The sequence below is a fragment of the Leptinotarsa decemlineata genome, unplaced genomic scaffold, assembly GCF_025532065.1.
Source record: "Leptinotarsa decemlineata unplaced genomic scaffold, Ldec_3_MD MMD2_tig00000505_RagTag_RagTag, whole genome shotgun sequence".
NCBI lineage: Eukaryota > Metazoa > Arthropoda > Insecta > Coleoptera > Chrysomelidae > Leptinotarsa > Leptinotarsa decemlineata.
The window spans coordinates 17380572-17668929 of record NW_027412549.1 but is presented as its reverse complement, the minus strand read 5'-3'; the positions used below and the strand labels follow the sequence as shown (position 1 = coordinate 17668929).

The following is a 288358-nucleotide window of genomic DNA, read 5'->3' as shown; positions in this document are numbered from 1 at the left end:
TCAACTAATTAGTTTCGACGTGGAAAGCCTTCACACCAACGTTCCGGTCGAAGAAGCACTCCAAATCATACAGAGAAAGCTATCCGAAGACGGGAACCAGAAAGAGAGAACGAATCTACCTATAGAAGTAATTATGGAATTACTAGGATGATGTGTACAAAACTATTATTTCCAACTGAAGGACGAATTCTTTACACAAGATGAGGGATTGCCAATAGGATCGCCACTTTCACCAGTCATAGCCAACATATATATGGAGTGGTTTGAAACTCTGGCCATTGGAGAAGTCCACAAGAAACCTCGAGTCTGGTTGAGATATGTTGACGACACCTTCATAATATGGAACCATGGGAATACTGAACTAGACGCCTTCCTGAAACACATCAACAGCGTGAGACCTTCCATCACTTTCACAATGGAGAAGGAAATCCACAATGAATTGCCATTCTTAGACGTTTTGGTGAAGAGAACCGACACTGAGTGGGAAACATCTGTAAACCAAAAACCCACTCATACGGGACAGTATCTGAACCACGAATCCAACCACCATCAATCGACTAAAAGAGGAATCATCAAGACCCTATTAGACCGTGCTTTTGGGCTCTGTAATATGAAGGAAGGTCTCGAGAAGGAACTAGACATCATCAAAAATGATCTTCAACGGAATGGCTACTCCAAAGCGATGGTAGAAAAGACTTCGGCTAAAAGACAGCAGGAGCCTCGCAAGGTCGACTTTTTTTCTTAAAAACTAAGCAAGATACGAAAAAAATTCAAGAGGCAAAAAAGTTGTATTTCTAATTGCTTGATCCAAAGAAATAATAAAAATTTCACAAAAGTCTGTGGCGTACATTTTTTCGCAAATCCCGCTCGAGATGCCACTGGACTCAATAAATTGAATCACGTTCGAGCTAAATTAGCTCCTCAATGTTATAAATACTATTGTCAATTTGCAACAAAATTAGGTGAAGGATATTTAAGATATTTACGAATATTTTTTTTTAATTTTTATTTTAACACCCTGTATCTTGAGAACGAAGGATTTGCGGACCCATATGAACATTTCGTCTTAAAATTACCTGAAGAATCTTCTGTTGAATTTATGGTACATACTTAATTAACACCCTGTATATGTATGAATATCGTCACGTTCTGCTTACTGTTTCCCTTAATCTTAACTTTAATTTTAGATATACGACTACTCCTATACAATACTTGTATTGTCCTCCTGGAGAATGAAAATTATTATTATTTATATTATTTTGATAGTCGCGTACACCGTATCATATGTAGGTTTTGAGACAACTTTCAAGATGTTAAAATACAAATTAATATGAGTTCAAAGCTGAGTATCTCAAATTCCCAGGTGATCCTACTAAGCTGACTGGACTATTGTCGCAGTGAAATGAGATGCCAGTTGAGATATAGTCTACATACCACATATATCAGTGCAAAATCCTATTGGTCTCACAGGATGCAAACAATTGATACTTTGAACTTGCGGTATCTCTTGACATCTACCTACGTATTCGTTTCCACAGATACATCCTCCAGGATCCTCACAGCTTTTATTGGTTATATCGAAGGTGTCCATCAAACCAAAGGTGACGAAGACCTCTGAAAGGAAAAGCTTGTTAGCAAACAGTTCTTTCTTTCCGAAAAAATCATGCATAGAACATCTTTCCAGATACAAATCTTTTGAAGAGAAATTTTAATGATCATAATATCCTCCATATCATTAATTTATTATCGGATGAAAATTGGAATTTTCTATACTTCACTGAATTTGACTTCGATACTAAATTTTGTTGGGTCAATATAAGCAACTCTTAAAAAATCATAGACAAAAAATTGTGCTCTAAAAAGTCAATACTTTAATAATCAATTCCTTGAGGTTCAACATAAATCTAAAGCTGCTTGGTCTATCATCAGGAAAAATACTATTATCAACGATTCATCTAAATGTTTACCCAGCTATTTTGACATTGGCGATGGTGTACTTGTTCACGATGGTCCCGGTATATCTCAAGCATTTAGTAGTTATTTTGTCGATTCAGTGGAGTCATTAGTAAAAAATACTGCACCTGGTGGCATTGAAAATCGTTGCGTAAAAACTGAGAATCTTTTCCTCTATCCAATAGATGAAACTGAACTCGTGGAAATAATTAAATTCGCATGTTCGAAAAATTCCAGTGGGGTTGATGAATTGCCAGGCAAAGTTTTATTAAAGGCTGCTTCGAAAATAATGGAACCTCTGATTTATCTAATCAATTTATCTTTCTCTGAAGGTATTTTTCCTTCCCGGCTTAACCAAGCAATGGTCGTCCCAGTCCATAAAAAAAGCGATTAGCATGCAATGTCGAACTACAGAGGTATTGCTTTACTATCTCCATTTTCGAAAATATTTGAAAAATCATATTAAAACAGACTTGTGTCCTTTTTAAATAAATACAATATCGTATCTAACAACCAATGTGGGTTTCAAGTGGGCTTGTCAACCCAGGATGCCATCCTTTCTCTACATAATCATGTATTATCAAACTTCGACAACGGTGAAAAATCACTTAGTGTTTTTTTTTTGGGGAAAGAAAGTTTTTGGCTTTCTACTACACTACACTTAGTGTTCTTTTCGACTTGACACGAGCGTTTGATACCTTACATCATGGTCTTCTTCTCGATAAACTGTTTGACATGGGCGTCCGTGGTCCAAGTCTGAAATGGATTGAAACCTATTTAACTGGTCGTACACAGGTTGTTAAAGTTAGGCTTTAGACTGGGTAATTTTTCTCTGAATCTAGAAACGTTGTTACAGGTATGCCCCAAGGTAGTGTTTTGGGGCCTACACTATTTATTTTATTTGTTAGTGACCTTTCAAAAATTAATCATCCACAGTGCTCTATACAATTTGCTGATGACACATCTTTTACTGTCAGTGGTTCGGAATGTGAAACATTGTCGGTAAGAGCAAATGATGCTGTATCCAACATGCAAAATTATTTGTTCTAAGAATGGCTTGATTCTAAATAATCTTAAAACCAACACCATTCTCTTTACAATTCAGGAAACTGATTGTAGTGTATTGGTTAGGTCTGAGATTAAAAGTATTGAACAGGTAAACTATAAAAAATGTTTAGGAGTTTTTATTGATTCCCAACTCAATTGGAATCATCATGTTGATTTCATACTGAAGAAATTAGCGATACACTGTTTCGTTATATGGAATCTGCGTAATTTTGTAAAGTTACTATTATACATATGTTTACTCTGCCCTCAATTACTGTATTATTTGTTTTGGCAACTGCAATAGAATCAGTGACTTATTAATTTTCCAGAAAAAGATTATTAGAACAATTTGTTTAAAAAAACCACTCCATTCCTCTAAACCACTATTTGCAAAGTTGAATATATTAACTGTTACTTGCATGTATATTCTTAATTGCGTAATCTATGTTAAATCAAATTGCTCCAAGTTTCAGAACAGAAGATGATACATGTCTTCTTTCGGGCTTCACCCTGAGAAAAAACTATAACATTTTAATTCCTAGTCATAAGTTAGCCAAGGTGACTAATGGAACTCATATCATGTCAATAAAACTGTACAACAAGCTCCCAATATCCATTAAAAAAATAACTAGTGTAAAGCTCTTTAAACAAAAAGTTCGGAAACTATGTGAAAAGGTATTTTATTCGCTTGATGAATTTTTTCAGTCTAATGTGGAATTTCAAATTTTAATTTTTGGATCCCTTTTATGGTCTAAATGTTATATAATATGTCTTATAATTATGTTGTTTTATGATTGTGACATCATTGTAATTGTACTGAGTTATGTGACTTTTTCCATGCCTTCCCTAGGTCTACGGAAATAAAGATTTTTTGATTTTTGATTTTGATTTTGAAAAAACCTATTCGGAACCATCAACAGAAAAAATTAGTTGTCTGTCGACGCGCGTTTCGCTAACCAAGTTAGCATCATCGGGAAATGACTGAGAGTAATCCTTACAACTGCGTTAATATCTTTATATGCAACTAGACTACACTACACACAGACGGAAATTCGGTTCTGGTGGAGTAATGTGTTTTTGAAACATTAATTTCACAACAGAGGTTCCAAATTTCACTGATCAAATTGAATTACACGGAAGGAAAACGTTCTTTCGAAACAAATACTTCCATATGAACATTGTATTATAAGGAAATCACTTTTTCTCATTCAGTTTGTACTCCAAACATTCGTTGAGGAATATTACTGGGGTTTTTTCCCAACACCAAACCGTTATTTTAACATTTCGACACGTGTTTCGATCACCAAGTAATCATATTCAAGAGAAAGAATAAACTTTGTTAATGAATTGAAACAGGTAACAGAATAATGATTTACCACGTAATACAGGGTGTTTCAAATTCGATCCTCACCATTGGGATCTCGGAAACTATGAGAGATACGAAGATGGTTCAATTGGGGCAAAGTTGTGCATTTACCTGACTAACAATATGCCGTTGAGAAAGTTCTGAAATTCCGACTATATCCGGAGATATAAAAAAAACAGAAATTTACAAAAATGGTTTTAATTTTTTCTGGCTTCATTTTTCAAAGGAGTCGAAAATTAATTGCACTTCCAAATTGCCACTTTTTCCCTGCTATATAATGGTGGTTTTATATTTTCTATCCGACGTTTCGTCTTCCGGCCACCATCATCAACTTTATTTTTTATATGGGCGCTAGTTGGATTCTTTCTGTTTTGAATAGAACCACATTTTAATTTTTCAATGATGTATCATAAGTTATAATTTTTATTCGAAAAATTGTAACTATCGAAAAAAATAGCTTTCACGAATAAAGAAAAGAGAGATATGATACAAATATATTACAAATACGATAGAAACAGTGTTAGGGCATCGGAAATGTATTCAAACTTGTAGCCTGAAAGATGACATCGAACTATGTTCAACTTATTGGATCAACATCTCACCGAGTTTAGTTCATTTGAAAAGGTGAGGAAAAAATACGGAGACAGAATGGACCAGGAAACTAAAGAAAATGTAATAAATGAGGTATGTGTGAGGTAAGTCAGACATTGTCTTCTTTTCAATGAAAATTAATGATTTGCAGATAAACATGAACTCTGGAAAATCTATACGTCAAATTTCGTCCGAAATGAATGTTTGTGATACAAGTGCTTGAAGACATCTCCAAAAAGCTCTTCAAAATGTTACAAAATAGACATATCTTAAAATTTGCATCCAGGTGATCCCGAAAGGCAATTAGAGTTTTGTAATTGGCTAATAAGAAGAATTGATTTTCCTGTTTTCCTGGGAAATGTTATTTGGACAGATGAAACCACTTTTATGAATTGTGGGATATTCAACGGAAATAACGAACACATTTGGAGTATAAACAATCCCGGGCAGTTCCGAGAAATTCGACCTCAAGTGCGATTTAGTATTAACGTGTGAGCAGGAATTTACAAAGATAGAATTTTGGATCCTCATTTATTTGACGGAATTCTGAATGGAGCAACCTGTCACCAGTTTTTTATGTCGATTTTCGAAGACTATTGGATGATCTACCTATATAACTATAACTACATCTGGTTTCAACATGATGGTGTTCCACCGCACACGACCAGATGAATATCTAATTACCTGACTGAAAGTTTTGGTGATGAATGGATAGGGAATAATGAGCCGGTGAGGTGGGCAGCAAGGTCTCCAGATTTAAGTGTTATGGATATTTTCTTATAGGGTACACTGAAAAATAGAGAAATAGAGTTTATGGTCATAGGGAATATCAAAATATTGTGGATTCAACACAGCATTGTTAGAGAGTTTGGAAGATTGAAGAGGAAGGAAATTAATCGTGCAGTGAATACAAGTTTGAATACATTTTCGATGTCCTAACACTGTTTCTTTGGTATTTGTAATAAATTTGTATCATATCTCTTTTTTCTTCATTCGTGAAAGCCATTTTTCGCCAAAAATTAAATGACTTGCACAATAACAAAATGTCATTGGGTGTAACAAATTGAAAGTCAAATTTAAAAACATCAAAGTCGAAGCCTATTAGGTATGATGAGAATTTATTTTTTCAAGATCTACAATTTTTCGACAAAGAATGATAACTTATGATACATCATTGAAAAAGTACAATCTGGTTCTATTCAAAACAGAAAGAATCCACTGTAGCGCCCATAAGAAAAAATTAAGTTGATGATGGTGGCAGGAAGACGAAACGTCAACTAGCAAATATGAAAACACCATTATGTAGCAGGGAAAAGTAGCAATGTGAAAGTGCAATTTATTTTCGAATCCTTCGAAAAATAAAGCTAGAAAAAAATAAAAACCATTTTCCGAAATTTTTGTTTTTTCGGATATCTCCGGATATACTGGGAATTTCAGAACTTTCTCAACGGCTTATTGTTGGTCAGGTAAATGCGCAACTTTGCCCCAATTTACCCATCTTCGTATCTCTAATAGTTTCCGAGATTCCAATGGTGAGGCTCGAATTTAAAACACCCTGTATATGAAAGGGTATTTATATAAAATATAACTTACATAGATTACTACCACCCTTTTTATGTACTCCAAAGTTTTGAAAAACACTTTTCTTATCACCTCATCAGTACCGTTTTAGATAATATCACGAATTTTTGTCGCCGGAAAAGACAAATCCGCTCTTTTCACGATGACAGTAAGTTATCCAGTGCTGATAAGCTGATGAAATAAGTTTCTTGGCCCGAAACTTCGAAGTACACTAATAGGTTTGTATCTAGAAAATTGAAATAAGCACCATTTGAATCAGTGCACTTTTACAACTCAACAAAAGTCAATCAATTCCATCCGCATAAAAAATGTGTGCTCGAGATTCGATGGAGTCGACGAAGGCCATTTTTGCATGGCCCTGATTGGCGAAGGTTTCACCGATGAGAAAGTTATCGAAGTGCTTCAATAGATGGAATTTGGTTGGGTAAAACAGAACTTCGACGCTCAACTCGTTTAATTTTTGGATGGTGATTTGTGAAACGTGAGAAGTGAGGTAAATCATTACTTCAATTGAGATAAATGTTCAACTATACTGTTTGCTGATGCCGAAGGATCTTTTAGCATTATTTCATTGAAATCAAGAACAGTTCAAGAATACTGAGGAAATGGTATTTCGAAATTAAGTTTTAATAAAGTTAGGATGAATTTTTTTTTTTAATATTTCTCATCCTAACTCTAGACTGTATTTAATTTTGACTTGGTAGAATAATGTTTACCGCTCATGACTGGTGAATCCGAATAAAAAAGCAAGTCCTCATTGGTCCACTGTTCGTTACCAAATCGAAGGCTTCTCATTTTCACTTGGGATCCACTAAAATGTACTATAGTCCCTGTTTTAATTCCATGTGGAAAAATTACATCATCATACTCGCAAGGCAATCTTTCCGCGTGTGGTATCGCTACATTATTCTTTTCATTGGAAATTTCCCAGACAGAGGGTTCTGACCACTCATGGGCTCCAATATCTTTCAACTCGACACCTGAAACATGATAAAATCAGCAGCCAGGTACATTAAATATAATGAATGCATTCGAAAATATCAATTTTTGAATAGTAAAACAGGCATAATTTTTGTTCTATTGTTGATATTGTCACATACTAACGGAAGGCATCAAGTTGTGGATGTTAACGATTAGAAGCTTTTATGGTTACATCAGGTGTACCACAAGGGCGTCACTTGAGACCATTATTCTTTATAATTCATATCAACAATATTGTTGTTGAAGGATTTGAACATTCCAACGTTTTATCATATGCGGACAATCTCAAGATTTATCGGACAATCAAAGAAATCCAGGACTGTGAGAGATTATAAAATGACCTTGATGTGGCAAGAGAAGCCTATGCCCAAATCACGATAGACTCTAATTAGGAATCACACGTGTTAGGAATCACAAGTTGAAATGTAAGACCTCGTTAGTCCTTAGCTCGCACAAGTTTAGAATTCTGAGGGTTGTCGTTCGTAGAGGTGCCACAGCCGGTTAACGAAAAGACATATTTTCAAGCATATAAATAACTTTTATTCGAAATAGAAATCCCATTGATTTTCAATTTAAAAGTCATAATGGATTCCAAAATAATTTTAAAATCTCACATAAAGGAAACCATTAATATGTATAATCCTTCATTGGGATTCATTGTGAGAAATACAAGGCATTTCAGAAACGGAAAAACTCTGCTGAATCTTTAGTACTCTTAGCTCATAAAACAGACATGTCTAGAAGCAATGGAAATCTTCGTCTAGTTTTCAAATAATTTCCTGTTATCTCTTACAGATAGGAGAAAAATATCAGATATAATAATGTTGTCCAAATACTCAATAATTGTATCGATTGGTCAAAGTAGATAACAAACATTTCATTGAATGTACCTTGCAGAGACTTGCAAAACCATAATGTCTTTGTCTGATTCTCAAATAATTATTGCAATGATATTGAAAAACTGAGGTTACTTTTCCTTAGATTTGAAAAACTATGTGAAATCTATTTTTATGTTCATTTCATTCTTCTCATATTCGTTATTAGTGCAAAGTAACGTTTACTCACTGTCTTTCATATGTAAAATGGAGATATTTTTGGTTTTATTCTGTTTGTACCCGTAGTCGTTCAGTAAATGAATAAATAAATAATACAATAATAAATAACACAGATTAGTAATAAATAAGTGAACATTTTTTCTCAATTACATTTTTCAATTGTTCATAATCGTTTTTATCACATTTCAAATGTTTAAATAATTTGTTGAGAAATGTTTTCTATTTTGAAAATCATATTTGATATTTCTTTATGGATCAACAAAGAAAAAAAATATTTTTTAATAATTTCATTGTTCATTAACTAAACAATACGTTATAAAAAATTTTCACGCGCTAGATATCTTTCTTCAACTGCTAAAAATTATAAAAACACTCATACATTCCAAACTCTCGAAAAAAAATTATTTTACTTCTAAAATTAGATGCTACAAAAGTTGCATGAACCACTCGATTTGAAAACTAAAAAATTATTATAACTCTGAAACTAATAAAGATATGGATATGAAATTTTGAAAACATTTTTATAGAGACTTGATAGATCTTTCGAATGAGCTTTTTAACAAATCGGTTTGCATTTGTTAATAAAGCTAACAGGTATTCCTAACGCAAAGCAATATATTCCCAACGGTACTAAATTTTTTATAGTATCAAAATACACCCCAATTCTTATAAATTCTCTAATTTTCATTTATTAGTTGGAATTTTTTTTGTGGCGTACTAGCTTTAGATCAGCGTCCGCATTCCCAAATTCACCAGCGGAGGCCTATTTTTACCGTTGAATCGAAATTATAAATAATAGAGATAGAGTTTCCAAAAATGGGAATTTTTTGTAAATTTCCTTCTCTTTAAGGATTTTCATTTGAAAAAGTCTTAAATCTTTATAGTTTGTATTTTTGTATCTTGTATACTAAACGAAAGTTTGGAATTAAGTAGAGTGTTTTTTGTATAATTCAGTGTTCATATAATAATAATAATAATAATTTTTATTTGCATTCAGTTCAATAACAAGGTTCAGTATAAACTATAAGAAAAAGCCCTCCTGAAACAGCTACTTTCATATTAACATTGAATTACATGGAAGAAAAATTCTTTCGAAACAAATACTATCATATTTTTTATGTATATATGTGTGTATATGTATGTGTATATGTGTATGTATATATCCATATATACCCACACATATACACATATACACATACATATACACACATATATACATAAAAAATATGATAGTATTTGTTTCGAAAGAATTTTTCTTCCATGTAATTCAATGTTAATATGAAAGTAGCTGTTTCAGGAGGGCTTTTTCTTATAGTTTGTGTCTGAAAATTACTTCTTGGCATGATATACACATCTATGTATAGAGTTAATTCTTTCAAAATTGATTGCTTCCTTCCTTTCCTTGGAAGATTCCCACATTTTTTTTTATCAAGATGGAGTAGTACTTAGAAAGCCAAACACTTTCCCAAAAGTTCAGAGATATCAATCAATATTACACATTGTTGTAAACGGTCCCAATGTCAGGTGTAGCGGAGGAGGTAACTCCACATTAACTTTCCATAATTAAAATGTAAGTTAATAAGGAAATTAGAAAACTGTTGCACATTACTATTGGACTATGAGTAGAGTAATTCTAGTAATGCATTCTTAGTTCAGATTTGCACTACTAATGAGACTTGGTGGATCTATCGAATGCTTTCTGGTGTTAGATCACGAATACTTCGTTGTTGGACTCTGGTTTCGGTTAGAGTGAACGAGTGCTGAGAAAATTATTCAAATTTATTTTCTTGGCAGATGTTGAAACAATTTGAAGATTATTCCAATATGGTCAATATTTCGTACATCATTTTCAACTAAATAACCAATGACGAGGAGAAAAATTTGATCAAATAAGAAACTTTCAATGAAAATTGAAATTATATAATATAATCAAGTAAAAATCATCAAACAAGTGATCAATATTCGTGAATCAGGTATATTCATGACTTACAGTTCATTGGCGATTTTGTGTTTTCATCGAAAACGATCTCAAAATCATCTTCTAGATATAATCCTCCACTGGTTGAGGGCAACACAATTTCTTTCACTTCCAATTTGCGAATCGGAACGATAATGGGGATGAGTTCAGGAAATATCAGTCCTTCGCATACTTTTTGAGGATTTCCACCAACCCAGTGATTAGAACTGTAGATGTCGACATCATATTTGAATGATTTGATGGCACACTCCAAATTGATGATCAGATCTACAACAAAAAGGGTGAAAAACATCTGAAAGTAACCTAAGAACTCAATGTAATATATTTTTGACTGGTGTTGACGAAAAAAATATGTTTTCGACATAGTCTAGTATACTATAAGAATGCAAGAACTTGAGGAAACATGTCAAATACAGTGCATTTTTTTTGATTTCCCCCCTCCTTTTATTTTGTGAACGAGTCAATTCAAAAAATTGAAATATGGGATAATGAAATCAATGCATGAATACATTATTTTGAAGTGAAATTAACAGATCTTCCGATCATGAGTCGGGCGCACTACCAACGCGGCCAATTCCAAAAGCAGAAAAAACATCGTACCCACCATAGCAATAAAAAACGAATTCTCTGTATGTACAAACGTCAGTAGCTAATATTGATGTTGGTTTAAAGTAAGGTGTTGGTGTTAAAAACTGTCACAGCGCGTTTTGATTGATTTTGAAGTGTTATCGAAGTTATTTTGGTAGTCTGCTGTTTTTCTGAATATCAGTAAATATGGTAAATTATACGAATGCGGAAATGGCGCAAATGCATTAAGTATATGGCCTTGCCGATGGTAATGCAACAGAAGCCAGGCGCATTTATCAGGAAAGATATCCTAATCGTGCCTTACCAGATAGCCGAACTGGTAGTTTCAAGAAAGGGACTCCGGAAGGTAGACCTCGTGTAGTAAGAAATTGAGGAAGCGGTGCTGCAAGAAATTGAGGAAAATCCTGAGACGAGTACGAGGAAGATTGCTAGAACTCTGGATATTTGTCATCAAATTGTTTGGCGTATTTTGGTTGATTTTTTTGTTATACCCATACCATATTTCAAGAATGCAGGCATTACTCCCAGAGATTTTCCACATCGTGTGAACTTCAATCAGTGGTATCTACAAAGTATTGCACTAAATCCGCAGTTTGAGACACAAATGTTGTTCACAGACGAAGCAAATTTTTCTCGGAATGCCATTCAAAATTTCCATAACAATCATGTGTGGGCTGAAGAAAATCCCCATGCAATAACCGAAACCCATTTCCAACACCAATTTTCGGTTAATGTATGGACCAATTTTCGGTTAATGTATGGGCAGGAATTATAGGTGATCATCTAATAGGCCCATTTTTTCTACCAGGACGCCTTGATGGTCGTTCTTATTTACACTTTCTCGAAGAACACTTACCTGGGTTATTGGAAGATGTGCCACTTGCGTTAAGGAATTGAATATGGTACATGCACGATGGCGCCCCTGCTCATTTCAGTGTAATTGTCCGAAACCATTTAAATACAGTTTATCCTAATCGTTGGATAGGTCGCGGAGGACCTCAGCAATGGCCAGCAAGATCCCTCGATCTCAACAGTTTAGATTTTTTTTATGGGGTCACCTTAAAACTCTTGTATATAAAACTCCCGTTAATACTTTAGAAGATTTAAGAGAGCGAATAGTTGCCGCGTGTGAAACTATACGAAATACGCCGGGAATATTTGAAATGCGTAGAAGGGCGGAAGCATGCATACTAAGTGCAGGTGGCCACTTCCAACAATTTTTATAATCAGTTTTTGTATTGTTACTAATTAACAAATTTGTGCTATTCGTTTAGACTTACTGTCACAAAATAAAATAAAACTCGTTTTTTTGAAAAATTTGTTTTTTTGCAGATTATGTTTTCAAATATTATTAGGGAATTGGTAATGCGTTATGAAGCAATTTTCAGATTCTCATTCATTTTAGAATTGATCTATTATAATTTCTTAATTTGCTTTCTGTCGATTTTTATTTTTTTTGAGTGAAAATCATGCGTCGGACAAAGAAATACCAGGAGATCAAATTTTCTCAAAAATAAATGAGGAATTCAAAAATGATTTTATTTTGAAAAGAAAGCATTGGCGTAGTACTTTTTCCCCAAAAATATTCAATGCGAAACCCGTAGGGATGCCACTGTTCGAAAAAATACAAATTTGTGTACATCAGAAAATGAGCCTTGAGGCATGGAACATACGTACCAAATATGCCAAAGATGTCTACAAAATTATCTCAGTTATTATTAAAAAACTGATTATTTTTGAAAACTTTGCCACCCTGTATCTCAAAAGTTAAGGCGGTTAGGACATACGTCCATATTAAGTTTTTTTCTTAAAATGGGTCTAAGAATTACCTCCTCAAATATTAGCATGTGTTTAAGGAACACCCTGTATACCAGATCTCTTCCCTTTGTCTAATTTAGGTTTGGCATTGAATAATCTGTTTCCTAAATTTCCGTTGGATGTGTAGGATGTTTGTGGATTGAATTTTGAGAGATAATTTTTAATATACTCGGAGATTCTACCGGCATAATTGATACTAACATATTTGTGTTCTGGTCTTGTGGAAATTGAATATAGTTCTTTCATTATTGATTTTTGTTGATATTTCATTATAATGTTGTTAACCAGAGTGGTAGGTATTTTGTTGTTAACTGCTATTTGTTTATTGATTGCGATTTTATTTCGGAGGGTTTGATCAGAAAGGGGTATCGTGAAAGCCCTATGTATCATTGACCTGAATGCAGACAATTTCTGTGAAATCGGGTTAAAAGAGTCAAAACGTATTATGTAATCTGTGAATGTGTTTTTTCGGAAAATGTTAAAGTCGAGTTTATCATTGTTTTTGGATATTGTCAGATCTAAAAAATTTATCTCATTGTTCTTTTCCGTTTCTACGGTGAATTTGATCTTATCGTGTAGATTATTGAGGAATTTCAAGTAATGAGATATTTGTCTAGTTGAACCATCGAAGCCTACTAATATATCATCTACAGATCTAAATCAGAACACAATATGTTTATGGGAAAGGGAGTTATTCAAAATTAGATTATTCTCTGAATTGTTTAGGAAGATATCAGCTAGTAACGGACTTATGTCCGTTACTAGCTGATATCTATTATTAAATTTAAAATAGTTTTGTTTTAAACACGTGTTGAACAGTTCACAGAGTTCACTGTTGACATATGGGTTAGTATATGTCTATCTAATATATTTTTAATCAGGGGAAGGCATTCATCTCTTGGAATATTTGGAAACATGTTCTTGATGTCAAACGATACTAATTTAATGTTATTGTTAGTTTTTATGTTGTTGAGTTTGTTTGTCAAGTGTATAGAATTTAGTATGGTGTGAGAAGGTTTGAAATTAGTGATCTCCATGAATTTGCAATTTAAGAATTTCAGTATATGACGGTTGATTTTGAAAGCCTGTAATATTACGAATTACACAACTATGGTGTTAACCACGGTCAATTGTTTTGAAAAGTAGATTAATTTTCAAAGGTTTTGGTGCAAAGTTATTTTTATTTTTTGTTAACACCGAAAATCACTTAAAATTATACAGTATTGTAACAATAACTCAATAGTCAATAATATCAGATCACAAAACATCAAAATAAAATAGACATTTCGAAACAAACTCATTGATTTTCCGAAGATTCAACTTATTTTGGACAAGAAAATCTCTAGGAAATCAATGAGTTTCTTCAGAAATACCTATTTTATTTTCATGTTTTGTGATTTGATATTATTGAATATTAAGTTATTGTTACAATACTGTATAATTTTGAGTAATTTTCGGTGTTGATAAAAAATTAAAATAAATTTACACCAAAAACTTCGAAAATTAATTTACTGTTCAAAACAGTTGACCGTGGCTAACACCATAGTTGTATAATTTGTAATATTACAGGCTTTTAAAATGAACCGTCGTATACAGGATGTTGCCTATTTATTGTTTTAGCAATAATTTGTTTTTCGTAGTTCTCATTTTTAAAAAATGCGTAAAAAATAAAACTTCACTTAGATGGCCATGACTTCAAATCTAGATTCATTTTTCAATGCTCAACAACTTTTCTAAATAACATTTCCCAAGATTTTTCAAAATAAGAGTACTTTACCTACTATTGTCACAAAATAAAATATTTGAAGGCTTCTCGTATATTATGTGTGTTTTACTATATTTTCTTGGTGCATGTTTAGTTTTAGGCGATGCACAAACTTTTATCAGAAATAACTTTTTGTCGAAAAACCCTTAATAAATAAGTTTTCCATATGGTGCATACTTTGGGGATGACACTGTATACCTAAGATGAATTGTTGAAATTCAAGGTTAGTTTATGTGACTGAAGCCACATTGATAACATAGTTGGATAACTTTAAACATATTCAACATATTTATGTCCTACCACTTCAATTTGATATGGAGTTGACATGAATTTGAAAAAGTATTGGGCCTAATATAGATCCCTGGGGTACACCACAAGTAATACATTGTGTGAAACTTTTACTGCCGACTATTTTCACACATTTTTGTCTGGTTCTAGGTAATTTTCAACCATTCCAAAACTCTTTTCTGCCACTAACGTTAAATGTTTTTTTACTTATATTTTATGATTGACTATATCAAATACTCAGCACAGGTACAAAGATACTAAACATCATTTTCGGTAATCACCTATTTTCTGTTAAATATATGTAATGATTTTTATATTTTCTATATCCATATTGTCCACTGAAAACAGTATTCCAAATAAGGTCCAGATAACGAATGTTTGGGGTACAAACTGAATAGAAAAAAAAAGTTTTTGTATAGTTCAATGTTAATGTAAAAGTATTTGTTTTGGGAGGAATTGTTCTTCCAGTTTGTGTCTTTAACTTACTTCTTTGCATGATCTACACATCTTCATAAGGAGTTTAATCTGTAAACCATTTCTTTCTTGCTTTGGAAGATTCCTACATTTTTTGCATGATGTTCACATCTTTGTAAAGAGATAATTTTGAAATAATTTGCTTTTTTCCTTTCTTTTGACGATTTCCACAATTATTATGTATAAATATGGAGAAGTAGAAAGCGAAAACATTTTTGTCCCAAAATGGTCTACATTCTTTGAACTCTTCAAAGCGATAAAATTCACTGACAAAATGTGAACAATTTTTCAGTTCAAAATAGTTTCAACTAGAGTAGCTTCCTCTTGAAGATGATCACTTGGTGATCGAAACACATGTTGTGGTATTGAAAATAACAGTTTAGTGTTTGTAACCTTTGATGTGGTGATATTCATTACTTCCATTACTATTTCAGTTACTTTGTTGTGACAAGACAAAAATTAATTAGTCTTATTCAATGTAGTTTATAATTCTTTAGATTCCTTGAAGTACAAAGCAAACTATTATTTTACAGGTGAAGTTCAAAACCAGAGTGACCCGATTGATATCTTGGATTTTCCTAGGTCATTGTACGTCAGCCACCTGTCACTACCGAAATATAATAATTAACTGTGAACTCACCAGAACTCAGTATGCAAATAAGTAAAAACCACATAATTTCATATACGTTTCACTGAACAATAACAACAATGAAGAAACAGTTGTTCCCCAAACTATTTACTGGCTAATAATGAATATCTGAAATTTCATCGTTGAAATCTAAAACCAATTTTTGAAGGCGTATAATGCGCTCCTTTCGACTGTTACTAGCAGCTAAAATATTACTAAAGTATCGAAAAAGCTGATAGTTTTCAATCGCATACAATTTCATTTATTTATTTAATGCTGCAGATATCTACCTTCAAATCAATGTGGGATATGTATACAATCAGATTTATTAAAACTATAAAGGAAAAGCTTTTTGGGAAAAACATTTTTTGAAAAAACTTCCAGAGGGAGAAAACAAGTGAATTTATAATAAACTATTTACAAAGATGTTCAAATCATGCACAGAAGTTACTTTCAGACACAAACTGAAAGAAAAAACCTTTCCGAAACAACTAATTTCACATGAACACTGCATTACATGAAAAAAATACTTTCGAAACAACTACTTCCAAATTAATATTGAATTATACAAAAAATTGCTTTTTCCCATTCAGTTCGTACTAGAGACATCAGATATCAATCAAAGGGGACTGCACCATGTAATACGTGGACTGTTAAATGCAATAAGCAAAAAATTATTTGAAACGGTTTTATTGAAAAAAAAATAATGAAGTAGATAATGTATTAAAAGATAACAATTTATTCAGGAGGTCCTAGGTAGCAGTCACCACACCACTCTCCTCAACAATCTTTAATATTGTTGAAGAGACTGCTACCTAGCACCTTTCGGTTTATTTTTCAGCTTCAAATACATCATTTCATTTGTTCGGACTTCCAGGAATAAGTCCAGTTATCACCCGAAGATGATTGTGGATACTGACAATCGAAACGTCGTGAAGTTACTTGGTTTGGAATCTTTTAACTTTTAATTTTTCATTTGTTTTTAAAAATTTACTGATTTTCATCGCGTGTTGATAGTTTATTTTTAGTTGTTGCTGTATTTTTATTTCATTGTAATTTCAGTTATTTTCTTGATAAAATTATTATTTCTCAGCTAATCTCTTTTTCAATTTCTTAGTCTTTCAAGTATTTCAAATCAATTTATATCATATTAGACAATGAAAGTTCGAACTAATGTTGTCAACTACCTTCAAACAAACGTTAAATACACAACATTATCTTATTTTTTCAATAAAACATTTTTTTCATTCCATTCTTAAGTTTTCAATTTCAATGTTCCTCAATTTCGGTTATTACAGCAAATGCAAGTTTGAACAATATGAAGTTGAGTTTAATTCATAAGATTTTCAGATTCACTTCGAAAAGTATTCAAATTGATTTTTCAAATGTTGGGTTTTAATTTTCAAAGGGATTTGTTTCTAATTCACATATTGGCAACAGCGCCTATATCAAGTTGGAATAATTTATACGTACCTAGATATTCTACTTTAAAAAAGGAAAATTATCTTTATAAATCAACAATTAAGGCAAAATATAAATTTTAGTTCGATATCACCTCCACAAGCCACATAAGCAGCAGTTGTTTTGTTATTTATTTATATAGAGGAAGATAGGTTGGGTGCACAAAATGTCATATGTCACTGAATGTCTCGGAACTCGGAACATAAGTAAACAGAATAGCACGCCACTGAAATATGTCATCTTCATTTGTCTCATACAGGTAACAGATTCATTGTCATTTATTAGCTATAACCGATGTTGCCAAATGGTGAAATAGAAACTAATCCCTTTAAATGTTGAATGCATTATTTCATTCTTCTTTTTTAAGTATTCAATGAATTTTTTAAAGAAAAAGGTTGAAATGATAAGTTTAAAATGCGTTGTTTTAGAGCTGTTTTATGAAAACTACTTGATTTTCGTCAGGAGGAACATTCCCCGTTCTCTGCACGACTTAACCTTTTACCTCAACCTGGGTGGTGTATTGCTAATGACGTATCATTTTTAGCCCCCCTTGACTTATATTTCGATACTGAATTTACAAGGTTTTTCGTATGAATTATATTGATTTGCATCTTTTTCATAGTGACTAGTCGAACCCTGTCATTTGATACCCACATTGAGGTAGTTGTGGAAAAATATGTAAGTAATCCGCGTTTCAGTTCGGACTTTCATTGTCTAATATAATATGAATTGATTTGAAATCCCTGAAAGATTCTGTGAAAAATTAAAAAGATCAACCGAAACTTAGGCGTAACCTGGTTTGGAATCTTTTAATTTTTATTTTTAATTTTTTGTCAATAATATTTTTAATTGTTAATTTTCAGCTTGTATTATTATTTCTATATTTTATTTTTTTTTGGTTGTTGCTTGTATGTTATTTCTTTGTTATTTCAGTTTTTTGTTTAATAAAATTGTTATTTTTTCGGTGAATCTTTTTAATTTTTCAATTTTTTTCACAGATTCTTTCAGGGATTTCAAATCAATTTTTATTATATCAGACAATGGAAGCTCGAACTGATGAAATACACCACGAAACATTGTCAACTACCTTCAAACAAATGTAATCCGCCATTTTGTAACTGCAGCCATCTTGGATTTACAATGATACAGAATTTAGTCAATTGTATTGTCATCGAAACTGAATATGTGTACCAAATATCAGATCAATATGTCAGCAGGAAGGGGGTCAAACTTCAATTACCAAACAAATAAGGCAAGCTAATAAAACGGTTTGTGAATGTTCAAATTTCGCGAGTTATTTTCTAAACAAAGCAATTTTTTGAACAAAGAGAGCTGAAAATTATGAAAAATAATTTTTATGTAACTTCAAATGATAATAATTCGAATAAGTTTGATTATAGAAAAAAATTGGTTTTCGTTGCTTTAATTGAGTTTTTCTCTTTTTAACGTCTTTGATTATTAATAACAAAGTGGAAAATCGAAATTTTTCAGTTTTTCCAACGAATAACTTTTTTTTAAGGCATTCAAGAACAGCTCTAAGCAGTGAACAAAATTTGTGGTTTTTAGTTAAAAAATTATCAGGGTTTTTATGTAAATTAAAAACAGTTAATTAAATGAAGTAGGTATATCTAATAAATAATCAGGGGAATCTTTTTTTCCATGGATTTTCGTTCATTCAAGTGTCTGAAAGGTATGTAAATTTTTTTTTCTCCTAATAATGATATTTAATGGGTTCAAAGGTCCGTATCGGTCAGCGCGTGCCGATATTTTTAATATTTTTGGAGATATTTGAAAAAAACCAAAACCCGTTTTTTCACTAAATTGTTTATAACTTTTGCAATTCTTTTGAGCGCCTTTTGAAATTTTTCAAAAAGTTGCTGGTGGTCATTCCGAATCGAATGAGCCCTGGATCATAATTTTCGGTGCCTTTGGACAGAAGTTCCAAAAAAAAGGATATTATGACCCAGACTAATAAATCAGTGTTCACATGAAAGAACTTATTTCGAAAGTATTTTTCTACCGTGTAATCCAATGTTTACATGAGAGTAGTTGTTTCGAAAGGGCTCTTTTTCCAGTTTGTGTCTAAGAGTAACTTCTATGCATGACCTACACATCTTTGTGAATAATTTAGTTAGGTAGGTAGGTCTAAAGTGAGTGGCTCTATTCGACCCTCCGCCGCAACCCATAAGGGTTGCAATGGGCCAAATAAACCCAGCTTCTTAACGAAGCCGATTAGTTTGTATGGTGAGTGGTCTTTCAGGTCAGATGGTGAGAGTACGGATCTGCCGAACTCAAAGAACCTGATTCGGTCCCCAGCGGGGCAGGCACAAAGTATATGCTCTGCGGTTTCATCATTTTCAAAACAGAGGCGACACACATTGTCAAATGACAATCACCTGTGAGAAGGCCTGTTAGATATTATGGTTCATACCTACTATATTCCAACAACTGTTTGGAATCAAGCTTCGAAGGGTGGATAAACGCCTTGGAGTGAGCCCCAATGAAGCCGCTTGCAGCATCCTCCTTTGCAAGAGAGTCAGCAGCTTCTTTGCCTTCCAGGATAGTATGGCCAGGAATCCAGACCAGAGACAATCTGTTTAGTCTTCCTATCGAGGAGAGTCTTTTTTGGCAGTTTGCTACCAATTCAGACGTTGCTCGGTAGGAGCCAAGAGCTTCCAACGGCGCTTGACTGTCCGAGAATATTTTTATTGACTTGTGAGTGAGGTTGTATTCATCCAATCTCTCCGCACACAATTCAATAGCGTAAATTTCCGCTTGAAATACAGTCGCATAAGTTCCTAGGTAGGTAGATAACTCTGTCCTGGGTCTGCGACTCAAAACACCTGCACCTGAACCGGAAGGTATTTTTGATCCATCTGTGAAGCATCCTTTCTCTACATAATCATGTATTATCAAACTTCGACAACGGTGAAAAATCACTTAATGTTCTTTTCGACTTGACACGAGCGTTTGATACCATATATCATGGTCTTCTTCTTGATAAACTGTTTGACATGGGTGTTCGTGGTCCAAGTCTGAAATGGATTGAAACCTATTCAACTGGTCGTACACAGGTTGTTAAAGTTAGGCTTCAGACTGGGTCATTTTTCTCTGAATTTCGAAACGTTGTTACAGGTGTGCCCCAAGGTAGTGTTTTGGGGCATACACTATTTATTTTATTTGTTAATGACCTTTCAAAAATCAATCATCCACAGTGCTCTATACAATTTGCTGATGACACATCTTTTACTGTCAGTGGTTCGGAATGTGATGCATTGTCAGTAAGAGCAAATGATGCTGTATCCAACATGCAAAATTATTGTTCTAAGAATGGCCTAATTCTAAATAATCTTAAAACCAACACCATTCTCTTTACAAATCAGGAAACTGATTGTAGTCTGAGATTAAAAGTATAGAACAGGTAAACTATAAAACATTTTTAGGAGTTTTTATTGATTCATAACTCAATTGGAATCATCATGTTGATTTCATACTGAAGAAATTAGCGACACATTATTTCGTTATATGGAATCTGCGTAATTTTGTGTCTATTGAAATTCTTAAAAGTTACTATTATGCATATGTTTACTCTGCCCTCAATTACTGTATTATTTGTTTTGGCAACTGCAATAGAATCAGTGACTTATTAATTTTCCAGAAAAAGATTATTAGAACAATTTGTTTTAAAAAACCACTCGATTTCTGTAAACCACTATTTGCAAAGTTCAATATATTAACTGTTACTTGCATGTATATTCCTAATTGCGTAATCTATGTTAAATCAAATTGCTCCAAGTTTCAGAACAGAGATGATACATGTCTTCTTTCGGGCTTCACCCTGAGAAAAAATTATAACATTTTAATTCCTAGTCATAAGTTAGCCAAGGTGACTAATGGACCTCATATCATGTCAATAAAACTGTACAACAAGCTCCCAATATCCATTAAAAAAATAACTAGTGTAAAGCTCTTCGAACAAAAAGTTCGGAAACTATTATGTGAAAAGGTATTTTATTCGCTTGATGAATTTTTTCAGTCTGATTTGGAATTTTAAATTTTAATGTTTGTATTCCTTTTATGATCTAAATGTTATATAATATGTCATACAATTATGTTGTTTTATGATTGTGACCTCATTGTAATTGTACTGAGTTATGTGACTTTTTCCATGCCTTCCCTAGGTCTACGGAAATAAAGATTTTTTTGATTTGATTTTGATTTTGAACAACTATCTGCTCTTAATATTTTCTTCTTTCGCAGGATCCAGTTCTCTCTACTCGGGAATAGTACTTTATAAGGCAGTTCGTAGTTGACAGTTGGAGGCATGAAGTCAGAGGTCATTTCTAGAAAACTGTGACTTCCAATGTCAACCAACAGTCTGTTGCACTCTGCATTGAATTGATTTGTGCAATTGGCAATGTGCACAAGTCTGTATGCAGTTCATCTAGCCTCTCTTTCCGGAAAAATGTGGAAAGGAGGTAGATCTAGGAAGATCTCCATAGGTGCTGACAGTGTGGTAGTGATGGCACCACTGATAGCCAGACAAGCCTGTCTCTGTAAGCCAGAGAGCTTCGCTTGGGCCGTTTTCTGTAAAGCCTTCGGCCACCATGCAATTGCGCCATAAGTGATCATTGGTCTGACAATCATCACATAAATCCAATGGATTTGTTTGGGACCTCAACCCCAAGTTTTACCACAAATCTTTCGACATGTCCAATGAGACAGTCTGGCTTTGTGCAAAACTTTTTCCAAGTGAGCGTTCCAGGTGAGTCTTTTATCAAGGACAATGCCACGATATTTCACCTCCGTTCCAAATGGAATGACCACACCATTGAAGGAAAGTGGCGTTAGATCGTCCAATTTCCTTCTCTTGGTGAAGGGGATTAACACAGTTTTGCAGGGGTTGACAGACATTGTGAATAACATACTTCAAACTGAATTGCTTTCTTCCTTCTTTTGGAAATTTCCCACAATTTTTCGTTCGAATATGGAAAAGTGAAAGCAAAAAAAGTTTTTTTGATACAGGTTCATTCGTTTCATAGATTTCGGGTGCTGATGGTGAGAAAGAGCTCAGTACTTATGTGGAATTCTGAATTGAAATAATTTTATTCGTCCTTGCTATAAAAAGCGAAAGTGAATAAACTTGCTGTATAAACGATATTTCTGAATTGAAAACATACAACGAAGTGGATGCTCAGTGCATAATATATCAGGAGGCATCCAGATGCGTATTAACATTTGAGAATGTTGGACACCTTGATAATTTGGAACAACTTTTACGAACCGAAGAGAGTCTAATCAACCAATATTATATTAGTACAGTTGGAAATCTTCCTTGAGGATACCTTTCACTATCTCTTTCACTTTTATAAAAATGTCGTCGTGGAATACAATATGTTTAACTGAAAGAAAAATGTAAAATAATTACTATTTTCATAATCAAAAATATCCATACATATTTCAAACTGTTATCAGTAACGTGTCCTATTAACACGCTTTAATCAGCTTCACCTGTATGTATGTATGTATGTTTGTTTAAATTGATGGATGTAGCCGTTACTACGTGGTAGGAGATCATAATGAAAAGAGAAATGAAAATTTCTATGTTTTTTACCACTTCTAATTGTAACTAACATTACTGCAGTTTCGTTCTATATGGACATTCTCAAACTAATACAATAAACTCTTCGTATTGTATTACTTTGAGAATGTCCATATAGGACGAAACTGTAATAAACTCTTTGTATTGTATTAGTTTGAGAATGTCCAAATAGGACGAAACTGCAGTAACGTTAGTTACAATTAAAAGTGGTAAAAAACAGAAATTTTCATTTCTCTTTTCAGTATGTTTATTTGTTTGTAACTCTCAAGCTTGGGATCTCTATTTGACAAAATTATCGACATTATTGCTTGATCCATTCACTGTCAGATGGCGCTGTACGTATAACCTCCTTGATATAATTCGAACTCACTTTACATGTATTTCTTTATCTGAAATAAGTATATTTTTTTATTAACAAGCGCACCTGCTGCCTTGGGCTTGGTAGCTGATTTTCAGGCTCCCTCTCCGGAATCGGAAAATATCAATGGTCATTTTTCTAAACAATGTACGGCTGATTGATCCCAAAATTTAGATGAAATAAATATAGTTCAAAGAGACTAAAAAACACGCTTTTATAGCATTCGAAACTAAAAAATGAGAAATAGATATGGTTTAAGTAACTAAAAATCACGCTTTTAAAGAACATCGAACTGAAAAGTTATATATATTTTTTTAAATAAGCCTAAAATATAAACGAACGGAAAATACCAGTATTTTTTCAAAATATTGTTGTTGTTTGTTTCAAAATATTATTATTTTAAGCTTATTTAAAAAAATATTTTCAACTTTTCAGTTCGATGTTGAAAACGTGTTTTTTTCGTTTTTTGAACCATATTAATTTATAAATATTGCTTATGAGTCGAAGTCTTGAAAATTAGCATTTCTCTTCAGATGGTTACATTTCGAAAAGCTATTTTTACTGTTTTTTGAAAAATAAAGAAAGCTGAATGATTAGCGAATTTGCTGGACTGTACTAAGAGGCAAACCAAAAAGTTCACCCCCAAAAGTTACTACACAATATAAACCAGTATATATTCATAAATCTTGACTACAAATTGGAAAAATACGGAAGCGTAGAAGGGCCAAAGATTATTTGCTTATTTGATCCACCATAATTTCGACTTTTATTTCGTAATTTCGACTTTCATCTCGTCATTTCGACTTTCATCTCGTAATTTCGACTTTCATCTCATAATTTCAACTTTTATCTGGAAATTTCGACTTTTATCTCGTAATTGCGACTTTTATCTCGTCATTTCGACTTTCATCTCGTAATTTCGACTTTTATCTGGAAATTTCGACTTTTATCTCCCATATTGATTTCAATATAAGAGCCACCGTTTACGTAGCTATTTTTATCAAGTACTTTCTTGGTTTTTTCTCATTTTGTCTTCGATCGAGGACCGCCTGCCCGGTAGTGACGATGCCCAATAGGCTGAAACAGCTGTCTACCGGTGGCTCTTAAATTGAAATCAATATGGGAATAATCAAATCAAAACTCTGCTTTACTTTGCCAAGATTTCGCTTCTAGTGAGAAGCTTCTTCGGGGCCTATAATTTATTGAGTTGTGGTTTTTTTTTGCCAACGAATGAAATTACAAATCATACTTACAGTAAAAATGAGTGAAAAATACTGTAAGTGTGATTTGTAATTTCATTCATTGGCAAAAAACCACAACTCAATAAACTATAGGCCCTGAAGAAGCTTCCCACTAGAAGCGAAAGTTTGGCAAAGTAAAGTAGAGTTTGAACTATACTGGTCTCAAACAAATTTACATCTGATGCAACAAGGAAATTTTCATGAACGATTTGGTTAGAACTGCTTCGGGGGGGGGGGGGGATCTACTTTGAAATGAACAAAATATTTTTTTGAAAAAAATTAAAATTTACTTCATACGAGACCTCGTATACATATATACTTGTATCTATTGGTGGAACACAGACTAGACGGGCCAGTAAAGGCTTGCCAGCAATGGCCCAAAAAGTCAGGCTGGCAAACGTTTCTTCGCCAATTAAGTGCCGTTGAGGTAAGGTTTTCTATGAGCTATATAAAGCAATCTTCATTTGGAAATGTAACGAAATTGCAGATGTTCACATTATTTATCATATTCTCTTCAAAAAGAAAATCATTGGAGATTCAAAAGTGATGGTCCTTTAACTCGATATTCAAAAAACAATGGATATGCAAAATGCGCATTGTTTATTTTAGAAATGTAGTAAATTACTTTCCATTAGAATTTGATTGACAAATGTTTTCATAGTCATTGATCTTAGGACATATCTCATCGTCAGTAAATATTGCTTCCTCCTTCATTCATTTTTAATGAACTCATGCCTTAAAAATAATTTTATAGCGTGTTCAAAACAACATTCCGAGTAACCAGATAACCCTTGTTAGGATCTTAGCGAGATTACTATACACAAATAAAAAAGAAGATGACTGAATAAGGAAGGTCGTTCCAAACATGCGAATAATCAAGGAATCAATTTATTCATTGCTAATTACAAAACACAAAATGTTAACTAATAATTTCCGGTTGGTACTCATTACACTTTGTTATGTTAACTTGAAAGTGAATTATAATGATAAAATATGTTGATTCGGGTGTTTTCATAAAAAAAAAAAGTAGTTATTGTATTGATAACATTCATAATGTTGGACTTTTTATTTTTATTAAATTCAAAAATATATGTTGATTGATTATGTAACACATTTAGTGACGTTTGTTTGAGGGTGGTTGACAATGTTCCGTGGTGTATTTCATCAGTTCGGACCTCCATTGTCTAATTTAAAATAAATTGATTTGAAATCCCTGAAGGAATTTGTAAAAAATTGAAAAGATCAACCTAAAAATAACAATTTTATTGAAAAAAAAACTGAAATTAAAAAGAAATAACATACAAGCAACAACCAAAAAAAAATTTAAATAATAATACAAGCTGAAAATTGAAAATCTGAACCAGAAATCCAACCACCATCAATGGACTAAGAGAGGAATCATCAAGACTCTACTAGACCGTGCCTTCGGGTTGTGTAATGCAAAGGAATGTCTCGAAAAGGAACTAGGCATCATCAAAAATGACCTTCAACAGAATGGTTACTTCAGAGTGATGGTAGAACAGGATTTAGCTAGAAGACAGCAAAAGCTCCACAAGGAAGAGAAGCCGCCACAACCAGTACTTATACTTCCCTACATCAGAGGATTATCGGAAAGGATGAGAAGGATTGAGTCCAAGTATAACATCGGGACCTGGTTTAGATCTGGGAACACTATCCGTAGCAGCCTCACGAAAACCAGGTCACCAAACGCGGACTGCGATTCTAAGAATTGCATTTACCGTTTACCCTGCGAGTGCAGAGAATCATACATCAGTGAAACTAAGAGGCCAATGAAAGTTCGCATTGCTGAGCACAAGAAACACACACAGCGAGAAGAAACCAGCAAATCCGGAGTAGCAGAGCATGTTTGGACTCATCAGCATAACATCAAGTGGTCTCAAGCTAAAATCATCCACAAGGAGGAACACTGGTTTAGGAGGAAATTCACAGAAGCCACGTATATGTTATCCAACAACGCATTTAGTCAAGCTAGCGTAGAGATACGTAACATATGGAAACCTCTAATCAAGCGGAAAACGACCAATTCTTGCCAAACGGTCATCTCCCGCTAAAACCGATGAAGCGGAGAGAGGAAAGAGGAAATAGGTGAAAGCAGTCTATAAATAGTCAGATCTCGGAGGAATAAGTCCAGTTATCACCCGAAGACGATTGTGGATACCAATAACCGAAACTTCATGACACAACTTGGTTTGGAATTTTTTAATTTTCATTCCGTGTTGATAATATTTTTAATTTTTTTAATTTTCAGCTTGTATTAATATTTCAATTTTTTATTTTTTTTGTGGTTGCTTGTATGTTATTTCTTTGTAATTTCAGAAAATTATTATTTTTCGATTAATCTATTTAATTTTTTACAGATTCTTTCAAGGATTTCAAATCAATTCATATCAAATTAGACAATGGAAGTCCGAATTGATTTAATACACATTTAGTGACCTCACAATCACCATAAATAAAAAATAGTTTTTATTCACGCCCTAAAAAAATAAAAATGAGATTTGAATTACAGTAAAGCTATTCATTCTTCAATTACTTTTCGAAATTTGATTGTGAATAATAAGATTCAAATTCAATTAAATGATAAGATTTAGCCTCAGTGCAGTGCAGTAAATTTGAGAAATATTTTCCTTCAAAAATTTTGTTGCTGTCATTACACAATTTATATGATATAAAAGCTTTTCGCCAGATTTACGCACTCGTATTACTTGGTTTGAACTTGTTTTTTTCCTAATTAGAATCAATCAGATCAAGTTACTCAAGTTGTTAGTTGATCTACACAGGTATATCCTTCAGCTCTGTCAGCTATTAGGTTTTTATCTCCTCAATCATCGCAAAACACCGTCCTTTCATGGGCCTCTTCAATTCCAGTAATAAAAAAGTCACAAGGTGCCAATCCTGGAGAATACAGTGGCTGAGGCAAAGTCATGGTAAAAGCCATGTTACATTTCTCATTTTCCACGTATTATAATTTCTACTCTATCTGAATGCAATTTCTTCCAATACTTCAATAACTCCAAAGATCGTGTATGAATGTTATTTTCCGGGTTTTCTGGCCGTGGTCTGCCAGAAAACCCGGAAAATAGACTTCATACAGTTATCTCCGGCCGTGAAAGTTTACATTCTTCGACTCCATAGATCATTCGGAATTATTATTGTTTATATTCATGTGAAGTCGATCTTTATTTCTAAATTATTAAACGTTAATGTCATATTTACTGAGAATACCTTGGTCAAATTCATGGAAGAAGTTTTTGGAGCTTTTCTGATTGTTTCTCCAGTTGGAGTGAAAAATGAGGACGACACACCATCTTCCACTTCTTCCATTTGAGTTGTATTCAAACTTACACCAGTTGCTTTTGCACTATGCTCTTGACCTTATAATGTGTGAACACTTCCATGAAGTATAAGTTTTCTCAAGAATCGAACTTGAATTTTCAGCTTTTCTTTTGTCTAGTCATAATTTGTGCTTTAAAAAATAAATTCAGAGATCAATAGCAGATAATTTTTTCCTGAATTACTACATATATTTTATTACTGATTGGCTCCTGATCAAAGACCGATCGAGATGAAATTGGAGCTTGACAAGTTACATTTTTGGAAGTTGTGAGTCGTGGGAGAATTTCACTGGAAATATGGAAAGTTTTCGTTTCAACACATTTCAAATATTTGGTGAAGTAATAGTACCTACATAAAGAGAGTAACAATTACATCCATTTGAGAGTTTAATAGAGCCAAAATGAAAAAAAATAATCATTTGATTATTATTTACTCTTCAAAAGCTTTCCATTTCATTTTTTCTCGCATAAGAGAATTAGTTTCTTTTTCAAAAGGAAGTAGGTAGAAGTTGAAATAATACCTAATGTGATTTTAATGGAACCTTATAAGTGAGTAAACATTTTAATTGTAACTATATTTCTCTGCAAATACGAATCTACTCAAAAACAGCATGTAATTAATTGAAATGTAACCTTGACAGAAAACAATGAAAATAATCCTTATTTCAAACAAACATAGCCTCAAAGGAACATTCTATGGCAATGAAGAGTATTTGAAAAAGGTTAATTTCATTCGCTTTTAGCCGTGTCCTTCATTGTTCAACGCATACTAAATCGTCTTCGAATAGCTAATGACACTGTTTAATTATTTCAAATGAATCAAGTGACGACATTCATGATTGATTGAAGGTTTGCATTTTTCATACATGGTATGAATACCATTAGTACATATAGGATGATGAAGATCTCACAAAAGACGTTGTTTCAATTACTTGAAGTACATGGTTTTATTTGATAAACGCATTCTGGAGTTCAAAGGCGAGTTGAAGAGATTACAGATTAATATGGTTCAAAGTTAAACTTTGCGTATTGATGGAAACAAGTAGGGGAAGGGTGGGCATAGTGGCCACTGCGGGCAAAGTTGCCACTTGAAGTTTTCTTCCCTGTATAGTGCTGCAGCCTCGCAGCAATAGTCACAACTACTTGCCCGGCAGCCGTTGTTATTGTGTTGTAGTTTGGTGCCACTCAGATGCATTTTCACCGAGATATCGCAAATTTTCCACTTTTTCGACCCTCTGATGATAGGTAAGTGCATCACATGTTTCGCTTTATTTTATTATAGGCCTAGGTGAAGTAAATTGTACATCAATCGTGCAAAACAACATGTTTCCAGCTTTGAATTCATATGTCTCAACAGTAGATACTACAACGGGTTGTACGTGAAAAATTGTATTTAGAAAATGGCGTGCTAGAGGGCAAAGTGGCCACAGCTGTGGCTACTTTGCCCGCGAATGTGTCCACTTTGCCCGCAATGTATGTTGCATAAAACTTGATTTTTGAAACTGCATTCATCACAAACAATACTAAATAGGCCTATAATATCAAGAGCCAGATTACGGCAAACTTCAGTTATTCTAATTCCGTGTTTTTTCTCAGAAGAAGAACAGTATGGTGTCCAAGTATAAAAAAAAACCGCCCAGCAGTCCTGGAACTCTCAAGCTATGTAAAAGGCCATTGATGCAGTGAAGAAGGACGGGTTGCCTTGGCAAACCGCAGCTGAAAGGTTGCAGGTACCTCAAAATACTTTAAAACGGCGTGCACTTGACAAACATGTTCAAGCAGTAAACACAAAAAAGGTTCTTGGTCACTTTCAGCCCATATTTACTGAGGAGCAGGAAAAAGAAATAGTTAACCATCTTTTGGACATGAAAGTCCGTTTTTTTGGTGTAACAGTCGCTGATCTACAGGCTCTTGTCCACAAACTCGCTGTTAATAATTGCATACCTCATAACTTTAGTCATGAAAAAAAAGCTGCTGGGAAATATTGCCTATGTTTGCATTACGGAAGCCTGAGGCGACTTCAGCTGCACGGGCTCAAGCGTTTAACAAAACTGATGTATCAAAGTTTTTTGACATTTTGGAAGGCAGGCATTCAGAACGATCACGTATTCTCACCCCATAAGGTGTAAAATGTTGATGAGACTGGACTCTTGACAGTCCAGTCCAAGTCGTCCAAGGTCTTTGCTCTAAAAGGTCCTCGACAAGTCGGCTCTTTAACATCTGCTGAACGAGGCGTTCTTTCAACTTTTGTAGTCTGTGTTTCGGCTGGAGGGACATTCATACCACCATTTGTGATTTTACCAAGGCGTAGAATGAAAGTTGAACTGCAAGATGGTGCACCTCCTGGATCAGCTTTTGCATGTCATTCTACTGGTTGGATACAAATGGAAATATTCACCTCATGGTTTGACCACTTCTTAAAATTTTCAAAGCCAACAAAAGATGACTAGACTGTCATGCAACTCACACGAACAACTTAGACTTCATCGAAAAAGCCAGAGACAATCATGTCACTGTTTTTTGCATTCCGTTGCGTTTATGGCACCTTTCAATAAGTCCCTGGACAGACAGCGACTCAATTTCAGGTTTCTCGGCTACTTGGTGAAGCGTTTTTGAAGGCAGCTACACCAGTTATCGCCATAAAAGGCTTTAGAAAATGTGGAATCGTGCCAATCGACAGAAATGTGTTTACAGAACCGGATTATGCAGCTGCTGAAACAACAGAAATAACTCTATAAGAAGACCCTACGCCAGGAGAAGAGAACACCATCATACAAGTTTGTGCATCTTCGTCTCAGACTGTCAACAAAAGTAGCTCAACAGATCTCCTTGGTGGTTCTGAAAACCCCAATACCGCCTTCATAATGGTATCCCTACCTTCTGTTGATCATCCAATCAGGTCTAGCAGTGGAATTCCTTCTGCCACATTTGATCCGTCTATTCCCAGCACTTCATCAGTTGGTTCACTAGAAACAACTTCAAATTGGAACAGTCCACCAAACAAGAAGTTTACTTCATTTGCTGTGAGTCCACGAGAAATTGTTCCTGTCCCCAAGTTCAATAGGATTATCAAAAGAGAAACTAAGCGAAAGAAAGGAACAGCAACAGTTCTTACATTCAGTCCATATCAGGCCACTCTCATGGCAATTAGGAAAGAAAAAGAAGATAAAGAGAATGCGGAACAACGTAGACTAGAAGCAAAAAGAGGAAGGAATATCGAAAAGAAACAGCAGGCTCCTAAGAAAAGGGTGGCTAAAATTGAAAATAAAGGAAAACGCGCATTGTTTAAGGAAAAGAATGACGATCTCTATAATGATGATGATGATGAAGGTAACGTCAGCGACGTCTATTGTTTATTCTGTGGTGATTGTTACTCGAAATCCAAGGACAACGAAGGCTAGATTAGATGTTCTGGGTGCCTCAAATGGGCTCACGAAGCCTGCACAGGAGCCGAAGAGGAGGACGATGAGTTTATTTGTGATTTATGTAAATACCAGTGATTTCATAGTTTCCCAAACTTTCGGTAATGCCTATTTTTGTTTAAAACCCTAATACAATCGTTTTGAGTTCTGGAACTGAATGTGTTTTATTTTTTCCATACTACCTAAATCCATTTAGGCAGTGGCCACTTTGCCCTACCTAGTGGCCTAAAGTGGCCACTTTCACTTTACCTAAAGTGGCCTAAAGTGGCCACTTTTGGTGAAGTCAAAATTTTGTACAAATAAGTTCAAAAATCAATTCGTTTCTATTTTTGGATCAGGCCTGAGTAACCATACTAAATGTTGAAGGGATTTAAGAAATGTTTCTAAAAAGTTTAGGGGTGGAAAAAAATAGATGTTCCTTAGGGTGGCCACTATGCCCACCCCTCCCCTATCATTTTCATTTTTGAATAAAATTTTTCAAAAATTAGGTTGAATTTCATTAAGCAAAAATCTGAAGTTACAATGAAATAACATACAAGCAATAACCGAGATAAAATTGACCTATCAACACGAGCTGAAAAATTAAAAAATCATCAACAAGAAATTCATAGTTCAATTTTTTTTGTTGTTGCTTGTATGTTATTCCATTGTAATTTCAGTTTTTTGCACAATAGAATTGCTTTTTCAGTTAATTTGTTCACAGATTCTTTCAGGGATTTCAATTCAATTTATATCATGAATTTCACTGGTTCGGACTTCCATTGTCTACTATATAAAATGATTTGAAATCCCTGAAACAACTAAAAAAGAATAATTAAAAATGAATAGCTGAAAATAACAATTATATTAAGCAAAATAAACCTGAAATGAAATAATGGTGAAATAAACTACAAGTAAAAATATAACAATTGAATGAATAAAAATAAAGGAATGAAAAAAGAAAATGATAAAAAGCGTAGAGATTCCAAGTCACGTTAGTTCACGACGTTTCGATTGTTAGTATCTACAATCGTCTTCGGGTAATGACTGGACTGATTCCTCCGAGAGATGACTATTTATAGGTCGTTGAAATACTTTCACTTACCCCTGCTTTCCATTTTCCGCTTCACTGGTTCCGTGGGAGATGACCGTTTTGGCGGGAATTGGCCATTTTTCGCTTGATGATGGGTTTCCATATGTTGCGTATTTCTACGCTGGCCTGGCTGAATACGTTGTTGGACAACATGTATGCGGCTTCCTTGAAACTAAGAGGCCATTGAATGTTCGCATTGCCGAGCACAAGAAGCACACACAGCGAGGGGAAACCAGCAAATCAGGAATAGCAGACCATGTTTGGACACATCAACACAACATCGAGTGGTCTCAAGCTGAGATCTTGCACAAAGAGGAACATTGGTTTAGGAGAAAATTCAAGGAAGCCGCATACATGTTGTTCAACAACGTATTCAGCCAGGCCAGCGTAGAAATGCGCAACATATGGAAACCCATCATCAAGCGAAAAATGGCCAACTCCCGCCAAAACGGTCATCTCCCACGGAACCAGTAAGCGGAAAATGGAAAGCAGGGATAAGTGAAAGTATTTCAATGACCTATAAATAGTCATCTCTCGGAGGAATCAGTCCAGTCATCACCCGAAGACGATTGTAGATACTAACAATCGAAACGTCGTGAACTAACGTGACTTGGAATCTCTACGCTTTTTATTATTTTGTTTTCATTTATTCAATTGTTATATTTTTACGTGTAGTTTATTTCACCATCATTTCATTTCAGGTTTATTTTGCTTAATATAATTGTTATTTTCAGCAATTCATTTTTAATTATTCTTTTTTAGTTGTTTCAGGGATTTCAAATCATTTTATAAGTAGACAATGGAAGTCCGAACCAGTGAAATTCATCATGAAACATTGTCAATCACCTTCAAACAAAAGTTATATTATATTAGACAATGGAAGTCCGAACTCAAGAGTTGATCATACCAAATTACGACCTCGGATTCGAACAATTACAAAGAAAATAAGCGAATATCAACATCAAGTAATTCCTTTATAAGTCATCGCAAAATGACTGCAGAAGATAAAGTGGAAATTCCTTATGCATACTATCAGGTGTTTAATTTCATTGAGCTAATAAAAATCAAATACCTATAAAATTCTTAACTCCTAAAGGTTATGTTTCTGTATCATCACCCACTCTATCAGTTAACAATTGAAAATTAATATATTTACATTGGTAAATATTTCAATGGTAAAAGAATAACCCGAGTTGAGTAATTCATGATAATGTAAAAATCTTCATTGAATTTATCGTTTAATGAATCTGCATGTGAGTTTATTTTTACTCCAATCGGGGTCACCACAATTTATTTCTGTAGAAATAAATGTCAGTTGGATATCCATAACGAAATAACGCTCTAGATTCTTTTGACTGGTATTATTTATTGAGGAATGAATCATTCTTCTCTCACTTTATGTGCTCATCAAAATAATCGGTGATCTCAGTATGTTGATTTTTCAATGTAAAATCAATCATTCAAGGACCGCCATGAATTCATTCGATGCTTCTAGAAATGAAACTTTATGCTACTCTGCTCAATAAATAAGGTGAATTTTCATTTTTCTCAAAAAATATATATTTATCCATCAATTTCTATTTTTTCCCCTCCAAAGTAGTCCCCCTCAGATACAAAACACTTGCGCTAGCATCTTTTTCAATTCTCGAAGCATTTCTGATGAGCACTTTTTGGGGCTTTCTTGGGGCTCTCTGACTAGCGAAATTTACGTTCAGTCGGAACTGGATTCCGATCATAATCCAGTAATCCTGGTATTGGGTGATGATCTTCCTTCCTCTGATTATTGCATGAGATATAAGACGGATTGGGATATCTTCACAGGTCAGCTCGGAGAGATGCGCGCCCCTCCTGAGGGTCTCCGCTCTCCCAACGAACTCGACGCGGCAGTTCACCGCTTCGAGACCTCTGTGAATGATGCTTTTCGGACGGCCACCTCCAGTGAGGAGTGTCCGCTGAAGAGCTATAATGAGTTTCCCTCTCGTATCAAAGCCTTGATACGAGAGAGAAATCGCCTGAGAAGGATCTATCAGCGAACACTCTTCCCAGGAGACAAAACAGCGACAAACAGGATGGTCAATCAAGTAAAACAGGCCATCATTGATCACCGAAATGAGAGGTGGGAGGAGCTGTTGGAAACCATTGAGCCTGGGAGTAACGAGCTTTGGCGAATCACTCGTAGAAACAAAAGAAAGAAGGCAGCTCCCTCACCCATTCACGGAGAGCGCGGAGTGTGCTACTCCCCCGCTGACAAAGCGTTGGCTTTTGCTGACACGATGGAATGTCAGTTTCAACTTAACGTTGACGACAACGACGACATCGATCGCGATATTCTGATTGAAGTTCGGGTTCACCGCATCCTCAGGGAGGATGACGATGATGTCATTCGTCTGGCTTCTGTGGAAGAATTAAAGGGCTATATCAAGGCCGCAAAGGCCAAGAAAGCCCCAGGGGTTGACTCAATAACAAACAAGTTATTGAAGAAGCTCCCGGAAAACTGCGTTGAGAGCCTACTGTCCATCATTAACAGCTCTCTGGCTCTAAGATACTTCCCCAGAAGGTGGAAACATGCGGTCGTCGTCATGCTCCCAAAACAGGGGCAGAACAGGCTTTTCTTGCAGAATTATCGCCCGATTAGTCTCCTCTCGTCAGCGGCTAAGCTGGCTGAGAGAGTCATACTTCAAAGGCTCAACGAAGAAGTTGAGGACCGAAATGTTCTGCCTGACGAGCAATTCGGCTTCAGGAGAGAACATTCCACTGAGTTGCAGGCTCTGACACTGGTCGAAAATACCATCGCGGAGCTAAACAGGAACAAAAAAGTTCACTTAGTCTTATTAGACATTTCGAAAGCCTTCGACAGTGTTTGGCATGAAGGCCTTCTACACAAATTAATCGCGTTCGACCTGCCTCGGGGCCTGATCCGGTGGATTGGGTCTTTCCTGAAAGGCAGAACATTTCAGGTTAGAGTAGAGGGCTCTCTGTCTGACAATAGAGAGATCCTTGCTGGAGTACCACAGGGGGCCGTGCTCTCTCCCACGCTTTACTCCCTTTACACCAGCGACCTTCCGAGGTCCGAGCATGTGAAGGTATCTCTTTACGTCGACGACACGGCTCTCCTCTCATCTTCCATGGGTCGGGAGCTCGGGATCGTCTATATGCAACATGCATTGGGCGACCGCGAGCGCTGGTACCTCAAGTGGAAGATCCAAGTGAACCCGGAAAAAACTCAGGCAATAATTATGGGAAAAACGGCAGCTTCTCCGGCTATGAAAGTAAGAATCTCTGGAAGGGAGATTAACTGGCAAACGTGGGTCAAGTACCTAGGTCTTCTTATAGACCGTAGGCTCACCTGGAACCCGCATCTGTTAAGCGTGAAGGCAAAGATCCAGGGTCGGGTGGCAAACCTGTACCCTTTGATCAATAGAAAATCCAAGCTAAGCCTAAAGAATAAAATCACGATCTATAACACGATGTTCAAGTCTGTCATCATGTACGCTTCAGGCGTTTGGGGACAAGCGGCTCCGACTAACATCTCCATCTTGGAGACCTTACAAAATAAAATTGTACGGATGATTGTGAATGCTTCGTGGTTCGTGCGGAATGAAGCCATCCGCAGAGATTTGAAGCTGCCTTCCATTCAGCAGTCCATCCAGTCGAGGAACCGGCGAGTTTTAGATTACGCTGAGACTCACGAAAATCCGTTAGTCAGAGAAGCTATAGATTACGCTGTAGACGAACCCTCTCGATATAGAAGGCCCCGACACTGTCGAATGAGGCCTCTATGTCCTTCGTTAACAGATGAATAATATCTTCATCCATCTCACCCCAGCCAGGTAGGGGTACACCGCGAAGGGCGGTATGGATGTCTGAGGACTTTCATGCCACCATCAAAAATCAGTCATGACCCGTTTGTCCCTCTGACGAAAACCAGCCCAAAGGGTAAGGGAGCAAGGCTCCAACCTGATTAAAACGACGATGAATATCGCTCTTTGAACTTGGTAACAGGAAAAGTCACAGGGGGGCAAATCTGGTGAATACGGTGGCCGAAGCATGATTACGGTGTTGTTTTTGACCAGAAAATTACGAACAAACAATAACGAGTGAGCAAGTGCATTATCGTGATGATTCGTATTGCTTCTCGCAAGTTTATCGCTCCAATGTAAAGCCGGAATTATATTATTGTGTCGTGGTGTGTTGTGATGCTCTCTGACGTGACGGCGAGTGTGCATACTATTCTGTCGTGTCGGGGCGCGTTCTGACGTTATTTCGAGTCAATACAGTGGTGGAGCATCTACAATGTTTTCCTCCGATTCGGATAGTGATACTGAAGAAAACCTTGCGTGTCTGCTAATGTTAGGTTTACTTGAAAAGAAAAGAAAGAAGAGAAAATATTGGGTTCATCCAATAAATGATCGGAGAGGTAGTCGAAGCGAATAACATTTATAGTAAAAGAACTGGAGTGTGATGAAGAAAGATTCATCAATATTTCAGGATGTCGAAAAATCAATTTGAGATATTACATTCTATGGTAGAAAATGATATCAAAAAATGCAAACCCAATTTTGTCGACCTATTGGAACAAAAGAAAAGCTTGCTGTATGTTTAAGGTAAGTTTTATTTTTATTTATTATTCAAATAATCAAGAACATTATTCATCAATATTCATTACTCAACCATTTTCAAAAATAGTCCTGATATATTAAGTTACCAATGTTCTTCCATGTTCGTTCTCGAATCACGAGACTCTGGACTGCCGATTTCTGGACTGTTGAATGGCTGTATGGTTGTGAGAGATTGAATAAGCTCCTGATAAGAGTTTATCCCCAGTGTGCTGCCTGAAAAATCATATGATTGGACACTTTTGCATGACTGGATGGATATAGATGATTGGATAGGTTGGTAAGAACTCGATGGAATATTTGTTCGAGATACTATACTAAGCGGTGTCTTTAATACGTAATCTGTTTGAGTGAGTTTTCGAATTTCAGCTTGAGAAGCAGTTGTATGTAAATCCAACTTTATTTTGCATTGATCGAGTTTTGGGAGCGCCTCGACTGCCTTACTCATACTCAAAAAAAATTAGTCAGTATCATCCATATCTGGCTTAGCGTGTTGCCTTTGCTTTTTTAACTCGTTTGACGACTTCATCAAGTCATTAATATCTTGTAAGCTAGCTTTGGTATTCTCTGATAATGTTCGTTTTGACGCTGATCTCCTTTGAGATCCATTACTCCAGCTAGCATCCAAACTTTGAGTTTGTGGAGGTTGCGATGCTGAGCTGTTTTGCGAGCCATTAACGAAAACGTCAGGGGGGCTATATGGAGTCATCTCTATAGATGATTCTGGTGTTGGCTCTGTCAAATTAGTTCTGGAGTTCCTCGATTAATGATAATAATAATTTCAGCCACTGAGGTACAATATGTACATATGGTATGTCAACAGGTACTATTTATACTGTTTAAAATCTGTTTTTCCGTTAACCAGCTGTCGCACCCCTACGAACGACAACCCTCAGAAGTCGAAACTTGTGCGAGCTAAGGATTAACGAGGTCTTACCTTTTAGCGTGTGATTCTTAACACGGGTTGGATGATAGCAAGTGAAGATCGATCGTTCAGACTAGGGCTTGAACCACCGACCAACACGGCAGTCAATTCGAGTGAGTGAACAAATCACCCACGCCGAACCACTTGGCTACCAACCGACTAAACATATACATTTATATAGCAAGTAAGTAAGATATAAAGTTTAAAATCTCAATGAGAGTTTGTTAGTATACTAAACAAAATAAAACTCAGCTGAAGTTGCCATCCAGATACTCTTGTACATTATAAAAACATTTTTCAATAAAAAATTCCTTAGTACTTTTAGAAAAAATATTGTCTGATTTGGAGTTTTTTAAAAAGTTGGGTAGTTTATTATTAAACGTAATAGCACATTACTGGGGAGAGTTTTTAAATTTAGATGTGGTATGGGCTGGTATTCTCAATAAGCTACCATGCCGCGTGTTATGATTGTGGGAAGATGCATTGGTTGCAAAAGTGGACAGATTTTTTCTCGCAAAATTAACGCATTTGAACAGATAAATTGATGGTGCCGATAATAGTTGCATTCTGACAAATATCGGTTTACAGCTATCTCTATATTCCATATTGAAAATCAATCTTACAATACGTGTTTGTGCTACAAATATCCTATTAAAATCTCTACCAGAACCCCAAGACATTATATTGAGTGAAATATGGGAATAAACCATAGCGAAATAGATTGCCAATAGACCTTGTTGGTCAACACAGTTTTTCATTTGCTTGATCGCAAAATATGCTTTATTTAGTTTTTTACAGACACTATCGATGTGTTGATCCCAACTTAATGTTTCATCCAGAATTGTTCCTAAAAATTTAACTTCGTTTGCTGCATTGATATTGATATTATCGCACTGAGCTAATTCACTTATGGTACCCCTACTTCTATTATAAAATCTCATCGATACCGACTTTGAGGTATTCAGAACTAGACGATTACGATCACACCAGCTTGTGAACTGGTCTATAATCAGTCTAACTTTTGTTAGCAAATCATCTGTAGTAGGTCCAGCGACTGTAATGGTGGTGTCGTCCGCGAACATAGTTGAATAGCAATCACTCATATATTCCGACAGATCATTGACAAAAATTAAAAACAATAGGGGACCAAGAACAGAGCCTTGGGGAACCCCCAATCTAACCTCGCGTTCATTAGACATTGAATTTATTTGCTTTACAATTATGCTACGACCACTCAAGTAAGACTTAAACCATAGTACTATGTTATTAGGCAAACCAAGCACACTTAATTTGGTCAACACAAAATTAGTTGATACCGTGTCAAATGCTTTTGATAGGTCAAAAAACACACTGATAATAAAATCATTTTTATCAAGTTTTTCATAAATATGACTGAGAAAACAATAGCTAGCTGTTTCAATAGAATGATTTTTCCTAAAACCGTCTTGGCAGTTTGTTAGCAGGGTATTACTTTCCAGATAGCTGATAATTCTGTTAGCCACTAATTTCTCATATAGTTTGGAAAGTTCACAAAGCAGAGAAATTTGTCTGTAGTTATCTATTTCGTCTCTACTACCTTTTTTAAACAACGGTAAAATTAGAGCTTTTTTGAATTCATCTGGAAAATATCCTTGAATGAATGATTGATTGAAAAGATAAGTGAGTGGGTCGATTATAGCATCTATTATGCTCTTAATAGTACTCATAGATAGATCATCAACGCCTGATGACTTTTTATTTTTCATTAATTTTAGGGTATCATGTATCTCACGTTTAGTTATCGGACTGTCTTCGTATGGATAGAGAATATTAAGCTTAGTACTTGTAGTGCAAGGCAGTGATATGTTTAGTCCATGTGAGGGCGTAAAAAATTCATTTGCTCTTCGTATTTACATGCTATCACTTGTGGTGCGGCTTGTCCACTTTTTTCATTTTTACGCCGTTTTATTGCGCTGGCATATGCATCTTTTAATTTTGTCCAGTTGTCTTTGCACTTTTCAACTGTAACAAAAATAACAACATTAAACATTTGTTCACAGATTTTTGGCTACTGGACACTCTTTTCGTTCTCTGGCATTCAGTTATCGTATGGGATTTACTAGCGTGAGAAATATAGTACAAGAAGAATGCGAAGCGATCTGGAAAAATATTACTTCCATTGTAATGCCTCAACCTTCAGAAGAGAAATGGATTGAAATTGCAAGGACAATGTCCATTGAGGAAAAGTGGCGTTAGATCGTCCAACTTTCTCCTCCTGGTGAAGGGTATTATCACAGTTTTGCTGGGGTTGACAGACATCTGTTCCCTCAGGCACCAACTGTGAACAACGTCCAACATGCTTTGAAGGATATTACAATCTACCCTTTCCGACGTGGACCTTGCCAAGATGACCACGGTCAGGGGCTGCCTTGAGGGCAGCCCCTGATGACCCTGAACCTGATGGCTTCGCCTTGAAGAGTCGCAGTTGCAGTTCTGTTTACCAGAATGGCATAGATACAGCTAGTTATGGTCGATTCTATACCTTTCCCAGCCAAACACGATCCTATAAATCCAGGTAGTGAATTGTAAGCTCCTTCAATATCAAGAAATACAGCAACCGCAACCCAGGGGTGAGTACACGTTTTTCCGGCATCCAAATGGTGTAGGATGGCTTCCATCTACGAGCTGCACATTCTCACCATAGGCCCCGCATCGTCCTCTTTTGAGATGGACCACTGCACATTTGTCTATCCTGAATTTCATATTATTATCATTGATAATATTCTATATTACTGGAGTTTTTTCCCAACACCAAATCGTTATTTTCAACACCTCGACACATGTTTTGATCACCAAGTGATCATCTTCAAAGAGGAAGATTAAAACTAGAAACTAACTCAAAGCTAACCCTATTTATGCTATATAGATATCCCAACCATTCAGGTGTACCACCCATACAGGTATACCAACCTAAATTAATTTTACAATTTTTCCTTATCTCTTATTTTACAATATGTTTAACTGTTATAGCTGTATATAAAACAATTTTCAGCTATATAAAATTAATTTCACAATATTGCATATCTAAATTTATTTTTGCAATGTGTCCTTATGTAGTAATCAGTAAACCCAACAATATTATTTTAAGAAGCTATATAGTATGCTCTTTGGTATAAGTCCATCATCGTTATTCATAATGTTATTGTGTTTACTTATTTTTACACTCTCATAGGCATCTAGGTGCCTGTTGTTGTTAACTTGTCCAACTAATCTTAATAAACTGAAGTCTATGGAATGGTTTTGTTGCAAAACACTTTTTGATGCAATTTCTTTGATCCATTTTTTTCGGAAGCAGAAAATAGCCGAACACGCAAACTAAACATGCTAAACAGTAGACGGGTTGGTGAAATCGGAATGGAAATTTCCAGATTAATTTTCAAATAGAGATCGTGAAAAATAATGACACTACAAAATGAGAAACACATACACAACGAAAATAGACAATTGAAATGTGATTATTAATATTGAATAAACATCAACTGTACTTCATTTTGTACACTCGTTGTTTGTCTGTAACCAAAGAGCGTAAAAACAAGTGACGTGAATTGGGAAATAATCTACCCATATGACGATAGATAGTTTCACAGTTAAATTATATTGAAACAGCTGTTCTATATGGTCTCTTAATAGGAGGCTATTGATATGAAACTCTTCTGTTGTATAGTAATTCGTTTTATATGGATGTTCGGTAGCATCTGTCTCATGTACTGATAGACTCCATTCAATTTTCGAATGTAATTTAATTGAACTTCAATTACATATGTTCAATTGCTTCATCCAACTGGTTTGTCGCTTTGAGAGATATTCAATAATAATATTCCACAACAGAAATTTTTGAAACTTAGCAGTTTGAACCAGTAGTAATGAGTGTTTTAAATAAAAACATTTTTTTGAGTTATCAAAGAGTCAAGATATATTTTGGTTGAAAAAATGGTTCCTGAGTATTGATTACAAATGGTAGAAAAAAATTGCTGATTAACAAATCCGTTTTCAAGCAATACATTTTTTCTGAGGAACGATTTTTTCAAATCATAATTTGCATCAAAGATGTTTCTTAAAAAAAAATTGATTATCTTATAAAAAACGCATTTGTATATAATTTTTAAGCAATAGCAGATGATAAATTTAAAAATCATTTACATGTAGCTACCGATCAGAAAAACGGATCAATAATTTATTGACAACAAATTGAGAAACATCAGTTTTTTATTTTCTCAGCGGGAATGAGACCTATCAAAAATAGGCCAAAAAAATCTCAGATTTGTTAGTTAACTAATGCTTAATCGACTGGAAAATCACGATTCATTCATCCAGTAGGTGCCTGAAATTTTGATATTTAACAAGTTGAAATAATATATTTTTATTAAAGTCCTAGTTAGCGTGTCTTGCGCAAGCCATAGTACCCGTTTTACGACTTATTTTCATATTGGTCTTACATGTCCGGGAGCAAAATTTCCCCGTCAACATTTTTTTGAGTTATCAAAGAGCCAAGATATATTTTGATTGAAAAAATGGTTCCTGAGTATTGATTACAAATGGTAGAAAAAAATTGCTGATTAACAAATCCGTTTTCAAGCAATACATTTTTTTGAGGAACGATTTTTTTAAATCATAATTTGCATCAAAGATGTTTCTTAAAAAAATTTGATTATCTTATAAAAAACGCATTTGTATATAATTTTTAAGCAATAGCAGATGATAAATTTAAAAATCATTTACATGTAGCTACCGATCAGAAAAACGGATCAATAATTTGTTGACAACAAATTGAGAAACATCAGTTTTTTATTTTCTCAGCGGGAATGAGACCTTTCAAAAATAGCCCAAAAAAATCTCAGATTTGTTAGTTAACTAATGCTTAATCGACTGGAAAATCACGATTCATTCATCCAGTAGGTGCCTGAAATTTTGATATTTAACAAGTTGAAATAATATATTTTTATTAAAGTCCTAGTTAGCGTGTCTTGCGCAAGCCATAGTACCCGTTTTACGACTTATTTTCATATTGGTCTTACATGTCCGGGAGCAAAATTTCCCCGTCAACATTTTTTTGAGTTATCAAAGAGCCAAGATATATTTTGATTGAAAAAATGGTTCCTGAGTATTGATTACAAATGGTAGAAAAAAATTGCTGATTAACAAATCCGTTTTCAAGCAATACATTTTTTTGAGGAACGATTTTTTTAAATCATAATTTGCATCAAAGATGTTTCTTAAAAAAATTTGATTATCTTATAAAAAACGCATTTGTATATAATTTTTAAGCAATAGCAGATGATAAATTTAAAAATCATTTACATGTAGCTACCGATCAGAAAAACGGATCAATAATTTGTTGACAACAAATTGAGAAACATCAGTTTTTTATTTTCTCAGCGGGAATGAGACCTTTCAAAAATAGCCCAAAAAAATCTCAGATTTGTTAGTTAACTAATGCTTAATCGACTGGAAAATCACGATTCATTCATCCAGTAGGTGCCTGAAATTTTGATATTTAACAAGTTGAAATAATATATTTTTATTAAAGTCCTAGTTAGCGTGTCTTGCGCAAGCCATAGTACCCGTTTTACGACTTATTTTCATATTGGTCTTACATGTCCGGGAGCAAACGTCAACGTCAACATTTTTTTGAGTTATCAAAGAGCCAAGATATATTTTGATTGAAAAAATGGTTCCTGAGTATTGATTACAAATGGTAGAAAAAAATTGCTGATTAACAAATCCGTTTTCAAGCAATACATTTTTTTGAGGAACGATTTTTTTAAATCATAATTTGCATCAAAGATGTTTCTTAAAAAAATTTGATTATCTTATAAAAAACGCATTTGTATATAATTTTTAAGCAATAGCAGATGATAAATTTAAAAATCATTTACATGTAGCTACCGATCAGAAAAACGGATCAATAATTTGTTGACAACAAATTGAGAAACATCAGTTTTTTATTTTCTCAGCGGGAATGAGACCTTTCAAAAATAGCCCAAAAAAATCTCAGATTTGTTAGTTAACTAATGCTTAATCGACTGGAAAATCACTATTCATTCATCCAGTAGGTGCCTGAAATTTTGATATTTAACAAGTTGAAATAATATGTTTTCATTAAAGTCCTAGTTGGCGTGTCTTGCGCAAGCCATAGTACCCGTTTTACGACTTACATGTCCGGGAGCAAAATTTCCCCGTCTTAATTTTTTTTTCAAATCTGAAAAGTGTCAAATAATTTTTGAAATATTTGCAAAAAACCAAACCACCTATTTTCAGTAAAATCTTTATAATTTTCAAAATTTCACAAACGACACTTGAATTGCGAATCGAAGGGTACGACGAGCACAAAAAAGCATACATAAATCCACTGACATATAAATCAAACCTCACAACACACGCCATACAAAACAAACGTAGCTTTCCCCTACAGAAAACATCAAACTCATAAAACAAGTCAATAAAGTAACCGTATGGACATCTGGGAAAACCTAAACATCCATAAATTCAAAAGGTATAATTCATTTATTGAGGAACAAATACAAATCAAAACACAACAAGACACAACAAAACACAATAACATTCAATGTAGTCCACAAAACAATACACATTCCTAGAAACAATGAACCTAGATAAACACCAACACAAAGGATACAACCTGTACAGGCAAATTTAAGGAGACATCCATATGAAAGGAGAAGACAAATACCTGCACTAAGGCGTTCTAGCCGTATGAAAGAACAAACAAGAAGATAAAACGTTTAGTTTGGGTAGAGCCATAAAGATGATAGCACAGCTTGCTACCGAAAGCGCTCTCATAAAATAATTAGAAGTTATTAAAACTTCAAATCCTTTTTGTGGACAAAAGTTATTGAAATATATATATATATATATATATATATATATATATATATATATATATATATATATATATATATATATATATATATAATCTAGAAAGGTTAATGCAGTCAAGCAGCTGCTGGAAAATAATTCCATGAAAATCAAAAAATAAATAGATAAGTACTCTTTGATCATTCCCATATTGATTTCAATTTAAGAGCCACCGGTATACAGCTGTTTCAGCCTATTGGGCATCGTCAGTACCGGGCAGGCGGTCCTCGATTGAAGAAGACAAAATGAGAAAAAACCAAGAAAGTACTTGATAAAAATAGCTGCGTAAACGCAAGCGAAACATAAGTGGAACCACCTATTGGTGTGACACCCAAGTCAACTTGCCAAGTTTTTATGTCAGTGTTGGTGTTTTGACCAATCAACCGACAACTGCGGTAGCAGAAATTTGGGAAGCTAACCTGAAATGCCATCGGAAAACGAATCCACATGTTTCTAGAAATGATATGAAATCTAGAAAGGTTAATGCAGTCAAGCTGCTGGAAAATAATTCCATGAAAATCAAAAAATAAATAGATAAGTACTCTTTGATCATTCCCATATTGATTTCAATTTAAGAGCCACCGGTATACAGCTGTTTCAGCCTATTGGGCATCGTCAGTACCGGGCAGGCGGTCCTCGATTGAAGACAAAATGAGAAAAAACCAAGAAAGTACTTGATAAAAATAGCTGCGTAAACGCAAGCGAAACATAAGTGGAAACACCTATTGGTGTGACACCCAAGTCAACTTGCCAAGTTTTTATGTCAGTGTTGGTGTTTTAACCAATGAACCGATGGCATTTCAGGTTAACTTCCCAAATTTCTGCTACCGCAGTTGTCGGTTGATTGGTCAAAACACCAACACTGACATAAAAACTTGGCAAGTTGACTTGGGTGTCACACCAATAGGTGGTTCCACTTATGTTTCGCTTGCGTTTACGCAGCTATTTTTATCAAGTACTTTCTTGGTTTTTTCTCATTTTGTCTTCAATCGAGGACCGCTTGCCCGGTACTGACGATGCCCAATAGACTGAAACAGCTGTATACCGGTGGCTCTTAAATTGAAATCAATATGGGAATGATCAAAGAGTACTTATCTATTTATTTTTTGATTTTCATGGAATTATTTTCCAGCAGCTTGACTGCATTAACCTTTCTAGATTTCATATCATTTCTAGAAACATGTGGATTCGTTTTCCGATGGCATTTCAGGTTAGCTTCCCAAATTTCTGCTACCGCAGTTGTCGGTTGATTGGTCAAAACACCAACACTGACATAAAAACTTGGCAAGTTGACTTGGGTGTCACACCAATAGGTGGTTCCACTTATGTTTCGCTTGCGTTTACGCAGCTATTTTTATCAGGTACTTTCTTGGTTTTTTCTCATTTTGTCTTCAATCGAGGACCGCCTGCCCGGTACTGACGATGCCCAATAGGCTGAAACGGCTGTATACCGGTGGCTCTTAAATTGAAATCAATATGGGAATGATCAAAGAGTACTTATCTATTTATTTATATATATATATATATATATATATATATATATATATATATATATGTGTGTGTGTGTGTGTGTGTGTACGTTTACATATATTAGTGGAACACTGTGTATATAAAAAACAGTATTTGTGGCAGACTTCGCAATTGTGGTATACTTGCACGCTCATACCACAATTTTTTCGTTGATTTTCGCATAGTTCAGCTGATGACGAGTCTGTCTATACCTACTTCGTAGTTTCAATGTGTAAGATGCCACTAAGACCCTTCATGCATGTTGCTACACACACCAATATTTGTGGAATACCGAAAGTCACTGCTTTGAGCGCCCTCTATATGGGTTATTTCCAGTAAGTTTTTAGAATCTCTGGCTGTAGCTGTGTAAATAATATTCTACCTATTCGTGTATATTAGTGGAATACCAACTGGATTATTAAGTTTTGTTACTTATAAATTCGGAGAGAAAAACAATCGATACTTTCTCATTATTATAACAATCATTGTACAAAAAAACGATACATGAATACTTTATTTAATTGAGGTAAAACAAAAGAATTCAAAAACTATTTTTCAAAAAGTATGAAAAATCGTGAAAATGATCTTATGTATCAGTAAGAGTTGAGATAGAGATTTAAATACATCAAATCCACTCTTAATTAAATCTGAATGCATATACAGGCTGATTCACGGTGGATGGCACATTAGACGTTTCTGGTGAACCAGACAACGGATCACTTTGGAAATTTATTGGAGAGCATATTCGGACATTCTCTAGCCAACTAAAATATTTTCGACAATGCGGTGTTGCCGCTTCTATTAGAAAGCAGTAGCAACTTTGATTTTTCAAATGGAACACTCTGTATATAATATTATTTCTGAAATTTCCAACAATTGCCCGACAACTTTTCTTGATATTTCCCTATACCTGTCTGTTACCGTTTTCGAAATAAAAATTAATTTCAATTTTTTTCTTCGAAAGTCATGACTTCTAAAAATGCCGATATCTTTTAGTTAAGAAGTACTATGATATCGAAATTTGGTTTGGAGTTAGGTGATACTTGGACACTTCCCACACGTCAGCCTAATCTCCGTTACTTCAATACAGGGTGGTAAAAAAATACAGTTTTTTCGTTTGCTTGAAAAAGTTGCTGAAATTTGATTATTTTAAATGAAACACCCTATATATTATTGAAAATTCGGTATAGGTATGTATATCATACCTATACCTAACTAGTCAAGTTTCGGACTTATGAACATTTATTTGTGAAAATGTCCCTTCAGAATGGTATTTCCATTCGGTATTTGGTAAGCAGGCCATGATTACTATTTGACAGTAGCGTTGTGACATTCTCCTAATAACATCGACATTTTCGTCACTTCAGAAGTTGCAAATACCTTCAAAACGATGGAACAAAACTATTCAAACGAAGTTCTTATGAATTTGTTAATTATTTTTGGACAGTGTGACAAAATTATCAGCAGAACATGTAGAAAGTTTAATGAAATGTATCCGAATCTACTGCCAATGAACCTCAAGAAATTCATACGAACTCAGAACAATTTCAATGCATTTGGATCAACTTTAAAAGCACCAAGAAACTTGCCTCGACCCGTAACTTTCGAAGACAACCAGATTAATGTCTCAGCATATTTTCACGCATTTCCCGAGTCATCGATAAGAAGGGCTGAAGAAGATTTGGGTATAAAATATTCATCGGTTCAAAGAATCTTGCGAAGACATAAATTGCATGATTATAAATTCACCAAAATTCAAGCAATGAAGCCTCAAGATCCTCAACAGAGAGTAGAATTTTGTGAAATGTTGTTGACACGCATTCAAGAAGATCCACTTTTTTTAAATAAAATTATTTGGACTGATGAATCGAAATTTTCGAGAGAAGGGATTTTCAATAGAAAAAATCGCCATTATTGGTCCAGTGAAAATCCTCACGTCACAAAAGAAGCCGGATTTCAAGAAAAATTTAGTTTTAATGTCTTCTGCATGTTGATGGACGACAAATTGAGGTACGTGATATACGAGGAGTCATTAACATCCAGAAGCTACCTGAATATTTTGGAGAATACTGTAGACAGTTTCGTGGATAATCTGCCACTCGAAGATTATCGAAACTGTTGGTACCAACTAGACGGAGCTCCTGCACATTGCACAAGAGAAGTGAGCGCAGAACTGGATAGACTATTTGACGATCGGTGGATGAGGCGCTTGGGACCATGGAATTGGCCAGCGAGATCACCCGATCTTAATCCATTAGATTTTTATTTGTGGGGAATGTTTAAAGAAAAAGTTTACAAAATATCCGTGCGTTCGAGAGATGAATTGTTAGAAAGGATTGCCCAAACATTTGAAGATTTGGATCCCAATGAAATCAGATCTGCCACCACGAAAGCAGTCAACACCCGCATTTTAAAGTGCTTGGAAGTGAACGGCCAGCGATTCGAACATATTTTGAAATATTCCACATGATTGTTTTACTTTTTTATAATTATTCATATCAATATTTCCAATTTCAAGTTTCTTGGTGCTTTTTTAAAGTTTATCCAAACATATTGAAATTGTTCTGAATTCGTATAAATTTCTTGAGGTTCATTGGCGGTAGATTCAGATACATTTCATTGAACTTTCTACATGTTCTGCTGATAATTTTGTCACACTGTCCAAAAATAATAAACAAATTCATAAGAACTTCATTTGAATAGTTTTGTTCCATCGTTTTGAAGGTATTTGCAACTTCTGAAGTGACGAAAATGTCGATATTATTAGGAGAATGTCACAACGCTACTGTCAAATAGTAATCATTGCCTGCTTACCAAATACCGAATGGAAATACCATTCTGAAGGGACATTTTCACAAATAAATGTTCATAAGTCCGAAACTTGACTAGTTAGGTATAGGTATGATATACATAGAAAGAAAGCAAATTTCAGCAGCTTTCCGAATTTTTAAAAATATACAGGGTGTTCCATTCAAAATAATCAAATTTCAGCAACTTTTTCAAGCAAACGAAAAAACTGTATTTTTTTACCACCCTGTATTGAAGTAACGGAGATTAGGCTGACGTGTGGGAAGTGTCCAAATATCACCTAACTCCAAACCAAATTTCGATATCATAGTACTTCTTAACTAAAAGATATCGGCATTTTTAGAAGTCATGATTTTCGAAGAAAAAAATTGAAATTAATTTTTATTACGAAAACTGTAACAGATAGATATAGGGAAATATCAGAAAAAGTTGTCGGGCAATTGTTGGAGATTCCAAAAATAATATTATATTCAGAGTGTTCCATTTGAAAAATCAAAGTTGCTACTGCTTTCTAATAGAAGCGGCAACACCGCATTGTCGAAAATATTTTAGTTGGCTAGAGAATGTTCGAATATGCCCTCCATTAAATTTTCAAAGTGATCCGTTGTCTGGTTCACCAGAAACGTCTAATGTGCTATCCACCGTGAATCAGCCTATATATATATATATATATATATATATATATATATATATATATATATAATATATATATATATATATATATATATATATATATATATATATATATATATATATATATATATATATATATATATATATATATATATATATATATATATATATATATATATATATATATATATATATATATTTATATATATATAATATATATATATATATATATATATATATAATATATTTATATATATATATATATATATTTATATATATATATATATATATATATATATATATATATATATAATATATTTATATATATATATATATATAATATATATATATTTATATATATATATATATATATATATATATATATAATATATTTATATATATATATAATATATATATATTTATATATATATATATATATATATATCGTTGTTACACGACGCATGGTCTGTCAGTCATCAGGAGATATATTTTTTTCATTTATTCCCAGACTGAGTAATTGATATACTATATATGATATATATATACTATATATATATATATATATATATATATATATATATATATGTATCGTTGTTACACGACGCATGGTCTGTCAGTCATCAGGAGATATATTTTTTTATTTATTCCCAGACTGAGTAATTGATATGAGCAGGTAATTTTGTAGATAATCAATAGCTTATAGATCCTGATGATCTCAACTTGGCGAGTAGAACGCATGTAGAGTAACAGTGACATAGTTTTCGTGTTTTTATAAAAAAATAATAATTTTGTATGGGATTTGTGGACTTGGAATTATCTACACTGTGACTTCCTCAGATCTATTGAAAATAATGATCTTATGTTACAGTTCTTCATCCAATATCATCCATTATTACCAAGGAAACTTCAAAGGAAAGTTTGATATGATACAAATTTTGCTAAAAATATAATTCCAAATCCAAGATTTCAGGCATTTTCAATCGAAGGAACCAATATATGTCCAAGAGAACTCCGTCAAATTCAGAAAAAAAATATCAAACTAGTTTTCTATTCACGGACGACAATTTGCCGAGCCAAAATATGTGGGAATCTTGCAGAATACAGATGAACTTGAATTTCACTAGTTCGGACTTCCATTGTCTATTATATAAAATGATTTGAAATCCCTGAAACGAGTAAAAAAGAATAAATTAAAAAAAGAATAACTGAAAATAACAATAATATTAAGCAACAATAAACCTTAAATGAAATGATAGTGAAATAACCTACAAGTAAAAATATAATAATTGAATAAATAAAAATTAAAGGAATGAAAAAAGAAAATAATAAAAATAAAAAAGGTGTAGAGATTCCAAGTCACGTTAGTTCACGACGTTTCGATTGTTGGTATCTACAATCGTCTTCGGGTGATGACTGGACTGATTCTTCCGAGAGATGACTATTTTATAGGTCGTTGAAATACTTTCACTTTCTCTGCTTTCTATTTTCCGCTTCACTGATTGGCCATTTTTCGTTTGATGATAGGTTTCGCATTTCTACGCTGGCCTGGCTGAATACGTTGTTGGACAACATGTATGCGGCTTCCTTAAATTTTCTCCTAAACCAATGTTCCTCTCTGCGCAAGATCTCAGCTTGGGACCACTCGATGTTGTGTTGATGGGTCCAAACATGGTCTGCTATTCCTGATTTGCTGGTTTCTCCTCGCTGTGTGTGCTTCTTGTGCTCGGCAATGCGAATATTCAATGGTCTCTTAGTTTCACCAATATAGGATTTTCCGCACTCACAGAGTATCCGGTAAATGCAATTCTTGGAATCGCAGTCTGCGTTTGGGGGCCTGGTTTTCGTGAGGCTGCTACGGATAGTGTTACCGGATCTGAAACAAGTTCTGATGTTGTACTTGGAACCAATTCTTCTTATCCTCTCCGATAATCCTCTGATGTAGGGAAGTGCATGCACTGGTTGTGACGGCTTCTCTTCCTTGCGAGGCTCCTGCTGTCTTTTAGCCAAAGTCTTTTCTGCCATCGCTTTGGAGTATCCATTCCGCTGAAGATCATTTTTGATGATGTCTAGTTCCTTCTCGAGACCTTCCTTTGTATTACAGAGCCCAAAAGCACGGTCTAATAGAGTCTTGATGATTCCCCTTTTTGTCGATTGATGGTGGTTGGATTCGTGGTTCAGATACTGTCCCGTATGAGTGGGTTTTCGGTATACAGATGTTTCCCACTTAGTGTCGGTCCTCTTCACCAAAACGTCTAAGAATGGCAATTCGTTGTGGATTTCCTCCTCCATTGTGAAAGTGATGGAAGGTCTCACGCTGTTGATGTGTTTCAGGAAGGTGTCTAGTTCAGTCTTTCCATGGTTCCATATTATGAAGGTGTCGTCAACATATCTCAACCAGACTCTAGGTTTCTTGTGGGCTTCTTCAATGGCCAGAGTTTCAAACCACTCCATATATATGTTGGCTATGACTGGTGAAAGTGGCGATCCCGTTGGCAGTCCCTCATCTTGTGTAAAGAATTCGTCCTTCAGTTGGAAATAACAGTTTCGTACACAACATCCTAGTAATTCCATAATTACTTCTATAGGTAGATTCGTTCTCTCTTTCAGGTTCCCGTCTTCGGATAGCTTTCTCTGTATGATTTGGAGTGCTTCTTCGACCGGAACGTTGGTGTAAAGGCTTTCCACGTCGAAACTAATTAGTTGATCTTTCTGTGTAACCTCAATTGACCCTAGTAGTTCGACAAAATGCATTGAATTCTTCACAAAGGACGATGTTTTTCCTTGTAATGGTTGTATTAAGGGAAGTAAAAATCTAGACAAGTTTTGAGTAGCCGAATCTCTGGAGCTGATGATCGGTCTAAGCGGAATGTCCTTCTTGTGTATTTTGGGTAGACCATACAAGTGAGAGGGCTTACTGTGGTGCGGTGTTAGCCATGATTTTTCCTTGTCCGAAAAATAGACTTGGTGTTTTTTCAAAATCTGGTACAACTTCCTTTCGATTGATGCAGTAGGGTCCCGTACGATCTTTGTGTATCGTCCCTCCTGCAGAACCTCTTCAATCTTCTGTTCGTAGAGAACGGTATCCATTACCACAGTAGCGTTTCCTTTATCTGCAGGTAGGATCTTGATGTCGTTGTCTCTACGTAGGCCGTTCAGAGCTCTACGTTCTTCCTTGCTGATGTTAGATGTTGGAACTGGTTCTCGATCCAACTGCTCTCTAATTTTCCATCTGAACTCTTCTGCCTCGGTCTGGTCAATAGGGGAACTGGTGGATTCCACTGCAGTAATTATCTCCAAAGTGGGCACAGATGTTGGCGTAATGGCAAAATTCAGGCCTTTCCTCAACAGGGTTTCCTCTATTCCCGTGAGCGGGCGGGAACTCATGTTGATGACGTTGGTGGCTTCATAGTTGTCCTGTTTTCGGTCTGTATTTGGGCATTGTTTCCTCACTAACTTCCCCCACTTTCTGTTGTGGGTATTCTCCATGTCTTGGCGGATCTTCAAGCACGTGCTTTCAATCTTGGCAAAGATTAGTCCATGATCCTCTTCCAATGTCTCTCTTCTTATTTCCTCGAATCGTTCTGTGGCATCCTGCAGCAAAGTTGACCTCTTCCAACGGTGATAATTAACAGGACAATTAACAGTACAACTATGAAGCCACCAACGTCATCAACATGAGTTCCCGCCCGCTCACGGGAATAGAGGAAACCCTGTTGAGGAAAGGCCTGAATTTTGCCATTACGCCAACTTTGGAGATAATTACTGCAGTGGAATCCACCAGTTCCCTTATTGACCAGACCGAGGCAGAAGAGTTCAGATGGAAAATTAGAGAGCAGTAGAGACGTAGAGACAACAACATCAAGATCCTACCTGCAGATAAAGGAAACGCTACTGTGGTAATGGATACCGTTCTCTACGAACAGAAGATCGAAGAGGTTCTGCAGAAGGGACAATACACAAAGATCGTACGGGACCCTACTGCATCAATGGAAAGGAAGTTGTACCAGATTTTGAAAAAACACCAAGTCTATTTTTCGGACAAGAAAAGATCATGGCTAACACCGCACCACAGTAAGCCCCCTCACTTGTATGGTCTACCCAAAATCCATAAGAAGGACGTTCCGCTTAGACCGATCATCAGCTCCAGAGATTCGGCTACTCAAAACTTGTCTAGGTTTTTACTTCCCTTAATACAACCATTACAAGGAAAAACATCGTCCTTTGTGAAGAATTCAATGCATTTTGTCGAATTACTTGGGTCAATTGAGGTTACACAGAAAGATCAACTAATTAGTTTCGACGTGGAAAGCCTTTACACCAACGTTCCGGTCGAAGAAGCACTCCAATTCATACAGAGAAAGCTATCCGAAGACGGGAACCTGAAAGAGAGAACAAATCTACCTATAGAAGTAATTATGGAATTACTAGGATGCTGTGTACGAAACTGTTATTTCCAACTGAAGGACGAATTCTTTACACAAGATGAGGGACTGCCAATGGGATCGCCACTTTCACCAGTCATAGCCAACATATATATTGAGTGGTTTGAAACTCTGGCCATTGAAGAAGCCCACAAGAAACCTAGAGTCTGGTTGAGATATGTTGACGACACCTTCATAATATGGAACCATGGGAAGACTGAACTAGACACCTTCCTTAAACACATCAACAGCGTGAGACATTCCATCACTTTCACAATGGAGGAGGAAATCCACAACGAATTGCCATTCTTAGACGTTTTGGTGAAGAGGACCGACACTAAGTGGGAAACATCTGTATACCGAAAACCCACTCATACGGGACAGTATCTGAACCACGAATCCAACCACCATCAATCCAACCACCATCGACAAAAAGGGGAATCATCAAAACTCTATTAGACCGTGCTTTTGGGCTCTGTAATACAAAGGAAGGTCTCGAGAAGGAACTAGACATCATCAAAATGATCTTCAGCGGAATGGATACTCCAAAGCGATGGTAGAAAATACTTTGGCTAAAAGACAGCAGGAGCCTCGCAAGGAAGAGAAGCCGTCACAACCAGTGCTTGCACTTCCCTACATCAGAGGATTATCGGAGAGGATAAGAAGAATTGGTTCCAAGTACAACATCAGAACCTGTTTCAGATCCGGTAACACTATCCGTAGCAGCCTCACGAAAACCAGGCCCCCAAACGCAGACTGCGATTCCAAGAATTGCATTTACCGGATACCCTGTGAGTGCGGAAAATCCTATATTGGTGAAACTAAGAGACCATTGAATGTTCGCATTGCCGAGCACAAGAAGCACACACAGCGAGGAGAAACCAGGAATAGCAGACCATGTTTGGACCCATCAACACAACATCGAGTGGTCCCAAGCTGAGATCTTGCACAGAGAGGAACATTGGTTTAGGAGAAAATTTAAGGAAGCCGCATACATGTTGTCCAACAACGTATTCAGCCAGGCCAGCGTAGAAATACGAAACCCATCATCAAACGAAAAATGGCCAATCAGTGAAGCGGAAAATAGAAAGCAGAGAAAGTGAAAGTATTTCAACGACCTATAAAATAGTCATCTCTCGGAAGAATCAGTCCAGTCATCACCCGAAGACGATTGTAGATACCAACAATCGAAACGTCGTGAACTAACGTGACTTGAAATCTCTACACCTTTTTTATTTTTATTATTTTCTTTTTTCATTCCTTTAATTTTTATTTATTCAATTATTATATTTTTACTTGTAGGTTATTTCACTATCATTTCATTTAAGGTTTATTGTTGCTTAATATTATTGTTATTTTCAGCTATTCTTTTTTCAATTTATTCTTTTTTACTTGTTTCAGGGATTTCAAATCATTTTATATAATAGACAATGGAAGTCCGAACTAGTGAAATTCATCACGAAACATTGTCAATCACCTTCAATCAAACAGATGAACTTCCTATTAGTTATCAATGGGATAGTCCTTGGTTGCAATAAGATGAATGTGGTTTACTCAACTTCAGAATATATTGTTGTTGATTATTTCAGTAAAACATTTTCAAATTAATAAAGTCCAGTGGCTTGTCCACTTAGATCACCGGATTCAAATCCATTATATATTGATTCAACAAAATGTAACTGTGAATGGAATTGAAATTTATAGTCTTCTACCTGAAATATGGAACAACTCTGGCTGTTGCATTAGATATTTCCGGGACGTTTGATGGCGTATGGCACCAGGGTTTCGTCGCCAAGCTTCCATCTTACGACTTGCCTCACAGTTGTATCCCTTGCTATCTAGCTTCCTTTCTGACAAATCACTCCACGTAGAAGTTGATGGAGTTTCATCCGACATTCTATCTATAAATGCAGGCGTCCCGCAGGGATCAATTCCAGTACCAACACTGTTTAATTTTCACAACGACTTGTTGAAAGCTACATCTTGTCCAGTGCACAGCTTTATGAACCATAGTATCCTTCACACTCCTTTTCCACCAAAAAAAGAACATGGAAGGAACGTGAACAATTTAATTGTGGACTTGGCAGAAGTTCTAGTGAACAAAATAGAAACAAATGTTCATAATAAAACTTTATAATCGATTTTCACAGATTGATAGTTTACAAAACCGCGACATATGTTTCACCATACAATGGCTTCTTCAAGGCAAAAATATACTAAATTATATCATGAACACAATTCTTGAATTTTAATTTTCTATCCATAAATTACTAGCTTTCAATAAATCTAATTACAAATTAGGTGTCCCTGAAATCAGCAAATAATATTTTTAGTTTTCCAATTATTATTTTAACTACCATCTATTCACCAGATAAATAAATTTGTGTGTTGAATAAATTTTTTCTTATACTTATTGGTGAATTATCGGATACACTCAACCCATAGAATGATATTTGTGGAATATTCCTCACACAAAATACATGTTGTGCTATGATAGTGGAATATCTGATACACACTCACCTCGAAGATTAATATTTGTGGAATATTTCATACACACCCTGGTCTGATGATATTAGTGGATCCAGGGTGCCACAAATAGTTTTTCAACATATATGTCTTATCCCGGGGAGTTAACCAAAACAAATTAGTTTTCCATGGTTCTGATTTTTTTTAGCATCACTTCAGCTATATTTAAGAGCTGGCTCCACAAATACCTTTCATGCACGGGATCCACTAATATTATCAAACCTGTATGTGTGTGTGTGTGTGTGTGTGCGTCATGATTTTGTCTTTGAGAAGTCTACTAGTTTGACATATGTCAATCTGGTTGCAGTCGTCACGAGGAATTTTTTGTTATTTTTTTAAGACAAAACACAAGCACTACGTGAAAATCTACAAGGCGCTCTTAAAGCGGTGCCTGTGGGAAAATAGCGATTCACATTGGATTTGATTCGCTGGGTACTAAATTCATTTCAAAAAATGTTCTCAGAAAGTTTATTCCACATAAACGCAGTTTAGACATCCCCAAAAGATGGCAAATGAGACTTTCCCGAAAAATAATTGTTATGAGGATAAAAAAACAGAACACAGAACGAAACCCGAGAAAACAGCTCGTCATACTTTGTCCGTGAGAATCTTCGAGTGAACATTTCGAAATGGAGAATAAGTCGTCGGATTGGGCGAGAATTCACTTTCATAACTTACTGCATAATCAACTAAAACACTAGTAACAAAAAAGTTCAAGGCTGAATTGAAGGAATCACTTTTACAAAACTGTTTTTATGATTTGAGAGAGTTTATCAATTATTGTTAACTTATAATTTCAGGATTTCCAATATTTCAATATGTTTTTCACGTTTCCATGTTGAATTATCTTTGATATGTTGTTCAAGCGTTCACCCTGTATAGTCACTCCCCTCCCGGATGTCAGACACAACCCTGAGGTCGACAAGAAGAACAGGCAGAAGTTTACAAGGATTCAAACTGAACAGACACTGAATTACTATTTCACATTTCCATCTGTATGTTATTGAGTAAATAAGTTTTATGTTGTCGTTTTTACAAAACTAATTGCAGTGTAACTTCATTACAATACCCAACATATATTTTCAATTGCTTTACCTATTCTTATTTTTGATTTGGTCTGTAAGTAACGATCCTGAACGTTGCAATTGATGGCATAAAACATATAATATACAGGGTGTCCCATATAAAACTCCGCGGACAAATATCTAAAAAATTAAAAAGAATATCCATATTTCGTGAAAGCAGATAATTTTGGTGTCAAAGGGTCCTCTTATTTACGTAGAGATCCAGCACTAGGCATCATCCGTTAGGGCGTCGCGATACCGACGCCAATTTTTTTAAATGGTAACCCAGTATTTTCAATTGGTTTTTGAATCCCACATTGAATTCAGCCATATAGCACACTTGTAGTTTTCCTTGAGTACTGATGAAAAAAGGCAATTTTATTGCGTATTATAAAGAGAACCATGAATAAGTCAAAATGAATGCAATAATATGAGTTAAATAAAATGAATCCATCAGTTATGATTTCATTGTTTGTTAAATTTTACCTAGTTGCATATTTCTGTACAAATTAAAATAAATGTTTCAAATTACCAAAAAATATGTGACTTTGACCATAACTCGACTAACACGATGATAACGAAATGAATTACTGATAACAAGAATCATTTTAGTAAGTGTTCGAACTGCCTCCCTTCACGTAGAATACACATATTGCATCTTTTTGGTAATTCCCGATTCGTGACAGCTAAAAGCGTCTCTCGCGTTATGGAAGCTTAAACATTTGTGATACTATTTTTCTAATCCTCTACATTTTGTGGACGTCGCATATAAAGTCAGTCTTTGATATATCCTCACAAAAGAAATCTAGTGGAGTATTATCTGGACTTCATACTAGCTATGGCATTGGACCCTTATTTCCAATCTATTTCTCATTAAAAGTATCATCCAAATATTGGGTAACTATTCTATTATTAAGTGGAGGTGCCCCATCTTGTTGAAACTACATATTCAGTAAAGTTTGTATTGGTAAATTCTCCAAGAGATTTGGCAACACATGTTGTAGAAAAACCAAGTACCTCTCCCCATTGAGAATTCCTTCGAAAAAATGAGGTCCTGTCAAATAACCATCAATGATTCCTCACCAAACATTAACCCCCCACACAGATTGAAATCTCGTTTCTAGCACCCAATGAGGGTTCACGTCAGACCAATAGTGACAGTTATGTTTGTTCATTATACCGTTGTTATGGAAACGGCTTACATCACTCCATAATATTTTTTTCAGAAACTGATCATCATCATGAATACGGGTGGACAACCATGCAATGACATTGGATATTGGATATTCTTTTTCATTTTTTAGATATTTGCCCGCGGAGTTTAATATGGGACACCCTGTATATTGATTGAAATAAATCGAACCCCGTCATCAAAATACAAAACACATAAAGATCACCACATATACCACCGATACTATTAGAGATACTACAAAGAAAATGATCATCGGATCTTCAGAGAAACACCTTCCAAATATGAGAAAACCGGAAATTGAACCTACACACACTGTGGTTAAACCAAATGAGTGTTTCTTTTTTATGTTTTATTTGGAAAGAAACTGTAGGAGAACCTCAATTTCCGTTGATTGCTTTTGCAGCAATGAATCTTTATCTAATTGGCCGCTAATAGCCATCAAAGTGATGTAATTATAAATAACGAGAAAATCTTCAAGACCAAAGAATGTGCAATCACAATGTATCTCAATACAATTAAATTATCTGTCGATTTGGTATTTAGATTGTCGAAGAAACGGTACTGCAAGCGGTGTACCATATTCTCACTATTCTTGCAGATAAGCAAAAATTGCATACCTAATAACCTACCTCTTCGTAAGGAAACACCGTTTCAAGTGATTATTTCAGAATAACGTTTTTGCATTAATACTCTATTGGGTGTCCAGTGATTACTGTATATTCTGCTGGTGCATAATCCATAATTATAAGTATGAGAGGAAATTATTTCAGAAAATGATGCAACGCTGGGCTCGATTATAAAAGAGTAACTCGCTTCGCCTCTTCTGATTGCTGTTGTTGAGTTCCCATAGATTAATGATCCATTTCGTCTGCAGATATTCTAATTGAAACGATCATTATCGAATAGTAAAGCAGGACATAGTTGTTTTGTCCATTAGTCGTGTTTTCTCACTCATCACAATCAATGACTCGCGTGTATCTCCAGGTTGAAAGCCAACTTTGAAATTTTCAATTACGTTTTAACAACCGTGTGACTCCATTTCCTTGAATTATGTCCAGGGTGACTTCCTTGGAGGTTAAATTAAGGATGAATCTCCTACGGAATAGAGAGAAAATTCAGAATTCACACTATTTTCAAGGATAAGCGAAGTAGCAAAGCCAAACTTTAGAAATAGATTTCTGTCTCTTTCTCTCTCCCTCCCTCGTTCTGCAGCTTGCACATCGAGAAGGCTCAGATTTTTTTTTAATATATATGCAAAATATGTTTTATCCGTCAATCAGCTGTTGTACCCCTACGAACGACAACCCTCAGAAGTAGAAACTAACGAGGTGTTACCTTTTAACGTGTGATTCCTAACACGGATTGGACGATAGCAAGTGAAAATCGAGCGTCCAACCTCGGGCTTGAACCATCGACTCTCACATCGGCCGATTGACTCAGTGAACTAAGGACAAATATAAATTATTATCCAAATTGAACCATGGTTCGGAATTCTCAACACCTTGGACTATGTGTTGGATGCTGTTTACAAAGTATAGGGTTTTTAAGGTTTTCCACATCAGGTGAGAATTATTCTTGAATCTGTCTATTTTGTTATGATAATACTGAACTTTCTTCATTTTCAATGAGTTAACCACATCGTTTCTCAATTTTTTGAAATTTTCCCATCTAATTATTTTTGAATTTTCATCTCCCACCGTAGTTACAAATATTTTATAGGCTTCATCCCGTTTCTTAATTTTGATAAAAACTTCATTGTCAAACCAAGAAATATTGTTTTTGAACTTACTTATTTGTATGGGAGAAATCCTATTGACAATATTTGAACATTTTTCGAGAAATTTTTCATAAAGTAAATTAACATCTATAGAGTTCAAAGACCAATTACAAGAAATGAGCTTATTCCTAATTATACTCAAATTATTATCACAAAGATTTCTGTATTTTCTCATTGAGCTTCCTTTGTTAGATTCACTAAAGAGAAAATTGACAGAAATAATTGAGTGGTCAGTAATTTTAAGCGTTAAATTAACATTTCGTTATTAGTCAAAACCATATCTATTAATGATTGTGTATCTAATGTCTTTCTAGTAGGCTCAGTTAATGTTTGATTTATACCATAGGTTGTGCCATAGGTTGGTTTAAATCGTGTGTCTTATCAGTGAATGGTGATAAGAAATAATTGAATGTTCAGAAGCTACTACTGTGGACATGTAGGTCCGGCAGACCTAATCATGTAGCAACCAACATGGGTGCTAAAACTCTGTTTGAGAGCCAGTTTTCCTGAGGTTTCTTGTACCTAGATGCACGATAGGAAATATACCCCAGCTTTTTTTAAATGACAAAACACAAGCACTACAGGAAGACAGACGAATCTACAACCTTTCTTCGATGTTCCAGCAGTTTCAGGGTATACTTAAGGACCGAGCTCCATACATGTTAACAATACTCCAAAAATGGTCTGATCTGAGCTTTATGAAGCATCAAAAGTTGCTGAGGTGTGTACAGTTTTCTAGTTTGGAACCGTGTTCCAAGCTTTTGAGAAGCAGCCTTTGCAATTTCAGCAACATGATTGTGACAAGACATATTCGTGTCCATTTTAACCCCCAATAAACTTATCGGAGCAGAAAGCGAGATTGTCTGAACACCTGACATTATTATATCCGGTTCAGAGGCATTTATCTTTTCAGAGAAAACCGATGCCTGAGTTTTTGTGGCATAAAATTGAACCTGCGTACTTTCACCCTAATTCGAAATCACTTCTAGATCCTCATTAAGATATGCAACCTACTGCTGCCGGTGAAAATGTGCCTCCGCAGCCGAGGTCCTAGAATCCAAATGGAATGACGAAACAAGTCTGCTGTCGTCAGCAGAGCAATATTCTGGATTCTTATTTTTTATAATGAGTCTTTGTGATATACAATAAAAAGAGGGTTGGGACAATATGGATCCCTGGGGAACACCAGCATGAATGGTAAAAGTATTCGAGAGATATCCATCTACTGCCACTTGCAGGGAACGTTCTTTCCAATACTTCAATAGAAAATCATCTTTTATTTTCTGTTCTGCCTGGAAAATTTTTCAGGCTGTTTCGGCAGCGCTTTGGTTCAATTTGAAGCAAAAGTTCGGTGTGTGAATCTGCCACAATTGTAAGAATTATTTAACTCAGTTTACGGTTTCAAATATTTGACTATATTCATAGCAAATCCTATTAAAATAACGATGTGATATACAACCGTAATTGAAAATAATATACGACACACGATGTTCACGAAAATGTGTATCAGATGACATGCTGATATTTCACGTAACTTACCGCATGACATGTAGCTACGCGATAATGATTAATTTATGTATTTGTCAGCAGAATTACAAAATGAATTATACAACCCAATTACACTTTAACCCTAAGTCATGTTAGTGAAACTTCTCTAATGAATGTCTGATAGGCTTAGAAAGCTTCGTATACAAAATTAAATTTATTTTCAACGCCATCTCACAATTATCCCAGTTTCATTTATTTGCTATGATTTACTGTGAACATTAACTGCTTAATCACCATCCATGTGAGAAGAAGGGTTAATGAATCTTACAAAGGTTAACGTATTTCATGTGTTTATGTGGGATCTAATAATAAACACTGCGTGTTTTGTTTTTGATGTACAGTCGAAGATGTCTGGGAGAAACAGATGTTGGCTATAACCTCTTAATTTTTTGCTCTGTCTGTGCATCCGAATTGGAGCACACATTAGGCGGCATGAAAAACGTCACACAGACTTAAGAGAATTCCTGCAATGTTGGAACTTCACGAAAAATAGTTTTTATGTAAAGAAAGCGTCTGATTATCCTTCTTTAATTGCGACACTAACAACTGTGAAGGAATGAGACGATTTTTTGAGGTATTTTATCCACTTCAATCGTTTGTCCAGATTCAATTTTTTCTTTATATTGTTTCGATTTCAGGTGTACCAAAAGTGATATACTTTTCGGATAACTCAGGTTGTTTTATTGAAAACACATCCTAACATCGACAATCTGATAGTGATAACGTAAAATTCCAAATACAGACGAAATACTTCAGAAAACCTTAAAGCAACCGTACAACCAGATTTGAGGTGAGGTGAGTTAGGCCTTCGGCCTAATAGTAGGCCGAAGGCTCTACAGAAAACGGCCCAGGCGAAGCCTTCTGGCTTACAGAGACAGGCTTGTCTAGCCATCAGTGGTGATATTAGTACCACACCGTCAGCGGTCATGAGATCCTTCATTGCCAATTGCACAAATCAATCTGGTGCAGAGTGCAACAGACTGTTGGTTGACACTAGAAGTTACAGTATTCTGGAACTACGAACTGCCTTATAAAGTAATGTTCCCGAGCAGAGAGGACTGGATCTTTTGGAAGGAAGGAATATTGACAGCAGATAGTTGTTGGTTCACAGAAAATCCACACCTACCGGTTCTGGTGAAGGTGTTTTCAATCCCAGGCCCAGAACAGAGGTATCCATCTGCCTAGGAACTAATGCGACTGTATTTCAAGCGGAAATTTATGCTACTGAATTGTGTGCGAAGGAATCCAACCTCATACACAAGTCGATAAAAGTATTTGCTGACAGACAAGCGGCGTTGGAAGATCTTGGCTCCTACCGAGCAACGTCTAAATTGGTAGCAAATTGCTTAAAACGACTCTCCTCGATATGAAGACGTAACAAATCGTATCTGGTCTGGATTCCTGGCCATACTGTCCTGGAAGGCAATGAAGCTGCTGACTCTCTTGCAGGAGGGTGCTGCAAGCAGCTTCATCGTACCAGAACCTGTCATTGGCATCGTTTTAGTCTTTGCCGAACAAAGATTGAACACCTGGATGGCAAGAAGATTTATGGACTTCTGGCAGAATCTTCCAGGACTGACTCACTCCAAAGCGTTCGAAGCTTGATACCAAACAGTTGTTGGACTGCAGTAGGGATCAACTACGATGTCTAACAGGCCTTCTTACAGGTCACTATCATTTGAATCAACATATGCAGAAACTTGGACTGTCGGAAGACAGTGTGTGTGTCGCCTCTGTTTGGAAAATGATGAAACAGCAGAGCACATAACTTGTGCCTGCCCCGCTGGCGAGCGAATCAGGTTTTTAGAGTTCGGCAAAGCCATCAGACCTGAAAGACCTGTCACCATACAAACTAATCAGCTTCGTTAAGAAACTGAGTTTATTTGATCGAGTGTAAATAGGTGTGAGCCACAATGAACCCTTGCGGGTGCCGGTGGAACATTGAGTAGTCCCACTCACTTTGGACCTAACCTAATAGATACTCGATCAGTAAGTAACAAGTATCGATTTGGAAGTAATTATTATCAATTATAAATGTAACTTTTCGATGCAAATGTTTATGCCAAAAAATTAACAATTATCAGATAACAAGTAGTAGTTGGCAAACTTGTACCAAATCCGCATTTATTGCGATTGACCCACATTTCAGAACATAGAAAAAATGAAGGATAACCTAACATTGATATTCAAAATTCAACACATTTCATAATGGACATTTCCTACCAATGTTTGTTTGAAGGTAGTTGACAATGGTTCTTGGTGCATTTCATTAGCTCTGACTTCCATTGTCCAATATGATACAAATTTATTTGATTAATTTGATAAATTGATTGATTCCTTCAGGTATTCCAAATCAATTTGTATCATATTAGACAATGGAAGTCTGAACTAATGAAATTTTCTATCAGTTTTCAGCATTATGAACATTTCAACAAATGCTTGAGGAACCATAGCTTAGGTTAGGTTAGGTTAGGTTAGATTAGGTTAGGTCCAAAATGAGTGGGTCTATTCGAGCCTCCACCGTAACCCGCAAGGGTTTATTGTGACTAGCATCTATTCACACTCGGCCAAATAAACCCAGCTTCTTAAATTCCTTCAGGTATTCCAAATCAATTTGTATCATATTAGACAATGGAAGTCTGAACTAATGAAATTTTCTATCAGTTTTCAGCATTATGAGCATTTCAACAAATGCTTGAGGAACCATAGCTTAGGTTAGGTTAGGTTAGGTTAGGTTAGGTCCAAAATGAGTGGGTCTATTCGAGCCTCCACCGTAACCCGCAAGGGTTTATTGTGACTAGCATCTATTCACACTCGGCCAAATAAACCCAGCTTCTTAACCCTGCGTCCGACACGTGGGTTCTGACATACCCCAGCCGTAGAAAATTCCATATAACTTTTCGAAATTGGCGCTCTAGCGTCGGATAAATTCAGTAGCTTCCGCTTATAGCCTCCACTCTCATATTCACATCTCAAATCACTCGTTGTTTGACGTATGTCTGGACCATGCAGAAATCAACTGCAAATCTTGCGTAGAAATGGCAAATATTGATGACCTGTACCTTTTTTTTATGATTTTTGATAATATTTTTTTTATTTCTATTTTAAGATGTTTTATTATGTGTTCGAACCAGCCATTTGATATTTATTTAGTCGTTTTATGTGCAAAAGACTTCTTCGAGTAAATCTGTATTTTTCCCACTAAAAAACCCATTGTTTTGGTAAAGATGGAATATAACGATTTTTTGCTCGTGTTGATATTGATGACCTGTAACCTTTTTTTCATAATTTTCGATAATATTTTTTTCATTTCTATTTAATGATGTTTTATTATCTGTGTGAACCAGCAATTTGATATTTATTTAGTCGTTTTATGTGCAAAGGACTTCCTCGAGTAAATCTGTATTCTTTCAACTGAAAAAATCCAATGTTTTGGTAAAGACGGAATATAACGATTTTTTGCTAGTTTTGGTGAATCGAAAATTATTTCATTGCAAAAAGAGATATTACAGTATAGAATTATCATAACAACAATGTTAAAATTCAAATAATGTTAATTTTTAACAAAAAAATCATATTGGGGTTTCACACACCCCACGTGTCTACAAATGATACAAAAGTCCACATGTCGGACGCAGGGTTAACGAAGCCGATCAGTTTGTATGGTGAGTGAGAAACCCAGCTTCTCAATGAAGCCGATCCCAACCTTCCCATATGAGGGTTTTTGCACGTCAGCTATACTTGACGATGCTTTAGATTCAGTCGTGCAGGGCTTTTTCGCCTCTGGTTTTGGTGAATCATAACTTGAGCGCAAACGTTTGGTAACCTGCTCATGGGAGGATTTATTTCCCCATCTGAGACAGATTCTGCGTACGCTGCTCAAGAATTTGGTGCAAGACGGTTCTATAAGGTACCCCGCTCTTGAGGAGATGACTTAGTCGTTTCCTGGCTGCACCACCGAACCTTTTTTTTTAGGTTGTATTGGGAGTTGGAGAGTTGAGAAACTCTCGCCCCTGCTCCCACTTTTCGAGCATCTAAAAGGTTTTAAACCATCGAAAACCGCATGGGAACTGACGCCCTGTTCTTCCGCCACCCCACGTGATATATTTAACATATATTGTCGAGCACAAGAGAATCGGGAGTAGCCGAGCATTTCTGGACTCGTCAACATAACATCAAGTGGTGCCAAGCTGAGATCATCCACAAGGACGAAAACTGGTTGAAGAGAAAGTTGAAGGAAGCTGCATTTATGTTGGCCAACGACGCATTCAGCCAAGCTAGTGTAGAGATATGAAGCATATGAAAATCTTTAATCAATCGAAAAACGGCCCACTCTCGCTAAATCGCTGGAGCGGAGAAAGAGAAGAGAGAATAGGTGAAATCGTTCAAATAACCTATAAATAGTCATCTCTCGGAGGAATAGTCCAGTCATCACCCGAAGACAATTGTGGATACTAACAATCGAAACGTAGTGAAGTAACTTGATTTGACATCTTCACCACTTTTGTTTCATTTTTGATTATTTGGTTATTTCATTTCATTGTAGTTTCACTTCACGTTTTATTTCCCAATATTATTGTTATTTTTAGCTATCCAATATTTTTTTTCCATTTTTTTATTAAAACAACGATAAAAATAAAATAAAAACAACAATAAAAATTAATTGGCGCTTCGGGGCGACTTCATTGATTCCAGTGTGGCGCATTTGCTTTTTCAGCTGCAGGAAAACCCGGAAAAACCTGCAGCACCACATCATCTGAAGATCTTGATCTAACAATGTCTTCTCTCTTATAAAATAAAATGTAGGGTGTCTCCAGAGGCTCCAATAAATTCAATGCATCGCCAGAACACTTCGTGACACGACTATCGTCAAACTTAAACCAGTCCGTTTCTTCTTTGACCAAGGCGTAATAATGACCAAATTCAACGACAGAACCACAGTGAACAATGACTGCATGAATATCATAATAGTGGTCTGCTAGGTTGAAATGTTCATCTATTTCGAACCTTCCAAAGAGTTTCTTGCTTCCGTTAGAGGTTGAGTCTTGTTTGAAAATCATCAGTGTTATTATTAGATTGACTGGTGCCTCAGCTATACTTGTTTCCTTATAACATCAGTTAGTTTGCCGCATGTTTGACAATACAGTCGATCATCACCTGTTGAAAATTTCATTTTCAGATGATTTAACAATAAGCTTTGCACGGACTGGTTACTAGTCATATTAGGGAAAGCTAGATGAAGTTCCAGAAATTCACATAAGTTTTCGGTACTTCTTGAACATTTACCACAAAGTAAACAAGTGAGGATTTTTCCAGCAAAAGATTTACAAACACAAGACGAGATGGACTGTACGGAATCATTCAGTCCAGAGCGGTCAGGAGTATTGATTTCGCTATTGTTTTGCATTTATTTTTTTTTTCAATAAATAAAATGCATGTCACATTTTTTTATTTTTTTTTTGTTCTTTGAGATTTGGAATCATTTTATATCATACTAGTACTATGTTGCTGTATCGCTGCTGTTCCAATGTTTTGACAGAATCAGAATCAACGAACTTAGTCGTGCGCAGCCTTATAGAACAGTGCTTTCAAGAAATTTTTCTTCGGCGCTATCTAGTGGCGATTTACAGAAAAATTGATAGCTTAAAAACCTTCTCTATGAAAAATTACATATACGTGTCAAGTTTCATCACGTTCGGTTGAGCGATGTAGAAGTTCATCACGTACTAACCAACCAACCAACCAACAAACAAACATCCATTTTTATATATTAGATGACACAATGGAAGTACAAAGTAGTAAAATTCAAACTTGAATGTGCTTTAAAAGCTTGTATTTTCACTTTGTCTTCATATCTCGCGATACATATCGCGCCTCCCATGGTGGTTGCGACCCGCCGTTTGAGAATCCCTGCCCAGATGTCCCAAATTAGATTTGTTTTCAATTTCTTGATTCCGCAAATTTTATACCCTACATACCTAAATAATTTATCTTGCAGAACAACGTTTGCCATGTCAGCCAGTATTCAGATAATACGCCGAATGTGTTGAATTGAAATACCATACTGCTTATCTAAATAATAGCGCCCATATAATTTCTACAGTGTGGTGTCACTTTGCGTGTTGAAGTGCTATCTGGTAAATTCTTATGTCACAATCAAAATTAGAAATTCGTTCCGTTTAATAATTTTTTATTCATGTCACGTAACTTGCAATTGACTGTAATTGTTGTTTACCTAATAATTATCAGGATAATTTATTAAATGTTTCAATAAAAATATAAGATTCGAATAAAATTGAGCGAGGTTCTGGTGGAACAATCGGTGGTGATTTGATAGGTAGAGGTGCTGAAATGGGTAATTATCGTTGCACAAATTGGTTGAGTTCATTGTTTAAAGATAAATGACTTTTTGTACTAATTGTTGTTTATGTTGTTTATGAGCACATTCGAAAAAATAATAATTTCATAATTTCTAGAACAACCGGAGATGAGTAAAAATGGTAATCCCTACATAGGTTAGGTTAGATTAGGTCCAAAGTGAATGGATCTATTCGACAGCAAGAGTTTATTGTGACCCTCCACCGGAACCCGCAAGGGTTTATTGTGACTCACACCTATTCACACTCGACCAAATAAACCCAGCTTCTTAACGAAGCCGATTAGTTTGTATGGTGAGTGGTCTTTCAGGTCATATGGCAAGAGTACAGCTCTGACGGACTCTAAAAACCTGATTCGTTCCCCAGCGGGGCAGGCACAAGGTATGTGCTCTGCTGTTTCTTAATTTTTCCAAACAGAGGCGACACACAATGGCTTCCAACAATCCAAGGCTCTGCATATGATGATTCAAATGACAGTGACCTGTAAGAAGGCTTGTTAAACATCGTGGTTCATCCCTACTGTAGTCCAACAACTGTTTGCTATCAAGTTTCGGAAGGTGACTAAACGCCTTGGAGTGAGCTAATCCTGGAAAATTCTACCAGGAGTCCATAAATCTTCTTGCCATCCAGGTGTTCATTGTTTATTCGGCAAACCCTGAAGCGATGCTAATGACAGGTTCTGATCCGATGAAGCTGCTTGCAGCACCCTCCTTTGCAAGGAAGTCAGCAGCCTGGCCAGGAATCCAGACCAGGGACAATCCGTTAAGTCTTCCTATCGAGGAGTATCATTTTTGGAAATTTGCTACCATTTCAGACGTTGCTCGGTAGGAGCCTAGAGCTACCAACGCCGCTTGACTGTCCTAGAATATTTTTATTGAATTGTGAGTGAGGTTGGATTAATCCAATCTCTCCGCACACAATTCAATACCGTAAATTTCTGCTTGAAATACAGTCGCATAGGTTCCTAGGCAGGTTGATATCTCTGTCCTGAGTCTGTGACTGAAAACACCTGCACGAGAACCGGAAGTTGTTTTTGATCCATCTGTGAACCAACAACTATCAGCTCTTGAAATTTCCTTCTCCCGGAGGATCCAGTCCTCTCTGCTCGGGAACAATACTTTATAAAGCAGTTCGTAGTTGACAGCTGAGGCATATAGTCAGAGGTCATTTCCAGAATGCTGTACCTTTCAGTGTCAACCAATAGTCTGTTGCACTATGCATTACATTGATTTGTGCAATTGGCAATGTGCACAAGTCTATATGTAGTCCATTTAGCCACTCTCTCCAGAAAAATGTGGAGTGAAGGTAGATCTAGAAGGATCTCCATGGCCGCTGGTACTGATGGCCGGACAAGCCTGTCTCTGTAAGCCAGAGAGCTTCGCCTGGGCCGTTTTCTGTTGAGCCTTCGACCACCAGGCAATTGCACCATAAGTGATCATTAGTCTGACAATCATCATTTAAATCCAATGGATTTGTTTGCGACCTGAACCCCAAGTTTTACCACAATTTTTTCGATATGTCCATAGAGACAGTCTGGCTTTGTGTAAAACTTCTTCCAAGTGAACTTTCCAGGTGAGTCTTTTATCATGGACAATGCTAAGATATTTCACCTCCGTTCCAAATGGAATGCCCTCACCATTGAGGGAAGTGGCGTTGGATCATTTAATTTGCTCCTTCTGGTGAAGGGAATTATCACAGTTTTGCTGGGGTTGATAGACATCTGCTCCCTCAAGCACCAACACTGAACAACCTCCAACGTGCTTTGGAGGACGTGGACCTTGCCAAGATGACAAGGTCATTTACATAAGCTTGCAGATCTACTTTTCTTTTGTCGAGGGCATCAATCAGGAGCGACCACAGAAGGGAAGATAGTACCCCACCTTGAGGGCAGCCCCTGGTGACCCTGAACCTAACGGCCTCGTCTTAAAGCGTCGTAGTAGCAGTCCTGTTTGAACATAACAGAATGGTATAGATCCAGCCAGTTATGGTCGATTCTATACCTTTCCTAGCCAGAGACGATCCTATAGATTTAGGATAATGCAAATGTTCCTTCAATATCGAGAAATATATCAACCGCAATCCCCTTGTTGTCAGGGGATTGGGAAATTTTCTCTACAAAGTTGCTTAATGCTAATTCTGTCATTTGCCGGTTTGATGAGCATACTGGTGGTTATTCAGTGGGGATGCATATAATGCTACCCTTTCTGATATGTCTGTCCAGTATCCTCTCAAGTCCTTTCAGCAGGAAGGATGTAAGGCTGATTGGTCGTACCGATTTGGGGTGTGGGTCTTCAGGTTAGGTTAGGTTGGGTTAGGTTAGGTTAGGTTAGGTTAGGTTGGTCCGGGAGACTGTGGATATTTTCACCGCCCCAAAAAAAAAGGTGGATGTATCGAGGTAGGTGGCAACACTTACCTTTCTCAGGCCGGTGTGATGCGGAGACGAATAGCCTCTCCATTGGCAAGACCGTTGGGTGCCTACTCGTGGCCGGACTGTCTCTTACAGAACTCATCGGATCTAGAGGGGGAATCCTCGATAAAAAACCTCCTGGAGACACACAGCTGGTGTGCAGGGATGGCGAACCCTAGGAGTTCTCCTGCCTTTCTTACCCCCTTTCCAACTCATCTGGGTAAGTTACTCTCTCTTCTTTCCTATCGGCCTCCCTTGGCCAACTCTTGTTTTCTCCTTACCCCGACGCTATTAGGGTACCCGAGGGCTAGGGGTCACTCTTCCATCTTCCCACTACAGGATGCAGGGGAGGCGGCTGCATCCTCTTCTCTTCTAGCCTACCTCTTGCTCCCCACCCCAATCCGGGGATGGAGGGTGAGGGAGATCACCGCGTCCCTCAATCCCAAGGTGTAGCACCATCGTGCCGAAGGGATGCGTGGCACAGAGGTGACCAAGTGTGTCTCTAGCGATGCCTCCTGGAAGTGGCGACCCAGGGGGGACTTAGCCTTACCCCTGCAAGCGGGGCTCTGTAGGGGTGGACCTGAAATTTCCCTAGCTACTCGTGGGACGGAATATGGATAAAATTAATAAAACTAAAACAAAGGACAAAAACAAGGAAGAAACAGAAGAGGAGAGGACACTGAGAGAGAATTTCGAGAGGGAACTCTTAGAAAGTGTTGGAAAAAACAGGCTATCGAGATCACCAAGGACATCTACTTCTACCACCGAACAGGTTGACTTGGAACCCAGAAAGGATGGTGATGGTGTTTTTAGCACACCTCACCAGAGTGCTGTGACATCGCCAGACGGCTTCATTGATGAGGAACTGGGGAATAGCCCCATCTACGGCCTTACGGTCATGGAGGATGAACAGGAATTGGATGGACAGGAATTGGATGGACATGGGAACCCAAGGAAGCGGAGACGCAAGGGAACTCCCGAGAAGTCCTCGAACAAAATGATAAACGAACAATCCCAGGAATTCGGCAAACTAAGGGAGACAACCGACAACATGTCGAAGCTTGCTGCGCAGTTGTTAGAACTGGTGAAGGCGAATACCAACACGAAGGTTGAGATTAAGACCATATCCAAACGTATTAGCGCCGAAACGAACACCCTCAAGAAGAGAACAAATTTTCTTTCACAGGTTCAGGGAAATCTGAAGGCAGCGAATGCGACAATTGAGAGAAGTCAGGAGAATAATATACGCCAACAGATTGTAATTAAAGGTAAACTTGAGGCACAGGAGAAAGCGGCGAAAGCTGCAAGCAGGGTGGAGGAACTGGAGACGGAAGTAAGGGAGCTTAGAGCGCAAATATCCAAATTGGAGGCTAAGAGTACCACGGATGAAGCGGTCGCTATAGGGCAGAGTACCTGCACGTGCATCTGTACATGCCCGGCCTCTAGACTCACGCGACCAGAGGAACTGGATGGAATAGCGGACTTTCTGGAGTACGAGACTCTTGAGAGTCGCATTTGGGAAGATACGGTCTACGTTAAAACGGATATAATTTACGGCAATCCATTGACCACAGTAAACAGCGTGGTGAAGGTAGTCCTAGTAGAGCCGGATGACCCCGAAATGAACATGAGCATACAGAAAATGTTCAAGGAAAAGTTCCCTGAACTCCCCTTGCTTCAGGGAGGAGTTGAACAGATCGAACAGATTACTAGGGTCAAAGGAACGGGTGCCACGACCAGTAGGAGGGTCATTAAGGTTCTGTTCGATGGAACGCAATCTGATTTGTGGAGGAAGCTAAATGTAGTTAAAGCGGATACGGAGAGTGATGCGAAGATCTGCATTCATCACTTGAGAAACATCCCTATGGAGCGGCTGAGGAAGATGGTCGAGACCATCTTCCACGCGTCAACCACCTCGGTAGATATCTATACGACAGCACAAAAAAAAGTGGCACTAAAGAGCCAAATAACTATGGTATCGTGGTGAGTGAAGGCGGGAAGACATACAGAGATATCCTGGGCAAAGTCAAGAATGTTGTTGGAGGTAAGGAGGCAGCGAAAGCCATAAAGGGCATAAGGAAAACTAGGGATGGTAGCCTTTTGCTCACTATAGACAAGAACCCGGAGGCTCTTACGGAAATAAAAAGGGCTATAGAAAGTGAAGGACACATCAAAGCAAGACAGCTGGGCAGGGGGAACACAGAGACGTACCAGCTCAGGGGAATGGAAGGAGATGTTAGCGAGGATGAAGTAAGAGAAGCAATCACTAGAATAATAGGGCGATGGACGGAGGACTGCAGGTTGAGTGAGATCAGGCTGCTCCGGGACGACACGGCAGCGGTGACGGTCACTGTACCAAAGACCTTGGCCGGAAACCTTCGCCAAAGGGAGGAACTGAGAGTAGGTATGGTGAGATGTCGCCTGGAAAGAAGAGTCCCGGTATCCAAATGCACGAGGTGCTGGAGCCTGGAACACAAAAAAGAAAACTGCACCGGCCCAGACAGGACTATGCACTGCTTCAGGTGCGGTGAGGCAGGTCATAAGGCACAGGAGTGCAGCAATACAGAATATTGCCCTGTTTGTGAAGAACGGGACCATAAATCTGGCAGCATGCGATGTCCCAAGTTCAAAGCAGCAGTGAGGGGTGCCAGCAGAAACAATAGGCACAAAAGGAGACTGAACGCACTCCCTGAAGACGTGGAATTCATAACCAAGCTACCGGATAACACAGAAACTACCCATGAGGAGGGACACTTGACGCAAGGAAACTCACAGGAGGACATGGGAGAAGTTCCCTCTGACGTTGGGAGTGGCCTCGGAGGAGCCACAGACACCATATAAATGCCCCTACAAATCCTGCAGATTAACACCGACAGGAGACGAAATGCGCATTACCTGATGCAACGTATGGCGGAGGAGTTAAATGTGGATGTGGTTGTTATACAGGAACCAAATAGAGCCATTGTTCGAAAGGACTATAAATTCATTACGGATCCAGGCGAAGACACCGCAATTTGGTGTAGAAACCGAAGATGCGGTGTCGTGGGTCATAAGTCTGAGCATGGGTTTACATGCATAGCTTTCGACACGTGGAACCTGTATAACTGCTATGTCTCTCCCAACATTGTATTAGGTAATTTAAAAGAATACGTTGACAGATTGGCGCAGCATATACGGAATGGGGGAAAAGATGTGGTTGTTTCGGGGGACCTCAACGCTAAATCGGCTATGTGGAATTCAGACAGCACTGACCGCAGAGGAGAATATGTGGAGGAATGGATCAGCGAAGCGAACATGACGGTACATAACACCGGGAGGGTACCAACGTTTAGCAGAGCTGAGCAATCCTCCATCATTGACATCACCTTGTCCACTGGGGAGCTATCAACCAGAATATCAGATTGGCATGTATCGCAGGTTGAAAGTGGCAGCCTTCATAATTATGTGCTGTATAGAGTGGAGACGGAGCGTAAGGCTACAAAAATCGAACGGCACCAAGAAATATACGTGGACGCTAGGGCTTTTAGGGACGCGTTCGAACTGCTCAGCCACAACATTGTAGGGGTGACAGAGCTGATAGCCTCAACGAAATGTGCACAGAAAATGAGCCAACGACTTGGGGAAGATGGGACGTATAGGCAGCAACCAGATTGGTGGAGTGAAGCCATTCTAGACCTGAGGACAGCATGTAATCGGTGTAGGAGAGAACTCACTAGGGCGAGACGAGCGCGTTTAGAACCTGTAGATATTGCAGTTAAGGAGGCGGTATACAAGGAAGCAAGACGAAGCCTAAGGAAGCAAATAAGCAAGGCCCAGAAAGAGGGATGGAGGGAGCTATGCGATCGGCTCGAGGATGATCCCTGGGGTCAGGGTTATAGGATAGTTATGAAGGAGCTTAAGGGCTACCAAACCCCGTATGATCTCGATCAATCGAGGAAATTAACACTGCTGAGGGATCTCTTTCCTGAAATGGATATGGAGCACCAAGAGGCACACGAGGTGGTGCACGGAGCAGCATCCCCCCCTTTTACCGCGGAAGAGCTGGAAGTGGCAAAAAGTAGGTTGAAGAGTAGGAGAGCCCCAGGACCAGATGGCATTACACCCGAAATAGTCAAGATGGTAATGGAGCTTGCACCAGCCGCTCTACTTAAGGTATTCAACGATTTGTTTATACTTGGAGTCTTTCCTGAACAGTGGAAGCAGGGTAAGGCCATTCTCATACCCAAAGGAGATCCCAGGGTGGACCTGAAATATAGGTCAATCTGTCTACTCGACGGCTTCGGGAAAATATACGAATATCTGTTCAAGGCTCGGCTGGTGAAGGAGGTTGAGGAAAGGGGTGGATTCGCAAACTCCCAATTTGGATTCCGGACTAGTAGATCGACTGTGGGAGCCATAGAGGCTGTCATGGACGCGGTGAAGGGCGCGAGGACGACGTGGGCAATAGTTATATTGATCGACGTCAAAAACGCGTTCAACACTGCTAAATGGCACCTGATTGAGGGGCAGCTAAGGGATCTTGAGGTGAGCGCACACCTAAGGGGACTACCTCACCAAACGGACTATACAAATAGATCGGATGGAGATAAACCTCACCCAAGGGGTCCCACAGGGCTCGGTTCTCGGACCGACGCTGTGGAATGTCCTGTATAATGGGGTGTTGTTGCTGGATCTGCCCAGGGGGTGCACCACTGTGGCCTATGCTGACGATCTGGCTCTCATAGTCGGTGCTAATAGTAAGGAGGAGATGGTTGTCACTGCCAATCGGAGTATTGAAAGAATTATTAAGTGGCTCACAGAGCACGGACTGGAAATCGCGCCACACAAAACGGAAGCCATCATCGTGAAGGGGCCCAGGAAAAGGGAGAACATCCGCATTAGGGTAGCGGATGCGGCTATCTCGCCGAGTAAATATGTAAAATATCTCGGAGTATGGCTCGACGATAAGTTGATATACAATGAACATGTGAGAAAGACATGCGAGAAGGCCAATAAGCAGGTGGCTGCCTTGACAAGAATTCTACCGAATATCAGGGGGCCTGGGTCATGTAGAAGAAGGGTGTTGTACGGCGTAGTACAATCAGTACTCCTTTATGCTTCGCCGGTATGGGGGCATGTTATGAGGGTGAAGAGGTACAGAGATACTATGCTGGCAACACAGCGTAAGATGTTACTACGTGTTGCGATGGCTTACCGTACGGTGTCGGCAGAGGCACTCGCGGTAATAACGGCGAATCCCCCGATTGACCTCATGATAGAGGAAAGGACCCGCATCTACAACAGAAGGGTAGCTGACCGGGCGTGTAAGGAGGAAGAGAGGGGTAGGACTATGCAGCAGTGGCAGGACAGGTGGGAAGCCAATAATGTAAACGCGCAATGGACCAAGCGGCTAATCCTAGACATAAGGGAGTGGGTGGACTGCAAACACCGGACAACGGACTATTATCTTACTCAGGCACTGAGTGGACATGGCTGTTTCAGATCCTTCACCAAAAGGATAGGGAAAACAACAGACGATAATTGTGTTTATTGTGGAGCGATCGACGACCCGTTGCACACAATATTTGTGTGCGAGAGATGGTACAGAGAGAGAGAGAGATCATGGAAGGAGTCTTTGGAGGGAGTCTTGCTCCCGGGAGCCTGGTGAGAGCGATGATCGGTAGTCCGGTTTTGTGGAAAGCCGGGCATAAATTTCTTCGAAACCTGATGGAGGAGAAGGAAAGGGAGGAGAGAGAACTGCAGAGGGTTGCAGAAGTATGAGGTCATAGCCGTATACATAAATGCCGCCTCTACCTGATGCTTGATGTCGAATAGATGGTTCCAGGTTGAGGAGGGGCAAATAGGGTGGTTTTTAGTGCGGTATACGGAGCTCGCTCCGGAGTCCCACACTATCAGGGAAGGGAAGAACTTTTACCTGATGTTCATAAAGAATTTTCCACCTCCAAAAAAAAAAAAAAAAGGTTAGGTTAGGTTAGGTTAGGTTAGGTTAGGTTAGGATAGGTTAGGTTAGGTTAGGTTAGGTTAGGTTAGGTTAGGTTAGGTTAGGTTGTCATCCCAAAGGAAGATGCTGATAAGAACAGCATCAGCATACCGAACAGTGTCTGCGGAAGCATTGACGGTCATCACAGGAATTCCACCCATAGACCTACTCGTGAGAGAGAGGAAATCGCTGGACGACATTGATGAAGTAACTAGGGAGGAGAAAATGCAAGCAAGGAATCAGACCATCAGAACCTGGCAAAATAGATGGGAGGCAAACTACGAAAAAGCTCAATGGACAAAGAAGCTCATACCAGACATCGGCACATGGCTGAACTGCGACTTCAGGAGGCCAGACTATTTTCTGACACAGGCGCTAAGCGGCCACGGGTCTTTTAGAACCTATACACAGAGAATAGGTAAAACTCCGGACGACCGATGCATATACTGTGGGCAAAGGGATGACCCCGAACATACCCTGATAAACTGCGACAGATGGACAAGAGAAAGGGCAAAATATGAAACTGGCACAGGAATGGTAACGACAGCCCAAAACTTAATTGGCAACATGATGCGCACGAGGAAGGCATGGAAGGAAGGAGCGGACTACATTAAAAATATCATGAGACAGAAGGAACAAGAAGAAAGATTACACCAGACAAATCTTTGAACAGGAAGCCCCAGGAAAGTGAGGAAAAAGCAGATTAGACATGCCTGATCCATCCGATGTATATCCTAAAAGGAAGGTGCCGGACGGAACAAACGTGGCGAACAAGGGGGAGTTTTACTGGCTAACGAAGCACCAGTTGACCATAGGAGCCGGTCCTTGGTCATTCGAAGGTCTTTCTCCCCCTCCCAAAAAAAAAAAAAAAAAAAAAAAAGGTTAGGTTAGGTTAGGTTAGGGCTTAAAATGATGGCGTTCATACAACACTTTCGTTCATTAAGGAAATACGAACTTCCTTATTTCAAATGTGACATCCTGTAAGTTTTCATATTTTTGAATATCTGATATAATTCTAATGTTAACTTATGTAATGCATCCTATACCAAAAATCAACCGTTTTGGAATAATTCAATGGTTTACTCAAAAAAAAAGTATTCGTCTTTCGCGTGATTCGCCCCTAAAATTCAAAACTTTGATTGCATACATAAATAAGTTATTATTGATTCATCAAAATAATCCATTTCATTTGTGGGAGTAACATTTCCAAAATAAGGTTTTCGGAGTCGATGACTAATTCTGAAGATATAAAAATGAGCTAAAACTCAATTTTACTCATCTGATACGCGATCCAGGATTCCGGCAATCTTTATCAGCAGTTATCCGGGATCTAGGTGCTACAATATAGTGGCCAGCTGTTTAAGGACTGTCTTCACTTTTGTTTTTTTTTAATTTGCTCGAAGGTTTTTTATTCACTTCAATTTGTTTCAATATATCTGAATTTGTCTTAATTTGCTTTGATTTGTCTTAATTTACTTGAATTTGTCTCAATTCGCCTGACGACTCAATTGATAGTAAAAATCAACATATATATGAATACGTGCCAGAAGAAGTTATTGTGCAGCGAAACACTTGTTGCGTTTTTGTAACACTTTGTAGTGAAAATATCACAATAAAGTATTTCTTGAATACGTTATGTATTTTCATTAAGTATCAGCCGATTCTATCAACATTTCTATTGTACTTTCGAAGTTGAAATATTTTCATCTTGGTGATCATCAGAATTTCTAATTAGATCACCACTACGTCCTCTTCATGTGAAGCCAAGCACAGAAATATCCTTTCAAAATTCCATCCGGATAGAATCGGTTTTAGTTCAGAACACAGACAATGTTACTACCTGTTTCAATTCATAATTTTCTCATGGATATATTGTGAAGTCACTCATTTCATTGTTAGACTGTGAGTATACAATTTGTTATTTGTATCGGATCCTTATATGAATTAAAAATACTGTAACAATGGGGAATGTTCCTCAATTTGGGTTTTTATAGCAAAAGCAAGTTTGAACAAAATGAAGTTGAATTTAAATCATGAGTTTTTCAAATTCATTTCGAAAAGTATTCAAATTGATGTTTCAAATGTTGGGTTTTAATTTTTAAAGGGATTTGTTTCTAATTCACATATTGGCAACAGCGCTTATATCAAGTTGAAATAATTTATACGTACCTAGATATTCTACTTTTAAAAAGGATAAGCATCTTTATAAATCAACAATTAAGGCAAAAATAAATTATAGTTCAATACCACCTCCACAAGCCACATAAACAACAGTTGTTTTGTTATTTATTTATATAGAGGAAGATAGGTTAGGTGCACAAAATGTAATATGTCACAGAATGTCTCGGAAGTCGGAACATAAGTAAACAGAACAGCACGCCTCTGAAATATGTCATCTTTGTTTGTCTCATACAGATAACAGATTAATTGTGCTTCATTAGCTATAACCGATGTTGCCAAATGGTGAAATAGAAACGAATACCTTTAAATGTTGAATGCAATATTTCATTCCTCTTTTTTAAGTATTTAAATAATTTTTTAAAGGAAAAGGTTAAAATTATAAGTTTAAAATGCGTTGTTTTAGAGCTTTTTTATGAAAACAACTTGATTTTCGTCAGGAGGAACATTCCTCATTATTTTTCTTATTGCTAGCTTCTTTACCCAATTGCATGGGCTAAATTATCTTCTTTACAAGAGAATTCAAAATATCCAAAAATTGTATTCAAGATGAAACCGATTGATGGATATCGATTCTTCCTCAGAATCTATAAGCAATAAATAATTTTTGTAATTGATTTTTCTTCAATTAGTTCCTATGTAGACAGTTATTCCTCAGTGAGGCCGCATTGCAATATTTACTTATCAGATAGGGATCAATGATTTAATATTCGCTAGTTATTTGTGCTTGAGAAAATGTTACGAAATATTTCAAAAAACCCGAAATTGAACAAGATGGCGGAACAGATGAGATCGAAGAGATAGCCTTGAAAAACTGACCCAAATAGCTTTTCCTAATTCTAAAACACGACATATCTCCATAGTTGACTGAGTTAACAAGTTTATATTCACATTAATATGAAAATTGTTTCAAAAATATCACCTTAATGGAACGTCGAATGCATAAACAGGGAATAATTATGCCATAAAAAATATTTTTGACTATTATCCACCCAGAACAACTCAACTGATGGTGACTACTTGAAGCAACAGGCAATTATACTAGCGTGTTAATCTGTTCAAAGGAGTCTTGAACTAACTATTATATAAAACGCCTATTTCTGAAAAACGAAATTTGACAGAGATTTTGAAGTGATAACTTCTTATGTGAGGGTAAACGGCTTCGTTACCAAACACCTTACAGCGCCAGTATGTCTGGCTTTTATTTCTCTCACGCATATGTCAGCGAAAGGCAGCCTCCTTCTCTCTCAACCGATAGACGATCAGTGTTTAGTGTGCGTTAGACATGTACTGTTAACAGTAATATACAAATCTAACCAGCAAGCACGATATATTCTTGTATCATGTTGAACAATTTCATTATTGAATAGGTCAACTTAGATCAGTTTTTAAGTCATCACTTCTGTTGGGAGTCCTGAGACGCTCACGTGTTTTTTTTGCTTCACTATATATACTGTTCGCACTGCTATACATACTGTTTCTCTTATTTTTCTGTTCTTCTTACGGTTGGATGGAAGAGCAATCTCTGCAAAGATTTATTATATGCGTAAACACTGAAACCTGCCATTCAATTGGGGTTTTAATTGTATGGAACCAACAATGAAAGCCATTATTATTATATTATTTCATATATAATATATAATAAATACAGTCCACTCATATTGATACTCAATAGTCAAGAATAGCAGGAATTACAAAAAAATATCCCATTTCATTCCTGTATTACCATCAATCCATTAGGCAATTGTTTGTTTACCCTCTAGTGTGGAGAAGGAATGTTTGCATAATTTCTACATCAAATGAATTCTACAACTTCTATTTGATTAGAGATCATGTCTTGTTGTCTCATAAGTTTTGAGATTTCATTCAGTGACGTATTTAAGAACTTTTTTGGAAAAGATAAAATTGCCCGAAATTTTTTAACTGGTTTTCATTTCAGAGGTATGTGAAATAGTCCAAAGAACATTCATCTCACTAGTTACCACCTATTTGAATAATGAATATTCATTTGATTAAAAAACGTAACTAATATTAGTAATAAATTTGCAAATTCACTTATAGGTCTTGGCTATAAGGAATTATAATAACAGGCAGCAATGACCTGCTGACATGTCTGCAGTTCTGCGGAAAATCGCGATTTTTTTTCAAACAACCTATAAATTTACACTAATTTTTTCCTCAATTGTGAAAAAATCTTGTCGGCGACAAAAAAAAAACTTGTATTGACATAAAAAGTTTCAGCAGCAATCCGCGGCTTTCCTGTCAAAAAAACCGCTGAATTAGTTTTCCTGTAAAAAGCATTAAAATTGACTTCCTAAACAAATATTTTGTGTGTATGTTTTTGTAGGTCAGCCTGAGTAATGTTTTTGTTTACTGTACATACCATTTATATTAGCATCCCGTGTTTGGAATCACATGTTGAAAGGTAAGACCTTGTTAGTCCTTATTTTGCACAAGTTTCGACTTCTGAGGGTTGTCGTTCCTAGGGGTGCAACAGCTGGTTAACGGAAAAACAGATTGATTGGCAGCTGGTGAATAGCATCCCAAAACTCTGTGTTTGAAAATTCTAGAAACCTCTGCGCATTAATGTTTTCCTCAAAAAAGAAAGGACCAATAATTCGTTCGTTCAATATTCCACACCAGACGTTGATATTTTGGGAATACTGGTTTTTACAGTTTATTACCCAGTTGGGATTATCCGCTGCCCAATAGCGACAATTCTGTGATGACACTACTCCATTTGTAGTGAAAGTGGCGTCGTCGGTATAAAAAATATTTTTTAGGAAATTTCCATTGTTTAAATATTCCCCTTGGGCCCATAAACAATATTCCAGGCGTCTTGCTTCGTCGCCTTCTTGAAGTGTGTGAAAAAATTTTGGCTTGAAAGGTTTAATATTCTTCGCTTTGAGACATTTCCGAATAGTTTCTAGTGGAATATTCAAATCTTAAGTGGCATTCCTTATACTGGCATTAGGATTATTTCCGAAATAATCTAAAATGATTTGATCATTCCTGTCATTCCTGTTTCACCTTTGTACAGGATTACTTTTTAACATCATTTTTGATACTGCACCAGTTTCATTGAATATTTTATTTATTTTATTTACCGTACCGCAGCTAATACGAGGACGATCTGGATGCCTCTCATTAAATACTCTACAAACCTCTCTAGCACTTCTAACATCATCTCCCGAAAGGCGGACAATTTCAATTTTCTCTCTTACGCTCAATCTTTCAGCCATGACACAAAATGATTCGAAGAACTGTAAGGTGAATATTGTTGACAATAGTACACTCAAATCTTTCACAAGTGTCAAACTGTAATATCATTTCCATGGCAACTAAGATTTAAATTGAAATATTAGGTCTTAGTTTTAATAAAATTATTACAATGTGTTAAAACAACGATAAAAATAAAATAAATACAACAATAAAAATTAATTGGCGCTCCGGGGCGACTTCATTGATTCCAGTGGCGCATTTGCTTTTTCAGCTGCAGGAAAACCCGGATTTGCGTGAACACTTGAATGTAATTCCGTTATTTTCATTAAAAATATTTATGCTATTTTTTTTCATCTGGTGGCACTTTATTGTTGAAATCATAAAAAAATATTCTCATGGCTATATCTGATCTATATTGATATAGGGTGTTTTTGTGACAGCTGTGTTAGTTTTCGAATTTTTGAGTTGTCATAACTTTGTTAATAATGAATATTTTTTCATGAAATTTTGGTCACACCTGTTTAGAGACACTCTGAATCCAGTAGCGTAGTGATTTTTTTCAATAAAAAAATCGCTAATAAAAAAATCCCGATTTTCGACTAATTCAAATGTTGTCCCAAGGTAGACCTTTTAGTACTTGACATTTAAAAAAAACTTATAAAAATCGGATTACAACTTCAAATTTTAGGGGGGTGTTTCCATCAAAAATGGGTAACACTGTATAAAAATATGTGATCCGAAAGTTTTTTTATTTCGTGTAATTCCATGTTTATATGAAAGAAGCTGTTTCAAGACGGTTTTTTCATCTACTTTGTGTAAAAAAGTTACTTCTTCGCATGATCTACACATTTTTGTATAGAGCTACTTTTTTGAAATTAATTGTCCCTTTCGATGGTCCACTCTGTATATCATCAAACATAAACGTTTTATTCGATTTGGTACACAGAAGTCCATTTTATCATTTGTCTCCGTCAAAGTTTCTTTGTAATCCCATTCCGAGGTAGTCAAAGACAGATCACTGTATGGATTGGAGAAAGGACATTCCTTCTACAACCCTATTATGTTTTCTACCTTCACAATTGCCAAGAAAGGCGGTTTTATTTGACTACTACTACCTGAGTTCATTCATTAGGTATCATCAGATCGTTTTTTCATCTTATGGTAATCTATTGTGAAAGAAGAGTATTATAATATTGAACTGAAGGTTTTCAATTCCATGATTTGAAAATTATTCTATATTTACAAGGTCGGATGTCTTCATACAAGAAGGTTTCACCCGCTTCTTACCACAGCTTTTATTATGTATCTCCTCAATACATATGCGGGTGATTTCATTTATAGCAAGGTCGTTGAGTTGGGCAAGGTTGAAGAAGATTTTACCAAAAATAGTTCATCCAGTAGTAATACCGAATTACCAAAATGAATTATCTATAGAAGTTATATAAACAAGAGGAGTATCTAGAGATCTCTCTTTTTTGAAACATATGCCTATTTTCTATTTCTACTTTAGCTTCATAATAATTCAAACTTCATTTACGTCATTGAAGAATGTATGTCTCATTATTCCCCTGTATATTCCTCATATTTTGAAATTGACAAAATGATAGAAAAAAAACTGTAATATTCCTCGAGAAACGTCAAATACAATACGAGATTGTGTAATTATCGATGATTCAGTCTTAGCGAAGAAACATAATTCCTGATCAGAAGGAAATACAGGGTGTAACATAAGTACGTTAAAATATTCAAGTAACGTATTCCTGAGACAGTTTTAAGAAAAAAAGTTTATATGAACTTGTGTCCAAAAATGCTTCGTTTCGGAGATACGGAGTGTTGAAACTGAATTTTTTTGTTCGCTTTTTGAAAATAACTCTTGCAAAAAATAAGTTATTTGCACGAAATTCGGTACCCTGTGTTTTTAGACGTGAGAAATCATAATTTCGTATTGATTTTCATGTAACATCTAGAGGGCGCTGCGTACGCTGTCATTATTTATTACAAATTGCCCTAACTTTTTTGACAGTAAACTTTTGGTACTTCTCATGAAAAAAACCTAATTCCTACACCTGTTTCAAGTAAAAAAGATACCTCCTCAACAACGCTGGTGGTGATCGTTTTCGAGATATTTACAATTTTCTATATCGAAGCATATTACTTCATAGCCAAATTTGATTTCAATCATTTTTGTCACTCTACGCTTGCAAATTAGGTTAATCAAATCGAGGAGGCTATGAAAGTTTGTTTATAAAAATAGAAGTTCGCTGTTACATTTTTAACTATTAATTGACAAATTCACAGTTTGGAGATTATAAAGTGATTTTTTGGTACCATGCCCGAATTAACGAATGCTGAAATGGCTGATATGGTTTTTGCATACGGCTTGGCTGACGGAAATTCAAGCGAGGCCAGACGCATCTATCAGGAAAGGTATCCCCAACGCGTGACTCCTTCTGCAGCGACGTTTGCGAATCCTTTCCGGCAACTTTCCGAATCTGAAAACTTTGAAACAAATTCTGCAGGACGGTCACGGACTACAAGAACTATAGAATTGGAGGAAGCGGTTCTCGAAGAAATTAGTGAACAACCAGAGACAAGTACAAGAAAAAATAAGTCAAACTTCAAATGTGAGTCATATGATAGTTTATAGAAGTTTAAAGGAACAGCAATTATATCCTTATCATATTCAGCGTGTCCAGGCACTTACGCTACGTGATTTCCAACCATGTATCGAATTTGCTCATTGGCTTCAAAGAAAAGTCGAACAACATCCGCTAACTTTATCGAAAATCGTCTTCACAGATGAGGCTAATTTTTCAAGAAATGGTATCATGAACTTCCATAACAACCACATCTGGGCGGAAGATAACCAACATGCGATAACGCAAACTCATTTCCAAGACAGATTCGCTTTTAAAACATATGGGTAATCCATAGGAGTGTTAACAATGAGTACCTACTCGAAACATCCCAAATCGTTTCGTTCTGAATATTCATCTATTTTTCGGCAATGAACTCTCGTTTCGAGAAAAGAGAGCATTTCAATGATAGATAGATATTCATTTCAATACGGTATATAAAGGTACATTAGTAGCAAGTCGGTGGTACAGCATGTAGATGAACATCATAACTGAACATAAAACAGTAACAGTAAATTATAAAGAAAAAACATCATCAAATAAAATATACAAAAAAGTAATTGAATAAAATGTACATACAATTTCACAAAGAAAGTAAACATAAAATAATAAACATAGTATATTATAAACATTCTTCAAGCACTGATGTTGTGGCAATATATTCCTCCGTACTATAAAAACGTTGTTTAATTAGATAGTCCTTGACGCGCTTTTTGAAACTTGGCAAAGGTGAACTTATGATACTAGATGGCAGAATATTATATAGATTGACATCGAGTGAGTTCTTAGAGGATTTTTGTAAATTGAACCGGTAATGTCTCAAAAGATCAGCTCCACGAGTGTTATACCTATGAAATTGGGAGTTGGTCGAGAATTTATCTATGTTCTTATGTATTTCCAAAAGTGTCTGATATATAAAGATTGATGGTACCGTCATAATGCCTAGTCTTCTAAAAAATGGCCTGCATGAATCACGGAAACCTACCTTCAAAATAATTCTAATTGCGCGCTTTTGAAGCGTAAAAACTTTTCTGAGATAGGAGGAGTTACCCCAGAGTAGAGTTCCATAGCTGACGTGAGAATAAAAAAATGCATAATAAGCTGAAATAAGAGTCTCTAAGTTAACAAAGTTTCTCAATTGTCGAAGTAAAAATAAATATTTCGGGAGCTTCTGGTTTAATACCTCTATATGAGGTGACCAGTTCATAGCATCGTCAAGAGTGATTTCCAGTAAATTGACAGTTTTGCCCACAAAAATATTATTATTAGTCGAAAAAATTATTTTTTGTGTCTTTTCCTTATTTTATTAAGTTTCAGTAGATTTGAATTGAACCACGATTCAGCTTGTCTTTCTGCAAGTTCCATGGCTGCGAGCAGATTCTAACAGTTGTTGTCAGAGCAGAGGATCGATGAGTCATCTGCATAAATGACAGATGTGTAAGGTAATAATTCATAGAAGAGATCGTTGATATAAATTATGAACAGAAGAGGCCCCAGCACAGACCCTTGAAGAACTCCGAGCTCAATCGGCTGTAGATAAGATGTTCTGTGCGATGATAAAATACGAAAATAAGTAATAATGAAAATGAAAGAATTAACATAAAAACTCAAAAGAGTTATGAAAAGTTAATTTTGTAATAAAAATTTGTGATACAAAATACAATATTTCTAAACAAAATAGTTGTAGGATAACCTTACACAGTGACTACAAAACTCGATGAGGAAAACAAGATTTGACACCCCGTTACTCGGAAACGAAGCAAGTTAGGACGCACGTTCAAAATAACTTTTTTTCATAAAATATGACAAGTAATCACCACCTGAATTTATTGACATCATTCAAGATACACCCTGTATAACGGCAATTATTGAATCGGTCATTTCCTATATTAATTACATGATTCGTGGATTCACCCGCAAATCATTTTTATGACGATCAGATCCGATAAAATATTTCTGAAGAAATCCTGTGAATAAAAAACCCATCTGTTCTAATCGAGGATGATATTCCTCGCATAATCAGTTTTCATTTCATTCTTCACTTCAGCGGTCAAGAACTACGTTTAATATAAGGTTAATATAGTACAGTTGAATTAGTCCGAATATTTATAGGAACCGTAACAATATTAATATAGTTCCACCAAAAGTTGAATACGTATAAAATAAATACATCTACACTGAAAGAAATGTTTTAGGTCGCGGAATAGTTTTGCTGCGATTTGTAAGAAAAAAATCTCAAAATGGCTTCGAAATTATTTTCATTACGCCATCTTGATACACTAAATTCATGTTCAGAGTAAGTATTGATTTGTTATCGTTGTGAAAGATATTGTTACAATCCTGAAATTTCCACAGTTCAAATTCAAAATTCCCAATAAAACCTGTGGTAGAAGTTCATTATATCTCTAAGTGGAATACAGTAGATTTGCGAAGAATAAAAACTCAAAGTCGTGATAATAAATTGTGGAGACGACTTTGAGTTTTTATTCTTCGCAAACCAATAAAAATTGTACAGAATCTCACAATCAAAATTTCTCAGAACTACATCGATCTTCCAAGAACTTTGAAAAACAAACCATCAGTTATGATTGTGATAAAATGAATTGGATTATTTTTGACAGTCATTAGGCATTTATTATCATTTACGAGTTGGTATGTTTCGAGTAGTTATAGTTCAAGTAAACGGTATAGTGCAACCTACCTTCCAACAGCTCTTCTTCAATAATATAGTTAGGGAGCTGACTAATTTCGTTATTCAATTATCATTTCTGATTATATACGAATCACAATAACTATATACTATGTTCAGTAAATTCACTAACTTTCTTCGAAAGCTTCTGATAATTCCTCTTCCATATTCTCTGTTTCACTATCATTGTCGTCATTTAAATCAATAATGAATTCATTTCCACCATTAATATGTCCAATCTCCATATAGCCTTTTTCAATTTTTCAATTGAAATTAATTTTTTAATTCTGTTCTTTGTCTCTCCCCTGAAGCTGCCAATTAAGTTCGTTTAATTTCTCTGTAATGTCCACGAGAAAACCAAAATCTCTGAGCCAGATTGAATTTTCTAGTTCCGGAGTCGGTTCATCGCGTTGTTTGAAAAATTGAACTATGCCAGATAGGACATCATTAAAACGTTTCAGCACCCGTCCTCTACTTAACCATCGGACTTCAGAGTGAAGGAGAAGGTCCCCGTATTGACAGTCAACTTCATCGGCCAAGGTTCTGAATAATCTTCTTTGTAACACTTGAGCTCTAATCTTGTTCACAATTTTTACCAGCAGTTTCATAACGTTGAAAGGAAATAATATTTTTTAAATGAGAAAACAACTCATGTTCAGTAGTGTGTCCTTTCAGTGGAATGATCTTCAAAAGAGCTTCTTTAATCGTAAAATCACTAAAAACCATCCTGACGAACACGTCCATCTGGGCAGTGTCAACGATATCCGTTGATTCATCCAGTTGAAGTGAAAAATAAACACAGTTACCTAAGTCAGTTCTTAACTGTGAAAAAATATAATTGCTCATTACTTCTATACGTCTCATCACTGTATTAGCAGAAAGTTGCATATATTTTATAGCTGAAACTATCTCGTCTTTATTTCAAAAGTTGGCAAATAACGAATCAGCAGCTTTTAAAAACGGCCTGTTTTATCATTTCCCCGTCTTCATAAGGTTTCTTTTTTTGTGCAATTATCTGGGACACACGGTACGATGCTTCAGTTGTAGCCTTATTTTTGTCGACTGTTCTTAAAAATATTGATTGTTGTCCAATTAACTGCTTTTTTAACTGTTTCAGTTTCTCCTTTCTGGCGGCAGAATGCAGTAGGAATGATTTTTCAAAATTAGAATCTACAGTTCTATGATGTCTTTCAATATTTCCTTGTTTAGCAACGGAGACCAAAGTATTACATAACCAACACACATTTTTATCTTTAACTTCTGTAAAAAAGTATTGTTCTTCCCATTCCGAATGAAAGTGGTATGTCTTTACCTTCTTAGAACTGCTTGCCATAATATTATTTTTGTTGTTCTCTACTAACCCAACCGCTGGACCTTGGTTACGCGTTCAGTTTTAAACTAAGCGCAATGTCGCCGCGCCGTGCGTATTTATCCCGTTCAAAGCAATCCAGATCGTTCTCGAACACTAACGCGCTGGTCCGGCTGGTCGGTTCTAGCCGATTCTAGCTTGATGGCGTCAGCGGCAGATCGCTCACCGCAACGTTGCCGCTGTTTATGTTTAATATTATGACAATTAGATTTTTTGTGGAATTTTCGGAAGCTTCTCTGATTTTTGCAGTTTGTATTTTTTTAATTTAAATCGTTGTGAGAGCTTCCAGAATTGCCTCCGCGAGCTACCGGTAGCTCGCGATCGACAGGTTGGCGACCACTGATCTAAAGGTTTTGGTAATCCCATATCACATCGCGTCTTGCAATCATAAGCTTTGTTTTTGACTATTTTACGTACAGTTGAGAAAGGAATTTCGGTCAAATCTGATGTTGCTTGTAATAGTTTGTTTCTGTCGAAACCAAAATTGAGATGTAGAATCTTATATACATTGAAACATACTCTCTGTGTTTCAATATTAAAATGCATCCGAATCTTATTCACTGGTATCTCTTTTTCGCATAGTTCACCATCACTATTGGAATCACTAAACAGGAAAAAGTCTGCGTTGTTATCACACTTGTTATTACTATTAGTAGTTGTCCAAGGACGCCACATTTTAAACAGATAATAAAAATTTCAAGTAATTATAACTGCACCAATATCGAATTTCAACACTCAAATCACGATTAGTTCCTGAACTGAACATTGAAAACACCACTTTTATAACCATCTTTGCATTCTATTCGTCATCGTAACATGACTTCAAATTCAATTTTATAACTCTTCAGCCAATCATAAAACTCGGTTAGTAAAAATCATCCAATACGAACTGCCAAGTCTACAGTCCACGTGGACTAGTTGGCAGCGGCTTTATTTCTCTGTATTATTTTTTTTGGCCTTCGAGATGGCCGACAACTATAATTATGCACAATACCGGTTACTTCGACTATCCCAATAGAGTTCCACTACTTTACAGCAACTTTGCAACTACGTTACAGATTTTCCAGTACAATATTTAAATAAATGAGTGATAGAGGTCGATAAGTACGAATATTCAGTGACACCAATAAAGGAAAAGATAGAAACGTTCTAAAAGAGAAAAACTTATACATTTAACAAGATCACAACGCATCGATAGAAAAAAAGTAATGTCATGTTATAAGGAAACATCATCTGTATGCTTCAGACAAAGAAAGAACATTATCTTATTGTTAACACACTATAGAAAACTTATCCAACTGTACAAACATTTTTGTTAACCAAGGGTTAATCCATTGAAGAAAGATTCCCAAAATGAATTGTGATTCTTTGACGTGAATGTGGAGAAAACAAACAACCCTGATTTGAAAAGAAGGCAAGAAAGCCGATATAAATTGAATAAAACAACGCAACGTAGAAATTCATAGGTATTTCTATTACGCAAGAAACCGGGCTGCTAGGAAGTCTATCCATAAGATCGCAAAACCGGGCGAACCTAAAAGACAAAAGAGGTTATAAAAACCACCCAATGATGATTCGGAAAATGAAATGACAAATGGTAAAAGATGATCACCGACTCAAAGATTGAAAATAATTAATCAGTGTCGTGGAAGAAAAAGAAAGGAATCGTGGATGACTTTCAATATTTATCCAGAATCAACGTTGAGTAACGAAATAATGGAATGGCGTAATGAAGATGCTTGCAGACTGGAATGAATAAAGAAATTTAACTAGAAGGGGTGTAACTTCATTAGATAAGCTGACTGTCGTATAATATTGGATTGTATGATTTGAGGAAGTTCCCAATAGAGTTTTATTCGGGACACAAAAAAGAGCGAGAGAGATTACGTGGCTGTGGTTCTCGCCTGAGTGTATGTCGGCTCTAGTAGCGGCTTGTAGAGAGACTTCTGGTTCCAGGAGGATGATCGTAAGAACCCGTTGGATCTCACAACACTAGCTGACCAGCAACTTTCGTAATTCATTTAGTAGGTTGTGGAATCACCAGAGAAGCTTTCTGTAGCATGTCTATTATATCGAATCCCCGTTGTTCTGCTGCTGTGTCAGCGACCGGCTAAATATATTGATACGAGGAGCGCTCCATATATTCAATCAGAATAGGAAACACAGCCGAATTTCGCGTTGAATACAAATTTAGCAAATTAAGTGAAAATCGTCAATAGACAAATACACAAAGAGAAAAATTAAAATAAAAAATAAAATAAAAAAAAAGAAAACTGGTGAAGACGGGAAAATAAAGAAAGATTATATGACATCCTACCATCGATAAAAAAAAAAATGTTCTGAAACTTGAAAGATTAACAAGTAAGCTTCAGTTTTTTTATATCTTTATGAATATAGATTTGTTTTTTTTTTTTGTTTTTGACTAATCAATACAAAAATTTCTCTCTTATTTTTTCAGATATTTGTCGCTCTTAGCTGTTTTTCCATGACATATGTATGCTTAATTTATTTTTACTGAAGTTGAATAAGTACCTAACTCTGTTTCAAATTCCGGTAAAGTTTTTAAATAAAATAAGTACTTAAATTTGCTGAAAAATTAACAAAAATTTTGCCATTCTAAGGACGTGAAATGAGCCCCGAAGTGGTCGACCTACAGTAATCCAGGACGAGGAGTAGAGGACCCTGGTGGAGACTGACCCATCATAAACGATGCATGGGATAGCGGAAGAACTGAATGTCAGCTCCCATGCGATTTTTTGTGTTTTAAAACGTATTGAAAAGGTCAAAAAGTTTGGAAAGTCGGTGCCACACGATTTGAACGTTCGACAGAAATTGACACGTTTCGTCTCTTCTACTTTGCTTTTGCGCAACCAAAACTATTCTTTTTTGGATCGGATCGTCCTGTGTGATGATGAGAGGATCATCTCCGACAGTCTACGACAACAGGAGACTTGACTGTGGCTGTGACTTGACTGTGACTTGAAATCCACCACCAAAAATGTACCATAGTTACTCTGTGGTGGTCAGCGGCTGGTGTAATTCACTATAACTTTCTAAAACTGGGACAAACCATCACAGCAGAGTCCTATTGTGAGAAAATTGACGAAATGTACCAAAAATTGCGTCAGCAGCAGCATCCGGCATTGGTCAACAAAAGAGGTCCTGCTCCACGACAACGCCCGTCCGTACGTTTCACAAATCGTCTCACCCACCATACTCCCCAGACCTCTCGCCAAGCGACTACCTTCTTTCCAAGCACTTGAATAACTTTCTCACTGGTAGAACCCTCGCACAGTTTGGACCAAGCAAAAACGACCTTCGTCGACTTCATCAAATCCCGAGCACATAATTTTTATACTGACGGAATTGATCGTTTCGAATTAATTGAATAAGCATGTATTCATTGAGATAATACCGTTTAAAGTAGAGTCATAAAAATGGACGAAACGTTTTAAACAACCTGATATATGATATAATTCAATAGATTCATGCATAATTTGTTGAAGTAAGCTCAAGTTATTTTCTTCAGTTTCTTTTGCATCTAATGTGACTTTCATATCACAAACCCACTCTGAAATACAGACAACCCTACTTTTTTATTGTTAAGTGACTCATGTCTACATTATTTGTCTACCTGAACTATCATCAGAAGCACTTAGAAAAATAGTCTTGAAAAGCGATAAAATACAAAAATGCATTTAAACGAAAGGAAGGGAACGGAAGAAGTCACAAGTGAATGGTGCATGCATTTCTCTTATCTAATATTATTTGGATAAGTCATTAGATATGATCAGTTCACTCTAACTTTGACATCAAATTGATGAGAAAAACAAGAAATCATAAATATTTACCAAGATTTTGATATCCTATGGATGACTAATTTTTTAACGAAAATTCAGTGATGTTTATTTGTTTGGTTTCAATCCAAAAAATGTACAGTTAAGAATTTATATCATTCAATACCGTGTTAGGAATCACACGTTAAAAGGTAAGACCTCGTTAGTCCTTAGCTCGCACATGTTTCTCAACTTCTGAGAGTTGTCGTTCGTATGGGGGCGACAGCTGATTAACGGAAAAACAGATTTTTGAAAAACAGATTTTTTTTTCAATTTGCGAAATATACATGTCTCCTTTACCAGATATCTGAAAACGCTAACGATGTAGGTCACATGATTAACTGCCCTGTTCTACCTGACAGAACCGAAAATGTCACACACTTTATTTGCACGAAGAATACAGTCTATTTTTACTATTGTACAGCTACACCTACATATTCAAAATACAATTCATCCAATTTATTTATTATCCATCCATCCATCCATATAAATTTTCCATTGATAATTCTGTATGATGAGAAGATAATTAAAACCAACCATCCATAAAGGCTTGTCTTCCACTTTTGATGTTCTGATCTTGTCAAACCTTCGAGACGGTACGACCCTCATTGACCCATGTTTCATCCAAATGAAAAATAGATTCACCTAGTGCTCTGGCTTTCTTTATTTCTCTTGAATAGTTCCTTCTCCATTCTGCAATCCTGATTTTTCTATTAACATGCTCTTTCTATCTTGCTTTCCAAAAGGGAAATTCAGCTCATGTAATATATTTTATAATCGAGTTCTTATATCAGGAAAAAACTGTCTTCACGAATAACTGACAAAACTTCATTTAATGTAGGTATTTCGTTTTTTATGTTAAAAGAATGTAATGTCCTCCTAATAGAATTCTTGACTTCTTCATCGATAACTTTCTACCAGTGGATACTTTCGGCTCGAAAAAGTTGTTGTTTTCCTTGAGTTCCTTGAGAATTTTAAAAATTGTCGATCTATTGACTCCGGTCATTCTCGCGCATTTTTGCACTACTTTCTACTTACTTTTTATTTATGATGATATGAATGATATTTTTCAAGAATAAATATTGTATTTTCGTCGTATAAATTCATTTATTCAATTCGTTGAGAGTAAATAATTTGAATAAATTACCCTAAAATATATATATATATATATATATATATATATATATATATATATATATATATATATATATATATATATATATTCCCCAGCTATTGACTGCAACCTCACGAATTAAATCGATTTATAGTTAATCCAGTCACTAATTATTCTGTTATATATATATATATATATATATATATATATATATATATATATATATATGTATGTATATATATGTATATATAAATATATATACCGGGTGTCCCACATTTTATGTGACAGGCAATATCTGGTTTGTTGAAGAAGATACACAAAAATGTTTCATACAAAAGTTTTAGGAGTTCATGAGAGCTATATTTTGATATAATTTTTAAATATACAGGGTGTTTGGTGTAGGTGCTACAGACCAAAATTCCATTTTTTAAAATAGAACGCCCTGTATATCATTACATATTCAGATGCTACGTTAAATTCTGATATCATTTCATGTTTGGTTTTCGACATTCGGTTACGGCGTTGTTGAGTCATTGCACTTTTCCTTAAATATAAAGTTTCAAAAAAACTTATTTATTCGTACACGAATCCAGTCTATATCTTTCATTAAATTGAATTAGACTACTACTGAATACAAAACATTATTCTCACCTCTACGATACGATATCGATATCAGTTGAATATAATATTGAAATTCTTGAGAATGTGACTAACTTGAGGGTGAATTGCTTTATATTGCACAAATTCATCAAGTAGCTTATGCTTGTTGATGCCATAGTAACAAATGTTGTTGAATTGTATCTACTTGTCAGTTCGATTTAGTGATTCTTTGCAAAACAGTAACTGTGTTCTTTGTGCGAAAACTCCAGTATGCCTTTCGCGTTTAGTCCAAGTGATTGCATTGATATGTTATTAATTTTTGGGGAATGTCAGAAAAACTGCCGTCAAGCACAACGTCTATACCAAGAACGTTTTCCAGACAGACCCATTCCGTCACGAATGACTTTTTCGAGAGTTGTAAAAAATTGCGAACTGGGTCATTTCCTTCTACTATAAAGCATCGTCATCATACGAGATCTGTTAGAACTGAAGATTTAGAGATCAATGTGTTGGCTTATATTATTATTCATCCACATGTTTCTATCCATACTCTTGCAGAAGAAGTCGGTGTGAGTAAATCTAATGTACAGAGATTTCTGAAAGAAAATAAATACCACCCATTTAAAATTCAGTTGGTACAAGGTTTGAAACCCACGGACTTTGAACGACGACTTGAATTCATTGCTTGTATTCGGGTAATATTACATGAAAGTCCTAACATATTCAGTCAAATTTTGTGGAGCGATGAATCGCGATTCCACAATAATGGAGTTGTGAATCGACATAACAGTCACTATTGGTCTCAAGAAAATCCCCACTGGGTCCGCGAAAGTAATTTTCAAACTACTTGGGGTATTAATGTATGGTGTGGATTGTTCAATGGCCGCATCATATGACCTTACTTTTTCAATGAAAATCTCAATGGATTGCGATATTTACATTTTCTAGAAAATGATTTGATCCAGTTGATGGAAGATATTCCCATAGCAGAATGACAAGGAATTTGGTGGCAACAAGATGGTGCTCCTCCTCACAATTCACAGGTTGTTACTGAATATCTGAATAGAACGTACCCAAATAGATGGATTGGTAATAAGGGTCCAATTCGGTGGCCGGCTCGTTCCCCAGATTTATCACCGCTTGATTTTTTCCTATGGGGTTATTTAAAAGATATTGTTTTCACTACTCCCCCTTTGAATGTGGATGATCTGAAAATGAAAATTCGACTAGCGTGCAGTGATATTACGCCTGATATTATAAGAGCGACTTGTACGAGAGAAGTGATTCGACGTTTCGAAGCCTGTATAATATCTAATGGGCATCACTTTGAACAATTTTTATGACTTATTTTTAGGTACCAACCATTCTTATAAAATGATTTATCAAGTTATATTATTTACATTGTTATTAATTAAAGATTTGGTTTCGAATACACCTCTTTCAATTTCGCAATTGTTTCATATTCAAAATGATTCCTGACTGAATTCCACAACTCAAAATTGAAACCATTACTTCGAACACCCAAAATTTTGGCTAATTTTCATGTGATCTGATGCAGAGAGAATAATTGTATGAGATATTTTTCAAAATAATAGTCGTTCTCAAGACTTTACATTTTAAGCAATAACTGAACAACGCCGTAACCGAATTTCAAAAACCAAACATGAAATGATATCAGAATTTAACGTAGCATCCGAATATGTAATGATATACAGGGCGTTCTATTTTAAAAAATGGAATTTTGGTCTGTAGCACCTACACCAAACACCCTGTATATTTAAAAATTATATCAAAATATAGCTCTCATGAACTCCTAAAACTTTTGTATGAAACATTTTTGTGTATCTCCTTCAACAAACCAGATATTGCCTGTCACATAAAATGTGGGACACCCGGTATATATATATATATATATATATATATATATATATATATATATATATATATATATATATCTACTGGATACCCTAATTAATCACCTTAACAAAAATGGATTCTACACAATTGCATACGCAGATGACATAGTTATCTTGCAGACCGGCAAATTTGTAAACACACTGTAAACACAAATTGATAGAAACGTGGTGTAAGGAACATTCATTGTCGATCAATCCCAAGAAGACTGAGATGGTCCTTTTCACCAGGAAAAGAAGTTTAACGGGCTTAAAACCGCCCGAAATATTCAAAAGCAAACTAAACTTCTCTGAAGAGGTGAAATATCTTGGTACTATCCTCGACGAGAGGCTAACATGGAACTCTCATCTACAAAGTAGAGCAAAAAGAGCATACGTGGCTTATGAGCAGTGTCGGAGGACAGTGGGACGCGCATGGGGTCTTTCACCCCGTGTGGTCGCCTGGATCTACCCTGCAATAATAAGACCTATGTTAACGTATGGAGCCATTGCATGGAGACCGAAAGTTCTACAAGCAACGGCCATCCAAAATTTACATCAAATACAGCGACTGGCTTGTTCAAACATCAAAGGAGCCATGCGAACAACACCAACCGCGGCAATGGAATTAATCACGGGTCTGACCCCTCTGGATCTGTACGTTAAGGAGGTTGCGTTAATGGCCATGGTACGATTGCGCACGGCTTGTGTAAACCTCGAAGTAGGAATGGGTCAATTGAGGTTGGGCCTATGGCGGGAAGCGCTTACTGCGTAACCTCTGCTGCAGGCAAAAAGTGATGCAATTAAACCCAGGTGTGTGTTTAATAAACCCAACAAAATACAAATTAAGCAGAACATAGAGTCAGATGCTACAAATGCAATACGGATTTATACAGACGGCTCAAAAACCAAAGAAGGCTCAGGATGTGGAATGTACTCCAGATCAATAAGCCTGAGGATTAAGTGGGGAATGGGAAGAAATACCAGCGTGGTCCAAACAGAACTGGCTGGTATCTCAATCGCCACAAAAGAAATAACCAAGAAAGTAATTTCTGGCAAAAACATAACAATCTGCACTAATAGCAGACAAGCACTATTAGCCTTGAACAGACAGCGTGTTACCTCAGGGATAGTACTAGAGTGACACTAAGATTTAGCCAAAGCCTCGGTAGATAATGACATTATCCTGAGGTGGGTTAAAGGGCACGACAGGAGTAAAGGTAATTGCATTGCCGACTCTTTAACCAAGAAAGCGGCAAAGCGGCTGGACTAAGAATTTTAGAACCCAGTGGCACCCACGACCTGATGACTTCGACAATTGCGGAACTAGTCAAATGTTACACCCATGCTCAATCCTTAAAGAGATGGGATGGAATCAAAGGATGTAATCTTGCCAGGATCACCTTGGGCGACCCCGGGAAGCTGGCGCCGAAGAAATATCTGGCGATGACCAGGAAATCTACGCCTTAAATTAGGATTTCTGACTGGCCACTGTCAGCTAAGGAAACACCTACATAATATGGGGCTAGTGGACACACCTCTATGCAGGATGTGTGAACAGGAAGATGAGACTGTCAGGCATGTCCTGTGCGAGAGCCCGGAGTTATCGTCAATAAGAGAGTGTGTGTTCGGCGAGTTTTGGCCTACACCTGCCGCTATAAAGGAGATGTCTCCCAGCGACCTGTCCACCTTCCTGGAAAGGACAGGATGGACGATGACCTAGGAGGACAACTCCTCGGGATGATGTACAATGGGTCACATGTGGCCTAAGTGCGTGGGCTTACACTCACCCTCCCTACTCTACAGATACAGATACAGATACTGCTGTAGTCTCTCTCATTTCTGAACTTTTCTGACGTTGTCGAAATGTAATTTTCAGCATTGTGGATTCTAGTGGGTAGTGCCTTTTCCAAAGTATCGACTGTGGAGTGGGTTGCAAATTGTTCAGCTAGTAGATTCGCTTTTTCTATGGCTGTCATTGCAATTGAACTATACGCTTGAGTTAGTGGTGGAATTGTGGATTTTAAAGTTTCGAATGCAAGAAGATGATACGTTCCACAATCAAAACACTGGATTCAAGAGAAGAGACATAAAAAACAAATGTCGGGAAGAATACAATGATGTGAAATTGGTTCAAAGCTGGCACATCAATATCGATTTGATTGATAGAACCTCCAAGCATGTTGCATTTGTCCAGGCTTACTGAATTCAGAGACATTCTCTATGCAGTGAGTGTTCCGTAAGTGAAAAAGCCCAGAATAAGAAACTGCTAGAGCATCAAATAATAGAAACTTTGGCATCAAGAAGACCGAGGTATATTCGAGAGGAATATTACTAAATCATATGTCTTCGTGCTGAAAGAAAATTGTACATTATTTCACGGGATTTCTCTTCGTCACAGTAGGCATTCCTAAACCTATGATTAATCAACTATTTCTTCAACTAGCCATCTACTAACCCTATCCTGAGCTTCACTCAGTGTAGGTGAAGATCCTTTTGAATGTATATCAAGATACATAACCCATATCTGTGAATCTAAAAACACTGTAAAATGGGGTCAATAGAAACAGTTCTCGACTTTTCAGACTATATAGCTGAGTTAGTACTCACTTTATCTAAAAGGAAAAAATTGTCATTGCTGATATAAGAGAAGGCCTTATAACGAAATATCAAAAAATGTTTTTTTTTTAATTCGAAATGTCGCGTTTTTCTATTCACCCTCCAAGCGGGGTGAATGGAAACAGCACTTGTTTCAGTATTCAGTTTATTAGTAAACCATGTAAAAGGCGAATAGAAACAATAAAATTTTATCTTCAAGTATGAGAAAATTTTTGAAAAATAAAGAAAATATTACACCAAAACGTTCATTACGAAAATAACAATATAATATAAGCTTTCATTACGAATATAGCAACATTTATTTTCCCATAACTGGTTGGAAAAGCAACCAGCAGCCAATCTAATATTTGAATGGACTCCTTTGAAACAGAAAAAAATTTGTTTGAAAACTCTTCCTAGAATATCCTAGGAATTGATTATTCATATCTATATTTTGATTGAGCACCAGCAATTTGTGTTAACGACATGTTCATCTCTTCATCTGTGTCTGATTCGATTCCTCATCTTCATGCATTTCAAGAACTTCATTATCTTCATCGTCTTCATCATCGTCTTCTTGTATCATTTGGCAAGCATGAATCATGCATCATCTTCAATTTCAGTTCCTCCTTCATATGGAAAATCTGCCCCAGATACGCTTTTGCCAGCTGCCACTCGAACTTTTTTTCGTCTTTTTCGTTGTTTAGTTGTATCAAAATACAAAATGATTTCAAAAGATTCACAACTACGAGTCATATGCGTTTAGTTTGATGGCAGAAATATAAAGGAAATATTGTGTTGCAAGCATTCATCAACAGTTTTTGAAGAAAAAGTTTATTTCATGTACTGTGCTGGCCTTCCTATATGACATTCCTTGTCTTATGTCATTCATTGCCCGTTCAATTGTCTCCCTGTTTGGTTTCTTATAAAATTTTGATGTTGGGTCGGGTGGCATCGTTAGTCTGCAAGTGAAATCCAAAGAAAAAATTGTACCTATTCAACTTTCATGTTCATTATGACACGAATTGATTGAAACATAAGGTTAATAAAAGAGGAAGGAACAGAAACAGCAGGTGAAAAGATACAGCGGGTGAACAGAAACAGCGGGTCAACAGAAACAACAGGTGAATAGAAACAAAACAAGTGACGTTAGTCATCTACAAACAAATTATATCCCAAACTACTCGATATATCAGAATTTTGCATACAACTACGCTAATAGACATATTCAAGTATGTCTGGGCCAATTTGTCAGTTTGTAATTTAGTTTTTTCTTAACTTAGCACATAAAGTTTATTCAACGACGCATACGTTATACAATCATAAGTTCAACTGAAAGAACGGATATACAGTTTTGCCAATAGCATATCAGTAATATATACTGATTTCGTGTTGTCAGACATGCGTTGTGTCCAACACATATCATTTGGAGCTTTCTCCATTGAATTTGAACAATTTAGAGCATTCATCTGCATTCTGTTCAACTGACATGATAGAAAACTCTAAGAGGTCTTTAGCATTACTTGATTTACTCGTGGTTACTCCTGTTTTTAATTCAAATTCCATCAAAGGTCGTAACTTATAAGAACTGTATCCAAATATATGGTAAGTATTACGGATACCATAAACTATATCAGTAACATTTGCTAGTGGGGAGAGTAGTTTTTCTAAGCTTAATCTGATATAAATATAGTTTTGAAAAAATAAAAAACACGCTTTGAAAGAACATCGAACTGAAAAGTTGAAAATTATTTTTTTTAATAAGCTTAAAACAATAACGAACGAAAAATACTAATATTATTGTGAAAAAACCGTAGGGCGCTTTATATACAAAAAATATGGCACAAAGCGCCCACTATTTTTTCACAATAATGCTGGTATTTTTCGTTCGTTATTGTTTTAAGATTATTAAAAAAAATATATTTAACTTTTTAGTTCGATGTTCTTTAAAAGCGTTTATTTTTTAGTTTTTTTAAAACTATATTTATTTTTTCCTCTTTAGTTTCATATGCTATAAAAGTGTGTTTTTTAGTTCTTTTTAACTATATTTATTTTTCACTTTTTAGTCCGATTTATTGTCAATTTTTTTTTTAGTTCTAGTCACTAGTATTATAAATCTTTAACAGACGGCGCACGAATGTAAAATTCCTCTCAAACAACATAATAAAGTTGAGGTCTTAAATTCTATTGTAATAACGAGATCTAGGTAGTATAGTAAGTCTACAACGGAGAGCGGACAGTTGTGAAATTTGTTTCGAACTAAAGAGAAAATTTGCAGTAATGATTTCAAAAAACAATTTAGTATTGATGTTTTGATTTGAAGTTTTATAAAAAATATAAATGGACTTTTTTTTTCAAATCAATCGCTTACACTTATAATTCTCAAAATCCATTTTTATTTTCTTTTGAACAACCTATAAAGAATGTTACGTACAGCGCCATCTGCCCGCGAATAGATCAAGCAATAATGTCGATAGTTACGTACAGCGCCATCTGCCCGCGAATAGATCAAACAATATTGTCGATAATTCTGTCGATACAGATCCCGAGCTTGAGAGTTATAAGCAAACAAACATAGATACAAACATACAAACATACATACATACAAACAGGTGAAGCTGATCTAAAGCGTGTAAAAAATATATTTGCAATCAACAATATCTCAAATATTTTCAAAAATGAAATTACTGAACGCATCGACTTTCAGTAAGGAGGCGGCATAGAAATCCCGCCCAGGGCGCCGGTAGTGCTAAAACCGGCAAACTTTGTAAGATATTTTTCAATTCTTGAAGATAATAAGATGTTTCAGAGACCCCTGTGGATCACCATTGAAGTCATGAATCCCAATAATTTTGGCCAATCATCAAGAAGTGACAGGACTTGTCAATCTGGCATCTTCTACATGACTCGAATTTGACTAGACTAAAAACAAACCACTGGCAACCGATAGAATGAATGGCCTCTAGCCACTACACCGAACCAAAAGACTTGTGTAAACAGTCAGCTGGTTTGATCCTAGTCCCAGTTGGCCGTTCGACGCTGAGACGGTTGTGTCGATTCTCGATTGTTAGCTGGTCTTGTTGAAGGTTACGTTTCGTAGTCGTCTGTCGAGAACCGGTCGCACAGGCATATGTGCATGCGAGAAAACGTTGCGTTTACGGTGAAATGTTTATGCTAATACGTCCGTAATGAAATTTCCTATGTTTTCCTTCAACTAATCCGGATGTGATATGATATTTGTGAGGATGCACTTTGTTTTGTTGATGTATTCAATTGGAAGTGTCTTCAGTTAGGATCTGTATCTCCGACAAGGTAAGGCTGCTTTTTAATGTTCTTTGGAAAGTGCATGTGATACATTTTGCATGTGTTAATCGAGATTGGTCATAAAATGTTTCGCATGACATAAGTCATAAGGCATTTTTCGTTTTCAACGTATATGTCGAGACTTTTAACAAAATTTATGACTGAGATTTTTGAGTGATTTCAACAAGAAAATGTAAAGTGAGGTACTTTAATTGAAACATGATTCAATAATAACTTTTGCTACAATATTCGATGGAATACAGTTGAAGAATATTTAATGAAAGTCAACAATTTTACTTACCATTACTTACACAGAATCGTTTGAAAAATGCATGTGTTGTATTCAATATTTATATGAAAATGTGTCTTGTAATAATACCTTGTAGGTATACTTTTTGAAAAAAAAAATGTGGGAATTTTAGAATGAAAGGAAGAAAGCAATCAATTAAAAAAAAATAACTTGATACAAAAATGTGCGGATCATGGAAAGAAGTAACTTTCAGACACAAACTGGAAGAAAAAGCCTCTCAAAATAACTACTTTCATATAAACATTGAATTACATGAAAGAAATCATACTTTCGAAACAACTAGTTTTATATGAACATATACCTATATAAAAGTTTCAAGAGGGCTTTTTCTTCAGGTTGTGTCTCAAAGTTACTTCTTTGCATGTTCTACACATCTTTTTAAAGACTTTAGGTATATTGAAATAAGTTGCTTTCTTCCTTTCTTTGGAAGATTCCCAAGTTTTTTTTGTATAAAGATGAAAAAGTAGAAAGCCGAAACCCTTCCGAAAAATTAATCTCTTTCCCTTTATATACTCCTTTCTAGTTGAACCTTGTATACTTTCCCTTTATATACTCCTTTCTAGTTGAACCTTGTATACTGTATACTGTATACTTACTGTATACTGTAGTATACAGTAAGTATACATCAACTATAGACGATATTGAAAGAACTCTATTTAGAAATATCACTCGTTATTATTTCTAGTCAGCATTCCATTCATTCGAATAGTCACTTTTAAATTGTTATAGAGATTTATAACTTGTCGTTTATGACTCTTTGAGTCATAAACTGAAAGATTCAATAGTGGGTATAGGTATATTTCCATTAAAATACTACTGCTAATTATTCCAGTCAATAGTTGATAGTAATTTTTTACATTTTATTTTATGACAGAACATTTGACAGTTGACTCGGACAAGTCCTTTCACAATGGTGTATTTAAAAAAATTTAAAACAAATCTAATTTAATTTGAGTCATCCACCGTTTTCACTACGCACTGTTGTCTATCAAGTGTGTCTATCAAGTATTCGTATATTCCTCAGATTGTATAGTTTATTGAGGAAAACATTTTTCGCGCTTCTTATGTGTCACCTCAACGTTCGTAAGTACTTTTTCCACTAGTTTGGCAATTGTTTACCATTTCTCATTATATGATAGAGTTCCTGAAGTGGAGTCATTAAAGTCTCGAAAGCTTGAGCAGGAAATAGGGTTCTCATTTTCCTCCTGTATACAGTCGGAGACTGCATTATATAAGTGGATTATCTTAGCGACTGGAGAAATGTACAGGAAAATGGATTAACGGGGGTCTCTCAGTTAAAAATCAAAACCCTGATTTACTTTGCCAAGCTTTCGCTTCCAGTAGAAAGCTTTTTCAGGGCAGTGAAAATGAGTATAAAACAATGTTATGTTACAAACACCCTCCAGATCAAATTTTCCGACTCATTGAAATAACTATTACCGATTTTGTCAGTCTCATTAGTCTCATTTCGAAAAATTCATCACAATTAAAGTTTTTATGTTCATTTGTGAAACAATGTTATTCAATTCTCGCGTTAGTGTGTACCTACCTAGTCCTTTTTAAACAGTGATATTTTCGTATAACATATTCTATAACATACACTAAAAAAGTCCAAATTTACTTCCCAATTTCCAAAAGAGGAGATAAAAGTAACATGAAAAATTTCAGACCAATTTTTATCATATGCAACTTTTGTGAAGTGTTTGACATGCTTTTTGAGAAGACAATCTATTGTCATGCCAGCAACATTATTAGTCCCAATCAACACGGTTTCATGAAAGGTCGTTCAACCACCACCAATTTTGTAACAATCACTCAATGTATTGCAGTACATCCAATTTAATGGCCTTCTTTCGAATATATAGCCACTTCTGATGTTCCACAAGGATCAGATCAAGGACCCCCTATTGTTCAATATGTTCATTAATGATATCGGAGCTGAGATTGATGTCAATTTCCTTTTATACGCAGATAACTTGAAACTCTGTCACAATATAACATGTTCTAATGATTGCAAATGTCTCGCCCTGAATTTAAATCGCGTTGCTACATGGAGTCGGAAGAATAATCTATCTTTCAACATATCTAAATGTAATGTAATGTCTTACTCACTGAAAACGAACTTGAATTTATACAACTACGTCATAACCAATCAAGTTCTGGAGCGTCCTGACACACTCACTGATCTAGGTGTTACTTTTGATTCATCCCTCTCTTACAATAAACATATTGACACTACTCTAACAGCATCTTATCGCATATATGGCCTCATAGTTAGAAATATAAAAGACTTCAAAAAAGCTTCGACGTTGAAATTACTTTATTTCACTTTTGTTCGATCTAGACTGGAATATGCATCTGTCGTGTGGAGTCCCTACTATCAGGTTCATATAAATCAACTAGAAGCCCTACAGAGGCGCTCCCTAAAATATATATCTTCTAAACTTGAAGGCACCTATCCTACTGTAGAAATACCCTATTATGAATGGAGTGTAACTCACAATTTCTGTATTCATTCAAGGTCATAAACAATATCATCACCTGCTCTCAACTATTACATATGTTGAATTTTTGGGTTCCTAGACGGTCATCTAGGAATAGTGTCACATTTTATCTCAACACTTCGCGTACAAGTATAATGAAAACATCTCCAATTTTTTCAATGTGCGATACCTCTAGTCATATCCTAGATATATTAAACTGCCAGATTATATGAATCAAAAGACATTTCTTAACTAACTGACAATTCTGTTTTCAATTTTTTTTATATAGATTCACAAATTATATTATGTAACTACATATTTGTAAATGCCACTGTAACTCCCTATTCTGTAATTGGGTTCATCCTGTAGAATAGTGTATGAAATAAATAAATAAATAAAAAATATATTACCGATGTCCTGAAGAAGACAGTAAACACTGTCAAAAGTTCGAACAAGTAACAGTTTTTCTTATTTGCATTGAACCAATACCTAACTTACTGCAACCTCACGAAAAGAATATCATATAAGAGCCACATTCGGTAGATGCGAAGCAAAATCATGCTTTTATTTTACCTACTACCTATAAAAAGTACACCCATGGTCCAGTACTCAGCCAATTTCAAATTCTCTTCAAATTAATGATAAGTAGCCTAGTCTGCAATTCAATATTCGACTATATTATTTGTAAGCATTGCACTATAATATTTACATTACTTCACAGATTCCCATTTCCTTAATTCATATAATTTTCGAATTGAGGAATTGTGCCAATAATTAGTTGATCGTATATAGTACAACACAGACCCAAAATTATCATCATATGCAACGCTTCAAATCCCGGATGCTTTCTAACAGATCGAACTAACGAAAACTACTTATTGTCAATCTCGTTTTGGAGGAGTTCCATCTTACGCAATAATTTTGTTAATTATCTCCTCCAACGCACACAAAAATTGAAAAATCCTCATAGAGGACTGAAGAAAGACAATTCGAAGGATCCATTACCGCAAGGTGGCGCTGGCTTCAACGCAAAATTAAAAGAGAACAGAAAAATAGGTTACATATTTGCGAATTTGCTAATGAAAATATTTCAAGTGCTTAATGAGTGAAATCACCTCAGTGCATTGTTCACTATGAAACACATAATTGGTTTACTTATTCTGATTCCGAGACATAAATAAACGTATATAAAACAAATATTACAGTCAATCCCAGGATGAATGTAATGAACAATTAATATTCAATTGTTTGTGAACACACAATATTTTCCCTGAGTTTGGCATAGGACTAGAAAAATCTGAATATCGCCAATTCCATGCCCATCCCGAATTTTTATGCAAAATTCCATTGAACGAAAAATAAATTTTACCCTTTCTCATTTATTTGTTTAACATTTTGTTTTCAATCACGAGTAGGGGTACCTCAGAAGTCCATATTAACACTGAAACTTGTTCTTTACCCATTCAATTAGCATAGGTTTGCTTTTCACTTACCGCTTATTATACGAGGTCTACTGAAAAAATAAGGGTGAATTTTCATTTTTCTCAAAACATTTTCATTCATTTATCAATTTCTATTTTGTCCCCTTCAAAGTAGTCCCCCTCAGATATATTACACTTATGCCAGCATTTTTTTTCCTCGAAAAAAACAGTTCTGGTCTACACTTTTTGATATGTGTTTAAGCTCTTAGCGATTCCGTTTTCATTTCCTCAATCGTCGCAAGATGCCATCCCTTCAAGGGTCTCCTCAATTTTGGAAACAAAAAAATCACTGGGGGTCAAATCTGGTTAATACGGTGGCTGAGGCATGAGTACGGAGTTGTTTTTGTAGAAAAAAAAATACGAATAAGCAATAACGAGTTATGAGTTTTTTGACGTTTTCTTCGTATTGCTTCTCGCAAGCGGCGCATAATCTCAAGAGAATACTTCTTGTTGATCGTACGACCACGTGGCGAAACCCCAGATGCACTACGCCACGCTAATCGAAGAAAACAATGAGCAAAACCTTGAAATCTGATCGAATTTGACGTGCTTTTTGTGGTCTTGGCTCTCCTAGGGTCTTCCATTGGCACGATTTGACTTTGGTTTCAATGTAATAACCATATACCCATGATTCTCCACCAGTTATGACCATTTTAAGCAAATCTGGATCGCCGTTGACGTCATTCCGTCTGACGAAGTTTTTTTTGTCAAAATTCAGCAATTTTGAGATGAGCCAACCGATATGCTGACATCCTCAGCAACTTCTTTGAGTCTACATAACCATATTCTTTACTTTTTCAACATTGTCATCGGTTGTTGATGTGCTGAGGCGTCCAGGGCCAGCGTCGCCATTCATATCTTCTGAACCTATTGTTTACACAAAATTTTATGCAAATTCTCTGATGCATTTTTTCATTAGTAGAAAATTGCCGAGCCTGCAAAACACTTATAACTTTAGCCCGCGAAATGTGAACATTCGACTTACTTTTTTTAACACACCTCGTATATGACACTGTTCTGCAAAACAAATATCAATAACTGGAGGAAGTGAAAAATGAAGTGGTAATGAACCACATAACCGAGGAAAACATAATTTATATTTCAAACATTGTAACATCTGCACTTTGTTGCAAAAGAGTTTCATTTTGAACCAGCGACCCTCCGTGGCTTCACACGGATAGCACTCCAACATTTCAACCAATTTACACAAAATATTAATAAATCATACACATAAACCTTTCCTTTCAATCACTCAGACTATCAGTAAGAACAGTACGAAACGTTATTGCCTATTTCTCCATAGTCAATGTAAGGTCCAATTTACAGAGTATATATACAGTATTTACATCTTTTCCACAAACGGGAGTGGGTGAGGGGCAGGAAAAGGCTTGGTGAAGGAAAGGAGGGGATCAGCAGGATGAGACTTCAATATCGAGCTCGAGGACGACCACGGGGTGAAGTTTCACAAACGGGACTGGGTGGGGGGGCAGAAAAAAGCTTGGTAAAGGAAAGGGGGGATCAGCAGGTAGAGACTTCAATATCGAGCCCCAGGACGTCCACGGGGTGAAGTGCCACAAACGTGACTGGGTGGGGGACAGAAGAAGGCTTGGCAAAGAAAAGGGGGGATCAACAGGATGAGACTTCAATATTGAGCTCCAGGACGTCCACGAGGTGAAGTGCCACCTCATAGACCCACGACAGGCCGATGGGAGGCGCCCCGCTGGTGTTAACGGGTAGCTCTCTGCCCAACGGTGCCTCAATTCAGCATTCAGTCTAAGACTTCCTTCCGTATTTCTGCCAGGCTTACGCGAGATTTATCGAGATGTTACGATTCCGATACCTCATATCTAAGTGTACTAAGTGGGTGTTAGTACACTTAGTGGATGTTAGTACACTTATGGGTGTTAAGATAGTTGTTGGTTTAAAGATGGATCAAAAACACCTCCGGCTCTCCTCGATAGGAAGACTTAACAGATTATCGCTGGTCTGGATTCCTGGCCATACTGGCCTGGAAAGCAATGAGGCAGCTGATTCCCTTGCAAAGGAGGGTGCTGCAAGCAGCTTTTATTGGACCAGAACCTGTCGTTGGTATCGCTTTAGGCTTTGCCAAACAAAAATTGAACACCTGGATGGCAAGAAGATTTATGGATTTCTGGCAGAATTTTCCAAGATTAGCTCACTCAAAGGCGTTTATTCACCCTAACAGTTGTTGGACTACAGTAGGGATGAACTAAGATGTCTAACGGGCCTTCTTACAGGTCACTGTCATTTGAATCATCATATGCAGAGACTTGGACTGTCGGAAGACAGTGTGTGTCCCCTCTGTCTGGAAAATGATGAAACAGCAGAGCACATACTGGGGACCGCTGGGGACTGTATCAGGTTTTTAGAGTTCGGCAAACCCGTACTCTTACTATCTGGCCTAAAAGACCACTCACCATACAAACTAATCGGTTTCCTTAAGGAGCTGAGTTTATTTAGTCGAGTGTGAATAGGTGTGAGCCACTTCCAATCATCCCGCTGAATGTCCTTTTCGAATGTATTAGTTGAGTTTGACAAACATATTTCATGTCTTGCTGCATCCTATATACAGTTTTTATCCTACTCCCAACTTCCATGCGGGTGTCACTACTTTCACACTCATGAATGTGTCTGAATTGATTATTATTATTATTCAAGGATCTATCTACTCCTACTATTCAATCGTTGCATCTATAATATGTTGCTTATATTTATTTATAACTCATAAATTTCGTAACCAAATAAAACGTCTTTGAATTCGACCTTGCAGTCCATTAGATCTTCCAACCAATCAGTTTCAAAATATATCATTGATGATTGGCAACTCATTTAATTGCTCATTCATTATTCAAAAAGTTTCTGTTAGATGACGAACCCAAAATTTCCTATATTAAATCTGTATCAATCAATCATTAGGAACAATAATATAATTCCAAATTTCAAAAGTTTGAGCCAGAAATGTTCAATTACTGTCAGATTACTTTAATGAAATGAATAAAAACACTTTTGTCTAATTACCACTAGTTAATATTATTTAAACGACCGGTTTCGGGTTTAACCCCATTATCAAGTATAGTAGCATCAACTACTCAGGTAAACTTTCAGAATATATTCAGAACTATTTCTCTAAATACAAAATATCAACAGTAATGATAATTCAGGAAGAACTCTCTTCAATGCAAAACCCAAACGAGCTATAGGTGTATATAGAATAGAGTATAGCAAATGCTCTGCAGTATATACAGGCCAAACCGGTAGAAATTATGACATAAGGCTGCGTGAACACGTCTGTTTGGACCAAAAATCTACAATGTACGAACATCTTCATGGATCAAAACACAAGATAAGTAAAGATAACCTCAAAATCCTGCACATATGTAATAAAGAAAAAAAAATTAATTTGTTGGAAGCCATGGAAATTAACAAATCAATTAAAAACCAGAAATATACACCCCTAAACGAGCAACTCGATTTATGTAGGCCTCCACTCTTGAATTCATGAGTTTAACAACCCCTATAATATTCGGTGTTGAATTTTGAAGTTGGCACCCTGGTTCTTACATCTTATCTGAAAACTCCCGATATAACCGAGTTTTCAAACTTCACATTTCAGTTTTATTATTGATACTGGGGTTAAACCCGAAACCGGTGTTTTTATTCATTTCATTAAAATGATCATGGGTTACCACAAAATGAATAAGTCATCAATCACACATGTAAGTACTGTCAGTTTATTGATTTGAATTCAATACAATTGTGACGCCTGAAGATGTCGCTTCCAAGACCCTTCAAATAAAGTATCACTCAACCCCTCTCCCCTATTCAAGTTTGAGGGATTGAAAACCCCCCCCCCTATTAGGGGGTTGCTCGTTCAAACCTAAAATATACGTCAAAAGATGTCCCCCAAACAAAATCATTCGACGTGTTTCGGGAAATTTTTTACGCACTATGGAATAAGAAATATACGGGGTGACTCGTCTGAGATGGAACACCCTGTATTCGATTCAGCAAAACCAAACTTTTCTCTATTGAGAATTTATAATGAAAATGAATTCAATCAAGAATAACGTCGACTTGAAAATCAAGCAATTAATTGACACCAAGGTTCAAATGAATCAGTTTCGTTGAAAGCAAGGTAACGATAACAAATTTTGTGGTTTACCATACCACCAACTTTTAACCGTAAACATGCAATAATAAAGTCGAAACTGACAGGAAAACATAGATTGGCGATAAATTTGAGATATTGATGTTTATGAATTGCATATTTGAGGACAATATTCACACTGGAAAATAAACTTATTTTAAACGAACTAACTAAATAAGTGGTCATTTCAGTTTTCACTCAGCCTATACATTAGATACCCCAAACCCAAAGTTAGTTAGAAAATTTTCTGATTGTAAATCAGTTCATCACTTCAATGTGAGGAACGTATTTTGGGAAGGAACTACTACTTTGAATAACTATAAATAAATACAAATTTTCGAAAGTTTTGTCGGTTTTTATGAGCCAACTTTGAACTGTAATATCTCAGTCACTAATTATTCAATTCAATCGAAATTAATTGTGCACTTTTGCCAACGTAGCACAAGTCGATTAATTTCGTCAGCATAAAATTTGGGAACTCTGGATTCGATGAAGTCGACAATCATACGACCATGTATCAAGAACTTCTGATGCACTACACCACGGTAATCGAAGAGCAACAAATTTAGAATACTCTGTGTTCAAGGAAAAAGCGATTTCAAGTTAGCAAAAACGAGATAAATGAAAAAAAAACTTGAAAATCGGCCGATCAGTTTCAACTATTTTGTTGCTGATACCCAAGGTGTATTTGAGTATACTCCTGGTAAGCAACAAATTCAAAAAACACTGTATTCCAGAAGGTAGCAAGAACAGGGAGAATTTAAAAAAATATAAAAAATCAGCCGATCAAGACCAAGTAGTTTGTTGCTGATTCTCGGAGTGTATTTGAGTAGCCTCCTGATTGAGCAACAAATTTAAAACACTTTTCCTTCCTAGGAAAACCAGTTTCAAGATAGCAAGAACGAGGAAAATGAAAAAACCGATCGGTTTCAACTATTTTGTTGTTTTTCACTAGTTCGGACTTCCATTGTCAAGAAAATAAAGAAAACATTTCTTTATAAAAAAAACATTTCTTTGTTTTTATTTAATTTTTGTTATATTTTTATTTGTATTTTATTTCAATGTTATTTCATTTCAGGTTTTTGCTTGATATAATTTTTATTTTCAGCTATTCATTTTTTAATTCTTCTTTTTCAGTTGTTTCAGGGATTTCAAATCATTTTATATATTAGACAATGGAAGTCCGAACTAGTGAAATTCATCATGAAACATTGTCAATCAACTTCAAACAAACGTATTTTGTTGTTGATACTCAAGGTGTATTACTTCCTCTCGTTCATTAGTGTTAATTCAGGATATATTTAGTTAAATTTTGTACAAGTTCTAGCAATGATTTGATCACACTATCCGTGTATAATAAATAATTTCATAAGAACTTCGTTTGAATAATCGCTATTTGCATTCATTTTGGAAGATGATTGGAAACACCGTCGATAACTCTTTGTAATTTACTTATAAAAGTAACCGAACTGCTATAAGCTTGATAATTCCATTGCTACCTAAATCCAAATTCTAAAAAAAAATAATGTTTCTAGAAGAAGCGACTTTTTTGAGAAAACTTGACGATTTAGGTATAGGGACATGATATATCATTTCGAAGCATTTTTCACCATCTTTCAATTTACCGAGTAATATACAGGGGGTTTCATTTGAGAAAATGAACTTTTGACTACTTTTATGCACACTAGAAATAATAGTAATTTTAGCAAATAATGTTTCTAGAAGAAGAAACTTTTTTGAGAAAACTTGACGATTTAGGTATAGGGACATGATATATCATTTCGAAGCATTTTTTACCATCTTTCAATTTACCGAGTAATATACAGGGGTTTCATTTGAAAAAATGAACTTTTGACTACTTTTATGCACACTAGAAATAATAGTAATTTTAGCAAATAATGTTTCTAGAAGAAGCGACTTTTTTGAGAAAACTTGACGATTTAGGTATAGGGACATGATATATCATTTCGAAGCATTTTTCACCATCTTTCAATATACCGAGTAATATACAGGGGTTTCATTTGAAAAAATGAACTTTTGACTACTTTTATGCACACTAGAAATAATAGTAATTTTAGCAAATAATGTTTCTAGAAGAAGCGACTTTTTTGAGAAAACTTGACGATTTAGGTATAGGGGCATGATATATCATTTCGAAGCATTTTTCACCATCTTTCAATTTACCGAGTAATATACAGGGGTTTCATTTGAAAAAATGAACTTTTGACTACTTTTATGCACACTAGAAATAATAGTAATTTTAGCAAATAATGTTTCTAGAAGAAGCGACTTTTTTGAGAAACCTTGACGATTTAGGTATAGGGGCATGATATATCATTTCGAAGCATTTTTCACCATTTTTCAATTTACCGAGTAATATACAGAGGTTTCATTTGAAAAAATGAACTTTTGACTACTTTTATGCACACTAGAAATAATAGTAATTTTAGCAAATAATGTTTCTAGAAGAAGCGACTTTTTTGAGAAAACTTGACGATTTAGGTATAGGGACATGATATATCATTTCGAAGCATTTTTCACCATCTTTCAATATACCGAGTAATATACAGGGGTTTCATTTGAAAAAATGAACTTTTGACTACTTTTATGCACACTAGAAATAATAGTAATTTTAGCAAATAATGTTTCTAGAAGAAGCGACTTTTTTGAGAAAACTTGACGATTTAGGTATAGGGGCATGATATATCATTTCGAAGCATTTTTCACCATCTTTCAATTTACCGAGTAATATACAGGGGTTTCATTTGAAAAAATGAACTTTTGACTACTTTTATGCACACTAGAAATAATAGTAATTTTAGCAAATAATGTTTCTAGAAGAAGCGACTTTTTTTAGAAACCTTGACGATTTAGGTATAGGGGCATGATATATCATTTCGAAGCATTTTTCACCATTTTTCAATTTACCGAGTAATATACAGAGGTTTCATTTGAAAAAATTAACTTTTGACTACTTTTATGCACACTAGAAATAATAGTAATTTTAGCAAATAATGTTTCTAGAAGAAGAGACTTTTTTGAGAAAACTTGACGATTTAGGTATAGGGACATGATATATCATTTCGAAGCATTTTTCACCATTTTTCAATTTACCGAGTAATATACAGAGGTTTCATTTGAAAAAATGAACTTTTGACTACTTTTATGCACACTAGAAATAATAGTAATTTTAGTAAATAATGTTTCTAGAAGAAGCGACTTTTTTGAGAAACCTTGACGATTTAGGTATAGGGGCATGATATATCATTTCGAAGCATTTTTCACCATCTTTCAATTTACCGAGTAATATACAGGAGTTTCATTTGAAAAAAATGAACTTTTGACTACTTTTATGCACACTAGAAATAATAGTAATTTTAGCAAATAATGTTTCTAGAAGAAGAGACTTTTTTGAGAAAACTTAACGATTTAGGTATAGGGACATGATATATCATTTCGAAGCATTTTTCACCATCTTTCAATTTACCGAGTAATATACAGAGGTTTCATTTGAAAAAATGAACTTTTGACTACTTTTATGCACACTAGAAATAATAGTAATTTTAGCAAATAATGTTTCTAGAAGAAGCGACTTTTTTGAGAAAACTTGACGATTTAGGTATAGGGACATGATATATCATTTCGAAGCATTTTTCACCATCTTTCAATTTACCGAGTAATATACTGGGGGTTTCATTTGAGAAAATGAACTTTTGACTACTTTTATGCACACTAGAAATAATAGTAATTTTAGCACGCTCTGTATGATATGGAGTCGATTTCTTGGTGTTATTTGAATATTTAGAGTTTGTCCAAACTATCATAAAAAAAAAGTTGCTAGGACCTTTTGATGGAAGTGGCAACGCCGCAATCCTGAAAATATTTTAGATCGATAGAACAGGTTAGGAAATATGAGAGGGGAAATTTTCAGAAAAAGCATGCTTTGCATTTTCCAGAAACGTCTAACCTACCATCGACCGTGAGTCACGCTGTATAATTAATAGTAATCGAAAAACTAATTATTCACTAGAGTGTTCTTAAAATACAGCATGATCTAACCGTAAAAGGTTTTATTTATTTCAAATGTTTGGAATCAGCATACCCAAAACGAAGTACCATTGTTGAATAATTCTAGACACAACTAAGGTGCTTCAGTATTCTTTCAACGTCCGATTCCTAGATCGCTCCGATACACGTGAATAACCTTCGTTGAAAACGTACTAAATTTAATTGTTCCGTTATATTGTCTGGTTTGGAGGGTAAAAAACCGATCAGCTTTTTGTTAATATATTGCATCTTTGATACCGTCCAATACTTCGTAGAAAATAGTTACGAACGTTGATGTCGCGGTTGTGGTTTGCGGATTCGAGGTGTAAAAACGATTTGAAGCTGTTTTAAAAGGCTAGGTAATAAGCAGAAAGATATTTTGAAGAATGATCAACTATATATTTTCTGTATTTTATATATTCCATATATACAGTGTGTAACAACGAAAACTTAACAGAGCGGTTTTTGAATATAAAAAGTGAGATTTTTAAAAAAAGCTCGGACACGTCGATTTCTAATTAAAGGGGGACACCTTTCAGACTAATCAGATTTTTTGTAGTACGCACCCCCTCGAAGGGATCCGTCGACGACCCTTATTTACATAGGGAAAGTAGGTCAAGTGGCACCTTGTTATAAATGTCTTTCGAATACCTTTACAACTCTGTTAAAAGAAAATTTTTGTAACGATTAGTTTTCGAGATAATTTGAAGTTAAAATTGCCATGTTAATAATACATTAGACAGACCACTCGGTAACTTGTATGCCTAAATAAAAAATTTTTCGAGCAGTTCTTCTTATAAATTTTTTGTTAAATAAAATCCCTTTTTTAAAATCAATACCCACTCCTCTTCTTCCAGTTTTCATTAGTACATCTTTCGATTGTTTTGTTTAAACAGATCGTGTATTGTTATTTGTTTAAAAATGCCTTACACTACTGCTGAAAGGTTTTCAGTTATTGCTTTATATTTTGGCAACGTCCAAAATGCTAATAGAACGTCAATTTTATTTAACGAGCAAAACCCTGGTAAACACCTAAGCAGAAATCAGGTTCTGGATTTGGTCACAAAATTCAGGGAGTCAGGTTCGGTTTTAAATAAGAAAAGAAATGTTCAGAGAAGGGTAGTGAATGACGATAATGCGATTGAAGTGATTGGTCAAGTCATCGCCATATGAGCGCATGGAGAATCCTTAAAAACCACAAATTCCATCCTTACAAAATTAAACTTGTTCATGAACTCAATGAGGGTGATTTTGACCGAAGACAGGAGTTTTGTGAGGGCATGGGATAGAGATTAATGCAAAATCCCGAGCTGCTTTATAACATCTGTTTTTCGGACGAAAGCTCATTTTATTTAAATGGTTGCGTGAACCGTCACAATTGCCGTTATTGGTCGGATGAAAACCCAACACAATACGCAGAAATACATACCCAACATCCCCAAAAGTTGAAAGTCTGGGCCGGAATATTAGGCAATCATATTATAGGTCCATTTTTCATTAATGGAAATGTAACCGGTGATTGTTATTTACAACTTCTTGAAGAGGCAATACAACCTCGTATAGTGGAAATAATTGAACAGAATCCAAGATGTCAAGATGAATTTATCCATTTTCAACAAGACGGTGCACCACCCCATTATGCCCAGCAGGTTCGAAATTTTTTAATAATCATTTTTAAGGACAATAGATTGGCAGAAGAGGTCCAATTGAATGGCCAGCACGATCACCAGATTTAACACCACTGGACTACTTTTTGTGAGGATATTTAAAGTCTAAACTTTTCTGTGTCATCAGCATTCAAGGAAATCAGCAGGTTGTATTCGTTGTGTAGGTAAGTTTTTAGTATGATTCACTTTTTTATCAGAAGCATAATATATCCACGTCAAAAGGCAACCTTCATAAGTCGTTGCCACTCAATGTACCTAAAATGTAAGGGTACATTCCTTCCCCCGAAAAAATCTTCTCGTGATAAACAAATAATTCTTACTTTTTTACGAAATCAAATGAACACGTATTAGCAGGTTGCCACAAAAAGCAAAAACTTATTTTTTTCATGAAAGTTCTGAACGTAAATTGTACCTTAAAACAATTTGATTTATTTCAAAAAGAGTTGAACTCAATAAAAATACCTTTAAATCTTCAAATTATCTCGAAAACTAATCGTTACAAAAATTTTCTTTCAACAGAGATGTAAAGGTGTTCGAAATACCTTTAAAACAAGGTGCTACTCGACCTACTTTCCCTATCTTAATAAGGGTCGTCGGACGCACCCCTTCGAGGGGGTGCGTACTACAAAAAATCTGATTATTCTGAAAGGTGTCCCCCTTTAATTGGAAATCGACGTGTCCGAGCTTTTTTTAAAAATTTAATTTTTTATATTATACCGTATATACCGTTCCATAGTGAATAACTCTGTGAATATTTTCATTCCAAATGAGCCACTAGATATTGTTAGTGAAGGAAAACATCTTGGTGTTTTGATGGATGTAGATCTGAGATTTGAAAAATTTATAAATAACTTCTTACAACGTGCCTATTCTGCACTAAAAATCATTTATGGTAAACGACATATTCTGTCTTATTATGTGAATAAGTCCTTATGTGAATCTTTGGTGCTTTCAGTTTTTTTTATGCGGATGTTCTTTATGGCCCATGTTTAACAAATCAATACAAAAATAAAATTCAAAAAGTTCAAAACTCGTGCCTTAGATTAATTTTTTGTATGTATTGGTTGGCGACATAGGATCTCATACACTGTGACCCATTTTTAATGGAAACACCCCCCTAAAATTTGAAGTTGTAAATCGATTTTAATAATTTTCTTTTAATGTCAAGTACTAAAAGGTCTACCTTGGGACAAAATTTGAAATGTTTATTAAAGTTTCAGGGCATACTACGATATTTTTACTTAGTCGAAAATCGGGATTTTTTATTAGAGATTTTTTTATTGAAAAAAATCACTACGCCACTGGATTGAGAGTTCCTCTAAATAGGTGTGACCAAAATTTCATGAAAAAATATTCATTATTAACAAAGTTATGACAACTCAAAAATTTGAAAACCCACACAGCGAAACAGTTACAAAAAACACCCTATATCAACAGATATAGTCATGAGAATATTTTTTTTATGATTTTAACAATAAAGTGCCGCCAGATGAAAAAAAAAACAAACAGCGTAAATATTTTTAATGAAAATAACGGAATTACATTCAAGTTTTCACGTAAATTAACTAAAACTAAGACCTAATATTTCAATTTAAATCTTAGTTGCCATGGAAATGATATTACAGTTTGACACTTGTGAAAGATTTGAGTATACTATTGTCAGATTTGGGATAATGGAATTAATGCATGAATACTTCATTTTGAAGTGAAATTGACAGATGAAACTTTCGAGATGGCGACTGGGCGCCATCTGGGGAAAAAAATTAAATGAAAAGGGGGGTCTTGTGACACATTATTGTGAAGCTTCAGGCGAATACTTCACAACCCTAGAATATGAAGTCATTATCTTCACCTACTACAAAATGGCGGAATATTTAATAATTTCTTGAAGACAAACATGTTAATATCGATATTTCTAGAAACATTCCTTTTTATCCGTCATATGACAATTCCAACAACCCGATAAGATTTGTTAAGTTATTTTTTGTTTATTAAAATGATAAAAATGTCAGTACGACAATGAACATCATTGTTCAGTTAGAATATTCTCATTTAGTTTTCGGTTTTACCAGTAGAAAGGTACCACGTCAACAATCTCTAAAATGGTCAATTATCGTCCATTGGAAGAAAAAATTGAATCGATTTTTTAATTTACGGTGCGACGCGTAACTTTCACGAGACCGAAAGGATTTCCAATGAACGTTTTCCGAATCGTCCTATCTGTAGAAAATATTTGACGAAACTTGTATCCAAATTTACAACTACCGGTAGTGTACCTAACAAAAAGCCACCAGGTCATCCGTCCATTCCGGAAAAACAGCAAGTGCAAATAATTGGTGAGATGGTAGAATATCCTGAACAGTCTACTTATTCCTTCGCGAATCTTTGTGAGGTGTCTCCTTCTACTGTGTGGAGACTTTTGAAAGGAATAGGTATCATCCATACAAAATTGAAATGTACACCAATTAACTAAAGATGACCCTGATCGTAGAACAGAATTCTGCGAAATCATGACGGAAACCATTGCAAGGCATCCTACCTATCTCCACAATATTTGTTTCAGTGACGAATGTACATATTTTCAAACGGCAATGTTCACAGATAAAATTGCCGTTACTATAGTGACACCAACCCTCACGTTTTCCAGGAAACACATGTCCAGTATCCAGAAAAAATTAACGTTTTGGCAGGAATATTGGAAAACCATATTGTGAAACCTCTGTTCTGTTCTGAAAACTGCTGTTGACCCTCTCATCACTGAAATCGCCGAAGCGAATCCTAATGAATTCAATCTCGGTCGTTGGATTGGCCGTCGAAGTCCTACAGAATGGCCAGCCCGCTCGCCAGATTTGACACCTTTAGACTTTTTTATGGGGTTATTCGAAGCAAAAGGTGTACGAAACTGAACCTGCTTCAATATTGGATACACGGCAGAGAATAATACATATTTGTAGAGATATTGACGTTACTGTGTTCGAAAATGTTCGGCGTGAAATATCGGATAGGCTGTTCATATGTCAAGAAGTTCAAGGCAACCATTTCGAGCATCTTCTGAACTGACCTCAAGCTTATTACCTCATATTATGTAGTTAAATGTCAATGTATTCAAGTAATTATTGAAAGTTACACCATTTTGTAGTAGCTGAAGATATTGACATTATATTCTAGGGTTGTGAAGCATTTGTCAGGATTCAAAAAGATATGTCACAAGACCTCCCTTTCCATTTAATTTTTTCCCATGTGGCGCCCAGTCGCCATCTTGAAAGTTTCATCTGTCAATTTCACTGCAAAATAAAGTATTCATGCATTAATTTTATTATCCCAAATTTCAATTTTTTAGTTGACTCGTTCAAAAAATAAAAGGGGGGGAATCAATCATTAGATAAATAAAATGTACTATTCCACAGAAAATATCTACCAGGTTTCTGTGGAACTATATGGACCAAAAGAATGAATGGAACAGTTTGTGAAAATCATTAAAAATGTTATGACTTTCCTGACGTTAATATTCCGATGATTTCGAAGTTCGGCAATAATCAGCTCATAATGAACTTTGTGATCACCGAAAACAAAAGTAATTAATCCTCTTGTTCAGGTTAAGATGACTTCTTATACCATCAACTTCAAAACATCATTTATTGCAAAAAGAAGTCTGGTTTCTTTTTGAAGTGATGACTGATTTCCTAGATTATGTGACTCTCCAAAATGCTTGCTTCACGAGTTTGTCATTACATGAAATGAATCTACTGAAAACAATTTTTCCTCATCATAACAAAAGTGCTGTATCACTATGACAACTTTCTTAAAGTGTACCAAAGACGTGTACCAAATGTACCTTCACGTTTGGAAAAGGTATAATGGTTAATTCACATTTTCTGCACAGAATTACTGTATTTCCAAATATGTGAAAAATTGTAAATTTCAAAATTCTCATATGAATATGTTTTCATGAAATTCTAGGGCTGAACGGAAACAAAATGATGATATGGAAGCATTAAGACATTCATCATAAGTACGACATGAACTTGATAAGTTGCTTTATCACATCCTCGAGTAGTGGAACAAATATAACGATGACCATCGGTCGAGTACGTGAAATAATATGGGCATATTCCACTGTTTGGTATATAATGGCCTCAAAACAAATGACAATAAACATTATCATAAACCTCAAACAATAAACTATAAAGTGAGTGAGTGCCTGTCAATGGGGGCGAGTATTGAATTCAGTTTCCTCTAACATGGCCTTACAAATACAGTATATAACATAAAATAAATATAATCGACGGAATCTGCTTTGTCATTAGGCATCTACAAGGAAAAGATTTAATTCGCTTCTCGATACCGTTTTCAATTTGAACTTCTTGATATCATCAGAAGGCGTGTTTTTACATCAGAATCAGATATACCAAAGTGATATTTTGGCTAGAGATTGTCACATTTTATCTCAACACTCCGCGTACAAATATAATGAAAAAATCTCCAATTTACACAATGTGCGATCCCTTTAATTCTGTCAGTAGTGTCCTGGATATATTCAACTGCCAGATTATACAAATCGAAAGACATTTCTTAGCTAACTGACAGTTCTGTTTTAATTTTTTTTTTAATATAGATTCACAAATTATATTATCTAAGTACATATTTGTAAATGCCACTGTTTCTCCCTATTCTGTAATTTGGTTCATCCTGTAGTTGTGTATGAAATAAATGAATAAATGATTAAACTCAGCAGTAAGCCTCTTGACTATTGACGGCAAGTCAATATACAGTGCATTCCAGTTGACTATGCCATCCTAATTAGGTTATTTCTTTTTCAGATAAAAAAGCGCAAAACACGTCAACCTCAGTTTTCAGAGTGATACATTTCTATATAAAAATAAGTCTCTGGTCTGCCACCCCTCCCCATATTGACCATTATCTCAAAAATTTGAAATTAGGATAACTGTCAAAATTAGCAAATGGAAACAATAATAATCGAATAACACCTTATTTGAGAGTTTTTTCAAAGCAATATCAGGATAAAATAAACTACTTTTCTCCGGTTAATACCACACTGGATATTGAATTATATCCGACGGACATTCATGCAAGATACCTGACAGAGGTTAATCTCCTAGTTTTTTCTCGTTCGTACAGCAGCAGGACCATGCTGAAATAATTCAAGTAGATCACCTGGAGGTATTGTGTAAAAAAATGGAATTAAGTGCTCAAGAACACTTGAAATATTAACAGTGGCATACGGTGATTGTTAGGTTAGGTTAGGTCCAAAGTGAGTGGGTCTATTCGACCCTCCACAGCAACCCGCAAGGGTTTATTGTGGCTCACACCTGTTCACACTCGACAAAATAAACCCACCTTCTTAACAAAGCAGATTAGTTTGTATGGTGAGTGGTCTTTCAGGTCAGATGGTAAGAGTACGGCTCTGCCAAACTATGAAAACCTGATTCGGTCCCCAGCGGGGCAGGCACAAAGTATTTGCTCTGCTTTCTCATCATTTTCCAAACAGAGGCGACACACACTGTCTTCCGACAGTCCGAGTCTCTGCATATGATGATTAAAATGACAGTGAACTGTGAGAAGGCCTATTAGACATCGTAGTTCATTCCTACTGTAGTCCAACAACAGTTTGCTATCAAGCTTCGAAGGGTGAATAAACGCCCTAGAGTGAGCCAATCCTGGAAGATTCTGCCAGAAGTCCATAAATCTTATTGCCATCCAGGTGTTCAGTCTTTGTTTGGCAAAGCCTAAAGCGATGCCAATGACAATTTCTGGTAGGATGAAGCTGCTTGCAGCACCCTCCTTTGCAAGGGAATCAGCAGCCGCAATGCCTTCCTGGCCATACTGGCCTGGAAGTCCATAAATTTTATTGCCATCCAGGTGTTCAGTCTTTGTTTGGCAAAGCCTAAAGCAATGCCAATGGCAGGTTCTGGTCGGATGAAGCAGCACCCTCCTTTGCAAGGAAATCAGCAGCCTCATTGCCTTCCTGGCCATACGGGCCTGGAAGTCCATAAATCTTATTGCCATCCAGGTCTTCAGTATTTGTTTGGCAAAGCCTAAAGCGATGCCAATGACAGGTTCTGGTCCGGTGAAGCTGCTTACAACACCCTCCTTTGCAAGGAAATCAGCAGCATCATTGCCTTCCTGGCCATACTGGCCTGGAAGTCCATAAATCTTATTGCCATCCAGGTGTTCAGTATTTGTTTGGCAAAGCCTAAAGCGATTCCAATGACAGGTTCTGGTCCGGTGAAGCTGCTTACAACACCCTCTTTTGCAAGGAAATCAGCAGCCTCATTGCCTTCCTGGCCATACTGGCCTGGAAGTCCATAAATCTTATTGCCATCCAGGTGTTCAGTATTCGTTTGGCAAAGCCTAAAGCGATGCCAATGACAGGTTCTGGTCCGGTGAAGCTGCTTATAACACCCTCCTTTGCAAGGGAATCAGCAGCCTCATTGCTTTCCGGGCCAGTATGGCCAGGAATCCAGACCAGAGATAATCTGTTAAAAGTGTGTGTTCGGCCAGTCTTGGCCTACACCTGCCGATATAAAGGAGATGTCTCCCAGCGACCTGTCCACCTTCCTGGAAAGGACAGGATGGACGACGACCTAGGAGGACAACTCCTCTGGAGGAGTACAATGGGTCACATGTGGCCTAAGTGCGTCGGCTTACACTCACCCTCCCTACTCTACAGATACAGATACAGATACAGATCTCTTAAATATTCCTATCGAGGAGAGTCGTTTTTGGCAATTTGCTACCAATTAAGACGTTGATCCGTAGGAGCTAAGAGCTTCCAACGCCCCTTGACTGTTCGAGAATATTTTTATCGACTTCTGCATGAGGTTGGATTCTTTCAATATCTCCGCAGACAATTCAATAGCGTAAATTTCCATTTGAAATACAGTCGATACGTTCCTAGGCAGGTAGATATATCTGTGTTGGGTCTGCGACTGGAAACAATACGGTGATTGTATTCTCAAGTCAGGAAATTATTTATAAATGGTAGCTTTTCACAGAAGATCGAGAAGATGTGAATGACGACGCTTGCTCTGGATGCCTCAGCACATCAACAACCGATTGAAATGTTCAGAAAGTGAAGTAAATCGTTAAGAAGAGTCGTCGATTCACTATTAGAGAAGTTGCTGATAATGTAGGCATATCGGTTAGCTCATGTTAATTTTGACCAAGAAAACCGGCGCATAAGAATCGCTCAGGAATTTTTAAATAACGCGTCAAAGGCGATCCAGATTTACTTGAAATAATCATAAGTGGTGAAGAATCATTGGTATATGGTTATGACACCGAAACCAAAGTCCAATCGTCCCAATGCAAGAGCCAAGGGGAGCCAAGTTCAAAAAAACCCGCCAAGTTTGATCAAATGTCAAGATTTTGCTCACCGATGTCTCCGATTAATGTGTCGTAGTACGGAGTTCTTGCCACATAGTGGTATGGTCAATAAGTTATGCGTCGCTTGCGAGGAGCATTACGCAAGAAACGTAATGGTATTGTGGAAAAACAATTAATTAACGGCGTTTGTATCATGATAATGCACCAACTCACTCGTCATTGCTTCTTTATAATTTTTTTGCCGAAAACAACAATGTAATCATGCATCAGCCGCCGTATTCACCAGATTTGGCCCTCTGCGACTTTTTCCCGTTCCCAAGATGATGAGACCTATGAAAGGACGGCGTTTTGCCACGGTTGTAGGGATAAAAACCGAATCGCTGAGAGAGCTCAAGGACATACCAAAAAGTGCATATCAGAACTTCTTCGATACCGAATACGTATCTGTGCTTTTGTTTGCAAATGGTCTAACAATAATTCACAAAAATTTCTGTCGAGTATACATTTCCAATACCAATTGGAACAGCAAAAAATAATATGCCGACATAGGCGTCGGCATATTATTTTTCAGTGTTAGTTTTTCAGTTACTTATTTTTACAATCATAGCAATTGATCACCCCATGAAAAAGTTATCTCAACTGAATTTTTCCACCATGGGTAATTATGAAAAACTTCGAAATTTAAGGTAGTTGATTTCCGAGTCGAAAACTCTAAAATACAATGAAAACACAAATAATCACACCGAATTCTCGTCAAACAGATATTTACAAAATAATAGAGGCCAACAAAATTGATAAAAAAATCAAAATTTTTCTTCACTATATTCGAATGAGGTGGAATCATCATCGGGTTGAATAACGATCAGAACTTTGGAACTTTGCACATCATATTTGTTCTCTTCTTTTATAACGTGGGCCACACAGTTCTTCCACACATCACTATTACCTACTTCATTCACCACTCGCCTTATATTGTCAAGCACTACAGCATTCAAAGTCGGTGACTGATTACATTTCCGCAAGCTTTCTTTCATTTGACCCAAACCATTTCAATTGGATTGAACACACAATAGTATGGAGGCAAACGTAAGAGAATTGATGTGTTTCACACATCGAATCAATAATATACTCTTTTTTGAAATTACGTTGTTTTATGGTCGCCAGTAATACCTTTTTCGTTGGAATCTTTTCGGGGATTTCCATGTCATGATTTCGGATGAAATCAACAATATCTGCTTTTTTGTGTTATTGTTTGGTATTGTAGTCAATAACCGAGAATGATACGAAGCGTTATCCATAACAATAACCGAGTTTAGAGGAATATTTGAGAGAAGCTGCTCACTGAACCAGCTTTCGAATAAAGCCGCAGTTATATCTTCGTGATAATCAGCAGACGAATCTTTTATATTTTTGGCCGACAGAAGCAAAGCGTTTTCCCCTTGAAGAAGGTGTATTCAAAACACAATACTTGGTTTCGTGTACCCAGCCATATTTGACAACATCATGGGTGTCAAACCAAGTTTCGTCGAGGTAGATTATATGTCTGCTGGATTCTCGGTAGCTTTTCATTCGCCTCAAATATTCTTGTCGGAGTTGAACAATGCGTGTCGATTCCATTATGACCATCCGATTGTTCAATTTTTTATTTTTGAAACCACAGGACAATAAGACACCTCGTAGAGTTTCTAAAGATTCGTAATTGTAATCGGGATAGTCGAGTAATTTATACCCTATCATTTCCAAGGTTTGTACTTCATTATTTTGGTATATACCGTAAATTGTTCGCCGAATCACATCTTTTGTAGCACCATCAACGTTTGCGAATTTTTCATTCCTTTGTTTTCGTTTTATTGCATTGTCAATGACATCTCCTATTTTAATGACTCGAAGAACTGTCGAACGAGATAGTTTCGTTAACTCGCATATTCTATTCACAGTGTGACAGTTTTCCTTCTTCAAGCATTCATGAGTATTTAAAATTACTCGCTGAACTTGAACATGTAAGTCCTTATTTTCGAATTCCGGATCCCTGTCGATTGACACAGATTCCTCACACATAATTTTATCATTTGTTTCAAAAGGTCTCCAGAAAGCCATATTTATTGTTGACAAATTAATTTGTATATTTAGGTATACAAACAGCTAACCCTTGTCTTCAGATTCAGTATCAATTTGCTTCTCCTGAAGATGCAAAAATTTCAGTTTGGTGTTAGGATAATTGACCTCTAGAAAAAGTATTCAAAAATCGGTTTGCAAAACCACTCACTACCTCACCTAACCCCACGAACACACGGCACTGATAAAGAAATATTGTGAAACGACAAAAAATTAGTATTCAGCCAGTCCAGCTAGCCGAGTCTTTACTCCTCAACTACATTTGATAGCACGTTTACTAATTATCTGGGCGACTAGGGGCCACAGACAAGAAATGTTTATGACTGTACTCATCTTTTTATTAACGTTCCAATTGGGAATGGATAGACTATACTTACCTGTTGATTTTTTAATTCAGGTTCAAATGGTCAGTTCAGTATATTTCTAAAAATACTTTAACACGTTATCATGTAGATGGAATGTTCCGCACTATGAGGAGCAGTAGAGCGTATCACAGTAATTTTCCCAGAGTGAATGGTTTTGTGGTCAAATACACATATTATTCTAAGATCGAAAAGGTTCATACTAATGTTCTCAAAATATGTAGCTGGTTTTGCATTAACGGTTCAAAATCATTGATTTTTTTTATGTAGATAATAACGACAGAGACGTTTAAGTGTCAATTTGAGATAATTGAATTGATATTTAGCACTCATTTGTAACATAAAATCAAGCTCGGGTTTTAAATTGGATAATGGATATTGTCAATCAAATTTCAATATTAAATTTCAAAAACTCTGTCCCGTTATTTGAATACTTGAAACAATTAAATTGAATTGAAATAAATTCGCACCAGTATTTTGCAGACTTTTTAACCTGTCTTACAAGAAAAAGGTTTTTCCTTTTTCTTGGAAAATTGCTCGCGTTCAGCCTATTACGTATATAATCACCTTTCTACCATTCTAAAAAATAGCACAGATTTCAAAAAGTTCCGAAGTACAGTTAAAGATCTTTTAACCAAAAAAGCTTATTAATCAATCCATGAATTGTACCATGATAACCTGTAAAATCTACCTAACTTTTCAATGTTCACCTAAACTCATTTATCTTCTTAATGTTTTATTTGTGAAATTGCTGTTTGTATTTTTTATATTTTATGTCATGTATTGTATTTTGTATTTTTTATATTTTATGACATGCATTTATTTTTTTTACAAGACTTTGTCAATGAGCTACTAATCTTCCTACAATAAAGCATATATTGATTGATTGATTGATAACGTATTTCAAGATGTCCCTCTAACTTTTTTCTGTTAAGTTGAGAAACTATATACAAAAGGAACTGATAAATTCCTGATTGGAAATACATAGAATAAATAAAAATATTTGATAACTTTGCCAACAGGATGGAAATCGTGCGTGATTTGAATTCTATAATGCCATTGTAATTGTTATTGGGCTCACGCTAGGCGTTACGTTGTTGACATAACTTCAAAATCGTGGATATGCATGATGAGTTTAGGTATTTTAAATTACGAACTGTAACGGAAAGGTAATGGTACTAGATTTTTGGAATGTATTTACATTTATTTGGGTTTGGAAGTAATGTCTCTTGGTCAAAATATAGGTTAGTGTTGTGTATTTGCAACTACTTCAATAAATTATGTAGAAGGAACAGTGGACAGTATATTCAAATCGTGAACTTGATCGTGAGAATGTCATAAATTCCTTCAGACTTACCGATCTTGATATCTCCTGAATATTTGGCAATCGATGATTATTGGCGCAAACTTGATTTTAAAAAGTTACAGTTTTATATATAAACACCGAACATATAAAATAAAAAGCGTTTGTTTGAAGATGATTGACAATGTAGTTCGGACTTGCATTGTCTAATATATAAAATGATTTGAAATCCCTGAAACAACTAAAGAAGAAGAATTAAAAATGAATAGCTGCAAATAACAATTATATTAGGCAAAAATAACCTGAAATGAAATAATAGTGAAATAAAATACAAGTAAAAATAAAACGATTCAACAAAAAATAAAAATAAAGAAATGAAAATAAAAAGTTTAGAGATTGCACGCCACGTTACTTCACGACGTTTCGATTGTTAGTATCTACAATCGTCTTCGGGTGATGACTGGACTGATTCCTCCGAGAGATGACTATTTATGGGTCGTTCGAGTACTTTCACTTATCCCCGCTTTCCATTTTTTCCGCTTCACTGGTTCAGTGGGAGATTACCGTTTGACGGAAGTTGGCCATTTTTCGCTTGATGACGGGTTTCCGTATGTTGCGTATCTCTACGCTGGCTTGGCTGAATACCTTGTTGGAAAGCATGTACGCGGTTTCCTTGAATTTTTTCCTCAAAAAATGTTCCTCTCTGTGTATGATATCAGCCACTCGATGTTGTGTTGATGGGTCCAAACATGGTCTGTTATTCCTGATTTGCTGGTTTCCCCTCGCTGTGTGTGTTTCTTGTGGTTCTTTTGGTTATTTCTGCTCAATATAAGTGTTATTTTCAGCTATTCATTTTTAATTCTTCTTTTTTAGTTGTTTCAGAGATTTCAAATCATTTTATATATTAGACAATGGAAGTCCGAACTAGTGAAATTCAAATAAAAAGCGGTTATGTCAATGTGGAACGGCGATAAATTTTCATCCAGTAAATCCAAATCCCACTCGTCTGATAAAAATATTTCATTCTACTCAAAAGCCGAGCAGAAAACAGTAAAAACACATATTCCTGAACTGAACACATTAGCAAATTTTCGCCACAGGCGTAGGCACGGGTAATTTGAACGAATAGTTCAAATTAATTTTGTCCGACATTAATAGCTTATATTACTGGAGTTTTTTCCCAACACCAAATCGTTATTTTTAACATCTCGACACGTATTTGGATCACCAAGTTATCATCTTCAGAGAGAAAGATTAAACTAGAAACTAGCGAGAAACTAACGCTATTTATGCTATATAGATATGCCATACAGGTAAACCATCCAGGTGTACCACCCATAGAGGTATACCAACCTAAATTAATTTTACAATTTTGCCATATCTATTATTTTACAATATATGTTTAACTGTTATAGCTGTTATAAAACAAATTTCAACTATATTAAAATTAATTTCACAATATTGCCTATCTAAATTTATTTTTGGAATGTGTCCTTATCTAGTAATCAGTAAACCCAACAATATTATTTTTTAGTGCATCGTCTTTTGACTTTCCCTCTAACACATGATAGGTTCACAAAAGAAAGACGTACAGTACAGGAAATAGCAGCCACTAACGGTTTCTCGAGGGATATCGTAGAGGACATAATAAGGAAGAAATTTAGGTTAAGAATGAACGAAATCTCGACTTTCAGAAAGGACAAAAACCAAGATAAATACATCTCAGTTCCATACCAATATACGAAGAACTTTGGAAAGATTTTCAAGGAACTTGGTATGAGGGTGGTTTTTAAAACAAGTCATACACTACAGAGCCTTTTGGGAAGTCCAAAAGACAAAGTCGAGAATTCGGAAAAGTCTGGAATTTACGAAATTGAATGTAAGGACTGCGATGCAAAATATTATGGACAGACAAAAAGATCTATCAAAGTAAGATATAAGGAACACATAGCACACTTAAAATATGGAAGACCTGAATAATCAGCAGTCGCTCATCATATTTTGCAACAAAACCATTCCATAGACTTCAGTTCATTAAGATTAGTTAGGCAAGTTAACAACAACAGGCAACTAGATGCCTATGAGAGTGAAGAAATAAGTAAACACAATAATATTATGAATAACGATAACGGACCTATACCAAAGAGCATACTATATAGCTTGTTAAAATAATGTTGTTGGGTTTACTGACTACTGCATAAGGACACATTGCAAAAATAGATTTAGATAGGAAATATTGTGAAATTAATTTTTATGTAGCTGAAAATTATTTTATATACGGCTAGCTATAACAGTTAAACATATATTGGGAAATAATAGATAAGGCAAAATTGTTAAATTAATTTTTGTTGGTATACCTGTATGGGTGGTACACCTGGATGGTTTGCCTATATGGGATATCTATATAGCATAAATAGCGGTGGCTTCGCGTTAGTTTCTAATTTAATTTTCCTCTTTGAAGATGATCACTTGGTGATCGAAACACGTGTCGAGGTGTTAAAAATAACGATTTGGTGTTGGGAAAGAACTCCAATAATATTCATTACTACACCAAAGGTTCCCAACAGTGCATCATAAGTAAAAAATTAATAGCTCAATCCGTTCAAAAGGTAAGAGAGGTGGGGAGACTATTTCCGTCCGCACTGTATAAAAGCGTTTTATGATCTTCCAGAAACGAATGAATTATAGTAAACGCCAGTGCTATTCAAATGGATTCACGAATTGTTTGTAACATGGGTTCTGCTACCTACAAAATAAAATTTGACCTGGACCATCGCCAAATTTAATTGGTTTCAGAAAGCCCATCCCCGACCAGGCTTGTAGAAGCTGAATAGTCGTATACATATCCTGTAAAATTAATGTATTCTTCACCACAGACGCTAATGAAGAAAACGGATTCAAAAAAATGTATACTCCACTTAATCAAACGATGCACTTTAATCGATTTATATATATTCAAGTCATAAATTCATTACTGCTGGACTATAAACAATTCAAGAGGCGATGTTTAGATCGTCATTTGGTTCCTCCAAATTATATTTATATCGTTTCTGACCTAACCTATAGAGAATGTGTTCAGATAATTCACAATGTTGAATTGTTTCGATTTATACAATGTGTCTCGAAGAGGTAATGTTAGATTTGCATATTTTGTAAGATATAAAATACTTCAACTTTGTTTTTAATTTTCGAACTTTGTCGAAGCCAATTTGGAGTATACAAATTAGTATCTAATGATAAGTCTCATATCGTTTTGCCGAAGATCAAACATTTTCAAATAATTAGATAAAATTCTTTGAAAAATATTCGTCAAAGATTTTCATTTTCTCTATAGACATTGTCTTCAAAATATGCTCTTCATAATTATTACTATAGTAATAATGAAAATAATAATAATAATGTCGATCTGAATATACCTGTGAGTCCAAATGACACAAAAAAATTCATAAAAAACTCAATACTCAACACATGGCAACACGAATGGACAAACAACGATTCAAAATTGAAATAATAATTTAAAAAAAATCGTAATGAAGAAAAGAGAATTGAAACTTTCCATGTTTTTTACCACTTTTATTTGTAACTAACATTACTGCAGTTTCGTCCTATAAGGAAATTTTCAAACTTATACATTAAACTGTTTAACAGTGTAATGAAGCTGGAGAGCCATACTCAAAAATGATCTAACAAGCCATACCATCGAAACTTGGCCAACAAACCCTCATGCCACACACTGTTAAAGGCCTAAGAAATATCGAGCGCAACAGCTCTTGATTCTCCATGTTTCTCGATTGCGTTATTCCAAATATGGATGACATACAATACAAGGTCGCCTGTTGATTTTTGTTGCCGAAAACCATATTGTTCGCAAATTGTTGAGCTAGACCGGTTCCGAGGTATTACTTCTCATCAGTGCAGGATAGATGAATATTAAGAGAGATTAATATTTCTTGTCTTCAAACAAGTTTTGGTTTATAATGAATAATTTTTGGTTACAGAAAGAGGCTCACAAAAAAATAAGGAACTATTTTGGAATAAATCAAAAACATAATTTAGAACTAATTACAGAGAATGCAGATTGCACACATTATATCCCAAGAAATTTCAACATTATAATCGTAATTTTAACAGTTCATTGCAACGTCCTCGTTCTCAAAGAACTGGAAATGAAGTATCTACTACATACATGATTTTTATAACATACTAGCTAACCCAGTGAACTTCGTAGATACCGTCTTACAATTAATAAATGTGCTATTAGCTGAGTTGTTTTAACATTTTTATATTGTGTTTGTGAGCGAGGTAAAACTCTTCATGTTGAAAGAATTTATCTATAAAAATCAGTAAGCTAATGTGTGTTGACAGGAAGTGTCTAGCGATTTTCATTTAAAAAAAAAACATATCACTTAGTATTTTACTGAAGAACCTACTATGGGGGCTAGTGCAATGGGAAATGTTTCTCCTGACGAAAATCAAGTAGTTTTCATTAAAGAGCTCTAAAACAACGCATTTTAAACTTAACATTTCAACCTTTTTCTTTAAAAAATTATTTAAATACTTAAAAAAGAAGAATGTAATAATGTATTCAACATTTAAAGGGATTCGTTTCTATTTCACCATTTGGCAACATCGGTTATAGCTAATAAAGGACAATGAATTTGTTACCTGTATGAGACAAACAAAGATGACATATTTCAGAGGCGTGCTGTTCTGTTCACTTATGTTCCGAGTTCCGAGATATTCTGTGACATATGACATTTTGTGCACGTAACCAGGTGCACAAAACAAAACAACTGTTGTTTATGTGTCACATTGTGGAGGTGGTATTGAACTATAATTTATATTGTGCCTTAATTGTTGATTTATAATGTTAATTTTCCTTTTTTCAAGTAGAACATCTATGTACGTATAAATTATTTCAACTTGATATAGGCGCTGTTACCAATATGTGAATTTGAAACAAATCCCTTCAAAAATCAAAAATGAAACATCAATTTGAATACTTTTCGAAGTGATTTTGAAAAACTCTTGAATTAAACTCAACTTTATTCTGTTCAAACTTGCATTTGCTGTAATAACCCAAATTGAGGAACATTTCCCATTACAGACCAAGTTCGATATAATTCAAATAAAACCTGTGGGGGAATCACCTTTAAAAAAATACAAGTGATGAACCCCTTTCGCTAGGGGGTTGGCTGTCCTTGTCCATCTTTCACTGCCTGAACCACTGAACCCTAACTGAATGGCATCCCAACGCTTAATCTTAAGATGTGTGTATCCGTGCTGAGAGAATGCATGACACTGAGCCTATCAGCTGTCTCTACGGAAATGTGTTGCCAACTAGTAGAACTATAAAGTCGCCACACTGCTTCATATTCCGCTACGCTTGTATATCTGACGCAATCCGTTGTCTCATGCGCCTTATCCAAAATTGAATACCACAGAACTTACACTTTGTAGTTTGTGTACCGATCAGATACCACCAAACTGCTGTCACTAATGTAAGTAATCAGGATCATGATAATGTTCAACCGCGCAACTCAGTAGATGGTACCTAATATTCTAAGTTTATAGCAGTTAATTCTACCAAATATTTCTTAGCTTGAAAAAATGATTTTGAAAAGTAAAAATGAAAATCAATTTGTTCACGTAGGTACGTATAGTTATACTGAGCTCTTGAACGATCATTCGCGACAGGACTAATCCATCCTTTCAAGTTGGAATCAGACAAACAATGTTAACAAAAAGTTTGTTTTCGAGACATTTTGTATTTTTTTGAACATATCCCATTTCCGTCAATTTAAACTTAAATTTAAATTTAAACTTTGCTATTTCGCTGGAGTCATAATCAGATGAACTATCTTCTATTTCTACTGCAATTTGTTTCATATAAGTTATAATACTCGAGACAGTCGAGACTTTTAGTTTCAAAGTATTGGAGGTTATACGGTTTATGATATGAATAAAAATATTCAAAAATATTCTTCTCATTCATCATGTAATGGCCTCACTACTAAGACTATAACGTATTAGCTGTCAGCTTCGAGTGAGTGCTGTCTGCGGATAGCCTTAGTTGCTGAGAGTGCTGTCCACTGCCTCTTCTTCTTCCATATTTTTTTTCAATATTGATTATAGAAAAGTCCGCTACTTTATGCTCAAATCCGCTACGTCGCTACCGTCGAGTAAATTCCGCCACAGTAGCGGAATTTCGCTACGATTGGAAACTCTGCTACGGAACCCTCGAGCTACCGGGCGCCCTCTTGTCGTAGCATCGCCTTGTTACGGTAATGAGAGGCTCTGCCCTGATTGACCTTCTTTTCCTAGCTACTCGTGGGACTTTTATGGACATAGTAAACTCAAAAATTCTCTGCGACGCCGAGTCTACAGAGGAGATGGATGTCGAGTTTACGACTCCAACTGACCTCCCTGTAAATTTAGTTCAGGAGCGAGTCTACACAAGAGATGGATGTCAAGTTTACGAGTCCAACTGACCTCCCTGTAAATTTAGTTCAGGAGCAAGAGTTTCTCAACTCCCCAACTCCTGATCCAATAACTGAACATAAAAAAAGGTTTGGTGGTGCAGCCAGGAAACGACTGAGTCGTCTCCTCAAGAGCGGGGTGTCTTATAAAACCGCCTTGCACCAAATTCTTGAGCGGCGTACGCAGAATCTGTCTTAGGAACAAACCCCCAATGAGCAGGTTAGCAAACGTTTGCCCTCAAGTGATGATTCACCGAAATCAGAGGCGAAAAAACCCTGCACGGTTGAATCTAAGACATCGTCAGGTGTAGCTGACTGCATAAACCCTCATATGGGAAAGTTGTCGAGGGTATCAAGGTGTTGTAGAGCATATACTTTGTGCCTGCCACGCTGGGGATCTAATCTGGTTTTTAGAGTTCGACATAGCCGTTCTCTTACTATCTGACCTGAAAGATCACTCACTTTGCAAACTAATCGGCTTCGTTAAGAAGCTGGCTTTATTTGGTCGAGTGTGAATAGGTATGAGCCACAATAAACCCTTGAGGGTTGCGGTGAAAGGTCGAATAGACCCAACCACTTCAGACCTAACCTAATCTAACTCCTTCCGCTATTTGAAGTATATTTGAGCAAATCGATTTATGTAGGTCTCCACTCTTGAATTTACAACTCCGATAATTTCTATAATCTCCAGTGTTGAATTTCAATAGTTGGCACCCCTGTTCATTTAATTAGCACCTAGCAGGAATTTTCTTTGACTTGTCTAAAGCTTTCTACTGTATTGATAAAGTGTTTATGGCTTCCAAACTGTATAATATTGGCATTAGAGGAAATATTCTTGACTGGATCATTTCATTTCTATCAAATAGACAATTCTTTGTAGAAATAGATAGTGTTGAGTCAGAAAGATATTCAGTTGATGTTGGAGTAGCGCAAGGTTCAATTCTGGGACCATTGCTTTTCTTACTATTTCTCAATGACCTCCCAATTAATGTCGATAGGCGCTTTTATCTCATCAATTTTGCTGATGACACAACATTTGGTATAGCTGAGTCATCTGTGGAGGATATGATTTTATCGGTTGAACTCTGTATTAGTGAAATGACAAAATATTGTCATTCCAATAAACTGATGCTAAATGCACAGAAAACAAAAATTATATATTTCAATAAGAACAATTTGATCGATAGTGAAGTCCTACAGACACATAACTCCACTAAGTTTCTGGGTGTAATGATTGATAAATCACTCTCATGGTCTGAGCATATTGAAAGTTTATCTAAAAAACTCTCCAAATCCTACTTCGCAATTCTGCAATTGAGGTATGAACTTCATGAGAATATACTTATCCAAGCTTATTATGCATTAGTATATTCTGCACTATCTTTTCACATCACGTTATGGGGAAATGCTACAGAAATAAATAGGATATTTGTTACACAAAAACGAATTGTTAAAATGATGTTCAACATGAAGCCACGTGATTCTTGTAGGGAAATTTTCAAGAGTAAAAAGATTATGACAGTTTGCTGCATTTATATTTATAAAAGTTGCTTGCACATTAAAAAGCATGAAAATGAGCTAATGAAAACAATTACCACCATCAATATTGCACTAGAAATGCTTCAAATTTAATAACAATGACTCACAGAACATCCGCATTTGAAAAATCGCCAACTTATGCTGGGGTAAAAATATATAATAAACTCCTTAATCTAATGAAGGTCTATAATAGTATCGAATTAAAAAAATCACTGAAAGATTTCTTATTGGCTAAATCTTATTATACATTACAAGAATATTTCACTGATTGAGTTTTTTGTGGATATCTGTGTGTATATATATATATATATATATATATATATATATATATATATATATATATATATATATATATATATATATATATATATATATATATATATATATATCTCTGTATTTTACGGTCCTATGTTTATATGCATTGAATGTATATTTACATGTTTGTTTGTTTATATATTTACAAGTATAAGTTGACATGTTCGATACCATGTAGTTGGTCCATGAATGAATAAATTTCTTTCTTTCAATTACCTAAACATCCAGCTTGTCTTCAAATGTATTAGATAGTTTTTTTACTTGATAATAGGATAAAACCCGAAACCGGTCCTTAAATTAAAATAACTAGTGGAAAATTGACATTTCGTTAGAGTGATCATGAATTTCTACAAAATAAACAAGTCAACAACTACACTAGGTGCTTATATTTTTTGAAGAATTTTTCCAGGCTATTGATAAGGCCTAAGATTGTTACACAGTCAGTTTATTCCCAAAGAATAATCGACTACAAGTTACGTAAAACCTTTACTCTCATGTATATGTATGTATATCAATCTATCACGAGTATAAAAACTTCAAGATTCAACTTACGTTGAAAATTCCAATAGATTAACATGTCGTAGGAATACCGTCGGAGCAAAGGTATTCGAACACTCCTATAAATTCTGATCATATTGTAATTAAATGAACGACAATCCAGTTGAGGTACGTAATTATGTTAACACGCCCAAATTATTTTCAACTCACTTACCATTGAAAATAACATCGAATTGTCAGCTGGATCATTGTTTATATTAATACTTCAGCAATTATAGTTCGAGATATGACAGTTTTATAAGATCCATACGCTTTAATGAAAAAGAACGCTCCAATGTGATACTTCATTTGACAGTTTACAAAACTGCGACATGTTTTTCGCTATATAATAGAATCTTCCGGCCCCAAAAACTGACCAAACGAATTCTGTGTCATGCTTTTATAGTAATTTAAATCTAATGACTATAACTACCTGACAAATTTCTACTTGATAAATTAATTGCATAAAAATATTAATTTTTCTAGGAGAATAATGAATAGAACTTTAACCTACTTTTAAAATATATCCTAATTACAATTTTCCCATTGCAAACTAAATTCAATAAAGGGGTATAATTCAAATAACATTTGATCACTGAGCAATCCTGAATCCTTATATCTTTTGATTTCTAAGCATTCCAAAAGGTTATCTCTTTCAAAAGATGGTTTGCAAATGTTGATCTCGTCTTCTTTTTCAAACGACTCTTCCTACAACAAGCGCCAAACTTGATGGCGAGCGAACCCCCATGCTTTCACGGGAAGTGTTCAAGTGACTTGGCACTTTTGATTCCACCAGGAGCGGTACATATCAAAAATACGCGACGGACTGTGGCTGCTCATCGTTTTGAGGTTCACCTCGACCTTTACTGTTTAAGAACTCTTTCATTTGGAGAACTGCGTTTATGTGAGAACGTTTTTCCAAATGAATTTAATCTCCAGCCATTCAAATATCATGTGAATCGCTAGCGCTTGTGTTTTGTCCTTAAAAATATTCCCTTGTACTGGGTAGCCTTCCGATAAAAGCATTTATTGTTTTTTTCCGTAATTTGCGCTGATCAGGCCCTATCCCCCGAAGCCCCGATACATTTGGGAGGGCACGCCAGCATTATAAACCAGTGACCACTCCCTACACCGTGGGGTAAGTGATCATTACTGGGGCGCGCCAATGCTGGCGCGTCCATCCGAATGTATCGGGGCTTCGGGTGATAGGGCCTGACCAGCGCACACTACGGTAAAAAAAAATAATAATCGTCTTCATTATCTTCTAATACATTTAAACCGATTCAATCTGGTACAGTTTATTTATTATATGAAGATAAAAGGCGAAGTTCAATTTACATGATGACAAGTCATCATTCAATTGCTCTTAGGGCCGCATTATGTCGATAGATATAGGCCGAGACCGCATATGCTGGGCATGCCGATAGCAAGTGCATTAAGGTCTCGGACGCCTAGCGACAGGAACCTCTATACCCATTAGGCGACTGCGGTAGACTAAGGTGTTGAAGACACCATCCTGGCAAACCATGATGAACCCCTCAGTTTCCGACTTCAGCCCACTCAACCTGAGAAAAGCGAACGTCAGGCGCTTTGATAAGCCAAGGTCTCCAATGTTATTGAAGAATACCCCATGCATTGGCTTATCCTTGTGTCTCCGCAGAAGTAAGGTTATCTCTGCGGCTTTTATATGAACGGGTTCCAACTCGGTGACAGAGTTGTGATCACCTCGTTCAGTGTCGAAAACTTTACCGAGTTCATCAGCTGCTCGGGCAGCTACCCTGAAGAGAAATGCTCCAATTCCTGCTCTCTCATGGTCACGGACCAGGCAGAGAAGGGGACCCGAACTGACGACTTTACAGGCTATATCTAAAACCATTCTATTATGTAGACACTCCAAACTCAAAAGTCCACGGCCTCCCTGTTATCGGGGGAAGTACGGACGATTTGGGATGCAAACTCCTATAGAGATGCAATATTTTTCGGGTCTTTACGTCGAGTTGATGCAGCTCCTCCCGAGTCCTCTTCACTACTCCAAACGAGTAGAGTAAGATTGGAACGGCAAACAATTTTGTTGCAGCAACTTTGTTCTTCCTCGACAGTTCCGATGACCAGATCTGTCGATCTTTGTGCTGATACTTGCCCCGGAGAGAGTTATTATTATTATTATGAGCATATGTATGCTGACTATGATCTCTTACCATGTAGTGGCTACATAACATCCATCAATTTGTTGATGAAAATGTATTCTCTTCTCATCCTACATAAGCTGCTTAGCTTTTTCCTCGAAAATACGAGTCCTCTTCACTACTCCAAACGAGTAGAGTAAGATTGGAACGGCAAACAATTTTGTTGCAGCAACTTTGTTCTTCCTCGACAGCTCCGATGATCAGATCTGTCGATCTTTGTGCTGATACTTGCCCCGGAGAGAGTTATTATTATTATTATGAGCATATGTATGCTGACTCTGATCTCTTACCATGTAGTGGCTACATAACATCCATCAATTTGTTGATGAAAATGTATTCTCTTCTCATCCTACGTAAGCTGCTTAGCTTTTTCCTCGAAAATACGAAGAACCGGATAATTATGTAACTATTCTTTTGATTAGTAGCCCTTTTAGGACTCCCAGACGAGACGTTCCATTTCCTGCATTATCTACTCGTATCGCGTCTTTTCCTGCACACGTCCTTGGAGAACAATGAACAATAAGTCAGTTCCACAAAAAGGACTGTGACGCGGAAGAAGCCAAATTATCATTCATCAACAGTTAGCATGACGATTTAATCATTTGATCTTAATTGATCGAGATGCTCGCATTCAATGTGGAAAAAATTATCGTCGAATCCGGATTTGTTTTGTGATCTGGTTCGACGAAATGTGATCCGTTCGTTGGGATTTTCAAGGTCCTTCATCGCATTTGATAATTAAGAAGTTCGCGACTGTGTTTACAAATCGGAAGTCTGGCAAATTGCTGCGGTAATAATGGTAATTGTTGGTTTGAATCGGTCGTAATTACTATGAATAATCTGTGTACAGTGGAAGCTTCGGTATAATAATCAATGTGGTAGTTACTTTCCATCATAAATCTGAAATTAGATTTGTATCGGGTTCACTCGACCTCAAATTAATTACACCCATTTTTTTATTGATTTTCAGTTATATAGTTTATTTGTTAATCAAAATCTGGTGGATTGTAAAGTATTGATTGATATTCAAACAAATTCATAGTTCTGGTTACTTAACGACAAGTCATTATTAATTCACTTAATGAATAAAATACTGTTATTCAGTGTAGGTAAAATGAAATTAATCTTTCATTTGTATTGGTCTCATTCTTCTTCATTTTTTTCAAATCTGGGTGGAACCATTGTAATTCAATGAAATATTTTTGAATTTTCAATATACGAGGTATGCTAACAAAATAAGGATACATCAATTTCTATTCTGTCGGCTTCAAAGTATCCCCCTCAGATATAATAAACTTGTGTCAGCGTTTTTTTCAATCCTCGAAGCAGTTCCAATTAAAAGTAGTTTTAAGCCTAAAATTCGCTATCTCTGTTCCCTTTGTTGTATTTTCATTTTCTCTCTCCCACTGTTACAAAATATAATGAGGGTAGATTCACTTTTTCTACCCTTCAAAACTGACCTCAACCTCTTTTGAAGTGTCGATACTGATCGCTTGTTTCATTTTCAGTCACCAGACCAAAGCAACATATGTTATAACATAGCTGCTTCAAAGTTGTATAACGCCAAAGACCGTACGTCATATCAGGTTTCAGCCGCATTTTTTTTCGTAGGTACATCTGGCCAGCATCAGTACTACCTCCATCTTTCTTTTACATATATCTAATTGTGGGTTTTGAACAATCCCTAAATATTTCGTAGTGTCTTCTTTTGTTATTATTGTTGGCTCAGCTGCTTTGTGTGGATTTAATTTTATCTTCTTAGATAAGATTAAGAAAAGTAACAAAATTTCAATATTTTACAATCCCTGGGATTTAATCTTTGCATCAAAGTACATCAAGCACTTTTTCTATACTTCTACTGACTCATTAGAGATAAAAAACTAATAAATAGAGTTTATTCTATAATTTCACTGTAAGGGTTTTACAAAAACCGCTCCACGTGTTTCACTATACAATAGCTTCTTCAAGCATAACTAAAGTTACTTCTAAATTACACCTTATATACTATAACCTAGTAACTATTCGTCTACCTAAGTAATAAATCTACCTGAAAAAGTCAGGTATCAATACATTTTTTGAAAGTCTACCTGTAAATATACCTTACTATTATTGCCTGCGTGTGAACAAATTCAATAAAGGTGAATTATTCAATTCAGTTTGATCGTTCAAACCTTTTTTCTGGAAATGGAGGGGTTTGTATTCATGGTCGAACTCATGTCCCTCTGAGATTAGATGACTGGCATATGTGGAATTTATTTTTCCGTTCTGAAAACCACCGATCAATATCTATCGATCCAATTTTTGGAAAATTGTTTGAAATCATCCTTAAAAATAGGCTTTATGAGTATTTTCTGAAGTACAAGTTATTTAACCCAAATCAATTCGGATTTAGGAAATCATCCTCCACCATCAACGCAGTCAAAAAAGTAGTCGAAAATATAATAACTTGTTTTGAAAAAGGAGAACACACTATTGCTGCCTTATGTGATCTCACAAAAGCATTTGATTGTGTCTCCCATTCCATTTTATTAAAAAAAACTAGAAGACTATGGCATAAGAGGAACCCCTTTATCTCTTTTTTCATCATATCTGACTAACAGATATCAATATGTATCACTTGACTCAAATAATGTATCTGATTTAGAACCAGTTACATGTGGAGTTCCTCAAGGTTCGGTTATGGGCGCTCTCTTGTTCATAATATATGTAAATGATCTCTTCTCCTACATGTCACCTCACAATTGTTTTGCTTTCGCCGATGATACTACTCTCACGACATCTGGGAAAATTGAGTCTGATTTGGTGCGCGATATAAATCAAATTCAAATGAAAGCTGACATATGGTTCAGAAAAAATAATCTCATGTTGAACGAAAACAAAACTCAACATATCATTTTTACATCTAACACTTCCGTACCTATGATCCTTATTAATATCTGGATTTCTACATTATTCATTTGAATGTATTAATTGCTTAAATCGTCAATCTTCTTGGAAAAAACTGATTTTAGTGATCTTTTATCATTTTCTTTGCCGTCCCGATAGCTACGAGTTTCTGGTATTGATTACTATTCTATACTCAGCAGATGAATAGCTCTTCCATATATTTAAAGTTTGAAGACGCTGCGTTGTTAAGTATTCATTTGGTAGCCATCAATAACGAACGTTTTTGGTGAATTTGTGAAAATGAAGGAAGTTGGTCATCGTTATCTTGTAAAATACCTTTATTTGAAAGGCATCAGCCCAACAACAAAGGCATCAGATAATGTCCCGTATGAGTGGGTTTTCGGTATACAGATGTTTCCCACTTAGTGTCGGTCCTCTTCACCAAAACGTCTAAGAATGGCAATTCGTTGTGGATTTCCTTCTCCATTGTGAACCACGAATCCAACCACCATCAATCGACTAAAAGATTAATCATCAAGACTCTATTAGACCGTGCTTTTGGGCTCTGTAATACGAAGGAAGGTCTCGAGAAGGAACTAGACATCATCAAAAATGACTTTGGCTAGAAAACAGCAGGAGCCTCGCAAGGAAGAGAAGCCGTCACAACCAGTGCTTGCACTTCCCTACATCAGAGGATTATCGGGGAGGATAAGAAGAATTGGTTCCAAGTACAACATCAGACCCTGCTTCAGATCCGGTAACACTATCCGTAGCAGCCTCACGAAAACCAGGCCACCAAACGCGTACTGCGATTCCAAGAATTGCATTTACCGGATACCCTGTGAGTGCGGAAAATCCTATATTGGTGAAACTAAGAGGCCATTGAATGTTCGCATTGCCGAGCACAAGAAACACACACAGCGAGGGGAAACCAGCAAATCAGGAATAGCAGACCATGTTTAGACCCATCAACACAACATCGAGTGGTCCCAAGCTGAGATTTTGCACAGAGAGGAACATTGGTTTAGGAGAAAATTCAAGAAAGCCGCATACATGTTGTCCAACAACGGATTCAGCCAAGCCAGCGTGTAAATACGCAACATATGGAAACCCATCATCAAGCGAAAAATGGCCAACTTCCGCCAAAACGGTCATTTCCCACGGAAGCAGTGAAGCGGAAAATGGAAAGCGGGGATAAGTGAAAGTATTCGAACGACCTATAAATAGTCACCTCTCGGAGGAATCAGTCCAGTCATCACCCGAAGACGATTGTAGATACTAACAATCGAAACGTCGTGAACTAACGTGACTTGGAATCTCTCCACTTTTATTTTCATTATCTTTTTTCATTTCTTTATTTTAATTTATTCAATTGTTCTATTTTTACTTGTATTTTATTTCACTATTATTTCATCTCAGGTTTATTTTGGTTAATATAATTGTTATTTTCAGCTATTCATTTTCAATTCTTCTTTTTTATTTTTTTCAGGGATTTCATAAATTTTATATAATAGACAATGAAAGTCCGAACTAGTGAAATTCATAAAAAGTTTGCCCTTCTATACTTATATAATGTTCCCCATTATAATTTTTATATTTTTCAGATTGTGGAAGGTAACAAATACCCAAAAAAGTCTATAAAAAAGTGATTTTCCTCCACAAAAAAATGACTTTCGTTGAATAGTTGATTAACTAAAGTATATCTATAAAATAATCACGGAATTTTTTTTTCATGGATTTTCGTTTATTCAAGTGTCTAAAAGGTATGTGAATTTTTTTCTTAATAATGATATTTAGTGGGTTAAAATAACTTTTGTTGTTCAAAGGTCCGTATAGGTCAGCACATGCGGGATGCGAGTCGCCCGCTTTTAGCGCTATTTTTGCCTCTAAAATAAAATTATAAACATTGGTGATAGAGTTCCGGGAGGTGGGACTTTTTTTTAAGAAACTTCCTCCTCTTTTAGGACCTTTTTTTAAAATTTCGGATATCTTAAATATTTTCGGAGATATTTGCAAAAAACCTTACCCCTCTTTTTTTAACTAAATCGTTTATAACTCTTGAAATGTTTTCGAGCCCCTCTAGCCCCTCTTGAAAGTTTTCAAAAAGTTATTGCGAATCGAATGAGCCCTGGATCATAATTTTCGGTGCCCTTGGACAGAAGTTCCAAAAAAAGGATCTTGTGCCCCAGACCTTAAGCACTTTTAACTAGATTGTTTTCACGCCTTCGAAAACTATAATAATGCATCCATTCTTATCGATTATTATTTAGTCTGTGAGTCATAAAAATGTAGGCAGATGTTAACGAATTGATGACGACGATAATTTCTTTAGAGCGGGCGCAGATGGTGGAAGATTACGTGACTGAGACTATTTGTTCAAATTTGGTACTATACTCGTACACCTGAATACTCTCACCAGTGCATTTTTAATCGATATCCTAACACAGGCGACCCCGGTGTATTTATATCGACATAATATAAAAAAGGGTGACTACAAATTTCACGGTCTTTCACTATTAGTCTAGTTCCTTTCGGGTCAAACTTTTTTCTCCGCCTACGAAAAACATGAACGAGATGTCATTCGATTCGGAATAACGTGTAGATGATACTTGAAAAAAATCAAGCGCCGCTTGCAAAAATTGTAAAAGTTATGAACAAATAACTGGAAAAAGTGTGGTTTTGGTTTTTTGCAAATATCTCGAAAACTTTCAGATATTTTTCAAATTTGAAAAAAGGTTCAAAAAGAGGAGGGAATTTTCCTCCCGGAACTGTACGACCAATATTTATAATTTTTCCAGAAGGATGAAAATACGTGTAGAAAAGAGTACTCTGTCTTAGGCAAAACACGCCCACTTTGGACCTTTAATGAAAAACTATCACTTTAGCTCATTAAATATCAAAATTAAGGACTGAAAAAACTCGAGCACCTACTGGATAAATGAATAAGCAATAATCCGCGGTCAAAAAATGTTTACCGTGATTTTACAGGTAATTATGCCTTAGTTAATTAACAATTTTTTTCTGCTCAAACAGGAACTTTATTAATTATCGATTTTTTTTATATTTCCATCAATACGTTTTTTCATAATCAGCAGCAAAAATTATTGTAAACAAATGCGTTGTTTATAAGATGATAGTTTAAATTTTTTTGAAAACAGTATTTTTGATGCGAATTATGATTGAAAAAACGTTTTTTAAAAGATGTATTGTCTAAAAACGGATTTCTTATTCAACAATTTTTTCTACCACTGGTAATCAATATTAAGGAACCATCTTATGTTGAAGCATAATTAATTTTGCTCTTCGATAAATTAAAAAATTGTAGTCATTCAAAGTTTCATTGTTTATTCAATAAGCAATTTGTTATAAACAATTACGTTTTTTTCTATATATTTTTTCTCTTTTTACACAATGTAACAAAAACAACCATGTATTATTTCTTGAGAAAAAAAATCATTTATATTTTATATCGAACTTGAAAACTTGTTTTCTTCCTTCTCACCTGGTTTTTTATGTTCAAACGTAATACTCCTGACGGCTCTGGATTGAATGATTCCGTACAGTCTATCTCGTCTTCTGTTTGCAGACATTTTGCTGGAAAAATCCACACTTGTTTACTTTGTAGTAAATGTACAAGAGGTAGCAAAAACATATGTGAATATCTGGAACTTCAACTAGCGTTTCCTAATATGATTGACAACCATCCGTGCAAAGCTTATTGTTAAATCATCTGAAAAAGGAACTTTTAATAGGTGGTGACGAACTGTATTGCCAAACATGCGCCAAACTAACTGACTATTATAAGAAACAAGTATATCTGAGGCACCAGTCAATCTAATAATAACACTGATGATCGTCAAACATGACGGAAGCACCAAACTTTTACGAAGGTTCGAAATAGATGAACACTTCAATCTAGCAGACCACTATTATAATATTCATGCAGTCATTATTCACTGTGGTTCTGGGGTTGAATCTGGTCATTATTACGCATTGGTTAAAGACTAAACGGACTGGTGTAAGTTTGACGATAGTCGTCTCATTAAGTATTCTGGCAATATCTTGAATTTATTGGAGCCTCTGGAGACATCCTACATTTTGTTATATGAAAGAGAGGATATTGGCAGATCAAAATCTTCAGATGATGTGGTGCTGCAGGTTTTTCCTGGTTTTTCTGCAGCTGCACTGGAATCAGTCGAGTCGCCCCGGAGCGCCAATTAATTTCTGTTATTGTTTCATAATTTGCATTACTTTCTTTTTTATATATCAACAATTTCAATAATAAAAAATTGTACAGTATTTGTTGACTCATAAAGATACATTGGAAAAAGTCAGAACTTATTTGTTCCAATTAGAATTGAAGGGGTTATATTTTTAGGAGTGATTAATTTTTGGGTAAGAAAGTTTTTGGCTTTCTACTACTCCATCTTGATACAAAAAAAAATGTGGGAATCTTCCGAAGAATGTTATCCAATTTGGTACTGAAGAGCCCTAAGGCAAGTGTCTTATGGCGAAACATCGATGTATACCAGTGAGGATGACAGTGTTACTTGTAAGTGCAATTTGTTACCATTCATTAAAAGTAGAACTCTTGTGAATGATATCTGATTTTATTCCATAACGAATGTTTGGAATACAAACTGAGTAGAGAAAAGTATCTTTTGTATAATTCAGTGTTCATATAAAAGTAATTGTTTCGAAAGTTTTTTTTTCTTTCGTGTAATTAAATGTTTATATGAAAGTAGCTGTTTCAGAAGGGACTTTCTTCCAGTTTGTGTCTGAAAGTTACTTCTTTGCATGATCTACACATCTATGTATAAAGTTACTTATTTTCAAATTGATTACTTCCCTCCTTTCTTTGGAAGATTCCCACATTATTTGTTCCTTATCATTAAAGAACAAATTTAGCTCAAAACTCAAACTCTTGCCCAATTATTTAATCCATTTATAGCATTTGTTTGAAAGAATTCAAGGAATTTTTCAATTTTGAAATTGGTAAATTTTCTTAGACAAAAAACAATTTTCACAATGAAATAAGTACAATACTGTTTTCCTTCCGAAAAAAAAATAGAAGTGCATGTGCACATTTGAATAAAAAAGTGATATCAACCTAAAGAAAAAATTAAAATTAAATACCTAATCAATATGCTTTGAACAATATCAGATACAAGTTGAATCATTTCGTTTGATGGGTTATCCATACAATATATGGACGAATTCCCCAAAAAAGTTACTTGTCATCATCAACAACATTATTGATGAGTGAGAATCGGTTTCAAAACATTATATTTCGAGCATATGCTGCTTTCACAAAAATATGTATACTGATAGTCGTGCTAACATTCAAAAATCGATTATCCATGAGTCACGATTAGGGAGGAAGTAAATTATTCTTATGGCTCACTTCAGGGCTTGTCGGGTCACAAGTGAATAGAAGACAATAAGGAAGCGCACGTTTTCGCAAATTATCCTTTCCCTGGCCCAGAATACTCTTTCTTGCTCAGAATTGATATATAGAGACTTCCATTAGGTGCTTCCTATCTTTAATAGAAAAACAGAAAGTCCGTTTCAAAGATGCACTATCAAATGAAAAAGACATTGATGTAGTTGTTTCCCAAGGTAGCGTTCTGGACCCACTTCTTTTTGTTTTATATTTAAACCTTTTATTGAATCTGAGTTCATGAACCTATTTGCTGATGATACGTTGCTTATCTGTAGCGATATGAATTTAGATAGAGTTATTCATAAAATGGACAGAATTTTAGGAACGATAAATAAGTATTTATGCACTAGCAAATCAAAATTAAACGTAACAAAAACAAATATAAATACAGTTCTCTAGGTACTAATAGCTAACATCGCTAACAGCCCTTTGTAATGTTTTGCTATCAGGTACTGTGAACGAATAAATTTGTCCCATTTTATTTGGTGCTTCATTATGTGCTTTGAAAAAGAAAGATGGTGGAAGTAGACCGATTGCCGTCGGCAATGTGTTTCGCCGTTTAGCTGAACAACTGGCTTCATTCAAGCTGAAGGAAAAATTAAGAAATATTTTCCGTCCATTTTAATATGGTTTTGGATCTCCAAGTGGTTGTGAAGCCGTATCCCATGCTGCCCGAAGATATATTAATGAACACGAGTCCAAGAAAGGAAAAGTTTTTCTTAAATTGGATTATAAGAATGCTTTCATTATGCTGAATCGGGACTTTATCTTGAAATAGGTTCAAAATAGTGTTCCAGAGTTATATCCTTTTGTATTTCAATGCTACTACCAGCCTTCAATTCTGACATTTGATCAAAACACAATATCATCAGAGCGTGGAGTACAGCAAGGGGATCCATTAGCACCTGCTCTCTTTTGCCTGGCCATAGACAATATCATCAAAAATTTAAAAACAGAGTTCAATGCTTGGTATTTAGATGACGGTTCTCTGGGAGGAGACTATAAGGAAGTTCTCAATGCCCTTTCGTCTGTTATTAAAAAGTCAAAGGAAATTGGGCTTGAACTAAACTTCCATAAATGTGAACTTCATTTTCTAAGTGAACCTGATTTAAATATTTCGAGAAAATTCAATGACGTTGCTCCTGGAATCAAAATAATTGAGAGGAATAGTTTAATTCTTCTTGGTTCCCCCCTCACAGAAGAATCATTCATCACTTTTTTTGAGGAAAAATTACATAATTTCAGAATTATGTCTTCTCGTGTTCATACTCTTCCAAAACACGTAGCTTTCCATCTTGACAAAAACTGTTTGACTATTCCAAAGCTCCTCCATCTCATGAGATGTTTTCCAACCTGGCATCACCAAACTTATCTGATTGAGTTTGATGAAGAAATTCGTAACACTCTTCGACTTTTATTGAATGACCAATTGGAAAGCAATGCATGGCATCAGGCTATTCTTCCTGTATCTTGTGGAGGTTTAGGCATTCGTACAATCACTGATCTTTCACTACCTACCTTTCTCTCTTCGAGTTATAGTGTGACCAATATGATAGATTCAATTTTACCACTCTCCTTTCCATCGGATAACAATTTGAGCGAGGCCGAACAACTATGGATCTCACGAACTAATCTAGAAGTACCAAGAACCAGAAAAAATCTTTAACAAACCTGGGATAGTCCTCTTATAAGAAATGCCTTAAATAATTTGTTAGACTTGGCTAAATCTCCTATAGATAAGGCACGTATAAAAGCAGTGTCGTCAAAACATGCAGGTTCTTGGTTGGATGCCTTACCAGTTTCATCCCTTGGTACATTATTAGACAATAAATCTTTTAGAGTTGCTGTAGGCCTTCGACTAGGTTACAATATTTCTGTTCAACACAAATGCAAATGTGGAGTGGAAGTAGACACCCGAGGATATCATGGATTGAGTTGTAGATATAGCGCCGGGCGCTTTTCCCGTCATCAAGCTGTAAATGATGTCATCAAACGTGCCTTAGGTTCGGCAAATATACCTTCCATCTTAGAACCCCCAGGCACTTGCAGCGATGATGGGAAACGACCAGATGGCATGACTCTCATTCCTTGGCGGAAAGGAAAACCGGTTGTCTGGGATTTCACATGCGTCGATACTTTGGCTCCTTGTCACGTTCCTTCGACTTCTGTATCCAGCGGTGCAGCAGCTTCATCAGCGGAATCATCAAAAACACGGAAATACAATTATTTGGGAGATAATTTCATTTTTTATGCAATAGGAATCGAAACATTTGGTACCTGAGGCCCCCAAGCATTGGAGTTCATTCGTGAAATCGGCATTAGGATATCCAAAGAAACGAATGACCCAAGAGCTACCTCTTTCTTGATTCAAAAAATTAGCATTCTGATTCAAAGAGGAAATGCAGCTTTATGTTTAGGAACAATTCCTCAATCAAAAACCCTAAGTGAATTATCAATGTTTCCCATGAACAAAATGTATCGGCATGTACAGACAGTGCAAGAACTGGAGTTGTGCAGTTTGGTGGGAGACTTGCAGCAAAACCGTCAAGCTTTGACAGAAAAGGAAGTGGGAACTCTAAAAGAGGCTGAGTTTGGTCCTCTGGCTGAGCCCTCAAACGAACTAATATCTAATTCAGTTTTGAGCAGTTTTGCTTCGAATTCTTTATCCTACCAGTCCAATGAAGGGGTGAATCATCCTATCCGTGTTTACTCAGAAGAAGATAGTAGTGGAAACGTAGTTGCAACAATAGATCGGTGATACATTCTTCAATCAAAACTCTTGGGTTCAATGGTTTAAAAAATCTTGGAAACACCTGTTTCATAAAAAGTATAATCCAATGTTTATCAAACACGGGATAGTTGCTGGAATACCTAAAAATGGATGCATACATGGAAGATATCAATACTAGTATTTCTAGTATGAAAGGTGTTTTAATCAAATCGTTCGCAGAAGTTATCAAGGAATTATGGTCAGAAGATTCATCTGATAGAGTAATTAACACAGTCTATTTCAAAAATCTGATTCAAAGATTTGCCCCTCGATACATGGGTTATGCCCATCAAGACGCCCACGAATTCCTTCGATATCTTTTAGAAGGTTTACATGAGGACCTCAACAAAATTACTGAGAAACCCGAACCAATCCTAACTAAGATTGACGAAAAATTGAGCGATAACGGAAAAGCACAAGAGTTCTGGCAGAGATATTGGAATATGAACAACTCCAAGATTGTAGACTATTTCGTTGGTCAATTAAAATCCACTATAAAGTGCACACACTGTGAACACTCATCAGTAATCTTTGATCCTTTCTGGGATTTGTCCCTTCCCATACCACAAAGATCTGGCCAAGTGACTTTGTCACATTGCTTGGATTCTTTCACAAGAGGGGAAACTCTGGATGGAGATAAAAAACCAATGTGTTCGAGGTGCAAGCAAAGGAGAAAATGTATAAAGTCCTTATCAATCTATAAGTTTCCCCGTATTTTAGTAATTCATTTGAAAAGATTCTCTCCGTCGGAAAGGTTCAGAGGCAAATTGAATGTTTCCATAGACTTTTCTTCAGATGGATTAGATATGAGCAGTTATGCAGCAGACAATGTGGCTCCTTGTCGTTATAATCTATATGCACTTTCAAATCACAGTGGGACTACTTACAACGGACATTACACAGCATATTGCAGACACCCATATAGTGACAAATGGCATGAATACAACGATTCACAGGTGTTCCCAATTTCGCCAAAATCAATTGTGAGCAATGAGGCATATGTCCTCTTTTATGAACAGGATGGAACGAAGCAGCACCTTTGATGTGTTTTTTTTCTCCTTTCCTTTTTTTTTTAATAATCTTAGTTCTTTGAATTGATTTGTATTTCTAGTTGTGTCACAATTAAATAATTTTACATAGTTCTCTAGATATCAACGGTATAAACCTCAATATCAATAACGAAAAAAATTAAGTTGTGTCATCAGTCCTTGGTTTTCAACTGGATACTTTTTTTTTCAGTAGAATAGCACAAAATTTGTTAATGCAGTCCAAAGTAACAGTTTACAATACCATTATTCAACCACACTTTGATTACTATGCGTCATTATTATTTTTGTTTAACCTCAATAAATTAAATATGCTACAAAAACTACAAAATCGGGGGATGAGAGTAATCTTGAAAACAAATCGTCGTTCTCCCATAAAAAGTATGATTGATTGTTTGAATTGCATATTTTAAAGAGTACATCAAATTCAATAAAAACATTCATTATTATAATACAAAAAATTTCAATAAAATACATAGAAACAGACCGTCACTCGGGAGTACCATGAACTTGTTTGTTTGAAGGTGGTTGACAATATTTCGTGTTCTATTTCATCAGTTCGGACTTCCATTGTCTAACATAATATAAATTGATTTGAAAACCCTGAAAAAACAATTTAAAAATTGGATTAATCGAAAATAACATTTTTATTAAACAAAAAACTGAAATTACAAAGAAATAACATACAAGCAACAACCAAACAAATAAAAAAAATAAAATATTAATAAAAGCTGAAAAATATAAATTAAAAAATATTATCAACTAAAAAGAAAAAGAAAAATTAAAAGATTTCAAACCAAGTTATGTCACGACATTTCGATTGTTAGAATCCACAATCGTCTTCTAGTGATAACGCGAAGACGAAGAGTAGGGTATTTGTATCTGTAATGAAACCAAATATCACTGTTTTAACAATAATTTAATGTATATATGTACCTATATTTCATTATCTATTTAAATGTTACTTCAAATTAACAAATGATACTGAAATCTTTATGTACTTACAATGTTCATTGTCTTGATACATGCTAGTTTAAATTTCAAATTGTATAAATATCAAATTTTTCACATACTTTTTTTTATATTTCATTGTAATAGTGTTATTATTACACTCATAGATATGTATATTAGATTTTCTATTTCAAATAAACATATATTATTATAAATTCAAATAAAACGAAGTGTGTGTGAGATATCACTGAAATTTTCATTCGTTTGAAAGACCTATTGATGCCAATTATGTCTGCATAATGCACAGATTATGTTGAAGATCGCTGTGATTTGTGAGATGACTATGCCCTTAAATCGCTCGTGCAGAATATATTCAATGTGGCACTGGCAATGTGGGTGTGTGGCACTTAGCGTCATTCTGTTATAACCACATGTCGTTGGTGTCCAGAGCATCCAATTTAGGCCAAAAGAAGTTGATAGTAATCGACTTATAGTCCAGTCTGCGTCCAGTTTTATCTGCGGAAAAATTCCTACTGAGCTGAATTTTGGTATACACCTTCATTATGGCGTTTTAATGAAGATGTAAAAAATCGACATTGATATCGTGCCGGCTAAAAAAGTTACAGGGGTCAAAAGGTCACGAAAATCAGTTTTTCGGGAATATCTCGCGACCTATGGCTCGCAGGTCAATAAAGGTCATAACAAAAATTATTCCTCATACGATGATCTACAAAAAATGTCTTGCATTTTTCTGTAAAGTCAACCGTTTTCGAACTAGAGCGCTGAGAAAGCAACTACGTTATGATGATGCACTCGTTTCCGCACCACCTTTGAGGTAGAATGCAAGACGGTTTTTTTACATGATTTTTCCAGTGAGCATAATCCATGAGCTATAATAAATGGTTTTTTTATTTTATGCTCAATAATTTTTTATTTGTACATTGAAAAAATAGGGAAAAAAATGTTTTGTTAATTATTTTCTTTTATATTCATTCGTCATCGATATCCTCAATTTCAACTTCATCAAAAGTTGCTGGCAAAACATCGAGTGGACTTATTGCTGTGTTTAAATCAACATCTTCATCATTTTCTTCAATAGTGGACTCTGCGTTTAAGCATGACTGACCACGACAATGTCCACAAGCTTAAGAACATCTCAATCCATTTTTTTACATCCACATTTGCTGCCACAACCTTCTGTACAATTACAATTACAAGTGATTGTGTTTAGTAGATCATCGGATGCTGGTGGCAATAAAGTTGATATTGGTTGTAATATATTATTTTTCAACTCTCAACCCCACTGTTCTGGATCAATTTCTTTTCCTAGCCAGATTTGTATTTGATAATAGACTCGATAAATATGCTGTTGAGCTACTGAAGAAGTGGGTGGTAATAATTAAAATTTCACAACTGTGTTTTGTCTTGTTAGTTTAGCAAAGCTGCAGTATCTGTTAGTGTCAATTGAATTTTCTGATTTTGGAGCACCGTACATTGCTAGTAGAAAATGTATTCCAGCATTGACAAGGGCATCTCGAGCGCAATTTTCTTGTTGGAATATCTCTGCAGAATTGTGTAAATCGGGATTTTTCTCAAACATCTTCATGACTTTAATTTTTCCTTTCCCAAAAAGTGTTGAAGTTGTGTCACATCCGGTCATAGCATGTAGAAACAGAATATTTTTCTTGCAGTGGGGATACTTGTTGAGGCTCTCAGTCGAGTATATTTTTGTTTCAACATTGTTTTTCCCTGGTTTCTTAAAAAAAATGAATCTAGGTTGATCAAGTATTTGTGTGCGTGCTATGAGAAGTACCAATAGATCTATGTCTTCGCCAACGATAATTGTAGTATTTATTATTCATTGATTTTCAATTGCTGTTTCAACTATTAAGATGCTAGCATTATCACGTGATTGTCTTGTAGAAATACCAACTTTTTCGAAATTCTCAATGATCATTTCAATTAATTTTCTTTTGTTAAATCGATTGGATAAAAATTTTTCTTGACTGATAGGAACTTCCATCGATTCATTGAAGTGCACTTCACAAGATGTAGAAACGACCGCGGTTCGTCTTAGTTGTTCAATCGCTTTGATATTTTTACTGGTATCGAAATAACCATCAAAAATGACAACAGTATTTTGACCAAAATAATTTGATAAATAATTAATATATTTGTTAATGATAATATTGGGTGTATCATTTTTTTGCCATACAACACGGTGCAAAAGAAATCCACCGTCAATTATGTAAGTTACATTATCACAAACCAATTGATAAGTATATTTATCACAAAACGCCCGAATAGAAGTTAGAAGTTTTGAGACCTTTATTGACCTCCGAGCCATAGGTCGCCAGATATTCGCGAAAAACTGATTTTCGTGACTTTTTGAGCCGGCACGAAATCAATGTCGCTTTTTCATATCTTCATTAAAACGCCATAATAAAGGTGTTTACCAAAATTCAGCTCAATGGGAATTTTTTCGCAGATTGAGGTTTAAAAAACCTAAAATGATTGGATAGACTAGAACTTGACGAATGTTGTGTCGTGACTTGGGTCTACATCCGTACAAAATTCAACTGACCCAGGAACTGAAGGTGAATCATCATAGACAACGATGTGTGTTCGCTGAATGGGCTCTGAAGCAGTTGGCAATTGACCCTAATTTTCATTGAAAAATTATCTTCAGTGATAACGCACATTTCTGGATGAATGGGTACGTGAGTATTATAAATCAACTACTCGTTGAATTGAATAAAAAAGCAGAGAGAACATTTTTATTCAATTTGAGCAGGGGACATCTTTCCAACATATTATTTTGTCAAATCAGCTCATCAAATGATAAATAAAGTGAGAGCTAATATCGACAAGTTAAAATAATGATGCTGAAGATATTAATAACAGAATATGAACTAATGAACGAACGAACAATTTGAAGAATGGTCGTAATTGCCTAATATGAATTGTAGAAAGTAAATTTCACTGCGTTGCATAAATAGTGATCATCCTGCTTCCTATTGAAAGTTCGCAAGCATGATGATCTGTGGAAACAATAGATCGGCATCCGATACTTCTCTACAAAGCCTTTATTCAAATAAGAATACCGACGAGAATGAATGACCTGTTTTAGATAATGCAATTGTTCTCTAGATCGTTATATCTTCTCAATACGGTTGGTTATCTAACTATCCTCGAAATTAATTCAGCTGTTTTCAAAATCCGTTCATTATTGAGTAACTATCATTGGGAATTCCATTTTCCCCAGATAAATGAAGCATATTCGGAGAGCTATCAAATTCACGTTTCGGGAAAGACAGTTTTTCCGCAAATCGATGGATGTGACCGTGGTAAGGGACCATCATGAAAAATAACAAATAAAACTTACTATGAAATGAAAAGTGAGAAATAAAACTTTCTATGTTTGTTACCACTTGTATTTGTAACTAACGTTGCTGCAATAAATATTGAAATCGTTTGAAAATGTCCTCATAGGATGAAACTGCAGTAACGTTAGTTACACATAGGGGAGACCGGGGCAAGATGAAGTTCGGGGCAGCACTAGAAATACGCCTGTGTGCGTGAATAGTAATCGTGTTCGGAGCGGCGACAGCGCCATTTGCACGAACTTCACTCTCCGCTAGTGTGTCCAAGCAGAGCGAACAGGTTAGAACTCGTTTTTGCGTTGCAGAGAGAAAAAAAGTGATATTGCAAGTGTTTTACGCGATATTTAATTCGAAAACTGATGTACAGACATGTAAGTACCTGTGTTAATGTATTATTTCAATCCCGAGCTTATTATAGAAGTCCAAAACATTTAATTCAAACCAGATTTTTTTCGCCGGTAAAGTTTAAGGTTAGAATTGCGTCATCTTTTTTACCTACGTGTGGATCAGGGCAAGATGATCGGGGCATAATGGGATACTATCCCGTTTTGCCCCGCCCTTGTGATTAAAATAACATTTTCTATGTACTGATAATCAAGTGACTGAAAAAGGTAAAAAACAAATAAAGAAACCTGGAAAAAAGACTGCAAAGAAGATTAAAAAGACAACTGACAAGGAAAACCTGCAGAAAAAGCGTCAAACCAAAAGGTGCAAAAAAGAAACTGAATCGGAAGATAGTTCATCCCAAGAAGAGGATGATGACTGTACTTGCATCTATTGTGGATACTTATACTCAGATTCAACCGAAGGTTGGGTCATCTGCGGCGTGTGCCACGGTTGGGCGCTTAATTCATGTGCCGGAGTAGATGAGGAAGATGAAGAGGCACACATTTGTGAACGCTGTCTACCCGATTAAAAAGCGTACTCGTTTTGCCCCACAGCGTTTCCCATCTTACCCCAGTTATGGGGCAAAACGGGAAACGAGTTTATTTTTCATTATTTGCCAAAAAAAGTTCTGTGATTTTGCATGCTACAACGTTTAATTATAAGAGAGAAATGTATAATGGTTACCTCTTTTGTTAAAGAATGTTATTAAAGAGTTTAATTTTCCTTGTATAACGAGTTTTGTCTTAGCTATCTCATCTTGCCCCAGTCTCCCCTACAAGTGGTTAGGAAACAAGAAGTTTTTTTTTATTTATAACTAACATCACCTCAGTTCTATAAGGACATTTTCAAACGAATACGATAAACTTTGTTTTATTGAAGCTACTGCACATAAAATTCACTGGTGATCGTAGCACAACATTTGTGCGTGATGCTTCGCAATAGAATTTCAGATTGTGTCGACCTTCACTTCTTGGTACTAAGAAATTGGATCTCGAGTAAATGAACCGTTCCTACTGTTAATATTGTTGTTAAGTAATTTATGCAGAACGTTTATACCAAGGATAACTCTCCTATTTTCCAAAGATGTCATTATCAAATCGTGTCAACTGAATGTTATGATCGATGCCTCTCGTGGGGTATTGTCCATCAACTTTTAGACTTAAGTATTTTAGGAACTTCCTTTGCACAAGCTCTCAATTGCTGTTTTTTGATAGTCGTAAATTGGATTCCATAACACAGAGCCATACCCTAACACAGATCTGGCATAGCAATTTCAAGGTGGCAATACTTTTGAAGTTTTTGCCATTTCTGTAAATGAATCCAAGCATCCTATTTGCATCAGCAGTCATATTCCTTATATGTGTTGTAGATGTTAATTTACTCTCGTATGTTATACCAAGATCTTTTATCTCATGTACGCGGTTGATTGTAGTTTTGTTAATTGAATAATCGTACGTTAAAGTTCGCTTTTCTGTTGTAAATGATATTATTTTACATTTGGATAAGTAGTTGTTTACAGCTGATTCTCGGCCTCCCCCCACCACTATGACGTATTAATTGCTTTTTTTATTGGTTGTTGTTTGGTGAAGTTTTTTTGTTGTGCAGTGAAGTCAAGGCATTGTGACCTTGAAGTGTCTGGTGCATGGATCGTTCAGATTTTTTTTTCATATGAGATTTTGTGTGTTTATGTGTGTGTGTAGGAGAATGCACGGTACAGGGTTTCATCATGTGCTTGTTTGTCTATGTACAAACATACGTCTGCATACTTCGAAGATCCTCCAAGTAATAAATGCTCCATCGGTGTTAGGGCACCAAGTTAGTAGTGGAGTGACGTCACAGCAATAACCGTTCAACGGCTAGAGAGCGACATGTTCACTCCACGACGTGTGGCAGAGTAATGCGTATTCATCGGTCTGCCCTCACCTCTCCTGAAGCGATGAAGGTTCGCTCTAGCCCCGCTATCGATGGTGACACAACGGCAGCCGAGGACTGTTTGCCTAGCGTCTACCCTCTCCGAGACCGCAACGACCACTGCTTGCTCGTATATCGACATCTGTTATCGCATTCAGTTGGGAGGTAATCTTGGCGCATGTAGTTGAGAAGTGGGGTTGGCTATGACGTCTTGACGGGTCCTATCAGAGTGTATTTAAGAAGCGTACGAGTGTTGGCTATGTCAGTTTACATCAAGTGAGTTAGTGAGAACTATTATATAAAATGTATTCCTGTGACTGTGGTAAATCTTTCACTCGTAGTGATAATCTTCGTCGGCATCAGCTCCAGAGTTGCCAAGGAGGGCCTGCAGTGAAACGGGTGAGAGTGGATAATGCAACACCTATGTATACGTGCAATTGTTGTAATGTGACAATTCCTATGAGCCAAGTGAATTCTCACCGAAGAACCATGAGTCATAAAAATAATGCATGTGTTCAATTGTCTGACGGTGTTCAAATTATAACGAATGCATTCAATTGCCGCATTGCTACATACAGGGTGGAGAGTTCGATTGTAACCAGTGACTACATGTCATTTTTCAATAAGATTAGGCAGAAGGTCATTGAATTACTGGAATCAGCCATCAGGATCCATAAAAGCATCAAGGTGAATATGGAAGTTTTTGGGAATTATATTCTTCAGACTGATGATTCGAGGGACACGAAGTCATTTAATTCCCAAAATAAAATAGTGGACCAATCTTCAGATTTGAATGCTGTTTTTGATGGATTCCGTGATGTAATTGTGGCTCAAACGACTGAGTTCCAGGATCGTGACTCAGGTATTTATTTTTTAAAAATTTCAATAAGATTGAATAGTAATATTTTTTTTTTTATAATTCAGGTTGGACTTGTGAAAAAATATTGTTTCTCGAGGTCAACATTAATAAATACAGTCCACTGGAAGGACGTTCATATGTGAAGCTGCCTCAATGTATTCAATGGAAGAAAGCTGTTGTGAATGTTCGTAATGAAGATCAATATTGTTTTGCTTGGGCTATAACATCAGCATTATATCCTGCAGATAGTCGAGTGTCCGAACTTACGTCATATCCACATTTTTCCACTGTTTTAGATGTCACAGGTATGGATTTTCCGGTTAAAGTTAATAATAAGAGTATCGAAATATTCGAAGATAGGAATGATATTTCAATTAATGTTTACGGTTTAGAGAGTACATTTGAGAAGGGTAAAATGAAGTATGAAGTGATTGGTCCATTGCGATACTCACAGAGAAGACTCCGGAGACATGTCAATTTGTTGTTTATAACTGATGACTCCGGTAATGGTCACTATTGTTGGATCAAAGATCTTTCAAGATTAGTTTCTAATCAACTATCAGCTCATAGACAGAAAAAATATTTTTGTGACGGATGTTTGATATATTTTTCTGATGAGAGATTGCTTTTACGTCATAATATGTATGATTGTAATCACATTAGTACCACAACACCAACTACTAATTTAAAGATCAATAAATATGGTAGAATGGTTGCGGAAAATAAACTAATGTTTGAAAACTTTGAGAGGCAAATGAGGGTGCCATTTGTAGTGTATGCTGATTTTGAATCAGTGCTTAAACCGATTCATGTGAATGAGCCAAATCCTGGAAGTTCATACACGATTAAAACATTCAAACATGCCCCATATTCATTTGCTTATTTGATAAAGTGTTCATATAATGATGATTTGACAAAATTTGTTACATATAGGGGTGTAGATGCAGCTCAGAAATTTGTGAGTAGCATTGAAGATGATTTGAAAGAGATACATGAAAATCATCTCAGAAACCCTAAACCAATGGATACACAAACTGACGAAGAAGAAGAACAGTTTGCTGCAGCCAGAACTTGTGGTATATGTAATAAAGCATTTACTGATGGTGACGTCAAAGTAAGAGATCATTGTCATGTCACAGGAAAGAAAAGATCACATGCCGCTCACTCGAAATGTAATTTAAATTTCAAAATACCAAACTTCATACCTATCATTTTTCATAATTTAAGTGGTTATGATTGTCATTTATTCATAAAAGAACTGTATAGGAATAAAGAGAAAGTTGATGTTATCCCGCAAACTAAAGAGAAATATATATCTTTCACGAAGCATCTCTTCACACACAGCTATACCGATAAAGATGGTGTGGTTAGGAAGAATTATCTCAAAATGAGATTTATCGATAGTTATAAATTTATGACTAATTCGTTGGAGAAGTTGGGTGCAAACTTGACCTCCGATCAATGTTTGGAGATGCACAAACATTTCCCACAAATTGAGAAATTCAATTTGATGAGACAGAAAGGTGTATTTCCATATAGTTTTGTTGATGACATTGACAAATTGAATTATCCATTACTTCCGACAAAAAATCAGTTTTATGACACACTCAATTGTGAACATATATCGGAAACTGATTATGATAGGGCTAGAAAAGTTTGGAATTTATTCGAGTGTCAGAATTTGGGGGAATACTCTGATTTGTATTTGAAGTCGGATGTATTGCTACTATGTGATATTTTTGAAAACTTCCGCACCACAAGTTTAGAGATATATAACTTAGATCCGGCACAATATTACACTGCACCTGGATTATCATGGGATGCCATGTTGAAGTTCACTAATGTTGAATTGGAATTACTAACTGACATTGATATGATTCACTTTTTTCAAAAAGGTATACGAGGTGGAATTAGTCAATGTAGCGAGAGGAAACATATAGCAAATAATAGATTTTTACCCAATTATAATCCCAACGAACCTTCCACATTCATTACATATTTAGATGCAACAAATCTATACGGTCACAGTATGTCACAACCTCTACCAACAAGTGAATTTACATGGTTGACACCAAATGAAATTCTTAATCTTGATGTGATGGATGTGAGTACTGATAGTCCGTATGGGTATGTATTTGAAGTGGACATTCATTATCCACAAGAGTTGCATGATAAACATTCTGACCTTCCATTTTTAGTCGAAAAAATAATACCACCTCGTACACAATCGAAAATTCCCAAATTAATTCCAAATTTGAATGATAAAAGAAAATATATTGTTCATTATAGGAATCTACAGCAAGCTGTCAAAAATGGATTGATTGTAATGAATACACATAGAGTATTGAAATTCAAACAATCATGCTGGATGAAACCCTATATAGATCTTAATACTGAAATGCGTAATAGGTCTAACAACAAATCTGTTAAAGATTTCTATAAACTAATGAATAATGCGGTGTATGGAAAGACAATGGAGAATGTAGATAATCGAATTGATGTTAGACTCGTTACACATTGGGAAAATATAAAGAAAAATATAGGTGCCAGCACTCTCATAGCCAAACCAAATTTCAAAAATTGTTCAATTTTCACTGATAATTTCGTTGCCATTCAATTGGGTAGAGTGAAGGTTCATTACGATAAACCATTATATTTGGGATTTTCCATATTAGAATTATCTAAAACAGTCATGTATGACTTTTTCTATGGATGCATCAAACAACACTTTGATGAAAATGTCTCTTTACTTTACACAGATACCGACTCGCTCATTCTTAAAGTAAACACAGAAAATTTTTATGAATTCATAAAAACTAACATAAGTAGATTTGATACATCCAATTACAGTATAGTTAACCAATTCAATATTCCAGTAACAAGTTCAGTCTTGGGTAACTTCAAAGATGAATTTCCAAATGATCCAATTATGAGTTTTTATGGTACAGGTGCTAAAGCATATTATGTGAAATCTGTTGATGGTGAATTTAAGAAAGCCAAAGGGGTTAAACGATCGGTAATAAAGAATGAATTGACATGCGAAGATTACCAAAAAATCGTCGAACAAGGTGGTATGATATTCAGAAAGATGAATTCATTTAGAAGCGTGTTGCATGATATGTATACTGAATTGAAAAATAAAGTTGCATTATCATACCACGACGATAAACGATTTATCATTCCGAATACTACCCACACTCTTCCTTGGGGTCATAATGATATTGAATTTTATGAAAACGATCCAAATGAGAACATTCGTTGGATAAGTAATATTATTCAACAATCACAATCTCAGGAGACTCCATTGGATCAATTGATTAATTTATTATCTGCCGAGATCAATGATTGAAGTATCATTCAATATCTTCAAAACCGGAAAATTCAATATGACAGAAGTATTGTGATATTAATGTATTATGTATGTATGTATATGTATTACTGTAATGAATATAAAATGATTGAAATTTTATTTGTATTATTTCTATTTCCCTAATCGATTACTGCAATATATAGTATAATGTAAAAGAAAGGAATATCAGTTTGAAAAGAATCATCGTGGGTGCACAATGTCTAAAACAATCGATAAATTTGGCAGAAAAAAAAAATGGGGTGGTAATGTCATCCGAGGTCCACCCGGCAATGGATTTAAATTAACAAAAGATGGTCATTATGACATGCAAAGAAAAATATTGAAAAATACAAGCGAACCAATTGACAAGAGTGATTGTGTAACTGTATCATACCTTGAGGGGGAAATTAACGGAACAAAGGAGGTTATACTTTTAGCCCTACAAGCTGCAATACAATCCACAATAGGCAATATTGCTCGCGATGCCCGTCAAGCATTTGACGATAAAATTGCAGAGGCTCGGATAACTTTCACTCGTAAATTTGACAAACTTACAAATGATGTAGACATAAAAATGTCTGACATAACAGCGTCTACAAATAAAAAATTTGATGCTATGTCAAACATAACAGCGACTACAATGAAAAAGTATGATGTACTGGAAGAGAGAGTTGAAGTTTTGGAGAAAAGCCATAAAGTCAGGCCATCAGGTGGAGTGGGATATCCAGGACTGAACATTGATCCAAATATTAGAATAATAGAACCAAAACCAAAAGCAACAGATGACGTATTAATTGAACCAACATGGTGAATAGTGAAGTGGAATAGCCTGCCTGGGCAGGGCCTGATTAAGTTAGGTTAGGAAAAAAAATGTGTATTTGAAAAATTAATAATGAAAGTTATCAACAAGTATTATTATATATATTTCAATGTCCCTGAAGTGGCATTAGTGATGTACTCGAATTCTGACTTGACATGTTCCCAACTGTTAAAATTTGAAAAAAAAAATTTAATTTGAAAATAAAAAGCAAATTAGAAAAAATTTTTTGAAATTTGAAAATAAATTTTAAAATTAAAAAAAAATATTTTTTCACAAACCTATACCCTCTTGCCCCCCCCCCCCCCCCCCCCCCCCGCCTCCTTCTTATTATTTTTTCTAGTTACTAATTAATGGAGACCAAATTTGTTGGAAATTGAATTCTCTACAACTTTTGTCATTACTATTTTTCGTGTAAAATTGAAAATAAGTGTAATAAATTCAATATTACATAATGAGATTACAACCCGTTCTTTTCTTGAAAAATATCAATCCTGCGAAAAAATTAATAAAGACCAAATTTGTTGGAAATTGAATTCTCTACAACTTTTGTCATTACTATTTTTCGTGTAAAATTGAAAATAAGTGTAATAAATTCAATATTACATAATGAGATTACAACCCGTTCTTTTCTTGAAAAATATCAATCCTGCGAAAAAATTAATAAAGACCAAATTTGTTGGAAATTGAATTCTCTACAACTTTTGTCATTACCATTTTTCGTGTAAAATTGAAAATAAGTGTAATAAATTTAATATTACATAATGAGATTACAACCCGTTCTTTTCTCGAAAAATATCAATCCTGCGAAAAAATTAATAGATACCAAATTTGTTGGAAATTAAATTCTCTACAACTTTTGTCATTACTATTTTTCGTGTTAAATTGAAAATAAGTGTAATAAATTCAATATTACATAATGAGATTACAACCCGTTCTTTTCTTGAAAAATATCAATCCTGCGAAAAAATTAATAAAGACCAAATTTGTTGGAAATTGAATTCTCTACAACTTTTGTCATTACCATTTTTCGTGTAAAACTGAAAATAAGTGTAATAAATTTAATATTACATAATGAGATTACAACCCGTTCTTTTCTCGAAAAATATCAATCCTGCGAAAAAATTGATAGAGACCAAATTTGTTGGAAATTAAATTCTCTACAACTTTTGTCATTACTATTTTTCGTGTTAAATTGAAAATAAGTGTAATAAATTCAATATTACATAATGAGATTACAACCCGTTCTTTTCTCGAAAAATATCAATCCTGCGAAAAAAATAATAGAGACCAAATTTGTTGGAAATTAAATTCTCTACAACTTTTGTCATCACTATTTTTCGTGTAAAATTGAAAATAAGTGTAATAAATTCAATATTATAATAATGAGATTCCACCACTCATTTCTCAAAAAATATCGATTCTACATACACACTGAACATTAAATACCCCCATTATTGATTTTAATAATATAGATTTACAAAAAATAAAGATTTTTTTCTCCAGTCACAATTCAAGTAGATGATCAATGCCGGTTCTATGACTGAGGATGACCAATGCCGGTTCTATGACTAAAAATTTTTAATTTTATGTTTCATTAAAAAAAAATTCAACAACACACTGTAGTCCCCGCCCACTCTCCTCCACTTTTAGCCCCGCCCCCTTCCCACCATTGCTCGCCTCACCCCACAATTGCGCATGCGCGCCCCCACCTCACTCCCACCACTCCCACTTCTGCCTACACCCTGAGGAGCACACTTCTCGGCATTCAGTACGACAAGTCTTCTCATCGAGTGCAGTCCAGCTACAGCAATCTACTACAACACCAGTCTAATACAGCAGTCTTCTACAGTCTACAACAAGCGAATTTTGAGTAAGTTATCAATGTTACTTTTTCATAACAACTAACTTTGTATTACATTTTCAGAATGGAAAACTACACGCAGGAAATCGACAACGCTGTGGCATCGATCATACCTGTGGATGTTGAGGTGGAGCGACCAGGCAGCCCTGACATGTTCGAGGGAGACGAGGTGGCGATGGTCCAAGAGGTGAAGGCTTCAACTTCGGGTGGTGTGCAGCGGCCACGCAGCCCTGTCTCATTTCAGGAAGACAGGGTTGTTAACAAAGCCAAGCGGCAATCTGCAGCTAAGGTTGGTCCTATTCAAAGGTATAGGAGTAAATGCAATAGGACTAACCCTTATGCAGGTAGTTGGTCGACCGCCAAAAGGAATCCTCCGAGACGTCCCACACCGCTCGCATTGACAGTGGAAAGACGGAGGGCATATAAGCCGGTGCCGAGGGTGCCATCTCCAGGTGAAATCCTCACCCAATTTGCATTATCAGCGATGTTGACACCCATGGAACTCACACCGGTGCCTGATCCTGCCATGGAGGTCGTGCCACCAGTGTCGAAGCCTGCCGGGGAGATCGCGCCACAAGTGCCACCAGTGCCGGAGCCTTTCGGAGAGGTTAACCCCCAGGAGATGGAAACTTTCCTACAGAGGTGTAGGGATGTTGCACTTGCTTCACGAAATAGTGAGGCCGCGTTGGCTAGCATTTCCCGGGAGGAGAATGAAATTGCTAGCCAACGGCGCGAGTTGTTAATGAGGATGGCCGAGCTAGATCGAAGGACTGCAGCTCTGAAGGAAAGGCGGAAGGCAGAGACCTCTTCGATAGAGCTCAATAATGAACTAAAAATATTTATAAAGAAATTTTTGAATAAAGGGAAATAGTTTTTAGGTCAACTAGGATAGTTTTAGGATAATTAGGTAGCATGGTAGTTTTAGGTTTGTAATTATAATTTTAGGAATAAAAAACAAAAAAAAAAAAATGAAAAAAGAAGTGAAATAAAAGGTGTACATTGTTTTGGTTTGGTACACATTGAACAATGCGATGGTTGGAGCATTTTTCTTCACTTCGTCTTTTCATTATTTTTCTTTTTTTCCATTTTCAATTCCAAGTTCTTTCATCCCCACTCCTCCCCACTCCCTTTCAAAAGTATAAAAGTAGGAATTATCTGTTGGAATATTCAGTTGATCAGCCACCTTCAACATGGAACCTGATTCAACTACTGAGCCGTACAGTGACCCAGCGCATCAACATCCTTACTGGGCTTCTATCCATGAAGGATTCGTGGACTCCACAACGGCACCTCATGACATTCCCTTCGAATTCATGAATAATGACTACAGGGTGCAGGTTCAGCATGTCACTGGGAGTGATGAAGCTGACTTATCGGACGGGGATTATCCGGATCCCTACCAATGGGATGACGAATGGGGTGACCCACCGCCTGTAGACATCACAGATGAGGATGACGACGACGACGACGATGACGCTGGCGACATCAGACTTCCACCATCCCCAATCCTTATCGAGGACAGTCCTCCGCCATCTCCTATCCTAATTGATGACGATGATGTCCTAAATTCCGACGACGATATGTAATCGTTTCCCTGTTTCTCCCACCCTTTCCTTTCCTTTCCTTTCCTTTCCTTCCACGGAGTACACACTTTTTTGGTTGGTGTACACGAGGCACTGCGAGGCTGGGGCAGTGTCTTCCTCCCTCTCTCTTATTAGTTTTTCATAATAATCACTTAGAATTTCTCATAATAATCGCTCAGAGTTTCATGAAGATCGTCATTTTTAATGTTTTCGAATCTCAAACACTGTTCTACATTCACACTTCACCCCCTCCGTTTTATTTCTTCCAATATAAATATAGTATCAATCCCAGTTCTACATCATTCTTCCACAATGTCGATTGCTGATTCCACCACCGAACCGATGAGTGTACCAGAGTCTTCTATGATGAGTACAGGACCCATCCAGGTACATGAAATAGATTCTACGTTTGATCATTTCAGTACAACCTTCGCAGAAATGCTGCAACGCATCTACGATCTTCCTGATGATTTCCCGGAACGTATGCAAGAGGAAGTAGATGAGTTAGACGATCTACAGGATAACGAGCTAGATGATCATGCGGACGACATAATTAGTATATCATCTGATTCAGATGAATCTGATGAATATGAGGACGACATCATCAGTATATCATCAGATACAGATGATTCAGATGATGACACCATCATGATTGTTTCTGATGATGAAGAGCGTTAGTCCATACCATTGTATGGATTAATAGGAAAAACAGCCCTTTTAAGGGCTACAATTAAAGACAATAAACAACTATTTTCAGAGCTATCATTATACTTTCAATCAGAAATAGGTTAACACTATAGTCAAAACTTATGTGAAAGTATCATCATCCAACTCTGTAGTACTCATCATTATATTCAATGATTGAGAAAATATCAACTTCGACTTTTCAGTCAAAGTAGTACTCATCATATACACAGATATTCGATGATAAACCAAATCCTAACTTCGACTTTTTAGTCAAAGTAGTCATTTATCACATAATCTGTGAATTCTACTACTACCGTTTGTGTGAATAATGTAGCCCTGAAAAGGGCTGTTGTTTTTTTTTTGACCAGTAGGTCCACGGTTATTGTGCCACAGGTTGGACATTATTACATATAATACATGTAGATACTCGGGTGAAGTTTGTTAGTGGCCTCTCGCAAGCTTCACACCAATTTTGTCCCATTTCCATAATTGAGACAGTGTTGTGGGTGTTGACATGGGCATACCACCCTCCATTATTGTTTCTATGCGAATAAAACCGAAAGCAGCACCAGCATAGTTTTTTGTTCTCTCCATCTATTGTGCTGATCAATACGTATGCATCCATTGCACAATACAAATCCAAGGGATCTTCCAATGTCTCACTGACATTGAGCGTTCGCATACCGATCCTCAAAGCACCATCGCCTTCAGTTGTGTCAGCTTCTATCCCTTCATCATCTCCTTCTTCATCCATGACCCTCTCAAACTCCATCACGTCATCATCTTCGTCGCTTTGGTTGGCCTCGTTTTCAACTTCGTCTATCTCATCTTCATCGACTCCAACATCTTCTGCTTCAACTATCACTTCCTCTAGCGGAACATTGACATCATCATCATCTGATTCGTCTATCCAATTGTTTTCATCAACAGCAGATATTCTATTTAATGCAGCATTTATTTTTGCAGAATTCATCTTGTTGTTGTTTGCTCACAGTTGTAGAGAGTGAATGAATGAACTTCAGGATCGCAAGTCGACTTATACGATTGAATAGGAAACGGAAGTGGTACGACTCCCACCTATCACTTGACTCGTTTTAAGTGGGAGAGAAGGATATGGCATCTCTAGTCGATGAAAGAGTGGGCTAGTTGACGAAAGAGCGCATGCGCTAGTTTATTTTCTTCTATAAAAGGTGAAGTATCAGTAACATCATCACCTTTCCTATCCACATTCTATTGCTATCACATATCATTCCTCCAAACCTAAATAATCATTATCATGAGCTCCATGCCACTATTGATTGCTGAAGATGGTTCACCACTTGTTGATATCGATCACACTAATTTTGAAAATATTCCAGTATTACATTTACAGTCTCAAGACTCGATAAGTGATTTTGATATTAGCGACTTCGTTAACTTCGCAGATGTGCCGGAACCAATTCAACAAATTATCGTTGAAACTCCAATCATTTCACAATCATCATCATCCAAACACCCTTCATCTACCCCCCCTCTTGGTGTTGATAAAAAATCCAGAACTATCAAAAGGAAGGTTAATAATGCATCTTCATCGATTGTCACTGAGTTGAAAGAAAAAAAACAATCGAAAAGTGGTTTGCAGGAGAAAAAGCCCACAACGAAAAGTGACAGATCGAAGAGGAAGACAAAATGTGAACCCAAAGAAATGAAGGGTGATTTGATGACTGAATCGCTATCTTCTTTCACTCCATTACTTCGGTTTGGAGATATGAAAAAGAAAGCGAAATGCCGTCTTGTAAAGGCGCAAAAGGCTATTGCTGAACATGAAAAGAGTGAGCAAGCTATTAGTGTCAATAAGGACACTCTTCAAGCATTAGATGCTAAGATTGCATTAGCGAAAATTGAATTGGCTAACATGAGCAAAGAAGCAGATGAACTACGTTCAAAAATCATGAAAGATGACAAATTCAATCAACGTTCGAGAATGCAAGCACAGGCAGAGCTTGAGGAGTCGACTCGACTTTATGAGACGGCATTATCAGTGAGAGATAATTGGCGAAAAGAGTTGGAGAAAGCATTTCAAAGTGACAGCGATTAGTTTTGGGAATGGTATTGTGTTCTCAATATTGTGAGTTGAAAAAAATTTTAAGCGGGAATGGAGTATACAATTAATTTGGTTTGGTATACACAGAACATTGCGAATGGTTGGGGCAATGTTTACCGCTGCAATATTTTTTCAATTCACTTACATATAATTGAAATGAAAACAATAATGAACTTTAACATTACTTTATTCATAAATACATTATTAGATACATTTAAAGCATATTTGATTCATCAATCCAAGAATTCTGTTCACTAGGAAGTCCTAACCACTTTACATATACTTTATTTTTCCTTTTCTTCAGCACTTTCTCGATCAGATATACATCAGGATTTTCGGTTCGCAATAACTCTTCTTCGTAAAAACATCCTCTAATAGGTTGTTCATTCATATCTTCAAGATTATAGGTTGTGGGAAAAGTTTTATTGATTTTAACAATCTTGAAGAGTTCCGTGGTAAAGTTCGCAGTGTAAGACTTTTCAAAAATATTTTTGTATTTGCTTATTCGTACAATATCATTCAATCGAAATTTGGGTTTACTTTGTTTTTTTCCAACTCCATTGATACCTTTGAATATCAATCTTGTTGATGGATCAACATTAATGGGTGCCATACCTATTGTACGATGAACTTTATTGTTATATCTACTAGTTATAGTTGGAAGAATATCAAGCCATTTGTGGTGACCTCTCATCGAAAATTCCTTATAGAGCCACCCCTTTATTGTACGAATCACTCTTTCTGCTATAGCTGCCTTCTTTGTGCTAAATGTTGAATAATGATTGATATTATTTTCTCGCATGAGAGATGAGAAGCTTTTATTGAAAAATTCTTTCCCTTGATCGCTTTGTATGTGTTTGGGGGAGTATTTGGCTTCTTTCAGTACATGTTTCATTGCATTAGTTACTGTACTACCTGTTTTATCTTTAACTGCTACAGTCCACAGATATTTGGAGTAACAATCTATCACTACAAGTATATATCGGTATCCTTCATTACTTTTTGCATAAGGTTGCAGTTCAGCTAAATCTATTTGCCATAGATCTGCAAAACCTTTGATGGTGGTTATTCTTCTACGAAAATTACGTCTTGCAGGTTTATGTAATTCATTAACAACTTGTCGTTTGACATCACTTATTTCATTAGTCATTCTATTTCAATATGATTAAAGAGAAAATGTGATAATGTTACTGCATTGAATGATGATGTGACAGTGATCATTACATGTGAATATGTTAATATATTATACCTTCTTCACGTAATTCTTCAATTATTGAAATTATTTCATTGTCATGTCCTGTATGACCAGCTGACTTTGAAGCTACCAATAATCGTAGGCGAGCAACTAACTCTTTCGGTGAATTCCAGTACACATAATTCACAGGTTTAGAATTATATATTTTCTCCATTTTCACTCGTTTGAGTGCTCCACCAATTTTACTTCTACTTCTTATTGGATATTGTCGTGAGTCTAATAGAGGTTTGATAACTTCACGAAATTTTTTAGAATTTGTATTTTTAAAACCATTCTTCTGATGATATTGTTTATATGGAGCATTCGTTATTTTCAATATTTTGGAATATACTTGACGAGTTTCTTTATTATCAACATCTCGTGGATTCTTCAAAAAGATCATATCATACAATTCTGGACTACCTGCGCATTCATATTTTTTCACTTTATTAGCATCCCAAAATGAAATGTTTCCATCTTTGAAATACACCACTAGACTTCCCATTTTCAGCTTTTGTGTAATAGGATCCATACGTACGCCAAATGTTCCATCATATGCTGGATTTCTAGATTTTACATTATTCAAATGTTTCATCAAAACATCTTCACCACTTTCATTCATATCAGGTGAGGTGTCAGGATCCGAGGAATCGATGTGGGACGATGATGGTGTTTCGAATAGAGTTGTTCTCATATCGTCTTGAAGTGTGCTCGTGTCACTATTCACAGATGATACACTAGCAAAAGATTGTTTTCTTCCTATTGGAGTACTCATGGGATAATTTGAAGTAGATTGAACAGTTCCATGATTTGGTGATAACACTGGTGATTTAGAAGTAGCGTTTGATGATAAAACATTCAATGGTTTCATTATGGGCTCATACAATCTTTCAAGTGTCGTACGATTTTCAATATTATCATTCTTGATAGAGTTGAATTTCTGCCTGACAGCTTCTGTTGTCTCTACTAGTTGACGTTTCAAATTCATTTCATTGTTTTTATTTTCAGAATCTTTTTTTGTATTCATAATGCCCTTTTTTAAATTATAGCCTAATTCGCTGATGAAGTGACCTCTACAATATTCAGTGATCGAATAAGTGTAAAAAACAAGATCATGGGTATATAAAACTATCGAATCCTTTGCGATATCTACCTTCATCTATTTTTCTATCCTTATCAATGACTAGAAATCCATATTGGTCCTCCCAGCATTTAACACACATCAATTGGAATTGTTTGAATGTTACATCGGGTGAAACATGATCTGAATAAATGTGATGTAAATTCGTCTCATCTTGTTTGAACATTAAAATGAAATTGGTATTGTCACGCACTAACTGTTTGGGTACCCGTGAATATGTCTGTGCTAGATAAAAACAATCAACATCCTTATGACGTCCCATACAGAAATATGATCTAATAATATCTTGCTTTTCACATATCACATCATCGAAAATGAAAACAGAATTAGGCTTAGCGTCGGAGGGTTCCACTATTTCTGCATTATTGCTGAATGTATAGAAACCTAATCCTTTTATAGGTTCCAAAACACTTCGCAAGTACTGATATTTAGGTTGATTGAGTGATTTCGAATAGAGATACACATTTCTAAATCTCAGTCCTTGTGGATGTGTTAATAGTGATATCATTGCATTCGTCTTTCCACAATTTGAAGGTCCTATAATGAGTCCTCGAACTGATGATGGAAGTAGTGGACCATGTCTGAATACCTTTTGTCCATTCAATCCACACCCAAATTTCTCATCTAGATTATCTACAGCAAACTTTTCTTTCTGTTTTACAATGCGCATCGTGCCGTGGTTGGAGACTATATAAATGTTATTAGCTTATTCATTTCAATGTGTACCATCAAACGATACGGACGTATTGAAAGTGATCGTAAAATTAAAAGAGGTTGTGGTTTTGTTAATGATTTAATAAACAAACTTCCTTTCGAATTACATCTACCCGGAGGTTATCAATACTGTGGACCAGGTACAAAATTGAAACAACGTTTAGCTCGTAACGATCCTGGAATCAATAAATTAGATATTGAATGCAAAAAACACGATATTCAATATTCTAAGCATCCATCCGATCTTGCAGCAAGACATTTAGCCGACAAAGAACTTGAATACAGCGCTTGGGATAGGGTTAAATCGAAGGACGCGAGTATTGGGGAAAGAGCAGCTGCATTACTTGTCACCAACATTATGAAAGCGAAAAGACATATGGGCATGGGTTGTAGTACCAATAAGAAAAAATGTAAGAGGAAACAAACGAAGAAAAATAAAATTAAAAAAGCTGCATTTGGTGCTGGGATAGTCCATAAAGTGCGAAATGTATTGAAGAAAGCTGGTGGGAATCAATTTGTGACGAATAATAGCAAAAAAGCTATTACTGTGGCATTGCAGGCGGCACGTAAATACCTTAAAGCTGCCGGTGGAAAGAAGAAAATCCGCACACCACGCATAATTCCTGTTCCCAAGATCGGTGGACTTTTACCATTGATACCAATTTTTGCTGGACTATCCGCACTAGGAAGTTTGGCGGGAGCCGCTGCTGGTATTACCAAGGCCGTGAATTCGGCAAAAGCCAGCAGAGCGGCTTTAATGGAAGCCAATCGTCACAATAAAACCATGGAGGCTGTAGCATTAGGCAAACGCGGAAGTGGAATATATCTCAAACCATACCGTAAAGGTTTAGGACTATATTTAAAACCATACAAAGCCACAAACAAAACAAAAAACTAATTGAACCCCTACCTCAGAGGCCTCTTACTGATCACGATCTCAGTTATTATGCACAAAAAATGAAAATTCCACATTTTCGTGGTGTTTTTATGCGTGATAGATTACCATCTTCAGGTCCAAAACAAAACGAGACAGCTATTGTTAATTTAGATGGAATAAGTGGACCAGGAACACATTGGGTGGCATATAAAAAATGTGGGAAAGAAGTCACATATTTCGATAGTTTTGGAGATCTACCCCCACCATTGGAATTGACTCGATTCTTTCGAAAATGTTCGAATGTAAAAATCAAATATAACTATGATCGACAACAGAAATTTAATACAGTTCTCTGTGGTCACTTGTGCTTGCAGTTTCTCTCTAAATAATTTTCCAAATAAAAATGGATTCAACACCAAAACTGGATCGGGAGGCTATCAAGGGAATGGGGTTTTCACTTAGAATGTTTTCAAAATATGGTACCTTGAAAAAAATGGATAAAGTGATGCTTGCAAATATGCCTAAGGAAGTGATACTTGCATGTGTTGCACATGAGATTGCATATGTTTGGGAAAAGTTGCCTAAGCATCTGCAAGATGACATCGATATAATGAAACATAGATATTGTTATGAGCACCACCACCACGATCAAAATTCAGAATCGGATGTTAATGACGGTCCTATACTTCGGAAATCTATGTGTTGTATTTGTAATATAGAGGATGTGAATATTGGTATCAATAAAAATGATACTTATTACAATACAACACCTTCCAAAAAGTGTAAATTGTCTCAAATGTGCTGTTGCTGTGTACAATAATAAATTGAAATGTGTTTCAAAATATTCATCAGTCATGTCACGAAAGTTCGAGCTACAAGCTGTCGGGACAAGTGTCTTGAGTGCGGATTTTTTTCCACCAATTGAATTGGATAGGAACAGTCGTTATGGATTAGGACTTTTGGGATACTATGGATGCAATACAATCAATAATATAACTGAAGCTAATAACTTAGTTAGTTTTAGAATCAGTAATGACAACTCATCGATACCCCAAAAGTTGACAATTGAAATTCCATGTGGTGCTTATGAAATAGAAGAGATCAATGCCGTCATACAGAAACATATCATGTTCAGATTGTTTCATGATAAAAAACCAAATGATGTCGTTGCAGATGATATTTTCTATCTACACGCCAATAATAATACATTCAAATGTGAAATGCGATCCAAATATGAAATTGATCTGACACATCCAAATTCAATAGCAGAAATGATGGGGTTCGCTCATGAAATATTTCCACCAAATCAGATACATGAATCATCATTACCAATAAACATTACAACTGTGAGACTTATCCGCTTAGATTGCAATATAATATCTGGTTCATATATAAATGGTGAAGAATCCCACATTCTTTTCTCATTCGATATTGATGTTGAACCTGGCTACAATCTTACTAAAGAACCACACAGTATTATATATATGCCTGTCAGTCCAGAAGGTCGTCAATTGATTCACAACATTACAGTGCGTATTTTGGATGAAAAAAATAACCTTATCGATTTTGGAAGTGAAGAAGAGATTTTCATTATTTTGGAATTGAAGAAAATCGAATAACTGTTGTTATGGGTTTCATTTATAATAGACAAAATCGCATTGAACAATCCCAAACGAGTTGCACTATCAAAAAGAAAGGTGTGCATAAAAAGAAGCTCATTCCACAAGTGTATGCTAAACAGTTAGCACATAACGCTCTGTCTGTGAGTGATCTTAAATTTTTGAAATCGATTGGATTGAAAGTGAGAAAATAACAATGGTGCTCGAAACAAACAATGAAAAGTTGAATATATTCAATGAACCAGTGCTCGATCATTCTCTCATAAGTTTACATGAGCACACATATAAGCCCTATGGATCACCGCTATTCAGGAATTCGGATGAAATCAGAATTGCAATCAATAATCAAGATGTTATACTAGATATTGCCGAGAGCTTCATTTACATAGAAGGTAAATTCACCCCCAAAGATGTAGCGAAAACATGCTATCTCTCGAATAATGCAATTGCATTTCTCTTTGACGAAATTCGTTATGAAATGGGTGGTGAACAAGTGGCTGTTGTTAGAAAACCTGGGATAACATCTACAATGAAAACCATGATATCATTTGGACAATCTCATGCTAACACATTATTGACATCTGGTTGGGGACTTTCACAATTGAAGCAAGATATCTTGGATACAAACAGTCATGTTTTAGTGGAAAACTACCACTGAAATATTTGATGGGTTTTGCTGAAGATTACAACAAAAGTATCTTGAATGCCAAACAGGAATTGATTTTGATTATCGCTCGATCATTCAAAAACTCATATATAGGTGAGGTTGATGCTGATTTGGAAATAAATAAAATCGAATGGAAAATAAGACATATTGTACCAGATGATAAACACAAGCTCAAACTTTTGAGTAGAATAAACAAAAGCGGTCTGAATGCCAAAATCAAGTTGGCGTATCGTATGTGGGACCTCTATGAACTACCATCATTACGTGGGACTTCTTCAGACATATGGGCCATCAAAACAACTAACGCATTGGAAACTCCTCGTTTTGTCATCATCGCATTCCAAAGTACTACCACATCTGAAGATAGAACACAGGATATTACAAAATTCACAACTGCTGATATCAATAGTATTCGAGTATACTTGAATTCTGAAGTTTATCCATATGAGCGTTGGAATTTGAATTTCGATAAAAAACTTGATGCTCCTGCTTATTATGCTTTTGAGAGTTTCCAGCGAAGTTATTATGATAAAGATATGAGTGAACCTCTGATGGACATTGGACAATTTAGAGAGAATCCACTATTCGTCATCGATTGTTCTCATCAACCGAATGCAACAAAATCATCAACTATTGATATAAAGATTGAGTTTGAGACGAGGAAGACCAAGTTTCCAGACAACACTAAAGTATATGCATTAATTTTGCATGATACAGTTTTAACATACAATGCATTGGATGGTTCAGTTCATAGCAGATATTGACACTTTTTTTTTTCACTCTATCATGTACTGTTTCATGATCTTTTTTTTTTATTTGTAACTGACTTATATCATGTATTGTATTTTATATCATATTTATTGTTTTGTAATCATTTTCTATTGTATTTCATGAGATTTAAATAAATAAAACATGAAAATAATACAAAGTTTTTTATTTGACATCATTTATGATTTACAGGAACATACAGACTATCTAAAATAACTTCTTCCTCATAATCATCATTTTCGCGACCATCTTCAATTTCCTCTCGATTTTCATCATTCAATTCAAAGTGATGAATAATCCATTCTGGCAAGTATGGTTGGAGGCTATACAGGAATCTTCTTAGGTTCAGTTCAATCATAACATCACAAAGTTGCCACAATTCCAATTCATTATCCAAAAATTTGTTACAAACTTCTGCACCACTCCAATAGTTCTCAGCATCACGAAGGCATAATTCGATTTGTTTTTCATCATAGCATACACTCATATCATAATTGCTTGCATGTTCGGCTCCATCACCCAACACCTTCAATTTAGACGACAAATGTTGAACCGATGATTTGAGATCTACAACATCGACCCAATCTTGACTTGCGTACTGCATCCACATCTTTAAATGGTGGAACTGAAATTGAATAAAAAAAACAATAAGCAACCTCCAATTTTTCAGTGATATAATACTCACATTCCCATTTTACTTGTAGTTACAAAGTGAGTGTATTCAACTAAGTTAGTAATGTTTATATTTCCATATAATTATTATCATCTAATATATGAATATTATAAAACAATAAGAAATTCATTATAATTACTATTATTATTCAATCATATTGAATTTGACTAGAGTTAGCGTTTTCACACCAAAAAAACTTCGTAAGCTATGACCTAAAGAAATTCACTATAAATTATTACTATTATTATTCAATTATATTGAATTTGACTAGAGATCGCGTTTTCATGCCAGCAAAACTTTGTTGGCTCTGTCCTAAATACATCATCGTATATTTACCACCTGATGAGTTGATACAAGATATATCGTCATCACTGAATTGCAACGAAATACGTTTTGGTAGCCATGTTTTAAATAATTTATCATTGCTCACATCTTGCAAAGTTAATAAAATTGATTTACCAAATCGTGTAGAATAAGTTGACATATTTTTAATTATGAACACTTCATCAATTGGCAATGATGATAAGGCCTTTTGCTCTACTATTTCAACCTCCTGTACAATCAAATTATTAATTTTATTCAAGTCTACTTTTGAAACGGACATGATGAAAATATATACGAAAATATAAACAATTTCCAACAGACAAATACACTCACCGTCTTCCTTCTATTACGAACTGAATAACACTCTACCAATTGCTAACTGCTGCAGATATATTCGTCTACTGATTTCATAGTGTGCCAGGCATTTCTTTTATATTAAACAGTGTGAGTCACCCCCACCATGAAACCGTGAAAGATTCACATTGCTAGTTGCTATCCACTAGAGATGCCTGACGTCACAGCCAAGCCCATCTCCCAACTTGATGCGATAACAGTTGCCGGTACGAGCAAGCAGTGGTCGTTGCGGTCTCGGAGAGGGTAGACGCTAGGCAAACGGTCCTCGGCTGCCGTTGTGTCACCATCGATAGCGGGGCTAGAGCGAACCTTCATCGCTTCGGGAGAGGTGAGGGCAGACCGATGAATACGCATTACTCTGCCACACGTCGTGGAGTGAACATGTCGCTCTCTAGCCGTTGAACGGTTATTGCTGTGACGTCACTCCACTACTAACTTGGTGCCCTAACACCGATGGAGCATTTATTACTTGGAGGATCTTCGAAGTATGCAGACGTATGTTTGTACATAGACAAACAAGCACATGATGAAACCCTGTACCGTGCATTCTCCTACACACACACACACACACATAAACACACAAAATCTCATATGAAAAAAAAATCTGAACGATCCATGCACCAGACACTTCAAGGTCACAACGCCTTGACTTCACTGCACAACAAAAAAACTTCACCAAACAACAACCAATAAAAAAAGCAATTAATACATCATAGTGGTGGGGGGAGGCCGAGAATCAGCTGTAAACAACTACTTGGATACGTTCAATTGTAGACGATTATTATTACACCAGAGTTTGATTACATCTAATTCATGTGGTACACGTTGACAGTCAGTAATGTCGTCGATTTTATAATATAGTTTCAAGTCGTCTGCAAATAATAGGCTAGGAATATTCAAAGAAGTTGCCAAGTCATTAATGAAAATTAAAAATAAAAAGAGGTCCAAGATTAGAACCTTGTGGTACCCCAGATGTAACTACGTACTGGGTCGATTTGAAAGATTTATATTCGACGAATTGTTTTCTGTTAACTAGATATGATTCAATTAGAGTAAGCAGTTGGTTAGAGAGTCCCAGTTTTGTCAATTTGCTGAGAAGAAGATAATGATCTATTTGATCGAAGGCTTATTGAAAGTCTAAATAAACAACATCGACTTGTTTTTGCTTATCCAGGTAGACTTTGTAGGTCCTACCGTTTCCTAGATAGCAATAGTGGGATCAGCTGAAAAAAACGGCCTGGGCTAACACCTATCTGAAAACTACTACTCCTCTGGCTAACACCACGAAGGGCGTTGGATTATATCCGACAGGTGCCAGTGCAGGATTCTTCACTGAAATTATTCCTGTATATTTTTTTGGCGATACAACTAACGGAATCAATTTTCAATCATTGGAACACCGGTTTCGGGCTAGTTGGCCACTCGTCAGTGCAAGGTAGTGTCTATCATCAACATAAAGTCAATGGTTTCCGATAATTGAAAATCGAATTCTTTCAGCGTATCATTCTTGAACTAGGCTGAAGCGAACGACAAATAACGTGTTTGTCATCGTCCCATCTGCCTGTGATCGAGATAACCAACCGCATACCCGAAATTGCTCAATTACTCTTATAAGGAATAAAACTCCACAAATTGAATGGGCATATTTGGAGACTGGCTCTAAATCAAATTATCTAAAAGAACAACTCGTTCTGGCCAGTCTCAAATTACCTACACCGTACGTAAATGTGAATGTGTTCATAGAAGCCTCAACTTCAAAATTTTTTAAATATGGATTGAAGTACCTAACTGAATGAATGGGTAACTGTAAAGATTCAGTAGGTCGTCTTTCAGAGTTAAAAAAAGAATGGATTAGGCTTTGAAGACTAGTATTTTCATTCGAAACTTCTCGAAATCCACCTGTAGATCGATGGTTTTCCTTGTAAATAAAATTTCAGTTCAATACTTTCAGCCTGGTAATGTTTTCCCTGATGAGGTGAAAAAACAAGTGTATTGTCCCGAAACTCCGAAATACATTAAGGAATATAGTGTTTCATGTAAGAGAAATTTTATGTCAATACCCATTCATATGTCACGTTGTGTAACGTTTCTATGAATGAAATTTGTTTAAATTCTGTAAGCAAGTGTTTCGAGTATCTTGATACAACTTAGTTTTCATTAAAACTTCAACAACATTTGATCGATCCTCAATTTCAATACACCAATGTATTTGATATTGAATTCTCTTCAAAATGATGTATCACAAATATAGTAGTTCCATTGAAAATTATGAAGTAGGAGGTGCTGGGAATGAGGGGGTTGACAATACAATAATCATGTATTTGCTGAAAGTGTTCCCCTTTGAAATAAAAATCGACGGGTCTGAGCGATTTTCAATTTTTTTCACGAAGTCGCAGACTAGCGATTGACAAGTTTTAGCTGGGACACACTGTATACAGCGTGACTCACGGTCGATGGTAGGTTAGACGTGTCTGGAAAACGCAAAGCATGATTTTTCTGAAAATTTCACCTCTCACATTTCCTTACCTGTTCTATCGATCTACAATATTTTCAACATTGCGGCGTTGCCACTTCCTTCAAAAAGTCCTAGCAACTTTATTTTTTTAAATGGAACACCCCGTATATTAATACATTTTTGGAATCGCTCTGGTGTTTTAATACTTTTTTGTTGATAATGTCCTATACCTATCTCTATCTGTTTTCGAGATAAAAAATAAATTGTGCTAAATATGGTCCAAAACGTAGCCTTAATTGAAATTAAGTACATCAGTACTTTCAATTCATGAAAAGTTGATATTTTGATGATAGTTTGGACAAACTCGAAATATTCAAATAACACCAAGAAATCGACTCCATATCATACAGGGCGTGCTAAAATTACTATTATTTCCATTGTGCATAAAAGTAGTCAAAAGTTCATTTTTTCAAATGAAACCCCCTGTATATTACTCGGTAAATTGAAAGATAGTGAAAAATGCTTCAAGATGATATATCATGTCCCTATACCTAAATCGTCAAGTTTTCTCAATAAAGTCGCTTCTTCTAGAAACATTATTTTTTTTTAGAATTTGGATTTAGGTAGCAATGGAATTATCAAACTTATAGCAGTTCGGTTACTTTTATAAGTAGTTTACAAAGAGTTATCGACGGTGTTTCGAATCATCTTCCAAAATGAATGCAAATATCGATTATTCAAACGAAGTTCTTATGAAATTATTTATTATACACATGAACAAAGTGATCAAATCATTGTCAGAGCGTGTAAAAAATTCAACCAAATATATCCTGAATTAACACCAATGAACGAGAGGAAGTTTGTAAGGTTACAAAATAATTTCCTTAACTATGGCTCAAAGTTTCCAGGGAACAACTGTACCAAAAATCAGTCATTTCTAGGTAAAAAGTAAGATTCTGTGGGCTAAAACATGTGAAAGTACAGACAATAACAGAATAGGATGATTCAAAATAACAAAATTGTAAAAAAAATTCACATTTCCACAATAAACGCTGAAGATGTTGTCCATTACATTCTAAACACTTTAAAATGTTTTTTTGTACGCGACTTGTGGTTGCTTTTTCAATTTCCTGGGGATTCAGATCTTCAATACTCCGCACTATTCGCCGTCGCAATTCTTCTTTGGTAGGCACTGGAGTACTGTATACCCTACTAGCGTATACCCTACTGTATACGCTAAAAGTAGCGTGAGATCGGGTGATCTCGGTGGCCAATCCCACGGCCCTAAACGCCTAACCAACGATCGTCAAAGAGCTCGTCAAGTTTCCTGGAAACATCCTGGGTGAAATGAGGCACTCCGTCCAGTTAAAACCACGAATTCCTATATTCCTCTAAAAGCCAATTTTCAAGAAAATCGATTACAGTCGTCCTTAATATTTGGAGATATCTCTCTGCATTCAGTGTGTCTTCATAAATAAAAAAGCTAATGTTATTGTTCTTCAGAATACAGAAAACATTCAGGTCAATTTTTTCTTGAAAACCCATTTTTTTGTAACATGAGGATTATGATCAGCCCAAAAAGTTTATTCCTTCTACTGAGTATACCATCCCTCGTAAATTTTGATTCGTTGCTCCAAATTATTTTTGACAAAAATTCCCGATCTTCCTGTGTATGAATCAAAAGGGATTCACAAAAATGCATTCTACGTTCGAAGTCTTCTGCTTTTAGAGCTTGAACTTTGGTAAATTTATATGGATGCATTCCGTGATTTTTCAAAATTCGTTGTACTGAAGCATGTGATACACCTAAATCTTTTTCTGCACTGCGAATGGAAGCTTCTGGATATGCATAAAAATATGCCAAAACGTTAACAGTATTGTCCTCATTTGAAGTAACAGGTTTTGGTAATGTTGAAGGCGCTTTTAACATGAAGCCATAGTTAAGGAAATTATTTTGTAATCTCAAAAACTTCCTCTCGTTCATTGGTGTTAATTCAAGATATATTTGGTTGAATTTTCTACAAGTTCTGGCAATGATTTGATCACACTGTCCATGTATAATAAATACTTTCATAAGAACTTCGTTTGAATAATCAATATTTGCATTCATTTTTGGCGATTTTTTGAAACACCGTCAATAACCATTTATCAATTACTTATAAAAGTCACCAAACTCATAAGCTTGATCCACGGCTACCTAGAAATCAAATTCTTTAAATATTATTTTTTGTACAACTGTTATTGAAAATCTCTTTGATAGAAACACTTCAATCAGAACACCTACCAAAAAATCATTTAGAAAAGTTCACACATGCAGTTCGTGCTATTGGTAATATTAAATCCCTGTGAAGTTACTGACGATGACGAAGTAGTATTCAGTCCAACTGTAGAAAGTCCTTCATGACTAACCAATAATCCTCCTTGAAATAACGTGAGTTGGCGTATGTAGTTGTAACATATGACTTGTAATCCAAAGATCGTGTGTTCAAATCCCATGGACCCTATAATTTTTTTTATTATCAGCAGTAACGTTATACAAAAAAATTTGTATGATGCATTTGTTAAAAGTGATTTTTTTTTGCTCGTGAGTTTGTTCCACTTGCTGACGCTCGTTTTGCAATAATCCCCACTTACAAAATAAAATGCCACTTTCAACACTTGTAGGTAAAACGTGAATAACTATTTTTCCACAAAAACGGCTTTATTAAGAAAACTTGAAGATTTAGGTATAGGGACATGTATATCATCTTGAATCATTTTTCACCATCTGTCAATTTATCGAGTAATATACAGGGGGTTTCATTTGAAAAAATGAAGTTTCGACTACTTTTATGCACAACGGAAATAATAGTAATTTTAGCACGCCCTGTATGATATGGAGTCGATTTCTTGGTGTTATTTGAATATTTCGAGTTTGTCCAAACTATCATCAAAATATCAATTTTTCATGAATTGAGAGTACTGATGTACTTAATTTCAATTGAGGCTATGTTTTGGACCATATTTAGCACAATTTATTTTTTATCTCGAAAACAGATAGAGATAGGTATAGGACATTATTAACAAAAAAGTATTAAAATACCAGAGCGATTCCAAAAATGTATTAATATACGGGGTGTTCCATTTAAAAAAATAAAGTTGCTAGGACTTTTTGATGGAAGTGGCAAAGCCGCAAGGCTGAAAACATTTTAGATCGATAGAACAGGTAAGGAAATGTGAGAGGTGAAATTTTCAGAAAAATCATGCTTTGCGTTTTCCAGAAACGCCTAACCTACCATCGACCGTGAGTCACGCTGTATACCGTTTCACCAAAAATTTAACACTGAATGGTAATGAGGTCAAACTGATCTACTGAGGCAAATTAGCAGGGTGTAAAATACAGAGATAATCCACAAATACCAGAAAGATTAACAAATGTGCGAAGATACTAAAAATATTCAGATTTTGCGTATTTTGAGTTTTATTGGCAACGCTGAGTGTAGGTGAACGTGAGAATGAGCTCCGCTGCATTCCGATCGGCATCATCCATTCCGATGGTTACCATCCTTGCTCTTCGAAAGGCCGCCGACATACTTAGACAAAAATTACGTTCACTTTGTGATTGAAACTAATATCTTGAGGTGTTGCTGTTGCGAAATACCATGAAGTGAAACTAATTGCATTTTTTGCAATCACGAGGATGAGTAGCGATATTTTTCATGTCAACGAATGAAGATACTTCTTTGGTTTCATAGTAGATTTACTAGACTGATCGTAGCAGAGAGCGGGTATGAAAACTCTAGAAAAAAAAACAGTGCTGACAATATATGCCTCACTAACCAGTCGGCGCCGTTTCATCTTGTTGCAAAACATCATCATATTGAATATCTCACGAGCAGATGACGTTAGGAGAGGTTAGAAAACGACGGGAAAGTTTTCATTATTGTCGGTGTTTTATTTCTGTGGAAAATATGTATGTTATAGTAAAATAATGTTATTTCTCAATATCCTGCAGGAGTCCGTCGATGAATATCTTTCGAATACCTTCACCACCAACGCTGGTGTTTCCCAGGGTTCCATATTGTCTCCAACCCTCTTTTTATTGCATATCAACGACTTATTGAAAAAAAAATAACCAATATATTGCTTTGCTTCTTTTTTTTTTGGTGCCTTGGGAGCTGTTTGACTTGTCCATTTAATCCAAGTCTTCATGACACCCATCAGTCCCGTTCCCTGTACTAGTTTGTACAGGTTCCGTGTTGGATGTTCGTCACATTCTTCTGGGCGTAATTTCGTACGTCTATATATTGCCTGCCTCCTGTAATTCAGTGCCTCACATTCGCATAAGATGTGTAAAGCTGTTTCTATACCTTCGTTGCATAATCTGCAGCTAAGGTCTCCGTTATACAGCCCCATTTTATTCAGGTGTCCTCTGAGCGGACAATGACCGGTTAGTAACCCTGTAATTATTCTGAGCCGATCCCTACTATATTGAAGTAGTTCTTCTTTTCTTTTCTCGGACGGTTCCCTAATGAAGGTTCTACTGTGTTTGTTGCCAGGTACTTTTGTCCAGTACTCTGTGTGCTTCTTATTGGTCCATGTACTAATCTAGTTTCGTACCAATGATTTTGGTACCCCCAGAGCTGGTTCAGGACCTATATATGAAGTTGATGATCCGCGTCTAGCGCATGCATCAGCTTTATCATTACCTGTGATTCCTGAATGCTCTGGCACCCAGTACAAAGTTAATTTGTTCCTGTTTGCAAATTCATTCAGTTCTTCATGGCATTCCCATACCAGTTTTGATGTCACCTTCGGGTTTGTCAGAGACCCTAGTGCGCTCTTAGTGTCTGTAAAAATATTGATCCGCTCATTTCTTTGAGGTCTCAAATCAATAAGCCTTTAATTGCTTTGCTTACGTCGGCACACTTGTCTCGTCATTCCATTTGGATTCCAGGACATCGGCTTCGGATGCACATGTTCACCGTCAGCAGAAAGTCGCATATCTTAATGAGGATCTAGAGGTGGTTTCGAATTTGGGTTCAATTCAATGCCACAAAAACGCAGGCGTCGGTTTTCTCCAAGGAGATAAATGTCCCCAAACCGAATATAATAATTTCAGGACAGACAATTCTGCTTCGATAAATTTGTTGGGGGTTAAAATGGACACAACAATGTCACTGGAATTGCAAAGTCTGCTTCTCAAAACCAGAACCAGAAAACTGTACACACCTCAGCAACTTTTGATGCTTTAAAAAGCTCAGATCAGACCTTCTTTGGAGTATTGTTCTCATGTATAGAGCTCCGCCCCTAAGCATACTCTGAAGCTGCTGGATCCCATCCAGAAAAGAGCCAAGCGCCTGATGGAAGTCGCTAACATCACTTGCAATCTTGATAGTCTGGAACATCGAAGATTCCACATTTGATTCCATCAAGAGCGGTACATATCAGAAATACGCGACGGACGTACCATTGTAAACAATTGAATTTTGGCATTGGGTGGTTCTGGGGATTTGTCCTAGTATTATGTGCAGTGTCAGATTTTAATAAATGCTTATGAACTAAACTAGTTGATGTTAGCGTGATTATCCTAAGAGATATAAATAAAGGTTTACATGAAGTTTGATGATTAACGTGGCATATGTATCTCAGTGCTCGTTTTTGTAGATTACAGATCATTGAGAACAACGCTTGCGAGCAGGCTGTTAGAGCGCTTTAAGAATTTTCCTGTACTTCTTGTGTTTTGTCCTTGAAAAAAAATATTACACACTAAAAAAACTGATTGCCAAATTTGTAACACAATGAGGACAATTATCTGAAGTTAGTATATTGTGGATGTGTCACAATGCGATGAAAACATTTGTCCAAAAAGGAGCTAGCTAAGATTGCTAACAATAGGACATCCACTGATCATAAAATTGATTTTTTTCTTATAATTGAGTTTTTATAATTGAGTCGATACAGAGAAAGTATTTTTCGCATTCTGATGATACTGAAAGAGATGATACTGCACTATAACACAAAATTAGATGGATGGAACAAGTTGAAACTGAGGTAATAAATTAATTAGAAATTAGAGCTGACGGTCTTGTTGAGACATCCAATGACTGAATTTGCCATCATTGGCCTCCTTGGACACCAGACTTGCCTCCCCTCAATTCATTTTCATGTGAATATCCAGAAACAAAATTATATAGAACACAACCAACGCCTCCAGAAGATTTTTGTCAATGAATAGACAACGCATACGTCGAATGATCCTAAAAGTTGGTAGGAAAGCTTGTGTGAATTCAGATGATCCGTAGCGTATGTGATTTGCCATACCCATTCAATCAATCGCTTTGTGAAGGTTAGTTTGATTCCAACTCTGGAACTTCCGATTTTCACTGTGTATTGTCCAACCCGTGCTAGGAGTGGCACGTTGAAAGGGAAAACCTCATTGATCCCTATCTCGCACAAGTTTCAACTTCTGGAAATAGTCGATCATGACGGGTGACGGTAATTGATGTTATCGACATAGTAGTAAATAAGCACCGGAACAAATTTTCAAATTTACAAAATTATTTTGAAAATTTGAGAATTGAAAAGACTACTGATGGGATGAAAAGAAGGCTAACACACATATGGCGCTACTACTATTAAATCCATATCAAATTTCACAGCTGTCTGACTATTAGCCTGTGGGCTAAAACATTTTGGGTGAAGCAACTTTTGTTAGTTTAAAGAAAATGGATAAAAGGAATTTCGTGTGTTAATAAAACATTGCTTGTTGGCAAAAAAATACTGTTGAAACGAAGGCTTGGCTTGATAAACATTATTCGGACTTTACACCAGGAAAATCAACCGTTGAGAAGTGGTTTGCCGAGTTTAAACTGTCCCATCTGAAGTAAAAGAAAGTGCTGTTTCATCAAGACACAAATAGATGAAAACGATGGCAAAGTTGCATGAGTTGGGCTTCGAATTGTTTCCGCATCCACCGTATTCTCCAGACCTGGCACCCAGCTACTTTTTCCTATTCCCAGACCTCAAGAGAATGCTCGCTGGAAGGAAGTTTAGCGCCGTTGAAGAGCTAATCGTCGATGTTGAGGCCTATTAACACGCTTTTATTAGCTTCACCTATATGTATGTATTTATGTTTGTTTGTTTGTATTTTACCACCTGCTCCAGATGAGTTACCCAATACGATATTCTGTAACTGCAAAAGTGGTTGTGGTTCAAGATGTGGATGCAGGAAAGCGGGGTTGCAATGCTCTTTAGCTTGTGGTCAGTGTAATGGGCAAGCTTGTCTCAATGCTGTACCATATGAGACCGATGTTAACGAAGATAGGTCATTTGATCCAGAAATCATGGAAGAAGTGGAAACGAATCTGGGGAAGATGACAATGAAGATGTTAACACCCTTGAATTTTTAAAGCTGCGAGAAGACGACGACGATGAAGAAGAAGAAAATTGAAATTAAAACTCATTATTCTTTTATTTATTTTATCTGTTTTTTTTATTTTGACATTCACAAATGTATCAAATGAGATTTTTTAATGAAAATACTATTTAAAATTTTATTTCTTTTCTAGAATTTTGAAGAATAATGACTAGATTAGATTTAAATTATAATATAATATATATTTTTCCTTCACAAATTTATAACTACACGGGCAGGTAAGTGTTATTAGGTAAATTGATACTTAATTGCAAATAAATAATTAATTAAAAAAATATTTAAGTATAGTGTATTTGTTGATAAAAAATAAAAATTATTTATAATTATTTATTAAGTGACCTAGTGTATAAAAATGGATGTTGGTTGGTTGGTCGCTCAACCGATCGTGATGAAACTTGACATGTATAAGTAATTTTTCATAAAGAAGGTTTTTAGGCTATCAACTTTTCTGTGACTCGCCACTAGATGGCGCTGTAGAACAATTTTTTTAAAGCACTGTTCTATAACGCTGCGCACGCCTAAGTTCATTGATTCTGATTCTGTCAAAACATTGAAACAGCAGCGATACAGCAACATAGTACTGGTAATTTATAACTGATTTCGATCGGGACAACCAGTTGATTTAAAATAATATTTTATCTGCTCCCGCGCTGCCCTCTATGTCAAATGTTTGAAACAAAAGTTGTAGAGAATTTAATTATCTACAATATTGATAATGGATACAATTAGCATCAAACCCATTGGAAACGAGATATTTGCAAGAAACATGCAAAAAGTCGGTTTTTGACTATTAACCCCCAATTTTTGAAGTTGCGGCAGTCGAATCATATGTGAATTTTGGGAATACTTTTATGATGCCAAAATACAAAGTGTGTACAAATTGACAGCTGGGTATGTCCACTTTCCTAGACAAACCCCCTAAAATGACTGGACTATGATTCGCAATTGCCCTAGTAGAAATGAACGGATTCCTAAGAGCCAGAAGTCTTAATCGTTGTGGTTCCCCTGCGACGATCGATGCCCCTAGCTCTGTGTTCTTGGCCTTCTTGGGTCCATGCCTAATTACATTTTAGAATAGTGAGCAATAACTGATTGGTTATTCTTGAAATTTCTCTAACTGAAAAACCTGTCGCACGTTTTAAAAGTCTATTTTAAAATCTGTTTTTCCGTTAATCAGCTGTCGCCCCCATGCGAACGACAACTCTCAGAAGTTGAGCTTGTGCGAGCTGAGGACTAATGAGGTTTTACCTTTTGACGTGTGATTCCTAACAATTCCCTCCTCCTCCCTCAAAATCACTAAGTTAAGGAATACGACGAAGTATTCGCACTAGAGGCATAGTGTTAACAATACGAAACACTTTGCAGCAAACTCTTCAATAGTTAAAGCACAAATAAGAATAAAAATTGAAGAAATGGTAAATGCTCATACAAAAAGAACCAGTTGAAAAAATGATCGGAATAGCTCCAGATTTACTGGATTTTTACTGGCCTCAACATAAATACACATACAAAACATTATTGAAATATTTTCAATATTAATGGATGTAAATTCATAACCTTCGAGGACCAATGGACATTACCTCACATTTCCTGACCAGTAAGCCAGGCATGTTGAAGTGAAAGAAATTGATATCCTTATTTTATCAATAAATGAGATTCTCACATGTTCTATTAGCTTTCATATTCCTCGGCACAGATTCGACAATGTGCATCTTGTACTATAAGCAGTGGTGCGTGGAATTTGGATCAGTTAAGTAAACCACATACGAGATAGTCGGTTTCTTAATGCAATGGCTCAAATTATAGCAATTTTCGTCATCTTAATCACATAATTATTTTGTAAAGATAGTCTTTATTGATGATAATTTCCAAATGAGAGAGCCGCGTTTTCTTTCACTCGGCCAAGAAACAAAGATCGTATCGTTCGACTGTATAATATCCACGTATTTTGTATCAGACGAATTCTTCACGAATAATACAGAAGAACCTTAAAAATGCCCAAGTTATTTTTTTGTTGAAGCAAAAACATGATGCTTATGATGCAATGGTGCTTATATGTAATAATATATCTGTACTTTTACCTAGATGTGATTATTTATATGTATTATTTTCACGTAATTATGTAGTTGTATATTTATCTGGATGTCGTTATTCAAATGTTCTCTTTTTACCAGTGTTTGTCAATAAGGTTCTGTATCTTGGATAACAAAATTCTCTCTTTCTCTCTCTCTCTCTCAATCAAGATGGTCTGTTTGAGGAAGTTTGAGAAAAGTTCTGATTTTTACAGTACCATTTGAACAAAAGTTCATCAATTCATCGCTGAAACAACAATTTTTTAATGAAACCTTTTTTGAGAAAGGTCAGTCATTCTTTCGCAAAACTCAAATATTTTGTCAATGCTGGGCCACTCACTGGAAGTTAGTTGGGCCCAATTTGAGAGAAATATTTTGTAATTATTGTTATCAAATACAGTCCATTATCTGAATCAAATGAAAATTTTTGATGAATTCTCGTGTTTCAAGAACATTTGATATGTGTATTTTCTCAATTGTACACTTTCTAAGCAAAATTAGAATTTAATGGATATATGGTGTTATTTAATAAAAAATTGTTCGTGGAATAATAATGCTTATGGTTTGAAGTTACGTATTCTAATGCAAAACCGCGTGAATATTGGTAAGGAAATGAATTACACAATGATTTCAAAACAATAATTCATTTATTGACAAACGCTCACTTCAATTTCCAGGAGTATAAATGGTCACATAGTAAAAAAAAGATATTTATTGTCCGAATAGCTATTAGACCCAATTACAGGACACACACACATATATATATATATATATATATATATATATATATATATATATATATATATATATATATATATTGTATTTATTTCTTCTGGTAACCAAGTGTTGCCCATCCTTACACTTGGCTGCACCATACTGATGATGGGCCAAAAGCCCGAAACACGTGTCTATGGTTTGCCACTTCCTTGAGTGCTATGTCCAATTAAAAAACTCCTTCATCTATATCAAGACACTCGATAACCTTCGTATTTATATTATTTCCTGGACCCGGATGTCACGCAGGTAGCTATAGCTGCCTCCGTGGTGATTCTGATAGTTTTCTTGTAAACACAAGATCTATTACGTGAAACCACAAATGTGCGGCTGGCTCCTGCTGGTGGCTCCGTGCATTTGTATTTATTTCTTCTGGTAACCAAGTGTTGCCCATCTTTACACTTGGCTGCACCATACTGATGATGGGCCAAAAGCCCGAAACACGTATCTATGGTTTGCCACTTCCTTGAGTGCTATGTCCCATTAAAAAACTCCTTTATCTATATCAAGACACTCAATAACCTTCGTATTTATATATATATATATATATATATATATATATATATATATATATATATATATATATATATATATATATATATATAATAAATAGATAAGTACTCTTTGATCATTCCCATATTGATTTCAATTTAAGAGCCACCGGTATACAGCTGTTTCAGCCTATTGGGCATCGTCGGTACCGGGCATTAAAGAATAAATTTTGGCCTTGCAAGCCAAAATTTATTAACTCATTAAAAGAACGAGATTTTGATGTCCTTTTGGGGTTTTCATTCTGGTTTCAAGGAGAGAGAGAAGAAAATGTAAAGTTTCCGTATAAAATTTTATGGACAGATGAGGCAACGTTCTCTTCTAAGGTACATATTGGTTCTCGTCTAAGGTACATATTGGTCAAACTAGCAGAACTTTCAGGAATCGCATGCACGAACATCATATCTTTAACGGAGATTTTGAAATTTCACAAACATAAAATGAAGGTTTGAAGCTCATTTATTTGGAAGCAACTCTAGATAACCATAATATGAGGATGTACCTAATGTATATAAAAGTTGAGTAGATGCTTTAGGTAATTATGTTCTAATACGCACAAAAGTATGTATGTCTCACTTATGATTACTGTATATAACATTAGTGTATATAAAATTAGTGTATATAATAGACTACATTCACTACGAAAAAGCTACTATGATAGCGTCATATGTCGTGATATATTTTTTGAAAATAAAGTTTGTGAAGATCAAATCGTAAGGTGTAGTTTATGAAATTTGTTGCAGAAAGTGGTATATTTATGTTTTCTTGAATTGAGTGGAAGATTGTTTGAAGATTACCAGAGAACTAGTTTACAAAATAATAAAATGATATAGCTACTGCATAACACCAGAAGACATTTTAGGATGTACAATAAGTAGGTATGGATATAAGAGTAACACAAAACCCTCCAAAAATTAAATGAATTTAGCGTCGAAGTTCTGCCTCGCCCACCATAGTTCCCAGACCTCTCGCCAACCGACTACCATCTTTTCAAGCACTTCGATGACTTTCTCACTGGTAGAACCTTGCCAATCAGGACCAGGCAAAAACGGCCTTCGTCAACTTCATCGAATCCCGATCATCCAGTTTTTATGTCGACGGAATTATGCGACTTGTGTTACGTTGGCAAAAGTGCACTGATTCAAATGGCGCCTATTTTGATTATATTGAATAAGTATTCACGGAAATATTACAGTTTAAAGTAGACTCATAAAAACGAACATAACTTTTGAAACAACCTAATATAGAATATCAAAAAAATACTAAATACGGAACTGCGTAAATTTTGCCGCATTATTCTGAAACCGGTCCTGATATCGTCAATTTTTCCTCGCTATTAGATAGAACTGCAAGAACTGCAATTTTTCCTTCATTCAACGACATTTCATCTTCTATAGTTTGAAATAACTAATCATCACATTCACATTTTTAAAATGGCCTCAATGTATATGAAGAGAAATATATAATGAGTAGTCTGTTTCATATTGATCGAATTCCACTGTTGTAGTTTCAAAACGGACAACAAAATAGTGTAATTTAAAAATGATTAATATTTGATGATAAACTCTCATCGAAATATTATTATTCTTTTATAAAAATCTGGAATAACTGACACGATTTCAGAAGAGATAACACTCAGTTCACTAGCAACATTACTGAGATAATAAAACAGTGAAGCCAACAACAAATTCAAACCACTATAATTATTAGTGAGAGAAACAAATTTGCACTTTAAAATTACATTGTAAGCTTAAAATCTCTGAAGCTATCTTATAGCCTGAATAGATAATGAATATATATTGCAAAAGAACTATCAGTGGTTAACGAAAATAAGCTATTAAATTTTGTTGAAAAATATACAGGGTATATCTTAACTGATGACATTGATTTCAGGTGGTGATTACTTATCATATCACATTCACATGAACTTTTTTTTCATAAAATATGACAAATAATCATCACCAGAAAAAAAGGACTGTATAATAAATTTCAAACTAGATCTCAATATTACATTCAAATTACGAAGACTCCAATTCTTTCAATAAAGTGATGGATGTTGCCGTTACTACGTGGTAGGAAATCATTTCGAAAAAAAGCGAATTGAAACTTCTATCTTTTCTACCACTTTTATTTGTAACTAACGTTACTGTAGTTTCGTCCTATAAGGACATTTTTCAACTTATACAGTTAATGTATGGGATGTATTATGTATAAGAACATTTTCAAAGGTCTACATTCAAAGTATAAGTTAAGAAGAGAATGACGTCATTTTTGGTATTTTGTATATCCAACATAACATCGTTAAAATTCCAAATGAAATGCGCACATTAGCAATCTGTTTAAATCTGTTTAAAATCTGTGTTTCCATTAATCAGCTGTCGCCCCCATACGAACGACAACTCTCAGAAGTTGAGAAACTTGATTTGAAAGGGTTATATTTTTAGGAGTGATTAATTTTTTGGGAAAGAAAGTTTTTGGCTTTCTACTACTCCATCTGATACAAAAAAACAAAAAAATGGATGAGAGAATCTTCCAAAGAAAGGAAGGATTAATCAATTTGAAAATAAGTAACTCTATGCATGGATGTGTAGATGTAGATTCTCTCATCCATTTTTTTGTATCAGATGGAGTAGTAGAAAGCCAAAAACTTTCTTTGAGAAACTTGTGCGACCTAAGGACTGATGAGGTCTTACATTTTAACGTGTGATTCCTAACACGGGTACTTTAATCAAACTAGTAAAATTTCATTTTGTAAGTTGCTCAATTGATAGTAAAATAGAAAGTTTCAACCCTCTTTTTTTCATGACTCCAATTTTCATTACTTTAAAATAAGTGTGGTTCCTAATCAAAATTTCTTTATACAAAACCGTAGTTGATTATTGAATTTTGTTCAAAAATATTTAGTGTGCAGTACTTCTCGATTAAGGTAACAATTTCACGATCTCAACCTTATAAGGATCATCAGTCTTCATACTAGATGTCTTGAGTTGAATGAAACATTGACTCTGCAATTAAATTACTCATTTATCAGTAATTGCTAGAAATTATTATTGCTAACGTTTGACCTCAAATTACAAAACAAGACCTCTCAAGAGGTTATTATTAGAGATAGACAAGTTTACTCCATAAACACAAATCTAAAGTGATGCGATACTTCAACGACTTGATAGAAGAACGGTGAAGGGATCACCTTTTGAATCAATATAGGGTGTATCAATTTGAAAGTTTCAGGTGATAGTAGTCTTAGCTACCGAATTCTTAAATGGGAGAGAGATTGTGAGATAAGTGACTTGTTATTTTTCAGCCACATTTACCTTTTTGGAGAAAACTGTCGCTTGGGTAGACTCAACTACGATTCTACCAACAAGCGGTTTGCAAAGCATCGCCGCCAGCCTCCGCTGAAGATTCCCATCGTAGATATGGTCGAAACTAGCATTTTGACATGATTCCATATAATACATGCATCTAACCCCCGGAAGTTTGGCAGTGGTCTGTCGCACACTGCATACCTAATTTGAGTGATTTCCATCATCGAGATGGTATAATGGAGATCACCATGTTCAAACCAACCTCCGTTATCATTACGATGGGAATGAAAACGGAAACAACACCGATATAACATTTATGTGGGACCATCAATCGTTTGAATCCATTACACAGTATGTATCCAACCGATCTTCCGACGTATCGATGACGTTCAACCACCGATTACCTACCTAGATCCTCCGGGTCTTCTAGGTTCTCCGGATCCTCTGGGTCCTCAATCTTCTCCAAGTCCTCGAGGTTCTCCTCCACAACAGTTGCCAGCACCCTCCAGTTCTCCAGCACCATCACCCACCACAGCTCCATCTCCTACTACTTCAGCAGAAGGGGCACTCAGCACGAAATAGAAACGATAAACTTTTTGAGAATGTCGATGTGATTATTGTCAATCTAGTGAATTTCAACATGGTACAATTGAGCTGGTTTAGTTGAAATTGTTGAAATGTTGGTCTAACAACCTGCCGAGATGACATCGTAATGATCCTTCGACTTCAATCAACAGGAACAGGGACTTTCGAACTTCAACAATTGATAACGGCCATCTTGTTGAAGCTACATCTATCAAACTAGTTGTCTGTTTTGCCAAATCACCATGGACGGATGTATCATTCAACAACACGTTTGAAAAATCTGTTAAAATCTGCTTCTCCGTTGACCAGCTGTCGCACCCCTACGAACGACAACTCTCAGAAGTCGAAATTTGTGCGCCTAAGGACGAACGAAGTCTTACCTTTTAACGTGTGATTTCTAACACGTGCTGTTCCGTATCGTTCAAATTCTGTAGATACAAGTACAAATTATACAGTTCGGCAACCGCGCATTTTTTCAAATGAAAACGAACCGTATTGGTGCGTAAAGGGAGTGTGTTTCTTGATTTAATGATAGACGGAGCTTATGATATGTTATTATTATTGTTTTCAGTGTGATACATGTGAATTTAGTTATTTCTTTGTTTGGGAACAATTTTCAGAAGAACTTTCGATTAGAGTTCAAAGTTCCTTCATTTTCCTACGATACCTTCCTATTTTCCCTAAATGCCAACCTAATGGGTGGAAGAAAGGAACTAGCGACATTTTTTTGGGGTAAGTTTTGAATTTTTCAACCGAATTTATTATTTGCAACATATGCAAATAATAATTTGAGTATGCTGGAAACTACTGTTGACCCCCCATCACTGAAATCGTCAAAGCGAATCCTAATGAATTCAATATGGATATTGTATTCCAACAACATTACTCCAGACAAGTAAGAAACTATTTGGATATTACTTTTCCCAGTCGTTGGATTGGCCGTCATGATCCTACAGAATGGCAGCCCGCTCGCCAGACTTGACACCTTTGGACTTTTTTATGGGGCTATCAGAAGCAAAAGGTATACGAAACTGAACCTGCTTCAATATTGGATATCCGTCAGAGAATAATAAATATTTGTAGAGATATTGACGTTACTGTGTTCCAAAATATTCGGCGTGAAAAATCGGATAGGCTGTTCATATGTCAAGAAGTTTAGGCAATTATGAATAATTCCGTGAGTTGTGAAGAATTTGTGTCACAAGGCCCCCCTTTCTATTTAATTTTTTCCCACGTGGCACCCAGTCATCATCTTGAAAGTTTCATCTGTCAATTTCATTTCAAAATAAAGTATTCATCCATTAATTTCATTATCCTAAATTTCAATTTTTTGAGTTGACCCGTTCAAAAAATAAAAGGGGGGGGACAAAAAAGAAATGCACTGTATATGATCACGGAACACAGAATATAGTTGAGAGAAACGACTCTTTTTTCTGATTGTTTCTGCTGTTGCTTGACGAAAATCCATAGTAATTTCATAAACTACACCTCACGATTTGATTTCCACAAACTTTATTTTCAAAAAAATATATCACGATATGTTTTGCTAATACAGTAGCTTTTTCGTAATGAATAACGCGTCGTCAGATGATTGTCTCTCTTCTAAAAAGTGTACAAATTTTGTGTATATTGTAACGAATCGGAAGCCGCCCCTGAGCGATATGCCAGCTGACTCATCGAACAAACACATGCAGGCGGGAATCGCCGGTAAAATTCTAGTACCGAACCGACTACAGAATTCTAGAAAGGACTTTTACCGATATAAGCCCGTCTTCCCTACCCAAGAGGGCTGTTCAGAAAGTGAATCGAGCGGCTAAACAAGAAATTCAAATATTGGAAATAAATTAAGCGTTAATTGATGAGAGTTGTAATAAATACATTAGTTTGTGATTATTGGAATATTGTTACAACTTATTTTCTCGTGAACACCGCTTATTGCTTTCGTAAAGAAGTGATTCATGCTATCATCCCTTCGTGTATGCGGAAGCCCTAGACTAGCCCCCGGTCTGTTTCCGGACACGCAACACGGAACATCAGCCCATCGGCATCTCGTGAGACTTGCTGGCCACTGAATAATGCAATTCAGCCATTTCGAGCACCGCAAGAGTTTTCAGGCGATGAGAGAAGATGGTAATTCACGTACGCCGTTCGCGAATTCATTTATAATCGTCTGCACCACTAATTTGACGATCACATCACTCGAATACTTATTCATTCTTCGAACAGTGGCGTAGTTAGTCAGCAATATTCAAAATGGGGAATGTTCCTCAATTTGGGTTTTTACAGCAAATGCAAGTTTGAACAAAATAAAGTTGAGTTTAATTCATGAGTTTTTCAAATTCACTTCGAAAAGTATTCAAATTGATGTTTCAAATGTTGGGTTTTAATTTTTAAAGGGATTTGTTGCTAATGCACATATTGGCAACAGCGCCTATATCAAGTTGAAATAATTTATACGTACGTAGATATTCTACTTTGAAAAAGAAAAATTATCTTTATAAATCAACAATTAAGACAAAATATAAATTATAGTTCAATACCACCTCCACAAGCCACATAAACAACAGTTGTTTTGTTATTTATTCATATAGAGGAAGATAGGTTAGGTGCACGAAATGTCATATGTCACAGAATGTCTCGAAACTCGGAACATAAGTAAACAGAACAGCACGCCTCTGAAATATGTCATCTTTGTTTGTTTCATACAGGTAACAGATTCATTGTCCTTTATTAGCTACAACGAATCCCTTTAAATGTTGAATGCATTATTTCATTCCTCTTTTTTAAGTATTTAAATAATTTTTTGGAGAAAATGCTTGTTTTAGAGCTCTTTTATGAAAACTACTTGATTTTAGTCAGGAGGAACATTACCCATTCTCAATAACCTCTTTTATTGGGTTTTTCAAAAGTTTCATCCGCCTTAATGTAATGTGTTTTTGTAGCTCCGTGTCGTCATACTTATTAATCAATAGAGAATTTTATACTACATGCATTGATGATGTTCATTTTTTTCCAAATACTATTTTTTCTCCTCTTTATAACTTACTACAATACGATGTCGGCCAGTTTTTCTCTAGTAATTCAAATTGAACGAAAAGAGCTGCCGAAACAGACCGAAACCAAGCATTTGGTTTGCGAAATTTCGTTCCGGAGTTTTGAGCTTCGAAGATGAGCCCCGAAGTGGTGGATCCACAGTAATCCAGGACGAGGATTTGAAAATCCTGGTGGAGCCTGGTGCACCATGTTCTGTTTTGCTCTTGAACAACTAAAAGGATGCATTTTTGGATCGGATTGTCACGGGTGACGACAAAAAGAGACGTTCAGGACAATGGTTGGACATCCAGACATTTTCCAAAGGCGAAAACCCCCAGAAAAAGACCATGGTGACTGGTAGTCAGGTGATTGACGAACTGAACCGAGAAGTGCTTCAGCAACAGCCGGCACTGGTCAACAGAAGAGGTCCGATCCTGCTCCACGAAAACTCCAATCAGCGTCAACTCCCTTGCGGTTTTTGATGGTTTATTTTAGAGTTTGACACCGATGAGTGACCCGGGCCCTTTCCAAAGTCCAAAACCCACCAAAACAAGACCATGGTAATTGTATGGTGGTCAGCGGCTGGTGTGATTCACTATAACGTTCTGCAACCGGGCCAAACCATCACAGCAGAGTCCTGTTGTGAGGAAATCGACGAAATGTACCAAAAATTGTGTCAGCAGGGAACTGACACAATTTTTCAAATTGTGTCAGTTCAGATAATACTATTTCAAAATAGAAATAGTATTATCTGAACAAAGATAATCTAAAATTGGATGTAGAGCTCAAAAATGTTGAAATATACAGGGTGTTCCATTTGAAAAAATTGAGTTCCACTCATTTTTTCATGATATCAAAGTATCTGCATTTTTTGAAGACCCTGTATGAGGCAAATGATAATATGACTCGGAGTGAAGATCCTCATAGTATCACTCCACTCCATTTCAAATTTGATCGTGCAAGAGTGCAAGAGAGTTCAAGATTATCAGCATTTATAAAAGTTCATGTTTGGTAAAAAAAATATCGAAATTAATTTATATCTTCTAAACGGTAATAGATAGGTATAGAGAAACAATATAGGAATTTGTTGACAAAGTGATAATGAATCATAATATGATATTATATACGGGGTGTTCCATTCAAAAAATCAAAGAAGCCGCTACTTTATAGTAGAAGCGACAACGCCGCTTTGTCTAAAATATTTTAGGCGTATAGGTAATATTGACTTATGCATACTGTGGAATTTTCAGGTTGATCCGTTGAATAGTTCGCCAGAAACGGCTAATTAACGCTCATCATGAAAAGCCCTGTATTTATTGACCAAATTTAACAGGGAAGCTGTATTTGAATATCAGACAAGTAAGAAACTATTTGGATACTACTTTTCCCGGTCGTTGGATTGGCCGTCGATGTCCTACAGAATGTCCAACCCGCTCGCCAGATTTGACACCTTTGGACTTTTTTTTATGGGGCTATTCAAAGCAAAAGGTGTACGAAACTGAACCTGCTTCAATATTGGATATACGGCAGAGAATAATAAATATTTGTAGAGATATTGACGTTACTTTGTTCGAAAATGTTCGGCGTGAAATATCGGATAGGCTGTTCATATGTCAAGAAGTTCAAGGCAACCACTTCGAGCATCTTCTGAACTGACCTCAAGCTTATTATCTCATATAAAAGTTTCGCCATTCTGTAGTAGTTGAAGATATTGACATTATATTATAGGGTTATGAAGCATTTGTCAGGAGCTTCAAAAAGATGTGTCACAAGACCCCCTTTCCATTTAATTTTTTTTCAGAGGGAGCCCAGTCGACATCTTGAAAGTTTCATTTGTCAATTTCACTTCAAAATAAAGTATTCATGCATTAATTTCATTATACCAAATTTCAACTATTTGAGTTGCCCCGTTCAAAAAATTAAGGTGGGGGCGGACATTAAAGAAACGCACTGTATAATAAATAGCTATTCGTCACGGTGAAAATAAGTAAACATTTACGCATCAATAGAGATGCAGAAATGTCAAGTTTTTTGGCAGTTGTACAGAAATAATATCTAATTGAAACCGAAATTTCGTGCACAATATCAACTCAGTTTTAGTAGTTTCAATCACATATAACGAGAAGGAGAACTTTTTTATATTCTCTTGACTGCATCAATAATAAATGACGTAAAGACGAGCTAATAGTTAACCTTTGCACTTTGCATGATGTGAACCGTTACCAAAGTGATAATATTCGTGAAGAAAGCTACAAGCCGAACATGGAAGCTGGTTTTTATAATGTTTTAATCATGTGAAGAATGTTATTTCAAGGAAACGTGACTTCGAATCACGTCTTTTAAACATTGATTCATTCCGGTGTTTTTAAAATTCACCGTCAGAATTTACGAAAACATTTTTACATTTGCGTAACATCTGATAAGTTTTTCCATTGATGTTCATCATATTGCTGGTTGCGTTTTTTCCTATAGCGCATTGACGAATACAACGACGACGAGAAAACTTTTGGATTTATTATTTGAAAACTGAAGTTTGTTTTATAAATTGTTTGTTACGGAAAACTTAAAATGTATGATCTTATTAGGGAAAACAGAAAAGAAGTGGCTATAAATCAAATCATCTGTATGCCCACTGACTATACGTGAGAGATTTCTTTCCTTATACGAGGAATTGGGCAAATTTCGGATATGCAGTTGGTTACCTCGTTCACAGGCAGATGGAGCGACGACAAATCTGTTGTTTGTTGTAGTCTTCAGCTTAGTTCGAGGAATGATACTCTGACGGAATTCGATTTTCAATTATCGGAAATCATCGACTTTATGTTGATGATATACACTACCTTGCACTGACGAGTGGCCTAATAGCCCGAAACCGGTCTGCAAGTGTGTTCCAATGATTGAAAACCTATTTCGGCAATTGTATCGCCAACAGCATATGCAGGAATAACTTCTGTGAAGAATGCTGCACTGACACCTGTCGGATATAATCCAACGCCCTTCGTGGTATTAGCCAGTGGAGTAGTTGTTTTCTGATAAGTGTCAGTCCATCAACCTACTGTGTAGGGTGTTGAGACTGGCCTGAACGAATTGTTCTTTTAGATGATTTGATTTATAGCCAGTCTTCAAGTATGCCCACTGACCATACGTGAGAGAAAAGAAGTACACTGTGCTAGATAATTTGAAAAAAGAACTGGCCTTCTATACAGCGTGACTCACGGTCGTTGGTAGGTTAGACGTTTCTCTGAAAACGCAAAGCATGATTTTTTCGAAAAGTTGACCTCTCACATTTCCTTACCTGTTCTACCGATCTAAAATATTTTCAGCATTGCGGCGTTGCCACTTCCATCAAAAAGTCCTAGCAACTTTATTTTTTTAAATGGAACACCCCGTATATTAATACATTTTTGGAATCGCTCTGGTATTTTAATACTTTTTTGTTAATAATGTCCTATACCTATCTATACCTATACCTATTTTAACAGAGAAATATAGCATCAATAAAATTGAATAAGAAGAATTTTTGAAAAGTATTTCTGCTTCATAGTTTCATACTGGCAATGAAAGCAATGTGAGTTTATTAGCACTTATTTATCATTGAATTGTTGTTTCTTCCTCATTTCAACGTCCGATCTACAATTGAAGTGAAATAAAGAAACAGGTCTTAAAAGTTCGAATGTCATCGATCCCACTCAAATTTCAATTAGCGATTATGAGCAAAACATTACCTGACCCATATTAGTTCAATCTGATTGTTCAATGACCTCCAGTTTACTGTTTGATATATTGCCTTTTGTATGATAAGTGTCACTATTGTGAGTTAAAATGTTGCGGTTTGGAATTGGCAAAGTTTTAAACGGAATCAAGTAACGATTCATTAGTTGACTAATGTTAAGAGAGGAGATTAGGCAGAGGTTTTCCCAAATCGAGGATATCGATTGGGTTGTTGGACGTCAAGGAACTCAAACGGTCGATATCGTCATTATTTTCGGATATGGAGTTATCTGAAAGCCAATAAATACATACATAAAGACATGAAATGTATCAAAATAATTAAACAATATGGAATTACCAACGACACATCTTTCCTGATAACATACGTGTGAATCTAAATGTAAATGTTCAAGCCCGTCTCGGATATACCTACACAGTAGGTTGAATGGACTGAAGCCTATCAGAAAACAACTACTCCACTGGCTAATACCATGAACGGCGTTGGATTATATTCGACAGGCGTCAGTGCAGGAATCTTCACAGAAAATGTCTTGCATATGCAATTGACAATACAACTGATAAAGTCGACCTTCAATTTTCGAAAGGGCACACTTGCAGGCACCGGTTTCGGGCTACTTAGCCACTCGTCAGTGCAAGATAGTGACCATCATCGACCATAAAGTCAATGATATTCCAGAATTGTAAATCGGAATTCTTTCAGAGTATTTCATTCCTCGTCTTAAGTTGGAGCGAACATCAAAAATGACATTCCATCTAATGGACAAGGTACTAACCAACTGCCTATCCGAAATTTGCCTGATTCCTCTGTGTAGTCCGAACGACTGTTTTTCTCCTATTCCTTTTTCCCTTCTTCCTTTCCTTCCTGTCTCTCTCTTTCTCTATATTTCTCTTCGTCTTTCTCTTCATTGATAATTTTTTGTTTACGAATATGCATTTTTTCTGTTTATTAAATACAAGAATCGCAGTATTTCACAATCTGGCAATAACTTGAAACAAAGAGATTGATCCAAATACAAAATGGATGAATGGACTCAATTTAAAAATTAATATCTACCTAATTGTTCAAAATCTAATAAAAAAACTCAAGAGTCAACAAACCTAATCATTTGGTATTGATAAAGTTGATAAAACACAACAATCCTAAATACAGCTGAGATGTCTCTCATTGACTTCATGGTAAACCAAATCCAGTTCAATCCAAAAACTAAACTGAAAATAAATTATGATTATAGTTATATAGATAGATAGATAGATAGAGCAGTACTTAACACCGAGTAATGGGAGGAGGGATTTCAAATAGATAGGTAGACAGATATTTCATTTAACAACATTGTTTTACTATTTTCAACAAAATAGTAAAATAATAATAACTTCTTACAATATCGTAAAACTGCATCATGAATTATATATTCAATACAAAGATTAACAACTAACATATTGTTAAAAATTCAACCATTATTTTAATGTCTATCGCCTTACTAGATCACTTCGCGTATCGCACTGTATCTTTCACTTGACTCTGTACTAGACTGTCCGAATACGCTTGCAGCCAGCGTTTATATTTCGCAATGGAACACCGTAGAATTTTCGCTGAAGTTCCATCAACATCGGTATCATGTTTCTTGCTGATTCTCGAGCGGCATGGAACACTTGCATCCCCGCGCATTTAGCTTCGTGGCGGCTGGCGTTACTTTCTTTCGGGCGCATAATCTCCAACAATATTTTGACTGATAGGTGGTCTACCATCAGACCTAATTTCGCTTAACACCGTGTTTGTCGTCTAAGATTTGCCAAATCATACGTAGGATGGAATGCAAGCACAAGACGGTCGTTCTAGGTCTGGCTCCAAGGGAGCCAAGGGATGGTTTTTCGGTGCCTTGATGGAGTGGTAATTTCAACTTTAGATCGACCCTCTGTCAGCTCCGGAATGGATCCAATTATTCAATAGAATAGTTTGATACATGGTAAGAAGGCATATCCGGTGTAAAAATCCTCCTTTCCCAACTTGAGCTGAATTGGAGCAAGCTACTGATGAAGAATTTTGTTGGAGTTTTGTGATCTTTTGAATATCACTAAATTGATGTCGTTGAGTGATTTTCGGTCAATTTTTCTCTACGAATTCATATTGAACCAAAACGCTGCCAAAACAGCCCAAAAAACATTAGGCATTAGGCAATAATACTGTTGATGAAGGCCCTGTTCGACGTGTGATGAAAAGTGGATCCTCTACGACAACATGAAGTGTTCGAGGACAGTGGTTGGACACCTATGAGCCATCCAGACAATTCCCAAAGGCGAGAACCCACCAAAAAAGACCATATTACTGTTTGGTGGTTAGCGGCTGAGGTGATTCACTATAACTTTCTGCAACCTGACCAAACCATCACAGCAGAATCCTATTACAAAGAAATCGACAGCAGCCGACACTGATCAACAGAAGGAGTCCGACTCTGCTTCACGACAACTCCCGTCCGCACGTTTCACATCCGGAAATTGAAAAAATTGAGTGTCGAAATTCTGCCTCACTCATCAGGATCTTGACCTCTCGCCAACCGACTACCATATTTACGAGCACTTCGATAATTCCTCACCGGTAGAACCTTTGCCAATCAGGACCAGGCAAAAACAGCCTTCGTCGACGTCATCGAATCACAGGCACACAATTTTCATGTTACGATGGCAAAAATGCCTGATTCAAGTGTCGCTCATTTCGATTGAATTGGATAAGTATTTACTGAGATGCTACAGTTTATAGTAGACTCATAAAAACGGACAAACTTTTTGAAACAACCATTAATATACAGTTAGAAGTATAGTTTAAAAGATACTTATTTTTCGTCCATTTTGAAATACATCAATAAAAAGCTTAAAATAATTTTGTTAACTAGTTTACTAGTACCGAACAAATTCAAGTGGCCTTTTCAAATGAAAATACAGTTGGATAGCATTTTTTCTGGAAACAAAAAACAAAACACCACAAGAAATACAATCCAATATTGTGTAAAAATTGAACTGTGAACGCTGTCACAGATGCTATGTTGGTCAAACCTGACGGTATCTTAAAACACGAGTTTCAGAACACATCAGAGACTCTAAGAAACTGAAAATAAAAAACACCACTGCTCTCGTTGAACATGAAAAAGAATATGGACACATTTTTTATTTTGATCATCCAATTATTCTGGATGTTCAACCATATTTTTCCAAAAGACTTTTGAACGAAATGATACATTTCCTCAAATGCGATAGTTTTAACAGTAGAAGAGATGTCGATGGCCTTAATACTGCATATTTCAATTTGACAAGTAAAATACCGGAATAATTTACCATTTTTTTATTATTTTTCATTCTGCCATTGATTAAAAAACAGACACCACCTCATCAGAATCACAGATAAAGCCATTCCTTTGTTTCATGTCGTTTTGTGTTGGTGTTGTCTCGGAAATTTGGTTGTTGCAATGTTTTTTATTTTTATTTTTTCAAATATGTTTCTAATATGGTTTTTGAAATAGTAATATTATTAACACGAAAAAACTACTTTTCGATGGGTAATTTGATTTAGAACTCATTATTTTTTGTGAAATTGAAACGATAATAATCGTATTGTGGAAGGTATGTTTATGAAAATTCATTGTTATAGATCCCTGAAGAAGAATTTAATTAAATTCGAAATGTCGGCAAGAAATTGATCCTGTTACCCAAGCAACCTTTTTTCAGTAAAATTATTTTGTTCATCAGTGTATTCACTGAAATTTCGAACAGAGAAATCTCATATTGAAATTAATAATTATGAACTTTATTTTGAATTATCTATTACGACCAGAATATTCTGTCCGACACAAAGTGTTGCACTTTCCACAGTGCAAAATTGAATATAAGAATACTATTTACAGAGCCGGATTAAGGGGAGGGCAGGCACCACACAATAAAGATGAAAAAATATCTAAACTTTAACGAGTCAGCAACTTTAACGTTTTTCCTTTTGAACTTTTTTTGCATTTTTTCTAAAAATACTTGCACAAACATAGTAATATTATTATCGATATATCAGAAAGCCAGCAGCAATAATTTTAAATGTGTAATTTGTACCCATGAGTTGAAGAGAAATAAAATAAGTGAAAAAAATCTGAAAATCGGTGGACTCTGCAGGTCATCCTTACAATTTCTCGGGCTCAAAATTCATTTGACGAAATCACTTGAATGGAAATTTATAAACGGCATTATCTATTGAACGATTTGATTTTCGTCCGCTTCCTCTTTTCTGAAAATAAAAAAATTCAAGGCCACTCTTTCGTTGTCCCAGAGCCCCCAGACTTCCAAATCCAGCCCTGACTACTATGCTTAGTATTCTAGGATGCTGTATTACTCATTATATATGAAAAACTGGCTACAGTTATCTATTTTCAAATACCTTATCCACTTAAAACATCTTTCACGTCCAATTATCTTGATTCTCATCCCAACCTAGGACGCTACTGAAAATCGTAACTGTAAAATTCAAAATATACGGCATCTACTATTTCTGTCTTCAAGGCTAACGCTCAAAATGAGCCTGGGGTCATATAAAGTTGTCTAGAATCATCAACTCGATTCGAGATTTTAATTGACGAATAAAAACTCGGTGTTCTTGATCTTTCAATAACAGATCTCTTCGTCTCGCCAATTGGAATATTCTGATTTGAATTGGTTTCAATCAGTTCATATTGAAGAGTCGATTCCTATTATATTACCAGATAAAATTAACCAATTCAGAGATAATGAGTTGCTTCAGAACTTGTGAAAATAACATCACTGATCTTATCAAGTATTGGCTGTTTTAATAGTTTTGTTTGTTTTTATGAGTCTACTTGGAACTGTAAAATCCTATTAAATACTCATTCAATGTAATCAAAATAAGCGCCATTCAACTCAGTGCACTTTTGCTAATGTAACACAAGTCGTTTAATCCCGTGCCTGGGATTCGATGAAGTTGACGAAGTCCGTTTTTGCTTGGCCCTGATTCCACCGATGAGAAAGTTATCGAAGTGATTGGAAGGAGAGTAGTAGGTTGGCATGAGGTCTGGGGAGTATGCTGGGTGAGACAGAACTTCTACTCCCCATTCATTTAATTTACATACGGTAATTTGTGAAACGTGCGGACGGGCGTTGTCGTGAAGCAGGATTGAACTTCGTCTGTGACAAGTGCCGGCTGCTGCTGACGCAATTCTCGATACATTTCGATTTCTTCACAGTCTCCACCAGGGTCATCAAATCATCGTCCTGGATTACTGTAGGTCGACCACTTCGACGCTGATCTTTAAGGCTATAAAATCTCCGGAAGGAAATTTCACAAACCAACGTCGAATAGTGCGTTCATCAACACTATCACTGCGAAATGGCTGGTTAGTTTTTTGGTTCAATTTGAAATCGTGGTTACCAGTCATCACCGAAGATAATTGTGGATACTAATAACCGAAACGTCGTGAAGTAACTTGGTTTGAAATCTTTTTGACATTAGACATTGACATTAGACGTCAATAAAGGTGCAGGAATCGACGGCTATCCATCGTATTTTGTTAAAAACTGTGCAGTCAGTTTATGCCACCCACTCTGTAAACTTTTCAATACATCTATTCAGTCTGGTATCTTCCCAAAGATTTGGAAAACGGCTCTTCTCGTCCCGATATATAAAAACTCAGGCAGTAGAAATCTAGTCAATAACTATCGGGATATAAGTAAACTCTCTATTTTCAGTAAGGTATTTGAAAGCATAGTTTATGATTCACTATTTTATAGTTTAAAGACCTCACTCTGTGACATTCAACATGGTTTCTTCGCTAAACGTTCCATCGAAACAAATTTAGTCATTTACACCGAATATATCTCGAGTGCACTGGACAGCCGTGAACAAGTTGATTCACTGTATACTGATTTCAGCAAGGCTTTTGACAAGGTTGATCATAACATACTCATGTCGAAACTTGCTGGAATTGGTGTACAGGGCGATCTTCTTAGGTAGCTGTCCTCTTATGTATTTAATCTTAGTCAACTTGTTAGCATCAATGGATTCAAGTCGACGCCCTTCGTGGTTACCTCAGGGGTACCTCAGGGCTCACACCTGGGTCCACTGTTGTTTTTAGTATTCATAAATGACATACAGTCTTGTTCCCTTTATTCTAATATTTTGTTATATGCGAACGACTTGAAAATATTTAAAAAAATTACCTCCATAAGAGACTGTTTAAAAATGCTAGATTTGTAATATATTGTGATATGAATAAGCTGAAACTCAACGTGGAAAAATGTAAATGTATTTCGTTTAATAGAAATCATTCACCCATATTGTTTCAGTATTTGTTGAATAGTATTGCATTAAATAGAGTAGAATATATCAAGGACCTTGGAGTATACTTTGACACAAAATTGAATTTCAATCGCCATGTTGAATATGTCATAAATAGAAGCAACAGAACACTGGGTTTCTTCAATAGATTGTGCAGACTTCAACAACGAAGCCGCTATTAAAACTATCTATTATGCATTTGTTTATATCAAGTTGAATTTCGCTAGCATTATATGGAATCCTTGCTATAATACTTTCAAATTGCGTTTAGAACGACTGCAAAATAGGTTTGTTAGATATCTTCATTATCGAATCACTAATGTCTATGTAACTCACGGTATTAATCAAATCCGTAACTATTATAACATTCAGCCTCTAGAACAACGGAGAATCACTTCGGATCTAGTGTTTGGCTATAAAATTTTAACGAATCTTATTGACTCGCCTAAGTTGATAGCAATGATTTCCTTTCATGTACCCCAGGGAAACACAAGGAATAATTATTTATTAGCTACTTCCACATATAAAACCAATGTGGGGAAAAACTCTTCAATAAATAGAATTACAGACTCATTCAACATATACTGTTCCAATTTGGACGTTTTCTCCATGTCCTTACTAATGTAGCCAAGCGGTTCGGCGTGGGTGATTTGTTCACTCACTCGAATTGACTGCCGTGTTGGTCGGTGGTTCAAGCCCTAGTCTGAACGATCGATCTTCACTTGCTATCGTCCAACCCGTGTTAGGAATCACACGTTAAAAGGTAAGACCTCGTTAATCCTTAGCTCGCACAAGTTTCAACTTCTGAGGGTTGTCGTTCGTAGGGGTCCGACAGCTGGTTAACGGAAAAACAGATTTTAAACAGATTTTAAACAGAACATAAGGAAAATATTCCTTATGTTTTTAAGCATTTATGTTTTAGATTAAGCATTTAGATCATTTACCTGTTGAACGCCAGTTTTGTTAGCACAATCTGTATTTTAGTGGATACTTGTTTGGGTTCTTTTACCTGTATGTGTCCCGAATTTAGAATAAATAGATAAATAAATAAAAATAAATAAATAAATAAATTTTAAAATGTTTGCTTATATTTATTTTTTTTATTTCTCAGTTCTTTTTTAATCTGTGGTCATTTTCATTTTGTATCTCGAATGTTTTATTCGTTTTATTGTATTTTTATTTCACGTTTTATTAATTGAATAGAACTTACCGATACTTGATGAAAATCCATATTATCCATACAATAAACTGTAATAATCAGTTTTACGTTTTATTTCTTAATACAATTGATATTTTTGCTATCCATTCTAATTTTAATAAACGATAATACTATACAATACAATTTCTTGATATTGAATGCACTACTAAATCTTTAGGATTGTCTCTGGCTAGGAAGGGTATAGAATCGACCATAAATGGCTGGATCTATGCCATGCTAGTAAACAGAACTGCAATTACGACTCTTCAAGGCGAGGCTATCAGGTTCAGGATCACCAGGGGCTGCCCTCAAGGTGGGGTACTATCTCCCCTTCTGTGGTCGCTCCTGGTGGATAGTGTGCTTGATGCCCTCGACAGAAGAAAAGTAGATCTGCAAGCTCATGCAGATAACCTCGTCATCATGGCAAGGTCCACGTCGGGAAGGGTAGCTTGTAATATCCTCCGAAGCGCGTTGGACGTTGTTCACAGTTGGTGCCTGAGGAAGCAGATGTCTGTCAACCCCAGCAAAACTGTGTTAATCCCCTTCACCAAGAGGAGAAAATTGGACGATCTAACGCCACTTTTCCTCAATGGTGTGGTCATTCCATTTGGAACGGAGGTGAAATATCTTAGCATTGTCCTTGATAAAAGACTCACCTGGAACGCTCACTTGGAAAAAGTTTTACACAAAGCCAGACTGTCTCTATGGACATGTCGAAGGATTTGTGGTAAACCTTGGGGTTTAAGTCCCAAACAAATCCATTGGATTTATGTGATGATTGTCAGACCAATGATCACTTATGGTGCAATTGCTTGGTGGTCGAACGCTTTACAGAAGGCCCAAGCGAAGCTCTCTGGCTTACAGAGAAAGACTTGTCTGGCTATCACTGGTGCCATCAGTACCAGCGGCCATGGAGATCCTTCTTGATCTACCTCCTCTCCAGATTTTTCTGGAAAGATAGGCTAGATGGACTGCATACAGACTTGTGCACATTGCCAATTGCACAAATCAATTCAATGCAGAGTGCAACAGACTGTTGATTGACATTGGAAGTCACAGCATTCTGGAAATGACCTCTGACTTTATGCCTCCAACTTTCATCTACGAACTGCCTCATAAAGTACTATTCCCGAGTAGAGAGGACTGGATCCTCCGGGAGAAGGAAATATTAAGAGCAGATAGTTGTGGGTTCACAGATGGATCAAAAATACCTTCCGGTTCTGGTGCAGGTGTTTTCAGTCGCAGACCCAGGACAGAGTTATCTACCTGCCTAGGAACTTATGCGACTGTATTTCAAGCTGAAATTTACGCTACGATATTGAATTGTGTGCAGAGAAATTGGATAAATCCAACCTCACTCACAAGTCAATAAAAATATTCTCGGACAGTCAAGTGGCGTTGGAAGCTCTTGGCTCCTACCGAGCAACGTCTAAATTGGTAGCAAACTGCCAAAAAAGACTCTCCTCGATAGGAAGACCCAACAGATTGTCTCTGGTGTGGATCCCTGGCCAAACAACGAAGCTGCTGAATCTCTTGCAAAGGAGGGTGCTGCAAGCGGTTTCATCGGACCAGAACTTGTCATTGGCATCGCTTTGGGCTTTGCCAAACAAACACTGAACACCTGGATGGCAAAGAAGATTTATGGACTTCTGCCAGAACATTCCAGGATTGGCTCACTCCAAGGCGTTTATTCACCCTTCGAAGCTTGATACCAAACAGTTGTTGGACTACAGTAGGGATGACAGGCCTTCTTACAGGTCACTGTCATTTGAATCATCACATGCAGAGACTTAGACTGTCGGAAGACAGTGTGTCGCCTCTGTCTGGAAAATGATGAAACTGCAGAGCATATACTTTGTGCCTGCCCCGCTGGGGGCCGAATCAGGTTCTTTCGAGTTCGGCAGATCCGTACTCTCACCATTTGACCTGAAACACCACACACCATACAAACTAATCGGCTTCGTTAAGAAGCTGGGTTTATTTGGCCGAGTGTGAATAGGTGTGAGCCACAATAAACCCTTGTGGGTTGCGGTGGGGGGTCGAATAGACCAACTCACTTTAGACCTACCTACCTAATATACAATACAGTTCTTTAAAAAAAAAAAACATGAAATTATGAAACAACAACAAAAATTAATTGGCGCTCCGGGGCGACTTCATTGATTCCAGTAGCGCATTTGCTTTTTAAGATGCAGGAAAACCCGGAAAAACCTGAAGCACCACATCATCTGAAGATCTTGATCTGTAAATATCCTCTCTTTCATAGAATATAATGTAGGGTGTCTCCAGAGATTCAATAAATTCAGGACATCGTCAGTGACACGACTATCGTCAAACTTTTTTTTGAGGCAAAACACAAGCACTCTCAGAGCGGTGCCTGTGCGAAAGTAGCGATCCACATCGGAATTCCTTTGGAAAAACGTTCTCACGAAGTTTATCCCACATAAACGTAGTTCTCAGATAAAAGAGTGAAGTTCGAGGTATACTGAGTTTAACCTCAAAAAGATGAGAGGCCACAGTATGTCGCATATTTCTGATATGTACCGCTCTTGGTTGAATCAAATGTGCCAAGTCATTTCCCGTGGAGGTGGAAGTGGAAGAACAATTTAGCAGTTATTTGCATAGCTGCGAAAATTGAACTTCGCCTTTTACTATAACTTTATATATGTAGTTAATATTGTTATTTTTTTGTGTCGTTGTAGTAATAAAGACGATTATTATTATTATTACTATCATTATCATCTATAAAAGAGAGACAAATCTCCAACCTTTCTTCGATGTTCCAGGCTATTAAGGTTGCACGTAATGTTTGTGTCTCCAATCAGGCAGATGACTCTTTTCTGGGTGGAATCCAGCACCTTCAGGGTATGTTTGGAGGCAGAGCTCCATACATGAGAACAATACTCCAAAGAAAGTCTGATCTGAGCTTTATAAAGCATTGAAAGTTGCTGAGGTGTGTATAGTTTTCTGGTTCGGAACAGTGTTCCAAGTTTTTGAGCAGCAGCCTTTGCAATTCCAGCGACATGATTGTACCAAGACATATTGGTGTCCATTTCAACTCCCAAAAAACTTATCGAAGCAGAAAGCGGAATTGTCTGACTGACATTATTATGTCCAGTTCGGAGACATTTATCTTCTTGGAGAAAACCGATGCTTGGGTTTTTGTGGCATCGAACCTGGTTACTCTCACCCCAATTCAAAATCACTTCTAGATCCTCATTAAGATATGCAACCTACTGCTGCCGGTGAAGATGTAGCTCCGTAGCCGATGTCCTGGAATCCAAATGGAATGACAAGACAAGTGTGCTGTCGTCGGCTTAGCAACATATTGGATTCTTAGTTTTTTCCAATAAGTCGTTGATATACAATACAAAAAGGGTTGGAGACAGAATGGATCCCTGGGAAACACCAGCGTTGATGGGGAGAGATATCCATTGCCGGCCATTTGCAGGGAAAGTTTTTTTCAGGAAGCGGAAGAGCCATACACAAAAATGATCCGGCAAGCCATAGCATCGAAATTTGGCCAGCAAACCCTCATGCCACACACGGTCAAAGGCCTTAAGGCCGGGACACACTTCATACACCTCTCCGATCCGACTCCGGTTTGATTTTGCCCCAAAAGCAGATCAGTGCAAGATCGCCAGTGGGTAATCACACTGTCATACATGCTTCTTTCCGATTTACCGCTCCGGCTTGATACACTTGCCACTCTCGGAGCGGGGTTGGCCACGTATCGGAACGATCTGAACTACTCTTTTCGGACCAAAGTACCATTTTTCTCTCAGACACTCGTCCGACTGTATGATGGGAGCCGGACAGGTGTGTCCCGGTCTTTAAAAACGTCAAACGCAACCGATCTTGACTCTCACGGAAACCAGCCCGTTTCGTCGGACGACGAATCATAGTAGCATAATATTAGACAATGGAATCATATTAGAAATGGACCGTGCAATGAAAATATGTATTAAAATCACAGTTCTCTTCAGGAGATGACAGATTCGTGTCTATAAAGATGATTGATTTGTGTACAATAATTTTGAACCTAAAATCTGTATCAACTGTAAACTTGATATGATCAATTTTGTTTCAGGTAAGAAACATGGCAAGCAAATTTCCACCAGCTGGGTAAGATAATACTTATGATCATTTAAACTAAATAAAATTCAACTATACAGAAATGAAGACCGCATGATTTCCTTCTCCAACAGCTGTTGTTGTTAGCATTACATATGTCAAAAAATTTAAAGAACACATCTGCTGAACTTTTCAACTATAGTGTTAATTATATAAATGTTTTCCTGTGCACTTTAGCGATAAATTATTTTGGCCGAATAACTTTGAACATTTGCTCAGATGCGGAAATGCTTTTGTGATAATTAGTGAAGTTGTGAGACTTTTGTGTAATATTTGGTAATGATTTCACGGGTATTATATCGGTTTCGAATTCAGTGCGTAATTACGCATAATAATGTGTTATTTACACCAGGAAGTCAACACAAAGCAGTGTAATGATTTTACTGTTTCAATACTCCTGATACATTTGACAAATTACTATCGAAACACATTTGGTCAAATCGAAAATCTTGATGAATATTTGTGCTCTAAATTTTCATTCTGTTGCTGTGCCGGTCTTATTGGGAAATATCAGAGTAACTCATCTGGTTAGTCAGGTGCTAAGAACATTACCTCATCAACCAGCTTTTTTTAGAACATTCCCAAGAAAGAATTATAGAAAATAAAAAGGGAAAATAGATCAGTCATTCCATAAGTTCGTATGCATACAGAAATTGGAATTTCACAAAAGATTGTTATTCTGCGAAATCATGACGGAAACCATTGCAAGGCATCCTACCTATCTCCACAATATTTGTTTTAGTGACGAATGTATATTTTTTTTAAACGGCAATGTTCACAGACAAAATTTCCGTTATTGGAGTGATACCAACCCCCACGTTTTCCGGGAAACACATACCCAATATCCAGAAAAAATTAACATTTGGGCAGGAAAATTGGGAAACCATATTGTAGGACCTCTATTTATTGATCAAAATTTAACAAGGGAACTGTATTTAAATATGCTGGAAAATACTGTTGACCGCCTCATTACTGAAGTCGTCGAAGTGAATCCTAATGAATTCGAAATGGCTATTGTATTCCAACAAGATGGAGCCCCACTACATTACTCCAGACAAGTAAGAAACTATTTGGATACTACTTTTCCAGGTCGTTGGATTGGTCCTACAAAATGGCCAGCCTGCTCACCAGATTTGACACCTTTGGACTTTTTTTATGGGGCTATTTGAAGCAAAAGGTGTACGAAACTAAACCTGCTTCAATATTGGATATGCGGCAGAGAATAATAAATATTTGTAGAGATATTGACGTTACTGTGTTCGAAAATGTTCGGCGTGAAACATCGGATAGGCTGTTCATATGCCAAGAAGTTCATGACAACCATTTCGAGCATCTTCTAAACTGTTGTGAAACATTTGTCAGGAGCTTCAAAAAGATGTGTCACGAGACCCCCTTTTCCATTTAATTTTTTCCCCAGATGGCCCCAGTCGTCATCTGGAAAGTTTCATCTGTCATTTTCACTTCAAAGTAAAGTATTCATGCATTAATGTCATTATCTGTTTAAAGAATCTGTTTAAAATCTGTTTTTTCTTTAATCAGCTGTCGCCCCCATACGAACGACAACTCTCAGAAGTTGAGAAACTTGTGCGAGCTAAGGACTAACGAGGTCTTACCTTTTAACGTGTGATTTCTAACACGTTGTTACCCCAAATTATCCCAAATTTATATTTTTTGAGTTGACTTGTTCAAAAAATAAAAGGGGGGGCATTAAAGAAATGCGCTGAATACAAAACGCTTTACTGTGCTAACATAGTTAGCGAAGCGCAGATTGAGAGACACCATTTTTATTCTGGTGCGAAAAAAGTTTCAGCAGATTTTACTTACTGAGTCTTACGTATAGTGATTTCATCGGTAGCAGTTCCTGTGTTACGTTCACTGACTATTTTTTGTTAAAATATTACCATTTCTCGGAAACTAATAACATTTTCATTGTATTCCCGGACTGTTTCTGGTAACTTGGTGGTCCTTTTGTTCTCTCCGAAGCTAAACCACTTAGACATGGTTCATTTTTACCGGTCTCTGGTTTCTGATGAATAGCAACCTTCAAGTTATGTCATCGAAGAAAGTAATCATTTATGGTTCATTTATTGTTGAATTTTTATTTACCGTACAATGAGTTTTTAAATTGTATCATAACAAAACTGCAGAACGACGACATAACAAATGAAGATTATCATATCGCGTGTCCCAAAAGTATGTAAACAGCAGAGTAACTTTCATTTGCATTTTCGAAAAAAAAGAGTTCTGGAAAGACGTTTTAGAATGCTTCCATTTGTGTTTAATGATGTAATCAGATTTGACCTTGACCTTTAGCACGTTGGCGATATTCACGCCCGAATATGGTCTTAAGCACCTCTATGATTATACAAGTCTGCAACAAAAAAGCTGTCTGTATGTTTTCAACGGATTTTTATGTGTTTAGGTGTTTTGAAAACTAAAAAGAATACTTGAAAAATTCCAGAACATCAAGTTGTTTTGTAAAACGCAAAATTGTATTATAAAAAAAGGGTTTTTTGGTCTAACTTGAAGTCATAAATGAATAGGTACAATTTAATTTTAATTAATGTTTTTGAATGTATACAGGCCATAACTATCATTACTTTCTGTGCCCCAGTTTGTGTCCTAAGAGGACAAGTTGGTTTATTGTTACCTTTTAACGTGTTAGGAGTCACACGTTAAAAGGTAAGACCTCGTTAGTCCTTAGCTCGCACAAGTTTCTCAATCTCTGAGATTTGTCGTTCGTATGGGGGCGGCAGCTGATTAACGGAAAAACAGATTTTAAACAGAACTGATTTTAAACAGAATATTGAAGGTTTGTTTGAAGGTGGTTGACAATGCTTCGTGGTGCATTTAATTAGTTCGGACTTCCATTGTATAATATGATATACATTGATTTGAAATCCCTGAAAGAAGCTGTGAAAAATTAAGGTTAGCTAAAAAATAATAATTATATCAATGAAAAAACTGAAATTACAATGAAATAAAAACAAGCAACAACCAAAAAATCAAAAAATTGAACTATTAACACGAGATGAAAATTTAAAAAAAAATCGTTTACGAGAAATAAAAATTAAAAATCAAAAGATTTCAAGCCAAGTGACTTCACGACGTTTCGATTGTTAGTATCCACAATCGTCTTCAGGTGATAACTGGGCTTATTTACCGATATCCATCTTGAGTTCGGACAGGTTGGAGCCCGGCTCCCTTACTCTTTGGACTGAAATTCGTCCGGAAGACGAATGGGTCAAGACTGATTTATGGGATTTCGGCATGAGTGCTATCGACTATGCTATCGTATACGGAGAGTGATTGTAATACTCAGCTCGACCAGCCTATGCCGTTTTAATACTGGCTTGAAACTTTTGAAGAATCAAAACACACAAAAAACATTTGCGCCACTCTGTATACTACTTTTTGGCTAACTCCTTCCCAAAATTCATACAAATGTTATTCAGACAAGTACATACATCTCACCAACGACTATTTTCCAAATTTTTCCTCCGCTAATCCAAAGGTTACGATCTCGAGTGGACGTAGTAATCCGTTATTCAATGTCGTGGAAAAACCTCACTTCACGGAGAGCATTCACTCGCTTTACCGGCCACGGTAGACAAAATTATTATTCCGAAATGTCACTATAAATCCGCCAGATATACGCTCATACGCTCAAATTAACACTTCTTTATTTCGCTAATAAACCCATATAAATCGCGCTCTTTCTCCAATCTTTATTTATTATCGCTCAAATAAGACGCTCGACCGCTCGTTGTTTCCGCTCTATCCCCTCGATACGCGGCGTCGCGACTTTTTTTTTCAAAATCTTTCAACTCGCTTCCCTACGCTTAAAGACCTCCGTCCACGACTTTTCTTTTCCACACTGCCTCTCGCCGGCTACTTTTTCAAGATCCGTTTCCCTGTTCCAAAATCTTCGTCACCTCCCTCGACCAATTCCGGGAGGCTCTCTTTCTCTCGGGGTCAACTTCAATTAGTCAAGATCATGATTAATTAACCCATAACCCCGCCTTTATTTTTAATGGACGCTAAGCTCGGTTTCAAGTCTCAGAATTCCGACTTTCCACGAAATTGTTCACTCAGCAAAACTTCGAAAGCCTTTTGTTTAGTTTACTGTCTCCAATCTACAAGTCTTTATGACCTAGGCTGTTTATCTTATCCAAGATTTCCGTCTAGCGGTCCCGCATTTGAAATAATAATATATGACCCACAAGTGTTCTTACATAAACATTTTCTCCTTCTCGCTATTTAGCCGATAAATTTTAAATTGTTATTTCCTTCATGACTGAAATCGTTTTCTTTGTTTTTTTTTTCTTAAAGCGATAATTTTTTTCGAACGTCGCCGGTGAAATTTGTGGATTTCATGCAAATGATTCTATGTTTTAAAATACTGACATTGCTAGGTATTACACAATAACTCTTCAATGGAGATATTATACGTGGCCGATTGTCTCCAGATGCCTGAAGCGTACATGATGACAGGCTTGAACATCATTCTATATTCGTTATCTTGTTCTTAAGGCTCAATTTGGAGCGGCTATTGGTCAGAGGGTACAGACTTTTAATCCGACCCTCGATCTTTGCCTTCACGGTTGTAGTGTGCGGGTTCGAGGTGAGCCTACGGTCTATAAGAAGACCTAGGTACTTGACCCGCGTTTGCCAGTTAATCTCCCTTCCAGAGATTTTTACTTTCATAGCCGGAGAAGCTGTCGTTTTTCCCATAATTATTGCCTGAGTTTTTTCCGGGTTCACTTGGATCTTGCACTTGAGGTACCAGCGCTCGAGGTCGTCCAATGCACGTTGCATGTAGACGACACCGAGCTCCCGACCCATGGAAGATGAGAGGAGAGCCGTGTCATCAGCGTACATGGATATCTTCACACGTTCAGACCTCGGAAGGTCACTGGTGTAAAGTGAATATAGCGTAGGGGAGATCACGGCTCCCTGTACTGGACTTATTACTCCGAGGTCTGACTATAGGTCATTCGAGTGCTTTCACCTATCTCCTCTTCCCTATCTCCGCTTCATCGGTTTTAGCGGGAACTGATCGTTTGACGGGAGTTGGTAGTGTTCCGCTTGATTAGAGGTTTCCATATGTTGCGTATCTCTACGCCAGCTTGGCTAAATGCTTGTTGGACAACATATGCGGCTCCTTTGAATTTTCTACTAAACTAGTGTTCCTCTTTATGGATGATTTCAGCTTGAGACCACTTGATGTTATGTTGATGAGCCCAAACATGCTCTGCTATTCCTGATTTGGTGGTTTCTCCTTGATGTGTGTGTTTCTTATGCTCGGCATCGCGAACTTTCAATGGTCTCTTAGTTTCACCGATGCATGATTATCCGCACTCGCAGGGTTTCCGGTAAATGCAATTCCGCGTTTTGTGGCCTGGTTTTCGTGAAGCTGCTACGGATAGTGTTCCCAGATCTGAAGCAGGTCCTGATGTTATACTTGGACCCAATCCGTCTCATCCTTTCCGATAATCCTCTGATTTAGGGAAGTACAAGTACTGGTTGTGGCGGCTTCTCTTCCTTATGGAGTTCTTGCTGTTTCCTAGCTAAGGCCTGTTCTACCATCACTTTGGAGTAACCATTCCGTTGAAGGTCATTTTTGATGATGCCTAGTTCCTTTTCGAGACTTTCCTTTGTATTAAAGAGCCCAAAAGCACGGTCCAGTAGAGTCTCTCTTAGTCGATTGATGGTGGTTGGATTTCTGGTTCAGATACTGTCCTGTGTGAGTGGGTTTTCGATATTCAGATGTTTCCCATTTAGTGTCGGTCCTGTTCACCAATACGTCTTAATTCACAACGAATTGCATTTCTTAGACGTATTGGTGAAGAGGACCGACACTAAATGGGAAACATCTGTATATCGAAAACCCACTCACACAGGACAGTATCTAAACCCAATTCTTCTCATGCTTTCCGACAATCCTCTGATATAAGGAAGTACAAGTACTGGTTGTGGCTGCTTCTCTTTATTGTAAGGATCTTGCTGTCTTCCAGCTAAAGTATGTTCCGCAATAAAAAAATAGCAAAACTACATAAATTGAACTTCGAATTATTGCTCCCGCATCCACTGAATTCGCCAGATTTGGCTCGCAGCGACTACTGGCAGAGCGCAGACCTCAAAAAAATACTTGCTGGTAAGAAATTTCGCTCGATTGAAGAAGTTATTGCTGAAACTCAGGCCTATTTTGAGTCAAAAGATAAATCGTTCTACAAAAGTGGTATTGAAATGTTAGAGCGGCGCGGAAATGATTGTGTGGCTCTTGATGAAGATTACATGAAGCCAATTTTTAACAAAAAAAAGCGTGTTCTTACTTAGGCCCGGGACTTTCCAGCCCATGTGTTAAAACTGAAATTGTAACAGGCTATAACAGCATACACATTACGATTGTTTTCTATTAGAAAATCAACTACATCAAATTTGTGAGGAATCTCATCCTAATAATATGATTTCACAGTAATTTGAGAGATCGTTAGTTGAGATAAATTAATTATCAAATTATATTAGAAAATAAATTCTTGTGAAAGTACATTTAAACAATTTTGCTGCCAGAAACGGTCATATTTAGAATTGAAGAAAGGAGCTGCTGTCGATCATATAATTATACTTTGTTTGGAAATGATCTGTAAACCACTTTTGTAAGGCGGCTAGATGATGAGAAGAAATGAGGAAACCAGATTCGTTACTTTATGAGGCCTTTCCACATTTTTTTAAAATGATTATGGCTCAATTTGAAGAACTATTTATGAAAACTTAGAAATAGAAATGTATAATATATTTGAAACAGTGAATGTCACAAAAATTTGATATGCGAGTTGTTGAAGAATTAATTTCTCAATTAACTACGAGTACATCTAGTGAAAAATTGAAATTACAGTAAATTACAGTATCTTTATAATAATAATAATAACTTTATTCACAACGTATACAGATTAGAGTACAATTGAAACAAAATATGTGAACAGAATGGTTTGGCGTTTTTCGAGAATGTGTTTTCTCATTTGTTTTTTGAATATTGGTTTGGAATAAGATTTTTTTATTTTGTGAGGTACGGTGTTATATAATTCATGATGATGTTTCGTGATGATGCTATATTTTTGCTGAAATGATACTTCACGTTTGTACAATAGTAATATAATTGTCTCATATCCATAATTTCACCCTCTTTATACAGGAGATCTGACGAGAAACGTGAATTTCTAGACATGATCAACTTCATGAATCTCCTTTGTAATACCTCTAACGGATTGAGGTGTACACGCAGAGCTGATCCCCATGTTGTTATACCATATCTCAAATGGCTCTCTACTAGGGAACTATATAATTGATTAAGTTCTTTGTGAGGTAAGTAATTTTTCAAGGAACGGAAGTTGTGAAGCATTGTTTGCAGTTTTTTATTGTATATTTTATATAAGAGTCGTCCCACCTTAAGTTTCTATTTATGTAGACGCCAAAGTATTTGATTTCTCTCAGGGAATCTATTTTTATTGTTTTTCCTTGTTCGCCGACATCAAGAGTTTCAAATGGACAATCATTGGATAGATTGCAACTTAAAGGAAGAAACTTAGTTTTTTCCAGATTCACTGTCAGGAGCCTTTGGTCAAACCATTTTTTGAGCAAGTGAAAATCTGTTTCTACGTTCTTTATCAAATCAAGCCAAGTGTCTGCCTCATGGAATATGGCAATATCGTCTACGTATCCAATTATTTTCCCAACGCTGTCCAGATTGAATAATTCATTTAGATATAAATTGAAAAGCAGAGAACCCAGTACCGTACCTTGTGGGACTCCACATTCTATTTGTTTTTGATTGCTAATTGTATCTGCAATTCGCACAACTTGCATTCTATTTCGAAGATAGCTTTCAAAAAGCGTTGATGATCGACAGTATCGAAAGCCTTCGTCAGGTCTATAAATAGACATAAAGAAGGTTTTCCTCTCTCCAAGGATTTATGCATCAATTCTGTCAGTTCAAGAATCGCGTCTTCGGTTGAGATTTTTTCTTTGAAGCCAAATTGTCTATCTGAAATCAATTCGTATTTGGTTATAAATGGGTTTATTCTTTACAGTATCTCTATCCGTCAGTGTTACTATTTTCATTCGGGTTTGAAGGCCATCGTAGTTTGGAACTGTATCCTAACATTTCGCCAATGGCTGGCTTTTACAGACGTTTATTCACCTTGAGGATTCACCGAGTCATCGGTGAGTCATGCTCTTATACTACCATGAAATTTCACAATCATTTTTGGCCGACCAAAGTCCCCAAGTTATTATGGAAAATCAGTTTCAGGAACAAATTCCGCGAACGTGTGTGTGTAGGAATGATTGGTGACTACCTAATTGGCCCATTTTTCTACCAGCAAGGTCAACAGGTGAATCCTACATAGACTATTTGCGAGATTATTTACCCATTTTGTTGGAAAAAGTGCCGGTATTTGTAAGAGGCAACATGTGGTTTATGCACGACGGGGCTCTAACCCATTTTAGTGTACTTGCTCGTCAACATCTCGACGTCACCTAGGTACCGTAATTGCTGGATTGGACGTGCAGGATCTCGGAATTGGCCAACTCGCAGTCCTGATATTAATCTCCTAGATTTCTATTTATTTTTAGGGTCATCTGAAATCTCTTGTTCGTAAAACTCCTGTACTAGATATGAATGGCTTGAGGAGTTGAATCAGAAGGTTCAAGGTCGAAGTTATTTATTATTTACTTTTTGTTTGAATTTTATGTTGTCCATGGATAGTGTTTAAAAGTGATTCTGTGGTACCCACTAAGACGCCACTGGACGTAATAATTTCAATCTATTTCGGGCTGAATAAGCGCTTTATTACTTCAAATAACTGTAGCAAATTACAACCAAATCGATGTAAGAATATTTATGATATTTTATAAATACCGTTTTTTTAAACTTCAACTCCCTGTATCTTAGGAACGAAGCATCTCCGGACATATGTTCTTAAAAACTTCTTGAAACGACCTAAGGAATCACCCTCAGAAGTTTCGCACCGTAGTTAGACATCCTGTATTTAATCACAAGCTAAATGTGACTTCTTTCCGAATTTTGCCTTCTGAGCAATTATTTTTCTGTTGACGTTGTTTCAGGTCAGTATGCTAATACATTGATCAAGGAAATGATACATATTTCGCTTCCAAGGTCGATGCTGACTGCTTCGAATATTATTTTGTCGTTTTTTATCAAACCGATTTGCATTGAAATATTGACCACACCCACGCTTTTAACAGTTGCTGGTTTATGCTCATAAGTCGTTTACATTTGATAATTCGGCTTTCTTTCTCTTTTTGAGAGAATTGCCATTGAATATAGGTATTTATGTCAAGTTCGTAGATGTGAAAGTGCACTTGATACTTTCGATTTTGAACAAATTAGTCATTTCCGAATTAGCTGGTCATAGAAAAAAATATTGGACTTTGGTTGTTAAAATGGGAGCATATAGTTCAATAATTTGGTAATAGAGTTGATCCGAAATCGCAAATCAATAATAATATACCACTTTCAACACTGATTCAGGCATACCTACATCGAAAGCTCCCGAAATTTCAACAGAAGAAATAAATTTCAGGTACTTAATAAAGTTAAGGACCTCTGTTATCACTTACAGTAGATATACAGGGTGGCCCACCACATTCGCCTCGGTATTTCTACAAGAAATGAAGAGAGTTAGGGACAACTTCCAGCACAGGTATATGTGGATCCATATGAGGAGCATATTACAAAATTATTTTGAAATATATAGAGTGACATGTACATACCAAAGTTATATTTTTTCTTATGGGAAACCCTATAAAGTTTTATATTTTTAGATACTATATACAAAATAAACGTAAGTTATTATTATATTTCTCATACTCAAAACTGACGGTTTCTGAGACATTCTGAGAAATTCAAAAATACCGACCATAATTTAAAAATTGTTTTCACCCTGTAATCTATAACGAGCTGCTCGTGATTAAATGTACTGCTCAGCTCAAAGGTTATAGTTAACTACCAGATGAAATTTTCAATGCAATATTATTCAGGGAGGCGAAAAAAATTGCCTCAAAATTTGGACACACAATTAATTAAATAACTTCTTAAAGTTGAATGAAACACCCACATTTAGTGGCTCAATTTGACGCAGGAGTAGATTCCCTTTAAAACTATATTAGGGTTCCCTATACCTATCTCTTCTGCTTTTTACACAAAAGACGTTTTAATATTTTACTTATGAGTAATTTTTTATCTTTGAAATGAAGCACCATGTATTGTGATGAAAATCAAAAAAGCATTCATTTTATCGAAAAATTGAGAATCTTAAATAGTTTATTATTTCAATAAATGCTCAAAATGGTGTCTCTGCTGAACTCTGGATAACATATTATGCGATATGGAACGCTCTTCTTATTCGTACTTTCATATCCTGAGGTGTCGTTGACGGTGTATCGTGAACAATTCTTTTGATATATCCCCATAAAAAATAGTCGGGACTTGTAAGATCCGGAGACCTGGCTGGCCAATTCTGTGGACCTTCTCCTCCAATCCATCTATTTGGATATTGTCGATCTAACACGTCTATCAAAGTGTGCAGAAGCACCATCCAGCTGCATCCACATCCGTTGACGAATATTAGGAGGTATACTTTCCAACAGCATATAGGCAAATTATCCCTAATAAATCCGAGAAACATGACGCCGTTTTAATGACCATCAAAAAAGTAAGGACCTACTACTTGCGTTCCAATTATTCTACCCCACACATTAAGAGACCACCTGTGCTGGTGATCAAGGGTTCTGCAAATATTAGGGTTTTAGTCACTGTAGTAGTGAAACTGTCAACTAGTCTGTTAACTAATACGTTGTTATGAAAAGTTGACTTATCGGAAAAAAGCACATCACCAAACTTTTCTAAAACCCATAAACAAAAATTCAGTCGTCAATCATAATCTTCTTCAAAAAGCTGTTGATGTAGTTGAATGCGATACGGGTGGAATTTGTAATTTTTAATTATTCTTTGGATACTCTGTCTGCTTATACCAGTTATTTGACATTTTTTTCGTTGACTTGTGTGAAGGCGTTCAATTAGTGATAACATCACCAAATGATAATTTTCCTCATTTCCAGTAACCGGTTTTTGCCGTTCTTGCATATTATAAGATACACTGCCTGTTCTTCGGAAAAACTGCAACAACTTTTCCAATAAAAGCTTGTTAGGATAACTCCTATTAGGATACTTTTGGGCATATACTGTTGACGCTAATAAACAGTTTTCTTCACACTCGCCGATTATTTATCCAAATCATATCAATTCGTTCTTCCTGGGGATAAGTTCTCATACAATATTTCAAAATGACAATAATTTTAAACTAGTTAAAACAATGATAATGGTTTGATTAACAAGTTGTGTTAATGTCAAATACTTTTTGTTTCATAATAATAATTAACTTCATCTAGACCAGAGCCTACTATTATTGGAAAAATATTAATTGAGATATGAAGCTACAAAACACACGACATTGAAACGGACTTAACTTTCGAAACAACCTAAATAATTGCTAGTCATAACCGGAAAATTTATTCTTGAAGATGCCTGCACATGATATGTACTTGCCTTCCAATCTGAGCCAATGAATAATAAACACGCCTAACTCCGATCTCAACCATTCTCACACGGTTCGTTCAACAGGATGTATTTTATATTCTGAAACGAACAGAAGCATCTACTTTCACGAGATGTTTCAAGTGAAACATCAGAAGTGGAGTTCCGATTTTGTTTCGATATCTAAAAATCATATTTTTTGCGTCATCTGAAAACAAAAAAAAATTAAACTGGTTTCGTTCAATCAAATATCTAATCGAGTAGTGTTTTTCTTCACATGAACCATCCTATGGAAATTAATTGGTGTTCGTTTAATGACGCTGCGTGTCCTTGTCATGGTCAAACGTTTCCCAGGCTACTCTAGAATCTTGATGAGGCAATACACATTTAATTGATATACATAAGTAATACGATTCCACCTGTACAATTAAGTACTCATATATAATTTGAATTCTAATTTGAAAAATGTTACCAGTATAAAATGTATCACGGCCAATTGAAATGTAGTACTCTTCATAGGTGTAACTAGATATTTTTTCAATCAAATAATTTGAAGAATAACTGTAAAACATTTCTACATATTGAATTGGATGTTAACTACCCAACTATAATATTTATTTAAAGGTGATTGACAATGTTTCATGATGAATTTCATTAGTTCGGACTTCCATTGTCTGGTATTATATAAAATGATTTGAAATCCCCGAAATAACTGAAAAGAAGAATCAAAAAATTAAAGGAGAGGTATAAAAATGAATAGCTGAAAAAACAATTATATTAAGCAAAAAACCTGAAATGAAAATTAGTGAAGTAAAATACAAGTAAAAATGAAACAAATTGAAAAAAATTATAAATACAATAAAAATTGAAAAGTAAAAGGATTCCAAGCCAAGTTAATTCACGACGTTTCGATTGTAAGGTATCCACAATCCAGTCATCACCCGAAGACGATTGTGGACACCTTACAATCGAAACGTCGTGAATTAACGAGCATCTTCTGAACTCACCTCAAGCTTACTACCTCAAGCATATTACATTGAATGTCAATGTATTCAGGCAATATCAAAAGTTCCGTCATGTTGTAGTAAATAATTGTCCCAAATTTCAATTTTTTGAGTTGACCCGTTCCAAAAATAAAAGGGGGGGACAATAAAGAAATGCACCGTATAGATATTATTGAAGTGATAACTTATGGGAGGGTAAACCGCTTCGTTACCTAACGCGTAACGGCGCCAGTTTGTCCGGCTTCCCTTGTAACCCCCCAAATTTTGAAAAGTTAAATTTAATATTTCAAAATTTGGGATGCCAACACCTTTTGCTGATAGGCTGCTCAATTTGATACGGGAGGGTGTGAATAAGTTCAACACAGGTCTGATTAATAGCTATAACAGATTAATTTACTATTAATCAAATAAACCATGAGTTTACTTGACTAATTCTGATATTTGGGCGCCAGGTTGCAAAAGGCAAAACCAAAGAGAACGATATAACTTGTACCTAGCTTGGATTGAAAGGCAAAATAAATATACAACTTTATTTCCTTTTTACAAAATGGCTCAAAGCCGGAAATATATATATATATATATATATATATATATATATATATATATATATATATATATATATATATATATATAGATGGTGGTATAATATTGAAAATATAATATAATAATGAAAAAAAATCAGAGAATATTTACAGTGTCGATAGTTGTCTGATTCAGTTTCACTGGTTGTATGGAATACCTGGGGTGGCTGAGGAGTCTTGAAGAGGGCTGCAGAGACTTGTAACCACCTGCTCTGGCTGTAGATGGATTCAGAGCTCACGTTGGAGTGCCTCTTTGATTAAGTTCTTTAGTAGGAACCTCCTACTAAAGTCCTTCACCCAGTATTTCTTAATAATTTTTTTGATAGGCAAAATTGTTAAATACGACAAGTTACTGATAAATAGAAGATTTTTCTTTGTGAAAAATACTTTGATTTTTACGCAGTAACTTATCGGGGTAAACTAAAAAGTTTACCCTTCTACACTTGTATAAAATTCTCCATTATAATTTTTATATTTTTTTTAAGATTGTGAAAGGTAACAATTACCCAAAAAAGGTCGATAAAATGGTTATATTCTTATGATGGCGTTCTATCAAGTTGTAATGAAAAGCGAATTGGTAATTCGAGTTGGAAACACTTCACCTCAATCATAGGTATGAAAAAGCTGAAATCTACTCACCGCAAAGTGAGGCGGTATCTAACTGTCTAAAGCGGAGTAATTTACAAGTGCAATAATATTTTTATGGGAAGCAAATTATGCAAATTAGCAGAGGTAGTGTGTAAAAACGTGAACAGTGAACTCGAGTGAGGTTAAAGACTCCGATATGTATATCACGAATTCTGAGTATTATTTATATATGCGGGAGATGAATCAATCTTCCTGGGAACAACCGCTTATTGTATAAAAGGTCATTGAAAATATCTTCAATTACTGCTATCAATTATAACTCAATCGGTTGAGAATTTTGAAAGTGACCGCTTTGAAAGTTTCTCAAACATACATAGACCATTAAATCAGAATATGGAAAGCGTATTTTTTCATTCATCAAGGATGATCTGAAAAATGATGGAGAAAAGGAAGTCACAGAGTTTTTACACATTTTGGCATTTTTAGCATTTTTAATGGTCTTCTCGATGCTGAAAACAGAAAAACGTCAGTTACGTTTTCACAATATTTCATAAATATTTTGAAAACGTGATATTTATATTGATATTTTTTTAAATGGAACACTATATTTTATCATGCATTTCGATTCGTAAATACATTCTCAACAACAAAGCTCATGAATATTACTGGAGTTCTTTCCCAACACCAAATCGTTATTTTTAACACCTCGACACGTGTTTCGATCACCAAGTGATCATTTTCAAGAGGAAGATTAAACTGGAAACTTTTCTAAGCTAACGTTATGTATGCTATGCAGGTATACTATACAGGTATACCACCCTAAATTGATTTTACAATTTGCCTTATCTATTATTTTACAATATGTCCTTATGTAGTGCTTAAATGTTATTATTACCGACTCAACAACCACCGACAGCTTCCACAATTAACCTTATACCTCACTTTCCAGAACTATCTGAAAAGATAAGACTGATTGAAAATAGATATAATGTTAAACTTCTTTCAAAACAAAAATTATACCAAGTACTATAGTCACACACACAAAAGCCAACAACACTGAAAAAAAAAACAATAAATTGCGTTCATGAGATACCTTGTTCTTGTGGTAAAAGTTCTATTGGTGAAACTTCGAGACCATTGAAAATGCGTGAGAATGAACATCGAGATTACAATTAAAAGAATCTCAATTGTCAGAAATCATTTTAAAGTCAGATGGTAAACATCGTGTTGAATGGAACAAGGCGCGACAGATTGCCAATGATACCCACTGTGAGAATCGTTGACTTGAAAAATCAATATATATTCTCAATCTGGGAAGAAATATATTTCAAACAGCTCCTTGGAAATCGGCCGTACTTTGCTACTTATTTTGAAGAAAAATATGGATATTGGCGAAATAGCAGATGACTGATATCGGGAACACCTTTTTTCTAAAGACACGACACAAGCACTATAAGGAAATCCTTAAGGCGCTCCAAAAGCGATGCCTGTGCCAGAGAAGCGTTTCGCGTTGGACTTGAATCACTGGAGATTAAATTCATTTGGAAAAACTTTCTCAGGAAGTTTATTCCACATAAAGGCAATTTTCCAAATGAAAGAGTTCTCAAACAGTGAAGTTTGAGGTGTACTGAGTTGAACTTCAAAACGATGAGCAGCCACAGTCCGTCGTGTATTTCTGATACGTATCGTTCTTGGTGGAATCAACTGTGCCAACTCATTTGACCACTTCCCGTAAAAATATCTAAAGAAGAGAAACAAATCTTCAACCTATTTCGATGTTCCAGGCTATCCAGGTTGCAAGTGATGTTCGCGTCTCCAATCAATCGGATGCCTCTTTTCTGGATGAAATCCAGCAGCTTCAGGGTATGTTTGTGAGCGGGGCTCTATGAGAACACTTACCGTTAAAGTATATATAGAAGAGAGACAAATCTCCAACCTTTCTTCAATGATTCAGGCTATCAAGGTTCCACGTGATGTTCGCGTCTCCAATCAGGCTGATGGCTGTTTTCTGGATAGAATCCAGCAACTTCAGGGTATGTTTGGTGGCAAAGCTCCATACAGGAGAACAATACTCCAAAGAAAGTCTGATTTGAGCTTTAAAAAGCATCAAAAGTTGCTGAGGTGTGTACAGTTCTCTGGATCGGAACAGTGTTCCAAGGTTTTGAGAAGCAGCCTTTCAAATTCCAGCGACATTTTAACCCCGAACAAACTTATCGAAGCAAAAAGCGGAATTGTCTGTCCTGACACTATATATACGTTTCAGAGATTTTTATCTTTTTGAAGAAAACCGATGCCTGGGCTTTCGTCGCATTGAATTGAACCTGAATTAAATGCAACCTTCTGCTGCCGGTGAAGATGTGCATCCGCAGCCGATGTTTTGGAATTCAGATAGAATTACGACACAAAGTGCTGTCGTCAGCAGATCAATATTGTAACGAATTAAAGAATTAGCTGTCTATTTTTAACAATATCTCACTATCACAACTAATTTATATACAACACTTATAAAACTAACGCTTGATTTATCTTCACAGGTCGAATTATTTATTAAAACGCACGATTCACTTTCTAGATACAGACTACCACTCGGGACGGAAAGCGGCCTTTTTTATATCGGCAACGAACGCTCCAGATCTCTCTAGGGGTTTCGGCACCTTTCGCGGTGGTTCGTCGAATGCATTTCTTTCGCGGTGAGTCATTGTTTATTCGCTGGCTGAGATATCGGTCAGGGCCGGCTTCAGATTCGTTACATTGCCTCCTTCCTAAAGACGTTTCGCCCCGAAATGTCATCATTGGCGTGTGTCGATACCTGCAGGACTCCCCATATCTGCACTGTGAAGTTCGATGGAAGTAACACTCCACAGTATTCATGCTCGGTCGTGGAAGATGGTTACCGCACACCAAAATCTTGATGCCGCTGGATCTGAAGATCGTTTCCAACATGCTTCTCACAATTCTCCAGTCCAGCCTGTCGAGCCCAGAGGCTAATTTCGGGATTGCTAAGTCCACGAGATTCTGGTCGAGCATCGTATCCTTCAATCTAGTAAAACTCCTCCAGACATCTTCATAGGACGGTTTGTCTCGAGAATGCTTTTTGGTCACCAAGTAGAAAATGTTTCTCTGACCCTTCTTCAACTGTAGCACTCCTCCGACTTCAGGATTCTGTTCTCGTAATGTTTGGAGCTGACCAAATTTCTTGTTGAATACCTCAGCGATACCCTTGGACATTTGAAGATCCTCTGCCACGCAGTAAGCTAGTGCGTAATCAACTGGAACCTTGAAAAGGTCTCGTGGCTCTTCTCGAGTTACCTCATGTACGACCTTCTGTCCGTTCGAGTATAAGGACATGAATTACTGGAAAGTCATTTCATCCTCTGGTGATCTGAGGGCGCGAACTTGGTCGTGATTTCCAGCATAAGGAGCCAATCTATTAAATTGGACGATCCTAGGCTTTCTTCGAGGTGGCTTATGGATTCGGTAGACGAGGTCATTAATCTTTTTCATGATTTTGTACGGACCCTCCCACGAGTTCCGCAACTTTGGTGATAAACCACGGCGTCGCTTAGGATTGTACAGCCAAACTAGGTCACCGATTTCGAATCCTCCAGCATTCGCCTTGATGTCATAGGCCTCCTTCATCCTATCGCTGGCACTATGGATGTTCAGACGGACTGGTTCATGGATGTCGTCCATTCTCTGCCGAAGCTTGCTGACATAGTCAGCAAGCAGGAACAGGTGGAGGTATTGGTCCCAGTCTCTTTGATGGTCGGAGACTACTTTGGACAAGTGGCGGTTTATGGTCTTATTCATTCGTTCCACCATTCCATCGGACTGTGGATGTAAGGCTGTGGTTCTGGTCTTTCGAATGTCCAACAGTTTACATATTTCTTGGAACAGGTTGGACTCAAAATTTCTGCCCTGGTCCGAATGCAGCGCCAATGGGACACAAAATCGACATATCCATTCCTTTACTAGGACGTCAGCGACGGTAAAGGCTTCCTGGTTAGGCAGGGCATAGGCTTCTACCCACTTGCTGAAGTAGTCCACGGCTACTAGAATGTATTTGTTCCCATGGTCGGACTCTGGGAACGGGCCGGCGATATCGATGGCGATTCTCTCAAATGAACTACCCGTTATACTGGCGCATTGGAGCTTTGGGTCGTATCCGAGGTCCGTTACTGGCGACGCATACAGCACACTTTCTGCACCAGTCCTTGACGTGGGCTTGACAAATAACCCAGTGAAACCGCTGTCTTACTTTCTGGATGGTCTTCGTTACTCCCAGGTGTCCTACAATGACTCCTTCATGGATTTCTTTGAGCACCTCCCGTCGTCTGCTCCTGGGTACCACGGTCTGGCGCTTTTCTTCTCCACCGTCTTCAGACTCCAAAACCCGTTTTAGAACCCCGTTTTCCAAGGTAAGGGGGTTCCATTGGGTCCAGCAGGACTTAACCGCTGGCGAATAACCTGCAACCTTCTGCCACGATGGTCTTTGATTACTTTTCTTTCATCCGATGACTAAACCAAGATCTGAGTCTTTCTCTTGATCTTCTTTGATTCTATTGTCCTCCCAGTTGTCGTCTACAGCTGTATTTCTACAAATAGCTGCTTCCTTCTCTTCTGCTCGTCGGCAATGTGAGCAGTCATCGGGCCAATCCTTAACTGCTTTGATCTTTTGTTCGTCTACCGCCACTCCCTCCCCAGAGACAACTTGGCCAAGGTAACGGACTTCTTTCTGGAACAGATGGCATTTCTTGGGACTAAGTTTCAATCCAGAACTCCTCAGACGCATGAATACCTCCTCCAGATTTTTTAAGTGATCGTCGAACGATTTTCCGACCACGATTATATCGTCGAGATATACAAGACACGTCTTCCATAAGAGTCCCTTGAGAACCGTCTCCATCAATCTCGCGAAGGTCGCTGGAGCATTACAAATCCCGATTGGCCTAACTGTGAACTGCTACAATCCTGAGCCGATGGTGAAAGCAGTCTTTTCTCGAGCTTCTGGGACCAATTCAACTTACCAATATCTACTCTTCAAATCCAAAGTCGAGAAAATTATGGAGCCGGCTAGGTTCGATGACTCCTTCTTTTTCCATATTGCTGACTATCTTGTCTGCCTTTCTTCGCAAGGGGGAGTCTTCTAGCTGATTGTCGGATTGGTCGGGCATTCCCAGTGTCGATTCTATGCTGAACCACATTCGTTCTGCCACCTTTTCCTTCTCCAATGTCGAAGATTTCCTGGTACTTCTTGACTAACTCCCTCAGTTTCGACCGGTGAGTTGGTGGTATGTCCTTGGAGGAAATATCAATCAACTTCTCCAACTCTTTGGACAAGTTGTTGGCTTGGCTAACAGAACTGCGTACACTCCGTATCACAGAGGAAATGGACGAACAGTGCCCCAGCATTGTTCCTTTCTTTAAGGTCACGGAAACTTGGTTACATTCATGACCCTGACCGGCACAACTTTATCAACACACAACAGGGTCTTCTCCAGTGCAATTCCTCGTACAATTTTCTCATCGTGTATCTTGGGCTCGAACATTACCACCTTGCCGCTGCTCGCACTTCCAAGCGAGCCTCCAGGATAGTTTCAGCCCTTTCAGGTACGCACACGTCTTCAGCCAACAGGACCCTGATCGTCTCTTCGCTTCTTCCATGAAGCACCAGCTCTTCTCCGCCGACAAGTAGGACGCCGTCTTAAAAATTCAGCTCGAACCCTTTAGAATTCATTATGTCTATTCCAATGATTGCATCGTCCTCGATGTCCGCCACCAATGCATGATGTTTCAATTCAGTGCTGCCCAACACCAATTCAATTGGTAGTTCTCCACGTGCAGTGGCTGGCTCCCCTGTTGCGGTGCGTAGCTTCCAGCTTGATGGTTCAATTCTTGCCGGTGTTTTGGCAAAGGTTGGCCCAAGAATGGTTCTCGTCGCACCTGTATCTAGCAGCATGGTGTAAGGCTCGTTGTTAATGAGGCCGTCTACGAAAACACCCTTGTCTTGTCGTTGGAGAATGGCAACATATGCGTTTTTACGGGGGTTTGCTGGGTACAGGCCGACGATTGCCCCTCCTCATCGACCCCCTCTAGTTTTCCTAATTTGGTGTCGATTCTTTGAATGCTGGACATTTGCTAGGCACATGCCCAATTTTCCCACAGTTCCAGTATCTTATTTGTTTTCTCTCAGGCAACACTTCTTTCATTTATTACCTGGTACCTGCCCATCTTCCTCGATAGCTCGAACTTTGCTCTGGCTCTTGCAGGATTGTTTTGCAGCCTCAAACTCCAGAGCGTATTGTATTTTTTTATAGGTAAAATTAATAAATACAAGTTACTTATAATAGAACATTTTTCTTTGTGAAAATACTTTGAATTTACGCAGTAACTTATCGGAGTGAAGTAAAAAAGTATCATTTCTGAACGTGTGTAAATTTCTCCGTTACAATTTTCATATTTTTCAGATCGTGGAAGGTGAAAATATCCAAAGAAGGTCAATGAAAAACTGATTTTTCTTCACAAAAAAAGTCTTTCGTTCAACATCTCATTATTATAATAGCAAACCTTGAACAGAATCGGAAACGAACATCCTCAATTTTAACTGTTTATGCATACAGAAATTTGCCGGCATTCAAGCAAAACAATAACCACATAAATTACCACAATTAACTTCGTTGCCAGATCACGATTCCTGCCAACCATTCATCAAGTGAATTTTCAAAACTAAAACAACATTTTCTTCGGAAAATAACAGTGCAGGCCGAGGATAAAACACTCAACGACAGAAGAAATTAGTCAAACTAGTAGTTTGGTCGGATGAGGTCTGACAGCAACAAGAGTATATGCGAAATTGGCGGTTCTCCACCAGTCCGCTTGAAAAACACACACAGAGACGGGCTAACCACAAACAGCCACAGGGTAAAAAAGCAACAACAATAATAGTAATGAATTTATTGCCAACAGAAAAAGTGATGCTCAAGATTTGTGGATGATCTTCTCGACCTTTTGCGAAAAGCTTATACCACTCAGAGTACAAACACCGTATGCCACTGTCAACATTTCAAGTGTTTTTGAGCACTCAATTACATTTTTTACACAAAATTTGATGCAAAACTCTTTGATCCATTTTTTTTCGATAGCAGAAAATCGTCGGACACGCAAAACATTTCTGTTATTGCTCACACCAACATACTGAACACATGTTCGAGACGAATATAGCAACATAAAAAATCACTATGAATCAGTCAATCAATTTATTTTCTTATTATCCATACAACAGATTCAGCATCGTCAAGGTAGATAAATATAGTGCCTTCATTTCAGAACTTCCCACCCCTAGTACTTCGTTTAGCAGGGAGAATTTGCCGTAGGCAAAAAACTCGTCAATTTAAATATCGAGGGGGAAGTTTGAAACCAGTGCCAGTAGTATTTTAGGTTTAACCCCCTTACCCCTAGCTACCTCCATTTAATAATTTTGAATGGCACCCCTATCTTGTAACACATCATTTTAAAGATCTTAAAAATCCTCACTCAACCCTGAAATTGGTTGATCCATTCTCGTAAAATAGGGCAAAAAGAAAATTAATTATAATAAAAAATAAGGTAATAGCTATTGCAATCAAATAAATGTATCTAGAAAATCAAATATATGTCAATTCAATTGTCAATTTAATGTACCTTACTTTATTAGGTGTTCAAAATGTTTACCATTGGTGGCGAAGCAAAAGTACAATCTATTCTCGAATTCCTGTCGGACTTTTCTGAATTTCACGTTATCAATTTGTCTGTATGTGTCAGTAATCCTGTGTCTTAGATCCTGAATGTCCTGTGGGGGAGTTTTGTATACCATTGTCTTCAAATAACTCCAGAGAAAAAAATCCAATGGTGTTAAATCCGAAGATATCGCCGGCCATTCCAGAGCGCCTCTTCTGCCAATCCATTTGACAGGATACCGTTGATCGAGCCACTGTCAGACATGCAATGCGTAGTGTGGCGGTGCGCCGTCCTGTTAAAAATGTAAATTTTGTTAATCCAAGAGCGGATTCTCTTCTTCATCAACTTGGCGTTCTCCAAGAGCGGGATGTCTTCTTCATCAACTTGGCTTTCTAAGGACTGTGTTATGAGTGGATCGATTACAATTTCCAATAAATTTGAATACAATTGACCAGTTAAATTTTCTTCAATAAAAATAGGGCCACTTATTTCGTTTCCCAGAATTTCAGCCCAGACGTTTATTTTTTGTGAATATTGCGTATGATCCTCTCGAAATAAGTGTGGATTTTCATTATCCCAGTATCTACAGTTATGCTTATATTTACAAAGCCATTAAGAAAAAAAGTTGATTTATCACTGAAGCAAATATTTTTTATTAAATTCGGGTCATTTAGAATTCTCGCAGTCCTTATTTCACAAAATTCAATTCTCCTATCATAGTCATCCTGACCGAGTTGCTGAAGAATACTCATTTTGTAAGTTTTGAAATTTTGTTTATAGAACCAACAGAAATATTTACTAACTTAGCGACTTTCAAAATTGAAGTAGTAGGCTCAACAGCGTAAAGAGCCGTAATGGTTAATATATTAAATTTTTTGAATAGAGGTCTACAGCTGTCAGTTCGTTTTGCCCTTCTCAGGATTCAAATTGCCGTTTTTTGTAAAATGAATATCCTTTCCCAGTCAGTTGAAAGTCCACAAAAAACCAATCCTTATGACAGCTTAGACTGAAATAACCCCATGTAAGCTGCTCTCGAAACATAAGATGGAACAAATTCATTTATTCTACGAAGCAGGTATAGAGTGCTGGACAGCTTAGTAGAGAGATTTTCGATGTATTCTTTCCAATTAAGTTTTTGATCCAGTGTTACCCCCAAAAACCGAATGGATGTTTGACTGTCCTTCGGTTCTTTTAGTGTGAACGTAATTGTTTCAGTTTTCTTGACATTCAAGCATAACTTATTGGCGACAAAAAAAATTTTCAATTTTTTTAAACGCGTTGTCAGTTAGTTGCTTTGGATATTCATGTTCAGGGTGACTCTCATAAATAGTAGTATCATCGGCATACTGAATCGTGATGAGAGGGTTCATATTTTGTGGTATTTTTCAACTGTCACAACCGGTCTTTTCAATTATATGGAGGGCCCTTTATACAAACTGTATTTTGCGTAGATGTGTACTACGTTCAACAAATTCATCCAAGGTCACACCAAAGTTATAAAAAACGATTTTTCTCTTGAAAATTAAGCACCGGAAAGTTCAAGTTGGGACTTTCAGGTCATATATTCACATTTAGTTTTTCCTCAAAGTGGGCCTCGAGATGTTTTTGAGAAACATCCTGTATAGAAATTTGTTCAAGTACTTTTTTGATTGATTAACCTTAAGTTCGAAAAAAAAATAACTGAATTCTAATTGGATCATTTCATTTCAGAACTCATGCTCAAGATGTTTTGCTCAATGTGTAACGCAACCGGCAAAGGACGCTTCATTACAAAAATTCTCACGTTTGGAGTACTATGGGCCTTGATAATATATACTCTCTACAAATTCAGATCGATATCGATGATAGATGTCCCGGTTCCGCATCTCAATAGCCGATTCCTCCTTCAGAAAAGACTCGACCCACTGACAAGACATGCAGACAGCACGACGGAAAGTATGGATCTGGAGCCTTTCGTAGATAAGAGCCCGAGTTTATCTGAAGACAATCTGATTGAGGATATACAGAAGCGGATGCCGAACCTTCCAATAGTCTACTGGAACAAGAACAAAAATAAACCGATGGGTCTCAACAACAGCTGTGCAAGGTATGAATAACCAATTACTGATGCTACAAGTAGATTCCCAGTTTTAGAAATCTCTTAGTTCATTTTATGTAATAAAATTATTGGTTGTTTAAAAAGGTTTGTCCGTTTTTATGAGTCTCCTTCAAATTGTAATGGATGCTCAGGTTTAGCTGAAGTCGATTAAGGCCGTTTTTGCCTGGTCCTGATATTCGAAGGATCTACCAAAAAAATAAAGATATTCAATTGCCTATTTTGGTTACAAAACTAATGAAAAACGTTATTTACATAGTATAGTTTCGGAAACAAAGATCAACAGGTGACCTATCGTCACCCATATTTGAAATAACGCAATCGAAAAACATGCTCAGTAAAAATGTTTCTTTAAGAGAAGATCATAGATTGCTTTGAAATTTGTATCTCTATTGGAAAAACTATTACTTTTTGCCAACATGGCCATGTTCCACCAGAAAATCACACTTTCTTCAACAAAGAAATCAAATTTCTTGGCCTTTCAACGACATCATTCGTTTATTTATATCATTGCGAATATGAAATATTTTGAATCAAGAAAATATAATATCATCTCAAAATCCACCACCTATTTGAAGGGAAAAATAAACTGTTTCAAATGGAGAGCAATATCAACTTGATCTGAAAAGCTAATATTTGCTTAAATATCATATTCCAACCGCACACTTTTGAAAGATCATACAGTTATACAAATAACATAAATAAATATTCAATAAGAAAACATATATAAAAAAGGGACATATTCTTGACAAATTGTCATCAGCATTTAAGGAAATCAGTAGGTTGTATTCGTTGTGTAGGTAAGTTTTTAGTATGATTCACTTTTTTATCAGAAGCATAAAATACCCACGTCAAAAGGCAACCTTCATAAGGAGGTGCCACTCAATTTACCTAAAATGTAAGGGTGGTAACCAACCCCATCCCCCTAAAAAATCTCCTCGTGATAAACAAATAATTCTTACTTTTTTACGAAATCAAATGGACACGTATTAGCAGATTGTCATAAAAAGCAAAAATTAATTTTTTTATGAAAGTTCTGAACGTAAATTGAACCTTAAAAACAATTTGATTTATTTTAAAAAGAGTTGAACTCAATAAAAATACCTTTAAATCTTCAAATTATCTCGAAAACTAATCGTTACAAAAACTTTCTTTTAACAGAGTTGTGAAGGTATTCGAAAGACCTTTGAAACAAGGTGCCACTCGACCTACTTTCCCTATCTAAATAAGGGTCGTCGGACGCACCCCTCCGAGGGGGTGCGTACTACAAAAAATCTGATTAGTCTGAAAGGTGTCCCCCTTCAATTAGAAATCGACCTGTCCGAGCTTTTTTTAAAAATCTCACTTTTTATATTCAAAAACGGCTCTGTTAAGTTTTCGTTGTTACACACTGTAGATACCTGAGCAATTTATTTTGTATTCTCTCCACTGCATTGATTGTGGACCGATATTCACCTGACCATATTATACTTGCAAATTCCAATTTAGGTCTCACAAGTGAGTAGTATAATAATTTTATAGTATTGTTATTCGTAAACTCCCGAGTTTGTCTAATAATGAATCCTAACATTCGATTTGACGATTTAACAATATTTCGAATATGTTTGGCAAACGATAAAATACTGTTGTAAGTTACCCCAGGATCTGTGGAGGACTTCTTCATCCATCATATAATCAAAATTAACAGGATCCTTCAAATGAGTTATTCTGATGATGCTACATTTGTTAATATTAAATTTCAATTAATTTGTGATGCTCCACTCATAAATACTTTCGATGTCCCTTTGCAGATTAACACAATCCCTAACTGTTTGTATCTGTTTATATATTTTCAGATCATCGGCAAAAAGCAACCATTCAGAATAGAACCATTTATGAATAGAATAAATAATAGTGCTCCAACATATCAGGCGTGACCGACATAATCGCAAGCATTATTCGTTTCTTCAAGTCATTCAAATCTGAAGGTTTAGTTTTGTACACATTGCGCATTACATATCCCCATAAAAATAAATCTAATGATGAAAGATCAGGTGATCGCGCTGGTCATTCAATCGATCCTCGCCCCCCTATCCACCGATTGGGAAATGTATCGAGGTATTGCCGGACTTTAACTTGGTAATGTGGTGATGCTCCATTCTGCTGAAACCATATCGTATTCACTGGAACTTGAGGGTTTCCTGGATCATGATGTAAATTTGCTAAACTTGGAATGACATCATTTTGAAGTAGTGCCAAATAACTATAGCCATTCAAGGCGATACCATTTTTGAATAGAGAATGAAGAGACCTCTCAAACGATATATCACAAGCCTATACTTCCCGTTTAAAAAATTGGTTGTTGTACCCGTCATTCAGGGGTTGAAGGTAGGGGTAGCATTTTTCCGTTGAAGTATGTCAAATTATAATTTTAATTTGACGTGTTTCCGGATTTCAATAAAATATGTATCGTAACCGAAATAATGAATTTATTCCATTTGGCTTTCACACACTGTATACATATCGAGTGGTCCAACGAAAAGTATGCACCTTGCTTTTTTTTTGTAACTTAACGCAAAAATGCTCGGACAGGTCAATTTTGCTTTTGAGGGAGACACATTTTAGATGTATTTTTCTACCTGTGCCTTCAACCCCCTAGCGAGAGTGAGTAACAACCCTAAAATTTTAACTGGAAAGTGGGGTGGAGTGATATATCATTTGAAAAGGCACAAAATTCTCTTTCCAATGATACCTAATTTGTTGTATTTACTTGAATAGTTATAAAAAAAAGCAAGAACATTTACTCGATATTTTTGGTGTTAATGAAAATGCGGAAAAAACGGAATTTTTATCACTAATACATTCCTCAATTTCTCTCGTGCGTTTTTTGGTTCAAATAACAACAGCAGATGAGTGTACAAAAAAAATTTAGGCAAACGTTCATTGATTCAGTTCGCTTGCTTTTGAAATTATTTCAACTTTACTGTAAAAATGGTTTATTCCATTTCTGAACGAGTTGCAATTGTTAAACTTTATTATCAACATAATAGTTGTGCTAGACTTACTGTTCGCCTCTTTAATAACAGTCATCCCGGGAAAAATGTGAATGATTCGTACGTTGCCAAGTTAGTCCAAAAGTTTGTCGATACCGGATCTGTCTGTAATGTGAAACACCAGCCACGGAAACCGATCAGAAATGAAGCAGTGAAAGTCGCTGTTTTGGGACATGTTGAATTGGATCATACTCAAAGTACCCATCAGCTTGCTGCAGCCTCAGGTGTCTCCCGTTCGTCCATAATACGGATATTAAAAGCCTATAAATTTCATCCGTACAAAATTAAATTAGTACAGGAACTCAATGAAGATGATCCTGATAGAAGGCTGCAATTTTGTGAACATCTGAGCCAGCTACTAATTGATGATCCGCACCTATCATGCAACACGTGCTTTTCCGATGAGAGTACATTTTTTTTGAATGGAGCTGTGAATAAGCATAATTGCCGTTACTGGGATGACAGTAACCCACACTTATTCCGAGAGGTCCATACCCAGTACCCTCAAAAAATCAATGTCTGGTGTGGCATATTAGGTAGTCATATCGTAGGGTCACTTTTTATTCCTGGGAATTTAACTGGTGGGGTCTACCTGAAGATGCTTGAAGATACAATTGATCCTCTCATAACAGAAATAATTGAAAATGACCAAAATCATAATGATGATCGGCTTCATTTCCAGCAAGATGGAGCACCTCCTCACGATGTTGCTCCGGTAAGAGAGTTTTTAGATGACCGATTTCCTGGACGGTGGATTGGAAGGAGAGGCCCCATCGAATGGCCTGCCAGGTCACCTGATTTATCGCATTCAGACTTTTTCTTTTGGGGACACTTGAAAAATAAATGTTTTGCTACGCAGCCCGAGTCCATAGAAGATCTTCGCCAACTTATTACAGCAGAGTGCAGAAGTATAACACCTGTTATGCTACAGAATGTTAGGAATAGATTTGAACAAAATCTGTATTATTGTACTGGGTTGTAGTTGTTTTTCTTCATAATACCTACATGTTTGAGTGAAATACAACAAATTAGGTATCATTGGAAAGATAATTTTGTGCCCTTTCAAATGATATATCACTCGACCCCACTTTCCATTTAAAATTTTAGGGTTGTTACTCACCCTCGCTAGGGGGTTGAAGGCACAGGTAGAAAAATACATCTAAAATGTGTCCCCCTCAAAAGCAAAATTGACCGGTCCGAGCATTTTTTCGTTAAGTTACAAAGAAAGGAGAAAAGCAAGGTGCATACTTTTCGTTGGACCACTCTGTATAAACATTCCTCTTGAATCACTCTATCTAATAAAAAAACCCGCATCAAAATCCATTGCGTAGTTTTAAAGATCTAAGCATACATGGGGACAGACAGCGCAGCGGGAAGCGACTTTGTGTCATACTATGTAGTGATATCTCTAATGTTTGGTAACTTGAATCGCTGTTTTATTTACAGATTTCCGTCTATGTTCGATTTAGAATTCAACAATCTCTACTGGCAAACTTTGAGGACGACGAATGGTACTTTTCAGTTGTACGGGGCGTATTTAGACAAAAGAGCTAATAATAGACTGGGGCCTACCGTTAGGATACTAGGCATGATAGACAGAATAGAACCAACTGTTACAACCTACTGTCAATTCTGGTTTGATGGAAAAAAAGACCCCGTTATCGGAAAGAGCTTCGAGTACAAGTATATTTGGTAAGTATTATGATGGAGGATAGACAAGTACTTGAGAAATAATTTCGTTGATGAGTCCTTTACGTAAGTGGTTGCTCTTGGACATGTAAGTGTATGTGCTGTCTTGTATAGCCGTTACTCTTGAATATATTACTGAGATTTTCCTCATTCGATATGCTTGCATATTCTGTTCTAATAAAAGTCAAAATTATATGATTTGTGCAGGTCTAGTTAACAGAATTAACACCGTTATGCTAACGGTGCTGTTCAGTGTGGTCAATTTAAAGTTATCAGTGGAAATATTTAGAAACTGAAAAAATATTCATTTATATACACATCACTGTGTTTGGGTTGAACCACGTCTGGAGTTTTCAGCCCTCCTTCAAAATGGATCCACAAACCATCATCAAATTGACAGAGCAATCCTTCGTAATAAAACTTCTCCATCCAGTACCTGAGATCCAAAAGACAACAACGTTTCCCACAAAGCTTTTCTTCCCTACATTAACGGTGTTACTGACAAAATTGTCCGAATTCTCAAAAAACAGGCCATAAAAACGATATTCAAGGCCAACAATCCAATTGCCATATTCCTTCGTTCCCCAAGGACAAAATTGTCAATGAATCCCAGGGCATATATAAAATTCCATGCTCCGATTGCTATAGAACATATGTAGGCCAGACCAACAGACGTGTGACAAGTAGAGTATAGGAACATCAGCTTGCTGTCCGAAAGTCAGACCCACCCTCAGCCCTGACCAGCCATCATCAAGGGACAGGACACAATATAGACTTTCGAACATTAAGACCATCGACATAGCGAAAACACTACAAGCTCGAATAATTCGCGAGGTCATCGAAATCGAGAAGCGACCTTCCTGCCTCAACAAACGTGATGACGTTCAGATACTTCCAAATATCTGAAAGTCGCTAATTTTCCGATGTCCAACCCCACCAAGATGTCCGGTGAATGTAATCACCCGAAGAACTGCCCCCACATTTCCACTTCAGGAAGATTCACACATTTTTTTTGTATAAATATGGAGAAGTAGAAAGCCAAAACCTTCCTTCCACATTTTTCATAGATGTCAAAATAGTCAAAGGTTTTTCTCGAACCTAACCCTTCATTGCATGATTTTTTATATTCGTCTTGTTCATCGCTCATAAGGCTTGTTTTTGCATGACAATGAATGGAAAAATATTTAAAAAAAATCATTTAATTTCAATACATTTCCTTTTATGTGTTGCAGAAATGCAACACCATGTGTACGCTATCAATATTTAGGTGGTATGAAACTGAAGAAAACAATTTTTTTTGTTGTAACAAAGTCCAACGCCACACTTGGAACAAGTTGTTTGTGAAATTCCTGTACATCTTACTCTCTTCTCTGTGCAAATGGGCCAATATCCAATTGAATTTTGTCTCACGTCTTTGGGAGGTACATGTTGGGCGGGACCCCTCATTTTTTTTCTTTTGAATGTCTGTTTCAATGGATAAAGACGGTCTACCTCTTTTTTCTCTTTCCCGCTGTACACCAATTCTACACATACATTCTGCTATTTCTGTTTTGAACTCAGACAAAGTTGACAATTTGTCAGTACTTGAAACGCTGAACCAAAGCCTGCTTATGAAGTAACCAAGAATTGACCACTGCCAAATCTAACAGATGATAGAACAGTCTGAAATACAACTTTTTACTGCGTAGTAATATTTTGTGCCGTGCCAAATGACTGTTCAACTAATCAACACCACCCATGTGCCGGTTGCATTCCTTTACAATGTATGGGCAATCCACTTCAATTCTTTCCTTTCTCTTTCTATCAAAACGCTGAACTTTACTCAGAGGTTTTTCTCCAGCAAAATTCGATAGGAGTGTTAGTTTTATTGTCTTTCCAGGCAACATTTGAAATTTCTGTGCCCTTATATGAGGCAACATATTCATATGTAGCACCTCTGTCTGCTTTTTTCATAGCTTTCTCATCTGGCAACTTACAGTTTGATATCCTATTTCTCCGTACAGTACCCAGGCTCAGTATTCCTCTTCCAGCTAAGTATGATATCAACGGAATCGAGGTATAATAACTATCGAAGTAAATTCTGTGATACAGGTTGTCTGTACTTCTGCTTATTGGAATAGAAACTTACAACTGATTGAACGGTGTGTTCCATTTCTGCAACAAAATGCAATGAAGGGCTCATATTCGAAAACAGTTTTTAAATAAATTGTTTTTAAAATTGGCGAATTCGCCAGTGTTTCAATTAGGGCGAAGATGGATTTTATTAATATTTGGTTTCGCCTTCAACTGAATCCTTAAAAACGGAACATGAAAAAATCCTGTGTGGATCTGCTTATATGTAATAATAATAATAATTCATTCAGCGATATAAGGGTACAGATTGTGAAATAATACACCGGAAGCAGTACCGCCTGTGTGTGGATATACCTACATACATATACAGTGTCATCCCCAAAGAATGCACCATATGAGAAACTTATTTATTTTATTAAGCGTTTTTAGACAAAAAATTATTCTTGATAAAAGTTTGTGCATCCCCTAAAACCACATGTGCACCAACGTAATGCAGCAAGACACACGTAATAAACGAGGAGCCTTCAAATATTTGATTTTGAAACAAGAGTAAAGTACTCTTATTTTAGAAAATCTCGGGAAATGTTATTCAGAAAAGTTAAAAAAAAAAAATCTAGATTTGAAATCATGACCATCTAAATGAAATTTTATTTTTTACACAGTTTTTTTAAATGGGGACTACGAAAAGAAAATTCCCAAAATGATAAATAGACAGCATCCTGTATTCGACGGTTCATTTCAATATGATTCGAGTAATTTTCGGTGTTAAAAAAAATAAAAATAACTTTGCACCAAAAACTTTGAAAATTATTTTACTCTTCAAAAAATTGACCGTGGTTAACATCATAGTTGTGTAATTCGCAATATTACAGGACACTGTTGCCACAGCTACCCCGTACGGGGTAGTTCTACCCCTCTTGAACCTAATTCCACCCTCTCGCTCCCCTCAAGTAAATCTACCCCGCTCAGATATAAAGCAAAAAAATGTAAAATAAAAATTGAAAAAATTAACAAATATTTGGGGTTTGATTTTGAATCTACCGCGTTACACAGGCCGAGTACCCTTGGCAACGTTGGCGTCGACTGATTGTCTGACGCCACTGGCGGCGGTTCCTTGGGTTGTGTCTGTATGTCTGTATGAATGTGTCTGTATGTAAGACTCTTACACCGATAGTTCCGATATTCTGTGACTGAGTACTGAGTTACACCACAATGCACTTCTGCTCTTTCAATGATACCGATCGCCGTGATCATGCTCTGTGCGTGTGAAATGTTATTTGATGTTTGTGACATGCCATTCGACATTTTTAGTTAAAGTTGAAAACGTAAATGTGGAAATGTTTATATTATGTGCAATCTCAATCTGTGATGTAAATGTAGTTATATGTGTAGTCGAAGTAACCGATATTGTGCACTATTAAAGTTGTCGGCACTCTCAAAGGCCAAAAAAACCAATACATAGAAATGAACCGGCAGCAAACTAGTCCACGTGGACTGTAGACTTGGCGTTTCGTATTGGATAATTTTTATTAACCGAGTGTTGTGATTGGCTGAAGAGTCATAAAAGTAAATTTTAAGTGATGTTACGGTTACGAATAGAAATCATGGAATGCAGCCTTTGGTTATCGCCGTCGTGTTCAATTCAGGTATTGATCGCGATTTGAGTGTTGAAATTCGATATTGGTGCAGTTATATGTACTCAAAATTTCTTTGTTATCTATTTAAAATTTGGCGTCCTTGGACAAGTACTAATAGTAATAACGACTGTGACAACAACGCAAACTTTCTCCAGTGTAGTAATTCCAATAGCGATGGTGAACAATGAGAAAAAGAGATACTATTGAATTAGATTCGGATGCATTTGAATATAGAAACACAGAGAGTATGTATATAAGAATCTACACTCAAGTTTGGTTTCGAGGGAAACAAACTATTACAAGCAACATCAGATTTGACCGAAACTCCTTTCTCAACTATGCGTAAAATAGTCAAAAACAAACCTTATGAGTGATGAGTGATCATCTTCAAGAGTTTCATCTTCCTCTTGAAGATGATCACTTGGTGATCGAAACACGTGTCGAGGTGTTAAAAATAACGATTTGGTGTTGGGAAAAAAATCCAGTAATATTCATTACTACACCAAAGGTTCCAAACAGTACATCACAAGAACATTTCTCGAGATTTTTCAAAATAAGTGTACTTTACTCTTGTCTTAAAATCAAATATTTGAAGGCTCCTCGTATATTAAGTGTGTTTTACTGTATTTTGTTGGTGTATGTTCAGTTTTAGAGGATGCTCAAACTTTTATCAAGAGTAACATATTGTCGAAAAACTCTCAATAAATAAATTTCCTATATGGTGCATACTTTGGGGATAACACTGTATAAGGCTAATATAAAGTAATATAACAATATTAACATTCAGAGGAATATTAAAGGTCACAATTTGAAAAGAAAAAAAACTAAAATTAATTTATATGTAAAATGTATATACATGTATAGGATTCAGTATAAAATACTATCAAAATTCCAATAAAAAAATGTATATATAAATTCAAGAAGTGGTAGAGAACTTGGTAATTATTGAGAGTGATAGAAACATATTTGAAGTTGACAGCAATAGAGCGTATATGTACAATATGGGTGGTTGAGAATGAAGAACGAATATAAAAGAATGTATGGTATCATTACGCTTAAATAAATGTGTACATGTAAGAATAGTGTTGTATGTTATGCAAATGTGAGTTTTTTATCGTGGAAAATTGTGGTGAACAATTATCATAGTAGTTAATAAAATTAAAGTTTTTCTATATGATTTTTTTTTATTTTTTCAATTTTCAATTTGGGAGTCTCGTTTTTCAATTCTATAGGAAGTATATTAAACGCCTTTGGAACTAGAACTCTGTAACAGTTTTGGTCAATTGATTTGGATGCGAAGGGTATTGAGAAGAACTGTGTTGTAGTTATACTAATAAAAAATAATTATCTCAGACCAAACATATTAGACTCTTTATAAAGAGCGTCGCTTGAATATCTATTATTTCTGTTGAGAATCATTCCCATAAAACGTTTTTGTGCCACTTCAAGATGTTTGAGATGACTTTTAGAGACCCCCTTCCATTCTATGATTTCGTAGTACAAATGAGATTCTACTAAACTCATTATATAATTTTAAGATGTTTTGTATCGAATATTCCTGAAAATTTTTGAATCTCCACAAAATGCATCGGAGTTTTTTTTACCAGATATTCTACATGTGAGTTCCACTTTGAATGTTTTCAATTATAATTGATTTTATCTGCTTAGAGTATGGCGAAGTTATCATCCAGTGTGCTTTGATTGAAATGCGGAAGACCTGTTTTGTTGCTGCAAAAATTTAGTTACAGGGTTTTTTCAGGTTTATCGGAAAGCACTCTATATTTTAGCAATTTTATAATGTAAAGAAAGTTATTTTCATTTTTTTTCAGTTTTTGCCAGATTTCATCTTCGTATATAATGACAGTATCATCTGCGAAACGTATTATTTCACAATCTCCTTTTGTGAATAAGAAATTTTTCATATATATTATGAAGAGAATTGGTTCCACCGTGCCTTGAGGTACACCACACGTACCCGCTGTGTTCTGCCAATCAAGTACGATCTCATTAGTTTTTTATTACAGAAACAGGGTCGTTATCCGGGAGTGAATCAACATTTTAGAAAAACGCAAAAGAACCTCTCAATTTTTCACTGACACTCTTTAGCTATTTTTGGTTCCACCTCCTTTCGCAAGGATGACAATCACCCCAAAATTTTCAAATCGCTTTGGGGTCAATTAAGGGGTCGTTTGAAAAGACTTGAAATTCTCTTCAAAATGCTCGGATTTTGCATTTCACTATATCTTGATATACTCAGTGTTTTTTAAAGAAACGTGTATTTAAAAAAAAAATCTTGACTAGGTGAATTGTCAATGTATCGTTGATTTTATTACTTCATTTCAATTCCAAATATGTATTTTATGAGAAACAATTTATGTCGATGAAAACAATCAAGTCAAATCTAAGGATTTTTTTCTTTTCATAGGCAATTAAATAGATATTTATTGGAACATGAGTGACTTATTCATTCAATGTATACTTTCTAAAATAATCAAATAATTCATGTGGCGTAGTAATAATGTTCATTGATTTCTTTAGGACATCCTAATATGCATACATTGTTTAAAAAATATACAAATAAATGACATATAAATAACAAAAATGATTATATGAAGAAAAAAAAAACGCATTTTTCAGTGATTCCAGAATGGTTTCAACATGAGGATATACATAACAAATATATTACAAAACAGAAAAAAGAAAATCAGGGATGAGATTTTATATAGTTCATGAGTTTTTTTTTCAATTAGAAAACATTTATTGAATCTTTCAACGAAAGTGGGAGTTTTTTATACTCATTCAAACCTTTATAAAATAAAGACTTCATCGGACTAGTCAAATTAATTCGAGGAAGGTGGAGTTTTTGGAAGCTACTCGCATTTGTTAAGTGGTTATGGATTTGAGATTTATACATACAGAATTTTTCAAAATAAGTGGGAAGCAAGTTATGTGTTAGTTTGAAAATGATTATCATTGCTAACTCGTACAGTCTCTGGGAAACAGACAGCCACTGCAATGTACTCAACATGTTTGATATACTGTATACTGTATATATACCGGGTGTCAACGAATCTATTAGACAAGTCATAACTTCTAGACTATTAGGTGTATCAAAACGAGATTTGGTACAGATAAATGGTATGTGGAGAGGAGAGTTTTCACATATTTTTCACTTTCCGGTCACTTCCGGTTTCAGCGGAAATGGCTCCGGTTCTGAATTTTTAAATGGAACACCCTGTATATTGTAACATTTTTGGATTTCTGAGACAATTCTGGATCAGAAACTGACATTTCCGGAAGTTTTTCAGCCTACTTGATTTTTTCAGAGTCACTTTTAAAATTGCATCTAGGTGGCCATGATCGGACGTAAACTAATCTATGGACCTCAGGTGATATCAGAAAATTGCAATAGCGGAGTTTTAGTGACTAGTGTGTTGAATATGAATGAGACAAGTTTACAAAATAACATTTTCGTGTCTAACTATTATTTTTCAAATGGCGACCATTTTTTGACAAGCACTTTCCGAAAAAAGGATTTTTTGACATATCTAACGATACTAATTTATTTGCGATTGGATTACAAATAAGAACATAAATTAAATATTACTGAGGAAAATACTCGATACAAATTCATTTACTTTTGTCAAGGGTGCCATGGATAGGAATGATGCATAATATTTTGCGGTTATTTCCATCAAGTCCACTTTGGAGAACAAAACGCTCACCTAGGTTATGACAGTGACATAAGCTTTATGAGCAGAAAGTAGAAGTTTCTCTTGATTTTTGTTAATTTTAGTTTAATTTTTCGTCGAAATTATGTATACTCAAAGTGAAAAAGTGGATATGTTGTTATTGTTTGGAGAATGCCACAGAAATTCAAGGAAAGCTGCTGAGTTGTATGCTCAGAGATATCCCAATCGGCAACACCCATCTCATCAGTATTTTCCCTATGTTGAGAGTCGTTTTAGGCAAGAGGGAAATCGAGACCCAGAACAGAGGTTTGTCATAAATGAGGAGACTGAGATTAACGTTCTTGCTATGGTAGAAGTTGACAAAACGGTTTCTTTAAGAGAAATTAGTAGAGAAATGCAGATAAGTCACGAATCAGCAAGAAAAATACTGAAAAAGCACGGATATCGAGCATTTAAATATCAGTTACATCAACATTTGTATGCTGACGACGGCAATAGAAGAGTAGTATTTTGTGATTGGTTGCTTCAAAATCATAGAGTTAACCCAAATTTTATCAACTTCATTCTATTTTCCGACGAATCACGGTTCACAAATAATGGCATGTTTAATAAGCAGAATTGTCGGTACTGGGCCCAACAAAATCAACATGCAATGAGAGAGGGCAATTTTCAAGAAAGGTTTGGCGTCAATGTCTGGGCTGGTATCGTTGGAAACAGAATAATTGGTCCAATATTGTTTCAAGGTCAGTTAACAGGGGTTAGATACTTGGGTTTTCTTCAAAATGAAATCGAGGATCATCTTAATGATATGCCTTTAGAAGTTTTACGGCAAATTTACTTCCAGCAAGATGGAGCACCACCCCATAATAGCAGAGACGTACTTGATTTTTTAATAGAGCATTTTAATAATAGAGTTATTGCAACCAACGGTCCAGTACGGTGGCCTGCCCGCTCACCGGATTTGACTGTGTTAGATTTCTTCATTTGGGGATATGTAAAAGAAAGGGTCTACTATGCAACAGCCCCAGCCACTCTCGAAATCTTAGAAGAAAGGATTTAACAGGCATTTAGAAGTATATCGCCTCAAATGTTACAAAACGTGTTGAGAGAAACAATTGAACGAGCTGAAATGTGTCTTGAACAAGGAGGGATGCACTTTGAAAATTTACTATAGTGGAATTTTCAAGAACTTAGGATATTGCAAAAAATCTAAGTGCATCGCTGAAATTATTAGTTAAATTTGTTAAATTTGTTGATCCAATCGCAAATAAATTAGTAACGTTAGATTCGTCAAAAAATCCTTTTTTCGGAAATTGCTTGTCAAAAAATGGTCGCCATTTGAAAAATAATAGTTAGACACGAAAATGTTATTTTGTAAACTTGTCTCATTCATATTCAACACACTAGTCACTAAAACTCCGCTATTGCAATTTTCTGATATCACCTGAGGTCCATAGATTAGTTTACGTCCGATCATGGCCACCTAGATGCAATTTTAAAAGTGACTCTGAAAAAATCAAGTAGGCTGAAAAACTTCCGGAAATGTCAGTTTCTGATCCAGAATTGTCTCAGAAATCCAAAAATGTTACAATATACAGGGTGTTCCATTTAAAAATTCAGAACCGGAGCCATTTCCGCTGAAACAGGAAGTGACCGGAAAGTGAAAAATATGTGAAAACATTCCTCTCCACATACCATTCAACTATACCAAATCTCATTTCAATTCTCCTAATAGTCTAGAAATTATGACTTGTCTAATAGATTCGTTGACACCCGGTATACTCAACATGTTTGATATACTGTATACTATACCTATTCCTCATTCCACGATTCTGTAACTTTTGTAAAGCCGATACCTTATTTTGGTCCAATGAGTATAAATGACTAGCACAATAATCAAAATGGGGTTGGATTATACAATTATATAATGTAATTTTTGAGTACATCGAAAGCTGAAATGAAATTTCTGACAAAAAATATATTGTTTTAAGTAATTTTTCTGTTTTTCAAAAACAAAGAGATAAACGATTATCCACCATGAAACCTAAGTATTTGAATTCACTTACGAACTCTATTACATCACCTGCAATTTGTAATCTTATGTTGTGTTTGTTGATGAGTGATATCTCATAACCAGTTGATAAGATCATATGTTTTGTTTTGGAGGTGTTGAATTTTAGTTTTGTTTTGGAGGTGTTGAATTTTAGTTTATTGCGATTCATGTACTTGAAAACATTTCTTAGTTCATTAATCATTTGACCAGCCAGTGTTTCTATATTATCTCCTGAAATTGATAACAAAGTATCGTCTGCAAAAAGGTTCATGAAATCACACCATAAACGGTATCTATATCATTTAGGTAGATTCAAAATAATATAGGTCCCAAAACACTCCCCTGAGATACCCCGAAAATGACATCGCGAAATAATTACACTGAATCCTTCATTTTGGTTACCTGTTTGCGTTGTGATAAATAATCAGTCAGCCATAACAAAACAGTTTCTTGATACCAATACCTTGCAGTTTATTTAGTAATATGTGGCGATCAATTGTCTCAAAAGCTCTTTTAAGATCTAAAAATATGGCTACAATATAATGTCCCTCATCCATTGATTCTTTCCATTCATTCCATTTCTATTGATTGATTTGTGACTTGTAATGCAGACCCACATGAATGGTGTTTTCTGAAACCTGACTGATATTTTAGTAAAAAAATCATTATTTTCTAGATATTCAATGAGTTGATTATGAACTGCGAGTCCTAATATTTTTTCAATACAAGGCAAAGTGTTGATTGGTCAAGTTCCCAGGATTTATTTGTGTTAGGGACATTCCGAATTGGCACAAGGACACTGGTTTTGAGCTCCTTCGGGAATCTGCCAGTGCTCAAAGATGTATTTATAAAATGCAACAATGCATGTCCTATAACACCAAACGTTGTTTTAACAAATTTTTGCAATTACGTATCTCACTGCTGTATTTCATTTCCACTCCGTTGATCAATTTATTAGTAGACAATTTGTTAGTAGACACATCAATAAACTAATCATTGAAAATTTCAATATCTAGAAGACTGCTCAATTACCTTAATCTGTTCAAGGTACAAAAAATGGGGCAACTATAAACAAGGGATTTACCAGCCGTACCTGATAGCATGTGTCATTCCCCAGAAGTTCAGAGACCACATACCTCAGTCGATTTCTTTAGTGGAAAAACAGTGCGACAACTCCACTAACAACCTGCGAATCATTTACGAAAAACCAATTGAGAAGAAGGACTTCGCCGTTTGCGTGAAAGGGCTCGATTTCCTCCATGAAGATCTATCTGTGAGACTAGTCGAATGGATCGAACTTCTGAATTTGCTTGGAGCCGACAAAGTATTTTTTTATGAGTTGCAAGTACATCCGAACATTAGTAAAGTTTTGAAGCATTACGAGCAGGAAGGAAAGGTAAGTTGAAAAGTCAGATTCCATGATTTTCTAATTTCATGGATACTTTTTTGTTATTCTGGTTTCTTATTCTAATGCACGATGATCAAATGTAATAAACATCAAATTTTCATGTTTATCAATGTGAGATGTTTTGTGGTGAGATGTCAAGTTTCATACTACAAACATACTACAGAAAAACCCATAATCCCCAATGAAAGCGGAGCGTGTAAGTAAATAGGGATTTTGCTTGTACGTAAATCAAAAAGTTTTATGCAGAATTTATCAAGTTGTTTTTCGAAATGGTGAGTTTTAATAGAGTGTTGCGTATTTCTGCCTTACGCTACTTGCTAATTAGTAAAGTAGGCAGTGTTAGTCGAAAATATATTTATCTATTTATTTATGATTCAAACAGGGCTACATGGCCTTATTACATGAATCGAAAAATTGAAATATAAATTTACACTGATATATTTGTATGGCTTACAGTCTTGATATATAATCTATCATCTTCATGGCTCTACTCAAACTGAACGTTTTATCTTCTTGTTTGTTCTTTTATACGGTTAGAACGCCGGATGTCTCTTCAAACTTGCCTGTACTTGGGTTACATCAGGTAATATCCTGTGTGTTGGTGTTTCTCTAGGTTCATTGTATCTAGGAATGTGTGGGTAGGTAGGTAGTTCCAAAGTGAGTGGGTCTATTCGACCCTCCACCGCAACCCACAAGGGTTTATTGTGGCTCACACCTATTCACACTCGGCCAAATAAACCCAGCTTCTTAACGAAGCCGATTAGTTTGTATGGTGAGTGGTCTTACAGGGCAGATGGTGAGAGTACGGATCTGCCGAACTCAAAGAACCTGATTCGGTCCCCAGCGGGGCAGGCACAAAGTATATGCTCTGCTGTTTCATCATTTTCCAGACAGAGGCGACACACACTGTCTTCCGACAATCCAAGTCTCTGCATATGTTGATTCAAATAACAGTGACCTTTAAGAAGGCCTGTTAGACATCGTAGTTCATCCCTACTGTAGTCCAACAACTTGTAATGGATCGTATGGTATCTCAGGGTTATAGTGGATCAAACCTGGCTCTTTGTAGTGAAAAGCAGAAATGTGGTAGACTGTTTATTCTCAGATGACTTGACAAAACTAAAATAGTGCACGTTTAGATTTACACTTGAATTTTATATTCTTACCTACCTAAAATGCAGGCACCAACCAAATATCAAAAGGATAATATTATGAGTTTTATTCAACCAAAAGCACGAAAACATTTTCATCAATGTGTCGATCTTTTCTGACTTTTAAATGGCCTTGCAGTAACCACGATCGAAATAGCCGTTGCCGTTTTTATGTGGAACTAAAAAAACTCGCTTTGAAAAACCCTTCTCGACCTGCTAATCGTAGCCCTGCCTAGAGCACATAGAAATGTAATGTGGGTTCTATAACGAAGTGGCGCTGTGGAAATCACGTTTCGCTACAAACTGGAATCAACCTTCGAAGGGTGAATAAAAGCCTTGGAGTGAACCAATCCTGGAAGATTATGCCAGAAGTCCATAAATCTTCTTGCCATCCAGGTGTTCAGTGTTTGTTTGGCAAAACCCAAAGCGATGCCAATGACAGTTTCTGGTGCAATGAAGCTGCTTGCAGCACCCTCCTTTGCAAGATAGTCCGCAGCTTCATTGCCTTCCAGGCCAGTATGGCCAGGAATCCAGACCAGAGATAATATGTTAAGTCTTCCTATCGAGGAGAGTCGTTTTTGGCAGTTTGCTACCAATTTAGACGTTGCTCAGTAGGAGCCAAGAGCTTCCAACGCTGCTTGACTGTCCGAGAATATTTTTATTGACTTGTGAGTGAGGTTGGATTTATCCAATCTCTCCGTACACAATTCAATAGCGTAAATTTCCGCTTGAAATACAGTCGCATAGGTTCCTAGGCGGGTAGATAGCTCTGTCCTGGGTCTGCGACTGAAAACACCTGCAGCAGAAACGGCAGGTGTTTTTGATCCATCTGTGAACCAACAACTATCTGCTCTTAATATTTCCTTCTCCCGGAGGTTCCAGTCCTCTCTACTCGGGAATAGTACTTTATAAGGCAGTTCGTAGTTGACAGTTGGGGGCATAAAGCCAGAGGTCATTTCCAAAATGCTGTGACTTCCAATGTCAACCAACAGTCTGTTGCACTCTGCGTTGAATTGATTTGTGCAATTGGCAATGTGCACAAGTCTATATGCAGTCCATCTAGCCTCTCTTTCCAGAAAAATGTGGAGAAGAGGTAGATCTAGAAGGATCTCCATGGCCGCTGACGGTGTGTTACTGATGATTTGTTTGGGACCTAAACCCATAGAGACAGTCTGGCTTTGTGTAAAACTTTTTCCAAGTGAGCGTTCCAGGTGAGTCTCAAGGACAATGCCAAGATATTTCACCTCCGTTCCAAATGGAATAACCACACCATTGAGGGAAAGTGGCGTTAGATCGTCCAATTTTCTTCTCTTGGTGAAGGGGATTAACACAGTTTTGCTGGGGTTAACAGACATCTGCTCCCTCAGGCACCAACTGTGAACAACGTCCAACGCGCTTTGGATGGTATATAGTTCCACGCCAGACCAGCTCTATACAATTTTGTGAGAATAGGTAAAATTATTTCCAGTCCGTTTTGAAGAAGAGCTGGAAATATACAATCCTCTCCGGCAGATTTGAAGGGCTGAAAAGACTTGATAGCCCATTCAACTGCCGGTGCTGTGATAACCTTTTTTACGACGTCCCAGTCGTTCTTTTTTAGGCGTGTAGCGCCCTCGAAGATGGGCGGTCAAGAGTCAGATTTCCAGGGAAGTGGTCTATAGGAGTGTGTATTCAAAAGTCATAATTCACTTATCAAGTAACAAATACAAATCAAAACTCAACATGACCTATCATTCAATATACTCCACAACACAATTCACACATTCAGATGCCTCAGAAATATCGAAATGAGAGGTCGTGACTTTCTTTCTTTTTCCATGTCAAAAATGTGAATTATGAGAATGAGTCACATGATCTTTGGTTGCAATAACCTCAGTTATGGTTGCCTAATGCTGATTTACAGCTTATTTGGTTATGGAAGATACATTTATCAAAAATTACTACCTACTTATTTCATCAATGAAGTCAAAAAATATGTATTTCTTTTTGTTCAAGGTGCAAGTAACTCCAATCAATCTAGCCGGAGGACAACCGAATGCCCCATCTTTTCAACACCTTTACTTAACGAAGAAAACGAATCACAAAAGGCAAAATGAACTGATCCCGTACAATGACTGTTTTTACAAACATATGTACGAGTACAAGTACATTGCCCTTCTAGACATTGACGAAGTGATAATGCCGCTGGAAGGGACCACTTGGAAGGAGCTAATGGAAAAAGTTCTGCCGAAAGCTTTGAAGATCAATAAAGAAGAAAGGGCGTCTTATAATGTTCGAAATGTTTACTTTTTGGATGATTTGTTACATAATCATGGATGGTTCAAAGAGATTCCTAGGTGAGTTTGAATATCCCATCGACAGAATTTCATGACCAAATATAATCTAACAGAAAGAAATACCTAACTCTCATCGCAAAGTGTGACACTATTTTTTCATTTCTATTATTCAAAGTAATCTTGAAGATGTCTTTCAAAGATATCTTTGAAACATCTTCAAGATATCTTTCCAGAAATAGGATGTCAGTTACATCTTTGTACTATAGAGTCTACTACTGAGTTAGTTGTTATCAAAGGTGGTGAAGCAATAGAGATAGTGCTCTGATTATCCTCAAAGCCAATACTGTCAAAAATGAAATCAATACAGTTTGAAACGTCATTAGTCTGGTTCACATGTACTCGATTTAGATCTTTTTGGTGACTTTTTCAGCCCTGTCCAAAAATTACGACCAAGGTGTCATTAGATTCGTATTTTTGCCTTGAAAGTTTAAGGAAAGGTCCGAAAACGCGCCGATAAAAATTACAAAAGTTATAAACAATTAAGTGAAAAAAATGGGGCTTTAGTTTTTTCTTAATATCTCGGAAAATTTTCAAAATTTTGGAAATTTGAAAAAAGATTTGAAAAGATCAATGAATTTGCGTAAAAAAAGTCCCGACTCCCAAAACTGTATCTCGATTATTTATAATTTTTACAGAGCCCTCAAAATAGAGCCAAAAGCGGGTAGTCTGGCTTTCGCGCGCCTTTCGTCACTCTGACATAAAAACAAAAAAATTATTTAAACATATTAAATGTAAATATTAAGGAATGAAAAAATTCATAACGATCAATAATTAAATAAATAATAGGACTACAACTTTAGTAAAAGGCTTAAATTGTTAATAAATTCATAATGAACAAAAAAAGACTTGAAGCATATTTATCATAACTGCAAAAGTTTGAAAGTTATTATAATTATAAAAGCGAAGGAGCGAATGAAAAAGACAAGTATCAAGGTATCACAATATTAAAAGTTTTATAAAAAACAGAATAAATAAAAAAACACATATTTACTCCTATTATAGAACAAAGTATTGAAAAAAATTTAAAAAAATAATTTGTTCATAACAATTTTTTTAAATAAACAATTAAAAAATTATAAAAAAAAAGTTTTTTCAAAACCTTAAGGAACAATAGAATTTATGATTTAAAAAAAAACGGTTCCTTAATTTTAATATTTAGTTACAAAAAACGATTGTTAATTAACAAACGCATTTTTTAGCAACAAAGACACTTTTTTAAGAAACCATTTTTTTTCTAAAAATCGTGATTATTTTCAATTAACATAACGCAAAAAAATTTTCTAATTGCTTATAAACAATGTGTTTATAATAAATGTATTAACAATAGTTGTAAAAAATTAAAAAAAAATATTATTAATTATTTTTAAGACATTAGACATTGAAACAATAAAAAATTAGAAAATAACAATTTTTTTATTTTGGCAACGGTAATCTATTTTTTTGCCTATTAAGGATAACTTCACCAAAGGAAAAAAATGCCAGGGTTTTAGTTTAATAATTATAGGGATTTTTATATTAACTTTCAATTAAAAAAAAGTTATTAATTAACAAATTTATAATTAACGTTAAAATTGGGATAAAAATTTTTTGACTGCGGATTATTGTTTATTGATGTATCCCAACATTACATGAATTTTTTCATTCCTTAATATTTACATTTAATATGTTTAAATAATTTTTTTGTTTTTATGTCAGAGTGACGAAAGGCGCGCGGAAGCCAGACTACCCGCTTTTTGCTCTATTTTCAGGGCTCTGTAAAAATTATAAATAATCGAGATACAGTTTCGGGAGTCAGGACTTTTTTACGCAAATTCATTGATCTTTTCAAATCTTTTTTCAAATTTCCAAAATTTTGAAAATTTTCCGAGATATTAAGAAAAAACTAAAGCCCCATTTTTTTTCACTTAATTGTTTATAACTTTTGTAATTTTCATCGGCGCGTTTTCGGACCTTTTCTTAAACTTTCTAGGCAAAAATACGAATCGAATGACACCTTGATCGTAATTTTTTGTCAGGACTGAAAAATGTTACAAAAAAAAGTACATGTGAACTAGACTACATCTCAGATTTTGTCCCTAGATAGCAGGTAGAGAGAAAGGTCCTCAAGAAAGGAGGAATGTCAGATCTGATGATACAACCCTCAAAAGACCGATTTTATAAACCTAAATAATTATTCATGTTGTTATTTCTAGATTGACTTCTTGAACAAAGCTATTTAAAAGACTTTTTCGTCGCCCGTACAAGATTGCTATATCAAACCAAGCTAACCAGGCTAACTTGGTTAGCGAAACGCGCGTCGAGAGGCAGCATTTTTGTTCTGGTGAGGAAAAAGTGTGTTCAATATGCTCATTACAAGCAAGAGGCTCCAAATTCCACTTTCAAGTCCTTGATTAAAAATAAATATAGTTTAAAAAAACTAAAAAACATGCTTTTAAAGAACATCAAACTAAAAATTTATTTTTTTGAAATAAGCTTAACTTATGGCGCTTTGTGCCATATTTTTTGGCACAAAGCGCCTGTCACTTTTTTCACAATAATACTAATATTTTTTGTTCGTTATTGTTTTAAGCTTATTTTAAAAAAAATATTTTTAACTTTTTTTTGACGTTCTTTGAAAACGTGTTTTTTAGTTTTTTTAAATTATATTTATTTTTTAGTTTCGTATAATATAAAAGCGTATTTTTTAGACTTTTTCAACAATATTTATTTTATCTAAACTTTGGTATCAATCAGCCGTATATTGTTTAGTAAAATGACCATTGATATTTTCCTATTCCGGGGAGGGAGCCTTAAAATCAGCTACGAAACCCAAAGAAGGCAGCGCGTGTTAATAACAAAAATATGAATTATATGAAGGAGGGTACAGCGCCATCTGCCCCCATATAGAGCAAGCAGTAATGTCGATAATTCTGTCAAATACAGATCCCAAGCATTCAAACGGGAATAAATATGAAATGAAAAGGAGAGTTACAAACAAACAAACATACATACATACAGATGAAACTAATAAAAGTGTGTTAATTAATTTTTAAAAAAAGACATCAAGACACTAGTAACATAGTATGTATGTTATAAGCAATTATAAGTATTTCATGGCAAATTGGACGGGGTTTTCAGAAGGGAATAATTTTTGAGAAAGAAATGTTTTAGCTTTCTACTTTTTCATCTTTATACAAAAAATGTGGGAATCTCCCAAAAACAAAGAAAGCATTCAATTTCAAAATAAACCCCTTTCAATTTTAAATATATTTTCAGCTTTAGCGACATGCATTCGGACTTTAAAATATAATTTAAACCTTTTCAGAGCATTTCCTTTGATACCTTTCAATTTTTTAATCATACAGTGATCAATTGTTTCAAAAATCTTTCGTTTAATCCTGACTTCAATTGATCATCTGTGAAACCAAATGAGAATTAGCGGTTTCAGATTTTTTCTAATTCATGCTTCTCATTAGTTTGAACTAAATTCGGTTGTTTTTATTTTCATTCACTTTTCTATATCTGATTTAGTAATATTTCATTTTATTTTTTGCAGATACATGCACATGATGCAGCATGTATACCGAACAAAAAATTTCACAAAACCAGGACAATACGTTAAATGTTTCCACAATACAGAAAAGGTCCTGACCCTACACAACCACTTTCCTCTGAGTTGCCTGGGTAGTGGATGTACGAGTTATCCCATCGAAACTACAGATGCCCAACTTCACCATTATAGAGCTGATTGTGTGAAAACCCTGAAGAAAACTTGTGAAGAGTTTCGAAAAACCAGCGTGATGGATACTACGATATGGAAGTTCAAAGATACCCTAGTGGCTAGGGTATCATCCACTTTGAGGACTTTGGGATTTTTCTCTAATACCGAGATCAATACAAATTCGAATATTCGAAAAAGATAATCAAATACTGTGAAACTGTGATTCTTGTTTTTCTTGGCCCAAAGAAAGGTCAAACGTTCTATGTAAATTGACCAGCACTTGAAGTAGATGGTGAAATCCCAGAATACAAAATCACAAGTGATCGGGTTTTTGAAATTTACAAACTGTGCTTATTTTGAATATGCGGCCCAGTTAGAAAAAATGCATTTCAAAAAGACACTGTACTTTAAGAAAGTAGAAACTATCGGAAAATAATAAGTGCCTGGATCAATCAAATATGAAATGGATATTTTTTGTTGCAATTAAAAATCATACATCATACACGTCTCACGTAGTTTAGTAACTTTTCGAGAAATTTTCAATGAAGTGTTTTTCAGAAAAGCAACACGTGTTCCATAATACATATTCATATACAAGCTATACTATACAGGCGTTATAATACTAGCTATAGTATAGACAGTTAGTATAGACACACTTGAAGAAGCTGTTATTGCTATACAATAGCTGAAGAAGCTGTTATTTAGGCTTGTCTGCACTATAGTTAGTACTATCACATTACATACATGCCCAATTTTTCTGTCTTACATACAAGAAGAGGTTCACATGAGCCATCATACATACATACAAAAAGGAGTTCATATGAGCAATCATACATACATACAAAAAGGAGTTCATATGAGCAATCATACATTCATACAAGATGTGGGTTCATATGAGCAATCATACATACATACAAGAAGGGGGTTCAAATGAGAAATCATACATACATACAAGAAGGGGTTCATATGAGCAATCATACATACAAGGAGTTCATATGAGTAATCGTACATGCAAGAAAGGGTTCATATGAGCATGCAATCATACATACATACAAGAAGGGGTTCATATGAGCAATCATACATACAATCATGAATACAAGAAGAGGTTCGTATGGGCAATCAATTGTGCTCACTTATCTCCCACTTCTGTTTCAAGCAGTCTTAATGAGTGGTATTTAAAAAGTTTAATTGTTTGTTGCGTTATTCAGCTTCTGTCCCATCTAAAAGGTGACAATTATATGTCATAGTCAGCCTGAAAGCCTCAAATATACTCCTAATTTTCTTCCTCTTAGAGCTGCACATTTTGATAAGAAAACCTTACGGAAAGGATATTTTTGTATTTGTGTTCTATCATCTCTGAATTGGTATATTTTTCCCAATTTCCCATATTTGATTGGCCTCAAAGTTGAAATCATAAGCCAAAAACAAAAAAAATCGTGATCAACACCAGACCCATCATAAGTCTCAAAAGTGATGCTGGACTGGTGTCTTTGTAAGACAAGCCCGAGCCTCATGAATAGTATAACTTTTCTTGGTGGTATTCATCTTTTTACATTCGTTTACCCCCCTGATTTTTTGTCTAAGGTATAAATATATTCAATTTCTAAGTGAAACATAACTCATTACTGATTTTATAGACATTTCTTGATTTTTGAAATTAAATAACTCAGTAACTAATTGTTTTTGCAAATTCCAACGATTCAAAAAACTTTAAAACAATATTTTTGAACAATTACTCAGTAGAATAAAATTTCAAAGCCTCTCTCAAAAACTGTTATCATTGCATTTTCTATGCAGCTCGGTAATATCTGGGATTTCACAAATTTGAAAATCAGTGATATAATTGATCAAAGAATGTAAACTTTCACGGCTAGAGGAAATTGTGTCAAAGCTATTTTCCGGGATTTTCAACCGCGATCTGCAGGTTTTTATGCCTGACGTTTCGTCTACTACTACGGTAGACATTATCAAAGGCATGAGGTAACGGTCAAAGTGCTTGAGTTGTTGCTCCCAATGCAGAAACTATTGACTCTGGTTTTATATTATTGGTAGGCGTGGCTTCTTTTCTCCCAGTTGGATTACCTGAATTTGTTCCTGTACAATTAAGGATGGATAGCTAGATTTTATTAATGTTCATTGCAATGAATAGTCAAAAATGAAAACGGAAAATAGCTGTGACACAGTGATATAATTGTTGAAAAGTATTTTCAAGTTTTGAACAGACTTTGCTGGCTGACCTTGACTAGAAATTTTTCAGTTACCTATTTTGAAATGATGAAAAAATACTTGATTGGTATATTCTACTTCAACGTCAGCTGGTCCCTACAAGTTCCTTCCATTTGAAGCTATCACTTTCAATTTTTGACAAGACTGGACCAAAACACCAAAAATTTTCTAGATGTGTTTTTGAAGCTTTGATTGTCTTAAAATTCAATCCCATTCAGATTATTGTGATGTATTACCATCTTGTTTTAATTATTCAAACATTGAATACAATTTCCGCAGTTTTCATTGAATGTGTAAGTAATGAAATCAGTCCCTCTACACTCGAAGTAAGTTTAGCTTTTCCAAAAGTTTCTTTGGAGAGAAGAATGAACTTTGATCACTATGCACGTGTAAATGTATCCGCACATCACATGTTTCATTCGAATAAGTATGATATATTTTAGTAAATTTATGTGATATGAAATACCCCTCCTCAATACAAGTCGTTCGAGAAAGTTCTGACTTGAATTTTATTCAACTAGTTGAATAAAAATGTTTTTGAACTGTCCATATTTAAGTAAATACAGATTCTCTAGAGTGGCTTCTGGAACTATATCTGTAACTTATCATTCAGTAGCTAGGAGTTACATTTAGGAATTTGTATATTTCTCGAAACAACTGTGATTTCAAATGATGTTGAATTATAAAACAATGAAATTAATTCTTGGTGAATAAAATGTTTTGCTCGATTCCTTACATGGATAGCTGAAAATATGAAACTAATATGTGAATTGTCCTATTTTTAGTCTTTGGATTTTGCTCAAATTGTTGTTTATTTGCCATTTTATATTTCTTAAATCTATCAATTGATTATATTAGTTTTTAGTTAGTTCATGATTCTTTATATTCAATTCACTATGCATAGTTTTGCTTCATTCATAATGATCAGCATTAACACGAAAAAACGTTTTACATACAGTTAAGAATGAAATTTACAAATTCAGATCTCCATTTTTCGATTTTTTTAGCTATGTATTATTTGAATTATTTACTTAGAAATATATTTTTCTTGTGATTAACTGCCAGTATATTTCGCAGGTAATCTTTTATTTTCCTAATAGTTATGTACTTTTTGGAATGTAACAAGATGTATCAAAATATTTTTGATGTTTCATTCATGGTATTTGTTTTTTTATTGGAAATATTTTTTTACATCTTCCTGTAAATAGTATCCCGACAGCAAGGGTCTTATACTTTTAGATTGTACTCTGCATATTGATAAAAAATGTGCCTTTCAGTGAATTCATATCTCGAATGAATATAGCCAAGTACTATTTATTATGTATTTATCAATTTTGTATGTAATTACCGAAATACAATTAGTTCAAATACAATTGAAGTATTGAAGGCATTGTTTTATTTCATTTGTTGTTATCAAAAAAAAAACAATGCACATATTGTAGTTCCTCCTACAACAGCTACCTATGAATGAACATGTTTATCCTGTTCTACTAAACACAATAGATTTCAATATTTGACTTCTGATATTCAAGGCCATAATGAACATATAGTAGGTTGTTTTTCCCGTTTTTATGAGTCTAATTTAAACTGCAAAATCTCTGTGAAAACTCAATCAATGGTCCTGATTGGCAAAGGTTCTACCGGTGAGAAAGTTATCGAACGCTTTAAAAGATTGTAGTCAGTTGGCGAGAGGTATTTCATTTATTTATTGATTATCCGTTTGACTTATAAGTATGTATAGGATTTGTCCAGCCGGTTGGCGAGAGGTTTTGGGAGTATGGTGGGAGAGACAGAACTTCTGTTGTAGAGTGTCCACTTTTCTTGACACGTGACGATCCAAAAAAGGATCGTTTTGGTAGCGTAAAAGCAAAGCACAGACCTCGAAACATGACAAATTTTGTTGATCGTTCAAATCGTGGGCCACCCACTTATCAAGCTTTTTAACTTTTCCAATATGTTTTAAACCATTAAAAACCTCATTGGAGCTGTAGCCCAGTTTTTCCAGTCCTCAAATCCTCGTCCTGGTCGACCACTTCGGGGCTCGTCTTCGAGGCTAAAATATCCGGAACTGTTTTGCAAACTAACGTCGAACAGTGCATTCATTAACACTATCATTGCCAAATGCCTGGTTAATTTTTTGGGCTGTTTCGAAAGCGCTTTAGTTCAATTATATGTCATCTGCTTATCAAAATATTTATTTAAACCCAGCAACTAAAATGAAAATTGAACGAGTTATCAAAAAAGTTTGTAAGAAAAAATTGTCCGGTATTGATGAAATTCCTGGTCATGTTATTAAAAAGGTTGCCACTGTGGTTTCTGAGCCTTCAACTCATATAGTTAACTCCACTTTCATTGAGGGGAGGTGTCCTGATATACTGAAAATGTCGAAGGTTTTGCCAATATACAAAAATAAGGGCTCTCGATCTGACTGTGCATCTTACAGGCCTATATGGCTACTCAGTCAGTTTTCTAAGATTATTGAATACTGTTTCTATCAAAGTTTATATAATTACTTTGAATCAGATTATTTTCTTCTAGTCAGAATGTTTATAGTTGGTGCAATTGATCAACTCATTAAACATGCGCTGGAAATCTTAGAAAACAAACAGCAGACTTTAGGGTTATTTTTTGGTTTAAGCAAAGCCTTTGACCTAGTTGACTATGACATACTGTTACACAAATTGCAGTTTTTTGGTATATGAGGCTCTGCATTGAATTGGGTTGGATCTTAACTGACTGATCGTAGTCAGCTGGTCTGTGTGAATGGAATGAATTCTGAAAGAAAATGTATATCAAGAGGGGTACGTCAAGGCTCTGTTTTGGGACCCCTTCTATTTTTGGTTTTTATAAATGATCTTCCGAAATTTTGTTCAAAAGCTTCCATTACTGTTATTTTTGCGGACGATACTAACATCTTAGCATCTGCGGGAACTATGTCCGAAGTAATTGTCAAAGCTAATGAAGTAACTGATCAAATTGAGGAGTGGTGTTCTATAAATGGCCTGCTGCTGAATTATGCTAAATTTCAATTGCTCAACTTTGTTACTAAAAATTCAACAATTTATAAAAGCTATTTAGTTAGATTAAATAATGAAACTTTACATCAATTGTACTAAATTCTTAGGTGTTGATATTGACAATAAACTTACCTATACCTATTTACTTCGTCGGTTAAAACAAACAGTCTCTCTTGATGTTCTCAAGCTTTTATACCACAGTTTAGTCAGTAATTTCCTATGATCTTGAACAGTGGGGCTTATCAGCTAAAGCTAATGAAGTTTTTGTTATTCAGAAAAAGGTAATCAGAATTCTGGCCGGTGCATCTTCAAGTGATCACTGCAGGTAATTATTCATTCTTTATAGTTTATTAACAATGCCTAGTTTGTATATCTACCAAACACGGATATGTTCAAAATCTGTTTTTTCGTTAATCAGCTGTCGCCCCCATACGAACGACAACTCTCAGAAGTTGAGAAACTTGTGCGAGCTAAGGACTAACGAGGTCTTACCGTTTAACGTGTGATTCCTATATATTGTAATGAATCTGAAGCCGGCCCTGACCGACGCATGACGCATCACGAAATACCGCGAAAGAGCGGGAAGGATGCGGATGAGTCCCGAAATCCGCAGAGGGATCCAGAACGTTCGTTGACGATATAAAAAAGGTCGCTAATCGTCCCGAAGAGTAGTCTGTACCAAGAAAGCGAATCGAGCGGTTAACAAACGGTGAAGATAAATTAAGCATTAGTTACTGAGTGGTGTAAATAAATTAGTTGTGATAGTGAAGTATTGTTGAAATAAATTTGTTTAAGACAGTGAATTCTTTAATTCGTTACAATTGGTGATCAGAAGTGGATTTTCAAAATAAATTTGTGAGCGCTTGGTGGACAATTTTTGTATCGCAGTGAAATTGACCATAAAACTTTCGCACTTTCGCGCAGATAGACTGGTGATTCATTGTGTTTCGAGAAGCGGACAGTACCGGACGACGGAAATATAAACTGATAGACCTTTCTCGCGAAAAATGGACTTGTGAAAATAAATAAGTATTTCGGACTCCATTAAATAAGGGGACATATTCAGTTTTGAGTAAAATAGACAGTAAGAGATAAAATGTGTTCAAGAAAAGTGCGCCTACTGGACTTGAAAGTCGCCGAATTGAAGCAAGAATTGGAGGAGAGGGAACTAGATTCTTCCGGAAAAAAATCAGTACTCCAGAAGAGACTATGGGACAACTTGATTGAATCAGGAGAAGATCCCGAAACATATTTATTCGAAGTTTCTGGGGGTGATTTGAGTTCAATAATGAGCAAACTCGATGGACTTCAACAAAATTCGGTAAGTCTGGAGGAGAAGCTTCTGGAAAATTCGAAGTTCCTGGAGGAGAAGCTTCTGGAAAATTCTAAAACTTTGGAAGATAAATTTCTAGAGAATTCGAATAGCTTGAAGGAAGAACTTCTTGAGAATGCAGAAGGCTTGAAGAAAGAGCTTTGTAGTGTGGCGAGCCTACTCGAAGAAAGAATAGGAACCATTGAGACAGAGATAGATAAAATCAGGAAGGAAATGAACACAGAAGTAGAAGAAATCAAAGGCGGAGTTCAGGCAGAAATCAGCGAGATAAAGAAAACAATTAGCAGGTTGCAAAACAAAATTGTTAATTCTGCCCACCCCACAGATACGGTTACTGAAAACTCAATTCCGGAACTGAAAGATGTCAAACTCAGTTCCGAACCAGGAAAGCTCTCCATGAAGCCGCCCCAGTTCGACGGAAAAACTCCTTGGGCAAATTACCGCCGACAATTCGAAGCTGCGGCCAGAGCGAATGGATGGAATGCAGGAGAAAAGGCGGTAGCATTAACATTGGCGTTGCGTGGAGAAGCAACGTATATCCTGCAAACCCTCACGGCCCAGGAACAGGAAGACTATGACCAACTTGTGAAGCATCTTGAACTGCGGTATGGACAGGCCCACCTAGAGCACGTTTACCATTCACAGCTCAAGAACCGCTGCCAGAAATCAGGAGAATCCCTACAGGAGTTTGAAGCCGACATAGCTCGGTTGGTCCGTCTGGCGTATCCTGCTACACCCGAAAATGTAATGGAGCGGTTAGCAGTTCAAGCATTCTTGGATGGACTTCGCGACCAAGAAACAAGACAGGCCTTGACGCTAGCTCATCCTAAACATCTCGTGGATGCACTGGCAAGCGCTCTCGAGTTTGAGGCTGCAAAACAATCCTGCAAGAGTCAGAGCAAAGTTCGAGCTATCGAGGAAGATGGACAAGTGCCTGCAGATATTGAGACCACCATCAGAAAAGTAATGAAAGAAGTTTTGCCTGAGAGGAAAAATATAAGATGCTGGAACTGTGGGAAAATTGGACATGTGCGTAGCAAATGTCCAGCTTTCAAAGAATCGACACCAAATCAGGAAAACTAGAGGGGGTCGATGAGAAGGGGCAATCGTCGACCTGTACCCAGCAAGCCCCCGTAAAAACGCATATGTTGCCGTTCTCCAACGACAAGACAAAGGTGTTTTCGTAGACGGCCTCATCAACAACGAGCCTTGCACCATGCTGCTAGATACAGGTGCGACGAGAACCATTCTCGGGCCAACCTTTGCCAAAACACCGGCAAAAATTGAACCGTCAAGCTAGAAGCTACGCACCGCAACAGGGGAGCCAGTCACTGTAATTGGAGAACTAGCAATTGAATTGATGTTGGGCAGCACTAAATTGAAACATCGTGCATTGCTGGCGGAAATCGAGGACGACGCAATCATTGGAATGGACATAATGAATTCCAGAGGGTTCGAGCTGAATTTTCAAGACGGCGTCTTACGTGTCGGCGGAGAAGAGCTGGTGCTTCATGGAAGAAGCGAAGAGATTATTAGAGTCCTGTTGGCCGAAGACGTGTGCGTACCTGAGAGGGCTGAAACCATACTAGAAGCTCGCTTGGACGGTGGTGCGAGCAGCGGGAATGTGGTAATGTTCGAGCCCAAGATACATGACGAGAAAATTGGACGAGGAATTGCACTGGGGAAGACCCTGTTGCGTGTTGATAAAGTTGTGCCGGTCAGGGTCATGAATGTCAACTACTTTCCCGTGACCTTGAAGAAGGGAACAATGCTGGGGCACTGTTCGTCCATTTCCTCTGTCATACGGAGTGTACGCAGTTCAGTTAGCCAAGCCAACAACTTGCCTAAAGAGTTGGAGAAGTTAATTGACATTTTCTCCAAAGACATACCATCAACTCACCGATCTAAATTGAGGGAGTTAGTCAAGAGGTACCAGGAAATCTTCGATATTGGAGAAGGAAAAGGCGGCAGAACAAATGTGGTTCAGCATAGAATCGACACTGGGAATGCCCGACCAATCCGGCAATCGGCTAGAAGACTCCCTCTTGCCAAGAGAGAAGAGGCAGACAAGATAGTCAGCGATATGGGAAAAGAAGGAGTCATCGAACCTTCTGTCAGCCCCTGGTCTTCCCCAGTCGTGTTAGTGAAGAAGAAGGACGGCTCGACAAGGTTCTGCGTGGATTATCGCCAACTAAATCACGTGACAAAGAAAGACAGCTACCCTCTTCCAAGAATCGACGACACCTTAGACACGCTAGCCGGCTCCACAATTTTCTCGACCTTGGATTTGAAGAGTGGATATTGGCATGTTGAATTGGCCCCAGAAGATCGAGAAAAGACAGCTTTCACCATCGGCTCAGGATTGTGGCAATTCACGGTTATGCCATTCGGGCTTTGTAATGCTCCGGCGACCTTCGAGAGATTGATGGAGACGGTTCTCAAAGGTCTCTCACGGAAGACGTGTCTAGTGTATCTCGACGATATAATCGTGGTCGAAAAATCGTTCGACGATCATTTGAAAAATCTGGAGGAGGTGTTCATGCGTCTGAGGAGTTCTGGATTAAAACTGAGTACCAAGAAATGCCATCTGTTCCAGAAAGAAGGAGTGGCGGTAGACGAACAAAAGATCAAAGCAGTTAAGGACTGACCCATTCCAAAAGACATACATCAGCTTCGGAGCTTCCTTGGTTTATGCACCTACTACCGCCGATATGTGCTGGGGTTTGCCAACATCGCCAAACCATTGACTCGCCTCACAGAAGGGCAGATCCAGTTCCAGTGGTCTGAGGAATGCCAAGACTCGTTCAAGAAGCTGAAAAGAGCTTTGATCAACGCTCCCGTTTTGAGCTACCCCTTACCTGACGGAAAGTTCATTTTGGATACGGACGCCAGCAACGTGGGACTTGGAGCAGTTCTTTCTCAAAACCAGGATGGACAGGAGAAAGTTATTGGCTACTTCAGCAAAACGCTCAGTAAACCAGAGCGTAATTACTGCGTCACCAGGCGAGAGCTGTTGGCCGTAGTCAAAGGAGTAGAGCATTTCTACAAATACGTGTATGGAAGACGATTTCTGTTGAGAACGGACCATGCAGCTCTCAAATGGCTTCTGCAGTTCAAAAATCCCGAGGGCCAAGTAGCGCGCTGGATTGAGAGATTACAAGAATTTGACTTCGAAATAGAACATCGAGCTGGGACTAACCATAAAAACGCAGATGCCCTATCACGGAGACCTTGCCCCGATGACTGTTCACATTGTCGACGAGCAGAAGAGAAGGAAGCAGCTATTTGTAGAACTACAGCTGTAGACGACAACTGGGAGGATGATAAGATCAAGGAAGACCAAGAGAAAGGCCCAGATCTTGGTTTAGTCATCGGATGGAAGAAAAGTAATCGAAGACCATCGTGGCAGGAGGTAGCAGGTTATTCGCCAGTGATCAAGTCCTACTGGGCACAATGGAACTCCCTTACTTTGGAAAACGGGGTTCTGAAGCGGGTGTTGGAGTCTGAAGACGGTGCAGAAGAAAGGCACCAGACAGTGGTACCCAGGAGCAGACGACGGGAGGTGCTCAAAGAAATCCATGATGGAGTCACTGGAGGACATCTGGGAGTAACGAAGACCCTCCAGAAAGTAAGACAACGGTTTTACTGGGTTAATTGTCAAGCCGACGTCAAGGACTGGTGCAGAAAGTGTGCTGTATGCGCTGCCAGTAACGGACCTAGGATACGACCGAAAGCTCCAATGCGTCAGTATAACGTGGGTAGTCCTTTCGAGAGAATCGCCATCGATATCGCCGGCCCGTTCCCAGAGTCCCACCATGGGAACAAATACATCCTGTTAGCAATGGACTACTTCAGCAAGTGGGCAGAAGCCTATGCCCTGCCCAACCAGGAAGCCTTTACCGTCGCTGACGTTCTGGTAAAGGAATGGATATGGTGTCCCATTGGAGTCCCATTGGAGCTGCATTCGGACCAGGGCAGAAATTTTGAGTCCAACCTGTTCCAAGAAATATGTAAACTGTTGGACATTCGAAAGACCAGAACCACAGCCTTACATCCACAGTCCGATGGAATGGTGGAACGAATGAATAGGACTATAAACCGCCACTTGTCCAAGGTAGTCTCTGGCCATCAAAGAGACTGGGACCAATACCTCCACCTGTTCCTGCTGGCTTATCGTTCGGCAGTGCACGAGTCAACCGGCCAAACCCCTGCCAGTATTATAATGGGACGAGAGCTGCGGCTTCCTTGCGACCTAAAATTTGGGATGCCTCCAGAACAAGACACTGCGGGGGAAGACTACGTCAGCAAGCTTCGGCAGAGAATGGACGACATTCATGAACGAGTCCGTCTGAACATCCGGAGTGCCAGCGATAGGATGAAGGAGGCCTATGACATCAAGGCGAATTCTGGAGGATTCGAAATCGGCGACCTAGTTTGGCTGTACAATCCTAAGCGCCGCCGTGGTTTATCACCGAAGTTGCGGAACTCGTGGGAAGGTCCGTACAAAATTATGAAAAAGATTAATGACCTCGTCTACCGAATCCATAAGCCACCTCGAGGAAAGCCTAGGGTCGTCCATTTTAATAGACTGGCTCCTTATGCTGGAAATCACGACCAAGTTCGCGCCCTCAGACCACCAGAGGATGAAATGACGTTCCAGCAATTCATGTCCTTATACTTGAACGGACAGAAGGTCGTACATGGGGTAACTCGAGAAGAGCCACGAGACCTTTTCAAGGTTCCAGTCGATCACGCCCTAGCGCACTGCGTGGCAGAGGATCTCCAAATGTCCAAGGGCATCGCTGTGGTATTCAACAAGAAATTCGGTCAGCTTCAAACATTACGAGAACAGAATCCAGAAGTCGGAGGAGTGCTACAGTTGAAGAAGGGTCAGAGAAACATCTTCTATTTGGTGACCAAAAAGCATTCTCGAGACAAACCATCCTATGAAGATGTCTGGAGGAGTCTTACTAGACTGAAGGAGATGATGCTCGACCAAAATCTCGTGGAGTTGGCGATCCCGAAATTAGCCTCTGGGCTCGACTGGAGAATTGTGAGAAGCATGTTGGAAACGATCTTCAGATCCAGCGGCATCCAGATTCTGGTGTGTGGTAACCATCTTCCACGACCGAGCACAAAGACTGTGGAGTGTTACTTCCATCGAACTTCACAGTGCAAATATGGAGAGTTCTGCAGGTATCGACACACGCCAAGGATGACATTTCGGGGCGAAACGTCTTTAAGAAGGGGGCAATGTAATGAATCTGAAGCCGGCCCTGACCGACGCATGACGCATCACGAAATACCGCGAAAGAGCGGGAAGGATGCGGATGAGTCCCGAAATCCGCAGAGGGATCCGGAACGTTCGTTGACGATATAAAAAAGGTCGCTAATCGTCCCGAAGAGTAGTCTGTACCAAGAAAGCGAATCGAGCGGTTAACAAACGGTGAAGATAAATTAAGCATTAGTTACTGAGTGGTGTAAATAAATTAGTTGTGATAGTGAAGTATTGTTGAAATAAATTTGTTTAAGACAGTGAATTCTTTAATTCGTTACAATATAAACAACAATATTTCAATCATTTCTAGAAATGAGCAAATCCATGAACATTTCACCAGAAATAACTCTCAACTACATCAACCTTATAGTAGATTGACGGTATCAAAGAATCACCCCATGTGCATTGGGGTTAAGCTATATAATAAGCTTAGTGAGGACATTAAATCCTCAAAATATAAATATATTCAAAAGGCGACTCAACTTTTTTTCTATTGCAAAAAGCATGTGGATGAGTTTCTCCTTGAATCTTAATTTGATTGTAGCTCAACTTTTTTTTATGTATTTGTTTGACCTGTTGAATCAGCCAGTATTTTATGATGTATGTTTTTTCTTGTCTAATGTGATTGTGATGGAAAACTGATTCAATAAATGTTTTGATTGATTTGAATTCGTGAAAAAAATTGGCCGAAAATAGATTAACGACATCATAGAGTAAAAAGCTAAAGCAAAAAAATCAAAATTTGGATGAAAATGAATAGCATCAATGTATAGGGTACAAAGTTCTCTATCAATCAGTATATACCACCACACAGTAGAAAAAATATTTGTGTACATAAAATAAAAAAGGATACAACTCTGAACAACTTAATAGTACAGGGAACAAAATTGTTGAAATAAGCATCATGAAGACACTTAAAAAATCAAGTCAAACATATACTAGGCTGCAAAACTTATGCATTTGGAATTTATTTGAAAATTATATGAATTGTTTTTTTTGTTTTACAATTGGGCTTTGGACAAACAAAATACCTTTCAGTAATCTCAAATTTGACTTTCGATGATGGTCTCGACTTCATTTCTTCACCCATCCTTCAACAATCGAAATTAATATCTTTCTCCACCACAAATTTCTCTTTAGGACTCGACTCCAAGCATACAGAAAATTAAACAATTCTAATTGTTAACCATATATTGTTACATTGAGATATACAATTGAAACAGTTTTGTATGAAAGGACCAGGTTCATATCTCCTTAAATAGTATGAGGAACTGAGAATATGGGTAACAAATTGCACAGTACAAAAAAAACTTAGGTCCTTATCGAAAAAAAATTCATGGGTTCTGGACTCGTGTTATTAACAAAATAATTATTCGAGACTTCAAAAAAGTATGGAATGTTGTGACTATTAATCTAATACAATAGTCCCATATTCTCAAAACCGTGTACTTGAAACAATTTCTAGAATTATAACTCTAGATCGGATTTCAAAAGATCATCAATCCGCCATACAAATTGAGGAATACCAATGTGTTTTCAGTTGATTCCAGGGATCAACTCAATAGACACCACCAAAATCTAAAAATATTTCATGGATCTGGTGAAGCCCCATTAGAATATATTACTAGAAGTCCGTTCATAGATATCACTTCAATACAAATAGAAATTAGCTCTTTTAAAGTGAGATTTCAAGACCATCTGGAAAAATAATTTTAGATGTTCAGTTTTCATATTCACACTGAAATTTGTTATCACATGAACACTGAATTTTAACCGCCATACTATAAATTGTATTTAAAAAAACTAATTTCGATCAATTAATATGATTTGCAACACAGATTTGAAACACCCAGTGGACGAAATTCTTCCTCAATGAAATCGAATGAACCGAAACATCTCTTCACACTTTCAAATGAACTATCAAATAAAAGTAACCTCAGAGAAAATTCAAATCAAAACGACTTACCTCAGGCATTGCTGTCAAAAGTCAAGTAATGAATATTAGTATATTCTGATTTGAATTCTCTACCTTTTCAAAATATACAAAGAAACTTTGTTGAAGTAAATGAAACGATTTCCATTCGTTCCAGAGATGTTTACAAAAGAAAACCAATATCATAACAGGTAAGTACATATTTTAGAGATAGTTTTCAATAATATACTTTCAAATAACAACTTATTTTATATTTTCATAGCAATATATACATACAGATAGAATCATTTTTAAATTCAAAACAAAAAAATATTTTTTTTTAGTCTATTCCTTACTTTTCCTACAGTTGAGATCTCCATTCCATCTCCTTGTTAACGAATCAAAAGAACAAAAGGTATATCCATTTGGTTTCCATATTACTAATTATAAATCTGATATTCAACATATCATTGATGTAAATTCAATTGAAATTTTTCACTATTAGAATACTCAACATTTCCATTTGGAAAATAACTCCCAACTTTTCACAGATATCCCTTTTTGTTTACTGTATTCCTCTTTACAAACCAAGTATTCGTGTTATCCATCATAACATTTCCAAATTCAAAAATAATTCTAGCCAGAAGCACACATCAGTTTTGTCTACTGTAGAGAGAAAATAATTGCACAAAACGGCAGAACAAAATATAATTGTGCGTCATACTTGAAACCCCCAAAAAAATCAATCCTAAATAATCAACAAAATAATTTTATTCCAAATAGTATAAGAAATCCTTATTATAAAACTTCAAATTTTTCAAACACACTTCCGACATTTCTGTTGCAGTCTGAAAGTATGTGAAAACAAAATCGTTAAAATATTTTCAGGTATTGGAAAAATTAAAATCATCTAGTAGTGGAATACATAGAAAAGGGCCATAGGGAGCTTAACCACTTTTGAATAACAGTATTGCCACCTGACCTAAATAGAAATAGATAAAGTGGCGTGTTTCGTGTGTTACGTAAGATCCAAAATTTCTACCAACGATACAGTGCCAAGTAGGATTATATTTCTTGTCAAACTCCTTCTTTATATATGCCGCAATATCCTAAAAAAAAGAAAAAGCACTTACAAACATTTGTGTTCTGTTGAAAAAATTCACAAATATATAACAGAGAAATAGAGATGTTTCTACTTAAAAATAGAAATTTATTGGAATTTTCAAGAGAGTTAGCAATCATGAGGCTAAACCTTATTTGATGCTTGACCTTAACGGGTTACTTATGAATGTGCTAAATTATAACTGAATAAAGTTTTCTGTATCTCATTTATCTAAATTTCAAAATGTTGTTCAAAAATTTTCTCAAGAGAATCAAGTAATGGTCATGTTAATCTTAATCTTTTGTCTCATTTTATCAATTAAAATAGCATAAACAAATTAATAGGATTAACCTCAATAAGGCTAGAATAAAGTCTAACACTGACATTATTAAATCGCATTCGACCTGCCTCGGGGCCTGATCCGGTGGATTGGGTCTTTCCTGAGAGGCAGAACATTTCAGGTTAGAGTAGAGGGCTCTCTGTCTGACAACAGAGAGATCCTCGCTGGAGTGCCACAGGGGGCCGTGCTCTCTCCCACGCTATATTCCCTTTATACCAGCGACCTTCCGAGGTCCGAGCATGTGAAGGTATCTCTCTACGCCGATGACACGGCTCTCCTCTCATCTTCCATGGGTCGGGAGCTCGGGATCGTCTATATGCAACGTGCATTGGGCGACCTCGAGCGCTGGTACCTCGAGTGGAAGATCCGAGTGAATCCGGATAAAACTCAGGCAATAACCATGGGAAGAACGATAGCTTCTCCGGCCATGAAAGTGAGAATCTCTGGAAGGGAGATTGATTGGCAAGCGCGGGTCAAGTACCTAGGTCTTATTATAGACCGTAGGCTCACCTGGAACCCGCACCTGTTAAGCGTGAAGGCAAAGATCCAGGGTCGGGTGGCAAGCCTGTACCCTTTGATCAACAGAAAATCGAAGCTGAGCCTAAAGAACAAAATCACGATCTATAACATGATGTTCAAGTCTATCATCATGTATGCTTCAGGCGTTTGGGGACAAGCGGCTCCGACTAACATCTCCATCTTGGAGACTCTACAAAACAAAATTCTACGGATGATTGTGAATGCTCCGTGGTTCGTGCGGAATGAAGCCATCCGCAGAGATTTGAAGCTGCCTTCCATTCAGCAATCCATTCAGTCGAGGAATCGGCGAGTTTTAGATTATGCTGAAACTCATGAAAATCCTTTAGTCAGGGAAGCTATAGATTACGCTGTAGACGACCCCTCCCGATATAGAAGGCCCCGACACTCTGTCGAATGAGGCCCCTATGTCCTCCGTTAACAGATGAATAATATCTTCATCTATCTCACCCCAGCCAGGTAGGGGTATAACGCGAAGGGCGGTATGGATGTCTAAGGACTTTCGTGCCACCAACAAACATCAGTTGTGACCCATTTGTCTTTCTGACAAACTTCAGTTAAAAGGGGAAGGAGGCCAGGCTTCAACCTGAATAAAATCAAGATGGATTCGATGACATTATTAAAGGGAACATTGTAAACCAAAATTACGCAAGCACAGTTATCAAATTGATACCATAGCTATTACTGCTGGAACTCATATTTCCGCCAATAAGTCCTTGAAAATCTCAGATGACAAATTTTTCACTGGTGTGTATGTTTGTATAAGTGTAAGTTTACTGCGGAGCTAGGTGTATAAGCGATGGTTTACAAAATCTCCACTTATGTGATTGAATGGACAAGGTTAGAATAATACCTGCCTTTAACAAAGTTCAAAACTTAAACCACACTTGACTGCGGTTGTACAAATGGGCCTCATTAGAAAAACATTACTATATGGATAATTGAAAAATGCACTGTAGGTACGTTTAACGTAATTGAATAATGCTGACAACAATTTGCAATGATTTTTAACCTTCCATGCCCATTGAACACTTATTTATATGCATCTGAATCAAATAAAGTACTTGTACTATAAACATTTCCGTGAAGTTGTTTAATTCGTTTTCTAATATTGCTTTGAAGCAGTTGAAAATGTTTGGAAAACCATGTATTTTAAAAATTGAAAAATACAAAAAAATTACAAAGAAATGAGAAAAAATGTTACAGGAGATTCTGGTACTAATTGGCGAAGTTTAGCTCAGAACTACTCAAACTAAACCAACAAGCACCACTCCATAATAACTGCAAAAATACAGGAATTAACACAAATATTAATTGGCGTTTATCCCCTAAACAGTTGATAAATCAAATTGATCCGTTACTTATTCATTATTGATTTATTCATTCATTTATTTACGGGCAAGCCCATTTACAGTATAAATTACAAGGTTAAATTATAATTAAAATCAAATCAAATACGTACTGAATTACAAATTGCAACTGAGAATAGCTTAAAAGGGGTAAATTTACTGTTAAAAAGGGTCAATTTTAGAGTATAAAACGACAAAAAACAAAGATCAACAATAAAACACATACCACATATACTATTGTAAACTATTCAATAGAACATCAAAGCACAGTATTCCGTAATTGAGTTTTAAAATGATACAAGGGAATGTTAAACATCTCAAAATCAACATTACTATTGGCTAATCGTAAGATTCTTGGAATGCAGCTATTGAATGTGTGATTCAAACGATAAAATTGTACATAAAATGTTTGTTGCTGTCGAGTTGAGAGGTTTTGAACATGTAGATACATTTTTTCTAAGAGTTCAGCACAACCGAATTTGCCATTAATGATATTGAAAAGTAGTGTCATATCTCTCTGTTTCCTCCTAGTGTCCAGAGAGGACATGCTCAGAGATTGCAGTAGCAACTCATATTTGCAACGAACACCCGATTTATATGCCATGTTTCTGAGGAAGTTGTGTTGGACATTTTTGATGTTCTCAATATAAGTTACACAATGAGGAAACCAGACAGAATACCAAAAATCCAGGTGTGGACAGACCAGTTAACAATAAAGAACTTTAATAGCAGTTGGGTCAGAGAATTCGTGGGTTAGCCATTTGATAAACCTTAGCATTTTCATGGCTTTATGGATAGTTGTGAGTAAATGTAGATTGAGGCGCAAGGTGGGATCAAGAACAACCCCAAGGTCTTTTATTTGATCAACAGACTCCAAGACATGACCATTTGAAGTGTAATCAAAAGTGGTAGAAGGTACATAGGCACTTTGTGGCATCCAAGTCCATGCCATTTAAGGCGCACCAATTTGATAGATTGTCAAGGTCAGACTGATTCCGACAGGAAGTGGGAATAGGTAACTTGGTTTAATTCAGACGATTTCTCAGCACAAAAACCATATTGTTGTTCAGTTATGATGCCAGAGCAATAATAGACAAGGTAATCTGCCAGAATGTTCTCAAATATCTTGGAAAATGTACTGAGAATATATATATCGGTCTGTAATTATCAACGTCTGACTTAGTACCCGATTTGTATATTGTGGGTGACATCTGAAAACATGCCTGACTGGATACATTTATTGAAAATATAGAAGAGAGAAGACTTGTTCAATAAACAAAAATTAAAATTTCAGACTACCATAGACATAATTTTTACATTTGCATTTGAATTTCCTGATATTGAATCTCTTCAATTGCTCAGGCAATGAATTATAGAATTTCACAGAACTGAAAAGAAATGATCTCTGAAACTGTGCAGTGTGATGTTGTGGCATAGTTAATTTGTTTTATTCCGTAGATATCTCCACGCAGAATAAGCTTTTGTATCAAAAGGGGAGAGTGGGAAAAAATAATCAATTTATGAAAAAACAACCCTAATGATGAATCATACGGTTTTTCATAGTGAGCCAGCGGGAGTTTTTAAAGACTTCATAAATGGAATCATACCTATGATTTACATCAATTAGGCGGCAACAAGAATTTTGAACTTTTTGTATTCTTTTTTATCTGAATCATGTAAGTATGGCCCATATAGATAAGTCACAGTAGTTGAAGTGGCTTGGCTCAAAATAAAACAATTGCACAAAGTTTTTAGCTGTATTAACAGGAGTCAACATTGTATCACCTATAGTTCTAAAGTGGAAATTGTTTTCTGCAAATTTGCGATTCTTCTGTTAACCAAAATAAATCATTGTTTTAGTAAGCAAATCATCTTCACTTGATGAATAATCTAAATTAGCGTTAAAAATATTTTGTGTCTCAGCATACTCATAGACTTTAAAATGAAAATCAGCCCTTGATTGATGGTATCGAATGATTTTGAAAAATCTAGAAAACCAGAGTTTCCCTCATCGAGTCCCTCAACAATATCTTGTGTAACAGTAACAAGAGCTGTACCTGTACCATAGCCCTGCCTAAAACCACATTGTGATTGTGACAAGATTATTATTATATTATAATGCGTGATTAACCCTTCAAAAATATTACTCATGACCGGAAGTATACTGATAATTTGAAAATCAGATTACAATACTGCTACTGACAAAAAATTACTTCCTTTAAAAGACTATTTCGAAAATGAGGATTGAGAAACATTTTTTTCAAAGGCTATAAGTACATGAAATACATGATAATGTCTTGGACAGTTAAGAGTCCAACTATTTTGACAATCTCTCATATACAGAGACCCCTTGCCTCAAAAATTTTACATTTAATTGTATGTCTCCAGTCGATTTCAAATGAACACAGTGGCTAGACAAGCACTTTCAGGTATATTGAATCTCACCTTCTCAATGTTATACTTTTCAATCGCTTGTGTTGCACAGTCTACGGCATCTTGTTGCATGTCTTCGCTCATGTCAGCATTCTTAATAACTGCCTTGCGATCAGTCATTCTGGAATCTTTTTCTTTTTGAGTGTTAGACCTACAAAATTTTCAATTAATTCTCAAGTAATGTTCGGTCCATATCTCATCTAGAGAGACCTTTTTCTGTAGGAATCGAGATTTCTTATTCTAACAAGGGCATGAGCTCTCAGCTCGCCCATAACTGGTACAAGTAAGAACCATTCTGTTATATCAATATATCATGACATTTTATCAAAATCTATCATGCAATATATCAGCTAAAAATTGATTTTAACGACTTGGTATCTGTATCACACACACGGACTACTCCAGTCGAAATATATAGAATGGAAACTATACTTACGTGAATTTTACAATATCTCACCGATTGGAGATCGAAAAAATGTGTGAATTGTGACTTTTCACGTTCTTACAATTTTATTATTTTGTTGAATAAAGCGATATTCAATTTTTTGATAGCTTTTTGCCTGCCGCGCACTGAATTGACTGAATAAGAAACTGCCAAAAATTCTTTGCACAAGGTACCCTATTGGTTAAATCTAGAGGCATCTGGCAGAGGCATCTGGCAACTTTGTTCTTATTGGATGGCACCAAGGAATGCTTCAGTGGCGTACATGGGATAAAAATAACAGGAAACCATAAGAACGAAAAATTTTTTTTCTTGAAAAGCTTCTTATTGATTAAAATTCTCATTGATTATTTTTTCAATATTTTGGGGCATTTTGATAATTCGTGCTTCATGCAATAATACAAAAAAATCGTACCAATGTATTGTTAATTTTACGTTCTCAGAAAACGATGCTTTCAACACTTTACTCATTAGAGCATTGCAGACGAATCTAAAAGCAATAAACATCATGTGAAAAAAATCAAGCATGGCATTCAAGAATAATGGCAGAAAAATCAGCAAGTGCTACTTCATTTCTGTGTAAATAAATTACAAAAACAAGTATATAAGGGATCAAAAATAAGGTTATTATAATGATAATTATTGCGATTCATAAGAGCAGAATTACTAATTCGTAAAAATAAATGAAAGTTCATCTTCCAGTTTGATGAAATAATGATGTGTAACTTTCAGCATGCACCAAAAAAAAAACTTTAAATAGATAATTACTGTGAAATCAAAACCTATAGGTAACTGAAAAATAAAAAACAACTGGTACCTTCAATGAAATTGTTACTCAAAGTAGAACAAAATATTCAAAACTCTAATGTAGGGATAATTAATAAATACATTTGAGTGATTTCAGACCATTATACATTCTAATGAGACTGTGTTCATGATGTGGGAGAATGAATCTATGTATAAAATCAATGTACCAGTTGGCGCAGTCTCCATTATTTTTCCTTCAATATAAAAATGATATCACCTTAGCAACGTTGGTATTTGCGAAATACTTTGAATAGAATATTGCAAATACACATCTCATGACTCCTTTTTTTGTTCATTAAATCTATTCGATTATACAGGGCGGTGCAGAAAATACTTCGATTCTAGCAGTGTAATTCATCATAAATCATATGTTATACGATTATTAAAATGGTGTGGAGTGTATTGAAATAAACATGAATTGATTTTTTTTTTACTTTTTCTATAGTTCATGATTGAACCATTGAGTGCTGTAAAATAACTGAAATAAATATTTGAGCAGCAGTGAAATACTATTGAATTATGTTTCTCATGAGATGACGGAAACTTCGAAGGAGGGGCACAATTATAAACCATATTGGCATGTGGATTTTTGTCACATGCGTTGGATTTTTATCAAATCCTGCTTGAGGAAGCTTTCGTATAGCGAAACAGGTATCGCGATTTTGTAAACCTTTTATAGCGGAAACCAAAAAGAAAAATCACTATTATCAAGTACCTATAGGCCAGTTCCATTTAATTATCTTGTATAGTTATGTTTCGTTTTAAGTTACTTTGACATCTATAAGTGACACATGAGACACTTTACATGTGATAACTGTCATTCATAAGTCAGTACTCAGAAATGTCATATGATATGCGTGCTAATATGCTTTGGTGGTTTGAGGTTTAAGTTTAGTGACGTATCACATGAGCTGCTATCAGATGAGCTATCACCAAAAACATATATTTTCTTTCAAGATTTTTCAGGCAGGCACTGATTCACGTAGCAATTATTTCCATTAAAAACAGACAAAACCTTTGAAAATTAACCTAATAAACCTAATGAATAGTTGAAAAGTTGTTTGTAGCAGCCATTTTATTCACAAAAATTTTGCAAAATTCGGATGAGTATCAATGCGTCTTTATTCAATGGCTTCCTTAGAACCTTTTATCGCTTTCCTGTTTTTTCGCCAGTAGCGGTTCCTTCACTCTCATATTCGCCATGGGCATATCTCAGTAGCCATATCTCTATCTAAGTAAGCATCTTCAGGAGATAATGTCATCTTCTGACGATGTTAACTTGGTATTTGTATTATGTTCTGGTGTGGGAAAAATGTTTTCATTAGGAATCACACATTAAAAGGTAAGACCTCGTTAGTCCTTAGCTGGCACAAGTTTCCACTTCTGAGGGTTGTCGTTCGTAGGGGTGCGATAGCTGGTTAACGGAAAAACATATATTTTACGCCAGAGGTACCAATACTTTATCTAGCTTGAAACTTTTGTAAGATATGTTTATAGTTACTCACCACAAGCATAAGTTTTGTTATGTATGTTTTCTACTTATATATAATTCAGTGATGACTTGTTTTCAGTTACTCAAATTAGTAACTCCACCTTTTTCAAGTTTATTTTTTGTTGTAAGTGTCAGTTTAAATTAGAATTTGTTTAAATGTTTTACTATGTTATGAAAAAATGAAAGAAACTACAAAGAAAATACTAAAAAATTTATTTCAATAGATAAAACCTTGAAAAAAATGTAAACGAATAGCTTCATATATTGATGAATATCTAAAATCATGTAAATATAAAAGAATTATATGTTATCTACTGTAATTGATAGTGACAACTCATAAATCTTTACAAATGTCTAAGTTAACCAAAATGGTTGTGAAACATTTCTTCATGTTCAAAAGGGGGCCTCCCCATCTTCACAATTAGCAGCTGCCACTGTGTAAATTTAGAAAATAATGAATAAAAATCAAGTCACATTCAACGGAAAAAACTCCAGAAATGAATAGATAAGTATAAATAAGAAGCATTGTATATTTAGAAAAACGAAAGCTTATGATATTGAAGGAGCCTCATTTTTTGTAGAGGAATACCAGTTTTTATCGATCTTTTTTGGGTATTCCAAAGTCTGAAAAATATGAAAATTGTAATGGGGATCTTTATATGTGTAGAAAAAAAAAATTAGAAATGACGGAATAATTTGGAAGACATTGAAAACCATTTTTACTGAAATACTTATTTACTTCAATATAATTTTTAAAACTTCATTCCAAGAAGTGGAAAATTCATTGAAAATAATAATTGAATGTATGTGCGTTGAAAAATATCTATGAAACGTTAGAAAAAAAATTGTTTAGTTGTAGATCTAATACATCTGATTTGATCTGAGCAATCTAAGTTGTGTACCTTTTTTTAAGTGCGATTCCAAACACAATCAAAAATAAGGCATGAAGTCCTTCTAAAGTTGCTTGAATGCAAATGAATCCTACTGCATGTTCAGAATGTCTCAACAAAACTGAATTATTTCATAACCAAACCGTTGTATATAGACCAAACTTCAATGTCCACATCAATGATTCGAGCTAATATTGTTTATCATCAGAAAGATTACTCTGAAAACAGAGGAGACAATCTTAGACTTTCTCGCATACTTTCCTGAATTGAGTTTATCAATAACAAATGGAAAGTAGCAACACTAACATTTTTTTAATATCTTCTCAAATAACGTCCGAAAAAAGGAAAACCAAATTGACGAATTTCGGTTCTTTTCAAATCTAATAGACATTTCCTAACTCTTAAAACGTCATAAATAAGCTCTGAAGTATGCAACTTTTTTCTAATCTAACCGACCATGGATCTATTCTGGGCCTCCTTATATTTATTGGACAACTCATGAGCACATTCAATTTTATTGTGTTCTTGCCACAATATCACTTTCTTTGAAACTGGTTGTCAATGTTTCTTGGTAAATGTTACTAGTTCCGACTTACATTATCTGAAAATGGTATCGACGACACTAAAAACTTATGAAACACTAAATATTTCAGAGCTGAATCATTTACAGTTTCTTAGCATTTCAATAACTTCCAAATATCTCTCCTTGAAGTTGTGGTAAGAGTTTTTCTAAATGCAAATTTACATTCTCACTCCAATTAATGATTCCAATGGAAAATCTTAATAATATTACTCAACATTTTCAAAGAACACAAATATACCCTCTTATTACACCCCTAAGCATACATTATATGTAAGTATCAATAATCAAAACTTATTTCACACCAGTAGGAAAAATAAGCTACCTGACTTTGTACTCATTTGATTTGATGAAATAAATAAAATAAATACAATGAATATGTTCAAGAAAAATGGGTCAATTTCCATCTAAAATATCACAATACAAATGTTACTACAGCCTGAGGCTACAATTTTCCGTTCTTGAGATGCTTTTATTTTAGTGATGTCCTTCAATCATTGTATGATCCTATCCATAAGTCAAATTATTTTTTGCAGCATCTCTGAACTTTCAGAAACAGCCTCAACTACTTTATTATTGATGACCCAAAAAAATACTCAGTATACAGTAATACATATACACAAAAAATGGGAACAAAATAGTTGAAGTTACATTTTTGTGGAATGGTAGTACATAAATATCTAACAAAACCAAAGCTATATATAACCAATTGATTCAGTTTGTTGTTAAAAAGCCAACCAAGGATGATTTTCCAAAGATTCTTTCGATCTATCTCCATAATCGTAAAGCAGTTCTTCTCCAGCTTTGATGAAGGTTTTAGCCAAGAGTGACAGTCTTGGTACTTTATCAACCATTAGAACTTTTGTGATGAGGTTGCCGTTCCTGGAATGATTAATCAGCCTTCCCAATTTGCCAGACTCAGCTGTTGCATCCACACTGTAAAATTAAATTGGGCGTCAATGTTAAGTAGATACATATTTTCACTAGTTTCAATCTTTGACATACCAATAATGCTGCTCGTTATATTTGAAATAATACATGTAGCACCCCATATTTTCATCCTGTTCATATTCATGTTCTCGATGATAGGCTTCCTGCAGATCTATGAGATCTCCACTATATTCCACAACAAATTCGCCTTTATTGAAGTTTCGAGTTGTGAATACTCCTCTACCTTTATTTTTGATATACCTAACCTGTAGACATATATCTTGCTTAATAATTAATGATTATCAATGTTTATATTGTTTACTGAATATATATACACTCAAACTAATGCACTTAAAATTTTACCAAGAATCATCAAAGCTTTATTTCTTTCAAGTATGTAGTCTACTTACAAATATTTTTTGTATTATAAAATAATGTTTATTTTTTGGAATGACAAATATTTTTGAATCCCTCATAGTGTAAATGGAGTTGTCTCTTTCGTTCAGTTACAATGAAGTAATGTTTCTTGGGATAATGAATTTAATTAGCTAATTAATAACTTGTTTTATATTTGAACTAACTGAAAATTACAAACTCAAATTCATAAAAAGTAAGAAGTCTAACATTCAGTTGACTTTCTATGTTGACTCCGATTTTGCAAATGATCCAACTAATAAAAAGGGCATATCTGGATATGTATTTGAATTGAATGCTAATGATAATCTAAGAAACAAACAATTGTTGTATTTTCAAATGCCGAATTGTATTATATATATAGCACTGTTATCATGTGGATGCACAACAATGTGGATGCTTTGGAGGTGTTTTCTCGTCTCTTATAAATTTCTGTGTGCCTCATTTTATAACTAGAAGTACAAAAACTTTTTACAGCCAACTGGCCAGAACCAATTCGTACCTCAGCATTTGCAATAATTACAATTTAATTTTAAACTTGTGTGATTTTCATTGTCTAGAATATATTGTTGAAACTGCACCTCAGTTTTCCGTAGAGAATTATTAACTTTCTGTCATATTTTTTTTACTTTATTTTTTTATATTTTTGTTATTCATTTTCTCAAATTTTAACTTTGCAGTTATAAGCAACCACATTATTTTTTTAACATAGTTAACCCTGTAAATGGTTATTAACTTTGGGTAATAAAGGTTATTAATATTATTATTATTATCATCATTATGTGTTACTGAAAGTTTGTTTCTAACTAAAAAGATATCCTAATTTTTTAAATGTTGATATTTACCCAATCAAAATATTTTAAGACAATCAGTCTTGCATTAAAATGACATCAGCTTTAAAATCTGAAAGAACAAAACTTTGAGTTGAACATTCTCTGTCAAAATAATGCCTGACATAAATAAGTTCAGATCAGCAACGAGCTGACATTTTAGTAAACCATCAGCAAGTACCGAGTTTAGGTAGTTTAAGAAGTTAAATCTTCCTCTTGAAGATGATCACTTGGTGATCGAAACACGTGTTGAGGTGTTAAAATAACGGTTTGGTGTTGCGATAAAACTGCAGTAATAATTAAGAAATTTATTTAACTTGATTGATAATCAGTGAAACTAGAATTGTGGGAGGGTATAGAAAAGAACACCTCTAAAAATGCGTCTTTTTTTTTCCTAATAAAACTTTGATACAAAGAAAATTCTTCAATAATTCCCAGAAATCATCCCATAGATACCTTTTGAGAGAGGAAATTATTATAAACCATTAGCAGCAGGATAGGAATTGGTTACACTAGCAAATATTTTTGTAGTATTATTACTTGAATAAAAACTATAAAATGACAACACTGAATAAAAGAAAAGATACCTCCAAGCCATCCTCAACTCCCTTTCTCAGAGCGAATTCTAATAACCTCCTTTTTTCCTCTTGAACTTCTCCTTTAGTTCTTCTGTCGGATTTTCTTATAGTAAAATATTCAGTTAGTTTGTGATTGTCATTATCTGCACATTTTACCGAAACTACACTTCTCTTTGTCCTTTTGATTATGGCTGAAAAAACATATAACTTCTAGTTTTCAAGTACTTATTCAAATACTTATGTAGAAATTCACACAATACTATATATGTAGACATCATACATTTTTTTTTTCTATTATTAATCCGGAAAAGAGAATTATATTGTTAAAAAAAAACAAAATAAATTCAAATAGGAAGTATTTTAACATAATTACATATTACCTCTAACCATTGTGAATGTACTTTTGCCTGCCTATGAATGAAAAATTATAAATAGTACTATAATCTTTCATTAAAAGATCATGAATTTGTTCGGACGACCCATTTTACTTGAAGTTAACCTAAAACGAAGGAAAGTACTCAAAAATTTCAAATAAATAGTAAATAATGTAAACACTACAATTTAAAATGGAGACTGTTTACGTTTATCTTTCTATGTTGCCAACCCCATGTCCTAGAGTAAAACCAAAGATTCTACTCTTTGGTAAAACCAAATTTCCTAAAAAAGCTTTAGAAAACTATTAATCTCATCTATAATCTTATTTTGTTTTATTTAATGATGGTAATGAATAAAACTCATATATGAGGGAAGTTATGGACAAAAAAATCATATGTTGATCAAACTTTCAGTCAAATTAATCGAAAAACTTACAAACATACTTTAACACTTTCGAATTAATAATAAAATTCAATTATAAAACATTCAAATGCTGGAAATGATAATCTGACATATAAAATTATCGTCTTATTTCCAACATGCATCATTTTTTATCTTGACTGTTTATGGATAATCATTCTTACATTTTAATTAGATATTTTGAAATGGTTAGTTGTCGTTTCGTACTGTAAATAACTTTTCAATTTCTAATTCTGTGTTCGAAATAAGAACCTATTATTGTGGTCGTAGAAAGTTTGATACTTAGTAACATTGCGGTAGCAGTACTTTGCAGTACAAGCATTTTGATTAAGATAGGTATAGTGATCAATAACTGTAGATTTATAGCTAAACTAACTACTGTTGGAAAAAAAAATTAAAAACTACAAACATAGCATTAAAATTGTATGATTTACTAGAGTCTCTGTCTTTTGATGGAGCATGAGAAATTCGAATTTTCGTTAAACCCTATGGGTGGGGGGTCAGAATTTTTTTCTGTCGAAAATTATTGATTTGGTCGAATTTTCCATCTGGGAGCCCCGACTTGCAATAATTTCACTCTTTTTACAAAATTACGAAAGCAATGTTTACTGAGAACAATTTGCAGATCAGCAAATCTGCAAAATAGTTCTTTCTACCATATTATATAGACAATATTATATAGACAATGTAGAAACAATAAATAAACACTCGTCACTTTACAGACAAGGTATTTTACGTAAAGAATAATATAATAAGGATAATAATGATAACAATAGTAGATTAATCCAGCACGCCCCTTGGAAGTGTCGGACTCCAGAGACAGGGCCTGACACTGGGATATTCCTGATGGAAAAAAAATGAACTTTACAATAACAGGAAGAAAAGTACAATTCTAATAAAGTTCATATCGATGTCATATAATTTCACATGTAATTGTACACACAATATTTGACAAACCAACAGCAGAAAATAAGTAATGCTACATATATGGTGAGGGATTGTTTCGAGCAAGTCTAACTATACCTCTGACGAAGCTCCTATCATGTTATGAAATAATAATAATGAGCTTTATTGGACAATTCATACTGAGGAACAAAATATAATTAAGTTATAATAAACCACAATCGAGGAAGCAATAAGTGATATTATCGCTCGTTTCGCTTTCAGAAACATAAAATGTAAGTGTAAAAATTCAAGGTAGATCTGAATTTCAGTACAGATCACAAGTTCAGATAGGATGAAATAAAGTGCAGATATATCACTCTTCCATTAATCTAGGGGCGCACTGGCCAAATGCGCCTGACTAAGGAAGCAAATACCATGCAAATGGAAGAAGTTGTTAACCGTTTATAAGAAAATGAAAAAAGTAAAAAAGGTTAAATCACTTAAAATTCTCTAATTTCTGTATCGTTAAATTTTGCTGTTTTAATTTGAATTGTGAATACAGTCCTTTTTCTGGTATGAATCAAGTAGTAGAGGACATAGAGTGCAAGGTATATTTATTCCTGTAAACTGTAGCTTAATATCAAAGTCACCTCTAGTATTTTTGATAAGCAGAGGGGATGTTTTCAGATGAAACAAACTGATGAACGAATGGGCAGTTTAGCACAGCAAGTAAGTGATATTGAGAGCGACA

General features: G+C 36.0%; 6 protein-coding genes and 1 pseudogene across 8 annotated transcripts in view; 4 read left to right on the top strand and 3 right to left on the bottom strand.

Annotated features, from left to right (window-relative positions):
* The window catches only part of LOC111516018 (amnion associated transmembrane protein), a 33085-nt gene extending 16824 nt beyond the window's left edge, over positions 1-16261 (bottom strand). The window contains exons 1-4 of the mRNA XM_074174099.1: positions 16126-16261; positions 10565-10819; positions 7255-7518; positions 1435-1614 (exon numbers count right to left, since the gene is read on the bottom strand). Coding sequence (XP_074030200.1) covers positions 1435-1614; positions 7255-7518; positions 10565-10819; positions 16126-16159 — 733 coding nt within the window. The 5' untranslated portion in view covers positions 16160-16261. The remainder of the gene's footprint in view (positions 1-1434; positions 1615-7254; positions 7519-10564; positions 10820-16125) is intronic.
* A 12868-nt stretch (positions 16262-29129) lies between these two features.
* On the top strand, positions 29130-31706 carry LOC141481833 (uncharacterized). The gene is made up of 3 exons (XM_074174098.1): positions 29130-29376; positions 29728-29861; positions 30717-31706. The coding sequence occupies exon 3, from the start codon at positions 30996-30998 to the stop codon at positions 31530-31532; it is 537 nt and encodes a 178-aa protein (XP_074030199.1). The 5' UTR covers positions 29130-29376; positions 29728-29861; positions 30717-30995; the 3' UTR covers positions 31533-31706.
* Positions 31707-102464: 70758 nt separating this feature from the next.
* LOC111509072 (uncharacterized) lies at positions 102465-263049 on the top strand. The gene is made up of 6 exons (XM_074174097.1): positions 102465-102766; positions 236282-236657; positions 241145-241390; positions 251890-252238; positions 255397-255737; positions 259273-263049. Exons 2-6 carry the CDS (start codon positions 236287-236289, stop codon positions 259637-259639), a joined length of 1674 nt encoding a protein of 557 aa, XP_074030198.1. The 5' UTR covers positions 102465-102766; positions 236282-236286; the 3' UTR covers positions 259640-263049.
* Positions 146527-152255, top strand: LOC141481832 (ubiquitin carboxyl-terminal hydrolase 2 pseudogene; annotated as a pseudogene).
* Positions 164511-165743, top strand: LOC141481831 (uncharacterized). The gene is made up of 2 exons (XM_074174096.1): positions 164511-164771; positions 164826-165743. The coding sequence occupies exon 2, from the start codon at positions 164827-164829 to the stop codon at positions 165631-165633; it is 807 nt and encodes a 268-aa protein (XP_074030197.1). The 5' UTR covers positions 164511-164771; position 164826; the 3' UTR covers positions 165634-165743.
* A 10907-nt stretch (positions 263050-273956) lies between the features above and the next one.
* LOC111509071 (dynein light chain 1, cytoplasmic) lies at positions 273957-279559 on the bottom strand. Its single transcript, XM_023164747.2, has 3 exons — positions 279401-279559; positions 278977-279115; positions 273957-274312 (listed from the first exon to the last, which is right to left on the bottom strand). Exons 2-3 carry the CDS (start codon positions 279082-279084, stop codon positions 274151-274153), a joined length of 270 nt encoding a protein of 89 aa, XP_023020515.1. The 5' UTR covers positions 279085-279115; positions 279401-279559; the 3' UTR covers positions 273957-274150.
* A 2343-nt stretch (positions 279560-281902) lies between these two features.
* Set8 (SET domain containing 8) overlaps positions 281903-288358 on the bottom strand; it is an 8068-nt gene continuing 1612 nt past the window's right edge. The window contains exons 1-5 of one of the 3 annotated variants that reach the window (XM_023164746.2): positions 286486-286504; positions 286308-286426; positions 285937-286118; positions 284181-284371; positions 281903-284111 (exon numbers count right to left, since the gene is read on the bottom strand). In XM_023164746.2, the coding sequence (XP_023020514.2) occupies positions 283901-284111; positions 284181-284371; positions 285937-286118; positions 286308-286317 (594 nt within the window). In that variant the 5' untranslated portion in view covers positions 286318-286426; positions 286486-286504 and the 3' untranslated portion in view covers positions 281903-283900. The other 2 variants (XM_074174095.1, XM_023164744.2) reach the window with 2 other exon arrangements.

Excerpts from the sequence above, each read along its gene's own strand:
- LOC111509072 (XM_074174097.1), top strand. The coding sequence starts at position 236,287 with ATGCTCAAGATGTTTTGCTCAATGTGTAACGCAACCGGCAAAGGACGC. Across the intron at positions 241,391-251,889 it reads TTCGAGTACAAGTATATTTG|GTACAAAAAATGGGGCAACT; the intron begins GTAAGTATTATG and ends AATCTGTTCAAG. Across the intron at positions 255,738-259,272 it reads TGGTTCAAAGAGATTCCTAG|ATACATGCACATGATGCAGC; the intron begins GTGAGTTTGAAT and ends TATTTTTTGCAG.
- LOC141481833 (XM_074174098.1), top strand. The coding sequence starts at position 30,996 with ATGGTATCCCTACCTTCTGTTGATCATCCAATCAGGTCTAGCAGTGGA.
- LOC141481831 (XM_074174096.1), top strand. The coding sequence starts at position 164,827 with ATGGAAAACTACACGCAGGAAATCGACAACGCTGTGGCATCGATCATA.
- LOC111509071 (XM_023164747.2), bottom strand. The coding sequence starts at position 279,084 with ATGACTGATCGCAAGGCAGTTATTAAGAATGCTGACATGAGCGAAGAC. Across the intron at positions 274,313-278,976 it reads AAAAGTATAACATTGAGAAG|GATATTGCGGCATATATAAA; the intron begins GTGAGATTCAAT and ends TCTTTTTTTTAG.